Here is a 273,458-nt window from a genome sequence, read left to right as displayed (position 1 = left end):
TGGTCTTCAAAACCGGCCAATCAGAGGCCTCCCTGGAGCGGATGGGCGGGGCTCCGGCCGGCTCCGGCGTGGAGGTCGTCTCTCCCGTGGCAACGCGCTGGGTCGCTCCGCCGCCGCCTCACACCGTCCCGGGGGCTTGGCCGCGGCGGTGCCGCGCCGTGGTCTGTGCCGCTCCTGAGATTCGCGGGCCGGACTCGGGGAGAACCAGGAAGCCTAGAAATGGTGAGTGCGGGCCGGGCACGGAGGGGGAGAAATGGTGCTGGTAGTCGGAACCGCCGGAACCTGCCTGGCCGGCAGGCCAGCCAACCTCCCCGGGATCCGGTCCGGGTCCGCCGCCCTGATGCCCCGGCCCACGGCCCGCACCCGGCCCGCCGCCCGCACCCGGCTCCTCCGGCCCGCGGCGCGGGGGCTGGACCGCCGCCGGGCCGCGGGCGTCCTGTCTGTCCGGTCTCCGCGGGGCCCGTCGGGCCTGGAACCTCGGTTGGCAGCTCGGCGCCCGCTGCCCGCCCGGCGTCTCCGCAGACGGTGCGGCCGCGGGGAGGGTCGCGGGGAGACCGTCCTGACTCCCGCTCCCGAGTTTGTCTGGGGGAGGAGCTCTCATCTCTCCCCATCGGCCTTGGTGGTTTTTGTTTTTTTCATGAGTTTTCCAAATGTTGGGGGAGCAGGGTGTCAAATCCACGTCCCGGTCCCCCAGCCAAGCTCTTCCTGGGGCTGGCAAAAAAATAAAATAAATAAAAATAAAAATCCCTGGATTTCCAGGTCCCTTCCCTCGTTCCCAAATGCGGTTCCCCTCACCGATTCACTACGTCGTCATCCGCCGTTTGTCATCGGTGGTGCATCTGAGACAGCCCCAGTATTTTACTTTTTTAAGAAATATATTTTTTAATTGATTTTCTTATAGAGAGTTGGAAACATCGATGAGAGAGAAACATCGGTCAGCTGCCTCTTGCACACCTCCTTAGGGGATGTGCCCGCAACCAAGGTACATGCCCTTGACCGGAATGGAACCTGGGACCCTTCAGTCCGCAGGCCGACGCTCTATCCACTGAGCCACACCGGTTAGGGCAGTATTTTACTTTTTTTTTTTTTATCCGTTTTTCACATAGTCATGAGGATATGTTTTGTTGGTGGTGGTGGTCTGTATATTTTTACGTGAGAGGAAATCTGAGAATAACCACCAGGAACACGTTGTATGAAATTCCCGTTCCTCTCCCCCAGGAGCTTGGCTGGGCTCAGGCATCTTCTGGGAATCCTTTGGATGGAGGTTCTTTTGTTGTTGTTAATCCTCTGGTGAGGCTATCTTCTCCATTGATTTTTAGAGAGAGCGGAAGGGAGGGGGAACGACTGGGAGAAACGTGCACCTGAGAGGGACTCATGGATGGGCTGCCTCCCGCACCTGCCCCACCTGGGGCTGGGGGGTCGTGCCCGGCGACCCTGCAGTCCCCGGGCGGAAGCTCTGGCCCCCCAGCCAAACCGGTGAGAGCTGGGGGTTCCTTTTTGAAATCTTTTCTGGATTTGTCACCCTAATGAGATTTATTGATTTATTTGTCTTTGTTTTTCAGTGGGGATAGCATGTATTTCGTCAATAGTGCAAGAATGGCAGTGTGAAAATAGGTCTAAAGAGGCAAGCGAGTGGAGACTTTCAGAAAAAAGTTCCAGTATTCCCAATCAATTTGTAAAGAATTCTGATTTCACTATTTTTCTTCCCTTCAGCAGGTGTAGTGAGTCCCGAGGTCTCTTTACTTTTGCATGTTTTCAAGTGAAATTCCAGAGCTTGGACTTGCAGAGCAGAGGTGTTCAAGTGTGATTAATTACTTCAAAACAATGTGTTGCCATGGAAATCATAATCAACAGACAGCTTTTTTTTTTTTTTTTTTTTTTTGAATGGAACAGATACTTGGGCTTTTCTGGTTTAACTGATAAAAAGTGGGTTACAGTCTTCTTTCCCCTTTCCACGTTATTACTAAATTTGAGTGATTTTGCTGTATTGTTCAAACATTGATGTAATTTAACTATCAGGGGTAGTACCTTCAGTGGAGGTCTCCAGAGGGGAGCAGAGACTTGTGGCCTGTCGCACACTCTAAGGCCCCCTTGAGTCTGCACAAGGCCCCCCCCCCATTTGTTCTTCCTGGGGGGCCTCCCCTGCAGGTGTCCTGCCTCCTCGCACAGGGCAGGGAAGGAGCCTTTACACTGAGAGGATACAGCCCTGGAGCGCTGGGGGTGCAGGAGCACAAGGAGGGAGAGGGGGCATGAGGCTCTGAGGCTGTGGTCTCTTAAGTCTAGACATTTTTAGATCCTCTTTTAGTTTTGCAGCCACAGTATAAGTGCACCAAGGTATAATTTTTGCACATAGTCTGTGGACAGAGGGTTTATGATTTTGGGAGTTCATTTGGGTCAAAACATTGAACAATATCAGGCTGAGAGTTGCCCGATGTGAATGGAAGCCTGGGGGAGGGGAGCTCTTCTCTGCTGATTTTAGTTTGGTGGTATTCTGTGATTTTTCCCTATCTTCTCTTTTTGTTGTTGTTGTTTTTAATCCCCACCTAAGAATATTTTTTACTTTTTCTTCTTTTTTAGAGAGAGAGAGAGAGAGAGAGAGAAGGTGGAAGGGAGAAACATTGATGTGAGAGAGATGAATTGATTGGAGCTGAGACCCTTCGATGCTCTGGCCTACACTCCAACCACTGGCAACACTGGCCAGGCTTCATTTCTTTTTCTTTTTTAAAAAAATATATTTTCTTGATTTTTTACAGAGAGGAATAGAGAGTTAGAAACATCGATGAGAGAGAATCATTGATTAGCTGCCTCCTGCACCCCCCCACCGGAGATGTGCCCGCAACCAAGGTATATGCCCTTGACCGGAATCGAACCCGAGACCCTCAGCAGGCTGACGCCCTATCCACTGCATTTCTTCTTTGTGTTATGGGTCTCATTCTAGATTTTTGTTTTGTGATTAACATTATGTTTACACAAAAAAGGTTCAGAGATACAGTAGTCTTTTTTTCTTCTAATTGTATCTTATCTCCACTTATCTATGCACATTTAGTTCTTTCTCTCCCCTTTTAAATGTTTTTGTTGTCACAAATTATCCCTTTTCATGTTGTCTATTCATTCCCAAATTTCCTGGTGATAAAGCCCTTAACCCAGGCATTGCCCTGCCCAGGACTCAGGACTCAACTGTGACTTCCTGGTTCTTGGGTTGACATTCACCCACTGAGCCACACTGAGGGCCTATTGTCTTTTAAAATTATTTTTACCCCTTTAATCTCTTTATTATATTTGAGTTTAATACCCTATTCTGAACAATAGATGTTACAGTTTCCTGCTTCTGTCTCTGTTATCTTTGTCATCTTACCGTTTTATATCATTTTGTCTTTTTATTTAGGTAGAACTACATGCAGCATTTTTTGTAGTGTAGAACTACTGTCAGTAAACTCCCTCAGCTAAGTATATCTGGAAAAGCCTTTGTTTCTCCTTCATATCTAAAAGATAACTTTGCTGCATATATTATTCTGAGCTGGGGATTTCTCTCTTTCAATATTTTGAATATTTGATTCCACTCTTTCCTGGCTTGCATGGTTTCTGCTGAAAAAATTCAAGTATAATATAATGGGGTTTCCTTTCTGATTACTTCTTTTCCCTGGCTGACTTGAGAACTCTTTGTTACTAATTTTTGACAATTTTATTGTATTTTTTATTTTTAAAAATATATATTTTATTGATTTTTTTTACAGAGAGGAAGGGAAAGGGATAGAGAGCTAGAAATATCGATGAGAGAGAAACATCGATCAGCTGCCTCCTGCACAGCCCCCACTGGGGATGTGCCCGCAACCAAGGTACATACCATTGACCGGAATCAAACCTTTCAGTCCGCAGGCCGACACTCTATCCACTGAGCTAAACTGGTTTCGGCAGTTTTTGACAATTTTAATATAATGTGCCTGGTAGAATGTCTTTTTGCATTGAGATCATTAGGTATCCTGTTGGCTTCTTGGATTCAAGGGTCCAGACTATCTCTTTCTATATGTTTGGGAAGTTCTCATTGAGTTTTGAATAGTCACTCTGTTCCTTTATTCCTCTTTTTTCCTACTGGTATACCCAGTATTTTTAAATTGTTCTTTCTAATAGAATCAGATCATTCTTGTAGAAGTTTTATTTTATTTTATTTTATTTTTTTTTACTCTCAATTCTCTCTCTTATATCTGAGTCATTTCTAGATATCATCAATATTACTAATTCTTTCCTCCTTCTGGTCTGCTCTATTTCCTAAGCTCTGTAATTTATTTTTCATGTCATTTATTGAGTTCTTCACCTCCAGATTTTCAATTTGGTTCTTTTCAAATTTTTAATGAAGTACTTACTTCTTTTGTTCATTGATTTAATGCCTGAGCTCTCTGAACCAACTTTCTGAGTTTTCTTATATCTCATTGAGTTTTTCCAGAACTGCAGTCTTAAGTTCTCTGTCATTTAAGTCGTGGTGTTCTATGTCTTTAGGTTTATTTTTATTATCTTTCTGAACTACCTTGTTACGTTGGCTATTCATGATAGGTGGGTTATTTCTCTGCTTGGGATTTTAATTGAATTAAATCTATTTTTAAGTACTTGTTTATTTTTATTTTATTTGTTTATTTTAACTTTTTAGCAAGTTGGTAAATAGAGGTTTTTAAATTTTTTATTGAATTTATTGAGGTAAAATTATGTTTCAAGTGTGCAGTTCTATAATATATCGCCTGTGTATTATATTTACCACTCAAAATTAAATCTTCTATCATCATTTATCCCACTTTACCTTCTACCTGCCCCTGCCCCACACTCTTCTTTGTCTTGGGTAATCACTATACTGTTGTCTGTACCTCAGTTCTTTTTTTAAAAAAAATTTTTCTTAATCCATTCACCTTTTGCCCCCAGCCCCCTAATTCCCCGCCCTGCCCTTCTAACATCTGTCAGTTGTTCTCTGTATATGAATCTGTTTTGTTTATTTTGTTGATTAGTTTCAGCTTATAAGTGAAATCATATGGCATTTGTCTTTCTCTGGCTGGCTTATTTCACTTAGCATAGCCAGTAGGTGGTGCTGTAGTACAAGTTTTCATTTTCTCTTACCTGCACTACTTGTAACTCTGGACTAGGTGAAGTGGTGTTGCCTTAGAAGGGGAAAATACGCCGTATTGCTTGACCAGATGGGTGTCCTCTTTAGAGTCCAATTGCCTCAGTCTCAGAACACCGCCCTCTGATGGAATGTGGCAAATGATGGGGTCATGGTTCATATATTCCCAGCACCAATTTCCTGCAACCAGAAACTGCCAGCTACACTGTACTGTGTTGTGTCAGGACTCTCTCTACCATGGTGGGTAGGGCGGTGATGGCAGGACAAAGTAGGTTTGTGTGACTGTAGCTCTGTTCTTTCCCGTGGGGTCAATCACAATGAGTTTCAGGACAACTTAGACTAGAATATTGTTTCTGCCCCTTGGAGATCTGCCAAGCGAGGGTTATAATGCTGGAGGCAGGAGAGGGGCTGGTGGTGACAGGGACTCAGAAATGTGAGGGTGGGCAGATTCCCATGTCTGTGGCTTTGTTTGACTGTGATGGGGGCTGGTCCACCACTGCCACCCTTTGCATCACTTCTCTGCCCCTGATCTTGGACTTAGCCTTCACTGTGCTGGCATCCTCTGGGGCCTCAGCAAGCCCTGGACTGAGTCTGTGACTCTCCTGTCTGTAATTCCCTGCTTGCTCCCATATGCCCATCTTCAAATGTCTGAATACATGGGTCTTTCAGATGAGTTTGTGTGTTAAGCAGGGACTTCTTTGTTGAGTTAAAGCTGTCCAAGTTATAATTTCACCTGGAGGTCTTCTTATGTTACCATGATGCTAAGTGTTTTTGTTTCTGGACTCTATTCTGTTCCATTGATCTATGTGGTTGTTGTTTTGCCAGTACCATGTTGTTTTATTACTATAGCCTTATGGTATAGTTTGATATCAGATAGTGAGATATCTCCAACTTTGTTTTTTCTTTTTGATGCACTGGTAAATGTAATGAGGTTTTTGGGGGCTTTTTTAAGCTCTTGGCTTTTTTAAAAACATTTTTATTGATTTCAGAGAGGAAGGGAGAGAGCTAGAGAGATAAAAACATCAATGATGAGAGAGAATCATTGATTGGCTCCTCCTGCATGTACCCCACTGTGCGGGATCCAGGCCACAACCCAGGCTTGTGCCCTTGGCCGGAATCAAGTCAGGGAACCTTTAGTCCACAGGCCAACGCTCTATCCACTGAGCCAAACCAGCTAGAGCACATGTGTCAAACACAAGGCCCGCGGGCCAAATCCGTCTCGCCAGGCCTTGCAATGTGGCCCGCACCGCGCTGTCATCACTGCACTCCGCTGCGTTTCCATCACAATGACAGTTTATGACTGTTCAGTAAACCACTCGGCCCGCGATTTAGGCTGGATTTTAGATTTTGGCCCCTTCTCTGATTGAGTTCGACACCCCTAAAGAGCATAATGGTTTATCTTAATTTCTCTTAGTTGCCCATTATGACTTTAAATTTTCTTAATTTCTCTGAATTACACATAATGAAGTTTTTTGTGGGCTTTTTAAAAATACATTTTTATTGATTTCACCTCCCTTACTGGTCTAGATTTATATAGTACCATACTGGTTCAAATGAGTTCAAATGAGTTGAATGAAAAATGCCCTATTTCAGTCATACCCTGTTTCCTAGAAAATAAGACAGTGTCTTATATTAATTTTTTCTCCCAAAGTTGCGCTAGGTCTTATTTTCAGGGAATGTCTTATCTTTCCATGCGCTAGGTCTTATTTTCGGAGGATGTCTTATTTTCGGGGAAACACGGTAGTATCAGTGTGAATTGTAATGAGTCTGTCTTCATTTTTTTTTCTACCACAAATTTTTGTGTATTTGTGAGTTTTTTTAGAGCAACTTGAGTATCCCCACAGTTTGCACACTTTTTAAAAATATATATTTTATTGATTTTGTACAGAGATGAAGGGAGATAGAGAGCTAGAAACATCGATGAGAGAGTCATCCATCAGCCGCCTCTTGCACACCCCCTACTGGGGATATGCCCGCAACCAAGGTACATGCCCTTGACCGAATCGAACCCAGGACCTTTCAGTCCCCAAGCCGACGCTCTATCCATTGAGCCAAACCGGTCTCGGCTTTTTTTAAATCTTTACCTAAGGATATTTTTTCCATTGAATTTTAGAGAGTGATGGTGGGGTGGGGAGGAGAAAGAAACATCAATGTGAGAGAGTCATATTAACTGGTTGCTACAAACTGGGGCCAGGAATCGAACCTGCAACCGAGATGCATGCCCTTGCCTGGGAATCAAATCCAAGACCCTTTGGTCTGCGGCCAACACTCTAATCATTGAGCCAAACTGGCCAGGCAATTTTTTTTTTTACATCTTGTATGACTGGTACATTTATAACAATTGCTCAACCAGGATTGATAAAATGCACTGTTTATAAGGGCATTGATTTGTTTTATTGATAATGTGGGTTTTGGCAGATGGTTTCCTGTTTGTGTGTTTGTTTTTATTTTTGCTTTTATTCCTGAGGGTGCTGGGGGTGAGGGAGCAGGGAGCCCCATGCGCTCCACCCCACCCCCTCATCCCCTCCATGCCGATTGGCAGATGTTTAATGACATGTATCCTGTATTTCTGTATCATATCCTTTCACTTCCCAAAAAATTTCTTAAGCCCTACCTATTGTTTCATCCCTCCCTCTGACTTCAAGACCTTGACAACCAGAGATTTTTTCCCCCAGAGATTCTTATATTGCCTCATAGTTTTATCTTTCCCAGGATGCTCTATATTTAGAATTATATAGTGCATAACCTTGTCAGATTGCTTTCCTTCTCTTAGCAATAATAGATACCTACATACAGTGCTAATTATCTTAGTACTTTTAAAAAAAAATATATATATATATATATATATATATATATATTATTGATTGTTTACAGAGAGGAAGGGAGAGGGACAGAGAGTTAGAAACATCGATGAGAGAGAAACATCGATCAGCTGCCTCTTGCACACCTCTGGGGATGTGCCCACAACCAAGGTACATGCCTTTGACTGGAATTGAACCCGGGACCCTTCAGTCTGCAGGCCGACGCTCTATCCACTGAGCCAAACCAGTTTCGGCTATCTTAGTACTTTTAAGGTTTCTCCCTGTGTTTTCATGGCTTAATACCTCATTTCTTATCACTGAACAGTATTTCATTGCATGGATTTACCACTGGATGTTTGTGTCTTGAAGGACATCTCACAACTCTAATTCTTGCTCATTATGAATAAAGGGCCTAAAAACATTGACATGTAGGTTTTTGTGTAAACAAGGTTTCAACAATTAGTCAATACCAAGGTGTGTGATTGCTGGCTTTTACTACCGTTTCCTCGAAAATAAGACAGTGTCTTATATTAATTTTTTCTCCCAAAGTTGCGCTAGGTCTTATTTTTGGAGGATGTCTTATTTTCGGGGAAACACGGTATATGTAGTAATTAAAGCTGGGACAGTGAAACAGGGAAGGGTTTCGCATAGAAGAATCAATAGGAGAGAGCCTAGGCAGGGCTGCTTTGGCTCCTTAAGAAGTCAAAGAAAGGAGACCTTGGAGACAGGTTCAGGGGTTAGCGCAGGACGAGCTGCTGCTGCCCATTGTTCCCCTGGTTGTAAATCTCGTGGGGTCCCTTGGAGTTTAGGAGATGCATGCCTGCGGGGAAGAGAGGGAAGGGCAAAGTGCAGGCATGCTCCCAGGAGCGAGGGCACCATATTTAGTTTTGACAGAAAGTTCCTGTCCCCCACAACCTAGGTGTGTGTTCTGACTGGGAATCAAACCCGCAACCTTTTGGTGTTCGGGAATATGCTCCAAACCAACTGACCCACCCACTAGAGCAGGAGTTTTTTATTTTAATAAAGTGAAACTTTTGTGTGTGTGTGTGTGTGTGTCTTATCTAAAAATGTATCACAAACACAAGGTCACCTAGATTTTCTTATATGTTAAATACTAGGAATTGTTTTTACTTTTGCATTTTACATTTAGATGTATTATCTATTTTGAGTTAATTGTTGTGCCAAGTTTAAGTTCTGTATGTACATTCATTTTTTATGTGGATATCAGTTATGGTTTATTTAAAAGACTACCTTTTAAAAAACAAAATAAAAATAAATAAATAAATAAATAAATAAAAGACTTTTTTTTAAAATATATTTTATTGATTTTTCACAGAGAGGAAGAGAGAGGGATAGAGAGTTAGAAACATCGATGAGAGAGAATCATCGACCAGCTGCCTCCTGCACACCCCCCACTGGGGATGGGCCCACAACCAAGGTACATGCCCCTGACCAGAATCGAACCCGGGACCTTTCAGTCCACAGGCTGACGCTCTATCCACTGAGCCAAACAGGTCCCGGTTTACTTATATTCTTAACTCATTTGTCAAAGATCAGTTTACTGTGTGTCTATTGGGAACCAGTTGACTTGTATATTCTTCAACCTGGCTATTCCAGGCATTATCTCTGTTACTGTGTTTTCCCCCCAGATGTTTTACATGGACACTCATGTCAAATGGAAGAAAGACATTTTTGATTTTTGCTCCCCAATCTCTGTACCTTGTATATTCTTTCCTTTAAAAAAATATTTTTATTGATTCTAGAAAGGAAAGGAGAAGGAGCGAGAGATAGAAACATCAATGATTAAAGAGAATCTTCAATTGGCTGCCTCCTGCACTCCCCCTACTAGGGATTGAGCCTGCCACACAGGCATGTGCCCTGACCAGAAATTGAACCATGACCTCCTGGTTCATAGGTTGATGCTCAATTACTGAGCCACTCTAGCCAGGTATATTCTTTTCTTATTACATGGCTAGGGCTTCCAGTACAAGGTTGAGTGGGACAGTGAGAGAAAAACCTTTCCTTTCTCATCTTACTAGAAAAACATCTAGTTTTTCATCATATTAAACTAAAGGCCCAGTGCACAAAATTTGTTCGTGTGTGTGTGTGTGTGTGTGTGTGTGTGTGTCCCTCAGCCCAGCCTGCACCCTCTCCAATCTGGGATCCCTCTCAAAATCCAGGACTGCTGGCTCCTAACCACTCACCTGCTTGCCTGCCTGATTGCCACTAACTACTTCTGCCTGTCATCCTGATCACCCCCTAACTACTCCCCTTGCCGGTCTAATTAATGCCTAACTGCTTTCCTGCTGGTCCTCCCCTGCCAACCTGTTCATCCCCAACTGCTCTCCCCTGCAGAGCTGGTCACCCCCAACTGCCTTCCTCTGCCACCCGGTCGCCCCTAACTGCCCTCACCTGCAAGCCTGATCACTGTCAACTGCCCTCCCATGTTGACTATCTTGTGGCGGCCATCTTGTGTGTTGGAGTGATGGTCAATTTGCATAGTTCCTCTTTATTAAATGGATAGAGTATAATCCTATCTAATAAAGAGGGACTATGCAAATTGACCATCACTCCATCACAAAGATGCTGGTGCCCATAGCCACAAAATGGCAGTGCCCAGTCCTCTCAGCGCCTCTGGAGTCACCCAGTCCCGGGTGAGAGCTGGCCATGTGAGTGGCCTGGCGGAATGCTTGCTTCATCGCTGTGGCAGCGAGGTAAGTATTCCACCCCAGCCACAGAGGGCCTCTGGGCAATGGGCACAGAACAGCTGGAGTGAACGTTTGCCTCATCTCCCTGGCAATGAGGCAAGCATTCCAGGCCATGAAGGGTCTCTGGGCAGGCTGGGTGCGGAGCGGCGGGAGGGGAGAATGCTTGCGTTGTCACCCTGGCAATGAAGCTAGCATTCTGGCATGGCTGCAGAGGGTCTCTAAGCAGGCTGGGCTCAGAGCGGCTGGGCATAAAGTTAGCTTCATCATCGCCACCACGGAGACTCTGACAACAGAGAGGAGGAAGTCCCACCCCACAGAATTAGCCAGAATCAGCCGTTGGTCAGTTAGCTCTCAGCAGCCTGATAGCCAGGACTTTCATTCACCTGCATCTCAGATGTGACAGCAGGGAGGTGGGGCTGTGTCTAAAGAGCAACTATTTCTCTCTGCAATGTTGAAGAGAGTGGTTTGATTTTTACTTCAATCCTCTGATAGATCTAAGAAAAGGTGTTCATTACAAGTGTTTGGTTTTTTTTTTTTTGTTTTTTTTTTGCTTTTTCTACGAGGTCAGTAGTGATGGCTTGTAAGTTCCTTAAATGTCCAAAACAAACTGGAATTCTCTGACTCCAGTTGATGATTGACAGATGACAGCTTTCCAGTCTCATCCCTCCTCGTTTCCCTTTGACTCACAACTACACTAAGTGACAAGAGTTCCTTGGTGCTCCTTTCTTTAAAGGTGACAGGAGATTTGGTCCTCTAAGGTCCTGCTCTCGTGTGTGAACTATAACCCATCCACTAACCTTAATTTTACAAATGGTCCAGGATCTATATTTGCTTTCTTACACCATCTCAAGAATAATAGAGAAGCCTGCCTTGCTTTTTCCATAGGCCTCAATTATGGGAGTACATTCTTTGCAACATGTGGTGTAATCAGCTATGGGATTTGAAATGTGCTCAGGATTTGAGACATTTTGCTGCCTTACTCCACGTGGGAGCTTGGGAATTAGAGAACTTGGGAGTGTACCCTCTAGGGTGGCTGGTCAGGAAACACTTTCTTCTGCAATTTAAAAATGGAGATTATATGACCCAGCAAGTGTGGCTCAGTGGTTTAGCGTCAACCCATGAGCCAGGAGGTCATAGTTCAATTCCCGGTCATGGCTCATGACTCTCTCTCTCTTTCTCTCTGTCTGTCTGTCTGTCTGTCTCTCTTTCTCTCTCTCTTTCATCAATAAAAAAATAATATATATATTTATTTTTTTAATGGAGATTATATGTTCTTTTGAAGGAAAGCACTGCTGAGTCCTGCGATGTTTGTTATGCTCATGGGCAAATTTGCAATCAAACCTTTGTGTATTTCACTGAACGCAGTTACAGTTGGCATTGGCAACTCTCGGTCTTCCTCAGGGTCAAGAGGGTTCAGGACTGCCATAAAGAGCTCTTCTGGGACATTTGTTACTGTATGTACCCATGTCTGCCATAAATGGTCCCCATGCAGCCCTGAGGCACACTAGTACAGGGAATTTGTGGTCTGAGTTAGGTCCTTTACCTGGTGTCTGAACTCTGACTTCCAGTTATCTTTATAGCCCATCACACTGGATGGAGAGAGAAAGGCAGAGGCAAAAGCAGTACTTTTTCACAAAAATATTTTGATTTTGTGAGCTGTGCCCTGACACTTCTAAAGGCCCAGGATACTTTAGGGATGATAATGGCCAGCTGTACCTTATTAAAAGTCAGATTTCCACTGGTCTCTTAGACCAGTGTTTCCCAACCTTCTCTCATGATGAGAATCACCTGGTGGAGTTGTTAAAACACAGATTCCCGAATCCCAACTAAGAAGTGCTAAACTAGAATTTTTGAGAACATATAGGTAAAATTGCATACCTAACTTAGTGCTCTGTATATAAAATCTGTCTTAGAGCACTAGTTAAGTATACAATTTTACCTATATGTTCCCAAAAATTCTAGTTTAGCACTTCTTAGTTGGGATCCGGGAATCTGTGTTTTAACAACTCCACCAGGTGATTCTCATCATGAGAGAAGGTTGGGAAACACTGTCTTAGACTTCTCATGTTCGGTGATGAGAAAAGGGTTCCTGTTCTCCCCCACCCCCCATTAAAATTGTATGCATATCTGACCTTCTGCCTCTTGGAGGGCTCTAAGTGATTATAATAATAGAGGAGATGAAGAGTTTTTCTCACAAGGTATTGATGGTCTTAAAATGATAATTTTGTTTGATTTGTATAGAATTTCTTTTTTTTTCCCCCTTTGCAATGCCATCTTTCTTATTCCCATCTCTCTCTCTCTTTTTTTTTTTATTTTATGCCTGAGGAGTTTATTTATTTTATTTTATTTATTTATTTATTTTATTTATTTTATTTTATTTTTTTAATATATTTTATTGATTTTGTACAGAGAGGAAGGGAGAAAGATAGTCAGAAACATCGATGAGAGAGAGTCATCGATCAGCTGCCTCTTGCACACCCCCTACTGGGGATATGCCCGCAGCCAAGGTACATGCCCTTGACCCGAATCAAACCCGGGACCTTTCAGTCCCCAAGCCGACGCTCTATCCATTGAGCCAAACCTGTCCTGGCTGATTTGTATAGAATTTCTGTCAACATGCTCTGAAATAAGATGTAATGTGATCACAGTAAAAATGTGTAAATAATTTCCATGTGTACATCATGCTGTTAAATTTATAAGGAAGTATATTCATGTTAACCAATGTCATTCCAATAAATTTAATAAAAATTTATAAGAGGAAGTGGGTTATGGACAGAGAGTAAGTTTCTGTTGATCAAATCATGGCATAAGTGTTTAGAAATTATAAAATCATACATAAGCTTTCCTATAAATGGAATATATATGTCATGTGCAGTCAATCTCATGCATCCTACTGTAAACCTACTTGGGATGTTTTAGGATTCTGTGGCCATTGAGGATGTGGCTGTGAACTTCACACTGGAGGAGTGGGCTTTACTGGATACTCCACAGAAGAAACTGTATAGAGATGTCATGAAGGAAACCTTCAGGAACCTGGACTCAATAGGTAAGAATGAGGGGACTCATCAGTTATCACTAGAGAACAAATACTTTTTCACCATCTTTTTCCCAAGGTGCAGATTATGGAAAGGAGGACATTGGTTAAGAAACTAGGCATAGGCCGAAACCGGTTTGGCTCAGTGATAGAGCATCGGCCTGTGGACTGAAAGGTCCCAGGTTCGATTCTGGTCAAGGGCATGTACCTTGGTTGCGGTCACATCCCTGTGGGGGGGTGCAAGAGGCAGCTGGTCAATGTTTCTCTCTCATCCACGTTTCTGGCTCTCTACCTCTCTCCCTTCCTCTCTGTAAAAAAAAAATCAATAAAATATATATATTTTTAAAAATGCCAAAACCGGTTTGGCTCAGTGGATAGAGCGTCGGTCTGCAGACTGAAAGGCCCCAGGTTCGATTCCAGTCAAGGGCATGTACATTGGTTGCAGGCACATCCCCAGTAGGGGGTGTGCAAGAGGCAGCTGGTCGGTGTTACTCTCTCATCAATGTTTCTAGCTCTCTATCCCTCTCCCTTCCTCTCTGTGGAAAATCAATAAAATTATATTTAAAAAAAGAAAAGAAAAGAAACTAGGCATAGTCACAGCTAATAATGAAATTAGAATCTAACAATTTTTTTATAATTTATTAATATTTTGGAATCATTTTTCTGGGTTTATATTTTAGGCCAAAACTGGGAAGATCATTACATTGAAGATCTGTACAAAAGCCAGGGGAGAAAACTAAGGTGAGTCACATTCACAATAGAAAGTAGTGTCTCGCTGAAACTGGTTTGGCTCAGTGGATAGAGCGTCAGCCTGCGAATTCAAGGGTCCTGGATTCGATTCCGGTCAAGGGCATGTACCTTGGTTGCAGGCACATCCCCAGTGGGGGGTGTGCAGGGGGCAACTGATCGATGTTCCTCTCTCATCGATGTTTCTAACTTTCTATCCTTCTCCCTTCCTCTCTGTAAAAAATCAATAAAATATTTTTTAAAAACCTGATAAAGTAGTGTCTCATGTGAGAATCCTAGTGTTATGAATTTTTAAAAGAAGGAAACAAAATAAACAATTTTTCAAATTTAGTTATTCTTAATTTTAACCAGAAATACTTTATTTATATGTGACATAAATACTCAGTGTTTACAAAATAGTTTACTTGGAAACTGTATTAATAAGTCCTATTTATTACTGTTTTGGTGAAGTCCTCCTGAAGAACATTCACTATATCCAACTTCAGAGAATTCAGACAAGGCAGGAAATTTACACATTTCATATAAATCCTAATAAATAGTTTGAAAAATACCATTTTAAAAAATCATTAATAATGTGCTTCTAATTTTTTTCAGAAGTCAAATGGTAGAAAGTCTCTATGAAGGTAAAGAGGGCAGTCAACATGGAGAAAATTTCAACCTTACCCCAAATCTCAGTCTGAACAAGAAAACTACTGGAGTGAAGCCACCTAAGTGTAGCATATGTGGAAAAGTCTTCATGCATTATTTTTCTCTTAATATGCATATCCGAGGTCACACTGGACACAAACAAGATGAGTATCTGAAATGTAGAGAGAGGCCATATAAATGTAAGGTGTGTGGGAAAGCTTATATTTCTTCAAGTTTATTTCAAATACATCAAAGGAAGCACACTGAAGAGAAAACCTATACGTGTAAGGAATGTGGGAAAGCCTTCCGTTTCCTCACATCCTTTCAAATTCATGAAAGGGTTCACACAGGAGAAAAACAATACGAATGTGAGGAATGTGGAAAACCCTTCATGTGGCTCACAAGCTTTCGAAGACACATGGCCATGCACACCGGATATGGACCTTATAAATGCAAACAGTGTGGAATGGTCTTTCGATATCATCAGGCTTTTCAGACCCATGAAAGAACTCACACAGGAGATAAAGCCTATGAATGTGAGCAGTGTGATAAAGCTTTTAATTCTCAACGAGGTTTCCAAATACATCAAAGCTACCACAAAGGGAAGCACCCCTATGTATGTGAACAATGTGGAAAAGTCTTTAGATACCATCATACTCTTCAAGCACATGAAAAGATTCACGCAGGAGAGAAACTCTACGAATGTAAGCAGTGTGGTAAAGTTTTCAATTCTCATCGAGGTTTCCAAGTACATGAAAGATATCACAAAGGAGAGAAACCCTATGAATGTAAGAAATGTGGTAAAGCTTTCAGTTCTCACCAAGGTTTTGAAATACATGTAAGAAATCACAAGGGGGAGAAACCCTATGAGTGTAAGGAATGCGGTAAAAGTTTTAGTTGTTACCGAGGTTTCCAATTACATGAAAGAAATCACAATGGAGAGAAACCCTATAAATGTGAATGTGGTAAAGCTTTTGTTTATTACTATGCCTTACAATTACACAAATCAACTCATACTGCAGAGAAATCCTATGAATGCAAGGAATGTGGGAAAGTCCTCAGCAATCACAAATGCTTAAAGAGACACGAGAAACTGCACACAGGAGAGAAACCCTATAAATGTAAGCAATGTGGGAAAGCCTTCATGCATCTGTCAGGATTCCGGACACACATGAAAATGCACGCTGGAAATAGACCTTATCAGTGTAAGGAATGTGGGAAGGCTTTCATTTACCCATCAGGTGTCAGAGCACACATGATGCAAGTACATGTTGGAAATAGACCTTATCAATGTAAGGAATGCGGGTTAGCATTTTATTTTCCCAGTACATTACGTAGGCATGAAATGACTCACACTGGAGAGAAACCCTGTGAGTGTAAACAATGTGGTAAAACCTTCAGAGATCACAGTTATTTAAAAATACACGAAAGAAGTCACACTGGAGAAAAACCCTATAAATGTAAGCATTGTGGTAAAGCTTTTATTTCTCAGCTAGGTTTCCAAGTACATGAAAGAAGTCACACTGGAGAGAAACCATATGAATGTGAAGAATGTGGGAAATGCTTCGGTTATCCCAGTTCCTTCCGGAGGCATAAAAAGACTCACAGTAAAAGTCCTGTTGAATGTAAATAGCATAGGAAAGACTTCATTTGATCTACATGCTTACATGTCGGGTGGGGGTAGATATCAATATGAGTAACATGAAAAGCTCCATGGAAATTAATCCATGTGTAATGAAACAGCTATTATAAACTAGAGGCCTGGTGCACAGAGTTGTGTACCGGTGGGGTCCCTTGGCCTGGCCTACGGGGATCAGGCCAAAACCAGGTATCTGACATCCCCTGAGGGGACCCAGATTGCGAGAGGGCAGTTCTCAGGTGACATACACTGGAATTAAGCTTCCTTTTCTGATTCCAGGTGAGTCACTGGAGAACCGTAGCTGCCAAGTCAGTGCGACTCAGCAGCTCCTGTGTTGAACGTCTGTCTCCTGTTGGTCAGTGCTTATCATAGCTGCTGGTCTAAAGGTCAGAGAGTCCCTTAGGCATTTATATAGAAAGATATAAGTATATTGGGTTTATCAAGCCTCCTTAAAGTACATTGTTGAACTATGAATTTCTAATTTTTTAAGCTGAATATTCAGATAATTGTGGCTATCTAATAAGAAGGGGATATGCTAATTGACCATCACACCCTCACAAAGATGGTGCCCATAGCCAATGAGAGAATATGCTAATTTACTGCCACACCCTCAAAGATGGCGTTACCCAGTCCTCTGAGCCCCGTCAGGGCGGCATGTGTGTGGCAGGGCTGGGCCCATCCACAGGCGGGTCAGACTGTTCCGCATGCCTTCCTCCAGAGTCCCCCAGTCCCCTCAGCCTCCCAGCCTCTCAAGGCATAAGCAAGCCTTGGATGTCTGCTGCCCAGCCAATGCCCAAGGTGTAGGCAAGCCTCAGATGCCAGCTGCCCAGCTGCCCAGGGCTGGCCCAAGATGCAGGCAAATCTTGGATGGTGGCTGCCCAGGGCCACCTGAGGTGCTGCCAGCAATGGCAGCAGCAGGGGTATGATGGCATCTGCACCTTCCCCTGATCACCAGGTTGCCTCCGGCCCCTGAGGGCTCCTGGACTGAAAGGGAGCAGGCTGGGCTGAGGGTCTCCCCCTCCAGTGCATGGATTTTTATGCACCAGGCCTCTAGTAATATATGAATTTATAGGTAGTGCTTCCCCCCACCTTTAAATCAGTTAATATTTCCATTTTGAAACCTGTTGGATTCATAGGTGAAGTATATTTTTAAAGTATTTTTAAAATTATCTTCAGAGAGGAAGAGAGAGAGAGATAGGGACATCAATGACCAATCATTGATCGGCTGCCTCATTGAGCCCACAACCCGGGCATGTGCCCTTGACCATAATCAAACCTGGGACCATTCAGTCCACAGGCCAACACGCTATCCTCATCAAGGTTTCCAAGTGCATAAAAGATATCACAAAGCCAAATTGGCTAGGGTTGAAGAGTATTTTTAATATGCAGTTGGGTTTAATTTTTTCATAATGTAATTGTTGTGTGATAAGGGAATATTGAAAAATGAAAGTTTGGTTTTTGTTGGGATTTTCCTACTGGTTTTGTGACAGTTCCTGGATATCCTTAGTCATTATATATATTCCACATTTCTAAATGAGAAACCTCCTTTTGGGGTACAGGGAGTATAGGAGTCTTTTCATGTTCCACATTAATAAACCATTGGAATGCATTTTGTGTTAAGCATATGGTAGTTTCATGTGAATTATTGTTATTGTGTGGATTTCTCCTTGGCAACACCAGGGTGTTGGGAGCTAAAAGGATGTCAGAGTCAGTGGCAGAATGATTCCCCTTAGTCACAGCTGTCACTTTTATCAGACCTGCTTTCTTAATTATTCCCACAATACTTAAAAATTGATTTAAATAAGAAAACAAATGACTTCAGAATTTGTTGAAATAAGTCCCTCCATTAGTGTCTTTCTCTCCACACCCCTTAACTATAGAGGCATCCAAGAGTCTCCAGGTCTATGGTGGACATCAGTTCCCCAGGGCATTCTCATTCAAGAGACTGTTTTCCTCAGCCCAGGCGGTATACAGTTAGAGCAGCCATTGCTGGCAACTGATGAAATCCTTTTGTAATGGAGGCCCTCCCAGGCCTTGAGTTAAAGCCTGCAGTCTGCTTCTCCTTTTGCCTTAGGTCATGAATGCAGGACCCTTGAGCTTTCTAGCTATAGTTCTCATTGAAGAGGTACTAGTGCTTATAGCACAGAGCTGGAAATGCTGCCCCTGGTATATCTCACCTAGAAGAGGAAGTGTGTTTCCTTAACATGGATGCAGTCTGTTTTGAAGAAGGTAACTTCTAGACATACTGGCCACTTTGGGAATCTCTTGGGAGCACATGAGATTCATATGCTTTATAGACAGTGTGTCCCCACCACACCTGGTGGGGTCCACTGCAGAGATGCGGCATTTTGTCCTTAGATTGGACAGGCCATCCCTGATTAAAGACGGGACACAAGCAGCAGATCTGTTAAATACCAGACAGTCATGTTAGCATTAGAGAACATCAGACTTGCTTCCTTAATTATTCCTACAATACTTAAAAATTGATTTACTTTGATTGTGAAAACAATGACTAGAATTTGTTGAAATAAGTCACTCCCTTAGTGTCTTTCAGACACAGAACTCATCTACACATTTTTTGGCATTAGCCAATATCTAGCTGGCTCGTCTTGCCAATAGCAGTGACTCCTTATCCAATGTCATCCCTTTGGCATAATGAACCTGGAATATCTTGCTTTACAGTAACCAGGTCAAATAATGGGTGGAAGCCTCAGCACTCTAAGCAAAGATCACAATAGAACTAGACTCATTATTACATATGATGAGGTCATTTTTAAATGGGATTACAGTTCCATAAGCTGCTTTGCAGCCTGTACCAACCCCTCATCCAGAAAGGACCTCAGACCTTCTCATCTCAATCTGGCTTGGGTGTCCCTCCTGTTCAGGACAAGGGAGTCCCTCTATCTGGAAACTGAGTCTGGAATTTCCAGCGCACACATGGTCCCGCTTTCGGAAAGAGCAACAGGAAGACACTGCATGGTTTTTATAGCATCTAGGTTAACTCACCTTTGAAATGCCAGAAGTGGGGTGTTAACCCTCAAAAGAGCACATAATATTGTTAACTCTCTTTAATTCAATCCCTGCCTTTCTTCAATCTTCCTTACATCCCCTTCTTAATTTCAAATGTGTTTAAAAAAAAAAAAAAAAAAAAAAAAAAAAAAAAAAGCCTGTAAAACTGTTACTCTCAGGAACATTTGAGATCTTGTTCCATGGCTATGTCATCATTTTGACTCAAATTTACTCATAAAAATCCTCCCTGGGTTTGGACATTTCTTAGGTTGGTACAGCATCACGTTGCAGGTGTTAAACTGTGTTTCCCTTTTTCTTTCCATGGGTGTTGTGGTTTGTTTCTCAGGGCTATTCATTACTTTTGGGTGATTTCAAATAAAATCCTAGGGCTTAGACTTGCAACACGTGTTTAAGTATAATCAGTTGTTTACAGAACCATTTCTCAGCATGGAAATAATAATGAATTACCATTATTTTCTGAAAGCAGTAGGTAGTTGAGGGTTTTCTTGAGTTAGCAAAATACCTTATAATTATTTTCCCTCCTTTACACATAAATACTGGGTTTAATTAAGTGCTTTTGCCAAATGGTTCAAACACTGGGTGTATGTGGTGCTTAAAACATAGATGGTGGTTCAGAGAGCTCCACTGGGAAGCAGAGCCTCAAGTCAGTGACACGAAGCTAAGATCCCTGCTACCACCACATGCACACAGATATCCACACACCTGGAGCCTGCAAAGGGAAGTACTTAAAGGCCCAGTTATGCCAAAACCGGTTTGGCTCAGTGGATAGAGCGTCGGTCTACGGACTGAAAAGTCCCAGGTGTGATTCCGGTCAAGGGCATGTACATTGGTTGCGGGCCCATCCCCGGTAGGGAGTGTGCAGGAGGCAATTGGTCAATGTTTCTCTCTCATCGATGTTTCTATCTCTCTCCCTTTCTCTCTGTGGAAAATCAATAAAATATATTTTAAAAATAAAAAAGGCCCAGTTATTCTTCCAGAAGCACCCACCCTGCTCTCTCCAAAGACCTCTATTATGCAGTTGTAAGCCTGTCCCTGCCTCCCCTCTGGGCCACACCTCTGAAGGTAAAGGTAACAAGGTAACAACTTGTCCCCACATGACCACCAATATGCATTTGTCTCTTGCTTTAACTTGCTCACCTCTTCCGCTGCCTGCTGCCTGTGCTGTGGCTGCTGGACTCTGGGGGCTGGTGCTGTGAGCTGTGCCGCCCCGTGTGGCATTGCTGAGCTGGTCACGCCTCAGTTCTATGTGCAGCCGACCAGAGTGGGCAGTTTTGAGATATTCTAGACATTTGGGAGCAGGAGTGTAGGGTTGAGATCCTCCCTAACGTGGTCCTGGGTTGTTGCCTTTGCTGGGATTCATCTGTGTGTTAGAGGGAAGCTGTGATAGAGGCTGGGTTGGCCCCAACATGCCCTGGAGTCAGGGGTCAAGGGAAAGACTACACCCTGTGAGAGAGGTGGGTCCATCTCATGGTCACTCCTGAAACATCAGTTACTTACAAAGAGGAAGAGAGAGTAAAAGATAGTCAGTAGGTAGCCAACTGAGTCCACCCCCTACCCTCACCACCGTAGGTAAGTACGTCGGCTGTGGCTGCTCCTACCTCTACTGCAACACAGAACCTGCCCTGGGGGTTAAGGAGACAACACCATGGCACCCTGTGGCACAGCCAACAGATTAGTTCAAACCTGATTTCAGCTTAGGACCTTGAACCCTATAATGTAGCAACCAGTTATGGAGGAAAGGCTTCTAAACCTGACAGTGCAGCCAAAACTGGTTTGGCTCAGTGGATAGAGCATCGGCCTGCAGATCCAAGGGTCCCAGGTTCGATTCCGGTCAAGGGCATGTACTGGGGTTGCGGGGACATCCCCAGTGGGGGGTGTGCAGGAGGCAGCTGGTCAATAAAATATATTAAAAATAAAATAAAATAAACCGGACAGTGCTGGTTAGAGGCTCTCTGTAAGAAAAAAAATGACCAATGCTGGCATACATTGTTTATTTGTACTGCTTTATTGGGCTTTGCTTTATTGCACTTTGCAAATGTTGCATTTTTTACAAACTGAAGACCTTCCACCAGCACAAAGATCACAACTCACTCTACTGCTATACTCACTTCCAGGGTGATGGTTTGGAACCAAACCTGTGATATCTCTGAGGTATGCCTGCACTGGCAAAGAGAGAGCACACCCTTTCCTGAAGTAGAGCAGATCTTCAAGTAATGTGGTTTTATTCAAGGTCATTTTGCTATAAAGTTGATGAAGGGAAAAGTGAGACAAAGCAGCGAGCCTCATGGGCACTGGCTCACACCCCTGGAGGAGCCCGATGCTGGGTCACTCCGCTCTTTGCTCTTTCCTGAGTGGGAGGAGTCGCAGGCCCAGCAAGGAGTCTCTCTTGGCAGCGAGGCGTGCTGCCTTGGAAACGAGGTGATGTGGGTAAAATGAAACTGTTCATTCTTAATGCCTACAGTGTGTCTGTGCTCAGTTAATTTGCTCAGAGGTGTGCTGCCTCTGTGTCAGTTTTTGTTTTTTTAAATCGCTCAAATCGCCCCTTGCTTTCCCAGTTTATGAACTCTGTTACCAGGAGGGTTTGAATGGGGTTCCTTAAACAGATTTGCGGTGGTTGCTTTGCCTCTTAGGTTTCCCACCCGCTGGCATCGGGGGCCTGGTCTAGGACTGTGGGCTTCAAACATCCCTCCAGAGCCCAGCGCCCCTGACACCACAGGATTCTTGAAAGCACCAGGTGAGGGGGTGCGTGTGAGGGGCAGAAGGGCCGGCCTGTCCCCTCCGGAAATGGCCACATACCAAAATGGACCCAGACTGATCTTTATCTATGGCGAGGTCATTTTTTAAGAGAAAGTGAAGAAGCGTCCTAGTTCCCTGAACGGCCTTCTGCTGGAAAGGGCAGACTGTGTGTGGCCCACTGCCATTGGCTCATAGACCTCGGCCTGCTGTCACTCAGTCGTGACGGGGCGGGGCCTTGCCACTGTCCAATCAGAAGAGTCCTCGGTAGCCTTTGTGGGCGGGGCGCTTTGTGAAGCGGGAGCGCTGCGCGTTTGGGGGGACTGAGCTCGCCCGTCGCTCCCAGCCCCGCCGCGCCGCGGGCCGCCCCCGGCTCCCATCTCCCCCCGAAGGCCCGAGGGCTGGAACGTCCCCCGGGGTGGCGGCCGGCGCCCGCCGGAGGGAGTCGGAAGGTGGAAGGCAGGGAGCCCCGAAACCCGAGAAATGGTGAGTGGGCGGGGCGGGTGTCAGGAGCCCGGGCTGAGGAGCCGGTCGGCACCACCTGAGGGGGGACAGCGCCCCCCCGAGGTCCCTTCGGAGCCCGCGGGCCCGGACCCGAGCGGCGGGGACTGCGGTCCGCTCGGGGCCGCGGCGGCAGCCCGCACCGGCGCGCCTCCCACCACCGCGCGCGGTCGCCTCCCCTGCACGGCGCGGTGACACGGGACGGCCAGCAGGGGGCGATCGTGGCTCAGCGCCCGGGGTTCTGCGTGGCGGAGAGTGGTGTGTGTCCCCTTCCTCTTTCTCCCGGGGGACTTGTCTGCCTGCCCCTCACCTTCCAAATGTTTGGGGACCTCAGATCCACCACCCTGTTTCCTCAGCCTGACTCCTGCGAGGGCTGGCAGAAACCCTACATTTAACCCCAGATTACCTACAACCCCACCCCCATCCTGTCCAGCCCCCCATTCCAGAGGTCATCTTACCCCCCAGCTCACGGACTTTTATTTATTTTTTATTTTAAAAAACATATTTTATTAATTTTTTACAGAGAGGAAGAGAGAGGGATAAAGAGTTAGAAACAAGGATCAGCTGCCTCTGGCACACCCCCCAATGGGGATGTGCCCACAACCAAGGTACATGCCCTTGACCGGAATCGAACCCGGGACCTTTCAGTCCGCAGGCCGGCGCTCCATCCACTGAGCCAAACCGGCCTCGGCTCACGGCCTTTTAGTAACTAGTTGTCTTCCGCGGTGCATTTCACCAGTCGCCATATGTTATCATTCACCCCCTGAGCCCTGAGCGGCTGTCCTCGGGAGTTTATTTTTGTGTATATTTTACAGGTCAGGAAAGTAGGGAATAATCATATGAAATCCCCTTTCCCGAGGGAACAGACATTCTATGGGAAGCCCCTTGGGGGATTGTCCCGGGAAGCTCCTGGGTGCGGCTGCTTTAGCGCAGTTCCAGGTCAGTCCTGCCCCTCCCTAGGTTTGTCACTTTGAAAAAAATGTATTCACTTGAAACAGTTTTTCAATAAATGAAACATTTTTTAAATCACTAGAGGTTGGGATACAGTAAACGTATTTACAAAGAGGCAATAAAGCCGAAACTGGTGTGGCTCAGTGTATAGAGCTTCAGCCTGTGCACTCAAGGGTCCCAGGTTTGATTCCGGTCAAGGGCATGTACCTTGGTCATGGGCACATCCCAGTAGGGGGTGTGCAGGAGGCAGCTCATCGATGTTTCTCTCTCATTGATGTTTCTAACTCTATTCCTCTCCCCTCCTCTCTGTAAAAAATCAATTATATATATATATATATATATCTATATATATATATATATATATATATATATTTTTTTTTTTTTTTTTTTTTTTTTAAGTGTAGGCCAGGTTAATGGAGACTCAGATATGGCTCCTGTCAGCACTGCGGGGAAGTCTCATCAAAGAAACAATAACCTCTGCCAGTACTTCCGTCTGGGAGAAAGCTGCCCTTCCCCAGCCCTGGCCCTGATCCAGACAATTCATTTCATGCCAGTATGTCCCTGTCATCTTTCGAGCTGCCGCCCCGAGCTCAGAGGAGTAAGTGTGTATAAGTCCAAGCACCAGGTCTTTAAGAGGAATACCTGGGACTGCAGCCACACTCCATCTCAGCCACAGTGCCAGCTGGTTTTCATGGCCAGAAATGTTAGGGACTCCTCTTCCCGGCACCGGAATCCTGGGCTGGGGGTCTCGTGTGGCACTAGACCCTTTCACTCGCCAGGGCAGATCTCTGCCGCCGAGATATTCCTCCCGGTTTTAACCACAGTGTGTGTGTGGGACCAGCCATTCCACGTCTCCACTCCTACCATCTGGGCATGGCTTCTTCTGTATATCCTTAGTTGTAGGACTTCTGTACAGGTAGATATCAGGTGGTTCTAAATGATGGATGTTCTATAGCTTGTTACAGAAAACCAGAGAAGAACCAAGCAACACTTAGAGAGATGAAGTTACATTTATTACGTGTGGGTCCAGAGGAAAATGTCTCTTAAATTCTGGGTCCCAACATGGAGGAACTCTCCCTATTTATGTTTTACCTTTTTTTTCTTTTTTTTTTCTTTTTTAATATTTTATTGATTTTTCACAGAGAGGAACAGAGAGGGATAGAGACTTAGAAACATCGATGGGAGAGAAACACCGATTAGCTGCCTCTTGCACACCCCCTACTGGGGAACGTGCCCGCAACCAAGGTACACGCCCTTGACCGGAATCGAACCTGGGACATTCGTTCTATCCACTGAGCCAAACTTGGCTCGGCTTTACCTTTTTTTAATCTCCCAAATATGGGGTGTTTTCGGCCCCCGTGGCAAGTTCTTAAGAGCCACTATGTCTAGGGCCTTGAGACCTCAACCGAAGGCTTGGCCTGGTGCCAGCACCGATAACTTCATCCAGGGAAGGTTTCATGGCCTCTCTGAAGTGGGAGTTGTCTTATTTTCCTTATTATTTAAGCAAGCAAGCATCTACAGAAGCCAAATAGCAGGGTTAAAATTTCAAACAGCAATTTTTATATAAGATGGATGCTTCAAGTTCAGTTGTAATTTTGTGTAAGGGATGCAAGTACTGCATAATGCTGTTAAATTTATGAGGAAATAGGTGTGGACAGAGTGTTTGTTTCTGATGACCAAGACATAAAATAAATGCTGAGAAACCACAGAATCCTGTGTAACTCTTCTATAAATTGAGTGTGAATGCCCAGTGCTGTCAGATTGACACATCCTACTATATAGATATTTGCAATGTTTTAGGACTCAGTGACCTTTGAGGATGTGGCTGTGAACTTCACCCGGGAGGAGTGGTCTTTACTGGATCCTTCACAGAAGAAATTCTGCAGAGATGTGATGAGGGAAACCTTCAGGAACCTGGCCTCCATAGGTAAGGATGACGACTTTGTTACTTAATTTGTCAATTAGAGATCAAGTATTTTTTTTTAATTGCTTTTGCTGCATCCCAGAAGTTGTGACATGTCATATTGTCATTCTCATTTGTCTCTATCTCATCTTTTATTCTTTGACACTGTCAGTTTTTTAGCAGCATGTTTAATCTCCACATATTTGTGAGATAGGTGTTTGTTTGGTTTTTTTTTTGCTTTCTTTTTGCAGTTGATCACTAATTTTAAAAAATTGCGATTGTAGAATATATTGGTATGAGTTCAGTCTTCTTTTTTTTTTTTTTTTTTTAAGATTTTGTATTGGTTTTTAGAGAGAGAGAAAGGGGCAAGGAGATAAACATTGATGTGGAAGTGAAATATCAATTGTCTGCCTCCTGCCCACCCCACACTGGGGATAGAGCCAAAACTTGAGCATTTCCTTGAACCGGGAATTGAACCAGCAACCTTTCCATGCATGGTACAATGCCTAACCAACTGAGCCACATCGAGTAGGATAAGTTTAATCTTCTTAAGTTTGTTAAGGCTAGTTTTGTGACCCAACATATGGTCTGTCCTTGAGATTCTTCCATATGCACTGGAGAAGAATGTATAATCTGATGCCCTGGGATGAAAGACACTGTAAATGTCAATTATATCCATTTCATCTAATGTGTCATTTAAGGCTGATATTTCTTTATTGATTTACTGTGTGGGTGATCTACCTATAATTTTTATTGAATTCAAGGAGAAACATCAATGATGAGAGATAATCGTTGATTGACTGCCTCCTGCATGCCCCCTACTGAGGATTGAACCCACAACCCAGGCATATGCCCTGACCTCCTGTTCATAAGTCAGCACTCAACCACTGAGCCACACGGGTCAGGCTATAATTCTGTGTTTAGTTTCTCCCTTTAGTTCTCTTAGGAGTTACTTTATATTTTGGTGCTCCCTGATTGGGTGCATATACATCGAGTGGCCAGATTATTATGGTCTCTGAACAAATAGTAATCTGGCCACTCAGTGTATGTCCTATATAATAAAAGGCTAATATGGAAATTGTCCCCTCAACCAGGAGTTTGAGCAGCAGACAGGCCAGTCAACTGCCCATGTTCCCTCCCCCTGGCCAGGTTGGCCGGATCCCACCCATGCATTAATTCATGCATCAGGCCTCTAAAATATATATATATTAATATATAGCCCTAGCTGGTTTGGCTCAGTGGATATAGCATCAGCCTGAGGACTGAGGGTGTCCCGAGTTTGATTCTGGCCAAGGGTACATGCCCAGGTTTCGGGCTCAATGCCCAGTAGGGGGCATGCAAGAGGCAGCCAATCAATGATTCTCTCTCATCATTGATGTTTCTCTTTCTCTCTCTCCCTCTTCCTTCCTCTCTAAAATTAGTAAAATATATTTTTTAAAAATTAAAATAAAATAAATAAAACACACACACACACACACACACACACTGAGTGGTCAGACCAGATTATTATGCATTCAGAGATCATAATAATCTGGCCACTCGGTGTATATAGAAAAATATTATATCTTCTCTTTTAAATTTTCACTTATTATTTTTATTTTTTTATCTATGATATTTTCTTCATTGATTTCTAGAGAGAGTGGAAGGGAGGGAGGAAGCGAGGAGAAAAACATGGACATGAGAGAGAGACGTTAGTTGGTTGTCTCCTGCATGCACCCCTATTGGAGCTGGGGAACCTGCATCCAAGGTAGGTGCCCTTGACCAGGAATTGAACCCACAACCCTTGAGCCTACAAGCTGGTGCCCTAACCACTTAGCAAAACCAGCCAGAGCAAGGAGTGTTATATCTTCCTGAGGTAGTTTCCCCTTTCTATATATATAAAAGGCTAAGCGACTGTTTGCCCGGCTGACTGGCCAGTATATATGACGTGCACTGACCACCAGAGGGCAGACATTCAAACACAGGCGCTGCCAAGCGGTGGTTCTCTGGGTGACACACGCCAGAACCAGAGAGAAGGGAGCCTGATTCCTCACGGGGCGGGGCCACACGATTTGGCCGTGGGTTACCGAATCTGGTTTGCTGCCGAGCTGCGGTTCTTCTAATTAATTTATAAAATGTCCATCTTTGTCACTCATTTCCTTTCTTTTTTTCTTTTTTTTTTATAATATGTTTTATTTTTTTTACAGAGAGGAGGAGAAAGGGATAGAGAGCTAGAAACGTCAATGAGAGAGAAACATCGACCAGCTGCCTCTTGCACACCCCCTACTGGGGATGTGCCCACAACCAAGGTACATGCCCTTGACCGGAATCGAACCTGGGACCTTTCAGTCCGCAGACTGACACTCTACCACTGAGCCAAACCGGTTTCAGCTCATTTCCTTTCTTATCTTGAAATCTATTTTGTCAGATATAAGTATGGTTACATCTGCTTTTCTGTGGATGCCATTTGCTTAGAGAATCACTTTACACCCTTTTACTATGAGTCTATGTTTGTCTTTGCAGCTTAGATGTGTCTTCTAAAGGTAGCATGAGGTTGGGATTTGTTTTTTTGATCCTCTGCTACTCTTTGCATCTTTATCGGTGAGTTCAGCCCATTGACATGTAGGGCAGTTATTTAATGTCTGTGGTTTTCCTGGGGCCATTTTATCCTTTGTTTTCCGGTGGCTCTGTGCCTCCATGGGTTCCTTTTACTTTTCTAATCTTTATTGTTGAAAGTATTACATGTGTCCTCTTTTTCCATTGGTTCTTTTCCTTTGTGTTCCTGTTGTTTTTGTTTGGTGATATTTAATATTTTTTTCTCTGTTTCCTTTTTTTTTTCTTTCTGTTTAATAAATCTTTATTGTTCATATTATTACAAAAGTTCCTCATTTTTCCCCCTCCACCAGGTTCCCACCCCACCCTCTGCCCTTTCCCCACCCCCCATTGTCCTCATCCATAGGTGCACAGTTTATGTTCAGTCTCTTCCTACATCCTCCTCTCCCCCTTTCCCCAAGAATCGTCAGTCCACTCCCCTTCTATACCTCTGATTCTATTATATTCACCAGTTAATATTGTTCATAAGATTTTTTTTTAATTCCCTTGGTTTTTAGATTCACGTGTTGATAGTTACATATTTGTTATTCATAGTTTTTATCTTTATTTACTTTCTCTTCTAAAAGAACCCCCTTCAGCAATTCATATAATTCTGGTTTGGCTGTGATGAACTCCTTTAGCTTTTTTTTATTAGTGAAGCTCTTTATCTGGCCTTCAATTCTGAGTGATAGCTTTGCTGGGTAGATTATTTTTGGCTGTAGGTTCTTGCTATTCATTAACTTGAATATTTCTTGCCATTCTCGTCTAGCTTGCATGGTTTCTGTTGAGAAATCAGCTGACAATCCTATGGGTGCTCCTTTATAGGTAACTACCTGCTTTGCTCTTGCTGCTTTTAATATTCTCTCTTTGTCTTTTGCTCTTGGAATTTTAATTATGATTGTCTTGGTGTGGTCTTCTTTGGATTCCTTTTGTTTGGAGTTCTGTGTGCTTCCTGGACTTGTAAGTCTAATTCTTTCACCAGGTGGGGGAAGTTTTCTGTCACTATTTCTTTCAGTATGTTTCGATATCTTGCTCTCTCTCATCTTCTGGGACCCCCATAATTCTGATGTTGGTTCGCTTGAAGTTATCCCAGAGGTTTCTTAAATCATCTTCAACTTTCTGGATTCTCTTGACTTCTTGCTTGTGTGGAGGAGTATCTTCTGGCTCTTTATGTTCCAAATCTTTGACTTGATTCTTGTAATCTTCCATTTTGTTTTTAGGACTCTGTATAATATTTTTTATTTCAGACAATGTATTCTTTATTTCTTGTTGATCCCTTATTAGTTCTTGTTGATCCCTTATTAGTTTTTGTTGATCCCTAATTATTTCTTGTTGATCCCTTTTCATCTCCTCATAGGTCTTATCGACCTTTTCTAGGAGATTCTTAAAAAACCTTATAAGGGTGGTTTTGAACTCTATATCCAGTCTCTTCTTTTCCTCCATTTCTTTTGTTTGTGATCTAATTCCTTGTCTTGGCATTTTCACAGCTTCCCTGAGTTAGTAGGGTGGCTTTGTGTGCTAAGGTGTCCTATATGGTTCAGTGAGTTAGCCTCCCAGTTACCTGAGGTGGACAGTCTTGGTGTAGCCCTTTGTGGGATGGGTGGGCAGTCTTGTTGTTAAGCCTTGCTTGTTGTTGGTATCACTGGGAAGCGTTGATCTCCAAGCCAATTGGCTATGAGGATCAGAAGTGTCTCAGCTAGGAGGGTTTCTGTATTCTGCTTGGATGGGCGGAGTCTCGGGGTGGCACAGACAAGCTTTGTTGAATCGGCACAATTGGTTGTAGGCGCGCGCACCTCTTTGGTACAGGCGCAGACAAGCTTTAGATTCCTGTCTGCCCCTCCCTAGGAGAGTCCTATTGACAGCGAACGAGGAAGCTAGCCACTGGAAGGGCCTCTATGCTCTGCTTGGATGGGGCGTAGTCTCGGGTGGTGCAGACAAGCTTTATTCAGCCCCTCCCAACGAGGGCCTGGTTTCTGAGTCCCGCAGTAATGGCCGCTGGCTCTACACACCTCCGAGAGATCTCTGCCCACTGCCCGACAGTCTGGCCTCTCCCTGTCTGGGGCCGTCTATCAGCGCAATAGGGTGGTTTTGTTTTCCTCCTTCACAGTTCCTGAGGTTCAGCGCGCCTTCTCTCTCCTTCCCAGATGGTAGAGCCTCCCCTCAGCCAGCCGTCTGGCGCTTCAGGGTGATGTTTACCCGTTTTTCAGTTCTAAATTCAAACTTATTGTGGTAGGCTGCATTCGAGTGTCTGCCCTATGCCGCCATCTTGGTTGTCTGTTCTGTTTCCTTTTTTTAAGTTAGGTGTCTCAGTTTTGTTTTTTGCTTTTTGGTGTGGTCACAATTAGGTTTATGTAAAAGATTCATACATATGAATCTTATGAATGCATCTAATTTCCATCCCCCTTTGCAAATTCAGACCTTAACCATATCCCTTTGTCACAAATTATCTCCATTTACTCTGTGAGTTCATTTCTGAATTGCAGTAGATATTGCCTTCTTTCTCTATTTTAATGTTATTACCTCCTCTAACCTTTATGTGGCATGTAAGTGTATAATTACCCTGTTCTAAAAAAAGGGTTATAAGCTGAAAGTGGTTTGGCTCAGTGGATAGAGCTTCAGCCTGCGGACTGAAAGGTCCCAGGTTCAATTCCAGTCAAAGGCACGTACCTTGGTTGCAGGCACATCCCCAGTGGGGTGTGTGTGTGTGGGGGTGTGTGTGCAGGAGGCAGCTTATCAATGTTTCTGACTCTCCCTCTCTGTAAGAAATCAATAAAAACTTTTTTTTTAAAGGGGGTTATAATATACTATTTCTGTGTGCCTGTTGGTGATCTTACTCATACTTTTATGACCTTTTGTTCTTTGTTTCAAGTATTATAACCCCTTGAGTATTTCCTATAACATGGATCTTCTTGTGGTTTATTCCCTGAGCTTCTGTAGGTCTCGAAAAGTCTTTATTTCTCCTTCATATCTAAAGGATAACTTTGCTGGATAAATTATTCTTGGCTGGTAATTTCTCTCTTTTGAAAAATTGCTGATTACCAGACAACCATGGCCATACTTCTATGCTATGCCCTTGCACAGGCCACTAACTTCGGCTGAAGCTAGTACTGCCCACTCCTGCAGGAGTGCTCATTATATCTCTCTGCCCCTCTCTGCTGAAGGTAATGTCTGTGGCCACCTGATTCCTCCCCTCTCTGGGCTGAAACCTGCAGTGAGCTTCAGGCTGTGAGCTCCAGGCTCTGTCTCTGGCATCATCACAGCTCTTCTTTCTTCCCACCTTTGTAGTTTGCTCTCACTTCCCACCTTCATATGTTTCATTGTTTGATCTCTCATATGTGTTTGTGCGTAGAGCAGGGAGTCCTTTATTGAATGATTGCTGTTCAAATTGTTGAAACTTTAAGGGGAGAAACCAAAGGGACCTCTCACACTGCCATTCTTCTGACCAAGCACATCAATGTTCCAAGACGTGGAAAAATGAATATATTAGTAAATAAACTAAGCATGGCCACAACTCATCATGAACTTAGAATCTAATAATTTTGAGTTGTGTTTTCTAGGTACTCATTTAGAGAAAAAATGGGAAGATCATAACATTGAATATCAGTGCAAAACCCAGGGGAGAAAACTACGGTGAGTCACTTGATAAACAGCAGTTTTACATAAGAATTCTAGTATGTCATATTTATTTTAATATTTTTATGTTTATTTATTTTTTTACTTTATTATATACTAGAGACCCAGTGCACAAAATTCGTGCACGGGGGGGTATGGGAGGTGGGAATGTCCCTCAGCCCAGCCTGCACCCTCTCCAGTCTGGGTCCCGGAGGGATGTCTGACTGCCCATTTAGACCGTTGGACATCCCTCTCACAATCCAGGACTGCTGGCTCCTAACTGCTTGCCTGCCTGCCTTCCTGATTGCCCCTAACCAGCCTGATCACCCCTTAACCACTCCCATGCCAGCCTGATTGATGTCTAACTGCTCCCCTGCCAACCTGTTTGCCCCCAACTTTCCTCCTCTGCCAGCCTGGTCATCCCAAACTGCCCTCCACTGTAGGCCTGGTCCCTCTCAACTGCCCTCCCTTGCAGGCCTAGTGCCTCCCAACTGCCCTCCCCTGCTGGCTATCTTGTGGTAGCCATCTTGTATCCACATGGGGGCAGCCATCTTTGACCACATGGGGGCAGCTATCCTTTGTGTTGGTGTGATGGTCAATCTTCATATTACTCTTTCATTAGATAGGATAGAAGCCTGGTGCATGGGTATGGGCCAGCTAGTTTGCCCTGAAGATTGTCCCGGATCAGTGTGGGGGTTCCCTTGGGGCATGGGGTGGCCTGGGCCAGGGGCCTGTGGTGGTTTTCAGGCCAGCCACACCCCCTGGCGACTTAAGTGGAGACCCTAGTATCTGAAATTTATTTATCTTCTACAATTGAAATTTTGTAGCCTAGAGCAGAGCCAAGCCTTCTGCTTGCTCCATGGTGGCAGCCATTTCTGTTGAAATTTATGTATCTTCTACAATTAAAACTTTGTAGCCTAGAGTGAAGGCTGAGCTGACCAGGGCTGCAGAAGTTTGGCTTCCTTCATTGTCCAGGGAAACTCTAGCCTCCTGCTCTTCCAGCTCAGTGGCTGTCGCCATTTCCATTGGAATGTATTTACTTTCTATAATTGAAACTTTGTACCCTTGAGTGGAGGCCTCGGCCAGCCAGGGTGTGTGGAAAGCTTGTCTTCCTCCATTGCCAGGGAAACCCAAGCCTCCCTCCTGCTCTCTGTGGCCACAGCCATCTTGGTAACTTGCATATTCGTTATGATTGGCTGGTGGAGGTGGCTTGTGTGCAGCAGAGTAATAGTTAATTTGCATATTACTCTTTTATTAGATAGGATCTTTATTGATTTCAGAGAGTAAGGGAGAGGGAGAGAGAGAAATAGAAACATCAATGATGAAAGAGTCACTGATTGGCTGCCACCTGCATGCCCCCTACTGGGAATTGAGCCCACAACTCGGACATGTGCCCTTGACTGGAATCAAACCTGGGATCCTTCAGTCCGCAGGCTGACACTATATCCACTGAGCCAAACCAGTTAGAGGTGTCATGGATTTTTAAAAACAAGCAAATAAAATAATTTCTACTTCAATTTATTTACCCTTAACCTCATATGTTAACATCACTGTTTTCATAATAACCGAGGTCTAGTCCTTTTACAGAGCGTTCAGTATATTGAAACAATTCAGAAAGGACAAAAAAACCTTCACTCTTGTTACGAATTATAAAAATGTAATCCAATACCCTCCTAAGAAATAGGAAATTAACAAAGAAATCACTAATAATGCTTCTCATTTTTTACAGAAGTTATATGGTAGAAAAACTCCATGAAAGCAAAGGAGGTAGTCAGTGTGGAGAAACCATCAGCCAAATTCCAAATCCTGATCCGAACAAGGGAACTGCTTCTGGAGGACAATCACTTAAATGTAGGGTGTGTGGAAAAGACTTCGTGCGTCATTCATCCCCGAATATACACATCAGATCTCACACTGGACATAAGCCTTATGAGTATCACAAATATGAAGATAAGCCATATAAATGTAAGGAATGTGGGAAAGCCTTCAATTACCACAAATCTGTTCACAGACATGAAAGGACTCACACTGGAGAGAAACCCTATGAATATAAGGAATGCGGGACATCCTTCATGTGGCTCCCAACCTTTCAAACACACATGATTACACACACTGGAGATGCTCCTTATAAATGTAAGGCATGCAGGAAAGCCTTTAGTTCTTCCACTTCATTTCGAGCACATGAAAGAATGCACACTGGAGAGAAACCCTATGAATGTGCACAGTGTGTTAAATCCCTGAGATCTCTCCTAGGTTTGCAAATACATGAACAAAACCACACTGGAGAGAAACCCTATGAATGTGAGCAATGCGGTAAAGCCCTCAGTTGTCCCAGTTCTTTTCGAAGTCATGAACGGACTCACGCTGCAGAGAAACAGTATGAATGTAAACAGTGTGACAAAACCTTCAGTTCTCCTCTAGGTTTTCGGATACACGAAAGAATTCACACTGGAAAAAAGCCTTATGAATGTAAAGAATGTGGTAAAGCTTTCGTTTCTCTCTCAAGCATTCGAACACACATGATAACACACACAGGAGAAGAACCTTTTAAGTGTAAAGAATGTGGGAAGGCATTTGTTTGTCCCAGTTCTTTTCGATCCCATGAAAGGACTCACACTGGAGAAAAGCCATATGAATGTACACAGTGTGGTAAAACCTTCAGTTGGCCCAGTTCCTTCCGAATACATGAAAGAACACACACTGGAGAGAAACCCTATGAATGTACAGAATGTGGGAAAACCTTCATCTATCGCACAACCTTTCAAGGACACATGAGAAAGCACACCGGAGAGAAACCCTACAAATGTAAAGAATGTGGGAATTCCTTCATTTCTTCCTCGAGTGTCCGAACACACATAATAATGCATACTGGAGATGGGCCTTACAAATGTGAGGTATGTGGGAAAGCCTTCAATTTTCCTAGTTCATTTAGGGTACATGAAAGAACTCACACTGGAGAGAAGCCCTATGAATGTAAAGAATGTGGTAGAGCCTTCAGTTGTTATACATCATTTCGAACACATGAAAATACTCATACTGGAGAGAAACCCTATGAATGTAAAGAATGTGGAAAAGCTTTCGTTTATCGTACTACCTTTCGAGGACACGTGAGAATGCACACTGGTGAGAAACCATACCAATGTAAAAAATGCGGAAAAGCCTTTAGTCGTCCCAGTTCCTTCAGAAGGCATGAAAGGTCTCATATTAAATAAAAACTTGAATTAAGAAATGTGGACAAAGACATCAGCTGGTCTTCATCCTTACATGTGAAAATTTTCACTGGAATGAAACCCTGTAAATATTAGTAATGTGAGAAAGTCTGATATAAATTAATCCATATATAATGTTCTGGAACACTATAATATGAAAGAATTGTTATAAGTGTATTGCTTTTATCAGTGCCTCATTTTTAAACTGGACCTCTGAAGTGTGGATATTTACTGCCCAAAAATGAACAGTGAGGTAATACTCTTCAAGCAACACTACATAGATTAATAGATGTTTCCTCCTTAAATCAGTTAACATTTTTCTTTTACTTTTTTTAAATTAATTTATTGATTAAGGTATCATATATTTGTCCTCAACCCCCCATTTCAATCCCCCACCCCCCACTCTCTTACCATTTTGAAGACTATTTGATCTATGGATAAATTGAAGTATATTTCTAATATACATGTAAGCTTAATTTTTATGTTTCCATTGTTTTGTAAATGAGCAATTAATAAATGCTATTTTGGTACTTGTTGGGGTTTACCTACTGGCCTCCTGGGCCAAGTACTGGATATTCCTTGCCCCATCTTTCTTATGAGAAAACTAGTCTCTTCTTTTTTTTTTTTGGCCAGAAGACCATTATTCCATTTTCTTTTTTTCTTTTTCTTTTTTTTAATATATTTTATTGATTTTTTAGAGAGGAAGAGAGAGGGCTATAGAGTTAGAAACATCGATGAGAGAGAATCATCGATCAGCTGCCTCTTGCACACCCCCTACTGGGGATGTGCCCGCAACCAAGTACATGCCCTTGACCGGAATCGAACCCAGGACCCTTCAGTCCGCAGGCCGACACTCTATCCACTGAGCCAAACTGATTTCGGCAAACTCATCTTGTTTAAAGGTCGATTGTATTTATATATTTTGCCCTTTGCTGTTTGTCATTCCTTCAGGCTAGGACTTTAAATAATAGACTTTCCATTAGGATGGATCTGTTGTTGGACAATAAAATATAGAATTGGAGATGACTTTTCTAAATTGTGTTTGTTACTGGATAATGTGACAATTTCTAAAATCTGTATCTTTTATGGTTACATGGAAGCTGCAGCTGAGAAGAAAGAGGAGAAGGAGGAATTGGAGGAGTCAAATGATGACATGGTAGTGACATGATTTGAAATTGTTCTACCAATTTTAGAGATATGGTTACAAAAGACCCCTATTTTTTTTTAAATATATTTTATTGATTTTGTACAAAGAGGAAGGGAGAGTTAGAAACATCGATGAGAGAGAATCATCGATCAGCTGCCTCTTGCACACCCCCTACTGGGGATATGCCCGCAACCAAGGTACATGCCCTTGACCGGAATCGAACCCGGGACCTTTCAGTCCCCAAGCCGATGCTCTATCCATTGAGCCAAACCGGTTTCGGCAAGACCCCTATTTTTTACTTGATTCATCCTGGTCACTGAATAGCTTTGTCTGATAATGGAAGTGATGACATTTTACTCTTCAACACAATAAGACTGCAAGGCCAGCTCCTAGTCCACTGGAACATCTTCTCTGTTCATGATCTAAATACTGATATGTATTGACAGACACTGTTTATTACAAAGTACATCAGTGAAAACATATAAATCCCCTTAGTAAAGCACATGAAACGTTTTTGTCTCCTTTATAACTCAAATGAGTCCTATATATTTAGGTAACTAGTGAAAGAACACAAACCTAGCAAAGGAGAAAGACATGGCCACTATTCCAATCAGGCCTTTGTTACTGAGAGATCATACTCTTTATTTTTTTATTTTATTTTTTAATAAAAAAGTAAATTTTTAAAAATATATATGTTATTGATTTTACACAGAGAGAAACTGAGAGGGACAGAGAGTTAGAAACGTCGATGAGAGAGAAACACCGACCAGCTGCCTCCTGCACACCCCCCACTGGGGATGTGCCTGCAACCAAGGTACATGCCCTTGACCGGAATCAAACCCGGGACCTTTCAGTCCGCAGGCCGACGCTCTATCCACTGAGCCAAGCGGGTCCCGGCGAGAGATCATACTCTTGATGCTAATTTCTTAACATGCCTCGTCTAGATTCAAAACATACCTAGTTTAGCACAGGCCATCAAGGCACTGGGTCTTGGGTATAGAGGCATCAGACAAATGTCTGTGGTCCTGGTGTTCATAATTTTGTGAGAGAAGGGATATGGTTAACAAATGGTAACACTTTGGTTTATAACATGAAAATAAGGGCTTGGGTAGAATATAAAAAATAATTTGAGCCAAGCCGGCGAGGCTCAGTGGTTGAGCATTGACCTCTGAACCAGGAGGCCACGGTTCGATTCTCAGAGCACATGCCCAGGTTATGGGCTTAATCCCTAGTGTGGGGTGTGCAGGAGGCAGCCGATCAATGATTCTCATCATTAATGTTTCTTTCCCTCTCTCCTTTCCTCTCTGAAACCACTAAAAATATATTTTTAAAAAACTAACATGTGACAGAAACCAGTTTGGCTCAGTGGATAGAGCGTTGGCCTATGGGCTGAGGGGTCCTGGGTTCGATTCCGGTCAAGGGCATGTACCTTGGTTGCAGGCACATCCCCAGTGGGGGTGTGCAGGAGGCAGCTGGTTGATGTTTCCCATCAATGTTTCTAACTCTTTATTCCTCTCCCTTCCTCTCTGTAAAAAAATCAATAAAATATGTTTTGTTTTGTTTTTTATAAAAACTGATGTGCGATATTAGGCAGCCACGAGAAACACAGCAATGGAAGGAAGTAAATGAGCCGCTTTTGCTCTTACATGAAAAGAGCTTGATGCCATCAGTTATATTTTTACAAAAAAATGCTGAATGAACTAAAAATTCATCAGAGCCAAAACCGGTTTGGCTCAGTGGGTAGAGCGTTGGCCTGGGGACTGAAAGGTCCCTGGTTCGATTCCAGTCAAGGGCATGTACATTGGTTGTGGGCACATCCCCAGTGGGGGGTGTGCAAGAGGCAGCTGGTCGACGTTTCTAACTCTCTATCCCTCTCAATTCCTCTCTGTGTAAAATCAATAAAATATATATTTTTTAAAATTAAAATTAAAAAAAATAAAAATTCATCAGAGATTTGAGGTTGTAGGCTAAACCACTGCCCTGAAAACTGGAGGGACAAGAGAATATAGAGAATGGCCACTGACTGGGAGCAAAAGCTACTGGAGCCAGCCAACTGTGGTAACAGAGGAATAGATGAACTGCTGGAGACACAGTATGGACTAGCTTGAGAATATTCTGGGCCTAGTCATAGGGTACTCCCAATAACTCATTAAGTTTAACTCAACAACCCAAAGCCTAATGCTTTATACAGTCAAAGGAGAAAAATATCTTGAAACATTCTGTTCTCTCTAGCTTGTGTCATCCCTCAAAGAAAATTAATTTGCCAAAGCCTTATCTGACCTGGGGAAAAGGCAGTTAGCCACCTCCAACTGTTCTTTTCGGGGGTTTTTTTGTTGTTTTTTTTTTTTGTTCTTTTCGTTTTTAAAAAATGTTTTATCGCTGAGACTGGTTTAGCTCAATGGATAGAGCGTCGGCTTGGGGACTGAAGGGACCTGGGTTTGATTCCGGTCAAGGGCATGTACCTTGGTTGCGGGCATATCCCCAGTAGGGGGTGTGCAAGAGGCAGCTGATCAATGACTCTCTCTCATCGATGTTTCTAGCTTTCTATCTCTCTCCCTTCCTCTCTGTACAAAATCAATAAAATATATTTTTTTAAATGTTTTATTGCTTTTTTTTAATTTTTTTAGGGAGAGGGAGAGAGAGTGGGATAGAGAGATAGAAACACCATTGATCTATCAGCTGCCTCCTACTGAGAATTAAGTCTGCACCCCAGGCCTGTGCCCAGCCCAAGAGTAGAACTGGTGCCGAAACCGGTGTGGCTCAGTGGATAGAGTGTCGGCCTGCAGACTGAAGGGTCCCGGGTTCGATTCTGGTCAAGGGCATCTACCTTGGTTGCAAGCACATCACCGGTGGGTATGTGCAGGAGGCAGCAGATGGATGTTTCTCTCTCATCAAAGTTTCTAACTCTCTATCTCTCTCCCTCTCTCTAAAAATTCAATAAAATATATATTTTTATAAAAAATAGAACTGGTAACCACTTGGTGCATGAGATTACACTCAAGCACTGAGCCACACCAGCCAGGCCAGAACATGTTTTTAATGTTATCTTCTGTGATGTTCTTAAGTTTGCTTTTAAATTACATTAAACTATAAAAAATTCAATAAAATACTTAGGAATAAATGTAACCAAGGAGGAGAACGAGATGTATACTGAAAACCACAAGACATTCATGAAAAGTTGAAAGACACAGTAAATGAAAGGTTCCCATGTTCATGTACTGAAGAATATTGTTCAAATGTTCACACAACCCAAAGTCATCTAAAGAGTCAATGCATTCCTGTTAACATGCAGGAGGCAGTGATCAGTGATGCTTCTCTCATTGAGTTTCAATCTAGCCCTCTCCCTATCTCTCGCTCTATAAATCAATAAAAACGTATTTAAAAAAAAGTTTCTCACCATCTTTAAAAAAACACAGGTTAGCCCAGCCAGTGTGCGTGGCTCAGTGGTTCAGCATCAACCTATGAACCAGGAGGTCATGCTTCGATTCCCAGTTGGGGGTGTGCCAGAGGCAGCCAATCAATGTTTCCCATCATTGATGTTTCTATCTCTCCCTCTTCCTTCTTCTCTGAAATCAATACGAATACATTTTTTTTAAGAAAGTATTTTTAAAATGGGCTAAAGACTTAAATGTAAGACCTGAGCCCTAGCTGGTTTGGCTCAGTGGATAGAGCGTCAACCTGCAGACTGAAGGGTCCCGGGTTTGATTCATGTCAAGAGCATATGCCTGGCTTGTGAGAAGCAGCCGATCAATGATTCTCATCATTGATGCTTCTATCTCTTCCCTCTCACTTGATCTCTGAAATAAAAAATAAAAGACCTGAAACCATAAAACTTTTAGAAAAAACATAGTCCATAAGTCCCTTGATATAGGTCCGGATATGATTTTCTGAATCTGAACAAATGCAAAGGTAACAAAAGCAAAAGAAAAAAATAAATGGGAGTACATAAACTAAAAAGGTTTTGTACAATTAAGAAAATCAACAGGCCAGGACCGGTTTGGCTCAGTGGATAGAGCGTCGGCCTGCGGACTGAAAGGTCCCAGGTTTGATTACGGTCAAGGGCATGTACATTGGTTGCGGGCACATCCCCAGTAGGGGGTGTGCAAGAGGCAGCTGATCGATGATTCGTTCTCATTGATGTTTCTAACTCTCTATTCCTCTCTCTTCCTCTCTGTGAAAAATCAATAAAATATATTTTTTTTAAAAAAGAAAAAAAAAAGAAAAACCAACAAAATTGTTAGCCAACCTACCAAATAGGGTAAAATATTTGCAAATCATACATTCAATAAGGGCGTTAGTAGCCAAAATATGTGAAGAACTCATGCAACTTAAAAAAAAAAATACAATGAAAAGATGGGCAGTTCTAGCCGATTTGGCTCAGTGGATAGAGTGTAAGCCTGTGGACCAAAGGGTTCTGGGCTTGATTCTGGTCAAGGGCACCTTCATTGCAGGCTCTTCCCAGGCCTGGGCATTGGTCAGGAGTGTGCAGCAGGCAACCAATCAATGTGTTTCTCTCATATTGATGTTTCTCTCTGTCTATCCCTCTCTCACTCTCTGTAAAAAGGTCAAAGGAAAATTCCCTTGGGTGAGGATTAACAAACAAACAAACCAAAAAAATGGGCAGAGGCCCAGGTGACGTGGCTCTCTGGTTGGGCACCATCCATGCACCGGAGGTCACTGGTTCTATTCCAGGTCAGGGCCCGTGCCCAGGTTGCTGGCTTGATCCCCAGTAGGGAGGTTGCAAGGGGCAGTCAATTAGTGTTTCCCTCCCACCGATGTTTCTATCTCTCTCCCTCTCCCTTCCTCTCTATGAAGTCAATAAAAAGTATTTTTTTTTAAATGGGCAGATGACCTGAACAGACATTTTTCCAAAGTAGACGTACAGATGGCCAACAGACATATGAAAATATGCCCCCCATCACTAATCATGAGAGAAATGCAAATTAATACCACAATGAGATATCACCTCACCCCTTTCAGAATGGGTACCCTCAATAAATCAATAAACAGGTGCTGGTGAGAACGTGGAGAAAAGGGACCCCTCGTTCACTGTTGGTGGGAATGAGACTGGTGGGGCCTCTGTGGAAAACAGCATGGTGGGTCCTCAAAATTTTAAAACAATACCTGCCATATGACCTAGCAATGTAAGGCAAGAGATAAACGCTGATATTTGAAGAAAAACAAAACACTAATTTGAAAAGATATATACACCCCTGTGTTCATTGCAGCAATATTTATAATGGCCAAGGTTTTCAACCTAGGTGTCCAACAATACACAAATGGGTAAAGAATGTGTGATTTTATATACATATATACTGACACAATATTATTCAATATTTTTTTATAAAAGAATGAAATCTCCCAATTTGCAACAACATGGATGGACCTAGAGGGTATTATGCTAAGTGAAGTAAGTCAGAGAAGATGAATACTGTATGATTTCACTTATATGTGGAATCTTAAAAAGCAGAACAAATGAAAAAAACAAAACAGAAACAGACCCATAAATATAGAGAACAAGCTGATGGTTGCCAAAAAGGAAAGGAAAATGGGAATATAAATAAATAAATGGCAAAAAATAAAGCAAAAATAAACAAATAGTAAATTCTCACCTGAGGATATTTTTCCATTGATCTTTTAGAGAGAGTGAAAGAGAGAGGAAAAGACAGAGAGAAACATCGATGTGAGAGAAACACATCGATTGGTTGCACCCTTTAGCTCTCAGCTCCTAGTACCTCTGCCCCACCCACTAAAATACTTTCTAATAAATTTGCCCATTCTAGGTATTTCATATAAATGGAATCTTACACTATGTAGGGTTCTTCCACTTAGTATAATATTTTCAAGGTTCGCCTATGTTTGTAGCATGTATCAGTATTTCAGTTCTTTTTATTGCTGAGTAACATTTCATTATATGGATGCACTATGTGACATTCTTAAAATGACAAAACTATAGCCCTAGCCAGTTTGGCTCAGTGGATAGAGCATCAGCCTGAGGACCAAAGGGTCCCAGGTTCGATTCCGGTCAAGGGCGCGAACCTTAGTTGCAGGCTCCTCCCCGGCCAGAGCCCTGATCAGGGCGTGTGCAGGAGGCAGCAAATGGATGTGTTTTTCTCATATGGATGTTTCTGTCTTTCTCTCTTCCACTCTCTAAAAATAAATGGAGCCCTAACCAATTTGGCTCAGTGGATAGAGTGTTGGCCTGCGGACTGAAAGGTCCCAGGTTCAATTCCGGTCAAAGGCATGTACTTTGGTTGCAGGCACATCCCCAGTAGGGAGTGTGCAAGAGGCAGTTGAATCAAGGTTTCTCTCTCATCGATATTTCTAACTCTCTATCCCTCTCCTTTCCTCTGTAAAAAAAAAAATATATATATATATATATATTTTTTTTTTTAAAATAATAATAATAATAATAAAATAAGTGGAAAAATATCCTCTGGTGAGGATTTAAAAAGAATAGGGGGAAATGACAAAACGATAGACATGGATAATTGATGAATGGTTCCCAGGTGTTGGAGGTGACTGGCTATAAAAGGGTAGCAAGAGGGATCATTGTAATGGAACTGTTGGGTGTCTTGATTGTGGTAGTAGTCACACAACTTTACTCACATGATAAAACCAGTGCATGTAAATCTGGTGAAATTGTATCAATTTCCCTGTTGGGATAGTGTACTCAAGTTATGCAAACTGTTACCATTGGGAGAAAGTGGGTGAAGGATATACTAAATCTCTCTGTTATTTCCTACAACTGTATGCAAATCCACAATAATAACCAAGGTGGGTTTTCTTTTGTTTTGTTTTTAAGTGTCACTAAAGTTTGACCCACACTCAAGGGAAAGGGCTCAAGCATTTGAAGGGAAGATTATAGACTGAATATCTGTGTGTCTCCCCAAATTCATATGTTGAAGTCCTAACCCAACGTGATGGTATTAGACATGGGGCCTTTGGTCGGTAATTTGGGTCACATGAGGTCTGAGGGTGGGCCCTCATGATGGGATGGTGCCCTGAGAAGAAGAGACACCAGATGTATCTGCCCACAACCCAGGCTCCCTCCATATGAGGACATAGCAAGAGGTGGCTGTCGGGAAGCAGGAAGAGAGCACTCACCAGTAATTACTGTAATTGGCGGGCACCTTGATCTTGGATCTTCCCAGTCTCCAGAACTATGAGCAATAACTGTCTGTCCTTCAAGCCACCTTGTCTGTGTTTAAAATCTTGAGCTGTTGCTGAAACCGGTTTGGCTCAGTGGATAGAGCGTAGGCCTGCGGACTGAAGGGTCCCAGGTTCAATTCCGGTCAAGGGCATGTACCTTCATTGCAGGCACATCCCCTGTAAGGAGTGTGCAAGAGGCAGCTGATCGATGATTCTTTCTCACTGATGTTTCTAACTCTCTATCCCTCCCTCTTCCTCTCTGTAAAGAATCAATAAAATATATTTTTAAAAAAGAAAGATCTTATAGACTGAATATGTGTGTGTCTCCCCAAATTCATATGTTGAGTTGTCGAAGAATGAGAGCAAAGAATGAAACCCATCACATCAGAGATGTGTCACAGAGGCGGCAGTGTGCTGGGGTTAAGCCTGAGCTTTGCAGTTGGAAAGAACGGAGTTCACCTTGGACAAGCCACTTGAGCTCTCTGAACCGCCGTTTGCTCTTCTGTGGAGTGATAATGCTGTTGTGAAGCCGCCTTTGAACTGCATGACACACGGGCCAGCATGAGATGAGCCTCGGTGAGAAGGGCAGGTGCTGCTGTTGTGTGTGCGGTTGTTCATGCGATGACACTGTGGGGCCCGATCCCCCACGACCTCAGGCAGCAGGCTGACGGGCTTGGGCCTCCTTCCAGAGCTGGGGGCCATGGAGAAGGGGAGCAGGGGAGAGGCAGGGAAAGATACCCTGGAGACGGGGATGGACAGGCAGGAATCAAAGGCCGGGGCAGGCCCCCAACGCCCAGGTGATGGGGTCTGGCCCTGGGTGGTCGCCATGGGGATGACAGGTGTGAGAGGAAGAGAGATGTTCAGGACAAGTATAGGCTTGGTAACCCCATGACCCAGGTTGGGAGGAGCAGTTTAGGGGATAAAGAGTATATCAGGAGTTCAGTTTTGACCTAGCTTTGTAAATAAATGGCAAAATAAATAAATAAATAAATAAATAAATAAATAAAAATAAATCCCTTCTTTCTGCCCAGGATAACTTTTTTTTTTTTTTTTAATTCTCACCTGAAGATATTTTTCCATTGATCTTTTAGAGAGAGTGAAAGAGAGAGGGAAAGACAGAGAGAGGATCACTTGAGAGAAACACATCGATTGGTTGATGAGCCTGCAGCCAAGGTATGAACTCTTGAGCCCTGAAGGGGAACCGAACCTGGGACCCTTCAGCCCACAGGCCACGCTCTATCCACTGAGCCAAACCGGCCAGAATGACAGTTCTCACTGCCTCTTCCTGAAAAACTCCTACTGGTCCAAAGACTCCTCCTTTTCTGAAAACCTCTCTCTGGAAGCCGACACAATCTGCAGTTTCCTGAGAAGAGCGAAGTTCATCGGTTACCCTGCAAACATCTGATGCCCACACATGCACTCCTCACTCCTCTGGGGAGTCTCGAGGACAGTCCTTGGCTGGATCCACTGCAGGACCCTCTGCGGGCGCAGTGGGCACCGAAAAGGAAGAGCGGGCAGCCGATGTCGCTGCAGTTCAGGCTGTAGCCACACGAGGGCAGCGATGACCAGGTCAAGGATCTGGAAGGTATTCAGGCTCCGGCGTTCCGCTTTTTCTTTTTCTTTTTCTTTTTCTTTTTCTTTTCCTTTTCCTTTTCCTTTTCCTTTTTCTTTCTTTTTCTTTTTATTTTTCTTTTTTAATTTAATGAGTAAAGGGGTATAACTCCCACGACCCAGTTTTTTTCCAGGCACCCAGTGGGAGTTACGCAAAACCTAAATCAGATCAGTCCCTCCTCTACTGAATTCTCCACTGACCCCACCTCACCGGGGATAGAAGCGCCGCCCCCACGGCCCCCCTCGGCCCCCAGCCGACCCCCGCACACTCCCTCCTTCCCTCCCCGCCTTCACGTCCTCCCACTGGCCCCCTCGCTCCCTCTGCCCCAGCCTCACTAGCCTTTCCGGTCCTAAAACTGAACAAACTCCTTAGTGTCTGGGTTTGGGGTCAGCTGGGTGCCTACAATAACCCATCCTCGGAGTCACTTTGTAAATGTGTGATCCGTTTAAGCGATGCCTGGAGAAACACGTTCCTTTTCAGCCTGAGTTCCAGCTGCAGCTGCTGTGGGACTTTCACACTGGCCACCGGGCCGGAGGCCAGTGGTCCATATTTGGGTCCATGTGGAAATGCAGGGGGTTGAATTCGCTTAAACATTTTATTTTTCCCTTTTAGTATGAGTACTGAGACACTTTTATTTTTTAATATCCCAAGGAAAACAATCTTAAATATAATAATGTTACATGAAATAAACTTTAATATCTCAAGAAAAATGATTTTAAATATAATGATGTTACATGCAATAAACCTTAATGTCTCAAGAAAAGTGATTTTAAATATAATAATGTTACATGCAATAAACATTAATATTTCAAGAATAGAAGGATTTTAAGTATAATAATATTACCAAAACTGTACTAACATAGTATAATAACACAAAAGTTGTAGGAAATATTAAAAATCTGCAAATAACAGGATTATTTCTATTATAGTCTAAAATATTTTCTCCCTCTGGCTCTATTTTTATTCATTGATTTGTGTTGTTCATTATATTCTACAAATGAGTGAGATCATGTGATATTTATCTTTCTCTGACTGGTTTATTTCACTTAGCGTAGTGCTCCCCAGTTCCAGCCATGCTGTTGCAAATGGTAAGAGTTCCTTCTTTTTTATAACAGCGTAGTAATCCATTGTGTAGATACCACAGCTCTTTAATCCACTCATCTGCTGATGGGTACTTAGCCTGTTTCCAACTCTTAGCTATTGTAGATTGTGCTGCAATGAACATAGGGGTGCATATATCCTTTCTGACTGGTGTTTCTTGTTTCTTCGGATATATTCCTAGAAGTGGGATCACTGGGTCAAATGGGAGTTACATTTTTAATTTTTTGAGGAAACTCCATACCAGTCTGCATTCCCACCAGCAGTGAAGGAGGGTTCCTTTTTCTCCACATCCTCACCAGAACTTGTAGTTTATTGATTTGTGATGATAGCCATTCTGACAATGTGAGGTGGTACCTCATAGTTGTTTTGATTTGCATCTCTTGGATGATCAGTGACTTTGAGCATCTTTTCATGTCTCTTGGCCTTCTGTATGTCCTCTTTCAAAAAGTGTCTATTTAGGTCCTTTGTCCATTATTTTAATTGGATTGTTTCTCTTCCTTTTGATAAGTTGTGTGAGTTCCCTATAAATTTTGGAAAGTAAACCCTCATCAGAGATAACATTGGCAAATATGTTCTCCCATGCAGTGGGCTTTCTTGCTGTTTTGTTTATGGTTTCTTTTGTTGTGTAGAAACTTTTTATTTTGATGTAGTCTTGCTTAAATATTTTAGGTGGCCTTTATTAAAGTGATACATTTTATTCTTTAATCTGCTAATTGCCACACCAAGCAAGCCCTTCTGCGGTCCTTAGCAGTTACTATAAATTTGAAAATTAAACATATAAATAGGGGCCAATGTATTATCTTAAACATTCTGTACTGCTTCTAAACTCAGTTATCAAATACTCTTCAATTTAAAGTTATCAGCCTGAAATCAATTAGTTGTCTCTGGAAGGAGCCACAAAAAATATCATAAGCTTGCCCTGGCTGGTTTGGCTCAGTGGAAAGAGTATTGCCCTGCAGACTGAAGGGTCCTGGGTTCGATTCTGGTCAAGGGGATAGGATTGGGTTTAGGGCTCAGTCCCCAGTAGGGGGCATGCAGGAGGCAGCCAATCAATGATTCTCATCATTGATGTTTCTATCTCTCTATCCCTCTCCCTTCCTCTCTGAAATCAATGAAAATATATTTATTTTTAAAAATCTGGTAAGCTTGTTCCCTCCAAAGTGGTGGCCAAAGTGGTGGCTGAGGGACCAGAGTAGGGGGGAGGCTCCTCACTGTAAACTATTTGGGATTTTAAAATTGAGATTAGGGGAGGGGTCTCCAGCTTATACACATGATGGCCCTGGCCGGCAGGCTCAGTGGTTAGAGCCTCGGCCGTGCACCCCAGGGCGGTGGGCTCCATCCCAGATCAGGGCTCCGTGCCGTGGTTGCAGGTTCAGCCTGCAGGATGCCTGCAGGAGGCAATAGATCAGTGTGTGTGTGTGTGTGTGTGTGTGTGTGTGTGTGTCTCCCTCTCTTTCTCCCTCCCTTCCTTCAACGCTCTCTAAAAATCAATGGGAAAAAAGTGTCTTTGGGTAAGGACCAACAACAATAATAATAATATAATAATGGTAATAATAATGTTCAGCAGCGGCAGCTGGCTTAGAGGGAGCGATTGCTCCGGGCGAGGTGTTACCCCGCCTGTTCCACCTGCGGCAGGTCCTCTGGTCCACACCGCATCCTGAACTGAGCGACGGTAACATCATCATGTTAAAGATGAAGAAATGAGGCCCCAGAAGGTATGGTCCCAGCCAACAGCCCTACAGACGCATGCCGTCAGAGGGCGCAGGCAGGCGGGAGCACCCTGGCCTGGCCGATCAATGATTCTCTCTCATCATTGATATTTCTATCTCTCTCTCCCTTCCTCTGAGATCAATACAAATATTTAAAAATATATTTGTCACCAGCTTATAATGTTTAAAGAGGAATTAAGTAAAGAAATGAATAAAGTGGAAATGAACAAAGTCCCAGAGAATACCACTCTTCATTTGGGTCCTGTTGGCATCAGTGTAGCACCGAGCACTTGCAGTTTTGTATCAAGATATAGTGTGACTGCCCTAAGTGGTTTGGCTCAGTGGATAGAGCGTTGGTCTGCGGACTGAAAGGTCCCAGGTTTGATTCCAGTCAAGGGCATATGCCCAGATTGCGGGCACTGATCGATGTTTCTCTCTCACTGATGTTTCTGACAATCTGTCCCTCTCTCTTCCTCTCTGTAAAAAAAATCAATAAAATATACATATTTTTAAAAGATATAATGTGCATGGATAGCGAGGTAGGCAGGTAGATGTAGACAGTGATAGAGAGATATCAGTAAACAGAAATATAAAGATAGATGTATAGTCAGTCAGATGGTATACATTTGTCTTTGACTTGCTTTGTTCCAGAATGATTTTTTTTAAATGTTTTTATTGATTTCAAAGAGAAAAGGAAAGGGAGAGAGAGAAACATCAATGATGAGAGAGAATCATTGATCGGCTGCCTACCCTGGGGATCAAGCCCGCAACCTGGGCACGTGCCCTGACCAGGAATTGAACCGTGACCTGGTTCATAGGTCGCTGCTCAACCTCTGAGCCTCGCCGGTCAGGCCAGACTGATTTTAAAAACACAGTGTGGAGCCTGTGGAGGAAAAGAGCCACATGCCAACCTGACAAGCTCAGGGAGGGCCTGCGTAGCTGTCTTGCAAACTCAGAGACCTAAAAAAACCACAAAAGATGGTTTGAAAATTAAATATCTAACACAAACAGGTTATAGTGGGTAGTCATTTCCTAGACCGATATTTCACCTGACAAAGATCAACTTAGATCTTCTTTACTGAGCCCATCTGCCTTCCTGCGTCTAAGATAACATACCTGTGAGATGTCTGGGTAACTTGTAACTTCCCTTTTTCCGGAGCCCCTGGGGCACAACCAAATGTGGTGGGCGCCAGGACAGATGCCCCACATTCCTTCGTTATCATGTTAATTGTTCCTGCACTCACCTGAGTGAGTACACGTCCTTCATTTTATTTTTATCCAATCCCAGGGGTTTCCCTCCACTTTGCTTTCTCCCACCTCCTTACTCCATCACCAATGAATTTCATGTAACCCACCTATGTCCCTCCTTTGATTGCAATGTATAAATAGAGAAATGTGACCCGCCATTCTTCGAAGCATTATCTCAATCCGCTGAGGTTCTGCTCCCCAGCATATGTTGATAGTTTGGCTCAAATAAGCTCACTAACATTCTTTACAGGTTTCAATGGTTTTTTCGTTAATGACCCCATCTTCCAAACCTGTCACTCTCCAGATCAAGCGCCCACTCCATAGCTCCAGGACCTTGTTCCTACAGCCCCTTCAGCCTCCGTTCCCCACCTCCTGACATCTCCCAGTGGCCTCTTCCCCCCCCCCGCCCTCCTCAGACCCCTCCTGCCAGTTGGTGCCCACCTCCCCTCACTGACCGGTGCTTGTCAGAGGAATGTTAGCCCAGTGCCCGCCCTGGCCCCATTGAATGTGCACTGGGTGTCCACTCAGACCTGCACCATGGGAACTCCCTGGGGGAGGATAGGGAAAGGGTGCTTGACAATGGTGGGCACTGAGAAGTAGGTGCTGGGGTGCTAACTGTATCGGGGTTGTCTGAGGAGGTGGCACTTCCGCCAGGTACTCGATGGCAGAGGGGTGGGGGGAGCGGGTCCAGTGGGGAGAACAGCGAGAGCAAAGACCCTGAGGTGGGAATAGCTGCCTTCGTGTGACTGGAGGGCTGCGACCAGGATGTGAGAGAGATGCCCAATCTAGCCAGCGGTCACTGAAGTCTCTCTGAGATGCTCCAGGGCAGATTACCAACCACAGCAGCACTGACACTGGGCCCGAAGCCGCCGGCACGGAGTTGGTGGAATCTGCTCAGGGCATGAAGCCAGGAGCGGGTCCGGGAGGCTGCACATTCAAACCGGGGGGAAGTGGAGTCCTGCAGGGCACCCCTTCGCTCCATCCTCCCCCACGTGAGCAGCTGCCTTCGTGCGCCTGGATTCCAGAGGCCAGGGACACCCCGCAGGGAGCCAGACCGAGACGTTCTTATCCCAGCGGCCATCTGTCTGGTGCAGAGACCAACCAGAAAGATGTGTGGCTTGTCGGAGCATGATAAGGGGGACAGGGAAAAATGCAGCAGGAGGGGGAGTCCGCTGGGGGTGGAGGGTGCATTGTAGATAAAGAAACTTGAAATCAGCGGGAAAGGAGCACAGGGTTGGGGGGGGTGGGATCTGGAAAGCGAAGAGCCTTCTAGGCAAATGGAACAGCAAGCGCCAAGGTCCTGAGGTCAGAGTGTGGCCCTATTCCAGGAGAGTAAAAGGCCAGAGAAGAGCAAGGGGAGGACACAGAGGTGCCAAAGGAAGAACCCAGCCACAGGGAGAATTGATTGACGTGGCCGTTGGGAAGCCAGGCAGGGCTGGAGGGGGCAGGAGGCTCTGAGCCAAACCCTGATCCACCCTCACAGAAAACCAGCAGAGCAGGCACCCCTGGCAAACGGAGGGAGAACAGCGGGTTCAGAATCCGGGGGATGACAGAGCGATAGTCAAGAACCCACAGGTTTCACTGCACAGGTTGCACAAAGTCGTGTGCACACGCTTTTGCATACTTTTTAATTAAAATATATATAGTTAACACTTTAAGACTATAAAATAGTATCACTAGCATCCCATTTTTGTTTCTTATTTTTGTTTTTTGTTCATTTTCACCCAAGGATATTTTTTTCCATTCATTTTTAGAGAGAGTGAGAGGGAGGAGGAGAGACACACAGAAACACTGATGTGAGAGAGAGACATCAGTTTGCTGGCTCCTGCATGTGCCCCGATCAGGGCTGCCAGGGATCAAGCCTGCAACCCAGATAAGTGCCCTGGACTGGGATCGACTGACGCCCTTTCCATGGAGCAGAATAGGGGGTGGGGGGAGGCCTGCAGGAGGCAGCCGATCAATGATTCCCTCTCATCATCAATGTTTCTATCTCTCTCTCTTAAATCAATAAATTTTTCTTTTTAAAAAGGAGGCTGGAAATGCCGAGTTCTGGCTCCCCAGGGGCCTTTGACGGACATGATTTGGGATTCTTCCTAAGGAAGAGTTGACTCACTGGCCCTCACACCCATTTTAAAGACCAGAAGACTGAGGCTGAGGACTTCCTCCCCAGACGGCGGCCCGGCCCAGGGCAAGGCCCCTCCCACCCCCGGACCCGGGCTGGGCTGCGGCGCCCAAGTGTGAAGCGGGCGGCGGCTCCGGCCCCGAAACCGCGTCCGGAGCCCCAGTCTGTGCGCCGGGGGCGGGGCGGCGGGCAGGATCCGGGGCGGGGCTCCCGCCAGGTGGGAGCAGGGCCCGAGCACCCCTGGGTGCACACCGGGGCCACCCCTGGGCCACCCCTGGTGCACCCCGAGCTCAGGGGCCGGGGGCCGGGAGGCCGGGCCGCCGCCGCCAGGGGCAGGGCAGCCCCGCTGCGAGCGCCCCGCGCGGCTCCCCGGCGCCTGGCGGTGACCTTGACCCCGGGCCCAGCCAACCGCAGGTGAGACCCGCCCTGCCGGTGCGGAGGGAGGGGTCCCCGGTCCTTGTGACCCGCTTCCTGTTGGACTGCCCGCCGCCTGGGCGACCCGCGCCTGCTCACCCCGCGGGGCTGGGGCGCCGCCTGAGTGCAGCGGCCGTTCCGGCCAGAAGAGGGCGGCCGCGAGCGCAGGGTAAGTCCCGGGGCCGGGCGCCGGTCCCAGCGGCTGGGGTTCCTGGGGAGCCTCCAGCCCCGCGCAGGGTGAGGGTTAGAAGCCCGAGGTCACATGCGGCGCCATCAGCTGCCTCCTGCCTGGGTTCCTCCTGCAGGAATGGGAGCAGGGAGGGGAAGGGTGTGGGCAGGACTTCCTGGAAAAGGGGACCCTACTGTTGGGGGGTGGGGGGGTGACCCTGGGACACACATACTCAGATGTTGTCACACTCACAACCCACACCACACACACCATACACACACAACTCACGCTGGAGACACAGTGCAGGCACACACAACACCACCCAGGCACCAAGCAGGGACTCCCAACCATCGCCCCACACAGCTCCTGGCACACATCACAGCCACCGGGGCCTGGCCTGCTGGGGGACACGGGACTGCCAGGCAGACATGTGACCTCAGCGGCTCAGACACGCCGGACACAGGCCGGACCTGGCTGCCGGGGCGCACACAGCGTGCAGAGCGGCGGCTCAGGCCCCGGCACAGACAAGCCCCCGGGGCAGAGCCGTGACTGCCAGACCCCCGTCCACCCGCCCGCCCGCCTGCCCGCCGCCCCGGCTGGGGAACTCCAGGGCTCACATGACCCAGGGGGAGGCTCCGGGAACGGCCCGGAGAAACTGCCTCATCCTCGCCAATGACCCGCTTCCGCCCCAGAGCATAAAGGCTCGGTGACCCCGGCCCGGCCCGCCTGGAACGCAGCTGCCCCTCGGACGGTGCCAAGCGGCCGGCCAGTGCCTGCGCCAGGGTGAGTGCCGGGCCGGGTGAGGGCGGGCAGACGGGCCTGCGTGGCCGCCCTTCCTGGCCCCTGGCCGGCCGCCACCTGCCCGCTCAGCCTCCCGGCCAACCTTGCCCTGACGTCCGGGAACTAGGGCACCCGGAGGGGGGTCCCGCCGGCCCACAGCGGGGCAGGGGTCTCCTGCCCACGCCCCTCGGCACCAGGTCCCCGGACACTGGTCTCTCGCCCCCAGATGGACCCAAGGACAGTGCTGCTGGTCCTGCAGGCCCTGCTGGCGCTCCCGCCCGCGCGTGGCGCCGCCCCCGCGCCCGCCCTGCGCTTCGTGGCCGTGGGGGACTGGGGCGGCGTCCCCAACGCCCCCTTCTACACCGCCCGGGAGACGGCCAACGCCAAGGAGATCGCCAGGACCGCCAAGATCCTGGGCGCAGACTTCATCCTGTCGCTGGGGGACAATTTCTACTTCACGGGCGTGCGGGACGCCGAGGACAAGCGGTTCCAGGTGCGGGCCGCGCCGGGGCGGGACACCCGGAGGAGCCGGGCCAGCTTCCCCCTCCGGGCGAGGGCGGCGGAGGGAGGCCGCCCGCCCACGTCTCTCAATGCTCCTGGGTTGGTGGGGGCATTGGGGTGCTGCTTGACACCCTGGGGTGGGGGTGCCCCTTCTGTCCGCTGCAGGAGACCTTCGAGGATGTGTTCTCCGACCCCTCCCTCCGCAACGTGCCCTGGTACGTGCTGGCGGGCAACCACGACCACCTGGGCAACGTCTCGGCGCAGATCGCCTACTCGAAGGTCTCCAAGCGCTGGTGAGCCTTCTCTCCCCCCACCCTTCCCCGCCCCCCGGGCCTCGCTCAGGGGCACCAGGGGCCCCGCGGGCCCGAGCGGACCCTGGGGCAGACCCTCTCCACCCCGTGCCCTCCCCAGGAACTTCCCCAGCCCTTACTACCGCCTGCGCTTCAAGATCCCGCGGTCCAACGTCTCCGTGGCCATCTTCATGCTGGACACGGTGACCCTGTGTGGCAACTCGGACGACTTCCTGAGCCAGCAGCCGCAGCGGCCCCGCGACCCGCAGCTGGCCCGCACGCAGCTGTCCTGGCTCAAGAAGCAGCTGGCGGCGGCCCAGGAGGACTACGTGCTGGTGGCCGGCCACTACCCGGTGTGGTCCATCGCCGAGCACGGCCCCACCCACTGCCTGGTCCGCCGGCTGCAGCCGCTGCTGGCCACGTACAAGGTCACCGCCTACCTGTGCGGCCACGACCACAACCTGCAGGTGAGGGGCCTGCGGGGGGGGGGGGGGGGGGGGGCAGGTAAGGGGCCACCACCACAGTGGATGTGCCGCGTGGCACATGGGGATCCTCCTGTCGTTTGGGGGATCCCCCCACCCAAATGTCACGCTCCCTCACACTCTATGTTCTTTTTTATTTTTTTTATTTTTTATTTTATTGATTTTTTTTACAGAGAGGAAGAGAGAGGGATAGAGAGATAGAAACATCGATGAGAGAGAATCAGCTGCCTCTTGCACACACACTCCCTACTGGGGATGTGCCCTCAACCAAGGTACATGCCCTTGACCGGAATCGAACCCGGGACCTTTCAGTCCGCAGGCCGACGCTCTATCCACTGAGCCGAACCGGTTTCGGCCACACTCTATGTTCTTTTTTTTTTTTAACCAATATATTTTATTTTTAATATATTTTATTGATTTTTTACAGAGAGGAAGAGAAAGGGATAGAGAGTCAGAAACATCAATCAGCTGCCTCCTGCACACCCCCCACTGGGGATGTGTCTGCAACCAAGGTACAAGGTTCGATTCCTTGACCGGAATCGAACCCGGGACCTTTCAGTCCGCAGGCCGATGCTCTATCCTCCGAGCCAAACCGGTTTCGGCGCACACTCTATGTTCTTTAACCAGGGAAAGAACCCCAAGTTTCCCCCCAAAGCTATCATGATGGCTACCAGTTGCCAGTGGCTTACTCAGGGCAGACGTGGGAAGTAGGATCCATGCACTCCTGCAGGTGTGTGTGTGGGGGGGGGGGGGGACTGAGGCCCTCAGGGGGTGTATGTTGCTTTCCCAAAGTGACTGGAGAGCCTGGGCTGCGGAGAGGTGGGCACCAAGCCCGCGGTCGGCCTCCGGGAGGGGCCGGGCTGGGGGCCGCCCTGACCCGAGCCTCCGCCCGCAGTACCTCCAGGATGAGAGCGGCATCGGCTACGTCCTGAGCGGGGCCGGCAACTTCATGGACCCCTCGCGGAGGCACTTCCGCAGGGTCCCCAGCGGCTACCTGCGCTTCCACTACGGGGCTGAGGACTCGCTGGGCGGCTTCGCCCACGTGGAGATCGGCCCCAAGGAGATGAGCATCACTTACGTCGAGGCCTCGGGCAAGTCCCTCTTCAAGACCAAGCTGCCCCGGCAAGCCCGGCTGGGGCGCTTGTGAGGGGCCGGAGGCGGAGAGACTCCCCTGCCAGTGCCGTGGTGGGCCCCCCTGGGACCCCCACACCTTGGCAGGACTTCTCAGGGGAACCACGCTCTTGAACCTGGCATCCTCCTGTCACTGCCAAACATTCAATAAAAGAATAGATGCGCCCTGGCCGGTGTGGCTCAGTTGCTTGCGTGTCGTCCCATACACCGAAAGGTCGCCAGCTCCATTCCTCATTAGGGCCCGTGCCAGGGGGTTGCCTGGCCCCAGAGGGGGAGCGTGCAGGAGGCAGCCGATCCATGTTTAGCTCTCATCAAGGTTTCCCCTCTCTCACTTCCTTCCTCCCACTCCCTCCCTCTTTCTCTAAATTTTTTTTTTAATTGTTAATTGTTACCAATAAAAACATTAAATAAATAAATAAATAAATAAATAAATGCAAGATTGCAAATGTCCCTTTCCTGACCCTGGCGAGTTGCATCACCTGAGTGTCTGCCCCCGCACCCCTTGCTGGCCTGTAACTCCATCTCTTACCCCCATCCGCAGCCAGCTGGGCCCCTACATGGATATGGCTTTAAGGAAGGACTGAACGAGGTGCACCGTTCCCTTCCTCCTATTCTCCCACAGATAGGCGTCTCCTAGGCCCTAAGGGACCCCACAAGGCTTGCAACCAGGGGAGCAGCTAGCAGCAGCTCGTCCCAGGCTCACCCCCTGAACCTGTCTCGGTCCCCTTTTCTCTGCCTTCCCAGTGAGCCTTGCAAAAGTGCCTCCCCGAACCCCTCCTTGTTTCACTGTTCTGAGTGTGCCTTTGCTTCTCAATAAATTCTTGCTTGCTTTGCTGCACACACACACACACACACAAAAAAGGCCAAACGGGGGGAGGGGAGGGGAAGGTACAAAACAAGCCTTCCTCTCCCAGCCCAGCTCCCCAGGGGCAGCCACACCGTCACTGGTGCCTCCATCAGCAAAACATCCTTCTTTATGCAAAACAACACCGTCCCCACTCAGTGCTGCACCTGCTTTCTAGTTAACCACAACCCTTCTTCCTCCTTAACCACAATTCAGCTGTCCTTAACAGAACACTCATTTTGTTCGTTTCAACACGAAATTGCTAATAAGGTCACGTGGCTCAGGGTGAAGTCTCCCATCACCTCCCTCTCTTTCCCGCCCCCTCTCCTAAAAAGAAACAATTTTTAAAAATCTATTTTATTGATTTTTTTACAGAGAGGAAGGGAGAGGGATAGAGAGTCAGAAACATCGATGAGAGAGAAACATCGACCAGCCGCCTCCTGCACACCCCCTACCAGGGATGTGCCCACAACCAGTGTACATGCCCTTGACCAGAATTGAACCCGGGACCCTTCAGTCTGCAGAACGACGCTCTATCCACTGAGCCAAACCGGTTTCGGCAAAAGAAACAATTTTTTATAAGGGCTTTGTTTCCTTCCATATATCTCAATGCAAATAAAGACAAGTATGAATGCCTTTGTCTCCTCACTGATCTGCACCTGGCTTTGTGTGTGTGTGTGTGTGTGTGTGTGTGTGTGTGTGTGTGTGTTTTCCAAACCAACTTTATTTAGGTGTAATTGACACATTGAAAGCATACAGTTCCAGCCAGGCTGGTGTGGCTCAGTGGTTGAGCATCCGCCCACAAACGAAAGAGGTCATGGGTTTGATTCCGAGTCTGGGCACATGCCTGGGATTGGGTCTCAATACCCAGTAGAGGGCCTGCAGGAGGCAGGCTCTCGTTGAAATTTCTGTCTCTCTATCCCTCTCCCTTCCTCTCTCTAAAAAAACTAATTAAAACCATGTTTTTAAAGCACACAGTTCCATAAACACCTACCACAGTTTAGATACAGGAATAGGCATGTCCCACACCCCCAAAGGTAGGTTCCTGTTCCTGCCTGTTACCCTGGAGATCTGCCCATCTGCTCTCCGCGCTTCCGCCTCTTTCTGTGGCCACAGCTACGGAGGCCCCACCGTGTGCCTGCTCCACGGCCTATCGAACCAGCCATCTCCTGAGGGCTGCCAGGATCGCATCCAATTGCTATCCTCAAACAAAGCCACCATCAATCACCCTGTCCCTGTTTCCTGCATGGGCGGGTAAGTTTGTAGAATAAACAAGACACATTCCAAAGAGCAGGACTGCCGTTCTTGTGTGTGTGTGTGTGTGTGTGTGTGTGTGTGTGTTTTCTTCCTGTTGCCATTCCTTTTAACAGGCACAGAGCTTCCACCTCTGTCACCCGTCCCTCGCTGGGGCCCCGTTGGAATCTCCAATCTTTTCCTTTTACCAACATAGCTATGGAATTGTATGCAGTCCTGGACCCAGGCTTTTGTACATCTGTGCAAATATGTATGTAAAAAAAAAGTCCAGAAGTGGAATTGTGGAGGGCCTGTTTCTTTTTCTGTAAGAGGACTTTTGATTGATTGATTGATTGATTGATTGATTTCATGGAGACAGCAAGAGGGTGGAAGGGAAGGAAGGAAAGAGAGAGAGAGAGGGAGAAAGAAACATCAATGTGCTGTTCTACCCATCCATGCAGTCACTGGTTGCTTCTTCTATGCCCTGCCCTGATATCGAACCCGCAACATTGACGTATGAGGACCACACTAGCCAAGTGAGCTACCAGCAGGACTCAGGCCTGTTTCTTTCTTTTTTTTAAATATATTTCTTATTGATTTCAGAGAGGAAGGAAAAGGGATAGATAGAAACATCAGTGGTGAGAGAGAATCATTGATTGGCTGCCTCCTACTGGGGACCAAGCCCGCAACCCAGGCATGTGTCCTTGACTCAGGACCCTTCAATCCGCAGGCCGACGTTCTATCCACTGAGCCACACCAGCCAGGGCTCAGGCTTGTTTCTTGTGGTGGAAGCTGAAGGCTGCAGAGAAGCAAGTTCCCCTTTGGGAAAGTTGAGTAACAACCACCAGCTCCAGCCCAGTCACCAAAACTTCTCCTTTGATCCGCCCTCATCTGCTGCTTCAGCTGCTCCAGGGCAGGGACGCCAAACAGCCTAGACACAAAGTCACCGAGGCCACTGCTGGCAGGAACCCGGGGAAGGGGCGCCTTCCGGGGGCTACTCAAGAGATGTCCAGCCGGGACCAGTTTGGCTCAATGGATAGAGTGTCGGCTTGGGGACTGAAGGGTCCCGGGTTTGATTCCGGTCAAGGGCATGTACCTTGGTTGCGGGCACATCCCCAGGAGGGGGTGTGCAAGAGGCAGCTGATCGATGGTTCTCTCTCATCGATGTTTCTAACTCTCTATCTCTCTCCCTTCCTCTCTGTATAAAATCAATAAAATATATTAAAAAAAAAAAAAAAGAGATGTCCACAGGGTTGGATCTGTTACAAGATACACGTGTTACTGCTAGAGTTAAGCAAAGCCATCCTACCCAAAGACCAGCCCTAAGCACTTTCCAACTGCCTTTACCCGGCTGGCATTCTTACCAGCCAAGCTTTATGCCAAAATAAAAAATAAAAAAATTCTAATCCTGACCGCGAGGGAAGGGCCACGATCAACCTTGCTTCTCGGAGGACATTACGGAAACTGAGCGGGTTGCGTGCCCAAGGTCATGCCAGGGAGTTGGCAGACTCTCAGTCTTCACCGAGACAGTCACCGCCGCTCACAGCCACCCTGCCTCTTCCCACTGACTCAGAGGCTCTGGGCAGGGATGGTCTGAGTCAGCGGGCAGCCCCATGTGCTATTGGTGGGGCCTAAAGCGTGGAATTAGCCCAATGTCCTGGTTCACGGGGCCCAGCGCGTGGAAAGGAGAAGTGACACATCAGAGTCGACACGGGGAGCGAGTGGCAGGGATGGGGTTGGCCCCTCCTCCACAATGGCCAAGTACTGAGTACTGCTACCAAGCACCAAGGACCGAGTCCTCTGCAGAGAGCTGGGGACCCAGGAGCACCCAAAAGAATAAGGCAGGGTAGGCAGTCCCGCTCAGAGAGCTTGGCTCCGGCTCAGGGAACAATGCCACCCAGCATGCAGCCTTTGTTAGAAGGATGCCTTCTCATCGGCAAGGATTAAGATAACCGAGTTCCTCAGGGGCAGCTGCAGAAACCACTGTCCTCACTCTTCCTGAGCAACCACCTCTGATTCCGTCACCAAGGACAGTATCAGGCCCCTCTCCACTCCCCACGCCGAGTGCCAGAATGGGCACCATCTCCCTCAAGCAGCAACAGGTTGTCTCCAGAGAGTCGGGCCACACCCACCTCCTCACCCGCTTCCAAGAATCATGAATCAGAAGGTGAGAGACCTGCCTTACCACACAGCAAAATGCACCGTCATCAGAACAGCACAATAGCCCTGATCAGGTTGGCTCAGTGGATAGAGCATTGGCCTGAGGACTGAAAGGTCCCAGGTTCGATTCCGGTCAAGGGCATGTACCTTGGTTGCGGGCACATCCCCTGTGGGAGGTGTGCAGGAGGCAGCTGATCAATGTTTCTAGCTCTCTATCCTTCTCCCTTCCTCTCTGTAAAACAATCAATAAAATATATATATTTTTAAAAACAAAAAACAACAAACAAAAAACACAGCACAACATTGCCCTGCTAAAATGAAGCAAAGCTGTCAGGTGGTGTGGCTCAGCAGTTGAGTGTTGACCCAGAAACCAAGAGTTTACCGGTTCAATTGGTTTGATTCCTGGTCAGGGCACATAACCAGGTTGTGGGCTTGATCCCCAGCAGGGGTTTGTGCAGGAGGCAGTCAATCAATGATGCTCCTCTCTCCCTCTCTCTCCCTCTCTAAAAATAAAAAATACATATTTTGAAAACATTAAAAAAAATATAAAAGCCAGCATGACACTGGCTTCAGGAAAATGTCCAGAGGGAATCCAGAAATTCTAAGAACACACGAGAATGTGATGTAGGTTAAAGGTGGCATTGCAACTTTATAAGAAAAGGGATAATTTGCCTTGTTGAATTGCCCAGAAGACAGAGCTTGAACCCTACTTCCAACCATATACAAGAATAAATTCCAGAGGAATCACATATTTCAGTGTAAAAATAAAAGAGTAGAAGATGAAAATGAGTATCCCCACAAAGCTGTCAATGAGGTGGTTCATAGTAGTTCTATTCAACATAGTCCCAAAATTGGAAACATCCCAAATGTCCAGCAATAGTTGAAAGGATAAACAGCCTGGTATCCTATCTAATAAAAAGCAGATATGCTAATTGACTCTCACACTGTCACATAAATGGTGGCACCCACAGCCAATCAGGAAGAAATATGCTAATTTACTGCTCTATCCTCAAAGATGGCGACACCACAGCCAATAAGGAAGAATATGCTAATTAACTGCCATGGCCTTAAAGATGGCAGCGCCCACAGCCACAAGATGGAGGTGTCCAGTCCCCTCAGCTGCCCAGCCACCCAGGGCCACCCAAGGCTCAGTAACCAGGGCCAGCCAAGACTTGTGCTGCAGGCAGTGGCAGCAGCAGAGGTGTGATGGAGCATTACCTTCCCCTGATTGCCAGGTTGCCTCCCACTCCTGAGGGCTCCCAGACTGTGAGAGAGGGCAGGCTGGGCTGAGTGACCACCCCTTCCAGTGCATGAATTTTCATGCACTGGGCCTCTAGTATCTTCATAAGGGAATATAATTCAACATAGAAAGGAACAAACTGCTGATAGATACAACATAGACTTGAAGGTAGTAAGCTGAGTAAAATCAAAAGGCTACGTATTATATTATTCTGTTCATGTGACTTTCTGAAAAAATATAAAGCTATAGGAAATAAAAACAGAGCAGTTGGTGCCAGGGTCTAGGAGCAGGGAAGGAACTGATACCAAGAAACAGCAGGAAACTTATTGGGGTGATAGAAACATTCACTATCTTGATTGTATAGTTTCACGTGTATATCCATATGTCAGGACATAAAATGTCAGTTTAAATACAAGCGGCTTATTATCTGTCTATTATCCTATAAAATAAAAGGCTAATATGCAAATTGTCCTCTCCATGGGGAGTTTGACCAGGGGGCCCCATCTGCCCTGACCCCACCCAAACAGAAATTCATGCATGGGGCCTGTAGTATTGTTACAGAAAACCAGAGAAGAACCAAGCAACGCTTAGAGAGATGGAGTTACATTTATGTGCAGGCTCAGAGGAAAATGTCTTTCAAATTCTGGGCCCCAAAATAGAGGAACTTTCCCTATTTATATGTTTTACCTTCTTTATCTCCAAAATATGGGGTGTTTCTGGCCCCCTTTGCAAGTTCTTTTAAGAGCCCCTATGTGCTGGGGCTTTGAGACCTCAACCAAAGGCTTGGCCTGGCTCCAGCACCAATAACTTCGTCTGGGGAATGTTTATGGCCTCTCTGGAGTCGTCTTATTTTTCTTATTATTTAAGCAAGCAAGGCTTTACAGAAGCCAAAATAGCAGGGTTAAAGTTTTAAACAGCAGTTTTTATATAAGATGGATGCTCCATTATCTCAATAAAGCTGTGAAGGAAGGGAAGGAGGCAGGAAACACTACCCTTCAGCAAATAGAGCACTGTTCATAGGCCATGGCAGAGTTGCACAATGACTTATGTGGCTACTGAAAACAAGCGTTATCTGTATGTGTACCGACCGTTAAGGGGAAACAGCAGGTTGCAAGGCAGCGGCTCACTGTAGGATCCCATCTGTGTGTGTTCAGGTTTGTAACCAGCACTGAGAAGGGGGCTTCCAAGGGTAACACTGCCCCCTCGTGGGAACCTTGGGAACAGGTCCATTTGACACACATGTCACAAGTTTATTTTCCGGAACACTCCAATGAAACAGTTCTTACCAAGGTCACCAATGACCAAAGGCAGAATTGTAGCAAGACCCAAAGGTTGTTCACGTTGGAGAAGAGCGTCTTACAAGCTCCCCCCGCCCCCTGATCCAGCCATAGTAGTATTTGCATCTCCTTAGCACCAGGACATTTTATTATTTATTTATTTATTTATTTTTATAGCAAAGGTGGAAATGATTGAAGAACAAGCACAGACTCCCCCCCGTGGGGAGGGTAAGGAGTCCCCAGCTCCGGGATAGTTTACTAACGTGTCCCACGTTGGGGAGAGCTGGGTGGGCTGCGAGGGGCTGGGGTTTGAATGGGGAGAGGCATCCCCAAGAGGATTCTGCGACCCAGGACAGGATGCCTTTCCAGCTCAGGGATGGCCGAGCCCAACGGCCCTGAAAGGCGGGAACGAAGAGAAGTAATCCTCTAACGCGCTCAAGCCCACGCGCAGGCGCACTGCGAAACTCCCGCCGGCTCCCCTCCCCTCCCCTCTACCCCATGAGCACGCATGCGCACAGAAAGATGCTGGCGGAGGCGGGTCCTGCTATTGGCTTATCCCGGCTGCGGGTGGGCGGGACGTAAGGGCCTAAGGGGTTCCGCTTCCGCTGAGAGGCGGAAGTCTCTGTCTCCCGGGTGAACGAGGCTGTCGCCAGGAGGGAAGGCTGGTGCAGGTGACGGTGCACGCGGGAGGGCGTTGGAGCCGGGCGGGCCGGGTGCTCTTCGACTCGGGGCGGCTCACGGGGTACAGGAGGGGGCGCCGAGGGCCCGGGGGTTGGAGGGGGGCCCGTCAGGGAGCTTGACTCCCCCGGGTCCCAGCCGGCTGAGCGCGCTGCTCGGAGGCGCCGCCGAAGCCTGGGTGAGCCTGTAGGGACCGCCCGCCCTCCGCCTCCAGAGGATCGGAGGCCGACCCCCTTCCGTCCCTCTGTCGGCGCGTTTGGCCGAGGGACCTGGGGCTTAATGGCAGGCCAGTCCCCTGTTCTGTGGTGGGTGGGGTATTGTAGTCACCGGGTAAAATGAGATGGGGCGGGGTGAGACATCTCTAGCGTCTGATTCTGGAGACTCATTTGTTCATTCAACTCGGAGTTACTGAGCACTTAATGCGTACCCGTCACTATGCATCCTGGGGCTTCAGCAGCGGGCAAGTCACGCCCCGACCCCTCTCAGAACTGACATCTCAGTGTGGGTAGATCTGGGGTGAGGCTCAGAAATCAGCCTTTTCGGAGGGCCCCCAGGTGATTCAGTTGCAGGGGGTACCCAGGGCTGGACTTTGGGGGGGAAACTGCCCTGGTGAGTGATAGCACGGGCTCCAGAACTGACTACACCTTACTGAAGTCTGCAGGGTTTTGTGGGGTCTGGCTGCTGCTTCCCGCTTCTGCCGCATCTCATACCCATCTCCCCGTTGTTCAGGAGCTTCCGCTGTATCAGTCTTTCTCTTTCTGGAGAAAAGCCTTTGCAGTTGCTGTTCCCTCTGCCTGGACTGACTACCTTGCACAGTGCCTTCTCGTCCTCATTCAGGTTTCATCTTAAGTGACTTACGCAGAGGTCCTTCCCACGCTGCCCTTATCTGAAGCAGCCCCATTCCGGAGGTGTTTCACCTCGCCCTGGTATTGACCTTGTAGGGCTTACCAATGTTTGGAGTGATTTCCATAGAAGTTTCACCAGAGCAGAAACCTTGCCTGCCTTGATTGCAGCATTGGTGTGGTGTAGTGTTGGGCCTGGCGTTACTTTATTCACTCATTGGCTCAGTAAATATTTGTTGAGTGCTAGCTCTGTGCCATGAACAATTCTCGGCTCCGAGGATACGAAGAAATGCCAAGTCCCTGGCCTCGTGGAATTTACATGTGGAGGTGCAGGGAGACCAATGGGGAGGCTGTTGTGATCACCCAAGCCAGAGATGACCAGGACTCTGGACTCAGACCAGGACAGTAGCCCCGGAGGTGGTGAGAAGTCAGGTTCTGAGTGTGTTTTAGAGGAGCAGCGGGATCAGGATCAGATTAAGAGCTGGGTGTAAGAGAGAGAGGAATCAAGGATGAGTCCGAGGTTTTTGGAAAGACTGATCTGCTGTCTGCTGAGACGGGGAAGACTGGGAGAGAGCAGGTTGAGGTGTCAGGAGCTCAGTTTTCGACAGGTTACTTTTAAACGTTGCTTAGCATCAGATGGAGGTGTGACCAAGACAAGCAGAGGGTGAGTCTGTGGTTCAGAGGTCACATCAAGGCCAGAGAGGCCGGTGGCATCAGTGTGGAAGAGGCATGGAAGCCTTGAGGCTGGGTGAGATCTCCATGGAGGGGAGTGTCGGCAGAGGAGAGGGGCCCAGAGACTGAGCTTGTGGGCCCCTCGTTAGAGAATCGGAGGGAGGTCAGCAGCAGAGAGTGAATCAGGGGTGTAAGATGCAGGTTCTGAGGGTCCCATGGGAAGGGCAGGAAGAGAAAACCAGCGTCCAGTGCCCTGAGGAGTGGGGACTGCCCCTGGGGCGGGCAGCATGAGGCTGGTGGTAGAGAGTATGGGAGGGAAAACAGCTCTCCTAGCAACTGCAGAGAAGGAGGTGTTTTGTTTTGTGGTGGTTTGTTTTTTGATTTGCTTTTTAATTGTTTGTTAATGACCTAGTAGAGACAGAAAATGTGATGTTGGGATCCAGGGCACAAATTGTTTTTATGGGGACCTCGAACATCCGTCCAAGGCAAAGGAGGGAAGGCCACATGGGATGTGCTCTGCCCGCTGTTTTTGTTTACAAAGTGACTTGGACACATCCACAGTTAAAATTGAGGATGTTGCCACGACGTGGATGTACCTAGAGGGTATTATACCAAGTGAAATAAGTCAGAGAAAGACAAATGCCATATGATTTTACTTATATGTGGAATATAAGATAAACAAGCAGCTGTAACTGGTTTGGCTCAGTCACCCTGCAGACTGAAGGGTCATTGATGTTTCTAACTTTCTATCCCTCTCCCATCCTCTCTGTAAAAAAAAAAAAAAGATAAACAAGCAAACAAAACAGAAAAGACTCATAAATGTGGAGGACAGACTGATGGTTGCCAGAGGCAAGGGGCTTTGAGCTCGCTGAAAAAGGTGGAAGGAATTGAGAAACATAAATTGGTAGTTACAAAATACTTATGGGTCTGTAAAGTACAGCCTAGGAAATTCAGTGTAATACTGTATGGTGCCAATTGGGTACTGGGAATATCAGGGGAATAGTTGTAAAGTATATGATTGTCTAACAACTATGTTGTACACCTGCAACTAATACAAAATAATGTTGAATGTAAACTGTAATGAAAAGTTTAAAAAAAAATTTTTTTTAATATATTTTTATTGATTTCAGAGAGAAAGAGAGAGAGAGAGGATCATTGATTTTCTGCCTCCTACACCCTGGGCATGTGCTCTGACCAGGAATGGAACAGTGACCTCCTGACACTCAACCACTGAGCCACTTGGCCAGGCTTTAAAATTTTTTTAAATGAATGAGGATGTTACATGGAAAGTGATTGCTACATATGAATGAAATTCTGGCCTTTCTTCTGGCAGATTGCCGACCTCCTCTGTCATGGAGGAATGATCACAGAACCAGCAGTGGAGAGAGAGAGAAAGACAGAGTGTGATTGGGAGAGAGGGGGAGCCCATTGGAAGGCTCAGGAACGGTGAATGCAGAGCCTTGAGCCCAGCGCCTGGCATAGAAATTCTTCCAGTGGTCTCTGCCTCCAAGACATATGTCCCAATGGCACCTGACTCATTTTTAAAAAAATATATATTTTATTGATTTTTTTACAGAGAGGAAGAGAGAGGGATAGCGAGTTAGAAACATCGATGAGAGAGAAACATCAATCAGTTGCCTCTTACACACCCCCTACTGGGGATGTGCCTGCAACCAAGGTTCATGCTCTTGAATGAATCGAACCCGGGACCTTTCAGTCCGCAGGCCGACACTCTATCCACTGAGCCAAACCGGTTTCGGCACCTGACTCATTTTTAACAACTCTGTTCTTCAGTGTTCGACACAGCCCCTGCCCATCACAACCTCGGAGGTCGTTCTGGACTCTTCCGTCTCTCGCCATACCCACTAATCCCACTGATTTCTCTCTTCAGTCTTGCCAGCTGCTTCTCTCCTCCCCAAACAGCCCTGTCCCAGTTCTGACTTCCATCTTTGTCCAGACTTTTTACCTGTATCCCTCAGTCCCTTAAAAGCACAGGGTGAGGTTGTTGTTTCTCTCCCTGGCCATCAGGATCCCTCTGTTCCCCCTTCAGCCTGCCCTCCCCCACTTGCGTGGTCCCCAACTGCTAGCCCAGCACTCAGATACCTGCCCCTCAGCCCTCTACGTGGCCTTTCTCTGCTTGAAACACGTCTCTGTCCAGTAACCCCTCTTCTGTGGATAGGCTGCCCACGGAGCCTGTCGGCGTCTCTGTCAAATCCCTTGATGTCATTCTCTGGGGTGGTCCTGGCGTGTCTTTTGACAAGAGGAGCAGCTGCTCCTAGAAATCATCGGCCCCAGAGCACTTGGGCTCTGCCCAGCCCCGGGCAACTGGCCTGTCAGTCACTTGTGTTATCCTCCCCAGGAAGAGTGGCCTCCTGTGTAGGTGCCAGCGATGGATGGACCACAGGCAATGCAAGCACTTAGGATTCTGTCAGCCCCTGTGAGGTAGCAGCCTCATCTCCCTGAGGCACAGAGAGCTCAAGTAACCTATTGGAGGTCATTAGTAAGTAGAGGGCGGGGCAGGGGCAGAATCTAGAGCCTGCTCTCACCCCCTCTACCCAGAGTGCACCGGAATTGTCTGCCGTCCCCAGAGGGTGCCCCTGTGCCAGCCCTCCCCTCACTGTGCCATCTGGACCGTCTTCCCGGCCTGCTCCCGGAGCATCTGGAGGGCCTCCTGGGTCCCGTGAGTTGTTGACATCTGCCCTCCTCCCCTCACAGGTTCGCCCTCCTGCAGACATGGGGCGCAGAAAGTCCAAACGAAAGCCACCCCCCAAGAAGAAGATGACAGGCACCCTAGAGACCCAGTTCACCTGCCCCTTCTGCAACCACGAGAAATCTTGTGACGTGAAAATGTGAGTGGGGCCTGGGGGCCGGGAATCCTGCCTTCTGGGGCCTTCCGCCCTCAGTCGGGAATTGGCTCCCCCTTAAACTCAGGCCTCTTTGCTTACCAGTCCCTCCATCTCCCCCCTTTCCAGGGACCGTGCCCGTAACACCGGAGTCATCTCTTGTACCGTGTGCCTAGAGGAATTCCAGACGCCCATCACGTGTATCCTTGGGAAACTGGGCTTTACCCAGGGGTGAGGGTGGGGTGGTCAGGGCTGCCCTGCTCAGGATGGGCTGCCCAAGGGCAAGGGGTAGAACCAGCCTTTGCACCCGGGCCTTGCTGTGCATCCTGCGCAGGGCTGTGGCCACCCAGAGGAACGGGTGCTACCTGCTTGCTTACGTGGGATGATAGTGTGCAGGGCAGGGGTCTGGCTGACGTCAGCGTGAGCAGCAGAGGTGTATACGGGAAAGGGAGGTGTTGGATGCCGGGAGTTGCCCTTGACTTCAGCGGCTCAGATCTGTCAGAACCAGTGGACGTGTATAGTGATTGGATAGATGCCTGTGAGGCCGCCAATCAGTAGCAAAACAGAGGACCCACCCCCTTAGCAGCTCTGTTGCCGAGGACCAGCCCACTGGGTACCAATCCAGAGACATTCCTGAGGTCCAGGGTGTGGGTCCAGGGCCTTCGCAGCCCCTGCCTGTGTGTGCAGTGGATGTGGATGTTTGGCTGCAAGTATGGCCATGGGGGTGTGCTCAGGGGCAGGGAACTCCGGGGACCTGAACTGCCTCCTTGGCTCCAAAAGCCTTTGACTTGCTCCCCATTTGGACCCCTGACTCCCTGGCTCTGGAGCCCTGGCTTCTCCAGGGGCCAGTGTCCTGACATCCAGGGTGAGGCAAGCCCACAGAGACAGTCTCAGGACTCTCCGCCTCCTCTCCCCCTCTCCAGCACCTTGCCTGTGTGAACTGGACCCACGCCCTCCTCTGCCTTCGAAGGACTGGCCTGGGACTCAACACCACTGGGTGGGGGCCCCGGTTCATGTGTAGTTGCTTTTATAGAAGAGGAAGGGGCTGGGATGGGGACTGTTAGTCACCAGCCCTTAAATAAAGCAGCCGATGCAGACTCCTGGCTCTGATTTCCTGGGTTCTGGTCAGCCCCCTGGGCCCAGTGCGGGGGGAGAGGGAGGCCATTGTAAAAGGGGTTTGGTCAGTCCTTCCAACTGTCCAACACTTGTCCACTAGACAAGCATCCAAGGTAAAACCATGGCAGTGCTGGGCTCAAAGAACTCGGATGACCCCACAGACATGTGGGCAAGCATTTAGTTCCAGTGAGAAATAGGGCAACTGCCCTAACTGGTTTGGCTCAGTGGCTCGAGAGGCGGCCTGCAGCCTGAAAGGTCCCACGTTCAGTTTTGGTCAAGGGCATGTACCTTGGTTGTGGGCACATCCCCAGTAGGGAGTGTGCAGGAGGCAGTTGATCAATGTTTCTCTCTCATCGATGTTTCTAACTCTCCCTCTCCCTTCTCTCTATAAAAAAATCAGTAAAATATATGTTTTAAAAAGAAATAGGGCAACAGAGCCTGGGGGCGAGGAGCAGGGTGGTCAGGGAAGGCTTCTTGACTGTCGGAGGCAACTCTCAAGGGCCGCCCTGTGAGGCAGGTGCCACAGGCTTGCAGGGGAGGAAAAGGCCAGCGGTGGAGGTCACTGGCCCAGGGTCCCACAGCCGGAAAGCAGCACAGCTGGTCCTTAAGCCAGGACACCTGCGTCACCTCCCAGGGGACAGGCTGAGAGGACAGCTCTTGGTTTGGTGGGGGCTGGGGAGCTCGGGAGAAGAGTAATGGTCCTCAAAAGGGACCTTTGTCCCAGGCTGGTGAGGCCCGGAGGCTGGAGGTGGTGCCAGATGCAGGGGTGTGGTACAATATGTATTGATCTTTGTCCCCGTTCATGGCTCAGAGCTACTAAAACTCTTGGAATTTCCAGTGTGATCACCCAGGATGGGGCTGGTCACCAGAAAGATCAGCAGATTACTGAGGGGAACTCCCAGCCACCTTTGGGAAGAGTCAGGGAGAGACGACAGGTTAAGCTCTAAAAACTTCAGTAAGATTTGGAGAACAGTTGAAACCTATTTACATATATATATAAATTTTTTTACAGAGAGGAAGAGAGAGGGATAGAGAGTTAGAAACATCAATGAGAGAGAATCATCGATCAGCTGCCTCCTGCACACCCCCTACTGGGGATGTACCTGCAACCAAGGTACATGCCCTTGACCGGAATCGAACCTGGGACCTTTCAGTCCGCAGGCCGACTCTCTATCCATTGAGCTAAACCGGTTTCGGCCCTATATAATTTTTTAAAAGTACATTTTTTATTGATTTTAGAGAGGAAAAGAGAGGAAGAGAGATAGAAACATCAGTGATGAGAGGGAATCATTTATTGGCTGCCTCCTACACTTTGGACAGAGCCCACAACCCAGGAATGTGCCCTTGCCTGTAATTGAACCTGGGACCCTTCGGTCTACAGGCCAACACTCGATCCACTGAGCTAAACCGGCTAGGGGGAAACCTATGTAATTTTATCAACCAATAAATTCATTTTAAAAATTAAATAAAAGGGTTTGACGAGCTTCCAGGCTGGTGAACTGGGAAGCGGGTGGGTATGAAGCACATGGCAGCTCCCCTCTCCTTCCCCAGCCTTGCTGTGCAGCTCTTCCACTGGGCTGTTCTGGGTTATGCCCTTTTATAATAAACCTGTAAGCAACCTGTTTCTCTGAGGATTGAACTATAGAGCCAGCTGGTCACAAGCACCTGGACTTGAAAAGGCAGCCGAAGTGGAGGAGGACCAGCCGGTCGGACCGAGCCCTTACTCTGGGATCTGACACTATCTCCGGGTGGTGTCGGAATTGAGTTCCTTGCTTGGTTATTGTTGGGAAAAGTACACATCTTTGCACGGCTGATGGTGAGCACCTGGGCATTGCACAGCGCCCTCAGGTGGTCTCCTGACGCTCAGTAGCCTGGGGCAGGCCCAGCTCCGCCTCCTGAGCCTGAGCAGCAGGGGGCCTGAGTTTTGGATTTCTCATTGGTACAATGGGAAGGATGATGGCACCTTCCTCTAGGGCCACACTGTGGATGGAGGTTTGGTTTGAGCGACTCTAGAATCACCCTAGATATTGAGGGATGTGAACAGTTATATGGTGAGTTGGCAGGAAGCCCTGACCACTAGGCCCAGCTACTGGGTCTGACATGTGCCCCCTGAGGTCCATCCTGCCCATGAGATGCTCCTTCCTGGCGCTCCCACCTCCCAGCCCAGGCCCCAGGTAAGGTTTGGTCCAGACAGGAGTCAGTGGTCATGGGCCAGGTGGTGGACAGGCCTGGGTGGGATGGCCTCCGGGGTCCAGGAAAAAGGGGCTCAGTGCTCTGGCATCCAGGGCCCGCCCACCCCAGTCTCCCTGACCAAGTGCTAATATGGTGCTGTTCTCCACAGGAGGCAGGGCCCGGAGCGTGGGTCCTCAGCGTAGCTTCTGAGCTGGCCCTCCGGGAGCAGCACACAGTAGCCAGGCCAAGAGCGCCTGGAATCCAGTTTACAAGGCCCCAAGCACTAAATCATCTGCATGTAGGTCTGATGTCTGTCTGCAATCCCTGACGTTCCAGCCTCATCCCCTGCCGGGGAGGGGCGGAGAGAAGGCTGCGCTGTGACCCTGCATGGCTGAATCCTCTCCTTGGAACCCTGACGGTGGCTTGACGTCACAGAACAGGGCCCCTTCTGAAACGGAGGATGGGGGCCTGGCCACAGACTTCTAGGGTCCTGGAATGGCAGGCGGGACGGGGATCAGCTATGAGAAGGGAGTGAGCCTGGCGCATAAGACAGCAGCCCTGCCGTCAGCTCCTCAGCTGCTCTGTGCCCGCCAGTAAAGGCCATTGCTCTGGGCCCCCGAAATGCCCTCCTCGCCCCTGCCCTGTCCTCTCACCCCACACATTGCAATCCAGGACTAAAGGGGTCCCCTGCCCACAGGGGCCTCCAGGACCCAGCTTGTCCATTGGTCGGTGCCAAACATCCTATGTGGAGTAGTCATTTAAGCTTCCCCATGAGCCTCGCTGTCCCCATTTTCCTGATGGAAAAACAGACCTGAAGAGGGGAAGTGACTTGCCCAAGGTCACCCGTCTGACCCATCCCAGCACTTGAGTTCTTTCCTCACAAAGTACATGGGTACTGAGCATGTGTGTGTGGGTATTGTGTACATATGTGAGAGGGCTTTTTTTAAAAAATTATTATTGATTTTTTACAGAGAGGAAGGGGGAGAGAGAGAGAGAGCCAGAAACGTCGATGAGAGAGAACATCGACCAGCTGCCTCTTGCACACCCCCTACCGGGAATGTGCCCGCAACCAATGTACATGCCCTTGACCGGAATTGAACCTGGGACCCTTCAGTCCGCAGACCAATGCTCTACCGCTGAGCCAAACTGGTTTTGGCGAGAATGTTTTATGTATCTTTTTATGTGGGAGTGTGTACTGCACTTGTATCTGTAGGTGCCTCTAAGGCTGCAGCAAGAGTACACACACCGTACAACCAAGAGGTGTGTGTGTGTATGTGAATGCATGTCTGTGTCCTGGGTCCAGCCAAGAGGCTGTGAGTCTGTGTGTATAGAGAGTGTGGGTGTATGTGTGCATGTACAGATGTATGTTTGCTCAATGCAGTGTATCTGAGCAAGGTTGTTTGTGCATGTGCAAGAGCCATACAGGCTCTAGGACAGAGCAACTGAGTCTTCAGATGATTTTATAGCCGTTTATTGTGCTCCAGTGAAGTAGAAAAAGAAAGTGCTCGCATTACACACACCGCTGTCACATCCACGTACGCCAGTCGCTGCAAACCAAACTGCGTGTGTCCGCTGGGTCTCTGGGCATGCAGTTGGCTCCCATGGCGGGAATGGGGTGGGGCAGGCTGAGCCTGGGCTCGGGGGCTCTGCTGGGGGGCTGCTTGTCCTGGGGGAACCCACCTGTGAGGGAGCGGGGGACAGCTGGGGTAGCTTTGCTCAGTGCGTCCTTTGGATGCTGTCGGACCCTGCAGTGCTCCAGGGAGGAGAGCCCCCTTCCCCCTCCCCTCAGACCCCCAGTCTGCTCCTCCCCCAATGCTAACCCTGTAGGCAGGTGCCAGGGGCTGGAGGGCGCCATGCAGGGGGCAGGGGTTAGCGGGCCGGGCTAGGCCCAGCCGAGCAGCAGCCAGCCTCCCTGGGGGGAAGGCGGGGCGCAGGGCCCTAGGCGGAGTTGTAGTAGTTGTGTGGGTGGTGGTTTTGGGCGGCCTCCAGCTCCGGGTACTCGGGGTTCAGGCAGTACTTGGGGTCATACACCTGGCGCGGCAGCCCATACACCGTCATGCCCCGCTGTGAGGCCCCCTTGTTGCTGCCCATCTGCAGGCTGACGTTGAGCATATCGCAGTGCTCCATGCCCAGCCCCGGCTCGAAGATCTGCCGCTTGGTCCCGGGAGCCGTCATGCCGGCCTGCGGAGGAGCGCGGTCAGGCCGTGGGCACAGCGAAGGGCAAGAGCCCAGCAGCCCGCCCCCTGGCCCCACACACCTGGCTGGCCCCCTTGTTGGTGCCCATCTGCAGGCTGATGGTGGCCTGGTCCAGCGGTTGGTCGGTGCCCAGCTTGGGGTCATAGAGGTGGCGCCGGGTGCCGTAGGCCGTCATGCCCTGCTGGCTGGCAAACTTGTTGGTGCCCATCTAAGGATCCAGAAGGAGAGTCATTTCAAGGTTCCGGAGCCTCACCACGGGTCACAAATGTACCGATGCCCGTGGACCCTTACATGACCCTCTAACAAGGCAGTTTCCACTCATAGGCTACAGGCCGGAAGCCGAGGCCCAGAGAAAGGGTCACAGCTCAGTGAGGGGCTCAGAGCAGTCCCAGCTTGGCCCCTCGTCACCTGGGAAAGCCTGACAGCCGAGCCCGCGTCTCCAGGCCTGTTCCCATATAAACGGTCTGACGCTAACAGCCTACCTCTGTGGTCAGCAAACTGCGGCTCGAGAGCCACATGCGGCTCTTCCACAACATACCACAGCCTGGGTGAGTCTATTTTGAAGAAGTGGCATTTGAAGAAGTTTAAGTTTAAAAAATTTGGCTCTCACCCAAACCGGTTTGGCTCAGTGGATAGAGTGTCAGCCTGCGGACTGAAAGGTCTCTGGTTCGATTCCGGTCGAGGGCATGTATCTTAGTTGCGGGCACATCCCCGAAAGGGGGTGTGCAGGAGGCAGCTGGTCGATGTTTCTCTCATCGATGTTTCTAACTCTTATCTCTCTCCTCTCTGTAAAAAATCAATAAAATATATTTTTTTAAAAATTTGGCTCTCAAAAGAAATTTCATTCGTCGTACTGTTGATATTTGGCTCTGTTGACTAATGAGTTTGCCGACCACTGGCCTACGTTCTAGAGCTGCTGCGGGAGAGGGTTAGGTGCGGAGAGCATCAAGGCCGGATATGCTATCCACAGAGCCCACGGACCAGGATGCCTCCCCCTCAACCTCCAGCCCAGGCAGGGGACTTGGGAAGGGCAGTACCTGCAGCCCAATGATGTTCCGCCCTTCTCGAAGCTTCTCGGGCTCAAATTTCCGCTCCTGCTTCTCTGCATACTTCACGCCCACGTTCACCTTATTCCCTTTCGTCTTGGCCTGGGGGAGTGCAGGGGGTGGGGGCTGAGGAGGGAGCCTCCCACCCAGGCTGGGCTCAGGGCCCCGCCTGAATTCCCGCCCAGACCGCCCACGGCCCCTCCGCCCGCCCCATGCCCACCTCGCAGCCACACTCACCATGCTGGCCAGCGCCAGGAGGGTGGACTGCACCTGGGTGTGGTTGGTGTTCTCGAACAGGTCATTGGCCTCAAAGATGTCGTGGGGCCTCACCCCGTACTTGGTGATGGCTTTGAGGAAGTTGCCTATGTTCTCCAGCTGGAGGGGCAGGGGGCAGTCAAGGCGGGGGCGAGGTGGAGGGGGGTGCAGAGGGGCGGTGGCCAGGGGTTGGAACCGTTAAGAGTCGGGGCTCACCTGGTGCCAGTTTTGTGAGGACTCGTTGACCTTCTTCACAGAGCCTGGCTGGAGCTTATTGATGAACCTGCCAGGAGTAGGGAGAGAGGAGTGACCGGTGACCCCTGCCGCCCCACCCATGCCCAGCCCAACAGGACACGGGGCCAGGATGGCAGTCCGGAGGCAACATCCATGTTGCAGCCGCTCTCACCGGGATCCCTCCCCAAAACACAGGCAGGACCAAGATGGGGAACCAGCCTGGCTGGTGTGGCTCAGTGGTTCACCACTGATTTGGTTCCTGGTCAGGGCACCTGCCCGGGGTTGTGGGCTCAAGCCCCAGTGTGCGGCATGCAGGAGGCAGCCGACAGTGAATCTCATCATCGTCGTTTCTGAAATCAATAAAAATATTGGGGGAGGAGAAGACGGGAAACCACGTGCGGGAGGGCAGACTGTCCCTGTCAGTCTCCTTGTGGAAGGTGTGTGGGAGTCCCCAGGCGTGCCCCGCCTCCTGGAGCCCAGCGCAGCCTCCTCCACTCCTCCACGGAGGAGAGCTCAGGCCTCCGCCCTCTCTGCCACACTCACCCCCTCGCCCTCATCCAGCCTCTCGATTTCCAACGCCACTGAAATGCAAGCCACTCCCCAGACTCTCCCTGGAGCCCCGGCCTCTCCTCTCACTCTGCGACCCAGCTTTACACACGGACCTGGGTGGCAAATCAAGCGCACCCAGCCCGGACCTGACACTCGCCTCTCTCCCCTTCCTCCTCCTCCCCTCCCAGGGGCACAGGCCTGTCCTTGACGCTCTGCCTTCTGTCACTCCACACCAGCCCCTCAGCAAGGCTCTGCTCTGCCTTCCGAAGACCACAGCTTCCCGCCGCCGCCGTCCTCGGAGGTGTCCCCGGCGGCCTCGCCTCTCCTGGGCGTTTACAGCGGCTCCCCAGCTCCCACCTCACCCCCTACAGACCCTTCCTCTTGCAGCCAGAATCCCCTTTTAAAAACAATTCCAGTTACCCCCCACTCCGAGATGCTCCCGTTGCCCTAACCGCTTTGGCCCAGTAACTAGAGCGTCGGCCTGTGGACTCAAGAGTCCCGGGTTCGATTCTGGTCAAGGGCATACACCTTGGTTGCAGGCACATACCCAGTAGGGAGTGTGTAGGAGGCAGCTGATCGATGTTTCTCTCTCATCGATGTTTCTAACTCTATTCCTCTCCCTTCCTCTCTGTAAATATCAATAAAATAAAAATACGCTCCCATGGTTTCCTAACTCCTTAGCATAACTACCAGGCCCCATGTCATCTGGCCCTCAACCGGCCCCTTTGCTTGCCCAGTCCTCCCACTCCCCTCGGGGCCTTTGCACTGGCTGCCCCCTGCCTGGCCCCCTGTCCCCTCAGACACCCGCCTGGTCTCCTTCACTTCGGCCTCAGAAAGACCTCCCAGACCTGTGCAAAGCGGCTGCCTCTGCCCGCCCGGCCCCCGTCCTCCCTCATGGCTCTCCTCACTTCACTTCCCACCATAAGCAAGTACGCGATTGTCTCATCTATGGTGGACTCCACCTCCCCCACCAGGAGAGGGCTCCCTGTGAGCCCCGAGGGCGCTGCTTTGTTCTCTGTCCCCAGGGCCCAGGCCTGACCCAGCAGAAGCGTTAGTCCTCACCTGATGATATTTTTTCCCATTGATTTTTAGAGAGAGTGGAAGGGAGGGGGAGAGAGGAGAGAGAAACATCAATGTGAGAGAGACACATCGGTGGTTTGCCTCCTGCATGCGCCCCCAGCGCCCCCAACCGAGGCCGGGGAATCAAACCTGCAGCCCAGTTACATGCCTTTGACCTAGAATTGAACCCACAATCCTTCCTCCCAAGAGCTGATGCTCTAACCACGTAGCCACACCGGCCAGGGGGACTCTGCACTCTCTAAGGCCCAGCAGCCCTGACGGAGCTGAGACACGGGGCTGTCTCCCTACTTGTCCCCAGTGGACATTGTAGAGCAAGAGGCTCCTGTCCCCCCTCTCAGCGCTGGGCTCGGTGAGGAACATTCCCAGGGATCACTCTGGTCGTCACAGTCACCCTGCCCGGGGTCAGACTCACACATACAGACAGGACCCCTGCTGGGCGCAGGGCCCCGCCCAGCACTGGAGCTGTTGAGGCTGGAATCAGGGCTTGGAGCTGTGAAGGCTTGCATCTTTTCTTTTTTCTTTTTTTTTTAAAGATTTTAAAAAAATCTTTCTCAGTGATTTGAGTTCTGAGAAGGGTAGACAATCAGAGCCTACTCAAACTACTTCCTTATGTCACCAAGCCAGCGACGGACAACCATGCTGCCTGTTGTCTTAGCTGTGACCTCTCTTTCTTGAGACGCTGGAGCCCATAAATGGGCCTGTGTGCGTGGTGGTTAAGATGCTAGAATCTGCCCGGCTGGTTTGGCTCAGTGGATGGAGCCGCGCCTGTGGGCTGGGGTCCCAGGTTTGATTCCGGTCAAGAGCAGGTGCCCAGGTTCAGGCTCATTTCCCCAGTGAGGGGCGTGCAGAAGGCAGCCAATCAATGATTCTCATCATTGCTGTTTCTAACTCTCTCTCCCTCTCCCATCCTCTCTGAAATCAATTAAAAAAAAAAAAAAAAGATGCTAGAACCTGGAGTCGTTTCTGTTGGAAATGCATGCATGGGTGAGCTTTTACTTGACTCGTCTGTTTTCTTTCCTGTCCAATGGGCTCAATAATTAGTTGCCATCTCAGAAGACTGTTTCAAGGTCTGAGATAAAAAGTGCTCAACCCGCCGAAACCGGTTTGGCTCGGTGGATAGAGCGTCGGCTTGGGGACTGAAGGGTCCTGGGTTCGATTCTGGTCAAGGGCATGTACCTTGGTTGCGGGCATATCCCCAGTAGGGGGTGTGCAAGAGGCAGCTGATCGATGACTCTCTCTCATTGATGTTTCTAACTCTCTATCTCTCTCCCTTCCTCTCTGTACAAAATCAATAAAATATATTAAAAATAAAAAAAGTGCTCAACCCGCTGAAACCAGTTTGGCTCAGTGGATAGAGCGTCTGTCTGCGGACTGAAGGATCCCAGGTTTGATTCCGATCCCAGGTTTGATTCCGGTCAGGGGCATGTACGTTGATTGCGGGCACATCTCCAGTGGGAGTTGTGCAAGAGGCAGCTGATCGATGAATCTCTCTCATTGATGTTTCTGACTCTCTATCCCTCTCTCTTCCTCTATGTAAAAAATCAATAAAATATATATATATATTTTTTTTAAGTGCTCAACCCAGCACTTTTAAAACCCCTTCGGTGAAGGGGTTGAGGCGGAGAGATGAATCCCGGTTGGGGTGAGCCCTAGGCAGAGCCTGGGCCAGCAGGGCCCCACTCACTCGCAGAGAATGATGCCGTCTTTGAGGCCGTCCATGAAGTGGGGGCCGATGCGGCGTCCCGTCACGCCCTCGATCCACTCCCGCAGCTCCTGCTCCCGCTGGAGGTCGTACTTCTGGGCCAGCTGGGCCCGGGGGGCACAGAGAGGATGGTGAGGATCTGAGGGGCAGGCTCTGCTCTCTAGCCGCATCTCCTTCCCCAGCCCTTCCCAACTAAGGCAATTCCGCCAGTGTCCACGGTGGGGGCGGGGGGTGCCTTCAGGGGCGGAGGGCCAGGGCTGAGGTGGCACCTGCCCAGGGGGCCATTCCGGGCATTCTGAGGTTTGGCACCAAGAATTCAAACAAGGGTGGGTGGAGAGGGGCATACTCTGAGTTGGGGGGTGGTGCCTGGCCTCCTGGTCTCCCCTCCAGGCCAAACTTGGGGCTTTGCTTTCCCTGGCCCTGCCTCCTCTCCTTCACCCCCTCCCTCTCCGTCCCTCCCCGCCCCCCTTTCCTGGAAGACTGGGAGCCTCTGGCGAAGGGGGCGGAGCCCCAGGAGGTGCCCTGGATGCTGCCTTGCAGAGGAGGCTGCTCTGTCTTGCATCTCGGTCTGTCTCCAGGTCCGTCTGGGGCTCCAGCTCTGGCAGAGGGTCGGGCCTCTCACTTCTGGCTCCGAGCGCTGTGTCTGCTTCTCGGTCTCTCTCCCACTCCCCAGCTCTGTCTGTCTTTCCTTGGCCCTGTCTGCCTGTCCCCATCTCTCCTTGTCAGGCTGGGAGTGGGGCCCATCGTCCATCTGTGGATCACTCTCCATTTCGGACTGCAGGTTCCCTGCCTCTGGTGGGGGTGGGGCTCATCTGTCTCCCCCCCCCCCCCCCATCTCCCCCACCATCCGAGTCTCAGTCTTATCTCACCCCTGGCTCGCCCTCCCCCATCTGTCTCCCTCCTGACTCAGGCTCCCAGAATCTCCGTTTCCCTGGAACCCTCGGCCTCCAGCCCAGACAGGCTCCCAGCCCCTGGGGGACTTGACTGTCCCTTCTCCTGGGGGAAGGGAGTGGACCCCTCACCTGGCCGCGGCCCTGCCATCCCCCTCCCCACCGGCCTGGCTTTATAAAGCAAACCGGCCCTTATATAGCACGGCCCTGGGGCTGGGCTCCCCGAGGCCTCCTTATATGGCGCGGCGGCTCCTCTGGGCTCTGGGGCCGGCGCTGGGAGGGGGGGCAGAGGCGGGGAGCACGAGCACCCGCCCCCACCTGCTCCCTTCTCCAGCCACGAGGCTCCCTGACCAGCACCAGGTCCCAATGCCAGCTCCCCACTTCCCGGCTCCCTGGCAAAAGCCATCCGCACCTCAGTGTTGCCCTCTGTGGAATGGGGCCGGGACTCCCCCCCCCCCCCCCGGGCAGGCCTCCTGGGGGCATTCCAGTGGGAGGGAGACTCCAAGTTCGTTCCCTTGGAGAAGCTGACCCCGTCCTGGTGCGGAAGGGGGGCGAGGCCAAGGGCATAGCCCTGCACCTCCCTTCTGTAGGACCCTGGCTGCTTGCCTCTCCACTCGGAATCTCAGTTTACCCATCCATCGCATGGAGGTCACGTCTCAGTGCCTTCCTAATTCCGAGACTAGGAGACCCCTAGGAGACCCCTGCCCCGTGTCTAATGCCCACTCTGCCCTCCTCCATTGCCTCCTCTCCCTTCACTTTCTTAGGCTTCACCTCCCAGGAGCCCCAGCTCCCAAGTGCTCCCCAACTTATTTGTCAGCCTGGAGGGGAGGGAGATCAGCACGCCTCCCCCAGCCCACCAGGAGAACAAAGGGTTCACGGGGGATTCTCATGAAGTGGGGTCTTCACAGTGGGATGGCCGCCCCGTTTACCTGCGGTTCCCTGCATGGCCTCCTCCCCCTGCTCCCCTTCCCTCCCCTCCCCCAGCAGCAGCTGTGGGCTCTGGGATGCTCAGGAGGGGGAGGGAGGCAACCTCTGTGGTACACTTGTCCCTCTTCCCTCTCAGGTTCCAGGTCACAGGGGACAGGCAGGAGGGCGTCCAGGGGACCCTGAGCGCGGGGCCTCTGGCCTGGCAGGGGGTGTAGGCCAGGCCAGGGCCGGCCCTGTGGCCCTACCTTGTTCTTGACCTCGGCCGACAGGCCGTAGGCGGGGCCTCGGTTGAAATGGGCAGAGGACATGCTGGCCGCTGGTGGCAGGGGTGCCGGTGGCTCTGCGGGCGCTGCAGCAGCTGAGGCTCTGTCTGCACCCTCTTCCCTCCTCACACGTTTTTGAAGCTACGGAGGCGGCCCGGGCCTCTTCCAAGGCCGTCCCATTGGCCACAGGGGCCTGCCAAGGGGCGGGGCGCCCCCCCACCTTGGCCACCCCCCCTTTCGTGATGTCAGGGCCTTGGTATTGGGAGCTGATGGTGTCATTGTTTCCACCTAGGGGGGCGGCCGGGGTTATTCTTCTGTGGGGGGCTTAGCCAGACAGAGGGCAAGCTCACCCTCCTCCTCCCCGGCCCCCACTGTTCGCGGGGCTCCTGGCTGGGTCTCCCAGGCCCTGTGTCTGTCTCGGAGGCGACGGGCCTCTCTGACGCCATCTCTCCGTGTCTCTCTCCAGTCTGTGGCAGAACTGCCACTCATGGTAGTCAAACAGCCCTCAGAAACCAACGGTCCTTCACTCTAGACAGCTGCCTTCTCTCTGAGCCTTGGTTATCACATCTGTAAAATGGGCGGATGATAATGCCTGCCTTGTGAGATTCAGAAGAAGCGAGGCCTCGGACGTGACCAGTGCAATGCCTGGTATAGGGGAGAACTTAAGAAATAGCAGTCCTGTCCTAACCGGTGTGGCTCAGTGGATGGAGCATTGGCCTGTGCACTGAAAGGTCCCAGGTTCGATTCCCGTCAAGGGCATGTACCTTGGTTGCGGGCACATCCCCAGTGGGGGGTGTGCAGGAGGCAGCTGATTGATGTTCCTCTCATCGATGTGTCTAACTCTCTATCCCTCTCCCTTCTTCTGTAAAAAAACAATAAAACATTTTTAAAAAAAAGAAGAAGAAGAAGAAAAGAAATAGCAGTTCTTTCTGCTGAGAATCTGGCATCGCACCTCTGTCTCCTGCAGCCCCTCATAAGATCCTGGGGGAGCAAAGATCCTGGCTCTCACTCTCCCCATCTACCTGTGGGTTGAATGTGTTAGCAGGTGACATCCCCATACATCCCTGTCCCAGCCAAGATGACCTGGACCACAGGGTGACATGCTCACATATGTCAGGGCCATGTTGGCAACACCTGGATGATCTGTCAGCAAAGAACCATCCACTCGTCTGTTAAGGACACCCCATTGGCTGGCCAAATGCTAAAGGCACAGCTGTGATACACTAATGTGACAGCAGCCCTCGTGTCAGCTCCTGTTGCAAGCCGTGTACACGTGTCAACTCCGTCCTCACAACACCCTCAGAAGTGGACATGGTTTTAAACACAACCTAAAGGTGGGGAAACTGAGGCACAGGGTGTGGAGTCACTTCCCCAGTGTCACACACAGCTTGCCAGTGGCAGAGCGGGGTATGAACCCAGGTCCCTGCCCTGAGTGCTAAGAGGCAGGCACTGTCGTCATCAGGCTGGAGAATTAATTCCTCCCTGGGCAGCACCCCGGGTCTCTGCCACTGGCTACCAGTAACACTCCCTGAGTCTTGACACACAGGCATGTCTTCAGACACTGACACATGACCCTGGGGGAGGGAGGAGAGCAGATCTAACCCCCTTTGAGAACGACTGGGCTAAGGCAACTAAGGATCAGTCGTGGCATGTTGATTGAAGACACACTAAAACACATAAAGGAATTTACCATGAACTCCTGGTACGTACTAAATGCGTTGGATCTGTTAACCCACTCCTCACAACAGCCTGGTGAAGTGGGGTCGATAGGAGGCACGGAGAAGAGAAGCCGACTGCCCAGGAGGTCCCCAGCACGAGGTGGCAGAGTCAGGATTCGAACTCGCCATGCCTGGATCCCGCCGACGCAGAACGGCCCTCGGCCGGCCGCAGGTCGCTACTGCGCATGCGGGGACCCGCCGCGGCGGCGCTGGCGGCCGGCGCCCCCTGGCGGCGGGCCGGGCGGCCGGCCTGGCGGGGCCGGCGGTGACGCGCGCTGACTCACCGCCGCCCGGCCGGCCGCCTGGCCATTTATAGCCGCCGCGCGGGCTCTGAGGTCACGGCCCAGGCACGACGCGGGCGGGCGGGCGGGGGCGCCTGGCGCGGCCGCGGGGGGCAGCCCCGGGGCTCCCCGAGGGTGGCCTTTTCTGGGCCTGTCCCGTCCCTCCGGCTCTGGGCCTGGGGCTTTGTGTCTTATGTTCTGTCTCCAGGTGGGTCCTGGTCCCTCCGCGTCGCCCAGCCTTTTTCTGTCTCAGCTTTTTTAAAAAAATACATATATATACAATATTTTATTGATTTTTTTTTTTTACAGAGAGGAATAGAGAGTTAGAAACATCGATAAGAGAGAATCATCGATCAGCTGCCTCCTGCACAACTCCCACTGGGGATGTGCCCGCAACCAAGGTACATGCCCTTGACCGGAATCGAACCCGGATCTTTCACGAAGGCCGACGCTTTATCCACTGAGCCAAAGCTGGGTCTATGAGTTTGCCCGCCTCTGGCTTTCCATGTCCTCATGTCTCTCCTCTCTCCATCTCTGTGTCTCTGGGTCACGTTTGCTTCTCCTCTCCCTCCAGGCCTCGGTCGCGTCGGTGGGAGTAGAGAGAGACAGAGGGGCTGAGCCTTCGCGGGGTCCCCACCCCGGGACTTCCCATCACTGGCTGCCCTGGGTGCGGTCCACTCCGCTCCTAGGGAGCTTGTCCCAGGCCCCAGGCCTCAGTTTCCCATCTAAGTGAAAAGATGCCATCTTGTAAGGACAGTTTCCCAAAGGGATCATTCAGGTCAGTCATGAAAGAAAAGCCGTGGCATTTCTCAACCTTAGGGAGCCCATAAACCTTCCCGACTCTCAGTGCGCGCTCACACACACACACTCAACACACACTCAACTCACACACACACACACACACACACACACACATTCACACACACATTCACACACATTCACACACACACTCAACTCACACACACACACACACATTCACACACACATTCACACACACATTCACACACACTCAACACACATACACACATTCACACACACACTCACACACACACGTACACACACACTCACACACACACACTCACACACACACTCTCACACACACACACTCACACACACACATTCACACACACATTCACACACACTCAACACACACACATACCCTCTGCCCTCGCCTGCAGCCAAAGCTCTGTCCCCCTTTATCTGCCTATCTGGGCAGCCCCCCTTGGCCAGCCCCTCCTCCCCTAGCGTGCCCTCTGGAACAGGAAGAGGCTGCTGTCCACGATGGCTGTTGTTTGGGGGGCTCACTCCATGCCAGGCACAACCTCACTGAGTCCTCCCCACCACCCTGAGGGTGGAAACTCTCGGGCCCCATTTATAGAAAAGGAAAGGAGGCTCAGAGAGGCCAGGCCACTACCCGACGGCACGAAGCTCCTACAGCGCCCGGGTCCGCCCACGTGTATTTCTCTGTGCCCACGCCGGCTCCCACCTCCCGCCCTCTGCTCTGGCAGTTCTTCCTCTTGGACGCTCATCCCCAAGACGCCTACGTGGCCTTTCCTCGCTTCCTCTGCTCTAATGCCACCTTTTCAGAGGCCCGCCCTGACCACTTGCTCTAAAACAATAGCATCCCATTCCAAAACTGGATTGGCTCAGTGGATAGAGCACATGTGTCAAACACAAGGCCCGCGGGCCAAATCCGTCCCGCCAGGCCTTGCAATGTGGCCCGCACCGCGCTGTCATCACTGCACTCCGCTGCATTTCCATCACAATGACAGTTTATGACTGTTCAGTAAACCATTCGGCCCGCGATTTAGGCTGGATTTTAGATTTTGGCCCCTTCTCTGATTGAGTTCGACACCCCTAGGATAGAGTGTCAGCCTGCGGACTGAAAGGTCCCAGGTTCAATTCCGGTCAAGGGCATGTACTTCGGTTACCGGCACATCCCCAGTGGGGGGTGTGTGTGTGTGTGTGTGTGTGTGCAGGAGGCAGCTGATCGATGTTTCTCTCTCATCGATGTTTCTAACTCTCTATCCCTCTCCTTTCCTGTCTGTAAAAAATCAATAACATATATTTTGAAAATAAAATAAAATAAAATAAAACAATAGCATCCCAGAGCGGGAGGGGAGATGTTCACGTGTTTTCACCTGGCATAAAATGTCTACCTCCACAAAAACTTATTTTACAAAGTGATCTTAAAGCACCTTCCCCTCCTTGCTTCCTTTTTTTAATCATCTCCTATTTGCTTATTATCTCTCATCCAGCAAGAAACACCACAGGGTAGGGCTTTGGGTGTTCGCTGCTCCATCTCCAGAGCCTGGTAAGGTACTTGTCCATGGCAGGTGCTCAAAAAATGCTGAGTGTGTAAGTAGAATTAAAGGGAGTGAGCCAGGTCTCTCAAACCCATGTCTGTCTGAGATGTTGCTACTTAACCACACAAAGGACTGGCACAGATTTTTATATATTTTTAAAATATATTTTATTGATTCTTTACAGAGAGGAAGAGAGAGAGATAGTTAGAAACATCGATGAGAGAGAAACATCAATCAGCTGCCTCCTGCACACCCCTCACTGAAGATGTACCAAGGCCAGCAGGGGGTGGAGTTGGGGGCATCCAGGCTGGCAGGGGGGCAGTTGGGGGCGAACAGACTGGCAAGGGGGGGGGGCAGTTAGGAGCAACCAGGTCTGCAGCAGGGGCAGTAAGGGGCAACCAGGCCAGTGGGGGGTGGCAGTTAGGGGCAACCAGGCAGGCAGGCAGAGGCAGTTAGGGGTGATCAGGCTGGGAGGAGGAGCAGTTAGGGATGATCAGGCAGGCAAGCAGGTGAGCAGTTAGGAGCCAGCAGTCCCAGATTGTGAGAGGGATGTCCAACTGCCATTTTAGACCCGATTCTGGCAGTTGGATATCCCCTGAGGGGTCCCAGATTGGAGAGGGTGCAGGCTGGCTCCCCCATATTCCATGGGTTTAAGATATACACTAGTGCTTCCTGGCTGTGTAACCCTATACAGGTGGCTTAACCTCTCAGTGCCTCATTTTCTCCTCTGGAAAATGAGCATATTAATAATACCTGCTTCATAGCTGTATTTCTTTATTACTTTTTATTTTGAGATAAGACTTACACACCCAGCCAGCATGGCTCAGTGGTTGAGCATTGACCTATGAAACAGGAGGTCATGGCTCAATTCCTGGTCAGGGCACATGCCCAAGTTGCAGACTCGATTCCCAGTATAGGGTGTGCAGGGGGCAGCTGATCAATGATTCTCTCTCATTATTGATGTTTCTATATCTCCCTGTCCCTCCCTCTCTGAAATCAATTAAAAAATGTTTAAAGTCTTACAGAAAAGGTACAAAAATAGCATAAAGAGCTCAAATATAACATCACCCAGTAACCCCTACTGTTAACATCTTACATAACCATAGTAAATTTACTAAAACTAAGGAATTAACCTTGGCATGATACTATTAATAAACTACAGACTTGCCCTAGCTGGTTTGGCCCAGTGGCTAGAGCGTCTGCCTGCTGACTGAAGAGTCCCAGGTTCGATTTTGGTCAAGGGCACATGCCTGCATTGAGAGCTCAATCCCCACCCAGTAGGGGGCATGCAGGAGGCAGCCAATCAATGATTCTCATCATTGATGTTTCTCTCTTCTTCTTCTTCCTTCCTCTCTGAAATCAATACAAATATACAAAATAAACTACAGACTTCAGATTTCTTGTTTTCCTAGTCATGCTCCCTTTTTGTTTCAGGATGCTACCCAAGGTCCCTCATTGAATTTAGTCATGTCTCCTTAGACTCCTCCGGTCTGTGACAGTTCCTCAATCTTCCATGACCTTGACAGTTCTGTAAAGTACTGGTCAGCGGTGGTGTACACTGCCTCTTGATTTGGTTTGTCTTGATTAGGTTGAGTTTTTGTTTGTTTGTTTTTTAATATATTTTATTGATTTTGTACAGAGAGGAAGGGAGAGAGAGTTAGAAACATCAATGAGAGAGAGTCATCGATCAGCTGCCTCTTGCATATTCCCTACTGGGGATATGCCCGCAACCAAGGTACATGCCCTTGACCAGAATCGAACCCGGGACCTTTCAGTCCCCAAGCCGACGCTCTATCCATTGAGCCAAACCGGTTTCGGCTAGGTTGAGGTTTTTGTATTACTGAGAAGGATACCAGGATACCAGAGAGGTGATGTTCTCTTGGAGGGGTGGGGGGAGAGTTCTGATCTGACTATGACTCATCGCTGGTGATGTTAACCTCCGTCCCTTTGATTAAGGTGGTGTCTGCCAAGCTCCTCCACAGCGAAGCTGCTGGTTCCCCTAGGGCTGTTCTGAGGACTGCCTGTTAAAGAGTCTACATAGTTCACACGTACCATTGTGGTCTGTGCTAATATATACCAAAAAAAATATGTGAATGCTTGTGTTTGTACTTCTGCAAAGTAAATAAGGCTCAGTGGTTGAGTGCTGACCTATGAACTGGGAGGTCACTGTTCAATTCCCGGTCAGGGCATGTGCCCAGGTTGTGGGATTCCCATGTGGGGTGTGCGGGAGGCGGCCAATGGGTAATTCTCTCTTATCATTGATGTTTCTATCTCCCTCTCCCTTCCTCTATGAAATCAATAAAAACATGTTTTAAAAATATAAGAAAAGAAAGTGCCTCAAGAGGGAAATGGTCACTGGGAGCTCTGAAGCCAGGTTTTCAGATCAGCCACCCTATGACTGTCTACATGTGCCCTCACCCCCGTCCCAGCTGAGCAGAGCTAACTGCGCCTGCAACTTAGCGAGGGGTGCCCAGTGGAGGGCAGTAGTGCCGTCCAAATGGCTATCAACCTGCTGGGGAGGGGCTGTGCAAGCCATCCTGGGCCAGTAGCTGATTGGCTGCAGTGCTCCTCAGATCAGCCAATCACAGGAATCTTGATGAGACAGATCTGCAGAGTCTGTGAAGCATCCCCAGGGTGGCTGCTGTCTCCTTGTCAGCACCCTGCGTCATGGCGGCCCAGGGACTGCAGAAATGGCTTTATGGGGGAAAAGAACCATCCTTGCCCGGAGCCTCTGCCATTCCGCAGTCCCCATTGTATGCGATAACCCACTTAGATTATTAACAGCTTATTTGGGGAGCCCAGGAGCCCCCTCCAATCTAACCTTATCTCTTATCACCTATCTCTTTTTAGGAGACTTGAAAAATTGTAGTAAAATATATAACATAAAATTTACCATTTTAAATGTACAGGTTTGTGCCTGACCAGTGTGGCTCAGTGGACAGAGCATCAGCCTGTGGACTGAAGGGTCCCAGGTTCGATTCTGGTCAAGGGCACCTGCCTGTGTTGCAGGCTCCATCCCCAGTATGGAGTGTGCAGCAGGCAGCCCATCAATGAATGATTCTCTCTCTTCAGTGATGTTTCTCTCTCTCGCTCCCTTCCCCTTCCTCTCTGAGACCAATAAAAATGTATTTTAAAAAAAGGAGAAAAAAACTATTAAAAAATCTGTATATATAAAAGCCTAGCTGAGACCGGTTTGGCTCAATGGATAGAGCGTCGGCTTGGGGACTGAAAGGACCCAGGTTCGATTTTGGTCAAGGGCATGTACCTTGGTTGCGGGCACATCCCCAGTAGGGGGTGTGCAAGAGGCAGCTGGGTGATGATTCTCTCTCTCATCGATGTTTCTAGCTCTCTATCTCTCTCCCTTCCTCTCTGTACAAAATAATAAAATATATTAAAAAAAAAAAAAAAAAAAAAGCTTAAGGGACTCTTATGGCAGAACAACTGGAACAACCGGTAGCTATGATGCACACTAAGCACCAGGGGGCAGACACTCAATGCAGGAGCTGCCCCCTGGTGGTCAGTGCACTCCCACAGGGGGATCACCACTTAGCCAGAAGCTCACGGCTGGTGAGCACAGCTGCCATGGCATCGGGAGTCTCTCCCAATGCTGCAGCAGCATACCAAGTGGCGGCAGCGGGCACGGCAGGCCAGGATGAGCGTGAGTGGCGGCAGCGGGCACGGCAGGCCAGGATGAGCATGAGTGGCGCAGCACCTGGCCCCAATTTGGGCTCTCCGCTGGCCGCCTGCTGCTTGGCACACTGCTACATCCCCCGAGGGATCATGGACTATGAGGGGGTGCAGACCAGGCCGAGGGACCTCCCCCAGTGCATGAATTTTGTGCACCGGGCCTCTAGTAAATAAATAAGTGTACAGGTTTATGGTATTAAATACAATTATATTGTTGTATACAACCATCCACCTCCAGGACTTTTTTTCATCCTTTAAGGCTGAAACTGTCCCTATTATGAGTAAACACTAAAACACTAATACACTAATTCTCCATCCCCTCTACCTCAGTCCCTGGCACCCACCATTCTATGTTGTTTGTCTGATAATGTGACTGCTCTAGGGTCCCCAGATAAGTGTAATCATGCAGTATCTGTCCTTCTGTGATTGGTTTATTCACAAAATGATAGCATTTCCTTCCTTTTTTGAGGCTGAATAACATTCCATTGTACATACCACATTTCGTGCATTAGTTCATCTGTCAATGGACACCTGAGTTGCTTCCACAATTGTGAATCATGCCGCTATGAATATGGTGGGTAACTATCAGTTTTTCTGGGAAATAGCCAGAAATGGAATTGCTGAATCAAATGGTAGCAGTCTCTCTCTCTCTCTCTCTCTCTCTCTCTATATATATATATATATATATATATATATTTTTTTTTTTTTTTTTGAGAAACCACTATACTGTTTTACATGGTGGCTGCACTGTTTTGCATCTTCACAAACAGTATACAAGAGTTCCACTTTCTTCACACCCTCATTAACACTTGTTAGGTTCTCTTTGTTTTTATAATCACCATCCTAATGGGTGTGAAGTATTTAAATAGGCTTTTACAGTATATCATGCATATTGAAAAGTATACAAATTACAGAACAGTGAATCAATGATCACTTTTTAAAACTTTTAAGTTGAGATATTAAAGTAAAATACACAAATATTAATAGACAGCTCAATGAATTTTTACATACATGTGCACCATGTAATTGCCACACAGCTCAAGCTATAAAACATTTACTTTTTAAAAACTCCTAGACTATTAATATCAACCATCTTGTTAATCACAGTAGCATTGTGCATTTCTTTTCGAATATATTTTTACTGAGAGGAAGGGAGAGGAAGAGAGAGATAGAAACATCATTGATGAGAATCATTGATCGGCTGCTTCCTGCATGCCCCGACAGGGCCGGGAAGAGTAGGGCGGAGGCAAAGGCAGGGTAATTAGTCAGGTGTGTGGAAGGTAGTCACATGAGGCTGTCACAAGGGACAGTTGCTGGGGTTTAAATATTGGGATGAGCACCAGGAACATCCATTCATTCATACATTCATTCATTCATTTTGTAACTAACATTTATCGACCGCCTACCAGGCCCAGTCCCCAGTGCTAGGGACAATACCGTATATACCACAAACAAAACCTCCCTCTCCTCATGGAGCTAACATTAACAGCGCACAGGAGATGTTCAATACATGGTGGGGAGGGGGCAGAGGTAGTGTCCCAGGGATCTGAGAGGTGGTGAATGCTAAAGTGGGACTCTATGTTAACCCGGGAACACATGATGTCCTATTTGCAGTGGATCAGCACCAGGTATGGAGGGAAGTGGGCAGGGGATTGAGTGAATGTGATCCAGGGCCCACCCAGCTGAACCCCATCTACCATGGAGCAGGTTACCAGAGGCATCAGCCACAGTCTGTGGGTCAAAGGGAGCAGGAAGCCCACTGACCCACCCCCACACTCTGGACAGCCCTGGACAGGGTAGCTGGGGGTCTGGCATGGATGGGGTCAAGGCCCTGGGTCAAACTTCTGCCTGGGCTGGGGTAAAGGAAGAAAGTAGGCTGGCCCAGGAGGCTTCTTAGCTGTGCCATCCTTACTCAGAGAATCTTCCTCAAGGGGTTCCTTACTCACCTGAAGACCTTCTGCAGTGTCCACCCCCTTCCCCATGTGACCGGCTCCCCGCCCCACAGGAGCTCGGAGTAGGGGTGAGAGTGAAGTGGAGAAGATCCACCTGCGCCCAGCAGACTCATGGAGTGAGGCTGATGTTGCTGGTCTCCACGGAGAGTAGGTTGTACCGCCAGAGGGCGCCGGTGGCCAGGGAGAGGAGGATGGGCAGGCACCAGGAGAGGGAGGTGGGGTTTGAATGAGGGCAGAGGGGGCCACCCCGCCCCCCACTACCAGGAAGCCGCCCTAGGCGTGAGTCCGAGGCTGTGGAGCACGCGCTGGGTGAGCGCCAGAAGCTGGCACCAGACGAAGTCAGGAGGTAGAACCAAGGGGGTTGGGGGCGGGGGGACCATAGGGTCCAGCAGGGAGAGTCATTGCTCTGTAGCCAGTCCACACCCCAGGTACCTCCTTTGTCCGACTGCCCAGCTCCTGCAGCCGTCGGGGTGGATGCCAGCTGCTGCACCATCTCCGATGTCGCCAAGCTCGGAGGCAAAGGAATTATCCTGGGATCATGCACCTGCCGCCAGAAGGAAAAGGTACCAATCCAAGGACCCAGGCGCTGCATTTTCACACACTTGGGAGTACTTCCGCCCTTACTATTTCATTCCCACCGGGACTAGCAGGCTCCCAGCCCGGGAACGACCCAGTCGCTCCTTCCCGAGCCATTCTCCTTTGCCAGGTCAGGGATGCGGTTTGCCTTGTATGGGACAGGGGGGCTGGCTCCTTCTTAGGTAGCGTCAATGCCATTCTCCTTTCCTATTGGTGCTCCTCCCTTTGGGGGCGGGACCTCTTTAAACCCGCGCTTTTGAATGGCTGGCTCTTTCGCGGCCCGTGACCCGGAAGCTCTCTGGGCAACATGGCGGCGCCCAGCGGCCAGATGTAACCGGCTCAGAGTCGGCGGCCGCCCGCGTTAGTAGGTAGGTTGTGTGTGGGGAGGCGAGCACCCGCTGCAGGGCTCCGGAGCGGCCCGTTCGGGCCGCCGGCGCCGGAGAGCGGCCCCGGGGGGCCCGGCTGCCGGGCCAGGGCACCGTGACCTTTGCGCTGCGGGGCGGAGACGTGCCGGGAAAGGCCGTGCTCCGTGGGTACCCACCTTCTCACGTCTTCAATCTCCCATTTTGCAGATGAGACAGCCGAGGCTCAGAGAGGTTAAGGCTGTCTCCAGCGGGCACGCCGCAGGAGGGCAGCTAGGCCGGAATTCGAACCCGCGTCTGCCGGCTTCTCCCAGCGACCCCAGAATCCTGGCAGCCAGCCTCAGAGCTGCTGTAGGTACACCCCGCGCGGGGTTCGGATTTGTAAATTACAGAGTTTTGTAGGAACTTGGTTCTTTTCCATTCCAGGGACCTTGTCAGGCACCTGCCATAATACCAGGTGTTTGTCCCTGGTGCTGGAGAGGCAGCGGAGAGGAAGGCAGGAAAAACCCTCCATCTCCTGGGGGGCGAGGGTGGGGAGGAGCCAGACATTGAACAAGTCAGCAATAAAAACGGACGGGTGATTTCAGAGGCTGGCAGTTGCTAAAAATGCATCCATCGGGCTGAGGGGGGCTTTGAACAGGGACTGAGGCTGCTGTCAGGGAAGGCCTTTCTTCCATTCGAATATGGGCCTGAATGACTGGAGATAGCTGTGGTCTGATCAGGGGGAAGAGATTTCCAAACAGATGGAAAAGCAAGCGCAAAGGTTCTGAGACTAGAATAAATTTATCTTGTTTAAGAAACAGGGTAGCTGGAGTTATAAGAGTTGCGTTTGGTAGAGTAGATGCTGTCTGGTTGTATCTTACATGTGATATATCATTAATTTTAGGCAGAGAATTCAGTTCACGTTTTATTTACTTTTTTTTTTTAAATAGTTTTTATTGATTTCAGAGAGGAAGATATAAAAACATCAATGATGAGAATCATTGATTGGCTGCCTCCTGCACGCCCCACACTGGGGATGGAGCCCATAACCCCAGGCATGTGCCCTGACCGGGAATCAAACCATGACCTCCTGGTTCACAGGTTGACACTAAACCACTGAGCTACACTGGCCAGGGTAGTTCAAAAATTTTTTTTAATATATATATATTTTTTATTTTCTTACAGAGAGGAGAAGAGAGGGATAGAGAGTTAGAAACATCGATGAGAGAGAAACATCTATCAGCTGCCTCCTGCACACCTCCTCCTGGGGATGTGCCTGCAACCAAGGTACATGCCCTTGACTGGAATTGAACTTGTGACCATTCAGTCCACAGGCCGACACTCAATCCACTGAGCCAAACCAGTTAGGGTGGTAGTTCAAATTTTTTAAAGCTCCCTATGGTCAGGGTGGGGAGACCTGACTGGAGGCGCATAAGGGAAGAAGTGGGAGGCTGGGAAAGAGGCCACTGGGGCGCTGGCCTGCAGATGGAGAGAAATGGATGCACTTGGGATGGGTGTGGAAGTAGTCACCAGAACTATTTAATGGATTACATGGGGGCATGAGGGACACAGTGGACTCAGCAGTGACTCCTAGGTTTTAGGCCTTCTTAACTAGGAATCAGTGGTGTCATTGGCCAGGATGGGGAACAAACAGGTTTAAGCAGGGATATCAATTTGGCGCAAATTAAGTTTGAGACAACTGGGAATATGCAAAAGTGGCAATTAGGTACGAAAGCTGGAGCTTAGGCGATAAACATTTGGATCCATCAGCACATAGATCATCATTTCTCAGACTTTAGCACACTTAGAAGGAACCTGGACACTAGTTAAATGCAGATTCTGATCAAGTAGGGGGTTAGGGCTAAGATTTTGCATTTCTAGTAAGCTCTCAGTTGATAATACCAATGCAGCTGATTCCTGAAACACATTTTGAGAGTGGCCAATGTTTAAATTAGGGTCTTGCCCTAGCTGGTTTGGCTGAGTGGGTAGAGCATAGGCCTGAAGGGTCCTGGGTTCGATTCTGGTCAAGGCACATGCCCAGATTGTGGGTATTCTGATTTAATATATCTAGGCATGGGGATTTAAAAAAAATATATATATATATATATTATTGATTTTTTACAGAGAGGAAGAGAGAAGGATAGAAAGTTAGAAACATCGATCAGCTGCCTTTTGCACACCCCCTACTGGGGATGTCCCCGTAACCAAGGTACATGCCCTTGATGGGAATCAAACCTGGGACCTCTCAGTCTGCAGGCCAACACTCTACCACTGAGCCAAACTGGTTTCGGCGGCATGGGGATTTTTAAAAGTATCCTAGATGACTCTAATGTGAACAAAGTTTGAGAACCATTAGAGCTGCCTATAAGAGACAGAGGAAAGTAGCAAGTTGAATGATACCTCAGGAAGTAGACAGACAAATCCAGAGTGTGGGATTCCGCAGCCTTATTACTCAAAGTGTAGTCTCCAGTCCGGCAGCATCAGCATCGATCGAAAGCTTGTTAAATAAGCAACTGAGTCTGGCTCCACTCCAGAGCTGCTGAATCGGAATCTTTCTTTTAACAAGATCCCAGTGATTTGTCTGTCCATTCAAGTATATATATATATATATATGTATGTATTCTATTGATTTTTTTACAGAGAGGAAGAGAGAGGGATAGAGAGAAACATCGACGAGAGAGAATCATCGATCAGCTGCCTCTTGCACACCCCCGCTAGGAATGTGCCCGCAAGCAAGGTATATGCCCTTGACCGGAATCGAACCTGGGACCTTTCAGTCTGCAGGCTGACGCTCTATCCACTGAGCCAAACCGGTTTCGGCTATCCATTCAAGTTTTCAGACGTTGTAAACTTTAGAGAAGGAAGTGGGTCTTGCCAACTAAGTGAGAAACAGGCCTGGGTACTAGGAAGAAAATCAACAGTGTCAAGCAGGTGGGAGGAGGGTCTCACCAGTGCCACATGCTTCTGAGAAGTCAAGCAAAATGAGGTCTGAGAAGTAATCACTGGTTTGGTAAGTATAGAACATCAAGGGTGGTGTCAGGAGTGGCGGGGGCGGCAGCTGGGTTGGAATAAGTGGAACATAGTATGTAGATACCTCTCAGGATAAAACGTTTCTGTAAAGGTGGCAGAGATGTGAAACAGAGGCGGGAGGGAGACTTCAGGTCAAGGTGGGAGATGCTAGAGAAAGTTTAATGCTGAGGATGATCTAAATACTTCCCAGTTCATTTTAAGAGGCCAGCATTACCCAGTACCAAACCAAACAAGCACTAAAAGAAAACTACAGACCAGTATGTCTTATGAATATGGACACAAAAATCCTCAACAAAAGACTTAAAATCCAAAATTTAGTAACATATAAAAAGGATTATCTATGGAGTTTATCCCAGAAATCAAGGTTAATTTAAAATCTGAAAATCAGTTCATGTATAAAAGAAAAGTTACACGATTATTTTAATAGATGCAACAAAAAGCATTTGATAAAATCCAATACCCTTTCTGATAATAACACTCAGTATTTCCTCAACCTGATAAAGGACGTCTATGAAAAACCCACAGCTCACATTGATGAAAGACTGGATGCTTTTCCCCTAAAATCAAGAGAAGCACAAGGAAGCGGCTCTTGCCACTTCTTTCTATTCAATATTGTACTGAAGGTTCCAGCAAGGGCACCTGGGCAGGAAAAAGAAATAAAAGACATCCAAATTAGAAGAAAGAAAATCTATTTCTATTTTCAGAAGACATGATATTGTATATAGAAAATCCTGAGGAATCCAATAGAAAGCTATTAGAGCTAATAAGTGAGTTGTGCAAAGTTGCAGTATATAAGATCAAAGTAAAAGTAAATTTTATTTCCCCCTAGTTGGTTTTGCCCAGTGGTTAGAGCATCAGCCTCTGGAGTGAAGAGTCTCAGGTTCGATCCCAATCAAGGGCATGAACCGCGTTCGCAGGCTTGATACCTGGCTCTGGTCTGGAAGTGTGCAGGAGGCAACCACTCCATATGTCTCTGCATAGATGTTCCTCTCCCCTTCCCTTCCACTCTAAAAATCAATGATAAAAAATATTCTCAGGTGAGGATTAACAAAAATAAATAAATTATATTTCTATATTCTATATTTCTATATTCTACAGAAATGAAATGAAGCCTTGGGGTGTGGCTTAGAGGTCGAGTGGTGACTGTGAACCAAGAGGTCACTGGTTCCATTCCAGTCAGGGCACATGCCCAGGTTTGATTCCCAGTAGGGAGCGTGCAGGAGCCAGCTGATGTTTCACTATTGTATCCATAGTTCTCTCTAAAAAAATATATATATATGTGTGTTTAAAAAAGAAATACAAGTACATTTAACAAAAGAAAAGACTGAAAACTATAAAACATTGTTGAGAGAAATTAACGATCTAAATAAATGGAGACAAATAAATAAAAGACATAGCCTATGTTTGTGGATCAGAAGACTTAACATTATTTTTAAGATATTGCAATAGCAATAGTTCCCAAATCAATCTCCAGAGTGAATACAATCCCTATCAGAATCCCTCTGGCTTTTTACAGAAATTGACAGCTGATTCTAAAATTTATATATAATTGCAAGGGACTAGGAATAGTCAAAATAATCCGTAGGTCTGCGGACTGAAAGGTCCCAGGTTCGATTCCTGTCAGGGGCATGTACGTTGGTTGCAGGCACATCCCCGGTGGGGGGTGTGCAAGAGGCAGCTGGTTGATGTTTCTCATCGATGTTTCTAGCTCTCTATCTCTCTCCCTTCCTCTCTGTGGAAAATCAATAAAATATATTTTTTTAATAAAATAAAATAAAATAAAAATAAAAGAAGGACAAAGTTGGACTTAGAGAAAACTACAATAACCAAAATTGTGTGGTACTGGTATAAGGTTCAACATAGATCAATGAAATAGAATTGAGAGCCTAGAAATAAACCCTTACATTTATGGTCAATTGATTTTCATCAGGAGTGCTAAGACTGCCGGGACCAGTTTGGCTCAGTGGATAGAGCGTCAGCCTGCGGACTGAAAGGTCCCAGGTTCGATTCCTGGCAGGGGCATGTACCTTGATTGCGGGCACGTCCCCAGTGGGGGGTGTGCAAGAGGCAGCTGATCGATGATTCTCTCTCATCGATGTTTCTAACTCTATCCCTCTCTCTTCCTCTCTGTGAAAAATCAATAAAATATATTTTTTTTAAAAAAGTGCTAAGACTGTAAAATGTAGAAAAAATAATATTTTCAATAAACAGGCCTAGGACAACTGGATAGCCACTGAAGTCAACCCCTCTGTCACACAATGCACAAAAATTCAAAGTGGATCATAGACGGAAATGTAAGAGATAAAAGACTTAGAAGAAGGAGAGAGGTAAATCTTTATAACCTTGGGCTCGGCATTTTTTTTAGATACATCAAAAGCAGAGCTATAAAAGAAAAACATTCATTGGACTTCATCATAATTTAAAACTTGTGCTGTCATGATAACAAGGAAGGGCAAAAAAAAGCCTAATGAGTGGGATAAATTATTTTTAAATCATAATGGTCTGGTATGCAGGATATATAAAGAACTCTTTATAACTCAATAATTCAAAAGAAAACCCATTTATTTTATTTTATTTTATACATATATATTATATATATATGTAAATATATTTTATTGATTTTTTTACAGAGAAGAAGGGAGAGGGATAGAGAGTCAGAAAAATCGATGAGGGAGAAACACCAATCAGCTGCCTCCTGCACCCCTCCTACCAGGGATGTGCAACCGAAGCACACGCCCTTGACCGGAATCAAACCCTGGACCCTTTAGTTCACAAGCCAATGCTTTATCCACTGAACCAAATCAGCCAGGGGTTTATTTTATATTTTTATTGATGTTAGAGAGGAAGGGAGAGAGAGAGAGATAGAAACATCAATGATGAGAATCATTGATCAGCTGCCTCTTGTCCCCCACTGGGGATCAAGCTTACAACCCAGGCATATGCCCCTGGCCAGAATCAAACCTGGGATCCTTCTGTCCGCAGGCCGACGACGCTCTATCCACTGACCCAAACCGGCTAGGACGAAAACAATTTTTTTTTAAATGGACGAAGTATTTAAATAGACATTTCTCCAAGGAAGATACACAGTGGCCAATAAGCACATGAAAAGATGCTCAAAATCATTAATCATGAGAGAAATGCAAATCCAAACCTCAAAGGAGATACCACTTCACACTCAGTAGGATGTCTGTAGTAAAAAAGACAGTAAGTATTGGCAAGGATGTGAAGAAATTGAAATCCTTATACATTGCTGGTGGGAATGCAAAATGGTGGAGCTACTTTGGAAAACAGTTTTAGGGGATCCTCAAAATATTAAATAGTTACCATATATCCCAGCGATATGACTTGTAAGTGTATACCCAAGAGAAGTTAAATACATGTTCATACAAAAGCTTCTACGCACATGTTTATAGCAGCATTAGTTATATTCAATAGTAAAAAAGTGGGATCAACCAAATGTCCATCCTTTGATAAATGGATAAATAAAACATCTATAAAATGGGAATTTTTTGGCAATTAAAAGGATGAAGTCGGATACATGTTACAACATGGATAATCCTTAGAAACATGTCAAATGAAAAGTGTTAGCCAGATAAGAACATATATCCTATGATTCCATTTATATGAAACTAGGTGCCTGGTGCACAAAATTTGTGCACAGGTAGGGTCTCTAGGCCTGGCCAGCAATCAGGGCTGATCGGGCCTTACAACTGCTGGACAGGGCTTTCCTTTGTTTCGCACCACCCCCTGGTGGTCAGTGCACGTCATAGCAAGTGATCGAACTCCCAAGGGGACATTGTGTGTGTGTGTGTGTGTGTGTGTGTGTGTGTGTGTGTGTGTGTGTATATATACACACAGACACACTAGAGGCCAGATACACTAAGATTTGTGCAAGAATGGGTCTTCCTTCACCTGGGTGCCAGCACCGCCTTCGCTCCGCCTGGAGCTGTCTTTCTGCCTTCATTCTGCCCAGAGTCACCTTTTCACTCTGGCCTGGAGCTGCCTTTCCACCTTCCTACTCTGCCCAGAGGCCTGGAGCAGTGAGGGCAGTCCTCTGGCTGCTGGGTGCCTGCACATGCAAATTAACCTGCCACCTTTGTAGGGTTAATTTGTATACTCACTCCTGATTGGCTGGTGGGCATCATGAAGATATGGTCAATTTGCATCTTTCTCTTTTATTAGTGTAGATGCCCAGAGTAGGCAAATTTATAGAGATGGTAGATTATTGGTTGTCTAGGGTTGAGGATGAAAGGAAATCAAGAGTGATGGTTAATGTTTTTGTTTTCATTAAGTTTTGTTTTTAGGGTGACAAAAATGTTCTAAAATCATATTACAGTGCTGGTTGCTGAATATACAAAAAAAATATTGAATATTATACTTTTTTAAATTAAAACTTCATTGGTTTTTTTACAAATATTTTATTAATTTTTTTACAGAGAGGAAAGAAGAGGGATAGAGAGCTAGAAACATAGATGAGAGGGAAACATTGATCAGCTGCCTCCTGCACACCTCCCACTGGGGATGTGCCTGCAGCTGAGCCGGGAACCTTTCAGTTCGCAGGCCGATGCTTTCTCCACTGAGCCAAACCAGCCAGGGCTAAAACTTTATTGTTGAAAGTATTACATATGTTCCCTTTCCTCCCCCTGAACTTTATATTTTAAAAGAGTGGACTGTATGGTGTGTGACTAAAGTTAAGAAATGCCCTCGTAGGGCCTTGCCCCGATGGCTCAGTTGGTTTGAGCATTGTCCAATACACCAAAGGTTGCAGGTTCGATTATGGGTCAGGGTACATACGTAGGTTATAGGTTCGATCCCCATTTGGGACGTGTTCAGGAGACAACTGATCAATGTTTCTCTCACATCAATATTTTTCTCCCTCCTCTCTCTAAAATCAATAAAAACATCCTCTGTGGAGGATTAAAAAAAAAAGACCTGGGAGGGAGGGTGGGGAACCATTGCAGCAAATTTCTCTAGATAGTGAAGCAAGGACCCTTGATTTAAGCTCCATCCTGTGGATGAGGAAACGGTGAGGCAGCTCTGCAGGCTGGAAAGTGGCCTCTGCCACGAGAGGGGTCTCATCTCCATTAGCAGGCGGGTGCCAGGCTGACGCTGTCTCTTCTCCCTTGTCCAGGTGGTTGTCCAGGAAGCAGAGGCCTGAGCTGGGCCCACGCCATCATGCTAGCTCGGGGCCTCTCTCGGGGCTGGAGAGGCATCTGTGCTGCTGCCCTCACAGGAGCCCCCTTCTCTCAGGTAACTGCCAACCAAGCAATCGTCGGGGTGGAGGGAGGGAGGGACGGGGCAGGCAGGCCTAGAGATTGCTCCCAAGCCTTTCAGAATCCACCAACAAAAAGATGTGAGAAACATGCACTAAGTAAGCCTCTGAGAGGACATTGACAGTATGAGAGCCAAACAAGAAGGCAGAGCATCATCTTGTTCAGCCTCAGCCACAGGTGTCCAGGAAAGACAGGAAAGTGCCTGAGGGAGTTCTGATGTGGGGATTACACCTCAATTTTAGCGAGTAGGCAAAGTCAGAAATACGGAATCCACAACAATGATGACCTACTATATGTAAGTTTGGGGATTTTTTTTAATACATACTCTAAACAGTTTCACACCCTCCTTTTTTTAATTTAATGAAACACCTTGAAGATCACCCAAAGTAACACAAGACCTCCTCAGTGTGTCTTAGACAGCAGGCGTGCTCCTTGTTCAGTTCCACAGCCATTTGCTTTATCATTTCCTTGCTGATGCACACTGGGGCCATTTCCACTGCATAGCGGATGCAGTCATTTGTGCAGGTATGTTTAGCGCTGTCAGATTTAATTATCAGGTGCAGGATTGCTGCTACAGAAGGGGTGTGTTTGTCCTCGCGAAAACTGTCGCGTTGTCTCTGAAGAGGTTTTGCCATTGTGTCCTCATAGTCTGTAATGGTGGTTGACCTTGGACTTGGAACCGCAGCTTACCTCCTCAGAAGCCTGTAGGGATACCCTCTGGCATCTTTCCCAGGAAGGAGCAGGCCTGGCATTCCCCAAGGGGCACAGGAGGGAGCAGGTGTCAGCAGCGATTCTCTGTCCTCAGGTTCCCTCCCAGGCCCCTCGAGGCCTCCACTGCAGCGTAGCCGCCCCCAGCTCTGGCTCATCTCTGGTCCCGAGGCCACCTGAGCCCCCGAGGCAGCTGGCCAAGCCCCCGGCCCCCCACGAAGAGCTGTTTAGGCTGGCGCCAGGCGGGGCCCGGGACAGAGCCAGCTTTGTGCAGGCTGTGCAGAACTTCGGGCAGCACAATGTGCACAAGCGGGGCCACGTCGACTTCATCTACCTGGCCCTGCGCAAGATGCGGGACTACGGTGTGGAGAGGGACCTGGCCGTCTACAACCTGCTGCTCGACGTCTTCCCCAAGGAGGTCTTCCTGCCTCGCAACGTCTTCCAGAAGATCTTCATCCACTACCCGCGGCAGCAGGAGTGCGGGCTTGCCGTCCTGGAGCAGATGGAGAGCCACGGTGAGGCCAGCAGGCTAGGGCGGGGGAGTGGCTGCCGCCCACTGCTACATCCCTCTATGGCTCTCATGTGTGTCCTCTCTGTCCGCCTGCTCCCCTCCCTCTCTTTCAAATCTCTTTTTGGCTCCCATCCCTTTCCTCTTTCCCTCTGACTTTTCCTTTACATTCTCTCGGATTCTGTCCTGTGGCATCAATTCCCTGACTTCTATTCTCCCTGTTTCTTGCTCTTTCCATCTGATCCTTGACGTAATTTCCCCTTGGTCCTGGGCTCCTCTATGGCCTCTGTCTGCCATGTCTCCCCTCTCTGCCCCCTCTCTGATGCTCTGTTGCCATCCACCTGGCACAGGGGTGATGCCCAACAAGGAGACCGAGTTCCTGCTGCTTCAGATATTTGGGCGCAAAAGTTACCCCATGCTCAAGTTCGTACGCATGAAGCTGTGGTTCACCCGCTTCAAGAACGTCAACCCCTTCCCTGTGCCCCGGGACCTGCCCACGGACCCTGTGGACCTGGCCACGCTGGGCCTGCGGCGCATAGAGCCCGACCTCAGTGCCAAGGTCACCATCTACCAGGTATTCAGCCCTGTCTTTACTACCTGGGCCGGGCTCCCCTTTACTCAGCTGAACCCTCTGCTCCACTTCTACGTCCCTCACTCCTACCGCAGCTTGACCTTTGACCTCTGCTCCTCCCTCCCTCCCTCCATGCACTGTAATCCAGGCATCTGCCTTCCTTTCTGTTTCTTGAGCAACCTGCCAGTTCCCTCCTTGGGTCTTTACACTTTACACTCACTGTGTCCTGGGTCAGGAACACTCTTCCCTGGGGGCTTCACATTCTGCCAGTCTCAACAGCACTGTCCCTTCCTCAGGGTCCCCTTCCTGACCACTATTTCCCTGCACTGAGGTTGGTTGCTCAATCACTGTGACTCAGTTTCCCCTGTGTCTCCCAAGGCCCAGCACAGGTCTGTCACAAAGCTCAGCAGTTATTTGTTGAATGACTGAGTGAAATACTCTATACCCCCACCCATGTCCTGAGGGCCCCACTCATGCTAGGTCACACAGGGGATCCAGAGGGAGCCCCTCACAGCATTGGTCTTGTCATGGAGGCCAACCCTGGATAACAATTCCCTCAGAGCCACTGATACTAAGACAGAGAAGCTGGTTCGGCTCAGTGGATAGAGCATTGGCCTGCGGACTGAAGGGTCCCGGGTTCGATTCCGGTCAGGGGCACATGCCCGGGTTGCAGGCTCAGTCTCCAGTGTGGGGTGTGCAGGAGGCAGCCAATTAGTGATTCTCATCATGGATGTTTCTATCTCTCCCTCTCCCTTTCTCTCTGAAATCAATAAAAATATATTTTAAAAATATATATACAGAAAGGTAGAAAGCATGATAAAATCACTGACACTGCCCAGATTTAGAATGAAAACAATCCAAATATCCATTAAGAGCAAATTGTCTTGCAGACTGTGGCACCTCTAAGATTTGGGGAAAAGGCAAAGTGAAAGGATGAAGTACACACAGTGGAATAGGCAGCTATCTTCAGTGAGAAGGAGGGGATATAAAAGTGCATATACCTATCTGCCTATTTTCAGAAAAATAAATAATGCAAAGATGAGTTAGAAATGGGTAGAAATTATAACCTCTTGGCAGGCGAGGAGATGGGGTAGAGAACTGGAATGGAAGAGAGACATGGGTTTGTGGATTGGCAAACAAAATAAAAATGGGGGGGAGTAAACTACCAAAATTGGAAACAAAAATGGATATAGCTAGATACCTAATTGATAACATAACAGAAGAGAGAAAAATCTCCTCTGTCACTGTCATCTGACTGTCCATCTTTAGTGGCATGTATTCTAAGAAACAAGATCAGCAGAGAAGTCCTGAACTTGATGCCATAGCATTATAGTAGTAGTAGTAATATCAAAACTACTTATGTAAAAACCCCCACTATGTATATTGATGGACAAGTCAAATAAGTGCATGTATTACTGCTGATAGGAACCAAGATTTTTAGCATGAGAGAAAAAAGATATGTAATTAAATGTTCTTTTTAAAAAACTCCATGGTAAAAATTTTTTTAATTTTTATTTATTGATTTTAGAGAGAGGAAGAGAGCAAGGGAAAAAGAGAAACATCTATTTGCTGTTCCACTTGTTTATGCATTCATTGGTTGAGTCTTATATATGCCCTGACCGGGGATCAAACCCACAACCTTGGCATATTGAGACAGCTCTAACTAACTGAGCTACCTGGCCAGGCATGATGTTAAATTTGAAATTAAAAATCAGTATAAATACAGTCAAACCTTGTTTCTAATATGTCTCCAATCGAGTTGTTCTTAGAAAAAAATGTCTCGTTTGTTGAATGAAACTTTGAACCAAACTTTGGTTTTTGACCTGACAGTCCTTTCATGCTAATACCTCATCATGACAAAGAGCATCTCTCAGGCAACAAACAAAGGAGAGAATGCAACAATTTTAAAACATAAAGAAGTCATCCAGAGTGCTAATGTTGCTAAGGGTGGGAAAGAAACAAGGATCACAAACTACAGAGATAGGAAAACTTGTTGATTTGGATAACCAAAAAGCAGTTAGCCAGTCGTGGCATTTCAGAGGCGCTGCCTGCTGACTTAAAAGACACCCTGGAACAAGTGCTGAAAGGGATTCCTTTAAACCTCATAAGGAGTGGTTCGATAAATTTAGGAAAAGTAGTGTTTATTTATAGATTAAACAGTACATTAGATATGTATGTATTGTATATAAGAAAGGTTAAAACGGAATCATTTGGGGATTAATTCAATTTACATGATTTCTAATGGGAAAAATGATTCAGTTTTCCAACAACTGCTTTCCAGTCTTCTGGAATGAATTGAGTTCTAGAACCAAGGTCCCATTGTATCTTGTCCAGTAAAAGGGCCCAAGAGTAAAACATTTACTTTTTCCACCCCCAAAAAAACACTTTTAAAAGCATTTCTCCTGCTGAAACCGTTTGGCTCAGTGGATAGAACGTCGGACTGCGGACAGAGGGGTCCCAGGTTCGATTCCAGTAGGGGCATGTACATTGGTGGAGGTCACATCCCCGGTGTGAGGTGTGCAGGAGGCAGCTGGTTGATGTTTCTCTCTCATGGATGTTTCTAGCTCTCTCTCCCTCTCCCTTCCTTTCTGTAAAAAATCAATAAATAAAAAAATAAAAAAAAGCATTTCTCCTGCCCAGGAATATAGCTCCATTGGTTGAGCATCGACCCATGCACCGAGAGGTTGCACTTATCTGGTTTGCAGGCTCAATTCCCAGGCAGCCAATGTTTCTTTCTCACATCAATGTTTCTCTCTCTCCCCCATCTCCCTCTAAAACTCAAAAAATAAATAAAAAAAAATAAACTTAAAAAAAAATTTTCTCCTAAAGGGGGTCAAATATATGGTGATGAAAGACTGGACTTTGGATAGTAAACAGATGATGTATCATAGAATTGTACACTAGAAACCTATATAATTTTATCAATGTCACCCAATAAATATAATAAAAAAAATAGTTTCTCCAGTGGCAGAGCATTACATACTTTCTGCATCTTGCCTTTTGCTGGTTTCACTTTATAATGCTTGGTGGTTCTTCTGTTTGTGACCACGGATCCAATGAATTTTTAACCTGAAAGGATGGATGATGTGTGCCAACCATTGTCTACTCTTAGATACTTTAGTCAAAACATATGTGCACTTTTTTTTGTTTGTTGGTTTATCCTCACCTAAGGATATTTTTCTATAGATAAGTTTAGAAAGTGGAAGAGACAGGGAAGGACAGAGAGAAACGTCCATCTGAGACACACATTGATTGGTTGCCTCCTGTACACTCCTGACTAGAGCCTGGGCTGGGAGGAGCCTGCAACGTACCCTTGACCAGAATTGAGCCAGGACCCTCAGACAGCAGGCTAATGCTCAATCCACGGAGCCAAAGCAGTTAGGGCTGCTCTTGGCATTTTAGAACCATCTGAAGTAAGTGCTGTTATTACCCCTATTCTAATTGGAGAAACTAAGGCACAGGTACAGCAACTTAGCCATGGTCACACAGCCCGTGGCAGAGCCCAGATTTTTTTTTTTTTTTAAATATATTTTATTGATTTTGTACAGAGAGGAAGGGAGAGAGATAGTTAGAAACATCGATGAGAGAGAGTCATCGATCAGCTGTCTCTTGCACACCCCCTACTGGGGATATGCCCGCAACTAAGGTACATGCCCTTGACCGGAATCGAACCCGGGACCTTTCAGTCCCCAAGCCGACGCTCTATCCATTGAGCCAAACCGGTCTCGGCCAGAGCCCAGATTTTAATGCAGGTGGGTGGCCTCCAAGGTTCCAGCTGTGTGAGCATCTGAAACGTTAGTGGTTATTATGCTGAACTGGATAGAAGTGAGGAAGGGTTGGGCTTGAGTGACATGTAGGCGGCCCAGTAGACAAGCCCAGAATTCGCTGGGGACCCCCTTCCCATTTCTCCCCAGTTCCTCTGTAGGAGGCCAAAAGCTTCCACCCCTGTTCTTTTTTGCAGATGGCTTCATCCAGAGACTCCACGGGTACAGCAGATCCCACTGAGCAGCATATTGTAGGTAAGGCCCTGCGTATAGCGCAGCTGGGTTCTCACTGGGCCTGCTGGGTGGGCTCCCCTGGGCCTTTGGACTCAGCCAAGGCCCCTTGGGTACGCACGCTGCCAACCAGGTATCCAGAGTCCCGGTCAACAGGCCGCCCTGGCCCGCCACAGCCCAGCCCGGCCTGTCTTCGTCGAGGGCCCCTTCTCCCTGTGGCTTCGCGACAAATGTGTCTACTACCACATCCTCAGAGCAGACTTGGAGCCCCCTGAGGAGAGGGTAAGGGCCCAAATCGTGAGGGGTGGGCTGGCACTGCCCTGAGGGCTCACAGATTGGGGTGGGGTGAGTTTGGTGATGGTAGGAAGGAGGCAGCAAGATCCTGAGCCTCTGACTCTGTCTGTACCCCTCCCCCCTCCCTGGGGTAGGAAGTGGAGGAGATTCCAGAGGAATGGAACCTCTACTACCCCATGCAGCTGGACTTGAAGTATGGTAGAAGCGCCTGGGATGACTATGAGTTTGACATTGATGAAGGTAACACTGGGATGAGCAGGCTCCAGAGAGAGCATGGGATGAGCTGTGGCCTGTGGGGTTGAGGCAGACCTAGCAGGTGCCCAAATACACACACACCTGAGGGGATCTAGGCCTGTCATTTCTCCATCATGGAGTGCCTCTGTGCTGGTTACCCAGTGTGACCAGGGCAGGGCCAGAGGGGGAACAGGCAAGTTATATTCTGGGGAGGAGCAGATGGGAAGTGGGAGGACTTTCCAGAGGAATCTTGAAGAACCAGGAGGCATCATACAGGTGAAGCATGGAATGGGCAGTCAGGCAGAGTGCATATCCTGTGGGAAGACTTGGATACACAAGAAAACCAAAAGGGAGCTTCAAGTCTCTGTGCTTGGCCTGGAAGGGGAGTGGGCTACAGTCCCACTGCAGAGACTGAGGGCCTGTCTCTCCCAACAGTGGAAGAAGGCCCTGTCTTCGCCATATGTATGGCAGGTGCCCATGACCAGGCTACACTGGCCAAGTGGATCCAGGGCCTGCAGGAGACCAACCCAGCCCTGGCCCAGATCCCCGTGATCTTCCGCCTGACAGCGTCCACTGGGGAGCTCCTGGCATCCTCCTCAGGACTGGAGGAGCCCTGCCCGCCACCTGCCCAAGAGGAGGAAGAAGAGGAAGACAAAACGCAGCGACAGCAGCAGGGCCAGAGCTGAGGCCTGAGCAGGCACAGGGACCTGGACTGGTGTGGAAGCATGAGATGATCTTTGTACAGCAAATAAAAGTTTCCTGGTTTAGGGCTGTTTTCCGGCAGTGTGGCATCCCTGCCCTTTTAATGCCTGGTGGCATGGCTTTTCAAGGGCCCTCCGGCATCCAGGACTGAAAGGTCAGATCCCTGGCCTCCCCTCTGCCTTCACCTGACAACTCCCACCCTCACCTGGTCATCTCGGGCAAGCACTCAGGATCAAGATGCAGTAGTCCTATGTCTTCCCCCTCCCCCCTACCAGTCTACAGGTTCATCTGCCTCTTTCTTACGGGGCTGCCCTCAAACCTTCAGCTCCTCCCTCCATCTCTATGAAGTGAGAAGTTTAACAGAAAAAGTAAGAGAGTGGGTTGTCGCGCAAGCTTGTAGGACGCATGCGCAATTTCCTGTCTCTCTTTGGCGCTGCGGGGCAGTGAGTCCAGGAGAAATTTCCCGGCGGCGCGGAAGATGCGCGCCACTTCCGGCCGGGCTCCTAACAACGGGGGAGGCTGGTAACCAGGGAGGGGGGGGATGGCGGAGCGGGCGCCCGAGGCAGAGGCGGAGGCTGAGGCGGGCGCAGGCGGGGAGGCAGCGGCCGAGGAGGGCGCGGCGGGCCGCAAGGCGCGGGGCCGGCCGCGACTCACGGAGTCGGACCGGGCCCGGCGGCGGCTCGAGTCCCGGAAGAAGTACGACGTGAGGCGCGTGTACCTGGGCGAGGCGCACGGGCCCTGGGTGGACCTGCGGCGCCGCAGCGGCTGGAGCGACGCCAAGCTCGCCGCCTACCTCATCTCGCTGGAGCGCGGCCAGCGGAGCGGCCGGCACGGGTGAGGGGCCTCAGCCCGAGGGAGGCAGGAAGGGAGGGAGGGAGACGCCCCCACCCCCCGCTGCGCCTGGTCCCGCCCCCTCCGCCCAGGCCCTGCCCCCGGCATCTCTGAGCTCCGCCCGGCGGCCCGGCCTGGGCCTCCGACTGCCGGTCCTGGGACGTGCCTCTCTCATGGCCCCGCCTCCCGCCGCTCTGACCGCCCAATCCTAGGATGCGTCCAGCCTCAACCCGCCTCCTGGGCGTTTGGCCCCGCCCTCTGAGCGCTGGCTGACCAATCCTGGTACGGGCTCCACCTCCCAGCGTTCTAACTGCGGTCCCTAGAGGAGCGGCCCCGCCTCCTGAGGCCTCAGCGGCCAGCGGTCCCTACGGTCCCTGGTTTCATAGGCCTGGTCCCCTACAATGTAGCCTGAGACTTGACAGCATGACTGCACACCCTGGGCCGCCCAGCCCTGCCGCTCATGAGGTTCCGCTGCCCCAGCTAGGACAGAGTGGTCCCATTCCCACAGTCCTAGATCCCACCTACCTGAGGACCCCTCACGATCCAGATCGCATTCCCCTAAACCTCTTGGCTCCTAAGGAGCACCTCAGCCCAGGGAGACGCAGGTGAAGAGGAAGCCCTGAGTTAGCCACACAGGTGGGAGACAGAGAGAGGTTTGCAGTCTCAATTTGGAGAATGAGCAGTGTTGGAATTTTTCGCTTCCAGCCTTACAGGTTGAGTGATAATTAAATGAGTTAAACTACAGCAGAGGCCTTAAGACTGGTATTAACTGTTAGGATGATGTTTGTTCTGTATTACAAGCAGTTCTGTGACAAAATCCTTCTGCTTGCATGTTTGGAGGTGGGGGGGGGGGGAGTGCTTCTGAGGGTCAAGAAGCAACCTGCCTCCTGCTGAAATTGTACCCACCTGCTTCTCAGGGTGGCAGGCTAGTTTATATGCTCAAGGGCAAGGCAGGAAATGCTAGGTGCTTAAAAAACCTCAAGCCAGTGTCCCACTATTGGAATTTCTGATTCAGTCAGTCTGATGGAACTGCAGACCCTGTATTTTTTTATGCAAAGCTTCAAGGAGACTTGATGTGCAGCTGGAGAACCACTGGCCAGAGGGAGCCCCTGGAGCTTCCTAAGCTGAAAGTGGTATTTGCTTGATTTGGCTGAGCAGGGCTGTGTGTGCAGGACTAGGGCAGGGGCACTGAAACAACCCAGGCAAAAACTTGGCCCAGGGCCCATGGGTAGTTGGGAAAATACATGAACCTGGGTGAGGGATATCCTATAGGGAATAGCCATGACCAGAAGTAGGAGGTCACATTATTTCAGTTGTTCAATTATTTATAACCTGGAAGGATTTCAGTTCAAGGGCTGTGAGACATGAGCACGAAAGCAGAAGTTAAATCAGGTGAAAAGAGAAAGGAACATGAGTGGCACAGTGAGGCCATGATGAGTGCTGTTGGATTGAAGCATTGAGTCACAGGGGCATGACAAAGGCAGTTTTGTGGCATGATAAGGTGAAAGTCTGACCAGAGGCGTAAAGTGGGAATGGTGAATGGAGTTTGCCTTGGTGCTTTCTACTGGGAAAAGGGAAACAATGGTCATAGTGGAATTTCCAGTGCTGCTTCATTTGTTTCAGGAACATTTAATGAGCACCTACTATGTACAGCAATGAACAAAACAAAGGTAGCTGCCTCATGGAGTTGACATAAAGGGCAGAGGCTAGAGGCTTTTCTATTGTGCAAAAGTAGAGACTTGTCTACTGTAGATAGGAAACAGTAAATTATGTAGCATGTGAGAGATGGATGGAAAAAAACAAAAAGTAAAATAAGGGAAGAGGAATCAGGAGTGTGAGCTGGAAGTTTAAATAGGGCATTAGGGTGGAGCCACCTTGAGAAAATAGCAGTTAAGTACACAGCTGAAGGAGGCCAGGGAGAGCCGTGTGGGTATTAAGGGGAAGAGTGTTGGAGGAAGGAGGAATAGCAAGTGCAAAGGCCTGGAGTCGGGACCCTGCCTGGTGCCCTGATGTGTACATGGCACATGACGGGAACGTGTGGCTGCAGTACAAAGGTAGAAGGCCAGGGTGGTTGTATGAGCCGCACCTGACCCCAAATCACTGTGGCTGCAGCCATAAAATGGAAGGGCAGAGGAGAGAATATGAAGGCAGGGAGGGGCTAGGAGGACTGATTTTTTTTCTTTTAGTGAAAAATGTCTAGTGGGAGCTCTGGTGGGATTTTTTTTTTTTTTTTAGTTCCCTTTATAAGCGCAGAGAAGCCATGTATCTGGCTGAGATGTTTAAAGAAGCACTCCTCAGGCTGTGTGTGGTGGGAGGAACGGGTGGGGTATGAGTTAAGAGAAGGCTGGCCAAGAGTTGACAGTTATTAAAGCTGGTGATGGGTTCAAGGAAGGCCACTCTCCTCCTCTCTAGCTCGGTATGTGTTTGCGTTTTTCTTTTCACATCTTAAACTCCTAACGAGAAAATCAGAAGAATCATCCCGACTCCTATGTTGAGGCTGTGGGAGGGGAGGGCAGGAGGAAGAAGGTGACTACACTGGTCCAGGCGAGCCAGGGTGGGGCTGGCCCGAGCAGGGTCACAGGGAAATGGGGAGAAGTGGTTGAACTTGGGGCCGGCAGTGTTCTCTGACGGGGGTGGGTATGAGAGGTGCCCCAGGTTTGAGCACCTGGAAAGTTGCAGTTGCTGTTAACCGAGAAGGGCTGTGTCGGGAGACAAAAATGACAGCTTGCATGTGAGACTCCTACATGGGGTGTCGGGGAGGTGGTGGGGTGCTGTTGTGGTGGGGGGAGAGCCCATCAGGAGATGCATGTGTGTGATCACCGGGTGGTGATGGTATGTATGGTGATGGATGCACATGGGCCGAGCACACAGCTCTGAGCCCATTGCCGTTCTCCGTGCTTCCAGAAGTCAGGCAGATGAGAAGGAAGCAGCGGCGCAGAAGGCAGGTGGAGGAACAGGGAGGGTGGTGTCCTGGAGGCCAAGGGTCAAATACTGGGGGGCCCAATGAGGCAGCCATCCTGGTGGCTATAGCTGGGCCGTTGGTGGCATGGTGGAGAAGAACGCTGACCCTAGGGGCTCAAGGGAGATGAAGAAGCAGACATGGAAACCAAGAGTGTAGACAGCTCAGTTGTAGTGGTCAAGGAATGGCGCAAAAGTTGGTAGTGAAGGGGCTCAAGGTAATTTTAACCCAAGATGTGAGAAATACCAGCTTGTTTGGATGCTGGAGGGAATATCAAGTGAAATGTGAAATGGAAGGGCAGAGGAGAGCAAGGGACTGTTGTTGCTGGCCACCGTTTGGAGCTGGCCACTGGGAGGAAAGTACAGCCAGGCCCTGCAAAAGCCTCCACAGCTGTGTCCTCAAACGCAGGTGGTGGCAACTGCGGGGAGTCCCAGAGATGCAGGCAGGGGGGGACGCAGTTTGAGTTGCAGGAGAAAGGGCTGTGTGAAGGTCAGATGCGGCCTGACTTCCTTTAATCCGCACAGCAGCTCTGTGTGGGAGGCACTGCTGTTATCCCACTTCACAGACTAAGAAACAGTCTCAGCCGGAACCGGTTTGGCTCAGTGGATAGAGCGTCAGCCTGCGGACTGAAAAGTCCCACGTTCAATTCCGGTCAAGGGCACATCCCCAGTAGGGGGTGTGCAGGAGGCAGCTGATCCATGTTTCTCTCTCATCGATATTTCTAACTTGCTATCCCTCTCCCTTCCTCTCTGTTAAAAAAAAAAAAAAAAAAAAAAAAAAAAAAAAATCAATAAAATCTATTTAAACAAACAAAAGAAAGGAAAAAAAGAAACAGTCTCAGAGGGGATGACCCTGCTTGAGACTGCACAGCCAGTCAATAACAGAGATGAGACGTGAACTGAGATCTGACCAACGCCAAGCCTGTTCCCACCACAAACACTTGCCTTCTCAGCACTCGGTCATGGCAAGGCCTTGAGTGATTGCAGGCGGCATGGTGGTTTGGACTCGGGGAGGAGAAGGACCTGGTGGCCTGGCCCCTTAGAGGGGGGAGCAGACCCCAGGGCAGAGGGCAGAGCCTGGGCAGGAAGGACAAAGGAGCCCCGAGGAGCTGTCCTGGGACCAGACTTGAGGTGTGGCAGCTGAGAATTGTTATCAAGCTGGATAGGGGACCGAGGGGATGGGCAGTGGAGCTGAGGAGAGACCCTGGATTGGCTGTCAGGATGTTTGTGGTAAGAGCACGGCCATGGCCATAGCAGGGAGGTCAGTCTTCCAGGGCCTGGCTCTGTGGTAATATTAATCATAATGATCACTGTCACCATTTGCTGAATGCTTACAAATTGCCAGAGCTGCACCAAACTTTATACAACACATATAATCTCATACCAACCTCATAAGGGGAAACTGAGGCACAGGGCAGCAAGGTCACTCAACCACCATCACAACGCTTACTGCTGCAGTTGAGAAGAACAAGGGAACAGCCAGAGTGAAGGGAGCAGACCTGGAGGCCTGGTGGCAGGAAGGCAGAGGGAAGCCGCTACCACGTCTGAGAGTGAGGGCTCCAGGGTACCTGCCCTCAGTGTGTGTAGAGCCAGTGCTGAGCCGTAGCCACGTGGCCTGAGGGAGTCAGGAACCCATCCGGCAGACCTGACGGCCGTCCCAGTGTGGGGGGCCATGGGAGCCTGGGCTTTGGGCCTGGCCCTGTCAAGGCACTAGGGGTCAGTTCATTAAATTGACCCAATATAGCAGGCTCATTTTTTAAAAATATATATTTTATTGATTTTGTACAGAGAGGAAGGGAGAGAGATAAAGAGTTAGAAACATCGATGAGAGTCACCGATCAGCTGCTTCTTGCACACCCCCTACTGGGGATGTGCCCGAAACCAAGGTACATGCCCTTGACTGGAATCAAACCCGGGACCCTTCAGTCCCCAAGCCGACGCTCTATCCACTGAGCCAAACCGATTTCGGCAGCAGGCTCATTTTTTTTTTTTAATGTATTTTATTGATTTTTTACAGAGAGGAAGGGAGAGAGATAGAGAGCTAGAAACGTCGATGAGAGAGAAACATCGACCAGCTGCCTCTTGCACACCCCCTACTGGGGATGTGCCCGCAACCAAGGTACATGCCCTTGACCGGAATCGAACCTGGGACCTTTCAGTCCGCAGGCCGACGCTCTATCCACTGAACCAAACCGGTTTCGGCAGCAGGCTCATTTTTATTTATTTAAAAAAAAAAATATTTTATTGATTTTTCACAGAGAGGAAGAGAGAGGGATAGAGAGTTAGAAACATCGATGAGAGAATTATCGATCAGCTGCCTCTTGCACACTCCCTACTGGGGATGTGCCTGCAATCAAGGTACATGCCCTTGACCGGAATCGAACCCGGGACCTTTCAGTCCGCAGGCCGACGCTCTATCCACTGAGCCAAACCGGTGCTGGTAAGCAGGCTCATTTTTAAGTTGATACTTTTGTATGGCCCTGGAATGAAGTTATACACATCCAAATGGCCTTTGGCAGATAAAAGGTTCCCCGCTCCTGATCTAGAGGTTCAATTAGGGAAAGATGTCCGACCCCTCACAGCGTTGGCAGAATCCACATGCCGGTGGTTGTGGGGAGGGTCCCTGCGGCCCTGCTGGCTGTCGGCAGGACTGCTCTCAGCTCCCAGAGGCCGTTAGTTCTCAGGTCCTTGCTACATAGTCCCTCATAGTCCCCTCCCGCCTCGGCCTCTGATTTCTGATATCTGCTGGCTCTTTGTGAGGGCTCTCTGACTAAATCAGGCCCACCTCAGTAAGCTCCCTCTTGATTAGTTCAGTCATCTAGCCACGGGAATGGTAACCATTCCTATTCCCCAGCGTGCCCCACTGGAGGGGAGGGGATTATACAGGGTGTGTGATCCCAGCGGGTGGGGTCATGGGGCAAGGAGAGGTCAGAACGAGGTACTGACCGTATACCCCTTTCTGACCTCCCCATTCCCTGGCCACCGGACCTGGGCTGTGGTCTCACCTCTCTGGGCCTCAGTTTCCCACTCTGTGGTGGGTGAGGATACTAGGCCCTCCTCTAAGGGCTGCTGTCCATGTGGGAGAGAACCCCAGTGACGGGCCATGAGAACAGACTCGGGAAGCAGAAGCTAACATCTTGCCCCACGGCAGGATGCAGGATAGCTGTCATTATCTCATCGTCAGTCAGGCTCTGCGTCACTCCCCTGCCTCTCTCTGTTACAGGAAGCCTTGGGAGCAGGTCCCCAAAAAGCCAAAGAGGAAGAAAAGTAAGTGGGGCTACAGCCAGGGGGGAGGGGCAGGTCTTGGGAGTTACTGGCTCTGTCGTTCTCTCCTTCTGGCCTCCCTCACTCCCTCATTCCCTGAGACCGTTTGTGGAGAGCCTGCCTGTGCCAGGCACTGTGTGGACCAGGGCAGACCCAGCCCTGCCCTCACAGAGCCCACAGTCTCCTGGAAAAGACAAGGGACAGGCTGAGCAGGGCTGTGACGGAAGGGGGGGTGGATTAGGGCACTGGGGCCCAGAGGCGGGGCCCCATCCAGCCCAGGAAGGAAGCTGTGCTATGCCCTCATCATCTCTCATCCTCCCCATCTCACACACACACAATCCAGGAGGACCTACTCCCTGCCCCAGGCCGCACAGCTGGGAACTCAGGTCCCCATGTCTCCAAAGTAGGCCCCTTAGCTCCTCTGCTCTCCGGCTGCTGTGTGGGAGTCAGCCAGGGAGGAGCGGAGGGAACAGCTTGTGCCAGGCCCTAAAGGGCATATTGTGTGCCAGGCTCCAGGGGAGCTGGGCGTGGGCAGTCAGAGCAGAGGCCTGGAGCTCATCCCTCCTGCCCCTGAGCACGGGGGCTGTGGGTCTCGAGCTACGTCCAACAGGGTGAGAGCCAGCTGTCCAGGCACAGCCTTCTGGTGACAGCGAGCCCCTCCCACTGTCGTAGTTCTCAGGGACCAGGTGAGCTAAGACTGTGACCCCAAATCCCAACGGGGTGGGGGTGAAGATGAGGAGGCAAGTGCTAGGCTAAGGAGGTGGCTTGCTGGTGGTACCCCCATGGTTGTCGCTGTGTTGGAGGCCCGGGGCACCATTCCTAGGCCCCGGGACCTTTCCTGGGCCCACTCCTTCCCACTTCGTTGAGGGAGCAGGATCATCGCACACATCACTGGCACCAATTCTTAGGCACTCACAGCCCGTTCTGTGCCCTGTCAGTGTCTTCACTCTCACCTCTTCCCTGTTAGCCTTCAGAAAATGGGGGCCCTTATTCTCCCCTGACCAGAGGGGTCAACTGAGGTTCTGAGAAGCCACGCCACTTGCCCGGAGCTACCCAGCTAGGAGTGGTAGAGACAGGATGTGAACCCTGGTGGTTAGGCCCCACTACTCCCACCCCCTCGCAACGTGCGCTCATCTAGCACCGACTGTGTGCAGGTGCTGAATGTGCACAAGGAACCACACAGATACCATAGTGACCCTGTCCTTAGGGGGCTGACATCTAGTGTGGGAGGTGAGCAAGAAACATGAAAACAAATAAGCATAGATAGCATCTAGGTGCTACCTGGAGAGGAAGGAAGCAAGTCAGGTCAGCTAGAGGGACAGGGGAGAGAGGATGGCTGGCCGAGGGAAGACCTGAGTGAAGGTGGAGGCTGCAGGGCAGTTATCTGGTGACAGAGGACACAGCCAATGCGAGGGCTCTGAGGCTGGACCCGGGAGAAGGCCCTGAGGCTGGAGCTGGTGAGCAGGAGTATTGCTGGGCCTCTGGGAGGACATGACTTTCCCACCAGGAAGGTGGGCGCTATGGAAACTGAGCAGAGGAGGGATGTGACCTGACTCAGTGCTCACAGGCGTCCACTGGTGTCTCCGGAAGGAACAGACTGTAGGAGGAGGGTGGGAGCAGGGGACGGCCAGGGGACTGATCATAACAATAAGCAGCAGCTGACAATGACTGTGGACCTTCCTGGCCAGGCCCCACTGTCTGTATGACTGTCCATCCAGTGAGGACGGTCCCTGTCACCTCCAGGGGGTCTCATCCCTCTGAGCCTCAGTTTCTTTACCTACAAACGGGACAGGCCCGGACAGGGTTCCGGACGTCGTCTCAACCCCCAGGAGCCAGAAGGCCGGGTGGTTGTAGGGCCACGCTGCCCTGAGCAGCCTCGCCATACTCCTCACGCCTGCCCCGGCCTGTTGCGCAGGGCGCCGGCGCAACGTGAACTGCCTGAAGAACGTGGTGATCTGGTACGAGGACCACAAGCACCGCTGTCCGTACGAGCCGCATCTGGCCGAGCTGGACCCCACCTTCGGCCTCTACACCACGGCCGTGTGGCAGTGTGAAGCCGGCCACCGCTACTTCCAGGACCTGCACTCGCCCCTGAAGCCACTCAGCGACTCAGACGCCGACAGTGACAAAGGTGGGTCCACAGAGCGGGGCCATAGAGTCACCCTGGACCGCCCACCCTCCCGGGTCTTGCCAGCCTGAGGCCAGTATCATAAACTCTCAGCAGCTAGATGGCCCAGGAGCTAGCTTCAGGGACCGAGCACAGACTCTATGCAGCCTGCAATCTCCGAGCCCTTACAGATCCCAGGACGCAGTTCCCGCTTTACAGAGACAGTTTGCCCACCTGTGCCCACGGCCAGGCTCAGGCAGGGCTGGACTTGGGGTCCAGGGAACCTGGCTTAGTAGCGGGAGGGAGGGTTGGATGCTGGGCCTCAGGCTCCACAGGGTGGCTCTTCTCTCCTGGCCTCTTCCTCTCTCCTCTATTTTCTTAAGCCCTTTCTCGGGTTCAGAGTCTGTCTCTACCAGTCTCATTCTCTTTCCCTCTCTCCATCCTCCTCTCCTCCTCACTTCCTGTTCTTTGCTCTCTGTCTCTCTCATCCTGTCCCTCGCTCTGTCTTCAGTCTCCTTCCTTTCCCTTCCTCTCCACATTGTCTTTCTGTGTCTCCCCTCCATCTCACACCCTGCCCATCTCTCATTTTCTACCCTCTGTCACCCTGCCCTTCCCATCTCTGTCCCTGCCCCTCTCCTGCCATTCTACGTTGGTCACACCCAGGGGCTGACTGCCAGCTCAGGCCTGGGAGGGACTCAGTTACGAAGGTCCAGGAAGACCTGGTGGAGGAGCAGGGGTGTGCTCTGGGTAGCGAGGGGTTGCCCACCTGCCTCAGAAGCTTGGCGTGAGCTGTGAGAAGAAGCGTGAGGCTTGCAGATAGGTGCCCTGCCAGGGCTGAGGGTGAGGTCAGTCACCAGGGCTGAGTCCGAGCTGGCAGGCATTTGGAGCAGATGGCATCCCAGCTGGTGAGGGGAAGCTGTGGGCGAGAGGTGCTCCAGGTGGGCACCGTGGCCAACAGCCATCCCATTGTGTGTCAGTCAGGCTCCCAGCGTGAACCTGCCCCTCGGCCATCCTGTCCTGTACTCCGCTCCAGGCCCCCCCCAAACTCCCCGAGTCCTCCCCACAGGCCTGTCATCAGACCCTCTGAGCAGTCGAGGAAGCCAGGGCTTTGGGAGTAACATGACTGGCCCACCTGGTGATGGATCCAGCTCGGATCGGGTGACACCCAGAGGCGGTCTCTCGCACCCCAACCTCACTTTTGCACTAGCAGCTTCTGGGGCTGGGCCCTTGGGAATGAACACGGATCAATTCCAGGTCTTCTCTGGCTGCTAGGGGCTGGCGAGAGAGTGCTGTGCCCCAGGCCTGGCTCTTCCCTCAAGCAGCACTCTTATCTGCTCTGTGCCTGGGGCAGCCTGCCACCTCTCACTCAGTAACAAGACCCCTCCCGCCCCCGAGGGACTGTGGGAAGCCAGGGGTGCACGGTCATTTCTGTTGGGAGAGTTATCACCTTGAGCAAGATCCAGTGTCAGCCTAGAAGCTGATGCTGCACTCAGGCACCCAGGGACCCAACTATGCTCCCAACTCATGAGGTGATAGCCCCTTCTCCAGGGTGCAGCCCGGGCTCATCCCACTACAGGGCTGATCCCATACTGTTCCTGCTGCCATCCCAGGGCCGCCTCATGGATGGGGCAGTTGGGTATTAAAGGTAGTGGAAAACATTGGTAGGGTGCTTTCTCCAGGCCTGGTACTGTCCTAAGTCCTTCCCATGTATTTACTCATTAAATACCCAGAGTACTCCCTGAGGTAGGTACCAAGATATCTCCAGGCCCAGATGGGTTCCTTAAGGCCTCTGTGATCACACAGCAGGAAGAGCAAGCACTGAGACCCCCTCCCCCGAGGCAGTCTGGTCCAGTGCCTGCACTCTCCATGTGACCCTCTGGGTTCCCAGTGTGCCCACCTGTCACGAGTGTGCGATCTAAGGGACAGTCACTCCCTTTGCCTGTCCCAGCTTCTCCCTGTGTGGGTAAGATGTTATTTCCCTTGGCCTTCATCACAGCCTTGGTCGGAGAGTCATTCATTTTTGCAAAGGTGTTGCTCATTGTGTACCATATAGCCTCTGGGGACTGGGGACTGTGCACAGGGACCCCTTTCCTTGTGGAGTTTACTGTCTACAGGGAAGCAGACAGTAAACAAGGTAGAATCCAGAGTACACTGGAGTATGGGAAGTATTTGGGGGGGAAGTAAAGGAGAGAAAAGGGTGCTATTTGAGACAAAGTGGTCAGAGGCCTCGCTGAAGAAAACACCATTGCTGAAGGGTCTGATAAAGATAAGAAAGGGAGCCCAACTGGTGTCTGAGAGAAAAGGGTTCAGGTAGGAAGTGGCAATGCAAAGGCCCTGAGGCAAAAAGCTGTCTAGTGTCTCAGCTCGGGAGGGAGGCCAGTGGGGCTGGAGAGGAGGTGCAAGCCATGTTACCTCTGGTGAGAGCTTTGGCTGCTATGCCAAGTGAATTGAGAAGGGTATTATATATATACATACACACACACATATACGTGTGTGTGTATATATATATATTTATTTTATTTTATTATTATTTTTTAATTTCAGAAAGGAATGGAGAGGGAGAGGGAGATAGGAACATCAATGATGAGAGTCATTGATTGGCTGCCTCCTACACGCCCCCTACTGGAGATCAAACCCACAACCTAGGAATGTGCCCTTGACCGGAATTGAATCGGGACCTTTCAGTCCGCAGGCTAACTCTCTGTTCACTGAGCCAAACTGGCTAGGTTTTTTTTTTGTGTGTGTGTGTGTGTGTTTTTTAATGATAAGCATTGTATGATATAATAGTTTGACAGCATTTTTTCTTACTTTTTTATAATATATTTTTATTGATTTCAGAGAGGGAGAGAGAGATAGAAACATCAATGATGAGAAAGAGTCATTGATTGGCTGCTTTCTGCATGCCCCCTACTGGGGATTGAGCTCACAACTCCTGGCATGTGTCCTGGACCAGAATTGAACCCAGACTCTTCAGTCCTCAGGCCAATGTTCTATCCACTAAGCCAAACTAGCTAAGACTGGGAAGGGTATTAACTGAAGGAAGGCCGGCTGTTGAAATACACACACCTGCAAATTGCCTTCCGTCCCAGGATCCAGGTTCTTTCCATCCTGTAGCTCCAGCCTCCTCTGAGTTCTGATCATCTCAATCATCCCCATCTGACACATATATCCTGTTTCCCCGAAAATAAGACAGTGTCTTATATTAATTTTTGCTCCCAAAGGTGCGCTAGGTCTTATTTTCAGGGAATGTCTTATTTTTCCATGAAGAAGAATACGGTACACATTTATTGTTAAATGAAAATAAAGGAAATTTATTACCTGTATATGGTACGGTAGTATGGTAGTTGTCAACACAAACCAGACAAACTGTGAATCCTACAGTATCAAGAATTGACTCATTTATTCAATGACAATCATGTCATCATCTTTGGAACGTCATCATAACAATCCAATTCCTGAATTTCCTGGTGAATTTCTTGTGACTCCATTTCTTTCAGAATCAGTGTACCATATCTCTCATGTTTAGCCTAGGGGGGCCTTATTTTCGGGGGGATGCCTTATATTTCACTCAGAAGGAAACCTGTAAGTAGGTCTTATTTTCGGAGGATGTCTTATTTTCGGGGAAACATGGTAGCATCTAGGAAGACGTAGTCACTGGTTCATGAATTTCCTCAGAGGTGGAAGTTCATGAACCACTCACATTTCTTTGGGACTCAGCCGTATGGCCAGACCTATCTGCAAGGAATGCTAGGAAATATAGTCCATTTGGGTGCCAGGAGGAAGAGACACTGGTTTGGTGAGCAGCTGGTCTCTCTCTTTCACAGAAAGTGACCAGCAGGTTCTTAAAGGGGGATATGACCTGAGTAGGTGTTCACTAACTCCCTCTGGCCACTGTAGGAAGGACAGAGCGAGGGGGTGTTGGTGGTTGAGGGTGGGAGCTGGGGGACCAGGGAGAAGGGACTGCATGGTTCAGGCAGGGGATGATGGGGCCATGACCAGGCGTGTGCGGGGGAGGTGGGGGACACTATTGGCCTTTGGATGTATTTTGGATGCAGCACTGATAGGTTTTGCTGACAGATTGGAAGTAGGTGTGAGAAAGCGAGAAGTCAGGGATAGCCCCAGGACTTGGCCTGAGCAGCTAAAACAGAGCTGCCCTCTCTGGGAGGGACATCCACGAATGCTGCAGGCTTTTCCTGAGGAAGCTCCGAGCCCAGAGATGCTGAGAGGAGTGTGGGCGCCTGTGAGGCCCCCTCGGGGGGTGGGTCAGCAGAGAAGGCGGTGGGATGTAATAGACTGCAGCTCACAGGAGTCCGGATGGGAGTGCTCACATGGCAGCACCAGGAGTGGCAACACAATAAAAACAGATACTTGATCTTGGTTCCTAATTCCTGGCACAGAGCTCCTAAAACACTTGGAATTCCCTCAGAGAGAGGAATGCCTTTCGTTATCCGGAGTCCTGTTTTGGAAGGAGCCCCTTTGAAACACACCTGGGCTCTGTGCTAAGGAGGTGACTCAGGAGGAGGGCTGGTCACCAGAAAGACCAAACACATGATAGAGGCGCAGTCTCTCAGCCCCACACCAGTCCCGGGGCTGTGGGAGGGCTGGAGGTCGGAGAGTTTGGGTGAACGTGTGGCGGCGTGGAGAGGGCACAGCTGGGGAGGGCGTGGCAGTGCCGGACCGCCCTGTGCCTTTCCTGTGATCCCCCCCCCCCCCCGCGGGGCCGAGTCTTCTCCTTTATAATAAAACTGTCATTGGAAGTGAAGCATTTTATTTTTTTGTTTTAAAAAATATATATTTTATTGATTTTTTTACAGACAGGAAGAGAGAGGGATAGAGAACTAGAAACATAGATGAGAGAGAAACATCGATCAGCCGCCTCCTGCACACCCCCGACAGGGGATGTGCCTGCAACCAAGGCACATGCCCCCGACCAGAATCGAACCTGGGACCCTTCAGTCCACAGGCCGATGCTCTATCCACTGAGCCAAACCGGTTTTGGCTTGAAGCATTTTCTTGAGTCCTCTGAACCATTCTAGCAAATTATCAAACCTTGCCAAAAACCAGTTTGGCTCAGTGGATAGAGCGTCGGCCTGCGGACTGAAAGGTCCCAGGTTCGATTCCTGTCAAGGACATGTACCCTGGTTGCGGGCACATCCCGAGTAGAAGGTGTGCAAGAGGCAGCTAATCGATGTTTCTAAATTTCTATCCCTCTCTTGCTCTCTGTAAAAAAGCAATTAAAAAATATATAAAAATAAATTTTTAAAAAGTTTATCAAACCTAAACATGGGGTCGTGGGAACTCCTGGTCAGTAGGTAGGACAAGTGGCCTGGGGCTTACAGGTGGCCTGGGGCTTGCAGCTGGCGTCTGAAGTGGGGTCATTCTCCTGGGGTCTGATGTGGTGTGGAAATTGTATTGAACTGCTGGACACAGAATCAGGGTAGGATTTAACACCATCAGCCCAGCTGAAACCCTGGGGTGATCTGATCGGAGCACTCAGAGAGGCCCCAGCTAGAACCTTCCAGACCTTTAAGAGCAAAAAAGGCTGCGAAGGAGCCACCACAGAGGAGTTGGGAAACGAGTGGGCCAGAGGCAGAGGGAGGAGAGCATCTCTGAGGAGCAGGGATGGCTGAGGAGGATGGGGACTGAGAAGTGACCGCTGTTGGTGCCAGTGAGGAGTCGCAGCACCAGCCCCTTTTGAGCCCTCAACAAGCACCGGCTGCCACCGCCACGATTGTAACCGTCTCTTTCCTCTGTCACCACAGTGGACAACGGCCTGGGGGCCGGCAGCTCCAACTCGTCCAGCTCCTGCTCTGGCTCTGACTCTGAGGAGCCCCCTGAAGGCCAGCCAGCCAAGGCGACAGTTGCAGCAGCTGCTGTTACCCCCACCAGCCCAGCGGGCAGCAGCGGCCTCATCACGCAAGAGGGTGTGCACATCCCTTTCGACGTCCACCACGTGGAGAGCCTGGCTGAGCAGGGCCCCGCACTGTGCCCCAACCCAGCAGGCAGCGGGCCGGAAGCCCTGGAGACTGTGGTGTGTGTGCCAGTGCCCATGCAAGTGGGCCCGGGCCCTGGCACCCTTTTTGAGAACATGCCCCAGGAGGCACTGGGCGAGGTGGTAGCCAGCTGTCCCATGCCAGGCATGGTGCCTGGCTCTCAGGTGATCATCATCGCAGGCCCAGGCTATGATGCCCTCACGGCTGAGGGCATCCACCTCAATGTGGCAGCAAGCAGCAGTGCGCCCAGCGGGGGCCTGGGTGACGAGGTGCCCTGCGCCATGATGGAGGGTGTGGCAGCCTACACCCAGACAGAGCCTGAGGGCAGCCAGCCCGGCGCTGTGGACCCCACCACCATGGCAGGCATGGAGACCAAGAAAGGTCTGGAGGCCCATGCTAGTCTGGGGGAGCTGGGATGGGAGTACCTGGGAGGGGGAGGGCGAGGAGGGCCCTAGAGGGGACTCCTGGAAAGCCTTAGTCCCCGCGGACACCTGCCCTGTGTCACCCCGTAGAGAAGGAGGACCTGTACATGCTTAAGAAGGAGGAGAAGGAGGAGCCGGTGGCTCCAGAGCTGGCAGAGCTGGCAGCGACAGTGCCTGAGAGTGCAGAGCCTGAGGCAGAGGCAGACGGGGAGGAGCTGGACAGCAGTGACATGTCAGCCATCATCTATGAGATCCCCAAGGAGCCTGAGAAGTGGGTGTCAGGCGGGCGGGGCCTGGTGGTCTGGCTGGTGTGGGAGCCCTAACGCCACGGGCCTTCCTCTCCAGGAGGCGGAGGAGCAAGCGGTCACGGGTGACGGACGCCGACGGCCTGCTCGAGATGTTCCACTGCCCCTACGAGGGCTGCAGCCAGGTGTATGTGGCTCTCAGTAGCTTCCAGGTGAGGCCCCCCCAAACGGCTGGGCAGGGTCTGCTTCTGTGCCCAGCAGCCTGTGGCTAGTAGAGAGCCCACCAGCCCCAGCAGGCGCCACGTGCCCGCCTCCCACATGCCCACTGGCCTCCGGCACGCCTGTCCCGCCTCACCAGCCACAGCCTCTCTGCACCCCCAGTGGCTGCCTGCTCCTGGCCTGGAGGCGCTCCCCACACTCCTGCTCTTCTGCTTGCCCAGCTCCTACTACCTCTGCCACGCCACCCTCTTGGCTCAGGGTGGTAGGGCCTGCAAGCCTCAGGTCATTGTGCCACCAGGTCGTACCTGCAGGTTGTCCACTGGGCCTTGGGCCACCCCCAGGGCAGAGACAGGGCCTTACCATATCCCCACTGGGCAAAGGAAGTGTCACAAGTTGGCCCTTGAATTTGCCAAATCATGTTTTCGTTAAGCACATACTGAGCACCTCCCAATGCCAAGCCTGGTTGGGCACTGAAGCTACAGGTGTACTAGCGAGCTAAAGAACAAAGGCAGACCCAACCAGTGTGGCTCAGTGGTTGAACCTGTGAACCAGGAGGTCACGGTTCGATTCCCAGTCAGGGTACATACCCGGGTTGCGGGCTCAATCCCCAGTGTGAGGGATGCAGGGATCAGTGGTTCTCATCATTGATGTTTCTCTCTGTCTCTCTCTGTCCCTTCCTCTCTGAAATCAGTAAAAAAATATTTAAAACAAAACAACAACAACACGAAGGAAAGGGTGATTGAGAGCTTTCTGCTCCAGGCCCTGGGGGGGGGGGGGGCGGTAGGAGAGGGCTCACAGTATAGCACCATGGCAAAGAGCCTGCTATGGACTGACAGCCCTAGAATCCAGTCCCAGCCCTGCCACTGCCCAGCTGTGAGACACCAGGCAAACTGCTGAGCCTCTGGAGACTCAGTTTCCCCATCCATAAACGGCTAATGGCAGGGCCCTCCGCAGGGTTGTGATAAGATTCACTGATGCCCCAACCCAGAACCTGGCTGAAGTCGAGGCTCAGTAAAACTGATCCCATGGGCCCCAACGTGGAGCTGGCAGTCCATCCGAAGGACAAGGGCACCCCTCTTCCCTCCTCCAGGGAAATGCCCCAGCCCCACCCCATAGCACCCACAGCACCACTCCGGCCCCTCTCGTCTCCAGAACCATGTCAACCTTGTACATCGAAAAGGGAAGACCAAAGTATGTCCTCATCCTGGCTGTGGCAAGAAGTTCTACTTATCCAACCACCTACGGCGACACATGATCATCCACTCAGGTGAGGCCCTGCGGCGCCGGAGCGCGGTCAGGCAGGGGCAAGCCTGCCCAGGACTGCCTTCTCAGTTTCCTGCCTGTCCCACATGGGCTAGCTTGAGGTGGTGGACTAACCTGGAGCCCCCAGGCACCTCCCTGAGGCCGCGCTGCTGGAACCGTGTCAAGAGAGCAGCGCGCGATTAAAGAGCGAGCTGCGTAAGCCACAGTGACGCCGACTGTTACACCTCAGGGGGAGCGAGGCCCGTCGGCCTCCTGACTCCTCCACGCAGGTCTCGGGCTGGAGCAGTTCCAGGGCTGGACCAGCCTGAAGGGGCATCAGGCTAGGAACAGGGCCTCTGTTTCTTCTGCTCCAAACACCTCCTTGACCCAGAGTGTGGGCTGAGACACAGCAGCCAGGGTTGGTGTCTGTGACCAGAGGGAGAGCATGGATTTGGATTTTTTGAGATCAGAACTTTGGATTTTTATGTGAAATTGTGCCAAAGTCCAAATGTTGGGGTCAAATTCAAACCCATCTGCACGCTGTGCTCCTCCTCAGGAACCGGAGCTCCCACTCCATCTCTGCCTGGGGCTCCTGGGCAGCGACCATGAGCCTCCCCTTTATCAGCCTCTCTGGTTATTAGACTTGACCTTCAAGCCTGGAGGGTAGGGGCTTGGTTTCTCTGCAGTTGATCTCCCTAGTACAGTGGAGACACTCCCAGCCCTCTCCCCAAGAGCGGAGCCCTCAGCCTGTGCTTCCCCCAGGTGTCCGGGAATTCACCTGTGAGACCTGCGGCAAATCCTTCAAAAGGAAGAACCACCTGGAGGTGCACAGGCGCACACACACCGGCGAGACACCCCTGCAGTGAGTGACAGGCGCCCCGAGAGGGTACTAGGAGGGAGGAGATCCGGGCCTGGACCAGCACAGAGCAGGTCCCAGAGGCGCACTCCATCCTGGGGTTGCCATGCCAAATCCATCTGCACTCCAGTCCCAGATGGCGCCAGCCCTTTCTGGGCCGGCCCTGCCCCCTCTGACTGTGCCCTGACTCCTGGCAGGTGTGAGATCTGCGGCTACCAGTGCCGGCAGCGGGCTTCGCTCAACTGGCACATGAAGAAGCACACGGCAGAGGTGCAGTACAACTTCACGTGCGAGCGCTGCGGGAAGCGTTTCGAGAAGCTGGACAGCATCAAGTTCCACACTCTCAAAAGCCACCCCGACCACAAACCCACCTGACCCCCCATCAACCACCGTCCCTATTTATTTGTCCACTCCGATGCCACTCCTGGGCCTGCTGGGCCTGGACTGCCATGGGGGCCACCCCGCAGGCGGGAAGGTGATGCCCCTGCCCCACCCAGGGCTGGTGCCCCCCCCTGGAGCTGGCGATGGCGGCTGCACTGCTGGAACTGTGTCTAGAGCAGAGCAAGATTAAAGAGTGAGAAAGTAGATGCCCTCCCCCTAGACCTGGATGATTTGGGGGTGAGGGGGTCTCTTCTCCAACTTGGTCCCAGCCTGAGTGAGGCCTCAGGTGAGGGTGGTAGGTAGGGGAGGTCATACCGGCAGACCAGGGACCTGGCCCTTTGCCTCAGTAGCCTGAGCAACCCTGAACACTCGCTTCTCACAGGGCCAGGGCTGGGGGTTTGGGCACCCAGGGAAGCCACTTGACATCTCCCAGGACTCTCTCCTGACTGCCAATTTCTCATGGGTCACTCATTCCTCACCCTAGACATTCCTCACCCTAGAGAGGTCAGGGACCAGTTCAGTAAACCCTTAAGACATCTATGACTGAGACAAGCACCATGCAGAAAATAGTGTATTAGTTTTTGGGGGAGCTGTGTAGGTCAGTGGTCAGGTAGTATTTGAACATTGATCAGAATGACAAAAAGGTTCCATCCCAGAGAAAGCTGAGGGAGGCAAATCCCAGGCTGAAGGAACAGCCGGTGCCAACACCGCGAAGTAGAATGGGCCCGGAGTGTTCCTGGAACAGGAAGCCGCGGGGGAAGGGAGTTGGCATTGACAAGGCGGCTGCTCTGGTCCCAGTACCTGGAGGACACCGAGGCCACCTCCTCACCCCGTAGACTGCCAGGGGGAGAGAGGGGCGGGGAGTGAAACCAGGCTACACGGACGCCAGGTGGCGCACAAGCTGCACGGGCCAGTATGGCCGCAGCCACGTGACCCGGGGGACCAGAGCCGCGAGCAGGACCAGGGCCCTGGGGAGCCCACGGCGAGCCGCGCAGATTGCCCCCACCAGCTCCTCGCCAGTTCTTGGAGCGAGGCCGCAGCTAACGCTCAGTTTACACTTCTAATCGGGGTCTACAATCGGGGACGGAGCGTCGGCGAGGAAGAGCCAGTCCGGCCGCTGGGGCCGCTCTTCCGAAAGCCGCCTCCTCTCCCCCCAGGCTCCGTCTTCTTAGCTGTCTCCGCACGGCGGGAGCCAGCAGTTTCCATGGGAACTGCAGTCGGGTCTGCGGGCCCAGGAGTAGCCCCTTGCAAGCCAAGCACAGCTTCTAATCCCATTGGAGCCGGGAGGATCAGGGCTTGGGGAACAAGCCATCGCTCGGGGCCTCTAGAGTCAGCCGTCACACTGGCCTGCCAAACCCTAGAAGGGCCACCGGGTCCCGCAACGCCACCGCCCGGGCTGCGCGGCCACTACGATTGGCCTCCCTCTCCATCAGCCAGGCCGCGCGCTCCGCTGCTCGGGTCCTCATTGGCTCCACCTCGAGGGCGTCCGGCAATTCGTTCTTGCCAGGGCCGTCCCTGATTGGTCAGAACAGGCTCTTCTCGCAGGGTTTGACGACATTCCCGGAGGGTCTGGAGGCTAAAAGGGCGTGCTGGGCCGAGGATAGGGTGGGGGCTGCCACTCTCTGGTTCAGAGGGTCGTGGCTACCCCGCCCGCAAGAGGACGGGTTGGGCCCATCGGGCCGCTGTCTGTGGTGCTGAAGGCCGTCCCACGTAAACATGCGCCAAAGGTGATGTGCCACCTTCCATCGCCTTAGTAGGTAGCGTCCAGGTTCCCCCAGCAGAAAGGGAGATGACTCCGCGGTCGGGCCAATCCTGAGCTCGGAAAGCCAGGACATTCTGCTAGAAGGTCAGCCCACCCATAAGTGTATGTTGTCCCAAATGCCCAGTGGTTTCCCAGGGCTTCAGGGCACCAGCAAGGTTTGCCTGGAATCCTAAGATCCAAACCTAGTTCCCCACTTTGCGGCCGTGCCAAGTGCCCCTGCATTGTGGGGTGCCAGTCCACAGCTTTTGAACCCCAGAGACACCTAGCCCACAGAGTACCAGTTCCTTCTGCAGGAAGACTGGGACCCCCAGCCATCCCCACCTTCCTCCCTTAGCATTAGGAGACTACACCTGGTCCCCCCAAATCTGGGGACCCAGGGCTTTGCCTATTGAAGTCATGGATCGTTGTCCCTTTCCAGTCTTCTTGTGGACAGCACCTCAGGGAGGTCGTACACAGGATCACAGATACCTCCTGTCCCTCTTTGCTTCTCCAGCTCCAAGTGCTGGACGGAGAAGGAGAGCCTGCCCTGACTTCCGGTTAGAAAGCCCTTCCTAAAAAGGGTGCCCGGGCAGGAAGTAAGGTCCGCTGAGTCAAAAGAGCCGGGATCTGGCAATATTGGTCCCCAGAAAGCGAGCCCGGGCCGGCGCGCTCGCTTCCACCTGCCGCGCCGTCGGGCGCCGCGAGGAGGCGGGGCTTGGGTGCTGCAGCCAATGAGCGTCGCCGGCGCTGGCAGCTGCGGATATAAAGGGCTGGGGGCGGCGGCGGCGCGGCCCAGATCGCGGAGCGCGCAGCGCGGGCAGGAGGGTGGGAGGGAGGGCGGGCGAGGGGACAGCACTGAGCATCCGGGACCCGACCGGCCGGGCGAGAGGCAGGGCGCCGCGATCTCTGTGGGAAAGCGCAAACTCCGCGGGCCCCGCGGGGCCGTGCAGGGGACCTTCTCGGCCCGCGCCCGCCCGCCCGCCCTTTCCATCCTCTGCCGCCCGCAGACCACTCCGGGCTCGGTTATCCGCGCGCGCGCCCGCGGGCTCGGGCCCATCTCCAGCCTCGAGGGAGCCGCCGCCTCCACCGACACCTCTGCAGCGGCCGCGCCCGAGGCCGCCCGGGTGGAACCCCGGCGTGAGCACCGAGCGCGCGACCCCCGGAGCCGCCCCCAGCACGGACCGCGCCCGCCGGGCACACAAGAATGGTCACTGTAGGTATCCCCTGTCGCCGCGAGGGAGCCTCGCCGGGAAGGGGCGAGGCTCGGGCTCCGCGGAGATGGAGGCTGTGGGGGGGTAGGACCAGGCCCAGCTAGGCCCAGTCGTGGGGGCGGGGGAGGGAAGGACCGAGCCGCGGAGCCTGAGAGCGGGCTGCGCCGCGCCCAGCGTGCCGAGGGCGCTTAGCGTCTGGCCGGGAGGCCTCGGGGCTCCAGGCCGCGGTTCGGGGCATCCTCCGGCGCCCCGGGGACGGGATTGCCCCCCTCCGGCATGCCGATGGGGGAGGGGCCGCGGCGACGGAGGATGCCTCCTCCCTCCAGGCCCGGACCCCGCAGGCCGCCCAGGCAGACGCGGGGCCCCGGTGAGGGTGCTAGGCCGGGACACGGCGTCCAGGCAGCCCCGAGGGCCCCGGGCGCCAGCCGGTGGCGTCGGATCGCGAGCCCCAGGCCTCGGCCGCGCCCGGGATCCGGGCATCTCGTCCTCGAGCCCGTCGACCTTGCGGCAAGCGGGGAGGGGAGGGGAGGGGGCGCGCCCGGAGGCCCCGCGGGCCCGCCGCCGCCGCGGCTCTTTGTTTCTCGGCGCTTCTTCGCGGGCCCTGGCATCGCGCGGGCGCTTCGGGCTGCGGGAGGGGGAGGGGATCGCAGGGCCCGCGGGGCGGGGGGCATCCCGGCTGTGCGTCCCGGTGCACCGCGGGGTGGGGTCAAGGGCTCAGGCAGGCCCCCCAGACCAGGGCCGGGCGCCGCACCCGCCGGGGCGCAGGGCCGCGGGGTGACCTTGAGCGCCCGCCCGGCGCCCGCCCGGCTCCGGTGTTTTCAGCAGCCACCGAGCTGGTCAGCTCCCCGGCGCGGCCACGCCCGGCCACACCCGGCCTGGCCCCGCCCCGCCCCGCCCATGGGCGCCCCGCCCCGGGCCCGGGGGACCGGCCGCGCCCGAGCCCTCGGGTTTCCTGCGGGCTTCCCGGGCCGGCGTCTCCCGGGGGCGGGGCGGGCGGGTTCTAGCCCAACCCCGGCTCCCCCTCCGCCCCGTGGAGCCACTCCGCTCCCCGAGCCCCGCCGCGCGTCCTTTGTCTGGTCCCGGCGCCCTGGCCTTCGTCCGCCTTTCCAGCCTCTGGCTTCTGTGTGTGTGTGTGTGCTGTGTATGGGTGTGGGTGTGTGTGTGTGTGCTGTGCTGTGTATGGGTGTGTGTGTGCTGTGTGTGTGTGCTGTGTATGGGTGTGTGTGCTGTGTATGGGTGTGTGCTGTGTGTGTGTGTGCTGTGTGCTGTGTATGGGTGTGTGCTGTGTGTGTGTGTGCTGTGTGCTGTGTATGGGTGTGTGCTGTGTGTGTGTGTATGCTGTGTATGGGTGTGTGTGTGTGTGTGCTGTGTGTGTGTGCTGTGTGTGTGTGCTGTGTATGGGTGTGTGTGGCCGGGAGTATGGGTGTGTGCTGTGTGTGTATGTGCTGTGTAGGGGTGTGTGCTGTGTGTGTGTGTGTGTGTGTGTGTGTGTGCTGTGTGTGTTTGCTGTGTATGGGTGTGTGTGTGTGTGTGCTGTGTGTGTGTTTGCTGTGTATGGGTGTGTGTGGCCGGGAGTATGGGTGTGTGCTGTGTGTGTGTGTGTGTGTGTGTGTGTGCTGTGTAGGGGTGTGTGCTGTGTGTGTGTGTGTGTGTGTGTGTGTGGCACCCGCGCCTGGGCCTCTTGCAGTCCTGGCCAGCACTCCCCCCTGGGCCTTGGGGCCCGCCCACCTGGCTCTGAGAAATGAGGCTGGATGGAGAGGCCTGCTGTGTGACCTCAAGCCACCTCCTTCCCCTCTCTGGGCCTCACCCTGCTCACCCAAGTCCAGGAAAGTGAACGCGGCTTCCCGAGGACCCTCAGAACCCCTACATCCACCCATTCTCCTCTGATCTGTCCCCCTTTTTTGAAAAAGGGAAACTGACGCACAAAGAGGAGAGGGTGTGACCAGAGGTCACGGAAGGCCAGGAGGCTTGTTTGCTCCAATAGAGGGCACTCAGGCAGGGACCCACCCCAGGGACAGGCTGGCAGGAAGGGAGGGGGACATTGAGACAGTGAGGGCCCTGCGTGGAGGGAGAAAGGCCCAGAGTGGAAGGCTCCGTTAGCACCACGTGGTGGCTCGGCCTCACCATGCACAGCCGCTCAATGCCCTATTGTCACCGGTGTCCAAGCATCTGCCACTGTGACCGAGGCCCGGGGGCGCAGCGGGGCCAAGGGGGTCAGACACGGAGAGTCTACACAGCCACTGACCGCAGGCGTGTTCCCTGCATAATATGTATGTCGGATATATGTGGAATGGTGCAAAAGAGTTGGAGAAAGATTGAGAGAGAGGGATGCGGAGACAGAGTGGTTCAGAGAGGAGTGGTGAACAGAGGAGGGGAAAGAGAGAGAAAAGGAGGAAGAGATCCCCAGAGGAAGGTTCCATTGCTCCCAGTGGGCATCTGCCTCTCCATCCAAGACCCCCTCCCTCTTTTATTCCCCACCCTCCCGGGAACAGCCCTCTGAGGTCCCTGTGATTCCCGTGTCCTATCAGGCCACACATTTGCTGCGGACTGGAGCAGGGTGGGTGTGACCTCCACCAGTCTGATCCCCATTAGCGGCTTAGCCGGCTCAGCCGTGGAGGAAGCGCAGGTGACACTGATCCCGCTAAGCCGGGCGCAGAGGGAGGGAGGTGTGGTGGTGGTGAGATTCACAGGCTGAGGCTCCATCCAGGTCCAGAGTAGAAACCCCCCATCACCTATTTTTAAAATTGATTTTAGAAAAAAATAATAAATTGATTTTAGAGAGAGGAAGGGAGGGAGAGAGGGACATTAATGTGAGAGAGAAACATTGATTGTTTGCCTCCTGCATGCAGCCTGACTGGAGATTGAACCTGCAACCTGGGTATGTTCCCTGACCAGGAGTCAAACCCGCCTCCTTTTGGCGTACAGGACGACACTCTAACCAACTGAGCCACACAGGCCAGGGCCCCACTCACCTCTAAATCCCCTCCAAGTTGAGTACAGCATTGGGGGAGGGGGGAATCTGTAACCCAGTGGGCTTTGGGGTTATCTGATGAGGAGTCAAACCCTGACTATGACCACCACCTCCCCCGGTCACCCTGGCCCTTGTTTCTCCATCTGGAGACGCGGAGACAGTATCGCCTGCTCTCTGTGTGGCTGGGGAGTCCGTGAAAACTTTGCAGTTGTTCTGTGCCAGGCTCATGGTAGGGTTCCAGAGCTGGAACCTGGGATGTCCTGACAGGGGCCATGTGCTGCCGAATGCTCCTCTGGCTCCCGCAGACATTATCAGCGGATGGCAGAACCCTGTCTCACTGAGGCCGGGCAGGATTTCAGAGTCTTACCTCAGACACGGGGACTTCCGTTCCTTTAGTGGCGGGACAGAGGTCCAGAGGGCAATGTGAGTGTCAGAGGACACACCGTGAGGCGGGGAAGCCAGCGGCTGGCACCTGCTGGCACCCGGGAAGTAAACTCAGCCCACACAGTGGATTTATATGTAGGGATGCCCGGGGCGTGGCATAGAGCGGGCGCTCAGCTTCCCTTGACTGTTGTTATTTTTACTGTTATTGGCCTTTTCGTTAGGGAAGTGGGCTCTGGAGTTCACACCCTGGATTTAAATTCTTGGTCCGTCGTCTGCCGGCTATCCAACCTCGTACCCACCCTATCCCTTTGTTGACACGGTTTCCTCACCTGTTAAAAGGAGCAAGAGCCGCCTAACACGCGATACTGGGAGAAAGGACGGCGCGGGTATTCTCACAAAGAGTTTGTCTGGCACATAACAGGCACTCAGTACGTGGCGTGCTGTTCGTTACGCATTCATGTCGGGAGCTGGGACGCAGGTCCATGGAGTGTGCGTTACTGCTTGACTACTGGTGCCCACGGCAGACATTGTTAATCACCCCAGTGTGTGCTCCTGTTCAGCCCAGATGTGGCTTCAGAATAACCCTCTGAGCAGCCAGCCCCGGGCAGCCCATCTCAGCCCACTGGAGATGCAGGGGCCTCGGTCCTCTGTGCACCCTCTTACCAGTGATAATAAGAATCCTTGGGAAGGAAGGAGGGGCCCAAAGAGGAGCTAAGATGATCCCCGAGGACACACAGCTCCCAGGTGGCAGAGCTGTCCCACTGGACTGGCCACAATCATTAAAAACAGCTCTGAAGCCTGGCTGGCGGGGTCCGGTGGTTGAGCGTCGACCTATGAACTAGGAGGTTACGGTTTGATTCCGGGTCAGGGCACATGCCTGGCTTCCCGGCTCAATCCCCAGTGTGGGGCGTGCAGGAGGCAGCTGATCTATGACTCTCTCTCATCACTGATGTTTCTATCTCTCTCCCTCTCCATTCCTCTCTGAAATCAATTAAAAATATATATTTTTTTAAAAGTCTGACACAAGAAAGTTTGAAATGGAGTCCCCCATTTATATTACTCAAGACCTCTGAGCCTCAGCTTCCTCACTTATAAAACGGAGAGTGTATTGCTGTCTTTTAAAATAGTTGAGAGAGCCTGGCTCAGCGGCTGAGCGTCGACCCATGAACCAGGAGGTCACTGGTTTGACTCCAGGTCGGGGGCACATGCCAGGGGTGGCAGGCTGAATCCCAGTAGGGAGTGTGCAGGAGGCAGCCAATCGATGTTTTTTCTCTCTTTAAAAATATTGTTTAAAGTATTACATATGTCTCTCCCCTCCTCCCCCGCCATTAACACCTTCCAGCCCACCCCCACACCCTGTCCCAGGTTTTTACCGTCTAATTGCCGGTGTCCATGGGGTCGATGTTTCTCCATCTCTATTCCTCTGCCTTCCTCTCTCTCTAAAAACCAATAAAGGGAAAGGATGGTTGAGAGAAATAAGTGAAGTAATGCCTTGAAGCACATCACACAGTGTTTAACACATGAGCAGGACGGTTATTAATAGCAGGATCATGAGGCATGGGTGGCAGACATGGCTAACTGGCCCCAGAACGCTTTCCAGCCGCTCTCCCTTGTAGCTTTAGACCCTTCCCCAAGCCCCTGGGACGGTAATTTGAAGTTTTGGCCAAGTGGAGCGGAGGCCCAGAAGCAGTAAGTGGCATACCTGAGGAAGCAGCTGGGAAATGGAGCCAGTGCTAGGTTAGCAGTGGAATTTGGAAACACAGACTCTGGATTAGAAAAGCTCATGTGCAAAATCCCCTGCTCCATCACTTACAGGCTGCATGGTCTCCGGTAATTTTCCAAACATCACTGATGCTCCCCTTTCTTCCTTCCTTCCTTTCTGCCTTTCTTTCTTTCTTTCTTTCTTTCTTTCTTTCTTTCTTTCTTTCTTTTTAAAATATATTTTATTGAGTTTTTACAGAGAGGAAGAGAGAAGAATAGAGAGCTAGAAACGGATGAGAGAGAAACATCAATCAGCTGCCTCTTGCACACCCCCTACTGGGGATGTGCCCACAACCAAGGTACATGCCCTTGACCAGAATCGAACCCAGGACCCTTCAGTCCGCAGGCCGATGGTCTATCCACCAAGCCAAACCGGTTTTAGCTCTTTCTTTCTTTTTTATTTATTTATTTTTTAATTTAATTTAATTTTATTGATTTTTTACAGAGAGGAAGGGAGAGAGATAGAGAGCTAGAAAAGTTGATGAGAGAGAAACATCGACCAGCTGCCTCTTGCACACTCCCTACCAGGAATGTGCCTGCAGCCAACGTACATGCCCCTGGGACCCCTGGGACCCCTCAGTCCGCAGACCGACTCTCTACCACTGAGCCAAACCCGTTTTGGCTCTGCTCTTTCTTTAAAAAAAAAATAATAATATATATATATATATATATATTTCAGAGAAGAGAGAGATAGAAATATCAGTGATGAGAGGGAATCATTGATTGGCTGCTTCCTGCACACATACACACACACACCCCTACTGGGGATTGAGTCCGCAACCTGGGCCTACGCCCTTGACCGGAATTGAACTCAGGACCCTTAAGTCCGCAAACCGATGCTCTATCCACTGAGGCAAACCAGCTGGGGTGCCGCTCCCTTTCCTTACCTGTTGTCTCCGCTCAGATCGCTATAAAAGCAGCCATAAACTGTGAGGCTCAAACAACAAACATTTATTCCTCCTGGTTCTGGAGGCTGGCTCGTCCAGTTTCAAGGTGCCTGCTGCTTTGCAGACAGCTGTCTTGCTGTGTCCTCACTTGGTGTAGAGAGAGGTCACCTCTCTCCTGTCCCTTTGTGTCACACACAAATCCTGTTCACGAGGGCTCCGTCTTCATGACCTAATTACCTCTCAAAAGCCCCGCCTCTAAATATCACCTTGGGGGTTACGGGGTTTCAACCTATGAATGGGGGGTCGGGAGGGGGGAAAACAAGCGTTTAACCCATAACACGTTACGCAGAGGGAATAAAATCCTCCTCTTTTGAGGGCAGTTGTGAATAAGAGAAGGAAGACTGCCTGTCGAGGGCTGTGCGCTTTGCCTGGCATAGAGGGAATGCCATCTGGGAACAATTACAGGATTGTGTTTTGAGTCAGGGATGACGGAGGTGATGGGTACCTGCAGACTGTTCCTGATTCTATGGCCACGGCAGACATTGCTAATCGATCCCAGTAGTCTTCCTCGCTGAAACTGGATGTGGCTTCACATCTTTTTTTTTTTTTTTTTAATTATCTGTGTACATATTTTAATATTGCCCCCCCTCCCATACATACCCTCCCTCCCCAGTTTTGTGTCCATTGGTTGTACTTATATGAACTCATCTAGAAAGACCCTGCCGATCATTTTGCGTTTTCTGGGGAGGGCAACCTATTCACCAACCCCGTTGTAAGGAAAGACCTACTTTGCCTTCCTTCCCGGGCCCATCACAGACAATACCAAACAACCCGGCACTCTCCTTCTGCCCAGATGTGGCTTTGAAGTTCTCGATGTGGGCCTTAGATATAAAATAGATGTAGAATATATTTTAAAGTTGTTAAGAGAGTAGGTATTAAAAGTTCTCGTCATAAAAAAAATTTTTTTTTGTAGCTATGGATGTTGATAAATGTTAACTGGACTTATTATGGTAATCATTTTGCAATATATACAAATATTAAGTCACTATGTTGTATGCCTAAAAGTAATATAATGTTATATGTCAGTTATATCTCAATTTAAAAAATCGATGTAGGAAAAGAACATTCAATAAAATTTAACATCCATTATATTTAAAAATATATATTGTTTAGATAGTAGGAAAAAAATTAAACATTATTTTTTTTAATTAAACATTCTTAACCTGATAAAGGCCACTTACAAAAAAAAAACTTACAGAAAGGTCATATTTAGCTGTAAAATGTTTAAAACATTTCCTTTAAAGTCAGAAACAAAGAAGATACTATCACAGTGTAACCCCTGCACTAAGACAAGAAAAATAAATAACAGATAGAGATTGGAGATAAACTGTCATTATTTGCAGTGTTACGTTATGCTTTAAAAAAAAAAAAAAAAAAAAAAAAAAGCTTATCCCAGCTGGCAAGGCTCAGTGTTTGAGCATTGACCTATCAACTAGGCCAGTGGTCAGCAAACTCATTAGTCAACAGAGCCAATATCAACAGTACAACGATTGAAATTTCTTTTGAGAGCCAAATTTTTTAAACTTAAACTTCTTCTAATGCCACTTCTTCAAAATAGACTCACCCAGGCCGTGGTATTTTGTGGAAGAGCCACACTCAAAGAGCCGCGAGTGGCTCAAGAGCCGCAGTTTGCCGACCACGGAACTAGGATGTCACAGATTCCCAGTCAGGGCACATGTCCGGGTTGCAGGCTGCATCTCCAATAGGGGGACCTGCAGGAGACAGCTAGTCAATGATTCTCTCATTAATGTCTCTATCTTTCTCTCTCCTTCTCTCTTCCTCTCTGAAATCAATAACTGTATATATATTCTAATGCTGAGTGGAAAAACCGGGGGTATCCTGGCTGGTGTGGCTCCGTGTCATCCAGTGCACCGAAGGGTCCCTGATTCCATTGCCGGTCAGAGTGCATGAGGCAGTGGGTTAATATTTGTCTCTCACATCGATGTTCTCTCCCCATTTCTCTTCCTCTCTCCCTCTTCCATCCTCTCTTTAAGATTAATAAAAAATATATTTTAAAAGCTTTAAAAAAATATAGGAAAAACTGTGGGTGTAAATGCCTAGTGGGAAAATTATGCACAAAATGTAAACACATTTGGGATAGGAATTACCTTTGGTGGGAGAAGGAAAGTACACCGGCAGGGAGGAATTTATGGGAAAGGGCTGCAAAGCTAATAAAAATGTTAGATTTCTTATTCTGAAGACAAATGTGGTCATTACAGCCCCAGCCGGTTTGGCTCCGTGGATAGAGCATTGGCCTGCAGACCGAAGGGTTTGATTCTGGTCAAGGCCATGTACCTCGATTGCAGGCTCCTTCCTGACCCAAGCCCTGTCAGGGCACATGCAGAAGGCAACCAATCAACGTGTTTCTCTCACATGGATATTTTGCTCTGCTTTTTCCTCTCTTCCACTCTCTCTAAAAATGGCGGGGGAGGAGGGGCAATGGGGCGGGGCGATAAGGACACATATGTAATACCTAAATCAATAAAGAAAAAAATTCAATGGAAAAATATCCTCGGGTGAGGATTTTTTAAAAAGTGTTCATTATATTATTCTGGAAAAAAAAACCAAAAACAGGTTGGTTTTAGACAAACAGGGAAACATATACAAAGCCATATATGGCATTTATTTGTGAATTTTTTTCTCAGTAAAATCATGTGCTAAGTGCTTTGCTCAGTGCTCAGGGAGCGGAAGGGGTTATTAGAATAATGTGACGTCCTCTCCCCATGTTCAAGCCCATGGCGGACACGAGTGATCCATCACCACCGCGCCCTCCTCACGCCCCCGGTCTCCGGGGACTGGGCCGTGAGTGGGTGTGGCCTGTTGTCTCCAGCAGATACTCGGGGCCATGGAGTCTCAGGTGGCAGGGGGCCCGGCCGGCCCGGCCCTGCCCAATGGGCCACTCCTTGGTACGAACGGAGCCACTGACGACAGCAAAACCAACCTCATCGTCAACTACCTGCCCCAGAACATGACCCAGGATGAGTTCAAGAGCCTCTTCGGCAGCATCGGTGACATTGAGTCCTGCAAGTTGGTTCGGGACAAGATCACAGGTGTGGCTTCTGGCAGGCGGGGAGGCGGCCTGGGGAGGCGGTAGCCGCCAGGACAGGTGTGATGGGGCCAGGAGGTTTCCGAGGTGCGACGAGAAGGGGGTGGCCAGCCTCTCACACCTGGGCCAGGGAGGATCCTGGCAGGCCCGGGGAGGTAGGTCACCGACCTGGTCCTGCACACAGGGCAGAGCCTCGGCTATGGGTTTGTGAACTACTCTGACCCCAACGACGCAGACAAAGCCATCAACACCCTCAACGGCCTCAAACTGCAGACAAAGACCATCAAGGTGGGTGCCCTTGCTCCCCTTGCTGCCTGTCTCCCCGCCCCGTTAGTGCCCATCCCGTCTGTCCCCGTGTCCCCTCTCTCACTGCCCACCGGGAGCTCCCCTTCACCGCCATCCATCCTTTGCCCCCGCTCATCCCGCCCCCCCAAGGCCTTCTGCTTAGCCAGCCAATGCCTTTGCCTCTCTGGCCCTCAGCTTCCTCACGTGTCAATGGGGAGAATATCAGCCCCACACTCCGTGGAGGTTCACGGAGGAGGTACCTTCCCACGGGTCCAGTGGGCAGCCCCCTCCCTGCCTTTGTTAGAGAAATGGGGGGAGGGTGGGGATCCATCTGCCATCTGGAGCCTAATTAGGGTCTGGGAGGGCGGGATTAGGGGTGGGCCACTCCCCCACCTTTGTGCAATGCCCCCCCCCCCCACAACCTCCCCTCTCAGCAGCTGCAGCTGGGACCCTGGGAGCCCAAGTTCCCTGGGGGGTGGGTTGCCATGGAAACCCCTCTCTCTAGGTTGCCTGGAGTGTCTGGGCTCCACCCCACAAATCTGCTCCTGGACCCTGGGGGCAGGGGGGCCGGTGGGGCTCCCATCTGGCCCCCAGCTTGCCATAGGAACAGAGGTGTGGGATCTCTTCTGCTCCCTGGGGTGGGGCAAGGTCGTGACCTGAGGACTCTCGGCCAACTAAACCCCTGAGCATGAGGGTGGACTAGGAGTGAGCTGTAAGGCTCTGTGTGTGTGGCCTCTGTGAGGCGGTGCTGGTTGGTCACCGTGGCGATGTGAGTGGCTGTTGTCACACAGGTCCGGCTATTACAGACTTGGGGTGTGTTACTGGTTCATGGGACTTTGTCTGTTTGACAGGCACTTTGTCACCCACTGCGACTCCGGCTGCGGCCTGGTGGGGCCTCATGGGTGTGCCTGGCTGTGGTGGAGTATTTGCATGCCACAGTCAAGTGTGATCATGTCTACCTGTGCCCCACTCAGGGGGGAACATGTGTGATGTTGCAGGCTGTAGGCTGGCACGGTGTATGACAGGCGTGTGCAATCTTACTCTCCTTATCCCGCCATGACGGTGGCCGAGGCCTCGTGTTACCCTCCTGCCTGTCACTGGCGAGCACACTGGCCGTGTGTGGTGTGTTCCTGTCTGTCTGTCTGCCAGAATGGCTGTGTTGTGTGGTCAGCCCTATGTGTTCCAGCAGATTCTGCCCAAAATAATTCTAGCCTCCCACTGTGCCAGGCACCGTCCTAGTGAGGGGTACGGTTAGCTCATAGGATGGAAGGCCCTGCTCTGCTCTTCAGATGCCGCCAAACCACAGACACCTGACCAGGAGCACAGACCCCTCTCTGGTCACCCCCAACTTCAACCCATCCACAAGTCCTCAACTCCTCCTCACCCCTCAGAGTTCACAGACCTGTGGTGAGGGGAGTAAAAATGGTAAAATACATGGCGTGATTTTTAATTATCATTATAGAAATAATAGCAGCGGATGTGTCGTCCCACACCCCCCCCTTTATTTTATTTTTTTTAAAGATTTTTGATTGAGCTGAAACCAGTTTGGCTCAGTGGATAGAGCGTCGGTCTGCGGACTGAAGGGTCCCAGGTTCGATTCCGGTCAGGGGCATGTACATTGGTTGCGGGCACATCCCCGGTAGGGGGTGTGCAAGAGGCGGTTGGTTGATGTTTCTAGCTCTCTATTTCTCTCCCTTCCTGTCTGTAAAAAATCAATAAAATATATATTTTTTTAAAAAGATTTTTGATTGATTGTTTTTTGTTTTTTTTTAAAGAAAAAGTGAAAGGGAGAGAGAGAGAGAGAAACAGTGACGCAAGAGTGGAACATTTATCGGCTGCCTCCTGCACGCCCCCAACTGGGGATCGAACCTGCAACCTTTAGGACCTAAAGTTTATGTGGACGGGATGACACCCAGCCAACTGAGCTGCACTGGCCAGGGATGATTTTTTTTTTAATAGAATATATATTTTATTGATTTTTTTACAGAGAGGAAGGGAGAGAGAGAGAGCCAGAAACATCGATGAGCTGCCTCCTGCACCAGCAACCAAGGTACATTGCCCTTGACCGGAATCGAACCTGGGACCTTTCAGTCAGCAGTCCGATGCTCTATCCACTGAGACAAACCGGTTTCTGCTGATTGCTTGTTCTTTCTGGAGAACCCCAGGTGTGCACAATTCATCAGAATGCCCCACTCCAGCCCAGTTCATTCGTTTTGCTAGCTTGCATTTATTTATTTATTTATTTATTTATTTATTTATTTATTTATTTTAAATATATATTTTATTGATTTTTAATATATATTTTATTGATTTTGTACAGAGAGGAAGGGAGAGAGATAGAGAGTTAGAAACATAGATGAGAGAGTCATCAATCAGCTGCCTCTTGCATACCCCCTACTGGGGATGTGCCCGCAGCCAAGGTACATGCCCTTGACTGGAATCCAACATGGGCCCTTTCAGTCCCTAAGCTGACGCTCTATCCATTGAGCCAAACCGGTTTCGGCCATTTTGCTAGCTTTTAAATTAGCTGTTTCTAATGAAACAGCATGACCTCACAATTCACAGCTCCCAACAAAAACCAGGCCCTTGACCATGACTCCTACCCTCCCAGAGGCTATTTTAGGAGGAATAGAAATGTAGACAGTGGCAGAAATGAAGGGAGAGGAGCTCACACACTCCCTGCCCCCACCAGCCATGGGTCACCCCGTTAGCTCTGGGGCGGGCCGATGTCCACGTTCCTAGGACATTGATACACACACAATGAGATGGGGTCACACCATCCTCGCTGCTCTATAAATGGACTTTTTTTCCCCTCTCCTCCACTCCACAATACTCACCACTGTTCCAGGAAAATCAATATCCACGTCCCCCATTTTTTAAACAGCTGCAGAGAGTTTCATTGTTGGGCTGGACCAACGGATGACACGAATCTGATGGCTGTGCTCCCGTGTGTCTGACTCGCAAGGCGTCTGCACTAGAACGTGTCTAACGCTGAGAGAAGTGCTCTGAGAGAAAGTAACGCGGGTAGGACCCAATGCAGATGGAGGAGGAGGAGGAGGACATTTCAACTGAGACTTAGAGGAGAAGAAAAAGGAAGAGAGCCAGGCAGAGGGAACAGCCTATGCAGAGGCCAGGAGGCAGGCCCATGCCTGGTGTTTGGCGGAACGCAAGGGGGAGACAGGGCTGGCGGTGGGGTGGTATACGGCCTGTGGACCGTGGGAAGGACTTGAACTCTGAAGCACGTGGGGACCGCGGATGGTTCTGAGCTGAGGAGAGAGGTGACCTGGCTCAGGTGCCCTCGGTGCTCTCTGGCTGCTGAGTGGGGCTCAGCTGTGAGAGGGGAGGCTGGGAGCGGGGACCAGGGCAGAAGATGACGTACCAGTTGGGGTTAGCAATGGTGGGTACTGGTCCAAAGCGGGGAGATGGGAGTGGGAGGAAGACCCTGCTGGGGGCTCAGTTGAGTGGAGTTGACACTCCAGAAAGTGGCGGGTTTGGTCCCCGGTTGGGGTGTGTGCAAAAGGCAACCAATCGATGTTTCACTCTCGTGTGAATGTTTCTTCCTCTCCCTCTAAAATCAGTTTTTTAAAAAATCTTGCCAAAACCAGTTTGGCTCAATGGATAGAGTGTCGGCTTGGGGACTGAAAGGTCCCAGGTTCGATTCTGGTCAAGGACATGTACCTTGGTTGCGGGCATATCCCCAGTAGGGGGTGTGCAAGAGGCAGCTGATCGATGACTCTCTTTCATCGATGTTTCTAACTCTGTATCTCTCTCCCTTCCTCTCTGTACAAAATCAATAAAATATATATATTAAAAAAAATTTATTGTTACTGATTTCAGAGAGGAAGGGAAAGGGAGAGAGAGAGAGAAACATCCAAGAAGAGAGAGAATCATTGATCGCACGTCCCCTGTTGGGGATGAGCCCTGACTGGAATCGAACCATGACCTCTTGGTTCCAAGGTCGGCGCTCAACCACCAACTCACGTCAACCAGACTCTAAAATCAACTTTTAAAAAGCATGTCCTTGGGTGAGGATTAAAAAAAAAAAAAGGAGGGGGAAGTGCGCAGATTCTGGATCATGAGAAGTAAAGCCAACAGGATGGACGCGGGGTCAGATGTGGGTGTGAAAGTCAGAGAGGCGTCAAGGACAGCAGAGGCAGGGTCCTGCGCCCCGGAACAGCTGCCGTCAGAGTCGGGGGAAGTCGGGAGCCTGGAGGCAGGTGTCACAGGTGTGGAGACGAGGGGCCAGGTCTGTGCTGGGGACGGACATTTGCGAGCCGTCAGGTTCGACTTGGTGGCTAAAGACCGAGGGACTCAGGGGCCCAGGTGCAGGTGGGAAAACAAGGGGTCACAAGAGCCGACTTTCCAAAGGAGAGGGAAGCGCTGATGCTGACGGATGTCCGGCCTGAGGGCGTGAACTGGGGTTCAAGAGGTCTTGAGGGAGAGTGATCCCAGGCGTGTGGCTCCTTTGACCTCCTCAGGTGTCAGGTCCCCCCATCGCCATGCAGACAGGGCCATGGCCAGGCCTCCCCCCCAGCCCGGTGGCCACAACCACCATGTCGCCTCACGAGATATTCGTTGAGTGAACAGACGAGGCATTTCTGCGACTCCGTGCGGTTCTGATGTGGCCTCTCCCCCCCTCACACCTGCTGCCGGGCCCTCCCCAGGTGTCCTACGCCAGGCCCAGCTCGGCTTCCATTCGGGATGCCAACCTGTACGTCAGCGGGCTGCCCAAGACCATGAGCCAGAAGGAGATGGAGCAGCTCTTCTCCCAGTACGGCCGCATCATCACCTCCCGCATCCTGGTGGACCAGGTCACAGGTCAGGGCGCCGGGGGGAGGCGCGGCCGGGACGGGGGGTGGGGGGGGGTGAAGGCCGGTCCTCACCACACCCCGGCTCCCTGGCAGGCGTGTCTCGGGGCGTGGGGTTCATCCGCTTTGACAAGAGGATTGAGGCCGAGGAGGCCATCAAAGGACTGAACGGGCAGAAGCCACTGGGTGCGGCCGAGCCCATCACGGTCAAGTTTGCCAACAACCCGAGTCAGAAGACGGGGCAGGCCCTGCTGACGCACCTGTACCAGTCGTCGGCTCGGCGCTACGCAGGCCCCCTGCACCATCAGACACAGCGCTTCCGGTGAGCGCCCCCCGCCCCCGGCACCCCCAGTCCCCCAGCAGAGGCCCACGTGCGGGGCCAGCGCAAGCACAGGGCACTTCGAGTGGCATTATCCGCCTTTAGTTAGAATCGCCCGGCCAGGGCCAGCTCTCACTGCCCCCTCTGTCTCCTCCGTTTCCTCATGCACATGTCAGGAGTGCCCACTGCGTGCCCGGCACAGCCTTTATCCTGCACTGCAGCTCCCTGAGAATGCAGCCTGTCCGGTCCCAGCCGCCGGATGGGGACCCTGAGGCCCAGAGAGGCCTGGTCACTGCCCCCCCCCCCCCCTAACCATCATGGTGAAGGGATCCAACCTTCGTGTCTGGGGCCCCGAGCCCTACAGGGCGTGGCAGCCGCGGGGGAGAGGATGTGGCAGGGCAGGCGAGAGGCGGTGCCGGAGTGGCCGCGGGCCGTGCCAGGCGGTGTCCAGCCGGGCGGGCGGCGGGGGCAGGGCTGGCACTGCTGGCCTGCGCGGTGGGGGCAGGGCGGGCAGCCGCCTGGCCTGCATCACAGCCGGGGCCGCGCCCGGAGGCCGGCGTGACCACCCCTTCTGCTCCACAGGCTGGACAACTTACTCAACATGGCCTACGGAGTCAAGAGGTAACAGTGCCCCCACCCCACTGCCCCAGCCCCGCGCCGTCCCTCCTCGGACCCTGGCCCTGATGGACCCCCACCCCGCCCCCAGGCCTGCCGGCCTAGCCGCGCCTGCACTGCCGGGGAGGAGCATGCCCATTAGGCTGGGGGCTGTGGAGCCTGGTAAAGGCCTGGTGAGCTGCCGTAGGATTTGGGCCCAGGGCCCTCAGCTGCCCAGGAAGGTGGGCAGTGCTGCCCGGTCACAGCCACGCCCCCGGCCCCCGGCCAGCCTGAGCGCCACCTGCAGGCGGTCCTCGCTGAGGGTCGCGTCTGCCCCTCTGCCCAGGGCCCCGTGACATTGTCCACACCCCTGGCCCTGTGCGCGTCCTGAGTTTATTGCGTCATGAGCGGCTGAGGGCACGCCGAGGACTGGCGCCGGCCGGCGGGCGGGGGGTCCCCGTGGCGATGACACGGTACTGAGCACAGTGCTTGGCCCCTAGTGAGCGCTCAATAAAGGTAGCTGCTCTGAAGATTATCGTTACTGTTATTGATTACCTCAGCCTAGAGGGAAAGGAGGCAGGTGCGCAGTGATCAGGGAGGTGGAGTGGACAGCCGGCCACGGGGACCCAGAGAGGCCCGCGCCAGCGGAGGAATGGCGGGAAGCGGGGTCCTGGCAGCAGGAAGGGGCCGAGGCCTGGGCGGGGCGGGAGCAGTCAGTTCCAGAGGCTCCGATTGGGTGGCTCGGGCTCCGGCCCCGCCCAGCTGAGGGCAGCCTCATGCCCGCTGTGTACTAGGACCTGTTGTGGGCTGGGGCCCCACTGAAAACAAAACCCCTTAGGGAAGAGGGAGCTGATAGCAGATGCCCAGTTTAACTAGGAAACAGCCAGAGAGGGCCGGGGTGGAGGTGCCTCCTCATGGCGCAGAGGAGGCTCCGAAGGAGGGGTGGCTGTGCTCAGCCCCGAACAGCAGGGGGCAGCGCTTACAGGGCTCCAGCACGCCCTGCCCTTCTGGGGGCCAGCAGGACAGATGGCACCGCCCGGCAGGGCCAGCAGGGGGGCAGAGGGAGCCAGGGCAGGAGTTTGGTGGGAAGATGTGGCTGGGGGGGAGGAGGAGGGAGGAAGCAGGGTCAGCAGAGCCAAGGTCCAAATAGGACCAGAGGTCACGGGTCAGGATTAGCTGAGGGCTCTGGAGAGGGGACAGGTCAGGGCGAAGAGTGGGGGATGGGGCTGGAGGTGGGAGTGCAGATGGAGGTCACAGCAGGGTCAGGACAATGCAAAGCCCACAAGCGTCCCAGGGTCAAGGCGCCCTCAGAGGTCATGGCAGTACCGGAGGTCACAGGTCGGGGGCATGCCGGGGGTCAGGGCGGAGCCCGCGTGACCCCCAAAGTAGTCCCCTGTCGCTCATCGCCAGGTTCTCGCCCATCGCCATCGACGGCGTGAGCGGCCTGGCGGGCGTGGGCCTGGCGGGGGGCGCCGCGGGCGCCGGCTGGTGCATCTTCGTGTACAACCTGTCCCCGGAGGCGGACGAGAGCGTGCTGTGGCAGCTGTTCGGGCCCTTCGGGGCCGTCACCAACGTCAAGGTCATCCGCGACTTCACCACCAACAAGTGTAAGGGCTTCGGCTTCGTCACCATGACCAACTACGACGAGGCGGCCATGGCCATCGCCAGCCTCAACGGCTACCGCCTGGGCGAGCGCGTGCTGCAGGTGTCCTTCAAGACCAGCAAACAGCACAAGGCCTGAGCCGCCGCCCTCCCACTCCCCGGGCAGCAGAGAGAGAGAGAGAGAGAGAGGGAGGGAGGGAGGGAGAGAGAGAGGGAGAAGGGGCCCGAGAGAGACAGCGGGCAGACCACGGACAGCACGAGGCCCCACACCCCTGCGAAGCCACAGGGTGAGCACTCGGGCTGGGAGGGTCTGCAGGGAATGGGGGGTGCCTGGGGCCCCCCACCCCGCCCTCCTGCCCCTCCCCCAGGCTGGGCTGTTCACTCTCTCGTCTTGGTTTTGTTCATGGAGATGGTTTTTGTTTCTTTTTTTCGGCTGAAAAGAAAGCAGAGATGTGCCCCCACCCAACCGTCAACCAGCTGCTCAGGATGGTTTTGGGCGGGTGCTGGGTGCCCTCCGGGCTCCCCACGCAAAGGTGAGCCTGAGTGGGGGAGGAGACAGGTTTAAAAATCCCCAACAAAGCGAAACATGAGAGGGCCGTGGGCATCCCTGCCCCCTCGGTGCGTTGTGAGGAGCAGGGTGAGGGGCTGGAAACAAACAAAATGGAAAAAAAAAAAAGGGGGGGGGGGGGGGGGGGGGGGGGAGAAAAACTCTATTTTTGTAAAAAGGGGAAAAAGACCTCGTGGAGAATTTTTACTGGGGATTCTTGAACTTGAAAAAAAAAAAAAACACACACACAAAAAAAAAGACAAAAAAAAAAAAAAGAAAATATTTTGACAGGTTATGTTTACCAACGGGGGCAAAGACGGGATCAGGGCTTGGGGCCGGGGCCCAGGGGCCACACAGAGACACACGCCACAGGAACACACAGCACTAACCCTGACACACAGGACCCGGCCAGACGCAGACAGGGAGGCACGCACGGAAGACCGGAGGACGGAGCCACGTACGCGTGGCAGCCGTCGAACAGACGTGGCAGACGTGGCCGCAGGCAGAGGTGGACAGAGGTGTGCTGGACCTGCAAACATTTCCATGCTCTCACGTGAACACATGACAGTGGAGACATACATTTGGAGACACAAACCTAGACACCCAGAAACAGACACAACACCCAGGAACACAGACACGCCCACAGTCCCTCGGACCCAGGCGCCCAGCCCCTCCCGGTGCCCTGCCCCCTCGCCCCCACCCCGGGGTCTGCAGAGCTCTCTCCGGGCTCCTCAGCGGTCCGCGCCGCCGTGAGCACAGGCGTGGGCACCGCGCCCTGCATCCAGACACACGATACCTCGTTCACTTTTGGCATCACGATGGGCTGGAGGCAGCACCCCCAACACTTGAGGCCAAAGGACCCCTAGTCCCTGGGGCTGAGCCTCCCCCAGCCCAGGCCCCGGCCCGTGAGGCCGAGGGCGAGGCCAGGCCTTTGCCTCCCCATCAGGCTCAGGGGCCCAGCCCCGCGTCACCCCCTTGATTTTGTTGGGTTTTTCCATCTTTCCGATGAGTGAGGGCGGTGCACACGGCTCCCATCCCAAGCCCCAGCCCTGGCTTCTGTCTGGACGTCCCACTCCCCTGGTTTTCTTTCTTTTGTAACGAAAAGTTCCAACGGAAGCCCGAGGCGGAGCCCCCGGGAGCCCTCGCAGCCCCACCCCTGGCCGTGGGCCCCGTCAGAACAGAGTCGCAAACCCCAGTTTTAGATTCAGTTGCCCTTTCTCCGGTGTCCTGCTTTGGTGTCTGGCCATGGCCCCCTCTGACTGCCCAGCTCTCTCTCCCCACCCTCCCTGGTGTTTGTTATTAAACGTCTGTGGAGCTTCTGCTGCAAGGAACAAAAAAAAAATTTAAAAAGCAACAAAAAAATACAAACAGAAGAGAAAAACAACAAAAAAAGGAAGAAAAAAAAAAAAACACACCGAAGAGATTTTAAAAAAGACAAAAAAAAAAAAAAAAAAAGACATAAACTGGCACCAGTTAACTTTCTTGTACTTTTTTGCCGAATTTAGCTTCTTGTAGTTTTAACTTATTGCTATGTTAACTATTTATTCTTGTTGCCCTGTAAGGACATTTGTGTATATTTCTGTTCCTTCATCCAGTTTGCAAGTTTAAAGGAACCATGATGTTCTCTTTGTTTCTTTAAGTTTTTGCTGAGACGTGGTTATGCCTAATTTATTTATAAAGGGAAAGTGGAATCATTAAAGTAATAATTATTAATAACAGGAACGGTAGCCGGTGGCAGCGGCGGGGCGGCCCCCGCTGGGCCGGCGACGTCTGGTCTCAATGGGATTCTTTTTGCTCGTCTTGAGAGGATTTTTTCCGTCCTATTTAGCTGGTGAAAACCTTAGCTTGTTCTTGATACATGAACTTATTTATTCTTGTGGTTTTTAAGTCCTGACCTCCCGGCTCCCCTCCAGCAGGCCAGGCCCCCAGCGGGTCCCTCCCTCCCCCTGTGTCTTGGGGCTTTCTCCCCTCTGCCCTCCCTGCACGCAGGGACACGTGCGCGCACGTGGGCAGTGGCGGGGCATCCGTGAGCAATAAGGGCGGGGCTGTCCCCCACCCTGGGGGTGCTGGTTCTGGAGAGGGCACCTCCCCACAGACCCCCCCACACCGAGGCCTAGGCCCCTGCGACCCCCCGACCGGGAGTGCGCTTCTTTTCCTAAAACATGGAACTCGGCCCAGCCAGCCGGGCCCTGCGGGAGCCGGCCCAGGGGAGGGGTCCGTGGGGAGGGGGCTCAGGCCCTCAAGCCCTCCCTTCATCCTGTTATTTATTGGAAGGTTTCGCATCATGACAGAGTCCATATGTTGGAGATGATAAAGAACTGCAAAGGAAAAAAAAAAAAAAAAAAAAAGACAAAAAAAACAACACTTTGCGTTGCATTTAGACTATTTATTACCGGATTACAGGCCTGGCCGCGGTAACAGACTTTTACATGGAATTGTTTAATTATTTGTACTTTTCATGCCAGAAAATAAAAGTTCAGAATCTTACAGCCGTGCTGGTGTCTGTGCCGGAGGGCGGCGCGGTGAGTGTGCGGCTCAGGCCTGGGTCGAGGCTCAGCTCCTCGGCCCACAGAGGCTCGGAGGAGGGAGAAGCTCCGGAGGAACGCGATGGACACGCCCATCTGTCCCTCGGTGCCGGACGTGCCGTGTGTGTGTGTGTGTGTGTGTGTGTGTGTGTGTGTGCATCTCCGGATTGGTCACCTCCCGTGACTCGGGCTCTGAGAAGGCCGCCTGTGGTGCCAGCCGAAGGGCCTGCAGACAGTGTGGCCTGCCTCTGCCCTGTGCTCACCCTCGGCCCAAAGCAAAGGAGACGCACGTGGGTGGGATGTCATTTATTGTTTCAAGGTCACAGTGGGAGGCAGACACCATGGGCAGGGGTGGGGATGTGGGGGTGGGGGTGGGGGGATGACGGGGGAGGAGGGTGGCAGTGAGTCACCAGGCTATGGCCCGGGAGGGTGCACTTTAGTCCATTTTGGAGGCCCACTGAGGCCTGGGCAAATGGCTCTGCCCAGCCTGACCGCCCAAGAGCAGGGCAGGGGGCCCCTCACAGTTCCTGCCTGGGGGGGAGGGCATGGAGACTCAGAGGGGCCGGCCTCCGTCCAGACAGGCAGGCAGGTGGCACCACTGAGGCTGGTTCCATGCCTTGAGGTTCTGGGGCCAGAGAAAGAGACGATGGAACACAAATGGGGAGAGGTGGTGCCAACCCAGGTCTGTCTTCCTCAGACCCCACGCCCCCCCAGGCGGGCAGACCCCTCCCTGCCCACCTGGGCGGGCGGACCCCTCCCTGCCCACCTGGGCGGGCGGACCCCTCCCTGCCCACCTGGGAGGGCGGACCCCTCCCTGCCCACCTGGGCGGCGGGCGGACCCCTCCCTGCCCACCTGGGCGGGAGGACCCCTCCCTGCCCACCTGGGCGGGCGGACCCCTCCCTGCCCACCTGGGCGGCGGGCGGACCCCTCCCTGCCCACCTGGGCGGGCGGACCCCTCCCTGCCCACCTGGGCGGCGGGCGGACCCCTCCCTGCCCACCTGGGCGGCGGGCGGACCCCTCCCTGCCCACCTGGGCGGCGGGCGGACCCCTCCCTGCCCACCTGGGCGGCGGGCGGACCCCTCCCTGCCCACCTGGGCGGGCGGACCCCTCCCTGCCCACCTGGACGGGCGGACCCCTCCCTGCCCACCTGGGCGGGCGGACCCCTCCCTGCCCACCTGGGCGGCGGGCGGACCCCTCCCTGCCCACCTGGGCGGGAGGACCCCTCCCTGTCCACCTGGGCGGGCGGACCCCTCCCTGACCACCTGGGCGGGCGGACCCCTCCCTGCCCACCTGGGCGGGCGGACCCCTCCCTGCCCACCTGGGCGGTGGGCGGACCCCTCCCTGCCCACCTGGGCGGGCGGACCCCTCCCTGCCCACCTGGGCGGCGGGCGGCCCCCTCCCTGCCCACCTGGGCGGCGGGCGGCCCCCTCCCTGCCCACCTGGGCGGGTGGACCCCTCCCTGCCCACCTGGGCGGGCGGACCCCTCCCTGCCCACCTGGGCGGCGGGCGGCCCCCTCCCTCCCCACCTGGGCGGCGGGCGGACCCCTCCCTGCCCACCTGGGCGGCGGGCGGACCCCTCCCTGCCCACCTGGGCGGGCGGACCCCTCCCTGCCCACCTGGGCGGCGGGCGGACCCCTCCCTGCCCACCTGGGCGGCGGGCGGGGCTAGAGCTCGTCGTGGTCGCCGTCGGCGGGCGGCTCGGGGGGCGGCTCCTGGCAGGCGGCAGGCGTCGTCAGCTCCATGAGGTACTCACAGCGGCTGGGCTCCGTGGTGCTGGTCACCGTGGTCTCCTTCCCGCACAGCAGGCGCACCTGGGCGGCGGGCGGGCGGGCTCGGGCGGGCTGGCCAGGCCTGGGTCCCCCGCCCGCCCGCCCGCCGCCGTCTCCCCCGAGCCCCCGCCACTCACGGTGGTGGAGCGGCTGGGGCCCTGCCAGCAGCCTGTGCCCTGCTCGTACTTCATGGAGCTGAACTTGTCGTGCTCGGGGCCGGCCCACGAGCCCCAGGTGCTGCGGGAGAGCGGGTGCTGAGGCGGCCGGCAGGGGTTTGGGGTGCCGGCCGGCAAGGGTTTGGGGTGCCGGCCGGCAGGAGTTTGGGGTGCCGGCCGGCAGGGGTTTGGGGTGCCAGCTGGCAGCGGTTTGGGGTGGGGTGCCGGCCGGCAGGAGTTTGGGGTGCCTGCTGGCAGCGGCTTGGGGTGCCGGCCGGCAGGAGTTTGGGGTGCCAGCCGGCAGCGGTTTGAGGTGCCTGCTGGCAGCGGTTTGGGGTGCCGGCCGGCAGGGGTTTGGGGTGGGGTGCCGGCCGGCAGGAGTTTGGGGTGCCGGCCGGCAGCGGTTTGGGGTGCCGGCCGGCAGGGGTTTGGGGTGCCGAGGGGAAGGGGCTCGGCCTAAGCCACTCACCCGAGGCTGGTGGGAGAGCCGCCGCCGTGCTTGGGCTGCTGGGAGACATGCTTGAAGGGACAGAGCCGGTAGATATACCTGTTGAAGGACGGGACTGATGGGTGGGGCACACAGGCCCCCAGCCCGACATCCCACACACTGGTGGGGGGAGGGTGGCACCTTGCTCAGGCTCAGACCCTCCAAGCCCGCCCGCCCGCCCGCCCGCCTGCCCGCCCGCCCGCGGGGCGGTGGGAGGGGGACGCACTCATTGGTGGTGAGCTCGTAGCACTGTTTGTACAGGTAGGCAAACTCCCCCTCGGGGCCGAAATCAAAGGAAATCTCCTGCTCCAGGTTCCTGCGAGGGAAGGCCAAGTGGTGAAGGGCAGCCGGTGCCCACGCTGACTCAGGACGCTGCTGGGATTCCCGTGACTAATGGAGGGCCGTGTGGGCTGGGCTCCGGCTCCCTGCCACCTGGAGACCCCCCTCAGGAGCCACCCAGCCTGGCAGCAGGAGCAGCAGTTGCCTCGGCAACCCCATCGTCACCACCTCCGGGGAGCCACCCGCACTCATACTTGATGGCCTCCTCCATGTCCTTCAGGGACCGCTCGGCCTCCTCGAACTTGGTGCGGGCCTCCTGGGCAGCTGGTGGGGCAGAGTGGGCAAGGTCAGGGCCCTCCCCAAACCCAGGGAGAGGGGGAGGGGGAGGGGTAGCTGGACCCGCCTGCTTCCTGCCCCCAGGCGGCTCCGGGGAAGACCGCCAGGAAGGCCCTGCGGGTCTCACCAGCTGCAGACCCCACCCCGCTGCGCAGGCTCGTGGTTCCCAAGGGATCAGGGCCAGGGCTCCTGGGGCGCCTCTGGCTCCCCCCATCTATGAGGGTGGCACAAGCAAGCAGCACCCGGTGAGGAGGCAGAGGGGTCCTGGGCTGGCAGGCCTGGTTGTTCGGTGCCTATAGGTGACTGCGATGGGGGCGGGTGTGGCAGTGCCCCTCCCGGGCGGCCCAGGGAGCGCTCACCGTCAATCAGGGCCTGCGTCTGCTCGTCGTAGGGCGGCATCTTGTCCTCCGTGGGACTGGCTGGTTGGGGGGGCGTGAGTGGGGGCGGGGCCTCCTGGGGAAGGGGCAAGGTCAGCGCGTGGCCCTGCCTCTAGTCCCCACCCCCTTCTCCCCGACCCACACACACCTTGGGCTGCTCCCCCTGCACCTGGAAGTCTTCCTCCTCCTCTTCCTCCTCCTCTTCCTCCGGCTCTCCTTCTGGCTCCTCCTCCTCCTCCTCCTCTTCCTCGGGCTGTGAGGGTCCTGGGGGCTGCTCCTCCTTGGGCTCCGTGGGCTCAGGCACAGAAGGTGCTGGCGGGTCAGTGGGAAGCGCCTGTGGGTGTGCAGGGTGCTTGGTGCTGGGACTCGGGGTTCTCCCTCCATCCCCAGGGCAGGGTCCGCACTCACACCATTGCCCAAGAGTGGCCGCAGTGCCTCCTAAGGGGCCCGGGGGAGGGAGACAGCTGGGAGGGGGTTGGGTGGCCAGCTGGCTACGGTGGCCCAGTGCCAGAACTGGAGGCAGTTCCTTTGTGCGGCATCAGGGGGCTGGGGAGGGAGGGCGAGGACAGGGCCGCAGCCCCTCCCCCACTGACCTCGGAGCTGTACTTGTCCCTGATGGCAGCCCAGACACGGTCGTGGAAGGAGGCAGGGTCCATCTGCGCGTCTCCCCCGAGCAGGGTCTGTGTGCGTGTGTTGAGATGGTATCAAGACGGGGGGCTTCAGGGCCCCTCCTCGCCCCAGCCACTCACAAAGGGGAACCTCAGGCTGCAGGGCCAGGTGTGGGCAAGCCCACTGCCAAGGCCATGCCTGGGCCAGAATGAGGGATTGCAGCCACCAGAAGGGGGCAGCACAGGCCGGGAGGAGGAGGAGCCATCACCAGGGGAGGGACGGGGTACCTACTGGAGAGCCCCGGAGGGAGGAGAGGGGCGGAGCACGAGCAGCAGGATGGCCATGCCCCGGAGGGAGAGGCGGAGGCCGAGGAGGGACAGGAAGGGACCCAGCAGAGACAGGGATGGACAGAGGGACGGAGGAGCAGGGTCCCACTGCAGAGCCGAAGGCACGTGTGTGAGGAGGGCAATCTGGCTACACACACGTGGGGCCAGCGGGGCCATGGGAAGGGGAAGCTGGCTCTGACCTAACCAGATGCCCTCGGCACCACGTGGCCAGGCTCCAAGGGCAGGAAGTGACGCTGGTGGCTGCCTTCCTGGCTCCCACATGAGGCCAGGCCGGGGCCATGGGGCTTTCCGTGGGAGCGGCCCAGCCAGCTGGCCCTCGGCCCCTGGCCCTGGCGTCACGTGAGGCAGTCCCCGCTCGGAGTCCCAGGCCAAGGGGCAGGGCGGGTACCTGGGCTTCCCCTTCGGACAGCACCCCGTCCCCATCTGTGTCCAGCTCTGGGTGAGTCTGTAGCTCGGCCACTGAGACCCTGCGGGGCACAGGCAGAGACCGCCAGGTGAGCAGCGGGAAGTTGGAGGTGAGCTCTAGGGTTGGGGCCCCCTCCAGCCCCGACCCCTGGGATCCCCGCTGCTTCCCATCCCTTCCTTTAGTCTCTACCACACTGAAGAGGCTCAGAGGAGAGACAGAGACAGAGGTGGGATAGAGAGACACTTGGACAGTGTCTCCAGAGACCTCTCCTCACCACCAGCAGCATCCATCCCCTACCACCCTCAGCACCCAGCACCTCCAAACTGCCCGGTGCCCTCCACCCAGAGGGGCCCACACCCACGAGAGCCCAGGCACCGTCACACTCCCAACCAGGGGTGGCTCACCCGCCCATCTGCTCCCCTGGTCCGCCCCGGGGTGCCTGCCCAGCCTCCTGGCTCCCGACAGCCCACCCTCCACTGAGCCATTGTCTGGGGTCAGCGGCACAGCCGGGGCCCAAAGGGTCTGCCTTTGACCACAGAGTAGGCCTGGATAGTGGGAGCCCTCCTCACCTCCCTCAGCTCCTTGGGGGTCAGTTTCCCTCATCTCCACGACCACCTGTCTGTTCTGGACCCATCTCACACACGAGTAAGCGAAGGCTATTCAGAGAGCTCGGGGCCAGCTCAGGCCCAGGGCCGGGAGGTGGGGCTGGACCGAGGCCTGGGCAGGGGGACACTCACACGCCGTCCATGTTGTCGTCCAGCTCCTGGAAGGCACTGGCCGCCAGCTCCTGCTCCCGCTGGGCCTTGAGGGCGGCCTGCTGCTCTGTGGAAGGGCCAGCTGTCAGCCTCCATTCTGCCCACTGGCTCCCCCACCCCAAACCTGCCCTCCCCCAGCACCCCAGGCGCTGACTGTGTGCCTGGCCCTATGCGGGGCCTGGCCCTGAGCCAGGCCGCTGTGGGGGCAGGCCTGGGACGTGGATCTGAACAGGCAGGGCTGCAGAGACCCCGCAGGGGGCGGCTGGGGGCCAGGCCAAGGTTTGCCATGTGTGGGAGGCCCCATGATAGACCCCCAAGGGCCCCACCAGGCTCTCTCTCCCCATGAAGGAGCAGGGGGGGGATGGAGGCTGGGGTGGGAGTGTGACCAGGCAAGGGGGGTGACCTGGCGAGTCTGGGCCCTGAGACCTCCAGGGGCATTACATCCCGGACTGCTGGGCTGCGGGTGAGGAACGAGAGAAGAGGCACCAGGTCGCGGCCCCGAGCAGGAGTGTGGGCCGCAGGGAAGGGCAGGAAGCCCGCCGTGGGAGCAGGGCTTCCGGGAGGCGGCGGAGGGAGAGAGCAGACAGAGCACAGACCTAAGAAGCAGGAAGCCCGGACAGAGCCAAGGACGCCAGGTTCCGTCCGGCGGGAGGGGGCCGCCCGGCTTCCCGGCACTCGAGGGCTGAGCGCGCGTCCAAGTCAGCCAGAGGCCCGGAAAGAGGCGATGACTGGAAGCCAGAGCGGGGGGTGGCCAGGCCCCCACGGAGGAGGGGAGGGAGGGAGGGGGGTCCCTGAGGCGTCCCCACCCAACAAGCAGCTGGGATTCGGGCAGGAGCCTCTTCGTAGGAGCGCTCCCCTGACTTGGGGTGAAAGCCAAGACTCTCCATGGCCCCTCAGGCCCTGTCTCTCCCTCCAGCCACATGGCTGCCTGCTGCTCCTTAAAAACCCACACGGCGGTGCCTCGGGCCTGTGCACCTGCCCTGCAGGCGGCAGCTTCTCTCCTGTTTCAGTGCTGCATCCTGGCACCCGGCTGAGCCTGGCACACAGCAGGCACTCGGCAGATACTTGTCAGATAAACTACTGAATTATTGATTATGATAAATCAGGGCAGAGAGAGGGGGACGAGGAAGAACGCAGCAGACGCCCAGAGAGACGGGAGACATCAACAGCTTGGGGGGCTGCCAGCTCCTGGCTACCGGCCGTAGGAACAGCCGGAGCCGCACCTCCAGATCTCCCAGCAATGCCTGGCCCTTCGACCAGCCTGGAGGGTTTCTGTCCCACCCCCCCTCCTAGTGGCTCCCACGGTGTCTCCCCCAAGGAGCCCACTGAGAACAAGGACCGAGGCTTCCAACTTCCCGGCATGGTGACGTGACCGGCCAACAGCAAGAAAATGCTGAGCACAGCATACAACATCTCAAAACCAACCAAGGCAGCGGGAATTGCCAGGCCGCGAAGCGCCTGGAAGGGTAAGAGATGCGAAGGCTGATTTTGCCCGAAAGGACTTGCCCGTTCTGGATGTGTCTGTCTTGATGAGAACTTGTGGGGCCAAGGAGATGGAAATCAAAGTCCAAGGCGGGGAGCACAACAGCACACACTCTACTGTGGCCGCCATGGGGTTACCACACCGCCATGGGGCTACCCCCTTGGGGGAGAGAGGCTGGACGGGAAAGCACCCAGCCTTCGCTCAGATCTCAGCCCCAGCCTGAATTTGGATTTGGGAATCCCACGTGACTGGCAGGAAGAAAAGTCCTTTCTATCTGGGGGACTCGCATCCTAGGCTACAAATCCCTCCTGTAAAGGACCGAAAATCCGATGGCCAACGCACAAAGATAGCGAGGCAGGTGAGAACCGAGAATCAGCAGGAAAAACAGACCAACGGTGAGGGGCAAGGCTCCTGGGCCCGCTCTCCCTGCCACCCTGGCATACCTTCCCACAGCTTCTGGTGCCGGTCTTTGGCCTCCTTCTCGGGCTTCTCGGCCTCCTCCTTCGCCGTCCGCAGCATCTCCACCTGGCCCTCCAGGGACTTCTTCCCGGTCTGTAGCTCAGTGAGCTTTTGCTGGGTGGGGAGAAGGCAAGGGGCCAGCTCTTCCTTCTGATCTGCTTTCTTCCTCTTCCTCATAGACGGCTACTCCCGCCTCTACTCCACGTACAACCACAGGGCCTTTCCAAAGCTCACACCCGCCTGGTCCCCCGCAGCCCACTGAAGAGAAGCCCGAACACCTCAATGCAGTTCCAGGCCCCGTGTGACCAGGCCCTGCTGCCTCTCCAGCTCCACCTGCCCCACTGCTCTTTTTTTATTTTATTTTTTTGTTAATCCTCACCCAAATGTATTTTTTCCATTGATTTTTAGAACAAGTGAAAGGGAGGGAAGGAGGAGAGGGAAATGTGAAGTAAGAGAGACACTGCAACTGGCTGCCTCCTGAGTGCGCCCTGACTGCAGCTGGGAATCAAACCCACAACCCAGGAATCGGACCCATAGCACTTCGCTGCATGGACCAAAGCTCTAACCACCGAGCACACTGGCCAGGGCCCTATTGCTATTCTAAATATCCTATCTAATAAAAGTGATATGCAAATTGACCGTCGCTCCAAGACACAATATGACTGCCCCCATGTGGTCAAAGATGGCTGCCACCATGTGGACACAAGATGGCCGCCACAGATGGCCTGCAGGGGAGGGCAGTTAGGGGTGATCAGGCCAGCAAAAGAGGGCAGTTGGGGGAGACCAGGCTGGCAAAGGAGGGCAGTTGGGAGGGATCAGGCCAACAAGGGAGGCAGTTGGGGGAGACCGGGCCTGTAGGGGAGGGCAGTTGAGGAGGACCAGGCCTGCAGGGGAGGGCAGGAGGGGGAGCACACACTTGGGGGTACACCCTCCTCTGGCCCCCAAAAGCACACACCCTACTGAACTAACCCAGCTGCTGCTGACTGACACAGTCTTAAGTCCTCCCCAGTCACACAGTTATCAGCCTCATCCTACAGATGACAGAACCACAGCCCCGGGGTGCAGGCACCCCTCCTGTTCTGGGGCAGCGGAGCTCCCCAGCCCTCTTCAGCCTGCCACCTGACGCTCCACGCCTTTGCTGACCACTGTGGACCTGGAATGACCTGCCCAACAACTCGGTGCAAAGTGGACAATGAGTGAGCCGAGGCACAGGCAGTAACTGGCCCGAGGGCCCCTCTCGTAGGGAGAGGCCAAGCCCCGCCTCGCCTGCCCACGTCCCCGGGCCTCTGGTCAGCCCCTCGCCCTCACCTGCTTCTCTTCCCGAGCCTTCTTCCAGTCCTCAATGAGGATCTTCTTCAGGCGGAAGCCCTCGCGGGTAACCTCGGCTATCTGCAGCAACGTCTCTCTCTCCTTGCGGCCCTTCTCTCTGGGGCGAGGGACACACAGGCACCGCCAGGGGCCACTTAGGACCCATCAGATCTGCTCTCCCAACAGGGCTCAGCCCCACCCGCCGCCGCCATGTTGGGAAAGACAAGAGAGCGAACCCCCCTCCTCCACTCCCCAGACTCCCTCCTCGGAGCCCCAAATCCTTGTCCACGGGAGGAGGGGCAGCAGACAGGGTTCGCCCACCCTCAGGGTCAGAACAGGGAGCAGGGAGTGCTGGGATGTGAGGCTGAAGTTGGCTCCCAAGAGAGAAAGGAGAGAAAAGCACAGAAATCACAGACTCCCGGACAATCTGGCCGGTAAGCATGTTGTGTGTAATCAACCCTCTGCTTCAATAAAAGATCTTCCATCAGAAGAGTTTATACACATAAGTGTTCGGCTTCGTTGAAAAAACCAACCAGGCCCTCATCACCTGCCCTCAACTGACAGGAGTCGAGGGCAGCTGTCCCTTCAGATGCCACAATCCCCACCACTCTAAAGCCTCATGCTCAGCCTGCTTCTAGCATTTACATGACCTGCCTGTCACTTCAGTTTTCAGGTCCTGCTCCAGTGTAGCAATTAAAAGCATGGAGTCTCAAGTTAGACTGTCCTGGGTTTGAGTAGCAGCTCTACTATCTCCTAGCTACGTGACCCTGAAAAAGTCATTTTCCGCCGAAACCGGTTTGGCTCAGTGGATAGAGCATAGGCCTGCCGACTGAAAGGTCCCAGGTTCAATTCCAGTCAAGGGCATGTACCTTGGTTGCAGTCACATCCCCAGTAGGGGGTGTGCAAGAGGCAGCTGATCGATGATTCTCTCTCATCAATGTTTCTAATTCTCTGTCCCTCTCTCTTCCTCTCTGAAAAAAAAAAAAAAAAATCAATAAAAAAAATATACATTTTTAAAAAGCCATTTTCCTTCTAACCTTGAGATTCTTGACCTGTTGAACATGCAAATGATGCACCTCCTTCCCGGCCAGAGGGAGCCCTCACAGGGCACCTGGCACAGACTGAGCACTCGATGCTCAAACACAGAAAAGAGAGGGGGCCTGCTTCACCGGGCAGGGCAAGGCAAGGTCCTGGGGGCTGGCGGGGGGGGGGGGGGGGGGCACCCACATACCTGCAAGAATTCTCACAGACGGTCCCACTATTGTACTCATCCGTCCCGTCGCAGCAGTCTTAGGGCACAGGAGGGGGCACCATCAGACCTGGCAGCGCCTCCTCCTCCACCCGCCTCTCCTTCCCCACCCCCGGTGGGACCTCATGTACCACAGACTCCGTCGTTGACCCATCTGGAGGAGATGTACTGGGGCTTGTAGCCAGTGTTGGTGCAGTGGAAGCTGCTGTTAGGACAGGCAGCCGTGCCTTGGGGAAGAAGGAAGAGGAAGGGGAGTTTTCAGAGTGCTCAGGCCTTAACCCATCACATCCACCCAACAGAGCTCAAGAAAGGCAGACCAGCCGAAACCGGTTTAGCTCAGTGGATAGAGCGTCGGGCCTGTGGATTGAAGGGTCCCGGGTTCGATTCCCGTCAAGGGCATGTACCTTGGTTGCGGGTATATCCCCAGTGGGGGGTGTGCAAGAGGCAGCTGATCGATGATTCTCTCTCATCGGTGTTTCTGGCTCTCTATCTCTCTCCCTTCCTCTCTGTACAAAATCAATAAAATATATTTAAAAAAGAAAAGAAAGGCAGACCAGTGCTGCGTTAGGGGCAGAGGGACAGCTGCACACTCAAGGCCTGAAACTAAATTCTCTCATGCCCCCTCCTGACACGCTCCATCAAGACCCTCAGAACAGGCCCACGAGGTGCTCCCTCCCTCGCCTTCACCTGTCTCTGTCTGCCCACAGGCCCCGCCTTCTCTCCCACCTCCGAGCGCTGGCCCCTCCCACCTCCGGGCGCCGAGACCTCGGATTGGATGGGGGCCTCTCCGAGCTCCCGCAGTGCCCGTGGCTCTCACCACCAAACCAAGGACCACTTGCTTCTGTGCCAGCTTTCCCCATTAAGCCAACAGGGAGCAGTACTCTCTTTGTCACCACACAGGACCTGGCCTTGCCCAGGTGCTCAGTACACGTGCAACGAGTGAATGGGTGGATGGAGAAAAACTCACCTGGCTCATCCGAACCATCCTTGCAGTCACAGTAATCGTCGTTGACCTGATCAAAAGGGATGGTGACCGAGCCATCCAGGCACGTGAAAGGCTTGGACTCATCGTAGAAGTGATGGTCTGGGGAGGTGAGCAAGAGACTCAGCCCAGGGCAGGGAAGAGGCCTCTCAATCTAATGGCACCTCTGCTTCCACCCATTGGCTGAGCACTGCTACCGTCCCCTAAACCCAGAGGCAGGGAAACTGAGGCCAAAGGCTGTAAATGCCTCCCGGAGGAGCCCCAGCCTACCCCCTTCCACACCCCCCACCCCATCCAGCGGCAGACTCACTGGTGAGGGAGACGCCCCGAGGCCGCCGGACCTCCACGGCCCAGCACGCGGGGAGCAGCAGCACCAGCAGCAACATCTCGCCAGAGGCTCGGAGGCCGGAAACGGAGTCGGTGGAGGAGGCGGGCTGCGGGGAGACGCGCTGCAAGAGAGGAGCTGCAGGTCAGCGGCCGAGGGCTACTTCCAGCCGAAGGAAGGCACCTCTTCCTCCAGCCAATTGGGTTCCTCCATCGCTTCCGAGCCAGGGGCTCATGGGAAAAGATATCGGAAGATACCTTTCCGACCCGGCCCGAATCAATGGTGGGACCTCAAAACCTCCGCTCCCTATGGAGGGGGGGAGAGTGGACTAACCAATTCCCGCCAATGGGCCGAGGAAGCAAACAGCCTCCCCTTTCCCCGACGCACACCCTCAGGCTACCTCAATAGGAAATTGGGGTTCCCTCCCGCCCGCTAACTCATCACTTACATGGAGCAAGGGCAAAGGTCAATATCCACCGCGCCCCCCTAGCCCAGCAGCCAACAGTTCCTCCAGCGTGAAAAGGGAAAAGCGGAAGTGTGTTTCGTGCGTCACTTCCGGTAGCGCGCTGAGCGCCAAGACGGCGGCTCGGGGACGCCATGTTGGGAGTGGCACACAAGGCGCCGGAACCCGGGCGGCCATCTTGGATAGGACTACGAAGCCTTAGAGGGAATAGTTCTGGAGGTTTGCGCTTAATGGCGGCGCAAGGTGCCTCCATCTTGGGAGTGGCAGGTTCTGCCATCGCCAAAGAAAGTTCCTGAAAAAACGCAGGCGAATATCCTGTGGGTTGGAGGCGGGAGGAGGGGGGGGAAAAAAAAAGACGACCACGTGACTCTTAAAGAGCCCTCCCCCACCCTATGGCGGCGCCCCATGCTGGGCCCGCCCCTCCACAGCGCCAGCCAATGAGAGCAGCGGTGCGGAACGCGGACGGTTTCCATGGGAGCGGAAAGGGAGGAGGGGAGGAGGTTACCTAGCAATTGGGAGATGCTGCTAGGCCCAGCCAAACGGTAGGAAAGTGCTTTCTCTGAGCCGGAGAAACCCGAACTGACGGATCCCTGACAGAGGCGATTCCTAGTCGCCCCCCCCAGCCCCTTGGACCTGCCTTTGTCCCCAACCCAATCATGACGTCTCCCCTGTGCTGGCTGGCCGCCACCAGTGCCACGGTGCCTCCTCCGGACCAGATTCCGACTTCTTCCAAGGCCAAGGGCACTCAAGATCAGACCAAAGGCCACCCTAGTAGAGTCAAGGTCCCCGGACAGGCCTGGCCTCCAGTCCATTTCAAGGGACCCACCCATGGGAAGGCCGCTATCCAACTTCAGATGGCTGAGTTACAAAGGAAGATACAAGTATTAGGTAAGATGACTCCAAAGGGCATACAATGGTCCCTAGTCGGCAATGTCCACTCAGCCCTCTGACCAGGAATGGTGTGACAAGGGTGCTTCACCAGCATTCATCCAGGTGATCAGTTCAGGTGGCAAAAACTCATAAAAACTCTTCTCATAAAACTCCTGGCCCTGGCTGGTTTGGCTCAGTGGATAGAGCATGGGCCCTCCGACTGGACTGATGAGTCTGGGATTTGATTCCAGTCAAGAGCATGTACCGCATGTACCTCAGTTGCAGGCTGGGTCCCCAGCCTGGGTCAGTGCATTTGGGGGAGGCAACCAGTTGATGTGTCTCTCTCACGTGTTTCTCTCTCTCTGCCTCTTCCCCTTCTTTCCACTCTCTCTAAAAACCAATGGGGGGGGGGGGGAATTTCCTTGGGTGAAGATTAACGAAAGAAAAAGCTTTTCCTAGACTCGGGAGTCAACTGGATTGTATTTCATACTTTTGTGTAATTTCAACTCTCATGTATGGATTGGTGAAAAACATAGATTCTAGAGACAGACATTCTGGGCTCAAATCCTGGCTCTGCATATACTGATGGTTTGATCTTGGGCACTAAGAGTAACCTAATTGCTCTCAGTTTCTCCATCTGTAAAATGGGGATAACAGTACAACACCATAGGTAGTTGAAATGTGTTAAGTGCTTAGAGCAGTGGCACATGGTAGCACACTATAAGTTGCAAACCAGTGGTTCTCAATGGATGAGGTTCATTTTGCTCCCCAGGGGGCATTTGGCAAAGTCTGGAGGCTTTTATAGTTGATTGTTTATCTTTAGAGAGAGAGAGATATCACACTGATTTGTTGTTCCACTTATTTATGTATTCGTTGGTTGATTCTTTTTTTAAAATATATATTTTATTGATTTTTACAGAGAGGAAGGAAGAGGGATAGAGAGTTAGAAACGTCAATGAGAGAGACATCGATCAGCTGCCTCCTGCACATCCCCAACTGGGGATGTGCCTGCAACCAAGGTACATACCCTTGACCGGAATCAAACCCGGGACCCTTCAGTCTGCAGGCCGACGCCCTATCCACTGGCCGTTGGTTGATTCTTAAATGTGCCCTGAGGATCAAACGCACAATCTTGGTGTATTAGGACAATGCTCTAACCATCTAAGCTAACTGGCCAGCGCTAAAGACATTTTTGGTTGTCACATAATTAGGGGTGGGAGGATGCTGCTGGTATCTAGAGGGTGGAGGTTGGGAATGCTATTCAACATCCCAAAATACACAGGGCAACTCACTACAGTAAATAACTGCACATCCCAAGTGTCAGTCATGCCGAGGTTGGGAAAACCTGGTGTAAACCAGTATTGTTTTATTATTAACCAGAGGCCCAGTGCACGAAAATTCATGGACTTGGTGCGGGATGGGGTCCCTCAGCCCAGCCTGCACCTTCTTGCAGCCCGACACCCCTCGGGGGATGTCCACCTGCCGGCTTAGGCCTGCTTCCCAGGGGATCAGGCCTAAGCTGTCAGTCAGATATGCCTGTGGAGGCTTGGGAGCCCCCTTGGGAAATGTCCAACTAACGGCAGGCCTAAGTCGTTAGTCAGACACCCTTAGCGCTGCCATGGAGGTGGGAGAGGCACCCACCACGGCTGCTGCGCTGGCCAGCCATGAGCCGGCTTCTGGCTGAGTGGTGTTCCCCCAATGGAAACACACCAACCACCAGAAAGCAGCTCCTGCATTGAGCCTCTGCTCCCTGGTGGTCAGTGCACGTCATAGTGACCAGTCATTCTGGTTGGTTCCCCGTTAGGGTCAATTTGCATGTTACCCTTTTATTATATAGGATTATTATATAGGATAGGGGGAATCTTGCAGAGTGGTTGAAGGTCAAGAGTCAGACTGTTTGTGATCTTGAACAATCTAATAAGCCTGAGCCTCAGTCTTCTCACCTATGAAATGGGTATGATGTGGATATGTACCTATTGGCATACTATATTTTATATCTGCAAAGTTCTTAGTTCAGCATCCAACACATAGTAAATGCTCTAAGCAAAATATTGTTATAACATTAAATTGATGACTACAAAAAGGCTATCCCTCTGGGAAGTCTTTCCCATCCCCATGATGCTCTGCTTGTACCTGCCCACATCACTTGACCCCAGAGAGTGATCGGAAGGCCTTTTATGAGAGCAGCCAGTGGAACATCAAGAAGAATCAGGAAACCATCAACCACCTACATGAGGAGAACAGGGTGCTGCAGCTACGGCTGAGGGACCTGCTCAAGGTGAGGGTTCAGCAGTGGGAGGAGCGGTCCCAGGGGCAGCACCAGCACTCCCAGCACTCCCAGCACAGGGCACTGCCTCAGGTCCAGGTGGCCTGGGTAAGTGGTGACTGGGCTCCCCTCCTTGCAGGGAGAAGAGAAAGTGGTCCAGGCAGTGATTCAGGAATGGAAGTCGGAAAAGCCATACCTGAAGAACAGGACAGGCCAGGTTTGCCCCAACCCCTACTCCACTGACAGTCTCCTTCCTTCCCAGCCTGGGTCCCTTCCCCACTGGACTCCCTCCCTCCTCCCCGCCCTCTCTAGTCCTGTCTCCCCACCCTCCACCACTCATTTATTCACACAGTTAATTTTTATCACCTGTCAACCATGTGCCTGGCTTGGTATTAGGTATTGTTGATCATGCAGTGAGAAAAAACACAGACCAAGTTCCCACTGGGACAGGGATTTGCACTTTTGAGTGGGGGGGTGGGAGTCAGCAAAGACCCCTCTCTTTCTGATGTGATGCTTGAGCTGAGAACGGTCCAGGCAGGAAATGATGGGGGTTGAGGGCAGGCAGAGGGAACAACAAGGCAAAGTCCCTGGGGTAGGAACAAGTGTAAAGTGTTGGAGGCCAGTGTGGCTAAATGGGAGTGAGAAAGGGGAACATGGGAGGAGGGGGTCAACAGGAGCGACTCTTACATCAGGCCATGATGAAAAGAGGGGGATTTTATATGCTAAGGCTCAGGTAAGTGGAGAAGGACTGAGAGAGAGCAAGAGTGGAAGTCAGGAGGAAGTCATTTTGGTGAAAGATGGTGTTGGATGCACTAGGGTGAAAGCTGGAAACAGGAAGCAAGAATCTGGGGAGCACCAAAACTGGTTTCGCACAGTGGGTAGAGCGTCGGCCTGCGGACTGAAAGGTCCTGAGTTCGATTTTGGTCAAGGGCATGTACCTTGGTTGCAGGCACATCCCCAGTGGGGGGTGTGCAGGAGGAGCTGACTGATATTTCTCTCTCATCGATGTTTCTGACTCTCTATCCCTATCCCTCTCAATTCCTCTCTGTAAAAATCAATACAATATATTTTTTTTAAAAAGAATCTCGGGCAACCTTTTTTTAAAAAATATATATATTTTATTGATTTTGTACAGAGAAGAAGGGAGAGAGATAGAGAGCTAGAAACATCGATGAGAGAGAGTCATCGATCAGTTGCCTCTTGCACACCCCCCACTGGGGACATGCCCGCAACCAAGGTACATGCCCTTGACCGGAATCGAACCCGGGTCCCCTCAGTCCCCAAGCCGACGCTCTATCCATTGAGCCAAACCGGTCCCGGCTCGGGCAACCTTTGAAATAGAGCAGGTAACTGCTAACAAATTGAACATACATGGGAGAGAAAAAGAAGTGGGGATGACAGAGTTTTGGACTTGAGCACTTGGAAGGAAGGATAGAGCACCATGAGCTGAGATGGGAAGACTGAGAAGGGCAGGTTTGGAGAAAGATCAAGTGCTCAAATGGGTAGCAGTGGTTTTGAGGCGCCTGGGGACACAGCTGGAAGGCAGTGTAGGTGTGGATACATGAGCCTGAATTTTGGGGGGAGGCTAAATTTGGGTGTCTCCAGTGCACAGGTGGCCTTTAAAACCCTGAGTATGGATGAGAGATCATGATGGGGGTGGGCGCAGACATAGGAGAGAGGAGCCTGGGGCTGTCTCGCCAAAGGCAAAGGAGACAAGCAAGGGACAAGCAGGGAGGGGGGTGGAAAACCAGGGGATGGGCTTCTGGAAGCCACCACAGTAGAACACCTGCAGGAGGAGGGTCAGATGCTGCTCAGAGACAGGAGAGAGAGATGGGAACCAAAAGACGGAAGGAAGCGCTGGAGGAGGGGCTAGGCAGGGTTCAGACCCCTGCTCTCGCTCCCCTCCCTCCAGCAGGCCCTGGAGTACCTGGACCACCAGCTGAGTGAGAAGGTGAAGCAACGGAACGCTCTCCGCCACCAGCTGGGATTGCGGCAGAAGCGGCTGGAGGAGCTCCAGCTGCAGCACAGCCTACGTGAGATGGAGATGGCGGAGGTGCATGATAGCAACACTGAGGTGGCTAAGGTGCGGCCAGGGAGGTCTGGAGGGCTGGGAGGTGGACGGCTGCAAAGGGGCTCTTGATCCAGGGGGGACCCCCAGGAGAGAAGGGTGGAGGGGACTCAGCCCGGCCTTGTCTCCCTCTAGACCTTGCGGAACCTGGAGAACCGCCTGGAGAAGGCTCGGATGAAGGCGGAGGAGGCGGAACACATCACCCATGTGTACCTGCAGCTCAAGGCCTATCTCCAGGTAGGGACCAGAATGGCTGGGGACGGGGAGGCCAGTGGGAGGGCCAGCCTGGCCCGGGACAGTGGTCACAGGCTGCCCCACTCCTCACACCCCAGGGAGAGAGCCTTCACTTCGAGAACCGTGTGGACTTCATGGAGGCTGAGGCGGTGAGGATGAAACGTGAACTGGAGGAGCTGCGCGTGGTGAACCAGGAGGCACTCAACACCCGGAACGTTGCCAAGGTGCCAGCTCACTGGTCCCTGGGAATCCTACCCACACACACGGTCTCCTGGCCCCAGAATCTGAACCCCAGCTGTCCCGGAGCCCCTCCTGTTTGTCTCTCAGGCCTTACAACCTGGTTCAGTCGGGCCTGTGGCTCTGACCCTGAGCCATGGTAGATGCCAACTGGTCCTGCTGTTCCCCTGCCTGCCCTCCAGAGCCAGCTGCAGTATCTGGAGGAGACTGTGTTCCGAGAGCGCAAGAACCGCGAGCACTACGTGAGCGAGTTCAAGAAACTGGCGGAGGAGAGGAAACTGCAGAACGAGCGCATGGAGCGCAAGGTGGGTGTACCCGGGGGTGCCAGGACCCCGGCCCTGTCCCGCGCTCCTGGTCCCTGCTTGGCTGTCCTCACCTGAGCTAAGGTTTTCCCTGGACCCCCAGACTGGCCCACCTATTCCCTGACCCATGTCCAGATACCCTTTCTTGGCCTCTGTCCTAAGCCCTTGTCCACAACCTGACCCTGGACCTGACCTCAACCTGGAGCAGACCCAGCGGGAGCACGTGCTGCTGCAGTCCGATGATACGACCCAGGACAACCGGAAGGCCAGGGAGGAGGAGCTGGAGATGCGCTGGAGCATGTACCAGATGGAGATGCTCTTCGGCAAGGTCAAGGACGCCACCGGCGTGGCCGAAGCACACGTGAGTGCTGCCTGCAGCCCTGTGCCCTGGATCAACACCTCAGCACGCAAACGTGCTCTCTTAACGTCCAACCCTTCTTCCTCCAGCTACCGCTCCGTCTCTCCGCTGCCCCTTACCACAGCACCCATGCAAACTGTCTGTACTCACCGTTTCTTCTCCTTCTGTCAGGCTTACGCTGACTTCTTGGTCCTGGAGGCCCTGTGAAAGCTGGGAGTTTTGTCTCTCCTGTGTCTCCATCAGCTGTAACATGGCCGAGGGCCTAGCAAACTGCCCAGTGCCACCTTAGCCCTGGGCAAGCCAGACCCCTGCCCTGGGCCTCCCTCTTTGCAATGTCTTCCTTGAAATTTCCTAAGACCCTATGTCCCCTGCTGGCAAACAGTGATCCTGCTGGACCCCAGTCTGTTTCCCCCCCGTTTGGGCACTCCCCCACCCTCTATTCTCCCCATGGGATGACCCCCAGGGGTCCGGCACTTGGATCTGTGATGTCACCTGAGGCACTGTAGCCAGGTGTCTTTCAGAAATTGGCCTGGTGACAGGATTGTTTCCACAGCGGGCCAGTATTTCCTCATGGGATTGGGTGAGATCTACCCCCCCCCCCTTGCCCAGAATGTTCTAGGCACCTTGATTTTGGAAAGCAGCTATGGGCACTGCTACCCTGCCTCACACGCGGATTTTTGGCCGATTCAAATTCCTGATACAGAGGGGGAAAGGCTCAGCAAATATTATTAGTCCCAGGCTACCCACCTGTGAGGCAGCCCTGAGTCCTATTCAGAGTCAGCACGCTTCACTGTGCGGAAGCTGTCAGCTCAGCCACCTATTCTTGCCCCGGGGTTGAAGAGGAGGGTGGCAGCGGGGCCTGCCCAGGCCCTCGCTCTGACTGGGTTGGTGGGCCCTAGGCGGTGGTGCGGCGGTTCCTGGCGCAGAGCGACACCTTCACGCAGTTGGAGATGCTCAAGAATGAGAACGCGGAGCTGCTGCAGGGACTGAAGGAAGAGAAGCAGCAGCTGCATCAGGAGCTCGAAGAACACAAGTACTCAGGGGAGACCATGCTAGTGAGGTGAGGCCCCAGTGCCAGAGGCGGGGGAGGGGGGGCACCCCACGGGGTCCTCTGCACTCCCACAGCTCTCTCCCCGCTCCCTGCAGTGAACAGAGGCTGCAGACTGAGTTGCAGAGTAGCCTCAATGCAGAGCAGCAGCGGAAGGCTGAGGCCCAGGCCCAACTGGATCAGGCCACGCGGGCGATGCAAGTTGTGAGGGAGGGCATGGAGGAACTGGCGGGCAAGCTGAACCACCTCACACTGGACAGCCAGGTCTCTGAGAAAGACCTACCCGGAGCCACCGAGGACTTAGCCCCTCAGGTGGGTGTCCGCCCCATAGCCCCATTGGAAGGACCCCTCCCTCCCCCCCGCATCAAGGACATCAGAAGCCCACTTAGAAGGGAGTCCCTACCCCACGTTTCTGGAGTAACTCCCTTATTCCTTAAGTGGCCCAAGACTTCAGAGTCCCTGTGCTGCCTCAAGACCCACCCCCAGAGGAAAGTCCCACTTTGTCCCCCAACCCAAAACCTCAGCGACCTGGCTGCAATGCCGGAGCACCCTGAGACAGAAGCCCCACCCTTGTCTGCAGCAAAGTACCATTTCTCCAGGTCATCCTTGCAATGGCTTCTCTCTGGTAATCCCCTCCCCTCAAAAGAAGATCCCCCACCCCTTGTTCAAGGCCCTGGACAGCAGCACCACCCCTGTGGGTGGCCCCTCACCTTCCAACTCGACCCCTGGAAGCAAAAGCCCCTTCCTGGTGGAATCTGCCCGAGGCCCTACCCCTCCGGACTGACGCAGCTCCTCCCCCGCAGCCGCAGGAGGCCGGGGGCTCTGCTGAGAAAGAGCTGGATCGCACGGCCAGTGACTATATGCCCAAGCTGCTGGGCCTGGTGGAGGAGAAGCTGCTGATGCTGCAGGCGCAGTTCGACAGCCAGGAAATTCCGGAGATGCTGCGCCACATAGCGAATCGCGAGGTACCCAGGGGTTGGGGGGAAGGGGGAGAGGGGGGACACACTTCAGGGAGCTACAGCAATCCGTGGGAGACCTGGAGAAGGCCGCTCATTAGAAATGGGACTGGGAGGTCAGAGGGCAGGGTTGAATGGGGTGTCAGGGGTGGAGCCTCAGGACGCCCCAGGGACCAGGGGCGGGCCTGGCGGGAGGACCAGGAGGTGGGACTGGGCATCAGGGTGCGAGGGGAGAACGAAGGCCACAGCTGGGCCACAGTTGGCGGAGGGGCTGTTTGGAAGCGAATCTATCCTGGGATGGGGTGGGAGGAGGGGGCACAGGACTGCCCTGTGGCCCCTGCCCCACCCACAGTCTTCTCTCCCGCCCCCCTCCTCCCAGTTCTACACCAACCTGGAGGGAAAGCTGCCCCCGCACAACACCCGCATCACCTTCCCCCTGGCCAGCGCCGCGGACAAGTTCTTTGGTCAGTCCAGTGGGGAGAGGGAGGGCGTGGGGCTGTGGGAGGTCCTCCGAGACTCGACAAGGCCGAGGTGAGTGGGGTGTAAAGGCTGCGGAGATCTGAGCAGGGATGGGAACCTGGATCCCCACCCCCCCTCTCCCCCAGACGAGGAGGACACCGAGGACGACGACAACGACCTGGTGTCTCGCGCGGGCCTCAAGATCCGCTCCCAGAAACTGATTGATTCTCGCAGCAAGAAGCGCAAAAGCCCTCGGAAGTCCTAGACTCGCCCTCGCACCCGCCTGGCCTCTCCCGGCCTCTGGGAGCTCCGAGTCCTCGGCGCCCAGCCCCCCGGCCCCGGGGTCCTTTGAGGGCTGAGCGGCCGGACGGAGCGAGCCGGCCTCGGCGCCCGGAATAAATATCCGGCGGCCCGCCGGCCTCGGAATCACAAATAAATGTCACCGACCAGCCTCCTGGGTATTGGCCTCTCCTTGACCCGGCACCTCCCCAAAGACAGCTGGTCCCAAACCGGGGGCCACAGCACTGCCCCTCCCATCAGCCGGGGACACAGAGGGGGGCCTCCGGAGAGTCGCCCCCACCTGGGAGGACCAGCCCTCCGCTGGGGACCGGGGACTCCCCACCTGGGGCACAGCCTGCCCCGCCCGCCCTGCACTGAGCTCCCCCGCACCGGGCCACGGCGAGGGGCCCCCCAGGAGGGCCTTCCTCCGGGCACAGCCCACACACCTGCGGGGAGAACCGGGCCTCGCCCCGCGGGCCTGGAGGGGAGCCGGGGTCCCGCAGGGGGCATCCGAGAGCCGTGGGTCCCCCGCCCCGCCCCGCCCCGCCCCCGCAGCCGTCCGCCCCGCCCCGCGGCCCCCAAGTGCCCCGCGCTGCCCGCGCCGCCGGCCCTTCCGCCTCTCCGGCCGGGCACGGAGCGGACGGCGGGCCATGCAGCGGGCGGCGGGGAAGGAGCTCGCCCTGGTAAGGGGACCAGCGCCCCGGGGCCCCGCATCCCTGGCCACCCCCTGATCAGCCTCCGGGCGCCGGCCCCCCGGACCGCACCTCCCGGCGGGCCGGACCCCTCGCGCTCCCCCGAGGTCCCCTCCCTCGGGTCTCGGGGCCCCCGGCGCAGAGAAGCGGCTCCTCCGAGGGATGGAGGGGAGGCCGGAGGCACTCCGTGAGCCGGGCCCCGGGCGTCCCGCCGGCCGCCCCATCCTCCCGGACCCGACCGGACCGGACGGGGCGCGGGGCGCTCGCTGGAGTGAAACAAACTCGGGGAGGCCCGGCCCAGCCCCGGCGGCAGAGGGGCGCCGGCCCGGCCCGGCCCCCGCGGCCCCTGACCCCCCTCCCGCGCCAGGCGCCGCTGCAGGACTGGGGCGAGGAGACCGAGGACGGCGCGGTGTACAGCGTGTCCCTGCGGCGGCAGCGCAGCCAGCGCGGGAGCCCGCTGGCCGGGCCCGGCGGCGGCCAGGTGAGGCCCGGGGGGCGGGGCGGGCAGGTGAGGGGGCCTGGGGGCGGGGCGGGCAGGTTTGCGGGGCGGGCAGGTGCGAGGAGCCCGGGCGGGGGCCCGACGGGAGGGCGGGCTGCGGGCGGCCAGGCCGGGTGGGCGGCCAGGTGCGCGGGTGGATGAGTGAGGAAGGGTCGGGTCGGACCGGTTCGGGAGCAGCACCTGAAGGCAGAGGCCGGGTCAGCCAGGACAGGGGGGCGGAGCTGGAGCGGGACGGGAGGGTGGTCTTCAGGAGCAGAGGGGCGGGGAGGGGAGAGCAGGGACCAGGACAGCCAGCGAAGCGGAGCTGGAGAGCCGAGAGCAGCCTAGGGGCGGGGCGGGGCGGGGCGGCGGGCAGGGCCCGGAGGCTGCGGCGTCCCGGTCATTTATGCAAGGTGCAGGGTGAACCTAGGGGCCAGCTTCTGGGGAGTGGACGGGGTCAGGTGCAAGAACCCTGCTAGCAACGGGTGTGGCTGGAACAGGGGTGCTGCAGGGGCCACGCCCCTCTGGCATCACCACCCCCCTGCCTCCCAGGCCCCCAGCCCGGATGCGGGCACCTTCCTCCACTACCGCACCAGCAAGGTGCGCGTGCTGCGGGCGGCGCACCTGGAGCGGCTGGTGCGGGAGCTGGTGTCTGTGGACCGTGAGCAGGACCCCGGCTTCGTTCCTACTTTCCTGGCCACCCACCAGGCCTTTGTGCCCACGGCTCGCGTTCTGGGCCTTCTCCTGCCACCGCCTCCGCCGCCCTTGCCGCCCTGGTCAGTACCCATGGGGAGCCCTCCGTGGTCCCCCACCACCACCTTCCCCTGGGCCCTCCCTCAGGTTTAGAATCAGGAAATCCCCCAGCCTCAGAACCCTCTGCTACACACACCCCCTCCCCTCTTCCCTACACCCTTCTCCACCTGATTGTGGGGCTCCTTCCAGGGTGGAGATCAAGAAGACAGAGGGACAGGATCTCAGCTTCAACAAGAACCTGAGGTTGGTTTCCCACTTGGGCAGCTGTGGAAGGTCCCCGAGGTCAGAGGTCGGATCTGAGGTGTGGGGGCTGCGGAGTTCCCAACCGGCCTCTGAGGTCCTGCTCCTCTGGCCAGGGCTGTGGTGTCTGTGCTGGGCTCCTGGCTGCGGGACCACCCTCAGGACTTCTGGGACCCCCCTGCCCACTCGGACCTGGGCAGCGTCCGCACCTTTCTGGGCTGGGCTGCCCCACTGGGGCCTGAGGCCCTGGAAGCAGAGAAGCTGCTGAGAGATTTCCTGGAGGCGGCTGAGCAGGAGCAGGAAGAGGAGGAGGAGCAGCCTCAGGCTTCGGCAGGTGAGGGGTTTGGGGCAATGATAGTGCCCTGAGCAGGCTTTTCCTGATTCATACCTCCCCCACGGGGCTCCTCCCCGCAGGGAGCTAAAGATCTTAGGCAAGGTTCTTTTTCTTTAAAAAATATATATATTTTTTTAATAGAGTCCTGGTGCACGACATTGGTGCATTTAGTGGGGTGGGGTGGTCCCTTAGCTTGGCCTGCTCCCTTTTGCAGTCTGGGAGCCCTCAGGGAATGTCCTACTGCTTACTGTCCTATTGCAGGCCTAAGCCATGATCGGACAGCCTTGGGCATCCTTAGCACTGCCAGGCAGGTGGGCTGCTGCTGCTCGCCAGCCATCAGCCCGGCTTCCGACTGAGCGCACTGACCACCAGGAGGCAGCTCCTGTGTTGAGCATCTGCCCCCTGGTGTCAGTGCAGGTCACACCGCTGGGTCATTCCCTATTTGGTCGATTTGCATATTACTCTTTTATTATATAGGATTGATTTCAGAGAGGAAGGGAGAGGGAGAGAAACAATCATTGATCAGTTGCCTCCTACATGCCCCCTACTGGGGATCCAGCCCATAACCCAGGCATGTGCCCTGACTGGGAATCAAACTATGACCTCCTGGTTCATAGGTCCACATTCAACCACTGAGCAACACCAGCCAAGCGTTTTTTCTTTTATTTTAAAAATATGTGTTTTTATTGATTTTTAGAGAGAGAGGAAGGGAAAGGGATCAAGAGATAGAATCATTGGTTGGCTGCCTCCTGCACACCTCCTACTGCAGATTAAGCTCACAACCTGGGCATGTGTACTGAGCCACGATGGCTGGGCTAAATAAGGTTCTGAATCTTGTCTGAGCCTCAGTTTCCTAACCTATAAAATGGGGGAAATACCCTTTGTCTAACATATTGGCATTTGTCTAGCAGCTCCCTCCCCTCTCTGTCCTAACTGCAAAGATGCTCCATCATTGGTTCAGAATGTTCTGCATTTTAACTACAAATCATTCCATTACTACTTACCTTAGGAGCCACAGAAATCTGAATTCAAATCCCAGTCCTGCCATTTGCTGACTGTCTGATCTTGGACAAGTCACTTCACTAATATGAACCTCAGTTTCCCTACCTGTGAAATGGAGGCAATAACAGTACTTACCTCATTACCTCTTCATTCATTTAGCAGATATTTAGCCACTGGCCTCTATGTACATAACAGTGGACAGGAGCTCTCAGTTCCCTGGGGAAGACAATCAGTAGACAAGTAAATATACAAGCAATGAGGGCTTGGCAAATAGTAATAATACTTTTTTATTGTTATTATCAATTATTCTTACTTTTTAGAATGTACCACTTACAATGAAATATGTACAAGAAGCCATGCGGGTATTTTCTTGTATAGTAGGGGTCAGTAAACTGGTCTTTTATAGAAAAACCTACCACCTTCTGTTGCAGAGAGCTTTGGGGGGTGGGCAGGAAGGGTAAAGAGCCATATACTTCATTCAAGTCTTTGTTCAGTTGTCAACTTTTCAGATATGCTTTCTCTGACCCCCTCCCAACAAATTTATTCTCTCACTCTGTGCCCTTTTAACCTGCCTTATTTTTCTGCATAGCCCTCATTGGTTTAGTCCCCATCTTTGTCCCCAGGGGCAGGAACAGTGCAGATTGGTTGACTGAATAATTATATATCCCTCTTATAAAGTATCATCTTCCCCCCTCTGTGTTCCATCTGATCCCTATCACGAAAGCATCTGTATCCCTAATCCCCATCCTGTAATCCTCAGGTTATGGTCACATTTCTCTCCTCTTTACAAAGCAGCAGCCACTTCTCCTGAAACATTCAGTTATGCATATACAGGGCCAGGCAAAAGTCGGTTTACAGCGGTGAGTTCATGAAACATGGAGTTTATTCTTTTTCAATATTTTTAAATTTTTTAATTAAATTATTATCTGTGTACATATCTTACCATTGTGGAGTTTATTCTTGAGTTATTTATTAATTATTGTATTGTTTTCCATATGAACAGCTGTAAGCCTACTTTTGCCACACCCTGTATATCTTATCCTTCCATCTTCTGGTTACTAAGTGTTTTTCTTTCTCTGCTCTCAAGATTTCACCAGCTGCCTTAGCTGGTTTGGCTCAGTTGATAGAATATCAGCCCTCGGACTGAGGGGTCCTGGGTTTGATTCTGGTCAAGGGCAATTGCCTCAGTTGCATACTAGATCCCCCAACCAGATCGGGAGTTGAGGCGCACACACCTACTGATGCAGGAGCGTGCACTGGCCCCACGGATGCAGTAGCATAGATGTTAGTGACATCGCCTTCCAAAATGCTGAGCAACACTTGGCAGTTTCCAAACAAAACCAAGGTAGGGCTTTCACAGTCCTTGCATTCCTGGGGCCAAAATAATTAGTGTTTCTGAGCAAGATAGTTGGGTGCAAGGTGCAGATCGCTAGAAACAGGTTTTTCAAGGACACACAAGAACAAAAAGAAAGAAAGGAAAAGTAGAATAAAAACAAGCAAAAGAAACAAGGGCAGCAATGCCTCGGAGGGACGTGTGGAGGCTGGGGCACAGGTCTTCACAGTGCAGCGAGGGTCCGGCTTCTAAGATGCCCCCTGGGGTGCCCCCACTGAAACCCACAACACAAAGTCACTCACATTTGAGTACTTTATAGCAGCCTGGTATGCATGATCTCATTTGATTTTTTTTTTTTAAGAAATGTGGGAGGGGGGGATCAAATGAAAAGAAATGCAGATGAAGAAAAGAAAGCGCAGAGAAGTTTAAAGTTTTAGTTTACACAGCAAGCCCGGTGGACAAGTTTGAATTTGAACTGACAATCACCTTCCGCAACCACAAAATTATACCATCTTTCACCAAAAGCAAAGGGCAAGCCCGGCTGGTGTGAGCTTCAGCCTCTGAACCAAGAGGTCATGGTTGGATTCCCGGTCAGGGCACCTGCCCAGGTTGAGGGCTCATCCCCAGTGAGGGGCCTGCAGAAGGCAACGGATCAATGATTCTCTCCTCCCTTCCTCTCTGAAATCAATATATATATATATATATATATATGCGCAAAAGATTTTATCTTAATAAAGTCTCAAAGTCATAAAGCTCTATTTTCTATGCTAGCCTTTGAGCACCTGGCTTCAAACCCCTGCCCTGTCATTTACCGAACTGACTTAAGGCAAATTGCTCCTTCTGCCCCTGGGAGGTGGGTCATTACAACAGCAGTTCACTAGTAATGCCTGGCTGGCTAGTAAGTGCTAAATTACCGAGTTAAACCACTACCAGGGGTCCTCAAACTTTTTAAAGTGAGGGCCAGATCACGGTCCCTCAGAGAGCTGGAGGGCGGGACTATATGAACTACTAATTCCTACTGTAACACCTCGGCTGCGCTCACTGCCCAAAAAATCTGGCGGGCCAGATCAGACTCCTCTGCGGGCCACATGTGGCCCGCGGGCCGTAGTTTGAAGATGCCTGCACACACTGCGAGCTCAGCGAACGTTCCTGTTGCTTTATGGAAGATGAAACAGAGGGGCCGGAGACCGGGGTGCCAGGACACAGGCTTTATTGGAGAGAAGGCTATCACTGCCGGCTGCTTCCAGAGGAGAAAGAGAGTGAGGGTACAAGCACTTTTTAAGGGGAGGGAAAAGAGGGGACGGGGCTTAGGGCACTCAGCACACGCTGATGGGTGGTTTCATGTAAGGCCTATGATTAGGGACCTAGGGACTTAGGGTATTTGGCAGGTGCTGATTGGCGGTTCAGTGCTCAGGAATGTCTGGCTGCAGGTGGAGTTTACATCTGTTGGAGGAAGGGAGGGAGGATCTGTCACTTGATGTCCTTACAAACATTGAGGGAGGTCTCCATTTCACAGATGAGGAAAGTGAGGCTCAGAAACACGCAGGGACGTGCCCTAGGTCCCGCAGCCAGTCCCGAATCCACACCTGAGAGTCTTAACCCCCTCTGGCGGTTCCCTCAGGACCTCCTGGAGCTGCCCGGACCCCCAGCCCAGACTCGCCCGAAGGCTCCGTGGAAGAGGAGGAAGGGCTGGTGCAAGAAGGCCCTGAGCTCCTGGACTTCAGTGCAGACCAAGTGGCTGAGCAGTTGACTCTGATGGACGTGGTGAGGCTGCGGGAGGCGCGCAGTGGGGGTGGGGGGGGGGGGGGGGGGGGGGGGGCGGGGGGGGGGCAGGTCCGGCTGAGCACAGATCCTACCCGCACCCCCTTTCAGGAACTCTTCTCCCGCGTGCGGCCCTGCGAGTGCCTGGGTTCCGTGTGGTCCCAGCGGGACCGGCCGGGGGCCGCCGGCATCGCCCCGACCGTGCGCGCCACCGTGACCCAGTTCAACCTGGTGACCGGCTGCGTGCTGGGCTCGGTGCTGGGCGCGCCGGGCCTGGCTGCCCCGCAGAGGGCGCAGCGGCTGGAGAAGTGGATCCGCATTGCCCAGGTGCACGTTCGGGGCGGTGGTGCCCAGAGAGGCAGGGGGTGCGGGGGGCGGAGGGCTGGGGTCTGGGGGTGTGGGGAGCATTGGGGCTGGAAGGTGCCTAAGGAAAAGCCAAGGACATGGCTATGCCAGGCTGGGGCCGGGGACTCCGAGGAACTGGGCAGGCCTTGGGATAAGAGGATGGGATGGGTGTGATCCGGAGGGTACAGGATTGGAGGAGGGACCAAAGCCCAGAGAGGCGGGCAGGGGTCCTGAAAAAGACTGGCGGGGAGGGGACGGAGGGCAGGGACCCCTGGTCGGAGAGGAAGAGACAGAAATGAGGGCCCTGGAGAGAGAGAGAGGGCGCCTGGCCAGGAGGGGGAGTGAAAGGCTGAACCTGGCCTGAGACTGGGGTTCGGGAGGAGGGGTCTGGTTCCGGAGAGATGCCCCAGGCGCCTCTATGCCCACAGAGAAGGCAGAGTCAGGAGGCAGAAGGCAAGGTCAGAAGCAGGAGCAGCTGGGGGAGGGGCTGGGGCAGCAGGTGGGAGAGGCGGAGAAGGTCCTGGTAGCTGTCGGATGTGGGCCAGTCGGACAGGTCGGATCCGGGGTGAGAAGTCAGGAGGTCATGGAAGGCGGGTTACACCTGGCCAGGCTTGGGGTCTGAGCGGCGCCCCCCCTCTACCCCCCAGCGCTGCAGGGAGCTGCGGAACTTCTCCTCGCTGCGCGCCATCCTGTCCGCCCTGCAGTCTAACCCCATATACCGGCTCAAGAGCAGCTGGGGCGCTGTGAGCAGGTAAGGAGACCGGGGAGAGAAGCTGGGCGATTCCTCCCAACCAACCCAGCCCTGACCCCCCCAGCCCTGACCCCCCCAGCCCTGACTCCTCTCCTGTCCCCCACAGGGAGCCGTTATCCACGTTCAGGAAACTGTCGCAGATTTTCTCGGACGAGAACAACCATCTCAGCAGCAGAGAGATTCTTTCCCAGGTACAGAGGCCCGGCCGGGGACCTGGGCACAGGCTGTCCTTGCCCTCCCCCTCCCTGCACCTCAGCAATGACCTTGTCCTTGCGGCCCGCGTTTTTACTGCCTCTGCTGCCCTCATGATAGTTCAGCTCGCTAACTGCCTTATTTATTCATTCAACAAATACCAGAAGTTACAAGGAAAAGGTCACTGAAGGCTAGCGTCACAGCGAAGAGTGAAAAAAAAAAAAAAAAAAAGTAGCTTTAGGGCGGCAGGGGAAGGGGGGCGAGGGGGAGGGAGGAAATAAAAAAAAGTGGCTTTAATAAGCAAAACTAACCAACGTGTGCCCACAGATCAGACTTACTGTAGGCAAGATCGAGGTTCTAAATGCAATCAGGTTGCTAGGGTGAGTCCAGAATAGTTGGGACAGTCCTCACCTTCACCTCCTGCAGGTCCCCTTCCAGATGTCCCCCTCCCCCAAGATGCCCTCCCTGTGCCCCCAGCCTCATTCTTTTTTTTATTTTTAAAAATATATTTTATTGATTTTTCACAGAGAGGAAGAGAGAGGGTTAGAGAGTTAGAAACATCAATGAGAGAATCATCGATCAGCCGCCTCCTTCACACCCCCCACTGGGGATGTGCCTGCAACCATGGTATTACTACATGCCCCTGACCGGAATCGAACCCTGGACCCTTCAGTCCGCAGGCCGACGCTCTATCCACTGAGCCAAACCGGTTTCGGCCGCTCATTCTTTTTTTAAAAAAGAATATATTTTTGTTGATTTCCAAGAGGAAGGGAGAGGGAGAGAAAGATAGAAACATCAATGATGAGAGAGAATCATCAGTTGGCTGCCTCCTGCATGCCCCTCACTGGAGATTGGGCCCCCAGCCTGGCATGTGCCCTAACTAGAAATCGACCTGTGACCCCTGGTTCATAGGTCGCTGCTCAACCACTGAGCCATGCCTCTGGGCTCTACTGTTCTTTTCTTACCTCTGAGTATCCTTCATTATCACATGTAAAGTTTGGTTATTGCTCTCTCTCCCCCCGATGTCTGCTCCATGAGGCGCGTTTTTGTATGTTTTACTCACTACTGCTTCTTCAGGGGCCAGAGCAGTGCCTAGCCCAGAGCAGGCTCTCAATTAATACCTACGAGTGAATTAATATCTCACATAAGAATGATCTCAAGGAACAAGGAGCTCTGGTTTAAGCACCTACTGTGTACCAGGCAATATGCCAAGCGTGTGGCCACAAACCAGAGAGACACAGCTGCTGCCCTGAGGGGAATCAGGCCCAGACAGGGGGCCACCCAGGGCAATGCTAACTGCCCAGCGCTGGTGCCAGTAACCAGGCAGAGCAGTGCCGTGAGGCAGGTTCAGGGCATTCCCAGCGGATTGCCTGAGGGCCTGGTCCATGGACCTGGGACAAAGATTCTCACCTGTGACGAGGCTGTCCCTGGGGCCATGGCACCCACAAGCCCCACCTCGGGTTATCCTCAGCGGGATAACCCCCTGCCACTTCTCTGCTCCCTCCCTCCCTCCCCTGTTCACTTTCCTTGGAGCGTGACCTTTGCGACTGCTTTGTAATTGCTAAAAGCAAAATGGACCCGGCCTGCATGGCTCAATGGTTGAGCATCTACCCATGAGCCAGGAGGTCAGGGTTCAATTCCAGGTCAGGGCATAAGTTGGGGTTGCGGGCTCAATCCCCAGTGTGGGGTGTGCAAGAGGCAGCCAATCGGTGATGCTTGATGTTTCTCTTTCTCTCCCCCCAACCCCATCCTCTTTGAAATCAATACACACATATATATATAAAAATAAATAAATAAAAATAAAAGCATGCCGAAACCGGTTTGGCTCAGTGGATAGAGCGTCAGCCTGTGGACTGAAAGGTCCCAGATTCCATTCATGTACCTTGGTTGCAGGCACATCCCCAGTAGGAGGCGTGCAAGAGGCAGCTGATTGATGTTTCTCTCTCATCGATGTTTCTAACTCTCTGTCCCTCTCTCTTTCTCTCTGTAAAAAAAACAAACAAACAATAAAATGTATTTTTTTTAAATTTAAAAAAAGAATAAAAGCAAATCGAGTGTGTATTGAGGCTTCTTCCCCAAAGGAGAGGTCCAAGAGACCGGATCTGCTCAGTTCTTCTCCTGCCCGCAGGAGGAGGCCTCTGAGGGACCCCGAGAGGAGAATTCTCCCCCGGGAAGCCTGCCTTCAGTGAGTGGTGGCAGTTTGGGGTGGGGGACAAGTGGGACCCTCAAGGAAGGGGATGGGGTGCGATGGGGTCTGATGGTGGAGAGTGACTGGAGCTCTGGGGCCACAGAAACTGCCCCCAGGCCCGGTTCCCTACCTTGGCACCTTCCTCACGGACCTGGTTATGCTGGACACAGCCCTGCCGGACATGCTAGAGGTCTGACTCCTGACCCTTGACCCAGTACCACTTGCCCTCAGCACAATGGCCTCCTGACATCCCCCCTTTGACCCTACCTGCCATCCCAACCCCAGCTCCCTTAGTGCAGTAGGGCTCCTGACATCCCAACCCCTGGCCTTGACCCTCAATCCATCCTAAACCCCGAGACTCCAGTTCAGACCAAGTTTTCCCCCAGGGGGATCTCATCAACTTTGAGAAGAGGAGGAAGGTGAGTGGGCGCTGGGGTGAGTGCGGGAGGGGCCCAGGTGGGGTCAGGGCAGGGGTGGGGTCTCAGAAATCATACCCTCAGGAGTGGGAGATCCTGGCCCGAATCCAGCAGCTGCAGAAGCGCTGTCGGAGCTACTGCCTGAGCCCCTGCCCGCCCATCCTGGCTGCCCTGCGTGCCCAGCGCCAGCTCAGTGAGGAGCAGAGGTGACCACCCTGTGGCCTGGCCCAGCCCCACTTCGAGGGACCCTGGATTTCCTTACCTCCTATATACCTCTCCAAATCCTTCTTAAGACCACCCCCTTCCTGAGCCTTGACCCCCAACCTGTGACCTTGCATCATCTCCAGCCCAATTGAGGGCCCCAAATGACCTCCCACCTTAAATTTGACTCTATCTGGCTTTCTGACTTCAACTCAACCATCCATTCTGTTCTCTTCCCACCTCTGACCCTATCTGACCCGCGATCCTATTCATGACTCCCATCTGACTCTCCGAGCCCAATCATTGACCCCCAATTTTGAGTAATTGACTAGACTTTGACATATATTTGACCGTCCAACTCAACTATCCCAATTATTTCCTTCATTCCGTGGAATCCGTGACTCCAATAATTACCTGACCTTGAATTCTATTCTTGACCCAATTTGACGCTTCAGTCACACCTGTGAGTCCCTGTGTGACCTGCCAACCCAGCCATCCCATCTCATTCCTAATAAGACCCAGTTTCTTTGTGACCCCATTTACTACTCTCACCCTGGTATTTGGTGCCCAGTACTTAGCTGTTCCCCACAATGTCCAAACCCAGCTCCCAACTGGTTCTAACTCTCGTCTCCCAACTTGACCCCTCAGCTACCGTGTCTCCCGTGTCATTGAGCCACCAGCCGCCTCCTGTCCCAGCTCCCCACGTGTGCGGCGACGAATCAGCCTCACCAAGCGTCTCAGTGCGTGAGTCTTGGGAATGTGGGTGGGGTAATATGGGCAGAGATGGGGCGGGGGCTGCTTCTGGCTCTGAGGTTGACCTTACCCTCACCCCCTGTCCTCACCCTCAGGAAGCTGTCCAGGGAGAGAGGCGCATCTCCTGGTGGGAGTCCTGGGGACCCCTCATCCCCCACTTCCAGGTGAGCATCCTGTTTAGGGAAGGAATTGGAGGTGGCAGGGTCAGAGGTTGGGGGAGCACCACCTCAGGCTCTGCGTCTCTCCCAGTCTGTCCCCAGGGTCTCCCCCTTCCAGCCCTAGAATGAGGGACCCTCCTCCTGGAAGTCCCCCAGCCTCTCCCGGGCCCCAGAGCCCCAGCACCAAGGTACCAGGCCTGCCTGTGTGTACACGTGGGACTGTGGGCATCCAGGGCTCGGGGTGTGTGTGTGTGTGTGTGTGTGTGTGTGTGAGAGAGAGAGAGAGAGAGAGAGAGAGAGAGAGAGAGAGAGAGAGAGATTTTAAGGCCAAGCATGTACATATGAGGTTGTACTCATGCTTGGCTCAGTACTTGGGGCATCTGTCCAAGGGGCCATGTACATTTTCACGGCCTTGATTGAGAAATTGTCCCTCCGTCTGGCTTGTGCTCAGATCTGGGCCTGTGTGTCTGCTCACCCATGGTGCAATACCACATTTTGCAAGAATTGGTGTGTTGCCAGGAATTTGCATTCCTGAAGGGGAAATGTGAGCATGAATATCCACCATATCCACCGGCCCATGTGCCAGGCTGTTCGTGGATATGGACTTACATGTGTGCAATGACTGTGAGCATATGCCAGCACTCTCTGTTTGGTGTGCATAGGATGTGTGTGTGTGTGTGTGTGTGTGTGTGTGTGTGTGTGTTTATTAATCATGTAAATGTGTGTAACAGGAAATGAAGGTTTGTATGTGATGGAATTGCACAGCTGTGGACTTGCATGTGTGTGCCCTGATTGTGTGTCCCCTGACTTTGGGTGTGTAGGGGCATGTGTTGAATGCATTAATAAAGAAGGGGCCTAATGCTCCCCCACTGCTTACAGCTGCCCTTGGCCTTGACCCTGAGCTGTCCTCGAATCCCCCACGTGGGGCAGCAAGGCTCAGAGGCCCGGGTCATCCGCGTCAGCATCGACAACGACCACGGGAACCTGTATCGGAGCATTCTGGTGAGGAAGGGGCCAGGGACCTGCTGGGGGCAGCCCTGCCCTTGGGGCTCAGACTGTCCCTTCTGACCTCCTGCTTTCCTTTCCCAGCTCACGAGTCAGGACAAGACCCCCAGTGTGGTGCAGAGAGCCTTACAGAAGCACAATATGGCCCAGTCCGGGGCCCGTGACTACCAGCTCTTTCAGGTCCTTCCTGGGGACAAGGGTGAGCAGGGGCAGCTTGGAGCCTTGGCTGGGGGCAGCTGGGAGATGGCCCTCACAGGCCCAGGAGGTGCTATAGGCACAGGGTAGGGATAAGATGAAACAGAGTGGGGGTGAGAGGCAGTAACATATTTGTTCCTCAATTATATGAGTCACGTGGTTATCCTGGCTCAGTGTGAGGCAAGGGGGCACCTGGGATTATGGGGAAATGAGATTGCCCAGGGTTAGACAAGAGGGACTGTGTGTAAAAGATTGTCTAGGCTTAAATGTATAGGATCATGGGGTTGTTCAGGCTTAACGTGGTGGGATGTAGGTCTGAAAGGGCTCTGAGCCTTAATCTGAGGGGAAATGAGTTTGTCCAGGCTCAGCCTGGGGAATCTGAAGGTGTCTGAACTTGGCACAGGAGAAAGCCAAAAGGTATTGAAATCCGGGGGAGGGGACCATGAGGTTGTTCAGTGTAGGAGGTTGTCCAGTTTCTGCAAGGCAGAGACAAGAGGTTGCTATGTTAAAGAACAGGACGTGAAGTAGGCTGGACATAAGGAAGGGGTATGTGAGGCTCGGGTGGCAACGGCCATAGGTCGTGCAGGCCGGAAGTAGGAAGTCAGAAGCTGTTCAAGTTCATGGTAATAGCAGCATGAACTTGGCTGGGAACTGGCCGTGAGGAGAGAGTGGGGTGGAAGGAAGTTGTTTGGGATGGGTGGCCCGAGTTTGCCCAGGCTCGCAGTGTAGGTTGCCTAGATTCCGGGGGAAGTGGCAGGAAGCTGCCCAGGTCTGAGGTGTGGAGGAGACACGAAGTTGTGCAGGCTCTGAGTGGCCAGTTGTCCAGGTGCCCAATGAGAGCAGAACGAGGTTGGCTGAGCACTGGCCGAAGGGACCCAAGGTTGTTCAGGCCTCAGGCAGAACGGCAGACGGTGACCTGCAATAGGCCCCTTGTGGGGGAGGTATGAGGTCGTGCGGGCTTTCATGATCATGTCCACCCCTGGCCAGAGCTCCTGATTCCTGACAACGCCAACGTCTTCTATGCCATGAGTCCAGCTGCCCCTGGAGACTTCATGCTGCGGCGGCGGAAGAAGGAGGAGGCCCAGCACACAACCTCAGGCTCCCCGACCTGAGCTGGCTCTCTCCTGCCTCCGGGACACAGGCCCCACGGGCAGCTTCTATCGCCATGGGGGCAGCAAGGGCACTCCTCTCCCAGCAGAGCCCATTGTGCTCCATATCCTGTGACCCTTTCCCCCTAACTGTCCTGGGCCCCATCCCGCTGACCCTCTTGGCACTGGGTCCCTATTCCCAAGTCCTCAGCTCACGGGGCGGCTGGTGGAGAGCGCTATTGCATCCTGGAGGTCAGACCCCTCCCTAGAGAAGTCTGGTAACTGCTGGAGAGGCATCAAAACAGACAGAAGTAGATGAAAACAGTGACCAAAGATATGAAACAGGAGTCGGTCTTCTTTGTTTGGTACCCGTGCCTCATGTCCATGCTTCGTTAAGATAAAAATGTAAAAGCAAAGAACTAAGAGCCCTAAGGACAGGATTGGGTGAAGTGTGACCAGACACTGGGGGAAGGGTGGCGGTCATACACACAGGTTTCAGGACTCCCTCCCCCAACATTTTTGGGGTGCTGTGCTGCTCTTCTGGGTGTATATGGGAGATGAAGAAATGAAATTCCTTTGGAATCAGAGACAACATCATCACCCATGAGTCAATAGGGCTGTGAGGACGAAGGTGAAGCTGAGTTGTCTCTCAGTACTGGGGTAGGAAGGAGAGACAGGTAGAGCCCATCCAGCCATGGCTCAGTGGTTGAGCATCGACCTGTGAACCAGGAGGTCATGGTTGCATTTCCAGTCAGGGCAAATGCCTTGGTTGCAGGTAGGGGGTGTGTAGAAGGCAGCGATCAATGATTCTCCTCATTAATGATTCTACTTCTCCCTCTCCCTTCCTCTTTTATATATATATATATATATATATATATATATATATATATATATATATATATATATAAATTTTTTTTAAGAAGAAGAAACAGGTAGAGAAGGCAGAGATGGAGTGAGCTATAGGGCCATCTACAAGTCATAGCAAGAACAATGATATGCCCACTTATGAACTCTAATCTATGCTGGACAATAACTAGGGGCTTTGTATTTCACTGTATTAATCAGGATTCTTTATGTTCAAGTGGTCAAAAATCCAATTCAAGTAGGCACATGGACAAAGGAAATCAGTGGCTTGTGTAATTAAAAAATCCAGTGGGTCCACTTCAGGTACAGTTGGACTGAAAAGATGTCATCAGGATTCTGTTGCTGTCTCTTGGCTCCAATTTTGCTCTAAGAATGAGACTGTCTATTGTCCCCTCCAATCCAATCACCTGCTATGGTGATAGAACTTGTGGTTTTCACCTGGTCACCCAGAGTAAAAACTGCATTTCCAGTCTCCTTTGCAGCAAAGTGCGATCATGTGACCAAGCCCCGGCCAATGAGATGTCAAAGGAAAGGATGTGGGCAAATTCTAGGCCCTGCCCTTAAAGGGGTAGTCCTTCCCTCCCCCTCTTCTGCGTCCCGCTGTGTGGAGTGGATCCTGTGGGGTCGGGTGGGCCACACCCTCTAAATAACTGAGCAACAGAACGAAAGGAGCATGGAACTGCCAGACTGTATTGCTGCTAGTTGGATTGTTGCCTAAGCGAGAAATAAATGTCTATTTTACTTGAACCACTATTATTTGGGTTTCTGTTACAGTAACCGGAAGAACATTTTAAGTAACACAGCCCCACTCCGAGCAGGCTCACACCTCCTGGGGGCATTGCCAGGCTTCCGCCCCACCGTCTCCACCCTCCCATGCACGGAGAACAAGCCCCTCTCTCCCATCAGGTCCGGCAAAAGTCCCACAGCAGATGCCCATTGGACCAACTGAATCAATAACTGTTTAGAGGGATGTGGTACACTAATTAGCCAGGCCTGGGTCCTGTGCCATCCTTTGAGCTGGCAGAGAAATTTCAAACCACAGGAGTGAAGTCTGGGAGGGCACAAAAATTGAAATTACACTTGGGTGTAAGTAGGAGAAGGGAGAATTCTGGTGAATGGGCAATAAAACAATTCCTAGCCGGGACCAGTTTGGCTCAATGGATAGAGCGTCGGCTTGGGGACTGAAGGGTCCCGGGTTCGATTCCGGTCAAGGGCATGTACCTTGGTTGCGGGCATATCCCCGGTAGGGGGTGTGCAAGAGGCAGCTGATCGATGACTCTCTCATCGATGTTTCTAACTCTCTATCTCTCTCCCTTCCTCTCTGTATAAAATCAATAAAATATATATATTTAAAAATGAAAAAACAAACAAACAAACAAAAAACAATTCCTAGGGTTCTAAACGCTGTCTTTGAAGCAATAATGGGGGATGCTCACGCCCCGTCTGGGGCAAAAGAGGAGACAGAAGAATCTAAGTATCATGTAGGGTCTGTTAAAAGACAGATTACAGCCAAAACCAGTTTGGCTCAGTGGGTAGAGCGTCGGCCTGCGGACTGAAAGGTCCCGGGTTCGATTCCGGTCAAGGGCATGGACCTTGGTTGCGGGCACATCCTCAGTGGGGGGTGTGCAAGAGGCAGCTGGTCGATGTTTCTTTCACATCGATGTTTCTAACTCTCTATCCTTCTCTCTTCCTCTCTGTAAAAATTCAATAAAATATATATGTATATATTATTTATTTATTTATTTATTTATTTATTTATTTATTTATTTTACAGAGAGGAATGGAGAGGGAGAGGGAATAGAGAGTTAGAAACATCAATGAGAGAGAAACATTGATTCAGCTGCCTCCTACACAGTCCCGACTGGGGATGTGCCTGCAACCAAGGTACGTGCCTTTGACTGGAATCGAACCTGGAGCCCTTCAGTTCGACACTTTGTCCACTGAGCCAAACCGGTAAAGGCAGTAATGGTTATTCTTACAGAGTGCTTGCCAGGCTCTGTTTTAATAATCTATCTCATTGAATGCTCATAATAACACTATGGAGTAGGCACTATTATTTTACCCATTGTATACACAAAGGACTGGGACTCGGGAGGGTTAAACAACTATCCAAGGTGCCATGGTAAGTGGCAAGGCTGGGCGATGTGCTAGAACATGCACTTAACACCTGGGCTGGCTGGCCTCTCAGAATCACAGTTTGCAGTTTCTGCCTTCCTCTCTCTCTCACACAGTCCACATCCAATTCAGAGAGAGATTCTCTGAATCACTTTGTTTCTCGGAAGTGCACCGGGAGCCCTGGCCGGTGTGGCTCAGTGGTTGAGTGTCTTCCCTTGCACCAAAAGGGCGCTGGTTCGATTCCAGGCCAGAGCACATGCCCACGTTGCAGGCTTGGTCCCACAGTGCAGGTATGTATGGGAGGCAACTGATCACCACATGGATGCTCCTCCCTCCCTATCTCCCTCTGGCCCTTTCTCTCTGAAATCAACAAAAACATTAAAAAATAAACAAAAGTGCAGGGTACTCAGGCACAGTTCTACCCAATAGCTAACAAGATCTGTATCTTTACATCTCTTACTAAGCTTTAATCTTTACTTCACAAATATTCTGCCCCTCCCCCAACAAATATTTCTTGAGCTCCTACTGTGTACCAGTCTCTATGGTCTGGGAACACAAAAATGAACAAAACAGACTGCTGAGGGCAGTGAATCAATAAAACATCATACACATTAGGTGATATTACCCACAGAGGATGCAAAAATCCTATATAATAAAGATGTAATATGCAAATGATCCTTATGCCGTGAAGCATAACTACTGACCATGTAACAACCGGATCATGGATCAGCAGGAGGGTGGGGCTGCGAGCTACTGGCTACAAGTGGGCAGCAGAGAGTTACAGGAGGGGGCAGGGCAGCAAGCTATGAGGGAGGGAGGGGGTGAAAGAGAGCTACAGGAGGGCAGGGCAGCGGGCGGAGTGCTACCAGAGGGCAGCAGCGAGCTACTGGTGCATGGATTTGTGTGCAGGGCTATACTAGTCTATACTAATAAAAGGGTAATATGCTAATTAGACCAGGAGACCTTCCGGACATCCTTCCAGACAAAGCCATGGTGGTGGGGCTGAGGCAGAGGCAGTTAGCGGTGAGCAAGCTGGGGGGGGAGCAGTTGGGGGCAAGCAAGCCATCAGGCAGAGTGGTTAGGGCCGATCAAGCAGGCAGGCAGATGAATGGTTAGGAGCCAACAGTCCCCGGATTGTGGAGTCCCAGACTGGAGAGGGTGCAGGCTGGGCTGAGGGACACCCCCCCATGCACAAATTTCATGCACCAGGCCTCTAGTGTGTGTATGTGTGTGTGTGTGTGTGTGTGTGTGTGTGTGTGTGTGTGTGTATGGTTAATATGCAAAGTGTCCTCTCAGGAGTTAGACCAGGAGCCCGGGAGTTCAATTGCTTGCTATGACGTGTGCTGACCACGAGGGGCAGTACAGAATGAAAGAAGGCCCCAGGACAGCCAGAAGGGCCTGATCCCTGGGACCCTTCCCATCATGAATTTTGTGCACCAGCCATTTAGTAATAATAATAATAATAATAATAATAATAATAATAATAATAAGCCATTTAGCCCTAGCTGGTTTGGCTCAGTGGATAGAGCACTGACCTGCGGACTGAAGGGTTCCAGGTTTGATTCCGGCCAAGGACATATGCATGGGTTGTGGGCTTAATACCACTGGGACATGCTGGAGGCAGCTGATCAATGATTCTCATCCTAGATGTTTCTCTCTCTCTCCCTCTCCCTTCCTCTCTGAAATCAATAAAGAAACATATTTGAGGGGGGAAAATAAGCCATTGAAGGGTGATGGGGAGTGTGGGATGGTAGGGTGCTGTTTTAAACAGGGTGATCAGAGAGGACTTTGTTGAGAAGGCCACATTTGGGCAGAGGCCTGAACAAGGTGAAGGAGTGATCCCTGATATTTAGAGGAAGAACCTTCCAGGCAGAGGGAACAGCTGGTCAAATGCCCTGTTGTCTCGCCATCTGCGGTTTCTTCCCTCCGGGCAGAGATGCCCCGGCTGCTCCATCTGCCTCCCCTGTTGTCCAGTAGGAAGCAGCAGCCCCTTTCCCAGGGAGGCCCGGTCCAGTCCTAGGATGGGAGCTCACTGACTGCATTTGGACCACATGCCCGCCCGGAACCAATCGCCGTGCTCCAGGGGATGGAGCGGTTAATGGGCTAATCTGGGGCAGGGAGGAGCCATCAGGCAGGAATCACCCCTTCCCAGGCATGTACCCCTGTGGGGTGTTTATCCCATTTAAGCTCAGCCCAAGCAAATAGCTTTCATGGTTTGTTCTAGAATGACTTGCCACATTATTTTTTAAAAATATGCTTTATTATTGCTGAAACCGGTTTGGCTCAGCGGTAGAGCGTCGGTCTGTGGACTGAAGGGTCCCAGGTTCGATTCCGGTCACCGGCATGTACATTGGTTGCGGGCACATCTCCAGTAAGGGGTGTGCAGGAGGCAGCTGGCCGATGTTTCTCTCTCATCGACGTTTCTAGCTCTCTACCTCTCTCCCTTCCTCTCTGTAAAAAATCAATAAAATATATATGTATATATATAAAATATATATAAATATATATAATATATATACTTTATTGATTTTTTTACAGAGAGGAAGAGAGAGGGATAGAGTCCGAAACATTGATGAGAGAGAAACATCGACCAGCTGCCTCCTGCACACCCCTTACTGGGGATGTGCCCGCAACCAATGTACATGCCACTGACCGGAATCGAACCTGGGACCTTTCAGTCTGCAGACCAACGCTCTATCCACTCAGCCAAACCGGTTTCAGCTTCTTGCCACATTATTAAGAGAACTCCACACTCCTTATAAAATGCCGAATATACAGATGTAAACTACATTTTCCCCCCCAAAAAAGCAAAATCTCACCCTCCAGAGTATACCAATTTTACCCAGAGTCCTATAATACAGAGTCTGCAGCACTGCCTAGCATTGTGCAAACACTCAAGAGTTAGTCATCGCTATTGCGATTTTATTATTTATTCCCACCCAGACTGGGAAATGTTGATGAACACGATAATATCAGTCACTTGCATTTTTGGAATGTTTGCTATACGCCAGGCCAATTTGCTGAAGCTCCGATAAGGTAGTCACCTGCCCAAGGTCACACAGCGAGGAAGTGCTTCGCATACAGAAACCCCGCGGGCTTCCCGCCCTCGGAGCGGCCGCGGGAGGCCGGGAGGGCCCCTGCCTCCTCCCGCGGGGCCTGGCGGGCGGCCGCCTCCCGCTTATCGCAGCCCCGGCCCCGCGGCCCCGCCCCCTCGGGGAGGCTGCCGCACGGAGGCGCCCGGCCGGGAAGGGCCTGGCCAGCTGTGTCCGGTGGAGGCAACTGCTGACCCAGCTGAGGACTGTGCCAGAGGTGGAGGCAGCGTGGAGAAGGAGCGCTGCCCCCCCGCCCACCCCGGGGCTGCATCATGGACCACCTCGGGGCGCCCCTCTGGCCTGGAGTCGGCTCCCTCTGGCTCCTGCTCACCGGGGCCGCCCTGGCTCCCCCTCCTAACGCCCCGGGCCCCAAGTTTGAAAGCAAAGGTAAGGAGGGATGGAGCTGTGCGTGGACCCCGACGCGGTCCTGGAGGGCGATGCAGGGGCCGGGACCGTCGGCCTTGGACCCGAGGACCGAGCTGGGGTCTGAAGCCCTAGGGCGGTTGGTTCTGCTGGGGCCCGCCGGGTCCGAGTCCCCGGCCTGGGTTCTAGGGGTCCGAGTCCCCGGCCTGAGTTCTGGGGGTACCGCTGGAGAGAAACCTTTTTTCAGGGAGTCTGGGCCATACTACATCCTCATAGGGCCGGAGTGGTGCTGGGTCTGGAGTCCCTGTGGGGAGAGGGCCTAGCGGACCTCCAGGGAGGGGGAGGGAGGGAGGGAGGGAGGGAGGCCCGGGTCCGAGTCTCAGGGCCGGGCCGCAGGGGACTGTAAACACGGTTGGCGTGCGGCTCCGGGTCCCTCGCGGCCGGGGCTGAGGGCGGGGGCGGGGGCGGGGGCACGGTTGGCGCTATCGGGAGCCGGGAGCCTGCGGGGTCCGATAGGGGCCCCGCCTCCCGCACACACACACCGGCTGGGGTGCCCGGGCCGCGGCGGGGGCGGGCTGCGGAGACCCGCTGCTGCGCTCGGCTCCGCGGGCTGCGGGCTGGACGGGGTGCGTGGGGGCAGCCATAAGGCAGGTAACCCCGGCCTGGGCGTTCGGGAGGCGCCCCCTCCGCGCCCCCCTCCGGGGCCCTGCCCGGGTGGAGAGCTGGGTGGGGCTTTCGTCTTATCGGCCCGCACAGGCGCCGGGAAAGAGGGGGCGGGCGCTGTGGTCCGACGACGGGGCTCGGCTCTCGCCTGACCCTTCTTCCCCTCGCCCCCGTCCTCCCCAGCGGCCCTGCTGGTGGCCCACGGGCACCAGGAGCTCCTGTGCTTCACCGAGCGGCTGGAGGACCTGGTGTGCTTCTGGGAGGAAGCGGCCAGCGCGGGGGTGAGCCCCGACAACTACAGCTTCTCCTACCAGCTCGAGTGAGAACTCCACCCGCCGCCCAGGGTGCAGGGGCGGGCGGGGTTGGCACCTCCCCTGCCGGCGGGAAGCCCGCGGTCTCAGCCCTGACACTCCCCCTAGCGGCCGGGGCCGGAGCGCCCCGGTGGTCCCCGGTGGAGCGCGGCTCCGCGCCTCGGGGCTGGGACCGCCGCCGCCTCTCCATCAGGTCCGTCCCTGGCTCCGGGGCGCCCCCTCGCGGTAAAGGACCGAAATGAACCTGGTCCGGTCCATACGACCAACTTGCTCCCCCTTCCCTCCCGGGTCCCTCCGCACTCAGGGGTGAGCAGTGGAAGCCGTGCCGCCTGCACCAGGCCCCCGCGGCCCGCGGGGCGGTGCGCTTCTGGTGCTCGCTGCCCACGGCCGACACGTCGAGCTTCGTGCCCTTGGAGCTGCGCGTCACGGCGGCCGCGTCCGGCGCGCCACGCTACCGCCGAGTCATCCAGATCAACGAAGTGGGTAAGTCCGCCGGCCATGGGGTGGGGAAGGCTGGAGGGAGGTCTCGGTCCCCGCCCACCAGAGCTGCCCTTCCCCGCAGTGCTCCTGGACCCCCCCGCGGGGCTAGAGGCGCGGCGCGCGGACGAGGGCGGCCACGTGGTGCTGCGCTGGCTCCCACCTCCTGGGGCCCCCATGGCGAGCCTCATCCGCTACGAGGTGAACATCTCCGCAGGCGGCGCCGCGGGGAGCGCGCGGAAGGTGAGACTCGCCCCTGCCGCCCACCCCCAGCTCTACCAGAGGTGCAGCCCCTCTGAGTCCCGCCCAGACGGTCACCGCGGCCTCGCCCCTCCGGGTCCGCCCCTGACGCCCGACATCCCATGGCCCTGGGGCCCCTGACCGCTCCGCGCCCGCCGACAAGACCCTTTTCTCCAAATCCCAGTCCCAAACCCTAGACCGCCTTCAGGGCCCCGCCCCCTCCATGCTCTGGGCCCTCATCCTGATTGGCCCCGAGCCCTCCTGGAGCCCCGTCTCCTGCTCTCACTGGTCCTCGGGCGCCCGTCCTTCCTTTCTCTGATTGGTCCGTCCTTCCTTTCCCTGATTGGCCCGCCCCGCCCGCCTGTGACCGCCCGCGCGGCCAGGTGGAGATCCTGGACGGCCGCACGGAGTGCGTGCTGAGCAACCTGCGGCGCGGGACGCGCTACACCTTCGCGGTGCGCGCGCGGATGGCCGAGCCGAGCTTCGACGGCTTCTGGAGCGCTTGGTCGGAGCCCGCGTCGCTGCTGACAGCCAGTGGTGAGGCCCCGGGTTGGGGTGCAGGAGGGGCTGGGGCTGAGCGTGGGGCAAAGCCCACTGCCTTGACCTGTTCCTGGCTCTCCAGACCTGGACCCGCTCATCCTGACGCTCTCCCTCATCCTCGTGCTCATCCTGCTGCTGTTGGCCGTGTTCGCCCTCCTCTCGCACCGCCGGTGAGCACCCCACTCGGTTGTCTGATCCAGACCCCTCCCCACTAAGTCACCCCTTTCCTTGTGGAAACCTAGGCTCAGAGAGGCAGGCACCTGCCCAAGGCCAAACAGTAAGGAGTCAGTGGCAGGGCTGGGTTGCAAGCCAGACCAGACAGACCCAGATTCTTTTTTCTTTTTAAAAAAATATATTTTATTGATTTTTTACAGAGAGGAAGGGAAAGGAATAGAGAGCTAGAAACATCGACCAGCTGCCTCCTGCACACCCCCCCACTGGGGATGTGCCCACAACCAAGGTACATGCCCTTGACCGGAATTGAACCTGGGACCCTTCAGTCCACAGGCTGATGCTCTATCCACTGAACCAAATTGGTTTCGGTCAGACCCAGATTCTTGGTTAAAATATGCTGGGGGACAGTCATCTGGTTTTCCCCTTTTAGATTCCTTTGCAAATTCCTTTACTTTTGTAAAGTCAGCGAGAAGGGCTTAATGGAAAGAGGTAAGCCCTTGCGTTTCTTCCCTTCTGTTAAGCTCTTCAGACGATTTATGATCTGACTGTTCCTCCTGAGGGTTGTAATCCTAAGCACATACCATATGGTTTCATACCACCAAGCTTTGACACAAGCTGTTCCTTCTGCCCGGAATGCGATTCCTGCCCTGTCTGCTTAGCAATCTTCCTAGTTGTCTTTAAAGGCTCTGCTCATTAAAAAAAAAAAAAAAAAAAAAAAAAGGAATAAAGGCTCTGCTCATTTATTCAGTTGGAAATACATATTGAGTGTCAACTATGTATTAGGCTCAGGGAAGAGAGTGGCGAACAAGCCAAACATGTCCCAGTGGATCTCATAGTTGAGTCAGACAACAAACAAGGGAACCAGCAGATATTTGATGATAAATTATGACGAGTGATTATCACAGAACTGGCTATGGGGACATGGCAGCATGGTCAGGGAAGACCTCTGGGCGGTGACCTCGGAGTAGGAATCTGAAGGTTGGGAGGAAGCTGCCATGAAAAGCAGGGAGAAGAAACAACAGTTGTGCAAAGGCCCCGAGGTGGGAACGAGCTTGGAGCAATGACGCAGCTTCAGGAAGAGCGCTATGGCCAGAACAGAGTGTGTCAGGAGGGAGTGGGGGGTGATGAGGGGAATGAAGGAATAGGGGTGAAAATAGGCAGGGTTGCCCTGGCTGGTTTGGCTCGGTGGATAGAGCGCCGGCCTGCGGACTGGAAGGTCCCGGGTTCAATTCCAGTGAAGGGCATGTGCTTTGATTGCGGGCACATCCCCAGTGGGTGGTGTGCAGGGGGTGGCTGATTGATGTTTCTCTCTCATTGATCTTTCTAACTCTCTCTCTCCCTTCCTCTCTGTGAAAACTCAATAAAATATATTAAAAAAGAAAGAAAATAGGCAGGGTTGCCTGCACGGCTATGGGGAGGAGATTGCGCTTTATTCTGAATGCCTTGGGGAACCAGGGGGAGGAGTGAGAGAAGTGACAGAATGGACCTCCTGGCAAGCTGGGCCGGGTTTCGAGGGGCATGAGGCACTGTATATTGAACTCCTATACGTCCTTCAAAACTCTGTCTCGGTTGCGTTCCTGTCGGTCTCTACAGATGCTTCAGCCAAAGCCCCTATGTGCTCTTCTGCCTTCATCACAATCACCAGAGGCCGGAGTATCTGTGCCCCTGTGACTGGATAGAAGTATGTTCAAGGACACCTGCCCATGGACTTGTTTCTTTTGGTCTCACCAGGACTCTGAAGCAGAAGATCTGGCCTGGCATCCCAAGCCCCGAGAGTGAATTTGAGGGCCTTTTCACCACCCACAAGGGTAACTTCCAGGTAGGTGGTCTGGTCGTGTGTCCCCGCCCCTCCCCCCCAGCCTGTGGTGTCCCCGCCCCTGTGGCCAAAGCTGGCTGTGTGTTTCTGAGCTGGCTGTGCTGTTCCCCCAGCTGTGGCTGTATCAGAAGGACGGCTGTCTGTGGTGGAGCCCCTGTACCCCCTTCGCAGAGGACCCACCTGCCCCACTGGAAGTCCTTTCTGAACGCTGCTGGGGGGTGACCCCCTTAGTGGAGCCAAGGACAGATGATGAGGGGCCCCTGCTGCAGCCAGTGGACGGTGAGCGGGCCCAGGACACCTACCTGGTGCTGGACAGGTGGTTGCTGCCCAGGAGCCCACCCAGCGAGGACCCCCCGCAGTCTGGTGGCGGTCTGGACATAGCAGCCACGGATGAAGGCTCAGAAGCATCCTCCTGCTCATCGGTTTTGGCCCTGAAACCAGAGGGGGCCTCAGCGGCCAGCTTTGAGTACACCATCCTGGACCCCAGCTCCCAGCTCTTGCGCCCAAGGGCGCTGCCCCCTGAGCTGCCCCCCACCCCACCCCACCTGAAGTACCTGTACCTCGTGGTGTCGGACTCTGGCATCTCAACTGACTACAGCTCAGGGGGCTTCCAGGGAGTCAAGGGGGACTCATCCAATGGCCCCTACTCCAACCCTTACGAGAATAACCTTGTCCCGGCTCCCGAGCCTTCGCCTCCCAGCTATGTGGCCTGCTCCTAGGACTCTAGTCCTCAGATGCTGGCGGCCCAGCATGGCCTCTGTGCTGGTCTAGGGCCCAGGCCCATCTCGCAGGCCCGTGAGGCCTCCCTCGGGACCAGGGGCATTTCTGATCTTGGCTCTGTGCCTAACCCACCCTCAGGAAGTCACAACCTTGCAGTATTTCTAAATGTACAGGTGTATTTTTTTTTGTTTTATATATATGTATAAATATATGTGTAGATATATGGACATAGACGGATAGGTATATTGCTGCTCTTATGGCTCAGGCTATATAGGGGAACAGTATAAAAGACTGTGAGCTCAGTTTGAAAGTCAGGACTTGGAAGTCCGAATAATCATCATAATAAAATGGACTAACCACTAAAAGTGACACTAGCTGCCAGAAGTGGCTTACCACAATTAGTCTCTCTCACGTTTCAGTTCAGACAGGTGGGCAGCCGTCCCTGGGACGAGTCAGAGCTGAGACTCCTCTGGTCTCTAGCTTCCCCACCCAGCGTCACCGTGGGGTCTTTATTATTTTTTAAAATATATTTCTTTATTGATTTCAGAAAAGAAGGGAGGAGTGATGGAAACATCAACGATGAGAATCGTGGATGAGAGAGAATCATTGATCGGTTACCTCCTGAATGCCTCCTGCATGCCCCCTACTGGGGATCGAACCCGAAAAACCCGGGCTTGTGCCCTTGGCCAGAATCGAACCTGGGACCTTCCGTCCACAGGCTGATGCTTTATCCATTGAGCCAAGCCAGCTAAGGCACCCTGGGGTCTTTAGGTAAATCCTCTGCATCCAACCAGCCAGCAAGCAAAGGGAGAGAAAGGATTCTGTGGGCCATTTTAAGGCTCTAACCTAGAAGGGGGCGCCAATGGCCAGAAATGGTCACACAGCCTCAGCCAGAAGCAAGGATGGCTGGGAAATGTAGTTGGGCTGTGCCCCCAGAGAAAGGAAAGCTATTTAATGGGCTCTAGCTTGTCTCTCCCAGTAGCAGTAACAACATTAATTCACAGGGCTTTATTCTATATCAGGCCCTATTCTAAGGAAGCGTTCTGATGACAACAAATGTTATGAAGTGGGTTCAATGGGAGTTCAAGTTTAAACACTTACTATTATTATTTAATCCTCACACTAGGATATGTTTTTCATTGATTCTAGAGAGGATAGGAGTAGGAAAGAAACATTGATCAGCTGCCTCCTGTACCCACTCCGACCAGGGATCAAACCCACAACCTGGATATTTATCCTGACCTGAGACTCTTTGGTGCACAGGACAACACTCTAGTCAACTGAGCCTCACTGGCCAGGGCAAGTTTAACCATTTTTTATAAGTTTGGCATAACTTACAAAAGCTGAACATATGCATATTCTGCTGCAGCAATTCAATTTCTAGGTATATAGTCTAAAAACCCTCACACATATACGAAGACATGCGTGCAACAATGCTCATAGCAGTGAATAAGTCAATCTGATAGATACATTGGAATTATATACAGTAGGGAAAAAGAAACTGACTAAAGCCCTGGCCGGTATGTTCAGTGGTTAGTGTTAGCCTGCCCACTGAGTGGTCTGAGTTTGATTCTGATCAACGACACGTACCTGGGTTGAAGGAGGCAACCAATCGATGTGTTTCTCTCACACAGATGTTTCTCCCTCCCTCCCTACCACTCCAAAAATCAATGGAAAAAATATCAATGGGTGAAGATTAACAAAAAAAAGAAAGAAAGAAATGGACTAAAAATGTGGCCAATTCGTAGCAATAATGTTGAGGGGGAGAAGAAGAAAGTCTCAAAGATTATATTCCTAATAAAATTTTTATAAAGTTAAAAACAGCAAAACTAAATAATATAAAATATTGTTTATAAAAATAAACAATTTGACAGGGTACAATATATACATGATAATGCTATTTTGAAAAGAGAAAAAGCACTTTACATTCTTTAGGTTTTTAACTCTGTGCACGTCCCTGAGTTAAGTATCCAGCCATGGGAAACAGGCAGAAAGGTGGTCCTACACCACAGCTCCAGGCTGGCCTCCAGAGCCTGAAGCCTCGTTTGAGCTGGAGTCACCAGCCGGGGGAGGCCAGGGGGCGATGGTCATCTCTCCATCAGGCTGGAAAGCCACACTCCACTCTGCCCTGGGCCCCAGCCCGCCTGGCTCCAGGCAGGCTCTGAAGCAGCGCGGCCCTGGGCCTGGTGCAACTGGCTGCAGCCAGCACTGGGCAGGGAAGTACCTCTGGAGAAGCGACAGCTGCAGGGCATCACCACTGTCTCCTTCCTCCTGGGTCTGCAGGGCCACAATGAGCCCACAGCCTCGGCCAGGCCCAACCTGGTGGCTGAAGTGGGCAGCTGTGTCCAGAAGCAGGGCAGCCAGGTGGGCAGCTTCCTGGGGCTCCGCGTCTTGGGCGAGGTACTCCTCCAGCCCATCGAGCAGCAGGAGGAAGGGGGCTGGTCCCCGGGCCTCATGGGCAGAGCACAGGAGCTGAAGAAGGTCTTGAGTTGAGGGCGGGTATTGGAAACGGATCTTCTAGAGAGAGAAAACAAGGGCCACATTCAGCACAGCAAGCCAGCTCTCAGCTTTGCACAGCCTTGCTTCCCTGCATACTTTCCTCAATGCCCAAATGAAGCAGCTTAGAGTGGTCAAATATATTCTTCTATTGCCCCCCCCCCCGCCTTAAAAAATTATTTAGCACTCGTTACTGTTCGGTATTAGTTCAGAACAGGGTGTATTTTTTTAACATATATATATATATATATATATATATATATATATATATATATATATATATATAAATTGATTTTTTTACAGAGAGGAAGTTAGAGGGATAGAGTTAGAAACATCCATGAGAGAGAAACATGGATCAGCTGCCTCCTGCACACCCCCCACCGGGGATGTGCCCGCAACCAAAGTACATACCCCCGACCGGAATCGAACCCGGGACCCTTCAGTCCACAGACCGACCCTCCATCCACTGAGCCAAACCGGTCAGGGCTGTATTTATTTATTTTTTAAGCGATAGTGGCAAGATTACAGTGAAGAGAGATAGATAGTACCCCCTAAGGCAAGGTATGTCTTCCTGCCAAATCTCTAGGTCAATCTTTTTTTTTTTTTTTTTAGGTCAATCTTTCTACGCAAAACCCACCCCAGCCTCCATTCTCACTCCGTCCTTGCCTCCGGCTTCCCTGGAACCAATTCGTGTCCTAACAACCAGGGTTAGTCCGGCTCCCAACCAGCCCTGATCCCACCCTTTGGGCCCCGCCTCTCGCCCCTTCATTGGACAGTCCTTCTCTCACTCAATTTTAACAAACCTCACAAGTCCCGCCCCCCCCTCATTCGTGACTCCGCCCTAGAATGCCTGTTCTGGCTCGTCCTTCCTTTGTCCCCTTCATTGGTCTGTCTAGTTGTCACTCAATCTCCGATCCGCCCTGCCACTGGCTGGTCCGTCTCAAGTCCCGCCTCCCGGTTACCTGTAGCCGCAGGGGGTCGAGCGCCGCCGGCGTCCGGCGGGGCAGGCTTTGCGGAGGCCTCCGCGTCAGGAAGAGCACGGGGCCTCGGCCCTCCCCTGCCGCCTCCAGGGCCGCCGCGAAGAGCAGCGCTGTCTTTCCGGACCCTGGGCCGCCGAGCAGCAGCAAAGGTGGCCCAACCTCCGCGGCCGTATCCTCCCGGGGCCCGGCCGCCCTCCCGGGGCTTAGCACCCGCTTCAGCGTCTCCGCCATCCACAGCGTGCCTCTCTGTCCAATCGGCGGCCTCTTCCTGCTCTTAATCCCGCCCAGCCCGAGGTCTCTTTGGTTACAGTGCACTTGGCTTCCCCATTGGTCTATGGATCTGTCCATCAAAGTTAGATCGGCCTTTGCTAGCTCCTAGCAGGTGAAGGGATGATTAACCTAGTCTGAGGGAGGAATACGGGCATTTGATGGGGGGAAAGCCCTTTGCTTGATTGAGTCTGCGGAGGAGAGCAGTACGAATACTATTATTGTGAGCCCATCAGCTAAAGAGACAGATGTAAGGTTGAGAGGTGAAGGGAGCAGACGCCTTGGAATCAGTGACACACTGAAGTCTCCTAGTCTGAGTTTGCTCACCTGTAAAATGGAGCTCATGATATCGCAGAGGAATATTGCTATGAGCATGTGTCTGTGGTTTTGCTGTTGTCACCCAGTGACGATTGAGAAGCAGAGAGATGGAGAAGCTGTGTACTTCTCTTTCTGGGTCTGAGTACTGGCACAAGTGTCTGTTAGGGACACTGGTGTGCAAAACCTCAGAAGCTGTCCCCGGGGGTCTGCGAGGAGTTCCTTTGGCCTGGGATCTTGGGTCCTGCTAGAGGTAAGGGGATAGGGGGCAGCACCACAGAACAAAGAAGGGACCAGGAGGAAAAAAAAACGGGCTGGGAGACTGGGACCGTTTTTGCTTTGTTCACTTGATAACTCCAGTGTCCAGAACAGTGACTAGCTTATTGTATATTCTCAATATACAGGATGGGGCAAAAGTAGGCTTCCGTTTGTGAGTACAGGAGACAGTTTATTCTTGTATTATTATTAATTATTGTATCATTTTCCATAAGAACTGTAAACCTACTCTTGCCCCACCCTGTGTGCACGTTAAATAAATGAATGAAAAAAAGGAAGGTAGGATTGATGAGAAACTGGGAGAAAGGAGGAACAAGGTGAGTGATCAAGTGATCGCAAGCTGGGGCTCCTCACCCAGACTTTGCCCCAGAGCTGCCACTCACAGCCCTGTTGCCCTAGCAACTCTGTTTCCTGGTAACTTCAAAGTAGTGCCGTTGCCAGGAGACCCAGGGACAGGGTGGAACTGAGATTTCCGGGGCTTTCTCTCTCTGGGACCAGGACACAGTTCCATAATATCCCCCAATATACCACTCACACAGTCGGGTACCCCCACACTGCTACACACACACACACACACACACACACACACACACACACACACTCCATGGCATCTCTGCATATGTTCCACTTCTAGAATCCCCATCACCCATATGCTCACAGACCTACACTATCCTGACACAAAGCATCCTATCCACTCTCTCTCCTACCTTCTCACCCCCTCACCCTTCCCTTGTACACACAGTGGAACACACCGATACAATCATATCATTGCCACCACACACAGAGACAGTTTCCTTTTAGCTGATGTTCCTGCAGCTCTTTCTAATACACACAGAGATGAGGTACACTGTTACACTGCCTTGTCAAAAGCACCACCTCAGCCCCTTCCTCCAACAAACCATGATTCACCTCCCTTTGCAACACTACAGATGCACAAGCACCCCGTAGTGATAACTGGATCCCACAGTTGCATACATGGGAACATGCTGAACACAGCCCACCTCAGGTCTTTTGCATTTGCTGTTCCCCTGCCTAGAGCACCCAGCTCCCAGATAGCCCACTGGCTCATTTTTCTACTCCATTCAGGTCTCTGCTCAAATATCACCCAGAGAGGCTTTCCCTGACCAGGGAAAGACTGCACACACTTCACTTTTTAAAATATGTCTTTATTGATTTTTTTTTTTGAGAGAGAGAGAGAGAGAGAGAGAGAGAGAGAAGAAGGGAGAGAGAGATAGAAACATCACTGATGAGAGAGAATCATTGATTGGCTGCCTCTTGCATGCCCCCTACTGGGGATGAACTTACATCTTCTCATAGACTGGGGATCAAGCTCACTACCTGGGCATGTGTCCTGACCAGGAATCGAACCAGCGACCTCTTGGTTCATGGGTTGCCGCTCCAGCCAGGCCATGCTTCACTTTTAACTGCTTATCTGTCTTTATATATCTTCAAATAACGTATAACTTCTAATGTTATGTACTTATTTTATTGCCCCTAGAAGGTCAGCTCCACCAAGGAGCTGTTCACTGCTGGATCCCCAGCTACTAGAAGAGCACCTAGCACACAGTAGGTTCTCATAAATGTAGGCTGAGTGCGTACATTGGCAGAGATGCGGACGTTTGGCATACCTCTCATGCATACAATGCTTCTTTCCCTCACTGCTTAGAATCCTGTCTTCATGTTCTGATAGAAGAACAATTAACATAGAGAGGAGCTCCCTGGAGTATGGAGGACTGATGGGTGAGAGGATAAGGACTTATCAACACTCTCAAGTTAATTCATTTAACAACTATTTGTTGAGCACCTGCGGTGTGCCAGATCCTGTTTTGGGCACTGGGAACTCAGTAGTGAACAGTTGACAAAATCTTTAGCTGACATCCCTTGGGAGGGAGGCTGAGGAATTTAAATAGTCTATGAGCAGATGTAAGTTCATGAAGAAAAAAAAAAGTTTGCACAGGGAAGGAAAGTTTGGAGGACCAATGATTTGGCTGCTTTTGCAGTTCTGAATAGAGTGGTAGGAGAGGACCTCAATGAGAAGTTGACAGGAGAGAAAAGGCTTGAAGGAGGTCATGGGGGGAATCATGCAACTAAGGGGTGGGGGAGAGAACATTCCAGGTTGAGGCCCTGCACCTGTGAAGGCTCCTCCGCGGCATTGGCAGAACTTTGGCTTTTACATCTAGTGGCATGGGGATCCACAAGAGGGTCTGAGCAGAGGAGGGACATGGTCTCAGTGACATTCTAAACCACAGCACTGCTTTGGATGAGCTGAGTTTGAGATGTGGTGAGACCCACGGGAGCACGTCAAGAATGCTCTTGAATAGGCGGGTACATCTCAATATGGGTTCTCTACCTACGGTTATCCGTCATGGGATGGGGATGTGGACAAGGCTCAGGCTGCCACCACCCTCCCTAGCGGGCCCAGACACTTCGGTGTACCCTGCAGCCCCATTTTAACCTTTCAGGACCGTGGACAGCACCAACAGGCTTGGTAGGGGTGCTGTCCACGTGCTGACAATTTGCTTGCTTCCTGTCCTGGGTGGAGGCAGCTGTGCGACTGGAGGTGTGAGCCCTGGAAACAGGAGCTCTGGTCTGGGAAGCGGGGGAGGGGAGGGCCCATGGTTCTGTGCCTCCTTTGATTTCATCCTTTCATGCTCTCATCTCATTCCCTGTGATCCACAACAGGCCCACCCCTTCCCCCTCCCCCTCACTTACTCCGCTCCAGCCACATAGGTCCCCACACCGTTCCCTGAACACAGCAGGCACTCTCCAACCGCAGGGATAGTCCCTCCGCCTGGAATGCTTCTCCCACAGCCCTGGTATGCTAATGGATCCCTCCCTCCTCTCCCGCACACCTCATCTCCGGTATCATCCCCTCAGAAAGAAGTTTCCTGACCACCCACTTTAAGTTGCAAACTGTGTCTCCATCCCACAGTTGTCCTATTGTCTTCTCTAGTTTCAGTTTTCTCCTGATCACTTACCAATGCCTAACATATCAGAGGTCCCAATCCCTGACCTAAGTCTGTGGTCCTAGAGTTTGGAAATCAGAATTTTTTACATTTTCGAAAATAACGCTGGTGTAAATACTCCGTGCTGCATAACACCCCTGGTGGAGTCTGGGATGACATCTCAAAAGCAAACACTTTATCATCAATGAAACATAAGAATATTCACATCATGTTAAATAAATGAACGCTATAGTAACCTCATGTCAGTTCAGGTCAGGTTTTTGCCACAGATGAATTATGAAAAAAAATTTTTCTTGGTTCTCAGATACTTTCGAAATTTGCTATTGTAGTTCCGTATACACTGAGTAGCCAGATTATTATGATCTCTGAATGCATAATAATCTGGCCACTCAGTGTATATCCTATATAATAAAAGGCTAATATGCAAATTGTTCCCTTGACCGGAGTTCGACCAGCAGGCAGGCTGGCCAACTGCCTGCCTGTATATACATACATACATACATACATACATACATATACATATATATATGTGTGTGTATGTATGTATATATATATATATTCTGAGTGGCCAATTATGCATTCAGAGATCATAATAATCTGGCCACTCAGTGTATAGCTTATGTATCTTGTTTGTCTCTTAAGTATTAGAATGTGAGCTCCATGAGGGCAGAAATTTGTGTCTGTTCTGTTAACTGCGACAGCCAATATGTCTAATCACACAGCACTTGGCATATAGAAGGTGCTTCCTAGTGTTTGATGAATGAATGGATGGATGGATGGATGAATTAGGGGAAAGCAGCTTCCCCTTTCCTAGTCCCTGGATGACTCCATGCCCTGAATGGCCTGTCTGAAGCCCTTCAGAGCTTGTGTGTGTGTGTGTGTGTGTGTGTGTGTGTGTGTTTCCCTGCCCCTCCTACACTTTCTGGTCTCCATTGGGTCTTCAGCACAACCTCACAATCAGAACTCCTGCTCTCATCCATGTATCTAGGGGTTTGGCTTTGAGGTTCCTACTGGCCTCAGCATCTCCTTTCATTATTAGGGACCCTGAGTCCACTCACCTTATTTCCTGTGCCTTCTGCCCCCTGGTCATGGTAAAAAACCAAACAAAAACAAAACAAAACAAAAAACACACACAAAAAAAAAACAAAAAAAAAAACAAACAGGCCAGCTGCCTGGGGAAGAGGCATGTGAGGCCCCTCACTGTATGTTTGTGGATCTGCATTTCACACGAAGACACAAGGGCACAGAGAGGTTAATTAACTTTCCTGAGGCCAAGAAGTGCAGAGCCAAGATTTAAGCCCAAGTTACTGGCCCACAGCCCCACACTTTCCATAATTGCCCTCAGATACACTAACAATACACCCACACCCAGCCTCACTGACACCTAGACCCACAATAAAATACCTCCACATCCCAATACTTAGGGAAGGAAGGCATGTGGCCAAACTTCTGTTACAAACAGGTCTTTATTAAAGATGAGGAAGGGGCAGGAAAGGGAGTCAGTGTCTCCTCTGCCCACTGCCCTTGGCTGCCCTCCTGGATGGGGAGCCCTGTGCTCCACCCATGCCCTCATGATGGGCACATCCTCATGAGGCTGAGGCATGGGGGCAGTGTGAAAAATGGGTGGGTTCCAAGGGGGAAAAAAGTCCTTTCCCACAGCCCTAATAAATAACAGAAGGGTTTGGGGTGACCCGGGCACAGGGAAAGGGAGACAGCACCCTGAACCACAAAACTTTTGAACTGGACAAGCCCTGCATACGTAGGGGGTTAGGAGGGACTGGGTGAGAGGGTGCACATAGTGGAAGGTCTGAGAGGGGAAGGGGTGAATCAAGGACCCTGCCATGGGGGAACCTGCCCCCACCCTCGGGTTGGATTCTGATCCTGAGGAGAGAGAGAACCCAGTTACAAAGATTGATCCCATCTCCCTCCTCAGTTTTGCACATACTTAGACATGGGCGGTTCCCCATTGGCTGGAATCATACCCACCCTAGAAATTCTGGAAAACAAGGGCTCCTGTTGGTTGTTCATTTGCTGAACACTGGCTGGAGCTGCCCTCTTGCCTGAGGATTCTAAGTGAGGAGGAGGCTCCCATTGGCTGGAGTAAACTCCTTTTGGTTATAATTCAGATAACTGGAGGCTCCCATTGGCTGGCAATAGCCAATGGGATCAGGATTTGGCCCTCAAAAGGGCAATCCTAGTGGGCAAGGGCCCACCTCCCAGTTATGCCCACTTGGATGTCCCAGAGGGCAAGAGAGGCAGGGGGACCCCCAAATGTCCTTCCAGCCATCCTCTGATGTCTGGACCCGGCTGGTTTGGGGACGGGGGCCTTTGGCACTCACACGGCGCACGCATGCACACGTGTGGCAGGGAAGAAATGAGGACTGGCAGATTCTGAGTGAGTGAGTGGGCCTCACAGCAGGTGGTCACGGCTAGCAAACAGGTAAGGGCTGAAGTTGTCCCGATGGAAGGGGGAGGGATAGAGTCCACTAAGGGTGTACAGGTCCCGCAGCAGGGGTGTGGGCAACAACAGCTTCCGGCTACGTCCACCACCCCCGCCTGGCCCCCCAGGCCCAGGAGAGGAGGGTGAGGGGCCCTGGCTGGGGGTTGGTGCTGGCAGGGGCAGGGGCAGAGGCAGAGGCGTTGGCTCAGATCTCAATCGAGGGCGGGGCACACGGGGTGATGAACACATGGCTGGAGCCCTGGAGGACGCGCAGCTTGGGATCAGGTGGCCACGGCGGGCGCAGTTCTGCGGCTCTGGGGGTCAGAGGTCATGGGGTTAGAAAGCTGGGGAGGAGGGAAGACCTCTGTGGCAGTCACCACCATCTGGAAGTCCCCTCATTTATCCCTCCATTCCCCGGACACTCACTGGATGGGGTGAGCCGTGCCGGTGTCGAATGCGGCCTGCAGGCCTCGGGTTCCTGAGACAAAGAGGCAGAGGGATGGGCTAGCGGTCCCCTGAGGCCCTCGGGCCACAGCATGAGGGACTCATAGGGCAGAGAGCCCAAAGGAAGAGACAACCAGATTATCAGGATCAACCATGTGCCGGTCACACACCCCCCCGATCTGTTGCCTGACTCCCTGCATCCTTGGCCCCCCTTCCACCCACCACCCTCTCCAGCCGGGAGCAGCCCCCGGCCCCCCTTACCTGGGCCACACTTAACTTTTCGAGGGGGCTGTCCACGGGGGGGGCTTGGCCCAGGCTCTCCCAGGGGGAGAGCCTTCGGCCGGAGGGCGGCCGGCTCTGGAAGTTGTGCACGACGCAGCTGACCTGGGACAGAGGCGTGTTAGGCTAATAAGATCCGAGTTATGTAAATACCATCCCCACTTTTTCAGATAAGGACACTGAGGGTAAGGTTTTCAAAGACAGCTACCGTTTTTTATGATGCTTACTATGTTCCTTTCCTGCTTCCTATTGTAATTACTCCTCAGGGCTGGGCCGCGAGGAGGCAAGTAAGGCTCTGTTTGGTAAAGTTTAAATTTTTGATGTTTTTTGCACTAATTTTTAAAAAATGTTTCACTGAAATATGGCTTATCTGAATTACTGAATGTTTTAGCACCCTTCGAATTTTGCACCCAAAACAAGGACCTCGCTCACATCACCCTGATCCAGGTCCTGCTATCCCATTTCCCAGATGAACATCTGGGCAAGGGAAGGTTAAAGATCTTGTCCAAGGTCACAGCGTCCATAACCCTCACAATCATGCAGTCCTCCCTTTTGGGCCAAGGAGCTGCTGGAGGGTCTCCCACACCAGAGTGGGTGGAAGGGGTGCTCACCAGGAAGGTGGCAATGGCCACTCCGGTCAGGAAGCCCGCCAGCACGTCTGACCAGTGGTTGCGGTACTCGGCCACGCGGACCACACCCACCAGGAAGGCGGGGCACAGCAGGGCCAGGCAGAGCGAGGGTTTGACCAGGCGGGAGCCCTTTATGCGGAACACCAGTGTCACGTACATCTGCGGAAACCAAACGGGACCAGTCAGGGGACACAGGCAATGCAGTTGCCGAACCCAAGTGGCCGCTGCGTTTGGGGCTGGGGGGCATGGCCAGAACCCCATTGGGGCTGGAGGATGTGGTCAGGGGCTCCAGGGAAGAGCCAGGAGACGGGAGTGCGGGGATGGAGTCAGGCACTCCCAGTGGGCGTGGCCAGGTCACCAAAGAGCAATGGAGCCCTCAGGGGCAGGGTCTCCCAGGGACCAGTCACAGATGGAGAAAGGCCCTGCTGGGCTGGGGCGTGGCTACAGAAGCAGAGGGCGGCACCAGGACCTAAGGGGCGGCCCAGGAGCTCCAGGAGGTGGAATCCCCAAACACCAGAGAATCTCTGACCCAAACTCCAGGAAAAGGAGTCAAAGCAACACAGGGTGCGGCCAGGGAAAAGCAAGGGAGAGTCAGGAAGTCCTCGCAGAGACCAAGACCATAAAGGGGGAGGGACTGAGGGTCCCAGGGGGTGAAAGTAGCATCCTGGGGACGTGGCTAGGCTCCAGGCACAGGGTCCTGATCCCTCAGGGCGGAGCCAACAGCTTCCATTGGGTGTGGCATTCCTGGGCCAGGAGGCGGGGCCAGACACCAAAAGGCAGTCAGTCAACCACAGCAGATTCAGGGCCTGACTAGGGTCCAGGGGAGGAGTCAGAGTTCCTACCGGGTAGACCCTGCCTTATGGGCGGAGTAACAGGGTCAGGGCGTGGCTTCTCCTGGGTCAGAATCAGAGGCTCCCGCCCAGGTGGCCTGCCCCGCTGGGCGCTCCCATCTGGGGCTCACCGCGGTGTAGGTGACGGCGTAGGCGCAGAGGGCAGCATCCTTGCAGGGGAACGCTCGGCGTGCAGCGGCCACCAGGTTGGGGCTGCCGGCGCAGGCGCCCAGGTCGGTGACAAAGCGGTCGGGCCCTGGCCGGTCTGGTGAGGGCGGCTGGCAGCCCAGGGCCGTGTAGTTGGGGCGGCACACGGACAGGAAGTGCGGCGTGGGGTTGCCAGTCACTACCTGCCCCGCGTTGGCAAAGATGGTGGTGGTGAAGAGGCCAAAGGAGTAGACCCCTAGGGATGGGGTGGGAAGGGGTGCATGTTAGGGCCCCGAGGCCGCTCTGGCTCCCCCTGTGAGCCTCCTTGTGACTCATCTGGGCCCTCTCTCCTTGTTCCCGTGACCACTATTCAATCCCCTGATACCTCACCCCATGAGTTACCACACCTGGCCACCATGATGGCGCTCTGTCCCCCTGGGACAACCACCGAGGCAGCAGGAGCCCTCCCCTGGGATCCCACCAGACCTGACATCAGCATGGGACCTGGGCCTGGGACCTCCCAGACGCATCCCGACGGCATTCCTGGGCCCCTTTATATCTGCCCTGGACTCGCTGTGACCGAGGTGCCCACTTTTCTTCCGGGTCCCCAATGAGCCAGAGCTGAACACCGGCCCTCTGCCTCAGGGACCACTGTTATGGATGAGCTGTGCCCTCTCCCGACCCCCGCCACCACCCACTGTGGCTGGGACTACATTTACAGCACAGCTGGGGTCTCATCTCTCTGGGGCCCCATGGTGTCCTCCTTTTCTGACAGATTTTCCCTGTGGCAATTTGGGGCCCTCCTCTTGCAGTTGCCGTGGTTGGCTTAGGCCCCGTCCATGTCCCTAAGACCTCCATCATGCCTGGCCAGAGCCCAAGTCCCTTTTTGCCTCTGACCGTCATAACAACTCTCGGCCCCTCACCCCCTGGAATCCTGATGATGGCCGAGCCTGGCCCAGATCCCTTTGGGTGGTTGAACCCTGGGCCTGTCACTCACCCAGGAAGCGGACCAGCCTCCTCAGTGGGGGGCTGAAGCGGCAGCAGGCCCCAGACACGATGGTGCTCTCCCGGATGACGGGGATGGCTGAGGGCGGTGCGGGGAAAAAGGCACGAGCCAGCTCCCCCAGCAAGATCTGTGGGTGAGACCAGAATAGGGTCCTCCTGGCCTTCGAGCCCAGCCCTCGCCACTCCCCGACCCCCGTGCCTCCCGGGAGGGCCTCCCACCGTCTACCAAGGCGACCCCCCTCAGTCTCACCGTGAGGGTGGGCCCAGCGGTGACCAGAGCATAGATAAGTGCAGGAGGTGCTCGGCTGGCAGCCTCAGGCCCCGGGTAGGGCTTGGCATAAGTGCTGTCATAGCAGAAGAAGCCCTGGGCGTGCACAGGGAAGGTGTCCGTGAACTCCAGGCGGTAAGCAAGCAGGACCACCACGCCCAGCAGCACAGACTGCCGCCCAGCCAGAGCAGAGAGAGAGACGGAGAGAAAAAGAGAGGGTCAGGCCTGAACTGGGGACATGGCCACACACACACACACACACACACACGCACACAAACATGACAGTCAGAGAGAGAAAAGGGGGAGAGAGACAGAGAGTGATCAAGACAGAGGGAGATGAAGAGAGAGAGAGAGAGAGAGAGAGAGAGAGAGAGAGAGAGAGAGGGGAGAGAGAGAGAGAGAGAGAGAGAGGGGGCAACGGGGCCAGAGAAGTGTCAGAGTTTGGGAGACACAAGTAAGAGACAGAGAAAAGAGATGGAGATGGAAACAGAAAGAAAGAGAGGGAAGACAGAAGTGGAGGGGAGAGGAGAGAAGCGGGAAGAGGAGAAAGAAAAAGAGAAAAGGCAAAGGAAAAAAAAAGAGAAGGGTCTAGAACAATAGACTAGAGAGAGAAGAAAAGAGGGAATGGGATTGGGAGGGAGGGTGAGGACACGGTTAAAATCTGACCAGAGAGATAGAGAGACTCGCTGGACAGATCACCAGGGGAAGAACTAATCCTACTGGTGGGATAGCAGCTACCTCAGGACTAACTCTTCCTGTGGGCAGGGGGCCATACTAACCCTTTTCTGTCAGTGAATACATTGACCTTCTAAATATGCCCATTGGACAGAAGAGGAAATTGAGGCTCAGGAGGGTATGTGAGATGCCCAGAGTCCCGAGGTGAGGATGTGAAGAGCAGGATTGGAACCCTGGGAGCATTACCTCTGAGTCCAAGCCCATAGACACTCCTCAAGAGAAAGGGAATCATATTCTCATCTCCCTGCCCACCCCCCCCCCCCGCCCCCCAGACAGGGGGGAGGAGATCGGGAGAGAGAAGGCAGGCCTGGAACCAGCTAGGTGGAAAGTTAGGGACTTGGCCAGGAAGAGGGACACAGAAAAGGGACAGAAAGACAGGTACACCCCCTCCCCACTGAGGGAATGGGGATGAAGGAGGCATGGACTCCTCACCTCCACGAAGACAAAGCAGGGGATGATGGAGAAACTCCTCTTGAGCTGAGGTCTCCCTCCCGCCATGGTGAAGGCCTGGGCCTGTGGAGGTGGGGAGGAGGCGGGGTGGCCAGGGTGTGGCCGAGGGGGAAGCTGACTGAGGTCACGGGGCCCCTGGAGTCCTCTGGCCATGCCTCTGCGTATCCAGGGCTCAGCCCTGCTCCTGCCCATCGGAGACACCAGCTTCCTCTGACAGCCTGCTCCGCTCAGCCTGCGGCGGGGGAACCCCAGGGATTCTCTAGCGTGTTCCCTCCCTGTAACCTACATAGGAGATTCTAGCCCCATACCTTTTAGGAGGGACTCTCCTCCTTACTAAGCAGGACCCCTCCCCCCGCCCCGGCTTTTAGGAGAGAATTCTCCAACTTAACAGGGATCCCTCCACTACGGAGAAGGATCCAGGTAGAAGGGTTCTCACACCCACCAGTGTTTAGGGAACCCCGTCCTCTCTTCCCACATGCTTTACAGGGAACCCCATGCTCCGTGTCCCCCTCCCCTTCCAGGCCCTTCTCCCAGGTCCCTGTGGTTCCTGGTTGATGGCCTCTCTACTTCCTTCCAGCATCTCCCACCACACGCTCCCCGCTGCCCCCAGCAGGGAAGCACTAACGGTCACACCTGCTTGACCCATCCTCCCAGGCAGGCGGCCTCACCTGGGAAAGAGCCCTATGACTTCCCACAGGTGGCTGCCACGCCTGCGCACTCACAGCCGTCCCTGGCCGCCAGCAGGGCAGTGACGGTCACCCCCATTGCACAGATGTGGAAACTGAGGCGCAGGCAGGTGAGGGTAGGCACTCTGGGTCCAGTGCTCCATCCACCGGGCTTGCTCTTCAGTGTAACATGTGGGATGAAGGATGCAAGAGGTCCCAGATGCCTATCTGGCCACAGCCCCGTCACTCTCCCGGAACATAGTCAACCACACTGGCACCCCCAGAGGACACAGCCTTCATCCGGCCCCCCTCCCCACACCCCACACGGCTCAGCCAACACGGACCACATGCCTGCTGCGTTCCAGGCACTGTACTGAGTGCCAGCCTGTGGTGAACAAGACGGGCCCACTCCTTCAGACAGGTGCCCAACACCCACCACAGCCCACCACACACATCACGGCATACTCACGCACACGCACCGCACACGCACACGGCACAATGTGCGCACAGCCTGTCACAGACACCCACACAGATCAAACAACTCCCCCAACACAGTCACAGGGACACAACAGGCGGCTCTTCACACACCACACAGCCCCACAGCCCCACATGAGCGCTCGCCCCTCAGGGAAGGGGGCTCAGGGTTGCCAACACACTTAAGAGCAACATCAAAAGGAGAGTCACCGTACACAGTGCAGGGGGGGGGGGGGAAGGGGAGGGGGAGGTGTCACAGAACCGGTCATAGTGTCACACCCCCAGTTACATGGAACTCAGTGACAACCACACACATGAACACTTCTCATCCACATCGACAGTCATGGGAGATACGGTGCTGTCCATGACCACAGCCAAATGGCCACACAAGGGCATATACATACATGGACCATGACAGACTCACACAGAGAGCCACAGCCACACACGAAAGATGCACGATGACAGCTGCACATTAGAATGCAAACATGCCCCCCCACACACCATTAAAAGGAACACACAACAGCAGCCACACAATGACAGCCATATACCCACAACCACACAGACACCAAAAGGCTCACAATCACAGGGACAGCCATCACAACAAAGCCACACACACACCATCAGGGATAGCCACGATGAGAGCACACAATGACAGCCACCGGAGACAGTCACACACACACACACACACACCACACCACACACACTTCAGAAGCCACACAACCACAGCTCTACAGACACAAAATGACAGTTACACAACCCCACTGACATGTAATTACAACCATGCAATCCCAGTCACCACCCTCGCCACCTCCTCCTGGCTTCTCAAGCCCGGGTTCCCTCCCATGCCCCCTCCCCAGGCTGGTCCCCTAGCTCCTCGCTTCCCCTCCCCCTTCCCACGCTGGACCCGCAGGGGACCGGACCCACAGGATCCGAACCCGGACCAGGCAGAGCCCGAGGGTGGGAAGCCCGCCAGACGGGGTCCAAGCCCGTCCCCCTCACCGGGTTGAGGCTTCGCCACCGGACTTCGGGTTCCGCCTAGACGTCACCAGCGCGGCCGGACAGACGGATCGCCGGCCTGGCGGGCGGGTGGGTGGACGCACAAATGGAGATGCTGTCGCCCGGCTCTGCGCAGCGCAGGCTCCGTGAAGGAGCGAGGGGCGTGGCCTCGGGTACCTTATTTGCATAAAACACTGGGCGGGGCATCGGGGCGTCTTATTAGCATGATCGGGGGCGGAGTCTCGGCGGTTCTTTGGGACCAGGCGGGGCGAGTTAGAATAGATTGAGGGGGAACGAAGGATGGAGGTTCAGGGGGAGGACTCTGGCCCGAGCCGGTTTGGCTCAGTAGGTAGTGCGTTGGCCTGTGGATTGAAGGGTCTCGGGTTTGATTCAAACCAAAGGCACATGCCCAGGTTGCGGGCTCGGTCCCCAGGGAGGGTGTGCAGGAGGCAGGCAATCAACGGATCTCTCTTATCATTGATGTTTCCATCTCTCTTCCCCTCTCCCTTCCTCTCTGAAATCAACAAAAATTATTTTAAGTCCTGGCCAGTTTGGCTCAGTGGATAGAGCTTCGGCCTGTGGACTGAAGGGTCCCGGATTGGATTCCAGTCAAGGGCATCTACCTTGGTTGTGGGCACATCCCCAGTAGGGGGTGTGTAAGAGGCAGCTGATTGATGATTCTCATCGATGTTTCTAGCTCTCTATCTCTCTGTAAAGAAATCAATAAAATATATTAAAAAAAGAAAAAAAAAAGAAAGGAAGACGTGTGGCTAGTAAGAAACAGCCTGTCTAGCCACTCATATCTGGACAGATCAACCCAGACAGGACTTGTCATATACCAATCTGCCCTCACACTGGGCTCTGACCCTAAGCTCCTACATCCCAAACAGCCCCTGGGATCTCCATGCCCTCCCCAACCCTGGTGAGTAAACGGGGGTGGCTCATTCTCAGGCACAAGAAGCAGCAGGAGCAACAGTCCGCAGGTGGAGGAGGGTCTTGGCTAGTTTATTTTCTCTCTGGAGGGGTCTTCGAGGAGAGCAACCCGGCTGCTCAAGCTGTGGGGAGACAGGATGGGTAAGGGCCAGGTCTGGTCCAGGGGACCCAGGGAGGGCAGTCAGGGGCAGGAGCGCAGGTTGGGAGCTGGGAGGCTCTGTGCTGTGGGGTTGGGCCGGGCCGGGGAGGACCCACACCTGATGGGAAGGAGCGGCTCTTGAGGAAGGGTGGCTGGGAAGGGTCCTGGTCCGAGTCGGAGTCCGAGTCCCAAGACTGAAGTGGAGGACTCAGGCATCTGTGACCGTTGTAGCCTGCAGGGACAGGTCCCATTCTGGCTCTCCGTGCATGAACCCCGAATGTGACCCTTGAAAGACCTCCGAATATGGATGGACCAGTGTCCCTTAATCATGCCCCTTGAATGTGACCCCATGTGATACTTGAATTTTACACCAATGATCCTTAAAAAACAGCCAGGTGACCCGGAGTGACCCCTAGATGAAATCTCCAGGGACTCCTAAATGTGACCCCAAATTAAAAACGTGGCCTGGCTGGTATAGCTCAATGGTTGAGCATCAACCTATGAACTAGGAGGGTGGGTAGTTCCTCCTGGGCTGCTGGCTTGATCCCCAGTAGGGGGCATGCAGGAGGCAGCCAATCAATGATTCTCTCTCATCACTGATGTTTCTATCTCTCTGTTCCTCTCCCTTCCTCTCTGAAATAATTTAAAATATTATATATAAAAATATTTAAAATATTATATATATATTAAAAAAAGAAAGAAAGAAACCCGTCCAGCTGATGTGAGTCAGTGGTTGAGCTTCGGGCTTGATCCCCAGTGGGGGGGCATGCAAGAGGCAGCTGATCAATGATTCCCTCTCATCTTTTTTTAATGAAACCCAACATGTGTGACCTCTAAATATGGCTTTGAACATGACCTCCATGTGTGAAGCTGGAGAATGACCCCACCCACCCAGGAGCATGGTTCAGTCCCTCTCACCCCTAAGGTTCCCAGTCTTGGGACGGATTCCCGAGGACAAGTTGAGGCCATCAAAGGAGTTCTGTAGCATATGCACGGCGGACCTGCAGGAGGACGGGGAGCTGGGGGCCCCAGGTGACTCTGGACTGCTTGGGGCTGGGGCATGGGGCTGTTAGGGGGGCAGAGGAGGAAGGGAGTCCTGCTTGGAGATGGGAGGTCTGGACTCAGATGGCTTCTAGGTTCTGGGGGTCGCAATTTGATCAGATTAGGAGTAGGGCAGGGCAGATGAGGGCCAGGGGTCAGAGAGTTGGGGCTGGGCATCACCATATGTCACTCAGCTCCTTCTGGAGGTCATTCCTCCAAGAACCTTTGCCTCCTGATGGCACCTCCTCTGCCTCCAGCCAGCTGGTTGTCTCACACCCCTGCTGTTTCATCTTGGTCAAGACCTGGGGCTCCCACAGGGGTGGGGAGAGAGAGAAGAGCAGTCGTAATAATGTCTGTGCAAGCAGAAGCCTGTTTGGCTCAGTGGAAGAGCGTCGGTCTGCAGACTGAAGGGTCCCGGGTTCGATTCCGGTCAAGGGCATGCACCTTGGTTGCGGGCACATCCCCAGTAGAGGTGGTGCAAGAGGCAGCTGATCAATGATTCTCTCTCAACGATGTTTCTAACTCTCTATCCCTCTCTCTTCCTCTCTGTAAAAAAAATCAATAAAATATATATATTAAAAAAAATAATGACGGTGCAAGGTGACCATTACATGGCACTTATTGCATGCCAGGTTGCCCTCAGTTCCTGCAGCTACCCCTTTCAGGCAGGGATGTGTGTGTTTTATCCATGACACAGATGAGGAAAGTGAGGCCTGGAGAGGCCAAGAAACTCGCCCACAGTCACACAGCAGTAAGCAGCAGAGCTGAGATCTATGTCCAGGCCTTCTGGCTCCAGCCCGATGTTGGAGGCCGGCAGAGATCCCCAAATCCCCAACCCACGAGGGGCCCCTGTCCTCTCCTCACCTTACGGCACTTCACCTGGTTCTTCTGCATCTTCTGGATGTTCACCAGGTTCTCAGTGATCTCTTCCTCCTGTGCCTCTGTGAGGGGAGGAGGCTCAGGGAGGCTGGCAGCAAAGGACACCACCACCCTCCCCTCCCCCGCCCCCCCCCCCCGCCCCGCCCCCGGGCTCCAGGCACTCACGGAGCTTCTGATAGATGAAGGTCACCTCCTCCCGAACCAGCTCTAGCTCCTCCCACAGGAATTTCTTGCTGAGGGGACAGTGCAGTCTAGACCCACAGCCCGGGCCCAGTGCCTGGCCTCCCGGCCTCACAATCTGCCCACCTGCCTCTCCAAACCTCCTCCACCTCCCATGTTCCCATCTGGTCAACCACCATTTCCCCCAGGCTCCACCCCTCCCCAAGTTGCCTACCCACTTTCACCCTCCAACTACCATTGGCCCCCCCACCCTCGCCCTCCCCAGTCACCTCCTCCTGACCTGCAGCCTCCCATTCCCTCAGCTTCCCATTGCTTGTCCTCCATCCCTCTATCTTCCTCACCCCTGACCTCCCATATTCCCAGCCTCAGCCTGCATCAACCTCTCCATCCTACCTCCTTCCCATCCTTCCTTCAGCTTCCTGTCTTCCTTCCCTGCCTTTGGCCTCCCAGTCTCCCCACACACAAACACTGAAGCTGCCTTCGACCCTGTCATCTGCTCCTCTTGTCCTCTAAGCCTTCCATGGCCCCCCATCACCCTTAGACAAGCCTCTCCCGTTTCCTCCTCTTGGCCTTCCCTCCCTCCCACAGCCTCCAGGCCTCCCCCTCAGCACACCCACCTGTCTCGGATCTCCTGGGCCAGCAGCTGCAGGCAGCGGGTGGTGCGGGTTCTCTGCACCTCCTCACTCTCCCGCAGGGTCTTCTGCAGCCCCTTCAGGCCTTGCGCCAGGGCCCCGTACAGCTCCTGCTGTCCCTGATCCGCGTCGGATTTGTTTCCCTCTGTCTGGTGGCCCGTGGGACTCAGGGCTTCTTCAGAAACAGTGGGAGCTGGACTGAGCCCCAATCCCACTGAGCGCAGCTTTGAACCCACGTTTGCCCTAGCCTGGCTGGATCCCGACCCTGAATCCAGGCTCGCCCACTTCTCTCACTCTGACCCAGCCCACCCAGACAGCCTCCCGCCTGGCCTTGACCTCAGACCAGTCCTCACCTTCAAGCTGCTGGATCTTGATTTGCTGCAGGCAGCTCTCTTTCTCCAACATGGTCACTGAGTGATTTAGGAACTCAAAAGCCTGTGGGGGAAGAGGTCATGCCTGGGAGGCAGGGCGGGGGGGGGGGGGGGGGGGGTGAGGAGGGGACAGAGGTCGCTGGGCACAGGGCTGGCTGAGGGGGCTAACCTTAGTCTGGGCCTGTAGCTGGTTCTTGAGTGACTCCAGTTCGCAGCGCAGGAGCTTCTGGGTGTCAGGAATCATCATGGTGGGCTTACCTGCGAGCAGAAGTGTGGGTCGGCCAAGCTGGGCAGGGTGGGGGCAGGGGCAAGGTCAGGAGCAGGGATCACAGAGCCTGAGGTAGAGGCAGGAGTAGGGGGTCATGATCAGGGACTGGGATGGAGGGCAAGGTCAGGGGCAAGAGGCAGCCAATGCTGGGGCAGGGCTGAGCGGGCAGCAATGGCAGGATTCCACGGAGGCTGGGACAGAGGGTGGAAGCAGGAACCAGCAGGTCTTGCACACCCAGTCTTGTTAGGAGGGAGGGTTCTCACCTTTGGTTTTAGAAGAGCTGGTCTCCGATGGTTTCTAGGATAGGGGAGTATGAGGGCAGCAGAAATTCATCCCTGGGCTGTCTCCTTCCTCCCCCCAACCCAGTGTCTGGACCCGAGTTGAGTCTGCTGAGTTCTGGGTGTCTCAGAGCCTGAGTGCAGACATATCTGTACATGCTCAGAAGTGCACCTATGTGGCTTGTAGCCTACATGTGCAGGGCCTCTGGGCTGCCCCTGACAGCATGCACCTGCCAAGCCCCATCTCTGGGCTGGGCTCAGAAAAGGGCCCTCCTCTGTAGGGGCAAACGACATTGACAATGGCTGCCGGCAGCACCAACAGCACAGACGCATAACCATGTGTAATCCCACCACAATCACAGCGACATAAACACAGACACAGGCGTGCACTCCAAGGCATCAGACCCAGGGCGCCCATGCACACTCATCTCAGACACATAACCAGACACAGACACAGTCACAGCCAGAGACAATGACAGAAAAGATTCCACTGAAACACACCATCCCACGTCCATTCCATCCATTCCCTCATCCATATTCACTGCAGGCCAGCTGAGCCCTGGGAGGTGTTCTGGGTACTAAGGACTTCCCTGTCTCCCCAAACCCCCACCCCCACCCCAAGCCCCGCAGCAATAGACGGTGGTGCAGCAGGAAGGGGGGTCTGGGTGCGGGTAACCTTAGTGATACTCGAACGCTTCTTCCCAAGTTCCTGGTCATTATAGCATTCCTGCGAGTCCGCGTTGGGGAAGTGGGGAGACCCATGCGACTGAGGCCCCGAGTCCCTCCCTGGCTTCCAGTCTATAATTGTCACCGTGTTCTCTGAAGCAGCTGGCCCCGGGGTCTCTAGATCTGGGGTCCTGGACCAGTGAAATGTATAGTTCAGGTTCTTGTTGTCTGAGGCAGGGCCTGGTGGGGGTGGGGAGTGAATGAGGACATCCTGAGAGCCGACCCGGAGCACGCCAGCCCCTCCCAGCCCCCCAGCTCTGGAGCAGCCCCTCAACGAACCCCAGTACTTGTCACACTTGTTGTTATCAAACGAACACAAGTTGGAGGGCGACGGAGATGAGCAGTAGCAGGGCAGAGAGTAGTCAGAGTCCCGGGGCAGGCCGGCCAGAAGAGGGTCGCTTCGAGTAGGAAGGACAGGACAGGGGGCTGCACTGAGACCAGCCCCCATGTCCCGACACTGCAAGGCCCTCCCTGACACCTCACAGAGGCCTCAGCCCTGAACACAGGGCCTCCAGCTACGGGAGGAACAGGATGAAAGTTGATCCCAGCCCCGGGGGTTGGGATGGGAAGTGAGAAGGACCCAGAAGACCCCCCAGGAGAAAGGGAGGTCTCAGAAGAGTCTAAAAGAAAAAACCCAATCCTTAACATTGGGCCCTGTCAGGAAACAGCATGTGCAACCCTAGCCGGTGTGGCTCAGTTGGTTGGGCGTTGTCCCACGCACCAAAAGGCTGCTGGTTAGATTCCCAGTCAGGGCACATGCCCAGGGCTAGATCCCCAATTGGGGGCATCCAGGAGGCAGCCAACCAACGATTCTCTCTTACTGTTGATGTTTCTATCTCTCCCTCTCCCTTCCGCTCTGAAATCAATAAAAAAATAGATTTTAAAAATATTTTTTAAAAATCAATCAACTATTCTTTAAAAAAATAAATAAAAAAGAAAGAGCATGAGCCAAAGCTTGGAGGCGTGGAACCATGTGGTCTGGGATGATAAATTCAGGACGGTTGGAGGCAGAGTCCAAGAGGCAGCAGCAGGAGATTAGCAGGGCAGTTCAAGCAAAGCATTGAAAGCCGAGCAGAGAAGTTTGGACCCGGCTCCCCAGATACATGGGAGCCATCGTGTGTGAACAGGAGAGGCAAGGCCTATCTATTTAATACGAATTATAAGACATGTCTATTCAATTGGGGCCCAGGCCCAGGCTAAGTGGGGCTGGGAACGAGAGAGAAGGCAGCTCTGCCTCATCCCAGGGGGAGTGGTCAGGGCTGGCACAGATGGAGTCACATGGGACAGAGCTGTCTGGGAAAACTTCCAGGTGGGGGGGGTCTTGCCTCCACCTGGAAGCAAGACAGAAAGGCCGGCCGAATCCGGTTTGGCTCAGTGGTAGAGCGCCTGCTTGAGGACTGAAAGGTCCTGGGTTCGATTCTGGTCAAGGGCATGTACCTTGGTTGCGGGCACATCCCCAGTAGGGAGTGTGCAAGAGGCAGCTGATCGATGATTCTCTCTCATCGATGTTTCTAACTCTCTATCCCTCTCTCTTTCTCTCTGTAAAAAAATAAAAATAAAAAAAAATCAATAAAATATATTTTAAAAAAAGAAAGGCCACACTCTAGAGGTTTTTCTGAGTCCTCCAGTGTCCTTCTTCTGCCCAGTCCTAGAAAACTGCTATGCACCCTTCAAGACCCTATTCAGCATCTGCTCTGTAAAAGCTTCCTTAATCTGTTTTTTAAGAAAGATGTCTTTTCTGATTTGAGAGAGAGAGGAAGGGTGAGGGAGAGAGAGAAACATCAATGTGAAAGAGAAACATGGATCAGCGGCCTCCTGCACGACCCCTGGTGGGGATCCAGCCCACATGCGCTATGGGATGTCTAATCCCATAGACACTGGAGTGTATTATGGGTAACTAGCACTTTAAGGGCTTTTTATTCACTCCCTGTGGGCCCAGTGGCTGCTTCTGGAATCTGGGCTGGGGCCACAGAGGAGATGGACCCTGTCATTGACTTTCTAGTGCAACCAACTGAGCCACACCGGCTGGGGCCCTTGATCCTTTTAAATGGATTTTTAGAGACAGAGGAAGGGGAAGGGAGAGAGAGAGAGAGAGAAACACTGATGTTAAAGAGAAACATGGGTAGGTTGCCTCCTGCATGACCCCTACTGGGGCTCAACCCTGCCACCCGGGCATGTGGCCTGACAGGGAAACAACCCGTCACCTCTCAGTGCATGGGAGGATGCCCACCCTGGCCAGGGCCCTGGACCTGTTTTCAAGCTCATATTTTCTGAGTACCTCACTGAGTGGGGGGCACCACCTTCAACACTCATCTTCACACCCATCTTGTCACACAGAGGTTGTGCTTCTGCCTGAAATGTTCTGGAGTACCTTTTCAAGAGGCACTGGAGACCCTCTGGCTGGATGGTGTGGGTTCAAATCCTAGCCCTGCCCCTTCCTAGCTGTGTGGTATTGAAAGAATTACTGAACCTCCCCGTGCCTTGGTGTCCCCAACTATAAAAATGGGATAGCACGCTACCACATAATTGCTGTGATTAAGTAGATTAATCCACGCCAGTGTTTAGCACACAGCAGTGGGAAACTCAATGTATGCCCTTGAATGTCACGCTGAGAACTTGGGATCTGGGAGTCATAGGAGCCCTGAGAGGATTGGAGGAGAGGGAGGACCCGTTTCTGAGTGCCAACTGCAAGTGGAACACCCTCCCCCTCCCATATCGGTTGTTCCTCCTGAAGTCCCTACAGGGAGAATTCTTGGGGAGAGAGGGGAGGGTCATTAGCACGGGCCCCGCCCCCCGGGCCTTGAGTCCTACGCCTCACATGCTCCTGACCACTTCCCACTTCCACCTACCACATAGCACCTGCTCATACTCTCCCATCAGGAACCGCGAAGCCAGTCCCCAGCTGTGACGCTGAAATTTGATCCTGCGGGGACACCATCACTTTAAAACCCGCGGAGCCCAAATGCGGAGTCACAGAGAGGGGCGTGGCTGACGCGTTGGCCCCGCCCCCTCCGTCGCAGCCCGCGGCCTCATTGGCGCCTTCCCGCTTCCGCAGATCTTGGGAGCCGCCGCGTAATTGAGTAAAATCCCGGAGAGGGGGCGGGGCTTCAGGCAGGTTTCTGCTAAGCGATTAGTCGATAGCTAAGGGGGCTGTACAGAAGGCAGCAGGTTACGATCGGATTGGCTTCGGGTTCAGCTGGGAGGCGGGACGAGTTCTTGGTCCCACGAGGAGAGGTGGTGAGGATCCTGGGAGTAAAGTACCGGGCCCGGCCCGCTGGCCCCCGAGATCGGCCTCTGGTCTCGGACTCCTGGGTATTGCGGGTTGAAGTCCGGATTCCTATTGTTGGGATCGATGTCTCTGGGATGAGATTTGGGGGTTTCTCAGGATTAGATGGAGCCGGGGTGCTTTGGGGGATCTTCATACAGATATCTGGATGTAGTTATGGGAGCAGGATCTTTGCTGTTAGAACTGGGATCCCGACGTGATATTTGAGAGTCACTGAGGTGATCTCAGAAGATCTAGGGCGACGAGTTTGAGCTGGTGGGGCTGAAACTTGGGGGTGTCGGAGATGGCATGAGTGTTGGGGTCCAGAGAGGCTGAGATCTTGAGGGCTGACATTTAGAGAGATGGGGTCGGGGGGGGGGGGTCGCAGGGCCCGACCCTTATTCCTGGTGATCCCGGCCTTGCGCAGGCTCACAGGGGCTGAAGGCCAAAGGTAAAGCTCTGAGCCACTCGGTACCTCCTTCCCAGGCCCGCAAGATGGAGGAAGGCGGGGACCTGGCAAGCCTGACTAAGGTGGTCCATCTCCTGGTCTTGTCCGGGGCCTGGGGCATGCAAATGTGGGTGACCTTCTTCTCAGGTAGGGACCCTCGTACTGGACGTCATGGATACGCAGGGCGGGGGCAGGAATGAGAGCAGGACCTGGAGTGTCCTAAGGGATGCCTACACTCCACAGGCTTCCTGCTCTTCCGAGGCCTTCCACGGCATACCTTCGGTCTTGTGCAGAGCAAGCTCTTCCCATTCTACTTTCACATCTCTATGGGCTGTGCCTTCATCAACCTCTGCGTCTTGTTTCCACAACACGCCTGGGCTCAGCTCACATTCTGGGAGACCAGCCAGGTATGCAGACTTGGGCTTCACTACCCTCTGAAGAAGACTCCTTCCCAGTACCCCTCTGAGCTCCTACGGCCCCTCCTTTGTGAGAATTACATCACAACAAAACTGTGCCTTCTTCCTGGTGGATACAAAGCTTGGGCTCTGTACACCTGTGAGCAGTCCACAGCCTGCATAGCCATCCCCAGCAGCCCTGTCTATCCTATTCCCCTATCTGCTGGCTGCTGCTCCCTCGCCTCCCTCTGGTTGGGCCTGCTGCCAAGCTGGGGTGACTCAGCTGGGCTGGGGCACTGACCCCAGCTCATTGTTTCAAAACTAGCCTGACTGGGAATTTAAAGTCCCCCACCCCCATCCACGCATTTTCCCAATTACCAGGCAAGGGACCTTCCCTGCATCTCATATTTCTCTATCCCGCCCTCCCACTGCCTCCATTGTGTTCCTCAGATGTGAGCAGGTAAAGCCTGACAGGGATTTCAAGAATAATCCCATAGACACTGGAGTGTATTATGGGTAACTAGCACTTTAAGGGCTTTTTATTCACTCCCTGTGGGCCCAGTGGCTGCTTCTGGAATCTGGGCTGGGGCCACAGAGGAGATGGACCCTGTCTTAGGTTCTCTCTTTTGGGGGAGCGAGGGGGGCAGTTATTGTGCGGTTCCAATTTGGGGAAGAGAGGTCCTGCTCTGAGATACCGTCAGTTTGTGGGAAAAGAGGACACAAGGCTGCATCCTGGAAACGTCCAGTCTGACTGTCAGAGAAGAGGAGGCTCAGAAGGTTTGGGGGGTGCTGATATGGAGCTTTTCCTGCCAGCTTCAGATTGTTAGACCTGGAGCTCTGGTGTGTGTGTGGGGGGGGGGGGGGGGCTCCCTAATCTGGGTTGTGGAAGGAGTGGGAGGCCCAGCTTTGACCCTCTGCTGTCCCCCAGCCCCTCTGGACCTTGAGGATGCAGAAGGCCCCTCTTCCAGGTATGGCTCACCTCCCACTACTTCCAACAGCTCTGCCTGATGTTCCTGAGTCTCACACTCGCCACCATCAATGCCCGTTGGCTGGAGCATCGCACCACAGCGGCCATGTGGGCCCTGCAGGCCATTGAGAAGAAGCAGGGCCTGGGTGGGGAGGTCCCAGGCCGCCACCAGGGCCCGGACCTCTACCGCCAGCTGCGGGAGCAGGATCCCAAGTACAGCGCCCTCCGCCAGATCTTCTTCCGCTACCACGGCCTGTCCTCCATTTGCAATCTGGGCTGCCTCCTGAGCAATGGGCTCTGTCTGGCTGGCCTTGCCCTGAATCTTAAGAGCCTGTAGCACCCACTGCTACTTCGTCTCTGCTGGAGCCCCAAGATCTCAATAAACCCATCTTTGGAAATGGCTGCTGTCCTTTTTCTCCCACTGGAAAGCAGGGGGAAAGGTGGACAAGAGTGGAAGCGAGCGCCTCTGTTTCTCCGTTCACACTCCCCGTGGTGATTTGGAGTGTTAGCTGTTACAGCCCCTAAGCTCTTCCTATCACAGTGCCCATGTGCTGAGCACCCACTGTGTGCCAACACATGGGCACTGGAGGTAATCATTCACATGCTGGCACCATATATTATTGTAGCCATCGCTGGTTCTGATCCCTAGGAGACAAGCATATTTTCAACCCCACTGAATTGGGGATGGCCATGTGTCTTGCTTTGGCCAATGAAATGTAAACAAACCCCAACAGTCATTTCCAAAGAGAAGGGTACACCCTAGCCCGTTTTTCTCAGTGGTGAGGGAGTCAGCCCTTGGACCAAAAGGATCTCAGGTTCGGTTCCTGGTCAATGGCATGTACCTCGGTTACAGGCTTGATCCCCAGCCCTCGTCAGGGCACGTGCGAAGGAGGCAACCAATTTATGTGTCTCATGTTGATGTTTTCTCTCTCCCCTCCTACTTCCCTTCCACGCTCTTTTAACATCAATGGGAAAATATCCCCAGATGAGGATTAAAAAAGAGAGAGAGAGAGAGAGAGAGAGAGAGAGAGAGAGAGAGAGAAGGGTATAATGGTCCCTTATCCATGGGGGATAATTCTAAGACCTGTGATTGCCTGAACCATGGATAGTACCAAATCCTGTATATATTATGATTTTTTCCTATCCACACATACCTTTCAATTAAAGCTCTTTATGGCTTCTCTGGAATGTCTGAATTGCCAGCATCACTACTCTTGTGCTTTGGGGGTCATTATTATTATTTTTTAAATTATGGGTTTTTTAAATTTCTTCTTTTTTAGAGAGAGAGAGAGAAAGGAAGGAAAAGGAAGGTAGAAACATTCATGAGAGAGAAACATCAACATGGACTGGCTGCCTCCTGCACACCATCCTCTGGGGATCGAGCCTGCAACCTGGGCATGTGCCCTGACTGGGAATGGAACTGGCGACCTCTTGGTGCACAGGGTGACACTGAACCACTGAACAACAGCGGTGGGGCTGGGTCATTAAGTAAAATAAGGGTTACTTGAACACCAGCACTGTGACACCGTGACATTTGGTCTAATACCTGAGATGGCTACTAAGTGACTCATGGGTGGGGAGTGTCCACAGCGTGGATATGGTGGACACGGGTAATTCACATTCAGGTTGCATGGAGCAAGATAGCGCAAGATTTTGTCATGCTATTCAGAATGGTACACAATTTTAAACATAGAAATTGTTTACCCCAGACTTTTCCATTTGATATTTTCAAAGAGAGGTTGACCCACAGAAAGCCAGTGCACGATTTGCCACATTCTCCCTTCTCCACAATGACCAGTGTGAGAAGCACACCTTAAATGTTGGGTGCCATTGAAGTTTTTGGGCTGCTTGTTACTGAGCATATGCCACTCCTTCCTGACTGATGCATGTCATTTTTGTTCCTTCTCACGGCAGTCCTCAGAGGCATCTGCTGTTTCATGAAGCAGTGGTGCTCAGAGATGTTCAACAGTGGCTTCAGGTGGAGTTGGTGGAATTTGAACACCAGCAAAGCCTAAGCTGCTATCACTGCACATCCTCTCCTGCTGGCATAAAAAACAAACAAACAAACAAACAAAAACACCTCTAGGACCTCGTTAGGGCTGGATGTGCCAAATTTTCATACTGTGTGGCCTCGGTCAAGGAGCTGATCCTTTCTGAGCCTCAGTTCCTTTCTTTCTTTCTTTCTTTCTTTCTTTCTTTTTTAAAATATATATATATTTTATTGATTTTTTACAGAGAGGAAAGGAGAGGGATAGAGAGTTAGGAACATCGATGAGAGAATCATCGATCAGCTGTCTCTTGCACACCTCCTACCCGGGATGTGCCCGCAATCCAGGTACATGCCCCCGACCGGAATCGAACCCGGGACTCTTCAGTCCGCAGGCGGACGCTCTATCCACTGAGCCAAACCGGTTTCGGCTGAGCCTCAGTTTCTTTATCCATAAAGTGGAAATGAATCCCAAGGGCCCTTAAGAGTATTTGGCAAAGGGACCACTCTGTGGTCAGGCGCACTGCGATTACAAACACTAATTCTCAGGCCAGAACCCGTACACAACCCTGCGAGGTGGAGACTCTCGTGTTGAGTTCAACCATTTGACAGTTGCGGAAACTGAGGCCCAGGGAGGCTAAGGAACTTCTCCAAAGTCACAGGGGCAGAAAGCGGTGGAGCTGGGCCTCGAACCTGGCTCCAGAATCCCGCACGCGCTCAATCGCTCTGCACCCAGTAGGAGTTTTATAAGCAGTGTATAGTCGGGGCGGGTGCAGGGGGAGCTCCGGACCTCTGAACTCGGGGTGCCGCTTCCACCCTCTCCCCACTTTCCTTGAGTCCCGCCCGGCCCCGGCCCCGCCCGGCCCCGCCCCCCGCCCCCGGGAGCGGCCCTCCCTCCCGCCGGGGCGGAGCCCGGGGATCCGGTGGCTGCGGCGGCGGCGGCGGGATCGGGGTCGCGGTCGCGGTCGGGACGGCGGCGGCCGAGGGCAGAGCCGCAGCGAGTCCGGAGGCGGAGACCCCGCGGGCCACGACCCGCTCCAGGTGACCCCCTCGGAGGGAGCGCCCGCCCCGCCCCTCTGCGTCCCATCAGGTCTGGGGGGGACAAGGGGACGGGGGAGGCCCCGGGAGGGCAAAGGCTGGCCGCGGGGGACGCCTCCCCCTCGCCCCCACCCAGCTGGGCTCCTCGGAGAACGTGCCTGGGATGCGGGGGCTCCCGGATCCCCGCTGGGAACCGGAGATGGGACCATATGGTGATGGGGGGGGGGGAGCTCCAGAGCCACCCTGCACCTGCTGGGCCCCTCCAGATCCGGCAGGAGGGAAAGGGCCAAATCCGGGGGCCCTTGCCCAGTGCGGGGCCAGGGAGGATGGGCCGGCGGACAGGTGGGCTGGGGCTGGGGCGGGGACGGGGCCCCAGCCTGGCAGCCCTGCCCAGCCTGGGGACAGGCTTCCTGTCTCTGGTCTTCCCCTCAAACTCGTTCTCCCGGAACACGGGGTGGGGCCGAGGGCCGGGCAGGAAGGGGGGCCGGCTGTGTCCTCCTTTCACGTGGAAAAAAGCCCCACGGGCAGGCAGACGAGGAAGAGCTTTGCGGGGAGTATCTCCCTGGGGTGCCCTCCGTTCGCCCAGGCCTTCTGGAACCTCACTCCCCATGTGGCCAGACGGCTGGGGCAGCTGAGGGCTGGGGCGGCCCGAGGGCTGGGGCACGTCCCGGGCCCGGCGAAGCAGCCTGCGGTGGGGACACAATGCCAGGGGGGACAGGACCAGGCGTGGTGGCCCTGGCAGCAGGGCTCTTGGTTACCAGGTGGCCGAGGACCATCATCACCCCAGCAGCCTCCCTGGGCTGGGGCTGGGGCGGGCTGAGTCAGCTCTCTCCAGAACCATACGGGCCCGGCCCCTTTGACAAACAGAAGGTGGCAGTAACCATGGCCGGGCCGGAGCTGGGCTGATCCCCTGGCCGGATCCCTGCAACCTCTGGGCTGAACCTACTGATAATCCCCTCCCCTGGGGATCAGGGAAGGGGTTAAGCTCAGCTTGGATGGGGGGCAGGGTAGGCACCCTGGTGGTGGCTGACACCTGCCAAAGTCAACACCCAGCCTGCAAGGGGGGGGGGGGGCTCTATCCAGCTGGCAGGCCCCCTCCCCCAGCTCACACCCCGGCCACACTGGCTGCTCACCAGGGGGCAAAGTCCACACCTGCACTTTCTCAGGGTCTGGTTCCTCCGCGGCCAGAGGAGGCTGCCTCGCGCCCCCCACCCTGGGCCCTTGCATTTGCCAAACGTCCCCATTTTCTGCGTCCTGCAGAGTCGCTTGGCCTCCAAGTGGCAGAACCGGGACTTGACCCCGGGTTACCTGTCTTCTATTTCCCGGCAGGGCTCCAGGCCTCCCCCCGCAGGAGGCTTCCCCCCAGGATGGCGTCCGCTGGAGACCCCACCACCAGCCCACGCGACGCAGCGGACCAGAACTTCGACTACATGTTCAAGCTCCTGCTCATTGGCAACAGCAGCGTGGGCAAGACGTCCTTCCTGTTCCGCTACGCAGACGACTCCTTCACGCCCGCCTTCGTCAGCACCGTGGGCATCGACTTCAAGGTCAAGACCGTCTACCGCCACGACAAGAGGATCAAGCTGCAGATATGGGTGCGCCCGCCGCTGTGCCCGACTCTGCGGCCGAGGGGGCCTGCAGTCCCCTCTGGGACGCCCACGGGGAGGCGCAGGGCCGTGGGAAGGGGTCCCGAGGCGGGGAGGGGGCATGGAGTAGAGGCGAAGAGAAGGGGAGTATTATCTGTGAGCGAATTGATTCCTCAGGGTGAGAGGATACCTGCCCTGTGAGGTCTGAGGGGGAGTCAGCAGTCACCCAAGGCGGTTAGAAGCCCTGGTGGCTAATGGGAAAGGGGTTTGGGTACCTCTCAGGGGTGAGCCCAGAGGCCCCCACTGAGCCTGCCAGGTGTCAGAGCCACCCTCACCCTCCACCGCACCCCCAACGTGCAGCCATTGGTAACAGTTGTCATGGTAACGAGCGCCAGGTGTGTGCATCAAGATGTTCGGTCTCCTCTACCCTGAGTGGCTCCTATGTGTGGTCATTGCGTTGGTTCTCGGAGATGCGGTCAAGAGGCTTATAAGTCTGTGAGAGGCACTGGCCGCTCAGACGGGGAGCTCCTCAGGCTCAGGGCCATGCTCACACCAGACTGGAGCCGGCAGAGGCAGGCCCTGCTCCTCCCATCAAACGGGGGCAGTGAGGGCAGGGCCCTGCAGGGGTGCGGCCACCCCTCACCGGCTGACCCCACGGTTTCCCCAGGACACGGCGGGACAGGAACGCTACCGAACCATCACCACGGCCTACTACCGGGGAGCCATGGGCTTCCTGCTCATGTACGACGTCGCCAACCAGGAGTCCTTTGCCGCCGTGCAGGACTGGTGAGTGCCTGCTGACTGCTGGTCCCCTGACCTTGGCCTTCCCCCTCTCCCCCCCAAATCGCTGGCCTGACAGCCCTCACACCCCACAGGGCCACCCAGATCAAGACCTACTCCTGGGACAACGCGCAGGTCATCCTCGTGGGGAACAAGTGTGACCTGGAGGATGAGCGCGTGGTGCTCGAGGAGGACGGCCGGAGGCTCGCCGATGACCTCGGTGAGTGCCCAGCCTGGGCGGTGGGCCCTGGCCTTCCCAGAACAAGCCCCTGTCCTCACGCTCAGACCCGGGTCCAGCCGCAGGCTCCAGCCCTCTGCTCTTTGACGGTCTGGCCAGAGAAATGCCCACATGTGTGCCACCTTCTCCACTTCATTCCAGGGGGTTCCCCCATCGACCCCCCTCCCTGACTGCTGTCCCCCCTAGGAACGCAGACTCAGGAGACTGCCTCTGGACAGTCTTTTTTATTTACCCCACAAATATCCTCACCCATGTGGGAAACGGCGCGTATGTCCAATCACAGGGCTGCTAGTGGCAGGGAAGCCTTGGCAGCCTCCCAGGTGTCTCACAGAGGAGGAAGCCACAAAACAGAAAGCATGTTCACGTGGCAAAACGCGGCGCGGCCGCAGGTACGGCGAGGCTCCTGGGAGCTGTGGCTCAGAGGCAAAAGCAAACTGCAGAACAGTGGCCGCTCCCTTTAGTGCCGGCAGCGGTCGGCAAACATTTGCTCAAAGGGCCAGAGAGGAAATGGCTTTGGGCGGAGGGTCTCTCACAGCGATTCACTCCTGCCTGAAAGTAGGCACATAGATGATACACCCGAGAGTGAGTGTGACTGCCAGGAAAACGTTATTTACCAAACAGGCCGTGGGCCGGAATTGGCCTGCATTCTGGAGTGGGCCAACGCCTGCATCTATACTGATGAAAGGGTCGTAGGCTAATAAGACCGGATGTCTTCTGGACAACGCCTCAGATGCAGGGGAGCCGTTAGGGCCTTCAGGCAGGCAGGCAGGCAGGTGAGCCGTTAGGAGCCAGTGGCCCCGGATTTCAAGGGGGGTCCCCTGATTGTGAGAGGGTGCAGGCTGGGCTGAGGGGGACCCCTCCCCCTCCATTAGTGTATAAAAAGGATGAGAATAAGAACATGTTTGCCTAAAGGAACTCTGGGAGGATACAGGCGGATCTAATCACAGAAGTGACCTCTGAGTCTGAGAAAACTGGGTGGCTGGAAACCAGGGTGGGAGGGGGACTTTTTCAGTTTACCTTTTTGGAGCAGGTGATGAATGAATTCTCTTAAGCTCAATGAAAACCTTGTCCTGGAATATTCCAGTATTCTAGGCCCTCCCAGGACTTTCCTTACAGGAGGCAGTGTAACCACTGTAGGGTAGGGCGTGCTGAGGACCCAGAGTGCAGCTAGAATCCCAGTCTGCGGCCCACTGCTGTGTGACCGAGGGCTCAGAGCCTCCCCTAGGAGACAGAAGCGAAACCGTGCCTACTTCGTAGGGCTATTAGGAAGATTAAATAGGCAAACGCTGGCCTCGGTTGAACATTAACTTGTGTTATTTCCCAGTCGCTTTGGGATCGTGTGCGGGTGACTCCAGCTCTCTGGGCCTGCATGCCCCTATGTGTCATGTGGAGATAGTAACAGCCCCACCTTCTGATAACTGAGGACCAAGTGAGTTCCGACGGGTGAAGCAGTTATAACAGCGTCCGGCACATGAGTAGGTTGCATCTCAGCGCTAGCTGGTATGACCGTGAACTATTGTTGATGCTTGCATAGAAAACTAAGCACTATGGCCCACCACGTCTGAAATACCTACTCTCTGGCCCTTTACAGAAAAAGCCCAAGGGCCCCTGGGCTGTCCTGGTCCCCTTCCTCTTTTTTCTTGCCATCCGTTTGTTGGAGAAACGGGGTCTTTGTTCTCTGGGACATCTTCCACTCGAGGTTTGGGGCTCTTTGCCCCCTCGAGGTGTCCTTTACCCACTCCTCTGGCCCTGGTGCTTTCTGGGAACTCTAGCCTGGTCTCACTTCCTGGGGAGTCCTTTCGTGGGCTAGGGTCCTTGTGGGTGTCGCCCACACCCTCTTGCAGAGACATCTAGTGCCAGGGCTGAGGGGGGACTTCCCACTCTGTCATTAAGTTTAAAATGCCAGAGGACAAAGCAGAAGATGGAATTTAATCCCAATTTTGTAAAAAAAGAAAACCCCCTCATACACACAACCTACAAACCCAAGCCCAACAATTATGCATTTTTTAAAAATTAATTTTTTATTGATTTCAGAGAGGAAGGGAGAGGAAGAGAGAGAAACATCAGTGATGAGAGAGAATCACTGATTGGTTGCCTCCTGCAGGACTCCTATTGGGGATCGAGCCCACAACCCAGTCAGGTGCCCTTGACCGGAATCGAATCTGGGCCCCTTCAGTCCACAGTCAGACGCTCTATCCACTGAGCCAAACTGGCGAGGGCTGTATTTGTATTTTTTAAAGTAGAAAGCTAAATATCAAAACATCAATAGTAATTGTCTCTGGGTGATGAAACGACAAATGGCTTTCATATTTGTCTTGATACTTTTCAGCAGTTTCTAGCTTTCTCTAGCAAATATTTATGATGAGAAAAAAACACTTAGAAAAAAGGATCCAGATTGAGAGAAGCCACACATATTTGAAGGAAAGGCTAGGTTTGCCCAGGAAGACAGTGGGGTGCCATTGATGATCACTAGGTTCAGAGAAGAAGGTCTGAGTTCATATCCTACCTCTAGCATGCATGCATTCATTCATTCATTCATTCATCATTCATTCATCCATCCATCTATCCATCCATCCAGTCATTGCGTAAGTGGTTCCCTAATGCCTGCTCTGTGCCAGGCACTGGCTGCGGAGTGGACAAGACAGACAGAAATCCTGCCCTCTTGGAGCTGGTGGTCTAGTAGCGGAGACGGATAGGGAGCCTGTAATTACACACCTAACTATTGAATTACATTTTTTTAAATTTAAAATATATTTTCTTGATTTTTTACAGAGAGGAAGAGAGAGGGATAGAGTTAGAAACATTGATGAGAGAGAAACATTGATCAGCTGCCTCTTGCACACCCCCTACTGGGGATGTGCTTGCAACCAGGGTAAATGCTTTTGACCGGAATGGAACCCGGGACCTTTCAGTCCATAGGCCGACGCTCTATCCACTGCGCCAAACTGGTTTCGGCTTAATTACATTTTTTTAATAAAAATATATTTTATTGATTTTTACAGAGAGGAAGGGAGAGAGATAGAGAGTTAGAAACATCGATGAGAGAGAGTCATCGATCAGCTGCCTCTTGCACACCCCCTACTGGGGATGTGCCCGCAACCAAGATACATGCCCTTGACCGGAATCGAACCCGGGACCTTTCAGTCCCCAAGCCAACGCTCTATCCATTGAGCCAAACCGGCCTCAGCGGCTTAATTACATTTTTATAGTGCGGCATGACAAGTGCTGGGGCAGAGGCCCGTTTACCCTGTGCTGTGTGTAATGTGGCGGGTGTTGGTTTGCATTTCTGGCCCACCTTGGGGGGTGTGGCAGGTGGGGACACATCGGGGACCTCTCAGGGATAGTTCCCTGCAGGCAGATGCTTAACCAAACTTTTGGGGGTGTGGGAAGGGTCGTCATGTACCCGTGATTTTTAGGCTGGCTAGCTGCTTTTTGTAGCTGAGGGGCCTTAAGCAAAGCATTTGTTCCGCCTCCCACCTTTGGGAGGGCAAACAAGTCATGACAGCCACTGAGAATATACTCAGAGCTGCCTCCCAGCCTCCCACCCCGGAAGGAGCCAGCCAGCAGAGACCCAAGGTGGTGCAGCAGGAATATTTATGATTCTTTCTTTATTACATTAGAATATTTATTTAATGTTAACTGTTGTTTGAGCAAGGCAGCCTGGTATTACCGATGTGAATTTAAATAAGCAAATTTCCTTCTCTGTGCCTCAGTTTCCTCATCTATAGAATGGGTTATAATAGGATGAACCTCAGAGCATCATTAAAGATGTTTATTTATGCAAAGCACTTAGAAAAGTGCCTGACACATAGTAAGCATTATATAAGCACTTTATTATTATTATTATTACTATTATTAATTTATTTATTTTTAAAATATATTTTTATTGATTTTTTTTTACAGAGAGAAAGGGAGATGATAGAGAGTTAGAAACATTGATCAGCTGCCTCCTGCATGCCCCCTACTGGGGATGTGCCCGCAACCAAGGTACATGCCCTTGACTGGAATCGAACCTGGGACCCTTCAGTCTGCAGGCCGACGCTCTATCCACTGAGCCAAACCGGTCAGGGCTATTATTATTATTACCATCATCATCATCACCATTACCATTTTTAGTGCCTTCTATCGGCCAGGAACTACTTATCACACACTCCCCACAAACACTGGGGAACCCGACAGCGGCTGCAGACTGGTAGCCCCCAGGCTGAAGCCCGTCTTCAGCTTTGCTTTCCTTGGTCGGAAGCACATTTTCCAGAGCATTGCTAGAGTCCATGTAAATGTCCAGCATTGTGGGCGCCCTTGCGGGACCTCCCTGTGCGGTACAACTGCGTGGAAGGCAAGTCGCAGCCACCCGTGGGTACCCGTCCCTCTAGGCACCGGAAAATTACTACCTGGACTACTGCAGCCACTGCCTTGGGACAAAGAGGTTCTTAGGGTAGTTCAGAGCAGGGATTCTATCACAAGGTTTTTTGTTTGTTTGTTTTTATTTCAGAGAGGAAGGGAGAGGAAGAGATAGAAGCATCAATGGTGAGAGAGAATCATTGGTTGACTGCCTCCTGCATCCCCCCCCCCCCAACCACTGGGGATTGAGCCTGCAACCCGAGCATGCACCCCGATGGGAATTAAACCCGGGACCCTTCAGTCCACAGGCCGACGCTGTATCCACTGAGCCAAACCAGCCAGGACTATCGCAGGTTTTTAACATAATTCCCATTGTATAGACATGCACACTGAGGTTCAGAGAGACTAAGGCACTCAGCCAAGGTCCCGTAGCCGCAGAACAGACAGACGTGGGCTTGGAACCAGCTCTGGATGATGCCACGGCCCAGCCTGTGCCTCGTAGCGTCTCACAGGTGTCCCCACTTATGTCCGCCCAGGTTTCGAGTTCTTCGAGGCCAGTGCCAAGGAGAACATCAACGTGAAGCAGGTCTTCGAGCGCCTGGTGGATGTCATCTGTGAGAAGATGAACGAGTCCCTGGACCCCAGCTCCAGCCCGGGCAGCAACGGCAAAGGCCCCACCCTGGGGGATGCCCCACCTCCCCAGCCCAGCAGCTGTAGCTGCTAGAGATGGTACCCCGTCCCCACCCACCCCTTCCTGCCTTGGCAGGCAGTGTGACTGAGGCATGAGCCACAAGGGCTGTTTCCAGGCTCAGGGCGCCCCCTTCCCCCCGTCAGCTGTCTGCTGCCCCTCACTGCCCGCATGGCTCGTTTTCTCACCGCCGCCGCCAGTTGCCCACACAGCTCCCCGAGGGAGCTCCTGACCCTGGGGACGGCGTTAGAGGCGGGTCTGGGGGTGCTGACCTGCACACGCTCGCTGCTTCCCAGGCGCATTCGTGGGGGCGCCTGGCAGCCTGTGGGGCTTCCACAGTGCCTTCTGGGTTCGAGCCACGTTCTGGGTTCGAGCCGTTGTCCACGTCCGTTCCGTGCCGGGCATTGGTCGTCTGGAGCTCACGAGCTGGCTGAAGGGGGTTAGCCTTCCTCCTCACGCCCTGCAGGCTCTCCGAGCTCATCTCGGGAAGCGGGAAGCGGAAGGGGGCTCCTTGCTCAGGGTCCCCGCTCCCATCCCGAGCCTGCCCGTCCCTCTCTGATCTCAAGGCTCCAGGGTGGGGCGGTGACGCTGGCCCTGGCAGACCCCTCCCTTCTGGCCTGCAGATCCTCTGTCTGCAAACAGTATTAAAGCAGCTTCACCCGTTGTGAAGGGATAAGGGGGGACAGAACGCCCCCCCCCCGGGCTTTGGGGACCCCGAAGTGCCTTCTGAGTTTCCCCAGAATTCCACGACCCTGCCACTGTGTTGGCTGATCCCTGGTGCCCCTGATCCAGGGTTGAATTCTGGAATTACGCACCGTGAGGCCAGGCAGAGAATCGCCAGCCCCCTCGCCTTCCTGTTTGGGGCTTTTTTTTTGCCAGGAGTTCACCTCAGACCCAGGAGCCCCCGCCCTCCCGCCCCAACCTGCCTCCCTGGGCCCACGGGGTGAAGTTTTAAGCAAGGTCTTTCCACATCGCACATCCTGCTTGCGGAGGAAATGGAGCAACGTCCCCGTAGCCCGCCCTCCCGGCGGCTCTGCCCTAAGGATGTGGGCTCCTTCCCCGTGGGCACCGGGGAGGCAGTGTCTGCTTCCTGAGCCATGCCGTCCGGGAGGCCCGGAGCCGTGCCATCGGGAGGCCCGGAGCCGTGCCGTCCGGGAGGCCCGGAGCCGTGCCATCGGGGAGGCCCGGAGCCGTGCCATCGGGAGGCCCGGAGCCGTGCCATCGGGGAGGCCCGGAGCCGTGCCATCGGGGAGGCCCGGAGCCGTGCCATCGGGGAGGCCCGGAGCCGTGCCATCGGGGAGGCCCGGAGCCGTGCCATCGGGGAGGCCCGGAGCCGAGCCATCGGGGAGGCCCGGAGACGGGACCTTTTTTTGCTAACGGAGGAGCCACTCTAAGGGATGTTTGGGGTGTGGGCTGGAGGAGGGAGAGGGTAGGGTTGTGTAACTGCTACTGCCTCTTGCACTTCATGATGTAGCTCGGGAGTGGCAGGCAGGTAGGGGATGGGCCGGGGTCAGTCTCCCCGGTTGAGGCTTGGGTTCCCAGCTGCCCCCGGCTCCTGCTGGGAGGTTATTATGTGCAGTCTGGGGATCTGCCATCTTCATACACACACCCCGTTCAGCTCCATGGCCCCCTGGAACACTAGCAGACATCCTCCCCCCCCTCTCCGCCCCCCACTTGACAGACACTGTGAGGACAGCCCAGACCAATTCTCCTGTCCCGGCCCCTGCTGGCGAGGTGACTTCCTGTAGCCTTCCACAGAACCCGGAAGGCCTGGTTCAAGTCTAACCTTAGCTCTCACCTTTCTGGAAACTCTAGATTGAACCTGTTTCTAGAGGGTCCCGGGGACCCCATATCCGGGTCTGCCCGGAGAGTTTCAAAGCGATGATATCTTGGGACACCAACCTGTTAAATGACTGACGAAAGGATCCATCAAGTGAGAAGATCTGAGTGCTTGGGGTGGGAATCAGAAATGTTCATTGCTTTGACATAAAAATGAAAATAGTTAAAAAATATATATATATATGTTTTATTGATTTTTTTTTATAGAGAGGGAGAGGGATAGAGAGCTAGAAACATCAAATGAGAGAGAAACATCGACCAGCTGCCTCCTGCACACCCCCCACCGGGAACTTGCCTGCAACCAATGTACATGCCCCTGACCGGATCGAACCTGGGGCCTTTCAGTCCATAGGCCAATGCTCTATCCACTGAGCCAAACCGGTTTTGGCTGTGTAGACAGTTTTTCAACCGTTCAACTTCAAGTCACAACAGGCAGCTGCCTCCAGGTTCTCTCAAGGCCGGGGAGCATGTAGGAGCATAGTATGTATTTTTGTTTCTTCTAAAAATAATGCAAGTTTTTATTCCATGATGTTTGGTGGTGGTGGTGGGGGCGGGATTGCTCAAGATAGTCTCTGGGGAACAGACATGGATGTGCTCCTGGGTCACGGAGAGAAGGGAGGCGTGTTGAGTTTACAAACAGAAATAGGCCAACGGCCGTGGGAAAACCACCTCCCGGCGGCAGGGAGTCCTGCCCGGGTGCTGACCCTTCTGACCACTTGCTTTTAGCAACTTGTCTTTCCAGAGGCCGCCCGGTGGGAAATTGCCATGATTGCTGAGGTTCTTTTTTTTTTCTTTCTTTTTTTTTCTGGCTTCTCTGGGGGTCATATTCTTGTGTCATTCTCTCCAACGAAACTTAGAAAAACAAGCAAAGGGTGAAATTTGGTCTCCATGTGGAAGCGCTAATTCTGCCAGCCGGCTTCGTCTCCCCCACAATCCCCCAAAAACACTACGGAGGGAGCCCTGGGCCCGCTCATCTCCATCCTGGACGTGGTTCTCTTGTGCCAGCGATTCTCTGATGGCCACTGGAAAGACGGTGCACTTTTCTCCGCAAGAAGAAAGAATTAAAGCCATTGTGCCCAGACGCGGTTGTTTTTTCATTTCCATTAGTGAGATGCGATTTCCAGGAAGAGGGCGGTGGAATCACAGCCAAGCGGATGGCGGGGGGCCGAGCGGGATGGAGCAGCTCCCGGGTGAGTCCCCGGAGGCTCTGGCCTGGGGCTGTCTACCGGGAACTCACGGCCACCCTGCTGGCTCCGGAAACTTCCTCTGCCTGGAGGGCATGGAGGATAATGTCGCTCCAACTAATTCTACGAGGAAGGTCTGTCCACCACAGCAGCCAGAGGGGCACCTGTGAGCACCCAGTCTGGTCACATCCCTCTCCTCAGGACCCTCCATGGCTCCCACCGCCTGGGAGTAAATGCCAGTCTCCCAGTGGCCTACAGGGCACTGTGTGGCCTAATCAGCCACCTCCCTCCTCTCAGCTTTTCCCACTAGCTTTGCTCCGGTCATATTGACTCCCTGGCTGCTATTTGAACACACCAGGCCCCTGCCTCAGGGCCCTCGAACTCGCTGTTCCTCAGCCTGGAACTCTCCTACCTCAGGGAGTCACAAAGCTCCCCTCACTCACGTCCCCTTTCAGGTCTCCCCACACGTTTCACCTTCTCATTGCTGCTTCCCCCACAATGTAGTACTTTAGTACTGCAACCCCTCCTTCCCAGAGCCCCTGGAATATAAAAGACTATCTCATTTTCTCATTTAATGTCAACATGTATTTCCTCCAATAGTGTCAGCTAAATGCAGGGATTTAAAAATATTTCACCGCCACACCCAGCTCTGTTCCTGTCTGCTACAATAAAAAAGAAATACTTGGTCTTTGTCCCTGGTTCCTAGCACCTCTCTCTCTCTCTCTCTCACTCAAAATATTTTATTAATTTTTTTTTTTTTTTTTTTTTTTTTTTTTTTTTTTTTTTACTGAGAGGAAGGGAGAGGGATAGAAGGTTAGAAACATCGGTCAGCAGTCCGAAAGCAGACACTCTATCCACTGAGCCAAACCAATTAGGGCTCTTTTAAAAATATATATATTTATTGATTTCAGAGAGGAAGAGAGAGATAGAAACATCAATGATGAGAGAAGATCATCACACCTCCTAGCAACCCAGGTATATGCTCTTGGCGGGAATCAAACCTGGGACCCTTCAGTCCACAGGCTGACAGACACTCTATCCACTGAGCGGGGCCAGCTGGGGCTAGCACACATCTCTTAAAACCCGTTATCTCCACAGGGAGGGCTAAGTGTCTTTTGCATGCTGACCAGAAGGCTGGGGGAGGGGCTTGGTAGCTTCAGGATGGGAGTTGGCCTCCAGAAAGACCAAGCCATGATTAGCCATGATTGGATGGTGGGCACTGTCAGTCCTGCCCCCTGGCCTCCTGGGAGAAGAGGGGCTGGAGATGGGGTGAATCACCAATGGCTAATGACTTAATCAATCGTGTCTTTGTAAGGAAGCCGCCATGAAAACCCTAACCTACTGAAGAGCTTCCGCATTGGTGAGCACATGGCCGTGCCGGGAGTGGTTTGCCCAGAGAAGGCATGGACATCCCACTCCCTTCCCCATTCCTTGTCCAGTGCTTGTCTCCCCTCTCACGCTCCTGAGCTGTAGCTTTCATTTATGTTTTTAAATAAGTTCTTATTCTGAGTCGTAGCTTTTGTAATAAACGTAGTAACGGGTAAAGTGCTTTCCTGAGTTTGGTGAGTCATTTGGTTATCAAGCCTGAAATGGAAGGAAGGCAGCGGGAAACCCCTGCCTGTAACCAGCTCAGACAGCGGTGTGTCTCACCGGGGGACACAACACTTGCCGCTGGCATCTGAGATGGGACCAGTCCCCGGGGACTGAGCCCTTAAACCTGTGGCTTCTGATGTGGACTCTGGGCAGTTGGTTTCAGAACTGAATTGAACTGTGGGTCACCCAGCAGATGCCTGCAGGTTTGCTTGATCTGGAGAGTCCCCACATATTTGGTGTCAGAAGTGTGAGTAAAAAACTGTTTCTGACACACAGCAGGCACTGTACAGATGTTTGTTCGGCGAACGAATGGACTGCAGAGCCTGCGTGAGCGAGGTCCAAAGACTTGCATACGGTACCAGGATTCTCATCCTTGCTCTCTGTGCCTTCTCTCTGTAGCCCACCCCTCACCCCTCTGAACCATGTGAGTTGTGGGGGGCTGTGGGGATGCTGGAAGCTGCTCTTTCCTGGTAACCCTAGTTAACGTCCCCAAACCAGGTTTCTTGGCCACCCGGGTCCCAGTTCATGCCTGAACCAATGACTGAAGTCAGACAGATGAAACATGCTGATTGGCTGGCTTGGGGCTGATTGCCCGCCCCTAGCTTAGAGACGCAAATCTGAGAGGCGGGCTGGTTCCAAAGAAAGCTAGGTGTGTTTTACAAAAAGTGGCAGTTGATGGCAACAATAGCAAATATGACTGTGCCCATTTTATTATCCTCCCCAAAAGAAAGATGGAAAAATTACCATTTGCAATCCCCAATGGAAGGATCCATTCAATCTGCTATGGTCAGTGGGTGAAACCCTTGTTTTATTGATTCTTAGCAGTGACCGTGGCCACCCCTTCATTGGGTAGTAAGTCCCCATGCCCAGGCCACAGCCCAATCCAATTAAATCAAAAGATGGGGAGATGGTGCCACCACAGAACCAGCTCTAACTGGCCCTATCCTGTTCTAATGTCAACTGATGGATGTTGGTGCCAATTCAACAATAGGAATCCCCAATTTGGGGTGTGGCAAAGAAAGAAATTATCCGGTACAAAACATCTCAGTGGTGACACAGCACAACTGTGAGGCAGCCCTGGAGCCAGGCCACACTCCCACAAGGCAGCTCTGCTCGTGGCTGGTCTGCTCTGTGCTGCAGGGACCTGCTCCACTGCCTTCCGGCCTGTTCGTTCCCTCCAGTCTTGGGTGGAAAGGAAAGTGTGCTCCCAGAGCCGCAGGAGAGCTGGCTTATATAGACACAAGTCCCCACCCCTGGCCCCTGATTGGTGTGTCCTCATGCAAATGAGGACTCCAAATCCTCGGCAGTTTGATTGGCCCAAAAGGCACTGACCTGATTGGTCAGAATTAGAACTGCTCTAGTTGACCTGAGCTTTGCAGCGCCAGTTGGATGGGAAGCCTCAGTCCGGTGGGTTGAGGTAGGGTTCCAGGCACTCCTGTGTCAGGGCTGGCTTAGACGGCAGACAGTGCAGGCAGGCGAGTCAGCGCAGAGTCAGGCTGCTCAGTGCAGGCTTCTCCCTGGAGTGCAGTTTGTGTGAGAGGCTCCTGTGTAGAAATGGCTGCTAGGCTCTGTTTTTCTTTTTTAAATATATTTTACTGATTTTTTTACAGAGAGGAAGGGAGAGGGATAGAGAGTTAGAAACATCGATGAGAGAATCATTGATCAGCTGCCTCCTGCACACCCCCACCAGGGATGTGCCTGGAACCTTGATCAGAATCGAACCCAGGACCTTTCAGTCCGCAGGCTGACGCTCTATCCACTGAGCCAAGCTGGATTCGACTCATTGGTTGATACTTGTATGTGCCCTGGTTGAACCCATAACCTTGGTGTATTAGGACCACCCTCCAACCAGCTAAGCTACCTGGCCAGGATGACACCCCTTCATTCTTGCCCCACGCCCTGGAAGGAGAAGACAGACTTGAGCCTTGTTTCCTGTCTCTTTGCAGTTGACCTCACAATAAAAGCTTTTTTTCCCCCCTCCTCAAAAGCTAGCGCCATAGCCCGGCCTATGAACCAGGAGGTTGCAGTTTGATTCCAGGTCACATGTCGGGGCTGCGGGCCCGATCCCCAGTGTGGAGCGTGCAGGAGGCAGCTGATCAGTGATTCTCTCTCTTCATTGATGTTTCTACCTCTCTCCCCCTCTCTGCCTTCCACTCTGAAATCAATAAAAGCATATTTAAAAAGGAAAAAAGGAGAAGCTAGAGCCATAGGATTGGCTTCTGTGTCCATCAGGCCTTGCTTGGTAACCCTGGGGACCAAGCTTGAGTGTTTTGTTAAACTCCCAGGGGGTTCCGGTGTCCAGCCAGGGCTGAGGACAAGTGATTCACAGGAAATACAGGGGAGAGGGGAACCAGGTAAAGGCACCACAGAGCAGAAGCAGCAAAACCAGAAGGTGTGGAATTCCCAGCATTCCACACTCCTCCCAAAACAAACCAAAGGTGGGCGGGGTTGGGGAAAAGGAGGAAATCTAGAGCAGCGGGTGTCTCAACGTGTGCTTCCTGTGCCAGCAGCATTGTCTGTGAACGTGTTAGGAAGGCAGATCCCTGGCCCTCAAGATCTCCTGAGTCAGAAGCCCTGGTGGAGGGATTGGGACTTTAGCAAAACATCTAGAGCAGTGGTCGGCGAACTCATCAGTCCACAGAGCCAAATATCAACAGTACGGTGATTGCAATTTCAGAGCCGAAAGCCAACTTCTGCGCATGGGCCACGAAGTTTCAGTTGCACTGTACGTGCGCGCCCACACGGGGCATGTTGTGGAAGAGCCACACTCAAGGGGCCAAGGAGCTGCAGGTGGCTCTCGAGCCGCAGTTTAGCGACCACTGATCTAGAGGATTGCAATGCGTGCTCTAATTTCAGGACTGCTGGGATTCAAATGAAAGGGACGTGGAAGACATGACACACATAACATGTGGAGCTTGTTTGGATCCCAATTCAAAGAAACCAAATGTAATGCCGTTTTGAGCCAATTAGAGAAATTCGATGAAGGCCTGTGTGGTTTGGTGATGTCAAAGAATGGCTGCTGGTTGTCTAGATGTCTTAGACCATTCAAGCTGCTGTAACAGAATATCAGCCTTGGTGGGTTACAAACAACATTTATTCTCACAGAGCCAGAGGCTGGGAAGTTCAAGACCAAGGTGCCAGCAGATTACTGTGTCCTCCATGGTGTGAGGGGGGAGGGAGCTCTTTGGAGTCTCTATTACAGGGGCACTAATCCCATTGCTGAGGGCCCCACACTCATGACCTCATCGCCTCCTAATACCATCACCTTGGGGATTAGGTTTCAACATACAAATTTTGGGGAGACACCCATATTCAGTCTGATGTTATAATGGCATTGGGGTTGTGAACACAACTGTATGCATTTAAAATTTTTTATTTTAACCTTTATTGTTGAGAGTATTACAGATGTCCCCCCTCTTTCCCCATTGCCTCCCTTCACCTGGTTCCTCCTCACTGCAGGCCTTCACCATCCTATGTCTGTGTCCATAGGTAACGCATATATGCATTGAATTCTTTGGTTAATCTCCTCTCAGTCCCCCACCCCCCTTCCCTCTGAGATTCACCGGTGTGTTCATGTTTCCATGCTTCTGGTTATATTTTAGTCATCAGCTTATTTTGTCCATTAGATTCCTTATTCATTTATTTTTATTTATAATTTTTAAAAATATTTTATTATTGGTTTCAGAGAGGAAGGTAGAGGGAGAGAATGATAGAAGCATCAATGATGAGAGAAAAATCATTGATTGGCTGCCTCCTGCATGCCCCCTATTGGGGATCTAGCCCACAATGCAGGCATGTGCCCTTGACCAGAATCGAACCCGACTCTTCAGTCCACAGGCCAACCCTCTTTCCACCGAGCCAAACCAGCCAGGGCTATTTTGATTTTTAGATTCAATTGTTAGTAGGCATGCATTTATTGCCATTTTATTGTTCATATTTTTTATCTCCTCTCCTCCTCCTCCTCCTCCTCCTCCTCCTCCTCCTCCTCCTCCTCCTCTTCCTCCCCCTCTGTCTCCTCCTCCTCCTCCTTCTAGAAGACCCTTTAACATTTCATGTAATTCTGGTTTGGTGATGAACTCCTTTAGCTTTCATTATCTGGGAAGTTCTTTATCTGACCTTCAATTCTAAATGATAGTTTTGCTGGGTAAAGTAATCTTGGTTGTAGGTTCTTGTTTTTCATCACTTTGAATATTTCTTGCCACTCCCTTCTGGCCTGCAAAGTTTCTGTTGAGAAATCAGCTGACAGTTGTATGGGTGCTCCCTTGTAGGTAGGTAAATGCTTTCTCTTGCTGCTTTTCTCTTTGTCTTTAACCTTTGGCATTTTAATTATGTGTCTTGGTTCTGTGCCTCCGTCCCTCCTACTAGTCTCAATGTACTTTCTTTACTTCTCTAGTTATAGGACTTCTGTTCAGACAGCTCTCAATGATGGTTGCTCTGTATTTTAGTTGTAATTTTAATGTGGTTGTGCAAGGTCTCAAGAACATGTGTTTACCTATGCTGCCAGCTTGGTTCTCCTCAAAAATTTTTTTTGGTGTGTGTGTGTGTGTGTGTGTGTGTGTGTGTGTGTTTAAGAGAGAAAGCCCTATTTGGTTTGGCTAAACGGATAGAGCTCTGGCCTGAGGACTGAAAGGTCCCGGGTTCGATTCCAGGCAAAGGCATGTACCTTGGTTGCTGGCACATCCCCTATGGGAGGTGTGCAGGAGGCAACTGATGGATGTTTCTCTCTCATTGACGTTTCTGACTATCCTTCTCCCTTCCTCTCTGTAAAAAATCAATAAGCCAAAACCGGTTTGGCTCAGTGGTAGAGCGTCGGTCTGCGGACTGAAAGGTCCCGGGTTCGATTCCGGTCAAGGGCATGTACCTTGGTTGTGGGCACATCCTCGGTGGGGGGTGTGCAAGAGGCAGCTGGTCGATGTTTCTCTCTCATCGACGTTTCTAGCTCTCTATCTCTCTCCCTTCCTCTCTGTAAAAAATCAATAAAATATATTAAAAAAATCAATAAAATATATTAAAAAGTAAAAAATAAAAAAATAAAGAGAGAACAAAAGGGGATAATGAAACAAAGAATGTCAAACTCTTGGTGATTGCTGAATTTGGGTTAGGAGTACATGGGAGTTTCTTTGGACAAGTTATCTTTTGTGAATATTTTAGATTTTTTTTTTCACATAATAATTTACCAAATAAGACAGTTGCATGTGAAGGCAGGGCCTATCAGGTATTTAGAACTAAAATCATTGCCAGCTAGTATGAAAAACAAAGTGGAGGGGAGAAAAAAGAAAGAAAAATAACAAATAAATAAATAAATAAATAAATAAACAAATTAATTAATTAATTAATTAATAAAGGGGAGGAGAAAGGAGTCGGGATTCCCAATCTTTTATTACCAATCTCCCTTCAAAAGCAGTGAGTGCCACCGAGAAACAAAGAGGAGAGCACATTTCCAGCAGCCAGGTGGGCCCAGGCACCCTGTCCTCCCCAGGCCTGTCACCCCAGCTTCGCAAACAGCAGCAAGGTGGCAAGAATTCCTGGCAGCTGCAATGGAAGAAACAGACATTGAACCGACTTGAGGGACTCCGGGAACCGGAACCAAATTGGATGCACCCCGACGGGGAGCACCCTGTTCCAGGAACGGCGGGGGCAGGGTTCCACACTCGGCCTCAGGCTCCTCGGGGCCAGGGTGGAGATCGGGTGGACCCGTTAACGTAGTGTCAGGGGTGGGTAGAAGGCGGAGGGCTTTCGGGAGGCACATCCGTCATTCTCTCTGCTTCCCCCAGGTCTCGTCTCCGACCTCCTGGGTCCTGAAAACGACACTTCCCAGAAGCCCCTGCCTCCTTCCTTCCTGCTAGATTTGGCCAATAGGAAGCACCAGTGAGAGATGGGAGGATGGGGGAAAGGTTGAAGTATTCCTCACTCCCTCCTCTCTTCTGCGCATCCTGAGCGCTCCAAGCCTGCCCCCAGCTCCTCGGGACTGGGAGAAGTAACAGCTCCCCAAGTTGCCAGCCCCTGAGTGCCTCAACGCCCCCCATTTTCCTTCACTCTGCCCACCCCTCTGCAGAGGCCCCTGGAAGCTACTTTTCTGATCGCTTTTCTTTTTCAATGACAGTTTACATACAATATTGTTTTGTATTAGTTTCCAGTGCACAACATGGTGGTTAAATAATCATATACTATACCTTACAAAGTGGTCCTCCCAATATTTCGGGGCCCACCTGGCACTGTGTATAGTCCTTACAATATTATTGCCTACTAGTGGCCCAATGCACAAAATTTGTGCACAATAAAAGGGAATTAATTAGAGGAAATATTTTAATACTGCTATTTGCCCTTTCTCTATAATAGTAGTGTCAGAGATGAAAGAAAATTAGTAAAATGCATATTTTACTCCTGCCGAAACCCGTTTGGCTCAGTGGATAGAGCGTCGGCCTACGGACTGAAGGGTCCCAGGTTCGATTCTGGTCAAGGGCATGTACCTTGGTTGCGGGCACATCCCCAGTAGGGGGGTGCAGGAGGCAGCTGGTCGATGTTTCTCTCTAACTCTCTATCTCTCTCAATTCCTCTCTGTGTAAAATCAATAAAAAATATATATATATCAATAAAAAAAGAAAAAGAAAAAAGAAAAGAAAAGAAAATCTCCCTTCTGTCAGAGTCTGGGGCATGGCACGGGACCACAAGTCTCCGTCCACCATCCACATGTGCTTCAAAAACACAGGAGACCCAGCCCAGCCAGCCCCACCCCCACTGGGTGAGATCTAGACCTTGCCGGCCCCACCTCTGTCAAGCCCCTCCAGGTGTGTGTGAGGTGCAGCCTCAGGTCCCCCAACCTGGCGGCAGGGTGGGGGGCACGGCTGAGGTTCCCCATCAAATCCCGCTGGGCAGGGGCACAGCCTAAGGTCCCTGGCCTGGTGCTGTGGGGGGATGTGGCTTGAGGTCCCTTGCCCCCACCAGGTGCCATACAGCCTTAGGTTCCTGCTAATTGGTCATGACATTATGGCATCCCAGGTAATTTGCATATTTCTCTATTATGTAGATAGATATTCCCTATGCTGTACTTTACATCTCCATGACTATTTTGTGGCTACCAATTTCTCTTCCTCCTCCTCTTTCTTCTTCTTTATTTTTAAATGAAAATATTATCTTCTTTTAAAAAAAAAAAAAGTACGTTGTTATTGATTTCAGAGAAAGTAAGGGAGAGGGAGAGAGAGATAGAAACATCACTGAGAGCCTGACCTGTATCTCGCAGTGGCTGAGTGTCAACCTATGAACCAGGAGGTCATAGTTTGATTCCAGGTCAGGACACATGCCCCAGGTTGCGGGCTTGATGCCCAGTAGGGGGTGTGCAGGAGGCAACTGATCAATGATTTTCTCTCATCATTGATGCTTCTATCACTCTCTCCCTCTCCCTTCCTCTCTGAAATCAATAAAAATATAGATTTAAAAAATATTTTAATTTGTATTAAAAAATAGAAACATCATATTTTTTTATTTGTTCACCTATTGATGGCCACTGGGGTTGCATCCATATCTTGGCTATTATAAATAATGCTGCAATGAACAAAGGGTGCATATATTCTTTCCGATTCATGCTTTGGGTTTCTTCAGATATATACCCAGAAGTGGAGTCACTAGGTCATAAAGCAGTTCTATTTTTAATTTTTCAAAAAAATATTTTCATTGATTAAAAAAATTATATATATTTATTTTTTTTACAGAGAGTAAGTGAGAGGCGTAGAGAGTTAGAAACATCGATGAGAGAGAAACATCAATCAGCTGCCTCCTGCACACCCCCGACTGGGGATGTGCCCATAATCAAGGTACATGCCCTTGAATGGAATTGAGCCTGGGACCCTTCAGTCTGCAGGCTGACGCTCCATCCACTGAGCCAAACAAGCCAGGGCTCATTGATTTTTTAAAGAGAGAGAAGAAGGAAGAAAGAGAGACATATATGTGAGAGCAAAACATTGATTGGCTGCCACTTGCATGCTCCCTAGTGGGGATCAAGCCTGAAACCCAGGGGTGACCTGGCCAGGATGGAACCGGACACCTTTCAGTGCACAGGACGACGCCCAGCCACCTGGGGATGACAGTGAACGTCTCTACTTCTTTACAGTCTGGCTTGGATTAAGAGAAATTAATTTCAGTAGCCTACAAAAAACGTGGTTCCTATATGGCTGTTTCCTCCAACCTTCTTCTTGCTATTATTGTCATGCAAATTACATTTTAACATAAGTCTATCTACACAATTTTATAGTTATCGCCCAGTGCAGTTATCTTTAAATGAGATAGGAGAAGAAAGTTTTAACAGAAAATGTTTTTCTCTCCCTGGGGCTTATCTGAACTGGGCTCTGAGCAAAGAGCCGCCCGCCCCTCGGACAGGCTCAGGGGCGAGCATGGCTCCTGTGCATACGGTTTCCATGGTGAGTGGCCTCCGAGCATCTCTCTCTAGTGGTGCATGAAGAACCATCATCTCGCTGCCTCTGTCGCTGTGATCCCTGCCTTGGGGAAGCCCTCTCTCGGGGGGGATGACAATAACTTCCCGGAATCACGGGGCATTGCACAAAGCCTCTGACGCACTCCACCTCAGAGTGCTTCACAGCAAACAATGGGGCCCCCCCTTTTACAAGTGCGGGGGGCTGTCGTTCTAACGCACAGTCAGGCAGCTAGTGAGTGACATGACTAGGACCAGAGCCCGGAGCACGGCCCTTCCCACCCAGGCCTTCCACCGGAGAGTGTAGGCCAGACTCGTCAGCTGCTGAAGAGGCACGTCCCCAGGGTAAGTGCTTCTCACTTCACTCCCCCAGCACCACGTGCCTTCCTCATCCTTCCTCTTCTCTTCTTTCCCTTCCTCCCTCCCTCCCTCCTCTCTTCCTTCCTTCCTTCCTTCCTTCCTTCCTTCCTTCCTTCCTTCCTCCCTCCCTCCCTCCCTCCCTCCCTCCCTCCCTCCCTCCCTTCCTTCCTTCCTTCCTTCCTTCCTTCCTTCCTTCCTTCCTTCCTTCCTTCCTTCCCTGATAATCCTCATTTGAGGATATTTTCCCGGTGATTTTTAGAGGGAGTGAAAAACTTCCATGTGACAGAGACACGTGATTGGTTGTCTCCTGCAGGTGCCCCGGGACCAAGCCTGCAACTGAGGTACATGCCCTTGAGCAGAGTCGAACCCGGGACCCTTCAGTCTGAGGGCCAGCGCTCCATCCACAGAACCAAACCAGCTAAGGGCCATTGGTTGATTCTTGTATGTGCCCTGAGTGGGAATCAAACCCGCAACCTTGGCGTATCAGGACTGAACTCCAAGCAACTGAGCTATCTGGCCAGGCTCTCATTTTCCAATTTAAAAATCATAGTTTTCACTTATCCCTGCTGGATAGAAGGTCAGCTCCATGACAGCAGAGGGTTTTGTTCGTTTCATTCTAAATTGTATCCTTGGTGTCTACAATAAAGTTTGTACGCCTAGTAGGCGCTCAATAAAGTTTGTGGAGTAAAAAAGATGTGAAAACCCTTTCTACTGTCTTTCTGTTATTCTCAGAAGAAAACCAGCCCCTCTCTGTACCCACAAGGCCTTATATCACCTTCCCGGCATCAGCCTGCCCTCCTGTCCCCCTTTAGGTCCACCCCTCTCCTCCACAGGGCCTCCTGCTGGTCCTTGGAACAGCCACGCTATCCCAGCCTCAGGGCCTCTGCTCCAACCGTGCCCTCCGCCTCCCCCCGTGCACACACACGGCTTTTCTGCAGATCACTGGTCACCTGGCACCTGCTCAGACAGGCCCTCCCTAATCTTTTTTTTTTTAATTGATTTTTTACAGAGAGGAAGAGAGAGGGATAGAGAGTTAGAAACATCAATGGGAGAGAATCATCCATCAGCTGCATCCTGCACCCACCCAACCCCCCTGCTGGGGATGTGCCCGCAAATCAAGGTACACGCCCTTGACCGGAATCGAACCTGAGACCTTTCAGTCCGCAGGCCGACGCCCTATCCACTGAGCCAAACCGGTTTTGGCCCTAATCTTCCTTATTCCATCCCCTTGTTCTACTGCCTTCCCCACTTGAATGTCAGTGTTACACTGGCAGGGATTTTTTGTCTCTTTTTTTCTTCACTGTTGTGTGCTTGGCACGCTCAATGAAAGAGTTTAGTGTGTCCCAGAGGAGCTGGCTTACCTGAATCACTGCTGCCCCCAGGGAGCCTGCGCTCAGGTTGATGCTCTGAGTCTTGGCTATTTTCAGGAGCTTGGGAAAACAGCCCTGCAGGTACACATAGCAAAGCAGGCGGGACCCGCTTAGGGACTCCGAGGCTCCGGGGCCCTGTCCCCACCCACCCCTTTGGGGCCCTTCAAACTGCCCTCAGACTCAGGGAGGACACAGGGACAAAGCTACAGGACATCGGCTCCGTCTCGCTTGACTGCCCCCCAACATTCCAGCATTGCCCTAGCTTCCTCGTTCTTTCCACCCCCCCGCCCCCCAGAACACTCCCCGGGATCCATCTGTGCAAGTCATTACTAACTGTGGGACGTGGGAGAGGTCACTCCCCCATCCGTGCCTCAGTTTCCCAACTGGGTCCACCTCACAAGACTCTGAGTGGATTGAGAGACAGAATCCACAGGAAGTACATAGCCGTGGCCTGACACAGAGCCAGCACTCAGGGACTACCAGTTGTTTCCGAGTGTTCTGTATATATGTACAGAAGGCCTGACGTGTTTCTAGCGCCTCTTCACTCTTTTCTTTCTTTTTAAAATATATTTCATCGACCTCCTACAGAGAGGAAGGGAGAGGGACAGAGAGCCAGAAACGTCGATGAGAGAGAAACATCCATCAGCTGCCTCCTGCACACCCCCCACTGGGGATGTGCCCATAACCAAGGTGCATGCCCTTGATCAGAATCGAACCCAGGACCCTTCAGTCCGCAGGCCGACGCTCTATCCACTGAGCCAGACCGGTTAGGGCCTCACTCATTTCTTACAACAATCCCATAAGGTAGGTATTTTTCTCTCCCCCCGACCCCCAAATACAATACATTTTTATTGATTTCAGAGAGGAAGGGAGAGGGATAGAAACATCAATGATGAGAGAGAATCATTGATCAACTGCCTCCTGCAGCCCCCCCCCCCACACACACACACACTAGGGATCAAGCCCGCACTCCGGGCATGTGCCCTGACCGGGAATCGAACCGTGACCTCCTGGTGCATAGGTTGGCGCTCAGTCACTGAGTCACGCCAGCCGGCTCTCCGTTTTGTAAGTGAGGAAACTGAGGCTCGGACAGGAGAAGCGACCAGACTCGGTGGGTGAGCAGAGCAGGCTCCGCCCCTTTGCTGCGGCCACGGAGATGCGCCCCCCCCCCCCGGCCCCCAGCACCTCTCGTGTTCCGAGCGTGGGCTGCCTTGTGCTCACGGCGGGCAGTTCGGTAGCCCTTCACACAAGGGGTATTTATTAAGTGCCTATTGTATGCGAGGCACTGGGCGCTGGCACCCAGCAATGTGAAAACAGACAAAGTTCTTGGCTCGGTGGGGCAGACATGTGAGGGGGGAAACCAGGTGACAGGTACTGGTTAAGCACAGGTCAGACACCGAAGCAGAGGAAGGAGATGACGTGTCATGGTGATTTCGGGGGAGACCCTATTATAGAGAAGGGGTCGGGAATAGTCTCCATGGGGCACAGACCAGAAGGAAGTGAAGTAGGAAGACGTTTTGGGGGAGAAAATTCCAGGCAGAAGGAACAGCCTTTGCAAAGCCCCTGAGGCTCGCAGGCTCCTGATGGATTCCTGCTGCAGCGAGGGGGCTGGTGCGGCTGCAGCAGGAGGAGGGAGGGTGGGAGTCGGAGGGGAAGAGCTTGTGCAGGGCCAGTGTGTCCATCTCTGAGTCCCAGGGTCCGGCTCCCAGCAGGAGCCATTCCGGGTGAAGAGCGAATTAAGGGATGATTCTTGTCTCTTCCCTCAGAGGAGACCCGTGTGCATTCACTCATGACTGAAGTCAAGAGGAAGCTGGGTGAGATTTAAAGCCCAGGTCGACCGCTCCCTGGCCGTGGGAAGCGCTCTGTGCCTCAGTTTCCTCATCTGTAAAACGGGAGAAGAGCCTGGAGGGGTGCGATGGGGACTGAATTCAAGTGAATGCCCAATTGATGAACAAGAACAGACCCAGAGATAAGGAGCCATGGGTCAGACTGTTGGACCTCAGAGGGAGGGTGGGGATAAAAGGGAGAGATCAACCAAAGGACTTATGTGCACACATATGAGCCTAACCAGTGGTCAAGCACAATAGGGGGGTGGGGGCATGAGTGTGGGGAGGAGTGGGGGATTGGAATGGGGGGTTGAGAACAAATATGGGATACCTTAATCAATAAAGAAATTAAATAAATAAATAAATAAATAAATAAAAAATAAAGCGAATGCCAGCCCTGGCCAGAGTGGCACAGCTCATTTGGGCATCATCCTGGCACCACAGGGTTGCTGGTTCAATTCCCAGCCAGGGAACATGTCCAGGTTGTGGGCTCAATCCTGGGTAGGGGGCATGCAGAGAGAGACAGAGAGACAGAGAGAGAAACATCAACCTGAGAGAGAAACTCCAATCACCGGGGATCAAACCTGCGAACCTGGGAATGTGTCCTGACCGGAAACCGATCCCACCACCTTTCGGTGTATATAGATCGACACTCCGACCGAGTCACACCAGCCAGGGCTGGGGTGCCGTCCCATGTACTTCTTTATGGAATTCCCCAGGCCTCGGGGCCCCGGGGGGGGGGGGGGGCGGGGGAGGCGGAGTTACCTCCTGGTGGATGGCCCCGGAGGACGCGTTGCGCCCGGTGCAGGCCGCCGTCCCCATGTCCTTGCAGCAGCTCCTGGGGTAGGTGTAGCCGGTCGTCCTCTCGAAGGAGGAGCCGGAGAAATCCGTGTAGTTCTTCACCCCACAGCACTTCAGCTGCGAGAGGAGAACAAACACGTGGACACTCCCTTTCACACATTAGGGTGACAAGAACAATAGGAGCCACAGTCACCATGGCTACTGTGTAGACAGCAGTCCCGCTATCCCAGGGCCTGGGCCAGTGCCTCCCTCCCCCCACTCCCACGTTCTCAGCTGACTTGGGGTAAAAGCTGACGTCCTTGCCCGCCAGGCCCTCATCTCTGCCCACGCTCTTTTTACTTTCTCCCCCTTAGCCTCCCCGTCCCCTTCATGTTTCTCAAACACACTTAGCAAGTGCCAGCCTAGGGGCCTTTTAGACAGGCTGTTCTCTCTTTCTTTTCTTTCTTTTTTTCTTTTAAATATATTTTATTGTGTTTTTTTTTACAGAGAGGAAGAGAGAGGGATAGAGAGTTAGAAACATCGATGAGAGAGAATCATCCATCAGCTGCCTCTTGCACACCCCCCATTGGGAACCTGCCCTCAACCAAGGTACATGCCCTTGACCAGAATCGAACCTGGGACCTTTCAGTCCACAGGCCAACGCTCTATCCACTAGGCCAAACCGGTTTCGGCTTTTTTTTTTCTTTTTTAATTGGACTTGAATACACTGTTTTTCTTTTTCATTTTTAAAAATTGATCTCAGAGAGGAAGGGAGAAGGAGAGAGAGATGGAAACATCAATGATGAGAGAGAACCATTGATCGGCTGCCTCCTGCACGCCCCCTGCTGGGGATCTGGGCTGCAAACAGGCAGTGTGCCTGAAGGGAAATCAAACTGTGACCTCCTGGTTCATAGGTCGATGCTCAACCCCTGGGCCATGCCGGCCAGGCTAAGGCACTAGCTTTTGAGGAGGAAAATAAATAACAATATATTTCAAAAAATAATTGAAAGCAGGTCCTCAAACACCCAAGAAGGCTTTGCACACCCATGTTCATAGCGGTGTTTTTCACAACACCCGAAGGTGGGAACAGCCCGAGTGTCCACCGATGGATGAGGGGCTGTCTCCACACAAGAGGAAGGAAATGCTGGCCCATGTACAACAGGTGTGACTCCACTTCGATGAGGTCCCCAGGGGAGTCCGATGCATAGACAGAAAGTAGATGGTGGGTGCCAGGACGGGGGAGGGGAGAACGGGAACTGAGTGTTTAATGGGACAGAGTTTCAGTTTGGGAAGATGAGAGAATTCTGGAGCTGGATGGTGGCGGCAGCTGCATAACAATGTGAGTGTGCTTAATGCCACTTAAAAACGGTTAAACTGCGCCAAAACCGGTTTAGCTCAGTAGATAGAGTGTCAGCCTGTGGACTGAAAGGTCCCAGGTTTGATTCTGGTCAAGGGCAAGTGCCTTGGTTGCAGGCACATCCCCGGTGGGGGGTGTGCAGGAGACAGCTGTTGATGTTTCTAACTCTTTATCCCTCTCCCCTTCCTCTCTGTAAAACAATCAATAAAATATATATATTTTAAAATGGTTAAGATGGTAAATTTTGTGTTATGTACTAGAGGCCAGGTGCACAAATTCCTGCATGGATGGGGTCCCTTGGCCTGGCCGGGGCCAGCCGGCGGGGGTGGAGGGGGGGAAGGAGGGGGGAAGGGACTGTGGGAGGTTGGCTGTGGGAGTGCACTGACCACCAGGGGGCAGCACCTGCGCTGAGCATCTGCCCCCTGGTGGTCAGTGCATGGTCATAGCGACCAGTCATTCAGTCGACCCGTGGTAACGGTCGCTTCGGCTTTTGTATACAGAGATGCTTTACCACATTGAAAAGAAGAGGTGACTCTCACCGTCTCCATGACCAGGTTCCACTCCACGGAGAAGTCGTCTGGCTCGTTGTAACCCCTGTAGTTCCGCTTCAGGGCCACAAAGTTGTGCTCCAGGGCTGCGTCTTGAACCTCAAAGGCGAAACGGGAAGCGGTGAATACACCACCCGCAAGGTGCCCCGTTTGGTGAGGTTTCCTGGGGACAGAGCCCAGGGGTGGGGGTGGGGGTGGGGGTTTCTCTCCCGCTTCCTTCAGGGTCCCTCCCCCGCAGCCGTGGGTCCGCGCTGGCGGACGGCAAATTCAGGCTCCGGGGCGGCACAGGGCGCGCGTGGGTCGCGAGCCGGACGCATCTGGTTGCATCCATCACAAACCAGTTTGAATCATCTGCTCTTTCCCATCGCCCACACGTCGGCCCCACCCCCAATTTGGCTGTAATGCTATTAAAGTCTTGAATAGCCTCGTTAGCAAGTGAATCTCCCTCTCTCTCTCTCTCTCTCTCTCTCTCTCTCTCTCTCTCTGCACAAGAAAAGAAACATATTTCATTCCCTACTTTTTAAATAAAGGTCCACATTTCAAACATCCCCCCGCAAGAGGTGATGTAGTCACATGGTTCAAAACGCACAAAGCACAGACGGATGGACCGGGCAGAGTCTCCCTCCCACCTCTCTCTCCCAGCCAGCAAGTGCCTCCCACTCCACGGCGACTGTCGCTGCTTCCTATGTCCCCAGAAGAGGCAGCCTGTGTGTGTCAGAGCCAGCACAGCCGGCACCTCCCCTCCCGGGCCTCTCCGTCTGCACCTGCTGGCCGTGGACAAGGGAGCCACTGCTCTGGGCGCCCTGCCCGCTCCCCGTGGCCTCTGTCATCTCTGTGCTCCTGCGCCTGCTTCCCACGGCCTCGGCATCCACGGAGCCGCACGCAAGTGGCCAACGGGAGGGGGGTCGACACTGCAGCTTCCTGGGCCGCTGGGCGGAGAAGCAGCGGTGTGCCCTGCTCCGGGTGCAGGTGCCCCCAGCTGCCCGCAGTGCCCCCTTTTCACAAAGTGCATCCCGTCCCTGCCTCGCTTCCCTGTCTCAAGGGTGCTCCTTGGGCAAGGTGACCAGGTGTCCCGCTTTCAGGGGGACAGCCCCTATTTTTAACAATTTATCCCGCGTCCCGCGGCGTTTTAAAAAAAGTCCCGATTGCCGAGACCCGTTTGGCTCAGTGGATTGAGCTTTGGCCTTCGGACTGAAAGGTCCCAGGTTCGATTCCGATCAAGGTCATGTATCTTGGTTGCGGGCACATCCCCAGTAGGAGGTGTGCAAGAGGCAGCTGGTCGGTGACTCTCTCTCATCGATGTTTCTAACTCTCTATCCCTCTCTCTTCCCCTCTGTAAAAAAATCAATAAAATATATATTTTTTTAAAAAAGTGTCCCAATTTTTGGAAAGATTCTTTTAAATCTTTTGGACTTTTTTAAAACGCCACGGGACACGGGACAAATTGTTAAAAATCGGGACTGTCCCGCCAAAAGCGGGACGCCTGGTCACCTTATCCTTGGGGTTACGTCTCAAATAAACCAGGAGCCTTCAAATTCTCGTCTCCGAGCTGGCCTCTGGGGGGAGGACTCAGACGAGGACATCCCTGCGTCCTGAAGAGAGGGCCATCTTGTTCACGGACAGCCTCCTCCTCCTCCCTTTGGCCACCTGCGCCAGGCTGTCCTGTGACGGCGGTCACCGCTGCCCTGCAGGGATGCCCAGGGGGCAGGAGTTTCCATCCCCGGAGGCAGGTCCTTCTGCCCATGGACACACAGACCCGTGGGTGAGAATGGGATGGTGGGGTCAGGGCATCTGCTTGCCATTTGGATGGGTTTTGCCAAATAGCGCCCCCCCCCCCAGCCCGTTTTCAACATAGTCCGAAGCCCAACAGCCTGTACGGCGTTTCCCTGCTCCTGGACCCCCCCCCCCCCCCTCAGAGCGGGCCGGGGGTCCGATGGGTGAGCCGGGTCAGTTTCCTGGGGCCTTCGAGGGGAGGCCTGAGGTTTCGGCTTTTCACGGCATCTTTAGAGGCCCACTCCCCTCCCCGGAGCTCCATCCCTGCGCGGCCCACAGCCCGGGTGCCTCCGCCTGGGGTGGGTGGGTGGGGCTTCAGTTGAATCTGTTTCTTTCTTTCTTTTTTTAATGTTTTTAAATTGATTACAGAGAGGAAGGGAAAGGGAGAGAGGGATAGAAACATCAACGATGAGAGAGAATCATTGATCGGCTGCCTCCTGCACGCCCCCTACTGGGGATCGAGCCCACAACCCAGGCCTGTGCCCTGGACCAGAAAGGAGCCCGGGACCCTTCAGCCGCAGATCAAACTGGCGGGGCCGAGTCTGTCCTTTCTGGAAACGAAGGTACTTACGATCGGGAGGAAGGCGAGGACCAGCGTGGCGACCGTGATTTCCACAATGAGGACGACGACCATCCACACGAGGCACTGGAAGACACGGAGGGGCCGTGGGAGCGGAGCTGCGGGGCGTCCCGCCCACCCCGGGCCACGGGCTGCCCCGGCTTGAAAGACGGGCATCCAGGGGGTAGGGGCCTCTGTTTCTTTCATGTGTCGCTTTCCTACGTGTCCAGGATGCAGGGTAGACTGAGGAGCCAGCCGGCCGGACCCTCATTCTCGCCAGCACGTCGTGGGTGCCAGGAAGGCTTAGGCGTCGGGTGCTGTAAAGGCCGTGTGTTGCAGACAGCAGGGACGGGGGTGGGGTGAGGGGTGGGGTGGGGGGTGGGGAGGACAGGAGGAAGGGAGAAGCTGCCAGTGTGGGAAGAGGGGTGACAACTGAAGGGGAGGGACGGGGGACAGGCCGGTGGGTGCAGGAAGAAAATATCAGCATTTGCTGCCTAATGTTTCCGATAAATTCATTTGTGGAATTTGATGGAAAATGATGGGAAATTTGGCTGGCAGAGGGGCGGTCTCCAAGTTACCCACCAAGGAGAAGCCGCCTCCCGCCAGTGTCTCAGCTTCCCCATCTGCACACTATGGGGTGGGACCAGCTCTGGGGGTCTCAGTGGATTCTGTGGAGCTTGAGGCCATATAGGAGCAAAGTAAGCTCAGCTCCTGGCTTTCCTTTCATGCATTTCCATTTACGCCTCTTATTGTTATTATTACTAGAGGCCTGATGTAGGAAGATTCCTGCAAGAATGGCTGCCGGCACCACCTTTGCTCCAGCCGGAGCCACCTTGCTGCCGTCCCACCCTGCCCAGAGGCCCAGAGCTGCTGGAGCCGTGTGGAATGCCTGCGTGTCACCATCTTTGTTGTGTTAATTTGCATACTCACTCCTGATTGGCTGGTGGGTGTTGCAAAGGTATGGTCAGTGTGCATCTTTCTCTTTTATTAGTGTAGATTATTACTACTACTGTGTTTCCCCGAAAATAAGACAACCTCCGAAAATAAGACCTACTTACAGGTTTCCTTCTGAGTGAAATATAAGGCATCCCCCAAAAAAATAAGGCCCCACCTAGGCTAAACATGAGAGATTTGGTCCACTGATTCTGAAAGAAATTCACCAGGAAATTCAGGAATTGGATTGTTATGATGACGTTCCAAAGATGATGACATGATTGTCATTGAATAAATGAGTAAATTCTTGATACTGTAGGATTCACAGTTTGTCTGGCTTGTGTTGACAACTACCGTACTGTATACAGGTAATAAATTTCCTTTATTTTCATTTAACAATAAATGTGTACCGTATTCTTCTTCATGGAAAAATAAGACATCCCCTGAAAAATAAGACCTAGTTCATCTTTGGGAGCAAAAATTAACATAAGACACTGTCTTATTTTCGGGGAAACGGTACTACTAGAGGCTCGGGCATGAAAATTCATGCAGTGGAGGGGGGTCCCTCAGCCCGGCCTGCCCCCTCTCACAGTCCAGGAGCCCTCAGGGGCAGGAGGTGACACAGCGATCAGGGGAAGGTGATCCCCCATCACACCTCTGCTGCTGCCACTGCCGGCAGCGCAAGCCTCGTCAGGCCCTGGTTACCTGAGCCTCGGGTGGCCCTGGGTGGCTGGGGAGCGGACGGGACTGGGGGACTCCAGAGACAGGTGGGCCCAGCCTTGCCACACGTCTGCCGCCCTGGCGGACCTGAGGGGACTGGGTGCTGCCATCTTGTGGCTGTGGGCGCTGCCATCTTTGAGGGCAGGCAGTCAATTAACATATTCCCTCCTATTGGCTGTGGGCACTACCAGCTTTGGGACAGTGTGAGGGTCAATTAGCATATTCCTTTTTTATTAGATAGAATTATTATTAAAGACCCGTTTGATAATTTAGGCTGAGTCACCCAGCTGGCAATGGCGGGGCTTATCTGGCCCTCACACAGAGAGGCAGGAAAGTGCAGTGGATATACCCCTGGGTCCTCACAGCCCACAGGAATAAACGTGAGTGCAGGGCTTAGCGGGTGTAGGACCCCACATGAGCGGCTCATGTAACAGATTATGGGGGTTAATATTAATATCACCTCTGGGTGACTAAGATAACCAGGCCTCAGCAAGTCCCGGTGGCTCTGTCTTCAGAATCTATTCCCAGTCTGCCCTTTCTTACCCCCTCCCTCAACTCCGCCAGGTCTAGCCTCCACCATGCCCATTGGCCCAGCACAGTGCCTCTGCTCCCATGTCCCCCACTGTTCCCCCCACGGACACCAGAGGGCGCCGTGAGCACCTGTGTCTCAAAGTCCTCCTCTGCTCAGACCCTTCTGTGGCTCCCAAATCCTTCAAAAAGCCGTGGCTTTTGTGAGTGAGGTCTCAGAGGCTTTGGAGGGACAGAGACTGGTGGCAAAGAAGGTCGGATTTGCAGACGGGTTGGATGTGGGGTTGTGAGAGGGAGGACTCTGATTCCTCCACGTTGAACTATGGCTAAAATAGTGTCCATGTCACATTAAAGACAAAATGAAATACTGTAGGCACAGGACATGGCTAGGAAATATTTGCTGAACCTAATTAAGAAAGGAAATGGAGATGATGGGACTTCAGAGAGGAGGAGGGTGGCGGCAGGGAGCCTTAGGAGGTAACAAGAGTAAGAATTTCCCTGAAACCCCCACATTGAAATAACCAGAGACTGGTAGCAACACAGCGGAGGACAGAAAACACACACATCAGGGACAGACCAAACATCAGGTGGGATCATCCACTCCAACAAGATTCTCAGGGAAATGGGAATGGGCAGGCTGGGAGCTGGATTTTAAGTGATGTTTAGCCACGGCTATGTGTGTGTGTGTGTGTGTGTGTGTGTGTGTGTGTGTAAATAAAGCATGTAAAACCTGGGACATGCTCTCTGCATGGCCATGCTCAGAACTTTCATACCCCATGTACTTGTTCACGTCGGACGATTCACAGTGTTGTGTTAGTGGGATGGAAAGAGCAGCATGCCCAGGCCAGACCCAAACACAATGTAGGCAGAGGAGGACCGGAGGGGCCACTCAGCAAGGGAGACAGGATGAAGCAGATCCCTACCTCACACCACACACACGGCTAACGCCCAGAAGGCTTCGGGGGGAACATCCTAGGAGAGTGTAATTTATGACCTTGGGTAGGAAAGGAGTTCTAAGGGAGACACATCGTAAAGGAGAAGATGTATGTATTGGCGCCATCGCATGAGACGCCATGAACACTGTAAATGGGCGGGTGAGTGGGGGGATTTGCAGTATGCACGGTAAAGGATTCCTATGTGCGGGGCGAGTTTTGGGGTTTGCTTGCAGACCCAACTTACAAACAAGAGGATGCCCCTGCTCTCTTTGCTTGTGGCGTACCACCCGGCGAAGCCCAGCAGCACGGTGAGGCAGCCCATGACCAGACACAGGTAGCCCACGTGGAACAGGTGCGTGGAGAACACGCCGAGGACAGTGGTGAGCACGGCCCCTCTGAACGAGACATAGATGCCCAGGCCGATGAGGATCACGCCAGACATCTTTAGAACATGAATCAGAAACGGGAAGGCAGACTGTTAGTTGTTCACAAAAGGAACTCTCCTCGGGGAGGGACAGGAGTGTGAGGCCAATATGATTAGCAAAAACGTTAAAACATTGATCATACCCTGTGTCGGACAGGATGGGGAGAAACATTCTCACACAGTTCTGCCAGGCAAAAAAACTTCATTTTATTTTTTGCCGGGGGTGGGGTGGGGGGAGGGCACTTGCAATTTATATTTTAAAACCTTAAAGGTTAGCCCAGCAGGTGTGGCTCAGTGGTTGAGCATCCACCTCTGAACCAGGAGGCCACAACTCCATTCCCAGTGAGGGCATAATGCCCAGATTGTGTAGCATGCAGGAGGCAGCCGATCCACTGTTCTTTCTCATCGTTGATGTTTCTATCTCTCTCTCCCTCTCTGAAATCAATAATAAACATATATTTAAAAAAAACAAAACAAAACAAAAATCACCTTAAAGGTTATATGGTAAAAACCTTTATGTAGAACTTCCATTTGTAGATATTCAGCCTAAGGAAAAGTCACATATGTGCCTCAGTACCAGGATGTTCCTTAATGACAAAGCATCAAAAATTACTGAAGCAACCAGTAAGACAGAGCGGATAGGTAAGCCATGGTAAGGCCTTGCCCTGGCACCATACACAGTTACTTTAAATGATGCTGTAGGAGAGGGGGTGGCAATTTTTTCCCCCTGAAAAGCCCCAGATATTATGAGCTCTGTAGACTATAAGTTCGCTTTTATCTAATCCTTACCTGAGGATATATTTGTATAGATTTGTAGAGAGAGAGGAAAGGAGGGAGAGAGAAAACATCGGTTGGTTGCCTCTTGTATGTGTCTGGCCCCGGGATCAAACCCATAACCTAGGTATATATATTCTGACCAGAAATCAAACCTGCAACCTTTGGTTTACCAGGAGCGCGCTCCACCCCACTGAGCCAGCCAGCCAGCCAGCCAGGGCTGTAAATTCTCTTTGGAAAGAACTCAGCTATGGTGGTGTGCCTCAAAAGCAGCCATATTCAATTTGCAAACAATTTTTTAAATCTCAAATACATTTCATCTATCTATCTATCTATCTATCTATCTATCTATCTATCCATCCATCCATCCATCCATCTGTATGGGTGTGCTGTTCCCCTATTGTAGGAAAACGTTTATTAGTATAAAAAGATGTTTTCAATGCCTTAGGAAGTTTTTATTTATTTTAAACTTTTATTAACTTCAGAAAGAAAGAGAGAGATAGAAACACCAATGATGAGAGAGAATCATCCTGCACACCCCCACTAGGGATCAAGCCCACAACCTGGGCATGTGCCCTGACCGGGAATCAAACCAGTGACCTCTTGGTTCCTAGGTGAGTACTCAACCGCTGAGCCACGGCCGAGCTAAGATGATGGTTTTTTATTGAGCAATGTTCCCATCATAGGCACAAGCCCCTTAAGTGCGCGGTTTCCTTTCTTTCCCATCAAAATGCCCCGGGACAGGTAACCAGGAGTAACCCTGAACAGCTTTCTCTTTCCTGGCAGCCTGTCCTTAGACTGCTCTCCTCTAAAAACAACCACTTCTTGTCGAAACCGGTTTGGCTCAGTGGGTAGAGCGTCGGTCTGCGGACTGAAAGGTCCCAGGTTCCATTCCGGTCAAGGGCATGTACCTTGGTTGCGGGCACGTCCCCAGTGGGGAGGGTGTGCAAGAGGTAGCTGATCGATGATTCTCTCTCATCAATGTTTCTAACTCTCTATCCCTTTCCCTCTCTGTAAAAAAATCAATAAAATATATATATTTATTTATTTTTTAAATATATTTTATTGATTTTGTATAGAGAGGAAGGGAGAGAGATAGAGAGTTAGAAACATCGATGAGAGAGAGTCATTGATCAGCTGCCTCTTGCACACCCCCTACTGGGGATATGCCCGCAACCAAGGTACATGCCCTTGACTGGAATCGAACCCGGGGCCCTTCAGTCCCCAAGCCGACGCTCTATCCATTGAGCCAAACCGGTCTCGGCATTGAGCCAAACCGGTCTCGGCCAATAAAATATATTTAAAAATATTTTTAATAATGCACAAGTCGAGTTATTTCCATAGAAAGAAAACAATGCCTTGAAAAAGTTAAAGGACCAGAAAATGACCACTCCCTCCTGCCCTCCCAATGCAACTTCGTTTTCTGCAGGACTTGGCTTCGAGCCACGCCGTCCTCCGCTGACTCTGGGCTCCCAGATCACACTTGCCCGTGATTCCCACCAGCTCTGGGCCAGAGGAGGCTATCCCTGTCCCCAGCGTGTCCTGCTCCTCGTCAGCTTGCCCTAATTCCTCCCGCTTCCCCGGGGACCGCAGAGCTGGATGCCCACGAATTTGGATCAACTTATTTCTGTCTTTGAGGGAGTGAGCCGTGGAGGAGGGGCCGAGAGGCCCGGGGGGCCTGGGCGGTGACATACTTACCGCCAGGAAGCCGTGGAGGAGACACAGCAGCTTCTTCAAGGAAGAATAGGGAGTGTGCATCTCAGCCATGCTGGCAGCCTGGGCGCTGGGGACACGAAGTCCGCATCTTCCTGCACCTCCGGGCTGCTGTTTCCTGAGCTGGGACAGGCCTGGGGGGTGGGGGCGGGGTCACTAAAGCAGACTTGCTCTCCGCCCCCCCTCTTCTGACTGCCTGGCCATCTGCAGGGGAGGGGTGCAGTCACCAGCCTTTATCACATCACAATCGGAGCAGGTGCCCCAACTGCCTTCCTGCCGGCTCCTCCAAACAGGACGTGTGGGGCATGGAAAAAAGACTCGGGGTGCCACCTGGGACCCCCAGAGGCCATCGGGTCCTGTGGGGAGAGTGCCCAGCACTGACCTCTTACGTGGTTGATGCTAGACTCGGGGGGGGGGGCATCAAGGGGGAAAGGGCCTTCAGTGTTCCCTTCCTGGCTGCATTCCAATGCCTGTTCCCTGGTGTGCTCCAGGACACCCGTGTGGAATGAAGGCACAAAAGGCCCTGGCCGGGTTGGCTCAGTGGATAGAGTGTCGGCCTGGGGACCAAAGGGTCCAGGGTTCGATTCCAGTCAAGGGCATGGACCTCGGTTGCAGGCTTCTCCTTGGCCCGGGCCTTGGTCAAGGCTCGTGCAGGAGGCAACCAATCGATGTGTTTCTCTCACATCGATGTTTCTCTGTGTCTTTCCCTCTCTCGTCCACTCTCCCTAAGAATCAATGGGAAAAAAATATCCTCGGAGGAGGATTAACCACAACAAAAAGGCACTGTGACCCAGGAATCTGAGACAAAGCCCCTGCCCACACATCAGCTCATTTGGCCCATCTCTCTCACAGGGCTCAGGGAGGCCCGGAGAACGGCTGAGGCCACACAGGAAGCAGGATGGAGGCTGGGCTTTGAGGCTGGAACCTGCGGCCCCTCCCCAGGAGCCGGCCCTTCTCCATCTGAAGCTTGTCAGCCAAAGCTGGTGGAGGGACCGGCCTTGAGCCCATGAATCACTGATCACTGGGACTTTCGAATTCATTGGTTGATTCTTTTTTTTTTTAAATATATATTTTAATGATTTTTTACAGAGAGGAAGAGAGAGATAGTTAGAAACATCAATGAGAGACAGACATTGATCAGTTGCCCCTTGCACACCCCGCACTAGGGTTGTGCCCGCAACCAAGGTACATGCCCTTGACCGGAATTGAACCTGGGACCTTTCAGTCCGCAGGCCTACGCTCCATCCACTGAGCCAAACCGGTTTTGGCCATTGGTTGAGTCTTGCCTGTGTCCTTAGTAGGAATCGAACCTGCAACCTTGGTATATCCCCAGGACCCTCTAGCCAACTGAACTACTTGGCCGGGGCCTCAATGGTCTTTTAAAACAAGGAGCTTCAGAGCCGGGGGCTAAGACACGAAAATAGGGGTACAAAGGCGGTGAGAATACGGGGTGAAAGGGAGCACGGGGAAATATTAGAAGGTGCAGAGGAGGGTGAGAAAAGGGATGCGGAGGGTGGGGATGGAAGCGGCGACGCAAAGAAGGCGGGAAAATGAGGGGCGGATGAGGGCGGGTGGGGTGGGAGACAGAGGTTGGGGGGGATGGAGGGGCAGGTTGGGGCGCCTGCGGCTGAAGAGGGGCAGCCAGGATGGGAAAGGGGAGGGAAAGGAGGACTCTGTGCGCTGCGGAAGGTGGACCCTCCGCGGCCCCGCCCCAGCTTCGCGCAAGTCCGCGGCCGGCCCGGTCTCGCGCGCCCTCTATCGGCCTTCGGTGGATGCGCGGCCCTTCGTGTGCCCGGACTCGGTGTCTCCCCGCTAAGAGATGTGGGTCCCCCAGAACTGCTGCTCTGCTGGCGAGTGTCATGAAGCTCCAAGAGAGACCTTTGTTAGAAAATGGAAATGTAATTCCCACCCCCAACACCTCCAACACAAATCCACTGAATTGATGGGAACAGACAGAATTGTGCAGGCATCCGGCAAATTAGAAATGCAAGCCATTTGGCTAAAAAAGAGAAGCATGCAGAAAAACAAGACAAATTCATCAGTGACAGTTAAAAGGTTCTAGAAACAGTGAAAAATTCCTCTTGGAGTGGTGCTACAGAGCCATTGGGACATGGAAAGTCCGCGGTAGAAATAACACTTCAATATTTCCTTAATAGCAGGGCTTACGGTGTATTGACATAATCCTGGTTTCTTTCTCCACATGCTAGATCTCCTTCCTTATCATTTAGGAGATGCTTCTCTCTCTCTCTCTCTCTCTCTCTCTCTCTCTCTCTCTCTCTCTCTCTCTCTCTTTTCTTCAATATATTTTTATTTCAGAAAGGAAGGAAGAGGGAGAGAGAAACATCAATCGACTGCCTCCTGCACGCCCTTCACCAAGGATAGAACCCTGACCGCCTAGTTCATAGGTCGCACTCAAACACTGAGCCATGCTGGCCGGACAGGATACGTTCCTTAAATGAACAATTTCCAAGAAAAGGAAGTCTGTTCACACACACACACACACACACACACACACACACACACACTATTTTATGTCAATAGCCCTTGTTAGTCCACGAACAATCCTTAAATTCATAGATTTGTCATCAGCATCAACAACAAGGTTCCCACCCTAGCTGGTTTGGCTCAGTGGATGGAGCGTCGGCCTTCGGATTCAGGGGTCCCAGGTTCGGTTCTAGTCAGGGGCCTGCGCCTTGGTTGTGGGCACATCCCCCGTGGGGGGTGTGCAGGAGGCGGCTGATTGATGTTTCTCTCTCATTGATGTTTCTAGCTCTGTCTCCCTCTCCCTTCCTCTCTGTGAAGAACCAATAAAATATATTAAACACACACACAAAAACAACAGAAAACAAGTTCTCAGGAGTTAGTTCACCCGGTTGACTGTTCACGTAAAATTTGCAGCATTGATACGTGTTTGTGTTTAGAGCCACAGGACCTGGACCCACCCCTGACAAGAGGCATTTTATGGTTTAAGGTATTTTAGACGCAATCATTGGGGGAGGAGGTGACAAATCCTAATCTACCAGCCACAGAAAAGTGAGCTCAGGGCTCATCTGTCCATCTGAGGCTGGTCATCCCCTCACTCCGGGCTTCCCAGGCCGCAGCCCTCAGCCCTGGCCAGGGAAGCTGACACTGTGGGCTGAAATCCTCAATGGGACAGTAGAGGGTCATAGTAACTATCGTTGCTGCCACTTGGAAGAGAAGCAGACGGCATTTCCACCATGAGGGATCTTTTGTTGCTGTTTGGCTGGTTGGTTGGTTTTCAAATATTCCATTTCTTTCATCTTTTTCACATTCCGACTTTTGTTGTTATTGTTAATCCTCATTGAGGATATTTTTCCCATTGATTTTTAGAGAGAGTGGAAGGGAAGAGAGAGATTGAGAGAGAGAGAGAGAGAGAGAGAGAGAGAGAGAGAGGAACATCAATGTGAGAAAGACACATCAATTGGTTGCCTCCCACACAAACAGGGGTGGGGATCAAACCTGTAACCCAGGTATGTGCCTGGGAATCGAACCCAAGGCTTTTTAATCCTCAGGCTGGAGCTCTAACCACTGAGTCACTGGCCAGGGATTCCGACTTATTTTTGAGCCTTTTACTCTGAGTGCTGAGGCCTTGGGTTGGGGTGGGGAGGGGGCGACAGGAAGGCCTCTATCCTTAGGGATACTCGCTCCTCTCCTCTTTCTCTGCGTATAACTCTGAAATTTCTACCCCGTTAGCTCAGCAGATATTCAACTTCAGGAAAAGAAGGGAGTAAATTAAAGAACACCAACAGATTTTGGATGATATTCAAAATACTCAGCCACAGCCCTGTCTGGTGTGGCTCAGTGGTAGAGCATTGCCTCTGCACCAAGGGTTCAGTTCCTGGTCAAGGGCACGTACATGGACTGTGGTTCGTTCCCTAGCGCCTATGCAGGCCCATGTGTCTTTCTTGCATCGATATTTCTCTCTTTCTCTCCCCCCTCCCTCCCTTCCACTCTCTAAAAAAAAAAAAAGAAGAAAGAAAGAAAGATCATTGGTGAGGATGAACAATAACCCAAAACTCAAGGAGACAAGAGAGTGCAATGGAGTCAAGATAGTCTGTTCAGCCCTGGGCGGTTTGGCTCATCGGCTTGTGGACTAAAGGGTCGCTGGTGTTTGATTCCAGCCAAGGGCACATGCCTGGGTTTGCAGGCTGATCTCCCATAGTGGGGAGAGGGGGGTCATGCAGGAGGCAGCCAATCAATGATTCTCATCATTGAGGTTTCTATATCTCTTTCCCTTCCTCTCTGAAATCAATAAAATAAAAAAGACAGTCTCTCCAATAAATGGTGTTGGGAAAATTGGGCAGATACATGCAAAAAAATGAAAGGAGACCACCAACTCACACCATATACAAAAATAAATTCAAAATGGATAAAGGACTTAAATGTAAGTCGTGAAAACATAAGAGTCTTAGAAGAATCCATAGGCAGCAAAATATCAGACATATGTCATAGCAATATCTTTACTGATACAGCTCCTAAGACAATGGAACACTAAGGAAAAAATAAACAAATGGGATTACATCAAAATAAAAAGTTTCTGCACAGCAAAAGAAATCATCAACAAAACAACAAGAAAGCCCACTGCATGGGAGAACATATTTGCCAATGTTATCTCCGATAAAGATTTAATCTCCAAAATTTATAGGGAACTCACACAACTTAATAAAAGGAAGATAAACAATCTAATAAAAAAAATGGACAAAGGACCTCGATAGACAGTTTTTGAAATAGGACATTCAGAAGGCCAAGAGACATATGAAAATATGCTCAAAGTCACTAACCATCTGAGAGATGCAAATCAAAACGACAATGAGGTACCACCTCACACCTGTCAGAATAGCTATCATCAACAAATCAACAAATGACAAGTGCTGGAGAGGATGTGGAGAAAAAGGAACCCTCGTGCACTGCTGGTGGGAATGCAGACTGTTGCAGCCACTGTGAAAAACAGTATGGAGCCGAAATCGGTTTGGCTCAATGGATAGAGCGTCGGCTTGGGGACTGAAGGGACCCGGGTTTGATTCTGGCCAAGGGCATGTACCTTGGTTGCGGGCATGTCCCCTGTAGGGGGTGTGCAAGAGGCAGCTGATCGATGTTTCTAGTTCTCTATCCCTCTCCCTTCCTCTCTGTTCAAAATCAATAAAATATATTTAAAAAACAAAACAAAACAGTATGGAGTTTCCTCAAAAAACTAAAAACTCCCATTTGACCCAGTAATCCCACTTCATTGAATATATCCCAAGAAACCAGAAACAACAGTCAGAAAGGATATATGCACCCCTATGTTCATAGCAGCACAATTCACCATAGCTAAGATTTGGAAACCTCCTAAGTGCCTATCAGCAGATGAGTGGATTAAAAAACTGTGGTACATCTACATAGTGGAATACTATGCTGCTGTTAAAAAAAAAAGGATCTCTTCCCACTAGCAACAGCATGGATGGAACTGGAGAGCATTATACAGTCAGAAAAAGATAAATATCACATGATCTCACTCATTTGTGGAATATAATGAACAAAATAGAGCCAGAGGAAAAAAATATTTTGGAATATAATAGAAGTAATCCTGTTATTTGCAGATTTTTAATATTTCCTACAACTTTTGTGTTATTATACTATGTTAGTACAGTTTGGGTAATATTATCATATTTAAAATCTTTTTTTCTTGAAATATTAATTTTTATTGCATGTAATATTATGTTTAAAACTAGAGGCCCGGTGCATGAAAATTCATGCACTGGAGTGGGGGTTGGGGGTCCCTCAGCCCGGCCTGCCCCCTCTCACAGTCCAGGAGCCCTCAGGAATGGGAGGTGACCTGGCAATTAGGAGAAGATGATGTCCCTTCACACCTCTGCTGCTGCCACTGCCGGTAGTGCAAGCCTCGGCCGGCCCTGGTTACCTGAGCCTCGGGTGGCCCTGGGCGGCTGGGCAGCAGCCATCCGAGGTTTGCCTGAACCTCGGGCTGGCCTTGGGTGGCTGAAGGGCTGAGGGGACTCCAGAGGAGCGTGTGGAGCAGCCTTACCCACCTGGGGGCTGACTTGAGAGGACCGAGCACTGCCATCTTTGAGGGTGGGGCAGTCAATTAGCATATCACCTCCTTATTGGCGGTGGGTGCCACCATCTTTGTGACAGTGTGAGGGTCAATTAGCATATCCCCTCTTAGGACTGTTTTCCTTGATATATCAATGTTTATTGCATGTAACATTATTTTACTTAAAATAATTTTTCTTGAAATATTAAACACACATACACACACAAACTTAGCCACAAAGTACTGCCCAGACAGAGCAAAGGGTCTTGACTCTGTAGGACCAGGAGGCCTGTGAGGTCCTGGTGAGAGTCCTAATGAGAGTGCAGACAGAGTGGCTCCTAGACCACTGGCTCCAGGTGACATTCCTCAAGGGGGCTCTGGTTTTGTTTTTGCTTTTGTCCTCACCCAAAGATATTTTCCCATTAATTTTTAGAGAGAGTGGAAGAGAGAGAAAGAGACACACAGAGAGAGAAACATCGAAGTGAGATCATTTGGTTGCCTCCTGCATGCGCCCTGACCAGGACTGGGGATGGAACCCACAACTGAGGTATGTGCCTTTGACCAGAATCTAACCCGGGATCTTTCAGTCTGCAGGCAGTCACTCTGAGCCAACCCAATGGCTGCTCCCTGGGGAGTCAAAACTGCTCTCATCCCACTAAAAAGTTCGTTAAGTAGTTTTTGGAGATTCTGCACCACTTATGCCTCAAAGGGACCTATAACAACTACAAACAGGACTTTTTAAAGTATGTGAGGAGCTGAAACCGGTTTGGCTCAGTGGATAGTCAGCCTGAGGATTGAAAGGTCCCAGGTTCAATTCCCATCAAGGGCATGTACTTTGGTTGCGGGCACATCCCCAGTAGGGGGTATGCAAGAGGCAGCTGATTGATGTTTCTCTCTTATCGATGTTTCTAACTCTCTATCCCTCTCTCTTCCTCTCTGTAAAAAATCAATAATATATATATATATTTTTTAAAAGTATGTGAGGAGCCCGAGCTGGTTTTGCTCAGTGGGTAGAGAGTTGACCCTCAGACTGAAGGGTCCCAGGTTCAATTCCAGTTTAGGGCGTGTACCTGGGTTGCATACCTAAGTTGCAGGGTGGATCCCTGGCCCTGCTCAGGGCACATTCAGGAGGCAACCAATCTATGTGTCTCTCTCACATCGATGTTTCTATGTTTCTCCTCCTCCCTTCCACTTTCTCTAAAAATCAATGGGAAAATATCCTCGGGTGAGGATTAACAAAAAAATAAAATAAAACAACAAAGTATGTGAGGAGTGTTTTCCCTTCTAGAAATTTCTCCCACAGATTTACTCAATCACATAAACCAGGAGATGGCAAACCCGGAGAGCAGATACTTTCGGCTTTGCAGACCACACCATCTTTGTTACCACTCTGCTCTCATAGCACAGACTTATGCAAATAAACATCATGCAAATGAATGCAAACAAACGGGCGTGGCCACCTCACGATGTAAACAACCGAGGGAATGCTGTTTACAGGAGCAGGTGGCAGGATGTGGTTCTGTCAGCACCTCCTCTAAAGTTTAGTCTGAGTTGGTGAATGAATACAAACAACCTAAATGCCCTTCACAAGGGGGCTGGTTACATACGACAGGATCCAACCACAGAAAGGTGGTGTGTCTCTCCCCGGCCCCCCAAATTCATGGAGTCAAAGACCCCCAAAGTGACCATATAGGTAGGAAGGGCCTGTAGGGAGGCACCTGAGATTAAATGAGGCCGGAGGGTGGGCCCTGAGCCAATAGGACTGGGGTCCCGGTGCGAAGAGGAAGAGATGAGGAAGTGCTGAGCAAGAGGCGGCGGCTGCACGCCAGGACGAGGACTCTCAGCGGAAACCGCCCCTGGCACCTCCGTCTTGGGGTCTGGCTTCCAAAACCATCAGGAAATAATGTCTGTCGTTTAACCCAGCAGTCGGAGACGTTTTGTTACAATGGTCAGAGCCGATTCAGACCCGAGGGATGTTCTGTCGCTGAGGAAATGAGTTCTGAGTCCCAAAAGGGGAGACTTCCCAGTGACAGTCTCTTAGGAGAAGAAGTGAGGTGTAGCTAGCGCCGGGTTAGCTCAGTGGATAACACACGGAGCCCTCCGACTGGAAGGCTCTGTTCTGGCCAAGGGCACGGACCTCAGTTGCAGGCTCTGGCTCTGGTCGGACAGGCAGCCAATCAATGTGTCTCTCTCACATCGATGTTTCTCTGTCTCTCCCCCTCCCTCCCACTCTCTCTAAAAAATCAATGGGAAAACATCCTTGGGTGAGGATTAACAAAAAAAGGAATAAAGGGTGGAAAACATGAATGAATAAACAGATTGTGATGCCAGCCACACGACGAAATATTATTGGGCTGTGAAAGGCCGCGAAGCTCTGACACTCACTGCGATGTGGCTGAACTCACGCTGAGTGAAAGAAGCCGGACGCGAAAGGCAACATGTTGTGTGACTCCATTTGCAGGAAATGCCCAGCACTGGCAAATGTGTAGAGGCGGAAAGTAGATTGGTTGTTGCCAGGGACTGGGAGCGGGGAAATGGGAATGACGGCTTCATGAGGACAGAGTTTCCTCTTGGAGTGAGGGAGATGTTTTGGGCTCGGCAGGCGTGGCTCAGTGGTTGAGCATCGGCCTATGACCCAGTAGATCGCAGTTCCATTCCCAGTCAGGGCACATGCCTGGGTCTCAGGCTCCATCCCCAGTGGCGAGTCTGCAGGGGCAGCCAATCAATGATTCTCTCTCATCACTGATGTTTCTATCTCTCTCTCCCTCTCCCTTCTTCCCTGAAATCTATCTATCTATCTATCTATCTATCTATCTATCTATTAATGTTTTGGAATTAGATAACTCTGGAGTTGTACAACATCATGCCTGTATTACATGCCACTGAATTGTACGGCTTAAAATGGTTAATTTTAAGTATGTGAATTTCACTTTCATAAAAAAAAAATCTGACCCTGACATCCCCCATAAAAGCAGAAACATTTTTATCTCTCCCAAATAACTGTAGACACATGTTGTCAGGGGGCTGGGCCTCAACACTTGTTTGTTCAGTTGCTGGTGTCCCCCCTGGCTGGCCAAGGAACTTACGCCATGGCACTCACCTGGCAGGGCCTCGGTTTCCTACCTGCCAAAAGGTGAGAATGATGGCAAGGGCGGAAAAAGTGAAGGGGTTAAGAAATACAAGCTGCCACTTATAAAACTAATAAATCTGGTCCTGGCCGCATAGCTCAGTTGGTTAGAGTGTCGTCCCAATGCACCAAGGTTATAGGTTCTGTCCCCAGTCAGGGCACATGAAAGCCAGTGTGGCTCAGTGGATAGAGCGTCAGTGTGTGGACTGAAGGGTCCCGAGTTCAATTCTGGTCAAGGGCACATGCCTGGGTTGCAAGCTCGATCCCCAACAGGGGGCGTGCAGGAGGTGGCCGATCAATAATTCTGGCTCATCATTGATGTTTCTTTCTCTCTCTCTCCCTCTTCCTTCCTCTCTGAAATCAATAAAAGTATTTTTTAAAACAACAACCAATAAATGCATAAATAAATGGAACAGCAAACCAGTGCTTCTGTCTCTTCCTCTCTCTAAAATAAAATAAATAAAATAGCTCAGGGGGATGTAATGTACCACACAGTTAATAATGTCATGCTAACTGTGTACGGTAACAGGTGGTTACTAGATCTATGATGGCAATCACTTCATTAGGTATATACTAGTAAAGGTTGAATAACTATGCTGTATGCCTGAAACTAATATTATACCTTAACTAAAGGGTGTACCCCCAAAACGTTATACACTTTAACAGCTGATAGCTCAATTTTAAAAAATATATATTTTATTGATTTTTTACAGAGAGGAAGGGATAGGGATAGAGAGCTAGAAACATCGATGAGAGAGAAACATCGACCAGCTGCTTCCTGAATGCCCTTTCCTAGGGATGTGCCCACAACCAATGTACATGCCCTTGACAGGAATCAAACCCGGGACCTTTCAGTCTGCAGACCGACGCTCTGTCTACTGAGCCAAACTGGTTTCGGCTGATAGCTCAATTTTTGAAATGCAATGTATTTAACAAACACTTGCTTTTATAATTATTCAAAGTGCGTGTATACATTTTGGAGGAACACCCTGTATATCTTAATTTAAAAAGCAGTAGATGTTATGTGCACCAGGAATAGCGGCCCCGGGTGGGAGGCCTGGTGATGGCTGGGTGGAGGGCACAGCTCCGTCCCTGCAGCGCCCACCCCTGGGGCCGCGCGGTGGGTGCCGTGCCGCTCCCAAGCCCCAAACCCGTGTCCTCCAGGGGCCTCAGAGGGGGACCTTGTTTGGGAAAGGGATCACTGCAGATGCAACGAGGGATCTTGAGATGAAATCAATCTGGACGTAGGGTGAGTTTGGGCCTTGGAGGTTCAATTGTGAAAAAACGACGCTGAGAGGATGCTGCAGGCCCCAACGCTGTGCTGTGCGCTCAGGACAGTCCCAAGTTTGAAAAATTAGCCCGGTTTCTGTCTCATCGACAAAAACGACCAGAAGGGAACCTGCAAGCATGCCAGCCCGGGCGCATTAGGGCAGCGTTGCCATGCCATCCCTCCGTGTCCTGAACCACTTTTTTTTTGCACGCCAAAGGGACACACGCTCATGGCAGACGATCTGGACATTTTCAGAGTCCAGAGTGCTAACCATTACACCATGGAACCCCCTTTTTTTGTGGACATTTTCAGAAGGAAGAACATAAGAAAGACAGCGCTGCCCTAATGGCTCCAGGCAGCCTGCGGAGGAAATTCCTGTGCTGGGCGGGTTGTTTCCCTGACCCCCACTGTCCTGGCTGCATTCCGTGTCAGAGTTGCTTTTGTTTCTGAAAATTCTTTCACTTGAGGCCCCAGCTTCTCATCTCCCGCCAGGCTCAGCAAGGAGCCTCCCCTGAGATGCTGAGACAGCCCTGCCCGGACACGGCAGCCCGGCTGCAGGCGGCCACTCAGCATCTTGGCTCCTTCAACTGCTGGTCTCTTCTTACAGAGTCATGACATCCCTCCGTGTTCTGAGCAATCTTTTTTATTTTTTTTTTTTTATGCCAAAGGAATGATAGAAACCTGGAAAGGGAGGGTCTCTTTTATTTTTTAAAATATATTTTATTGATTTTTTTTTTTTTTTTTTTTACAGAGAGGAAGGGAGAGGTATAGAGAGTTAGAAACATCGATAAGAGAGAAACACGGATCAGCTGCCTCCTGCACATTCCTTACTGGGGATGTGCCCGAAACCAAGGTACATGCCCTTGACCGGATCGAATGTGGGACCCTTCAGTCCGCAGGCTGACGCTCTATCCACTGAGCCAAACCAGTTTCAGTTACTATATTTTTAAAGTTTTAATTGATTGTGGCAAGTGAGGAAGGGAGATGGAGAGAGAGAGAGAGAGAGAGAGAGAGAGAGAGAGAGAGAGAGAGAGAGAGAGAGAGAGAGAGAGAGAGAGAGAGAGGCCAACTGCCTTCATCATGCACCCCAACTGGGATTGAACCCACAACCCAGGTATATGCCTGACTGGGAATCAAACCCAAGACTCTTTGGTGTATGAGATGGCACTCCAACCACTGAGCCACACTGGCCAGGGTTATCTTATTATTATTTTAAACAATCTGGGTCCTTCCTCATTATATCACACAATTTCACGGCTTTCTGTCTGCTCTGCCACTGGATGTCTACAGTACTTGGTACACTGTGTAGGAGCTCAGTAAAGACCCATGGACTCTAATGAAGCTTCGATGAAATGGAAAAAACCTTGGGGACATGGACGCCCTCCTTCGCTGCTGGTGGGACTGTGCGATGGGACAGCCGCCTTGGAAAGCAGCCTGGCAGTTCCTCAGAAGGTCAAGTGTAGAATTACTCTATGCCCCTCCTGAGAGGCACCCGGAGGAATGAGAACACATCCCCGTGATGTCCCGTCACAGAACAGATTGCCCAGCGCGGCCTGCCCCCCGGGGGCCTTACTCAGCCACAGCCGAACGAGGCTCTGACGCCCGTTACCACGGGGATGAACCCTGAGCACACTTCCCCCAGTGGAAGGAGCCAGATGCAGAGAACACATACTGAATTATTTCCGTCTGTGATAGCCCAGAATAGTGAGTTCTTGGCTGCTTAGGGCTCGGGGTGCAGGGACAGGAGGCAGGAGAGTGATGCGAAAGCGTGCAGGTTGCTGTTGGTTTTTTGTTTTGTTTTTTTGAGATGACGAACATGCCAAAGGTTGCATGTGTCTATGAATATACTAAAAACCATTGATTTGTCCACTTTCAATGGGGCATTGCATGGTGTGTGAGTTATGTCTGAGCTGGGCTGGGGAGAAGCTGAGGCCCGAGAGAGGCCCAAGGTCTCTGGGAGTAAAAGAGGATGGGGAAGGAGGAGGGAGGAGAGGAGGGGGAGGAGAGGAGGAGGGAGAAGAGAGGAGAGACTATAGAATGATGGAGGAGGGAGGAGAGGAGGGAGCAGAGAAGGAGAGGAGGAGGGGGGAGAGGAGGAGAGGAGGGAGCAGAGGAGGAGAGGAGGAGGGGGGAGAAGAGAGGAGAGAGAATAGGATGATGGAGGAGGGAGGAGAGGAGGAGGAAGGAGAGGAGTGGAGGAGGGAGGAGAGGAGGAGGGGGAAAGGAGGAGAGGAGGAGGGGGGAGAGGATGAGGGAGGAGGAGGGAGGAGGAGAAGAGGGAGGAAGGAGAAGGGAGGAGGAGGAGGGGAGGAGGAAGGAGGGAGGAGGGAGGAGAAGAGGAGGGAGGAGGGGAGGAAGGAGGAGGGAGGAGGAAGGAGAAGGGAGGAGGAGGAGGGGAGGAGGGAGGAGGGAGGAGAAAAGGAGGGAGGAGGGGAGGAGGGAGGAGGGAGGAGGAAGGAGAAGGGAGGAGGAGGAGGGGAGGAGGGAGGAGGGAGGAGAGGAGGAGGAGAAGAGGAGGGAGAAGGGAGGAGGGAGGAGGGAGGAGAGGAGGAGGGAGGAAGGAGAAGGGAGGAGGGAGGAGGGAGGAGAGGAGGAAGGGAGGAGATGAAGACGGAGGAGGGAGGAGGGAGGAGAGGAGGAGGGAGGAGGGAGGAGGGAGGAGGGAGGAGGGAGGAGAGGAGGAAGGGAGGAGATGAGGAGGGAGGAGGAGGAAGGGAGAGGCCCAGCCTGGAAGGCTGAGGTCAGGTCAGCTCAGCCCAAACGAGTAAGCATTCCCCAGTGGCCTCCCGAAGTGAGCTGTGCCTGACTGTGGCCTGAAGCCAGGGAGGAGGTTCCCATTGTGGGCGCTCCCTCTCCACATCGGAAGTGCTCCCTCCGGGGTTTGCAGCCAGCCTGGTTTCTGTGGCCCTGAGGTCCAGGTCCGTCCTGCAGCACTGGCTCTGGCCTGGGGACCCCAGGCCCCCGGACCCTCTGCCTCACCTGATGCACCTCCTGTGCCCCCGGGGGCTTTGCCTTCACTTGACTCATTTTGTTTCGTTTCCTCTTTAAAGACCCCTCTCCACATGCAGGCCGCTGCAGAGGGTTTTAACACAGGAATTTGGGGAGGGGGTGGGTGGGCGGGGGTTTCCAATTCAATCAGTAGAAAGAAGTGAACCCAGGAGGGAAAGGCAGCAAGAAAGGGAGTTTAGGGCTGGTTTGCCCCAGGGGCAATTGGCAATGGGGGCGAGAGGGGGTGGGGGGGATAGCCCGCAGGACATGCGCCTGAAGGCCAGGGAGCTGGGGACCCATCCTACAGCTGCCACCCAATGCCCCCCCGCCCCCCACTGAGGCTGCTTTCAGGGGGCGTTAATCTTTCAGCCCCGGCCGCCTCCCCCCCTCTACCCCCCCCCATATACCCACCCCCACCCCCGCAGCCTCCGGAGAAAACTATCTGACAACGGCATCTGCATGTTGGCATCGGGGCTATGATGACCTCAAGGGCAAGGTCTGGGTCTACCGAACTCTTCGTCCCTCGGCTCTCAGCGTCACCTCCACCGGCCGCCTTCCTTCATGTCCCCACCCTTTTTATACCGTCCGGGCCCTGAAGCTGAGCACTGAATCCTGGGCCGCCAGGGTATCCCCAGGTCACATCAGGGGGTACATGGCCACTTCCCTGAGTCCTGGCTTCTCGTCTGTAAAGGGGCTGGCTCATAGCTCAGGGCCGGGTCTCTTCCCTCCTTGGGGGGTTAGTGGGGGGCACAGACAGGATGGTGACGAGCACGGGGCTGGACGCACATGCACTGGGTTCAAATCCAAGCTCTGCCATTTATTTGCCTGCTCCGTGGTCTTAAAAAGGTGATGGGCTGATGCCTGCCGTGTGGCAAGCTCTATTCTAGGACACAGACCTCAGCACGGCGGACAGCAATTTTGCTGATTTTTTACAGAGAGGAAAGGAGAGGGATAGAGAGCTAGAAACATCAAATGAGAGAGAAACATCGACCAGCTGCCTCTTGCATACCCCCTACTGGGGATGTGCCTGCAACCAAGGTACATGCCCCTGACCGGAATCGAACCTGGGTCCCTTCAGTCCGCAGGCCGACGCTCTATCCACTGAGCGGACTTGGGCTTCTTACCCTCGGTGAGATGGTAGCCACGGAGGGGTCGGAGCAGAGGAGGGATGCATCCTGACTGGGGTGCTGGTGGCGCCCTCTGGCTGCTGCAGGGTGGACAGCGCGGGGGAAGTGAGGGCTGGAGGAGCCATGGATTGGGGAAGAGGGGACTCAAGTCCAAGTGAGGGACGAGGGGCTGGGGGGCTGAGGAGGGGAGGGAAGTGCTTAGATTCTGGCTGGATCCCAAAGGCAGAGCCACAGGCTCAGCGCTGGGCTGTCTGGGGAGGCAGGGGCACGGCCTGTATCTCATACGCGATCAGTTACAGACGCTTCCATTGCCCTCGCCCCTCCCGGCTGGGGAGCTCTCCCTCACGCCCTCACAAACGTGCTTTCTCCCAGCCCGTGAGCAGGGCCAGGCAGGGCCTCCTCCTGCTATTATAGTTTTGGCCAAACTGGCAGCTGTAAAGTGACCTCTTGTTTAAATCTGCTTGTCTCACCCGGCCAGTGTGGCTCGGTGGTTGAACCTCAACCTGTGAGACAGGAGGTCACGGCTCGATTCCCCGTCGGGGCACATGCGCGGGCTGTGGGCTCGATCCCCACTGTGCGCAGGGGCGTGCAGACGGCAG

General features: G+C 52.4%; 18 protein-coding genes and 2 long non-coding RNA genes across 58 annotated transcripts; 13 read left to right on the top strand and 7 right to left on the bottom strand.

Moving 5' to 3' along the window:
* Positions 1-97: 97 nt before the first annotated feature.
* On the top strand, positions 98-17,463 carry LOC118731268 (zinc finger protein 709). The gene is made up of 4 exons (XM_045589281.1): positions 98-222; positions 13,533-13,659; positions 14,328-14,388; positions 14,989-17,463. Exons 1-4 carry the CDS (start codon positions 220-222, stop codon positions 16,652-16,654), a joined length of 1,857 nt encoding a protein of 618 aa, XP_045445237.1. The 5' UTR covers positions 98-219; the 3' UTR covers positions 16,655-17,463.
* LOC123651007 (zinc finger protein 709-like) lies at positions 115-35,489 on the top strand. 2 transcript variants are annotated; one of them, XM_036459741.2, is made up of 4 exons: positions 115-222; positions 25,676-25,802; positions 31,907-31,979; positions 33,691-35,489. In XM_036459741.2, exons 1-4 carry the CDS (start codon positions 220-222, stop codon positions 35,171-35,173), a joined length of 1,686 nt encoding a protein of 561 aa, XP_036315634.1. In that variant the 5' UTR covers positions 115-219; the 3' UTR covers positions 35,174-35,489. The 2 variants fall into 2 exon arrangements, with proteins under 2 accessions (XP_036315634.1, XP_036315633.1); XM_036459740.2 differs by lacking the exon at positions 115-222 and adding an exon at positions 22,625-22,909.
* Positions 35,490-51,703: 16,214 nt separating this feature from the next.
* Positions 51,704-55,394, top strand: ACP5 (acid phosphatase 5, tartrate resistant). Of its 2 annotated transcripts, none has more exons than XM_036459772.2 (5): positions 51,704-51,844; positions 52,851-53,117; positions 53,291-53,418; positions 53,537-53,882; positions 54,793-55,394. In XM_036459772.2, the coding sequence occupies exons 2-5, from the start codon at positions 52,851-52,853 to the stop codon at positions 55,042-55,044; spliced, it is 993 nt and encodes a 330-aa protein (XP_036315665.1). In that variant the 5' UTR covers positions 51,704-51,844; the 3' UTR covers positions 55,045-55,394. The 2 variants fall into 2 exon arrangements, with proteins under 2 accessions (XP_036315665.1, XP_045445227.1); XM_045589271.1 differs by lacking the exon at positions 51,704-51,844 and adding an exon at positions 52,520-52,627.
* A 6,959-nt stretch (positions 55,395-62,353) lies between these two features.
* ELOF1 (elongation factor 1) lies at positions 62,354-67,914 on the top strand. Of its 3 annotated transcripts, none has more exons than XM_036459788.2 (4): positions 62,354-62,453; positions 66,690-66,823; positions 66,947-67,017; positions 67,311-67,914. In XM_036459788.2, the coding sequence occupies exons 2-4, from the start codon at positions 66,708-66,710 to the stop codon at positions 67,373-67,375; spliced, it is 252 nt and encodes an 83-aa protein (XP_036315681.1). In that variant the 5' UTR covers positions 62,354-62,453; positions 66,690-66,707; the 3' UTR covers positions 67,376-67,914. The 3 variants fall into 3 exon arrangements, with proteins under 3 accessions (XP_036315681.1, XP_036315684.1, XP_036315682.1); XM_036459791.2 differs by lacking the exon at positions 62,354-62,453 and adding an exon at positions 62,469-62,638; XM_036459789.2 differs by lacking the exon at positions 62,354-62,453 and adding an exon at positions 63,545-63,676.
* Positions 67,915-71,560: 3,646 nt separating this feature from the next.
* Positions 71,561-79,387, bottom strand: CNN1 (calponin 1). 3 transcript variants are annotated; one of them, XM_036459774.2, is made up of 7 exons: positions 79,230-79,387; positions 77,150-77,271; positions 73,819-73,885; positions 73,585-73,722; positions 73,339-73,449; positions 72,363-72,509; positions 71,561-72,286 (listed from the first exon to the last, which is right to left on the bottom strand). In XM_036459774.2, the coding sequence occupies exons 1-7, from the start codon at positions 79,290-79,292 to the stop codon at positions 72,044-72,046; spliced, it is 891 nt and encodes a 296-aa protein (XP_036315667.1). In that variant the 5' UTR covers positions 79,293-79,387; the 3' UTR covers positions 71,561-72,043. The 3 variants fall into 3 exon arrangements, with proteins under 3 accessions (XP_036315667.1, XP_045445226.1, XP_036315668.2); XM_045589270.1 differs by lacking the exon at positions 79,230-79,387 and adding an exon at positions 78,190-78,208; XM_036459775.2 differs by lacking the exon at positions 79,230-79,387 and adding an exon at positions 78,037-78,055.
* Positions 79,388-84,839: 5,452 nt separating this feature from the next.
* On the top strand, positions 84,840-85,643 carry LOC118731297. Its single transcript, XR_004991848.2, has 2 exons — positions 84,840-85,140; positions 85,375-85,643. It is a non-coding gene; the product is annotated as an uncharacterized LOC118731297 (long non-coding RNA).
* A 2,528-nt stretch (positions 85,644-88,171) lies between these two features.
* LOC123653325 lies at positions 88,172-89,940 on the bottom strand. The gene is made up of 2 exons (XR_006743060.1): positions 89,830-89,940; positions 88,172-89,735 (listed from the first exon to the last, which is right to left on the bottom strand). It is a non-coding gene; the product is annotated as an uncharacterized LOC123653325 (long non-coding RNA).
* Positions 89,941-90,005: 65 nt separating this feature from the next.
* On the top strand, positions 90,006-105,489 carry ECSIT (ECSIT signaling integrator). 4 transcript variants are annotated; one of them, XM_036459753.2, is made up of 9 exons: positions 90,006-90,135; positions 90,340-90,509; positions 98,268-98,391; positions 99,220-99,637; positions 99,981-100,204; positions 104,163-104,220; positions 104,330-104,478; positions 104,625-104,730; positions 105,160-105,489. In XM_036459753.2, exons 2-9 carry the CDS (start codon positions 90,340-90,342, stop codon positions 105,408-105,410), a joined length of 1,500 nt encoding a protein of 499 aa, XP_036315646.1. In that variant the 5' UTR covers positions 90,006-90,135; the 3' UTR covers positions 105,411-105,489. The 4 variants fall into 4 exon arrangements, with proteins under 4 accessions (XP_036315646.1, XP_045445224.1, XP_036315649.1 ...); XM_045589268.1 differs by lacking the exon at positions 98,268-98,391 and having other exon boundaries at positions 90,340-90,480; XM_036459756.2 differs by lacking the exon at positions 104,330-104,478 and having other exon boundaries at positions 105,160-105,308.
* A 144-nt stretch (positions 105,490-105,633) lies between these two features.
* On the top strand, positions 105,634-124,150 carry ZNF653 (zinc finger protein 653). 3 transcript variants are annotated; one of them, XM_036459736.2, is made up of 9 exons: positions 105,681-106,260; positions 112,439-112,482; positions 114,395-114,610; positions 120,349-120,960; positions 121,092-121,272; positions 121,347-121,458; positions 122,618-122,732; positions 123,470-123,569; positions 123,761-124,150. In XM_036459736.2, the coding sequence occupies exons 1-9, from the start codon at positions 105,968-105,970 to the stop codon at positions 123,936-123,938; spliced, it is 1,851 nt and encodes a 616-aa protein (XP_036315629.1). In that variant the 5' UTR covers positions 105,681-105,967; the 3' UTR covers positions 123,939-124,150. The 3 variants fall into 3 exon arrangements, with proteins under 3 accessions (XP_036315631.1, XP_036315630.1, XP_036315629.1); XM_036459737.2 differs by lacking the exon at positions 123,470-123,569 and having other exon boundaries at positions 105,671-106,260; XM_036459738.2 differs by lacking the exons at positions 122,618-122,732; positions 123,470-123,569; positions 123,761-124,150 and adding an exon at positions 121,896-122,062 and having other exon boundaries at positions 105,634-106,260.
* Positions 124,151-126,514: 2,364 nt separating this feature from the next.
* On the top strand, positions 126,515-146,485 carry ELAVL3 (ELAV like RNA binding protein 3). Of its 3 annotated transcripts, none has more exons than XM_036459770.2 (7): positions 126,515-126,898; positions 135,793-136,009; positions 136,190-136,293; positions 140,955-141,108; positions 141,195-141,420; positions 142,000-142,038; positions 143,401-146,485. In XM_036459770.2, the coding sequence occupies exons 1-7, from the start codon at positions 126,890-126,892 to the stop codon at positions 143,750-143,752; spliced, it is 1,101 nt and encodes a 366-aa protein (XP_036315663.1). In that variant the 5' UTR covers positions 126,515-126,889; the 3' UTR covers positions 143,753-146,485. The 3 variants fall into 3 exon arrangements, with proteins under 3 accessions (XP_036315663.1, XP_036315664.1, XP_036315661.1); XM_036459771.2 differs by having other exon boundaries at positions 126,516-126,898; positions 135,790-136,009; positions 143,422-146,485; XM_036459768.2 differs by having other exon boundaries at positions 126,516-126,898; positions 135,790-136,009.
* Positions 146,486-146,531: 46 nt separating this feature from the next.
* On the bottom strand, positions 146,532-158,558 carry PRKCSH (protein kinase C substrate 80K-H). 6 transcript variants are annotated; one of them, XM_036459745.2, is made up of 18 exons: positions 158,461-158,558; positions 157,998-158,136; positions 157,673-157,789; positions 156,837-156,932; positions 156,688-156,745; positions 155,457-155,574; positions 154,133-154,262; positions 152,189-152,273; positions 151,434-151,512; positions 150,683-150,769; positions 150,238-150,423; positions 150,072-150,165; positions 149,631-149,700; positions 149,324-149,413; positions 149,080-149,157; positions 148,593-148,692; positions 148,334-148,497; positions 146,532-147,310 (listed from the first exon to the last, which is right to left on the bottom strand). In XM_036459745.2, exons 2-17 carry the CDS (start codon positions 158,071-158,073, stop codon positions 148,351-148,353), a joined length of 1,611 nt encoding a protein of 536 aa, XP_036315638.1. In that variant the 5' UTR covers positions 158,074-158,136; positions 158,461-158,558; the 3' UTR covers positions 146,532-147,310; positions 148,334-148,350. The 6 variants fall into 6 exon arrangements, with proteins under 6 accessions (XP_036315638.1, XP_045445221.1, XP_045445223.1 ...); XM_045589265.1 differs by lacking the exon at positions 158,461-158,558 and adding an exon at positions 148,275-148,286 and having other exon boundaries at positions 148,341-148,497; positions 157,998-158,240; XM_045589267.1 differs by lacking the exon at positions 158,461-158,558 and adding an exon at positions 148,126-148,153 and having other exon boundaries at positions 157,998-158,239.
* On the top strand, positions 158,462-167,724 carry ODAD3 (outer dynein arm docking complex subunit 3). Of its 2 annotated transcripts, none has more exons than XM_045589264.1 (13): positions 158,462-159,363; positions 161,502-161,623; positions 161,751-161,828; positions 163,524-163,694; positions 163,815-163,916; positions 164,012-164,137; positions 164,333-164,455; positions 164,661-164,813; positions 165,710-165,870; positions 165,957-166,170; positions 166,662-166,823; positions 167,194-167,278; positions 167,420-167,724. In XM_045589264.1, the coding sequence occupies exons 1-13, from the start codon at positions 159,132-159,134 to the stop codon at positions 167,536-167,538; spliced, it is 1,848 nt and encodes a 615-aa protein (XP_045445220.1). In that variant the 5' UTR covers positions 158,462-159,131; the 3' UTR covers positions 167,539-167,724. The 2 variants fall into 2 exon arrangements, with proteins under 2 accessions (XP_045445220.1, XP_036315632.1); XM_036459739.2 differs by having other exon boundaries at positions 158,463-159,363; positions 166,668-166,823.
* A 310-nt stretch (positions 167,725-168,034) lies between these two features.
* Positions 168,035-183,048, top strand: RGL3 (ral guanine nucleotide dissociation stimulator like 3). The gene is given in 20 exon segments (XM_036459733.2): positions 168,035-168,235; positions 168,612-168,725; positions 169,275-169,498; positions 169,665-169,718; positions 169,832-170,049; positions 174,006-174,148; positions 174,257-174,472; positions 175,138-175,241; positions 175,348-175,432; positions 177,562-177,618; positions 177,725-177,811; positions 178,008-178,040; positions 178,122-178,243; positions 178,887-178,982; positions 179,087-179,155; positions 179,241-179,337; positions 180,029-180,151; positions 180,239-180,353; positions 181,337-181,425; positions 181,427-183,048. Coding segments are annotated over 20 exon segments (2,226 nt in total). The 5' UTR covers positions 168,035-168,202; the 3' UTR covers positions 181,574-183,048.
* A 4,400-nt stretch (positions 183,049-187,448) lies between these two features.
* EPOR (erythropoietin receptor) lies at positions 187,449-193,179 on the top strand. The gene is made up of 8 exons (XM_036459750.2): positions 187,449-187,895; positions 188,718-188,853; positions 189,150-189,328; positions 189,408-189,565; positions 189,946-190,099; positions 190,185-190,272; positions 192,008-192,095; positions 192,206-193,179. Exons 1-8 carry the CDS (start codon positions 187,781-187,783, stop codon positions 192,809-192,811), a joined length of 1,524 nt encoding a protein of 507 aa, XP_036315643.1. The 5' UTR covers positions 187,449-187,780; the 3' UTR covers positions 192,812-193,179.
* Positions 193,180-194,712: 1,533 nt separating this feature from the next.
* On the bottom strand, positions 194,713-196,550 carry SWSAP1 (SWIM-type zinc finger 7 associated protein 1). The gene is made up of 2 exons (XM_036459776.2): positions 196,271-196,550; positions 194,713-195,329 (listed from the first exon to the last, which is right to left on the bottom strand). The coding sequence occupies exons 1-2, from the start codon at positions 196,517-196,519 to the stop codon at positions 194,814-194,816; spliced, it is 765 nt and encodes a 254-aa protein (XP_036315669.1). The 5' UTR covers positions 196,520-196,550; the 3' UTR covers positions 194,713-194,813.
* A 5,009-nt stretch (positions 196,551-201,559) lies between these two features.
* On the bottom strand, positions 201,560-209,924 carry PLPPR2 (phospholipid phosphatase related 2). Of its 8 annotated transcripts, none has more exons than XM_045589259.1 (10): positions 209,478-209,924; positions 208,008-208,182; positions 207,322-207,402; positions 206,137-206,250; positions 205,879-206,014; positions 204,866-205,137; positions 203,887-204,063; positions 203,258-203,401; positions 202,979-203,030; positions 201,560-202,866 (listed from the first exon to the last, which is right to left on the bottom strand). In XM_045589259.1, the coding sequence occupies exons 3-10, from the start codon at positions 207,385-207,387 to the stop codon at positions 202,523-202,525; spliced, it is 1,305 nt and encodes a 434-aa protein (XP_045445215.1). In that variant the 5' UTR covers positions 207,388-207,402; positions 208,008-208,182; positions 209,478-209,924; the 3' UTR covers positions 201,560-202,522. The 8 variants fall into 8 exon arrangements, with proteins under 8 accessions (XP_045445215.1, XP_045445216.1, XP_045445213.1 ...); XM_045589260.1 differs by having other exon boundaries at positions 207,322-207,407; positions 208,015-208,182; XM_045589257.1 differs by having other exon boundaries at positions 206,137-206,325; positions 209,478-209,922.
* A 532-nt stretch (positions 209,925-210,456) lies between these two features.
* CCDC159 (coiled-coil domain containing 159) lies at positions 210,457-217,970 on the bottom strand. 6 transcript variants are annotated; one of them, XM_045589251.1, is made up of 13 exons: positions 217,771-217,970; positions 215,201-215,319; positions 215,007-215,101; positions 214,181-214,214; positions 213,819-213,907; positions 213,632-213,713; positions 213,264-213,453; positions 212,632-212,699; positions 212,452-212,528; positions 211,768-211,889; positions 211,465-211,547; positions 210,665-210,778; positions 210,457-210,529 (listed from the first exon to the last, which is right to left on the bottom strand). In XM_045589251.1, exons 1-13 carry the CDS (start codon positions 217,773-217,775, stop codon positions 210,525-210,527), a joined length of 1,083 nt encoding a protein of 360 aa, XP_045445207.1. In that variant the 5' UTR covers positions 217,776-217,970; the 3' UTR covers positions 210,457-210,524. The 6 variants fall into 6 exon arrangements, with proteins under 6 accessions (XP_045445207.1, XP_045445205.1, XP_045445208.1 ...); XM_045589249.1 differs by having other exon boundaries at positions 214,872-215,101; positions 217,771-217,968; XM_045589252.1 differs by lacking the exon at positions 215,201-215,319.
* A 123-nt stretch (positions 217,971-218,093) lies between these two features.
* TMEM205 (transmembrane protein 205) lies at positions 218,094-220,394 on the top strand. 3 transcript variants are annotated; one of them, XM_036459786.2, is made up of 4 exons: positions 218,094-218,233; positions 218,673-218,781; positions 218,878-219,041; positions 220,028-220,394. In XM_036459786.2, the coding sequence occupies exons 2-4, from the start codon at positions 218,682-218,684 to the stop codon at positions 220,331-220,333; spliced, it is 570 nt and encodes a 189-aa protein (XP_036315679.1). In that variant the 5' UTR covers positions 218,094-218,233; positions 218,673-218,681; the 3' UTR covers positions 220,334-220,394. The 3 variants fall into 3 exon arrangements, with proteins under 3 accessions (XP_036315679.1, XP_045445210.1, XP_045445211.1); XM_045589254.1 differs by having other exon boundaries at positions 218,129-218,261; positions 218,670-218,781; XM_045589255.1 differs by having other exon boundaries at positions 218,139-218,158.
* A 2,494-nt stretch (positions 220,395-222,888) lies between these two features.
* Positions 222,889-231,762, top strand: RAB3D (RAB3D, member RAS oncogene family). Of its 5 annotated transcripts, none has more exons than XM_036459780.2 (5): positions 222,889-223,024; positions 224,351-224,616; positions 225,275-225,393; positions 225,483-225,607; positions 230,503-231,761. In XM_036459780.2, the coding sequence occupies exons 2-5, from the start codon at positions 224,389-224,391 to the stop codon at positions 230,688-230,690; spliced, it is 660 nt and encodes a 219-aa protein (XP_036315673.1). In that variant the 5' UTR covers positions 222,889-223,024; positions 224,351-224,388; the 3' UTR covers positions 230,691-231,761. The 5 variants fall into 5 exon arrangements, with proteins under 5 accessions (XP_036315673.1, XP_036315672.1, XP_045445204.1 ...); XM_036459779.2 differs by having other exon boundaries at positions 222,896-223,073; positions 224,373-224,616; positions 230,503-231,762; XM_045589248.1 differs by having other exon boundaries at positions 222,896-223,073; positions 224,359-224,616; positions 230,503-231,762.
* An 8,876-nt stretch (positions 231,763-240,638) lies between these two features.
* On the bottom strand, positions 240,639-258,349 carry TSPAN16 (tetraspanin 16). 2 transcript variants are annotated; one of them, XM_036459782.2, is made up of 7 exons: positions 258,281-258,349; positions 255,629-255,826; positions 252,281-252,355; positions 249,928-250,035; positions 248,017-248,169; positions 245,417-245,500; positions 240,639-240,802 (listed from the first exon to the last, which is right to left on the bottom strand). In XM_036459782.2, exons 1-7 carry the CDS (start codon positions 258,347-258,349, stop codon positions 240,755-240,757), a joined length of 735 nt encoding a protein of 244 aa, XP_036315675.1. In that variant the 3' UTR covers positions 240,639-240,754. The 2 variants fall into 2 exon arrangements, with proteins under 2 accessions (XP_036315675.1, XP_036315676.1); XM_036459783.2 differs by lacking the exon at positions 252,281-252,355.
* Between the last annotated feature and the right edge of the window lie 15,109 nt (positions 258,350-273,458).

The sequence above is a fragment of the Pipistrellus kuhlii genome, unplaced genomic scaffold (genome assembly GCF_014108245.1).
Source record: "Pipistrellus kuhlii isolate mPipKuh1 unplaced genomic scaffold, mPipKuh1.p scaffold_m20_p_30, whole genome shotgun sequence".
Taxonomy (NCBI): Eukaryota; Metazoa; Chordata; class Mammalia; order Chiroptera; family Vespertilionidae; genus Pipistrellus; species Pipistrellus kuhlii.
This window is presented reverse-complemented; position numbering and strand designations above follow the sequence as displayed.

Excerpts from the sequence above, each read along its gene's own strand:
- PRKCSH (XM_036459745.2), bottom strand. The coding sequence starts at position 158,073 with ATGTTGCTGCTGGTGCTGCTGCTCCCCGCGTGCTGGGCCGTGGAGGTC. Across the intron at positions 157,790-157,997 it reads TCGGGGCGTCTCCCTCACCA|ACCATCACTTCTACGATGAG; the intron begins GTGAGTCTGCCG and ends TCACCTCCCCAG. Across the intron at positions 154,263-155,456 it reads AGGCTCGGGAAGAGAAGCAG|CAAAAGCTCACTGAGCTACA; the intron begins GTGAGGGCGAGG and ends CTCCCCACCCAG.
- CCDC159 (XM_036459765.2), bottom strand. The coding sequence starts at position 215,369 with ATGGGGGCTGGTCTCAGTGCAGCCCCCTGTCCTGTCCTTCCTACTCGA. Across the intron at positions 214,215-214,871 it reads AGCGTTCGAGTATCACTAAG|AAACCATCGGAGACCAGCTC; the intron begins GTTACCCGCACC and ends CCCCTATCCTAG. Across the intron at positions 212,700-213,263 it reads GCCCAGGAGATCCGAGACAG|CAAGAAATTCCTGTGGGAGG; the intron begins GTGGGTGTGCTG and ends CTGTCCCCTCAG.
- SWSAP1 (XM_036459776.2), bottom strand. The coding sequence starts at position 196,519 with ATGGCGGAGACGCTGAAGCGGGTGCTAAGCCCCGGGAGGGCGGCCGGG. Across the intron at positions 195,330-196,270 it reads TCGACCCCCTGCGGCTACAG|AAGATCCGTTTCCAATACCC; the intron begins GTAACCGGGAGG and ends TTCTCTCTCTAG.
- ZNF653 (XM_036459736.2), top strand. The coding sequence starts at position 105,968 with ATGGCGGAGCGGGCGCCCGAGGCAGAGGCGGAGGCTGAGGCGGGCGCA. Across the intron at positions 121,273-121,346 it reads ATCCCCAAGGAGCCTGAGAA|GAGGCGGAGGAGCAAGCGGT; the intron begins GTGGGTGTCAGG and ends CTTCCTCTCCAG. Across the intron at positions 122,733-123,469 it reads ACACATGATCATCCACTCAG|GTGTCCGGGAATTCACCTGT; the intron begins GTGAGGCCCTGC and ends TGCTTCCCCCAG.
- EPOR (XM_036459750.2), top strand. The coding sequence starts at position 187,781 with ATGGACCACCTCGGGGCGCCCCTCTGGCCTGGAGTCGGCTCCCTCTGG. Across the intron at positions 188,854-189,149 it reads AGCTTCTCCTACCAGCTCGA|GGGTGAGCAGTGGAAGCCGT; the intron begins GTGAGAACTCCA and ends CTCCGCACTCAG. Across the intron at positions 192,096-192,205 it reads CCCACAAGGGTAACTTCCAG|CTGTGGCTGTATCAGAAGGA; the intron begins GTAGGTGGTCTG and ends CTGTTCCCCCAG.
- ACP5 (XM_036459772.2), top strand. The coding sequence starts at position 52,851 with ATGGACCCAAGGACAGTGCTGCTGGTCCTGCAGGCCCTGCTGGCGCTC. Across the intron at positions 53,118-53,290 it reads CCGAGGACAAGCGGTTCCAG|GAGACCTTCGAGGATGTGTT; the intron begins GTGCGGGCCGCG and ends TGTCCGCTGCAG. Across the intron at positions 53,883-54,792 it reads GCCACGACCACAACCTGCAG|TACCTCCAGGATGAGAGCGG; the intron begins GTGAGGGGCCTG and ends CTCCGCCCGCAG.
- ECSIT (XM_036459753.2), top strand. The coding sequence starts at position 90,340 with ATGAGACAGCCGAGGCTCAGAGAGGTTAAGGCTGTCTCCAGCGGGCAC. Across the intron at positions 98,392-99,219 it reads CAGGAGCCCCCTTCTCTCAG|GTTCCCTCCCAGGCCCCTCG; the intron begins GTAACTGCCAAC and ends CTCTGTCCTCAG. Across the intron at positions 104,731-105,159 it reads TGAGTTTGACATTGATGAAG|TGGAAGAAGGCCCTGTCTTC; the intron begins GTAACACTGGGA and ends CTCTCCCAACAG.
- TSPAN16 (XM_036459782.2), bottom strand. The coding sequence starts at position 258,349 with ATGGCTGAGATGCACACTCCCTATTCTTCCTTGAAGAAGCTGCTGTGT. Across the intron at positions 255,827-258,280 it reads TCCTCCACGGCTTCCTGGCG|ATGTCTGGCGTGATCCTCAT; the intron begins GTAAGTATGTCA and ends CATGTTCTAAAG. Across the intron at positions 250,036-252,280 it reads TCCTCGCCTTCCTCCCGATC|GTTCAAGACGCAGCCCTGGA; the intron begins GTAAGTACCTTC and ends TTCGCCTTTGAG.
- ODAD3 (XM_045589264.1), top strand. The coding sequence starts at position 159,132 with ATGACGTCTCCCCTGTGCTGGCTGGCCGCCACCAGTGCCACGGTGCCT. Across the intron at positions 161,624-161,750 it reads GGCTGAGGGACCTGCTCAAG|GGAGAAGAGAAAGTGGTCCA; the intron begins GTGAGGGTTCAG and ends CCCTCCTTGCAG. Across the intron at positions 164,138-164,332 it reads ACACCCGGAACGTTGCCAAG|AGCCAGCTGCAGTATCTGGA; the intron begins GTGCCAGCTCAC and ends CCTGCCCTCCAG.
- LOC118731268 (XM_045589281.1), top strand. Across the intron at positions 13,660-14,327 it reads CAGGAACCTGGACTCAATAG|GCCAAAACTGGGAAGATCAT; the intron begins GTAAGAATGAGG and ends TTTATATTTTAG. Across the intron at positions 14,389-14,988 it reads AGCCAGGGGAGAAAACTAAG|AAGTCAAATGGTAGAAAGTC; the intron begins GTGAGTCACATT and ends AATTTTTTTCAG.
- PLPPR2 (XM_045589257.1), bottom strand. The coding sequence starts at position 207,387 with ATGGCGGGAGGGAGACCTCAGCTCAAGAGGAGTTTCTCCATCATCCCC. Across the intron at positions 205,138-205,878 it reads GAGGCTGGTCCGCTTCCTGG|GGGTCTACTCCTTTGGCCTC; the intron begins GTGAGTGACAGG and ends CCCCATCCCTAG. Across the intron at positions 202,867-202,978 it reads GGCACGGCTCACCCCATCCA|AGCCGCAGAACTGCGCCCGC; the intron begins GTGAGTGTCCGG and ends TCTGACCCCCAG.
- LOC123651007 (XM_036459741.2), top strand. Across the intron at positions 25,803-31,906 it reads CAGGAACCTGGCCTCCATAG|GTACTCATTTAGAGAAAAAA; the intron begins GTAAGGATGACG and ends TGTGTTTTCTAG. Across the intron at positions 31,980-33,690 it reads ACCCAGGGGAGAAAACTACG|AAGTTATATGGTAGAAAAAC; the intron begins GTGAGTCACTTG and ends CATTTTTTACAG.
- RAB3D (XM_036459779.2), top strand. The coding sequence starts at position 224,389 with ATGGCGTCCGCTGGAGACCCCACCACCAGCCCACGCGACGCAGCGGAC. Across the intron at positions 225,394-225,482 it reads TTTGCCGCCGTGCAGGACTG|GGCCACCCAGATCAAGACCT; the intron begins GTGAGTGCCTGC and ends CACACCCCACAG. Across the intron at positions 225,608-230,502 it reads GAGGCTCGCCGATGACCTCG|GTTTCGAGTTCTTCGAGGCC; the intron begins GTGAGTGCCCAG and ends ATGTCCGCCCAG.
- ELAVL3 (XM_036459768.2), top strand. Across the intron at positions 136,294-140,954 it reads TGCAGACAAAGACCATCAAG|GTGTCCTACGCCAGGCCCAG; the intron begins GTGGGTGCCCTT and ends GGCCCTCCCCAG. Across the intron at positions 141,109-141,194 it reads CCTGGTGGACCAGGTCACAG|GCGTGTCTCGGGGCGTGGGG; the intron begins GTCAGGGCGCCG and ends GCTCCCTGGCAG.
- ELOF1 (XM_036459788.2), top strand. The coding sequence starts at position 66,708 with ATGGGGCGCAGAAAGTCCAAACGAAAGCCACCCCCCAAGAAGAAGATG. Across the intron at positions 66,824-66,946 it reads AAATCTTGTGACGTGAAAAT|GGACCGTGCCCGTAACACCG; the intron begins GTGAGTGGGGCC and ends CCCCCTTTCCAG. Across the intron at positions 67,018-67,310 it reads ATTCCAGACGCCCATCACGT|ATCTGTCAGAACCAGTGGAC; the intron begins GTATCCTTGGGA and ends TCAGCGGCTCAG.
- CNN1 (XM_036459774.2), bottom strand. The coding sequence starts at position 79,292 with ATGTCCTCTGCCCATTTCAACCGAGGCCCCGCCTACGGCCTGTCGGCC. Across the intron at positions 73,450-73,584 it reads TCCTGGCGCTGGCCAGCATG|GCCAAGACGAAAGGGAATAA; the intron begins GTGAGTGTGGCT and ends GCACTCCCCCAG. Across the intron at positions 72,510-73,338 it reads GGAACATCATTGGGCTGCAG|ATGGGCACCAACAAGTTTGC; the intron begins GTACTGCCCTTC and ends CTGGATCCTTAG.
- TMEM205 (XM_036459786.2), top strand. The coding sequence starts at position 218,682 with ATGGAGGAAGGCGGGGACCTGGCAAGCCTGACTAAGGTGGTCCATCTC. Across the intron at positions 218,782-218,877 it reads GTGGGTGACCTTCTTCTCAG|GCTTCCTGCTCTTCCGAGGC; the intron begins GTAGGGACCCTC and ends TACACTCCACAG. Across the intron at positions 219,042-220,027 it reads CATTCTGGGAGACCAGCCAG|CTCTGCCTGATGTTCCTGAG; the intron begins GTATGCAGACTT and ends TACTTCCAACAG.